The sequence below is a fragment of the Erythranthe guttata genome, chromosome 8 (genome assembly GCF_056151865.1).
Source record: "Erythranthe guttata isolate IM_541 chromosome 8, IM_541, whole genome shotgun sequence".
In the NCBI taxonomy this organism is placed as follows: Eukaryota; Viridiplantae; Streptophyta; class Magnoliopsida; order Lamiales; family Phrymaceae; genus Erythranthe; species Erythranthe guttata.
In genome coordinates, this window is record NC_142540.1 from 20,518,764 (window position 1) to 20,800,770 (window position 282,007).

At 33.1% G+C, this 282,007-nt stretch overlaps 35 protein-coding genes, 5 long non-coding RNA genes and 1 other non-coding gene across 52 annotated transcripts; 19 read left to right on the forward strand and 22 right to left on the reverse strand.

The window, feature by feature from the left end:
• Positions 1–2,096: 2,096 nt before the first annotated feature.
• On the forward strand, positions 2,097–6,151 carry LOC105970290 (protein trichome birefringence-like 42). Its single transcript, XM_088822346.1, has 5 exons — positions 2,097–2,433; positions 3,443–3,617; positions 4,786–4,949; positions 5,075–5,233; positions 5,686–6,151. The coding sequence occupies exons 1-5, from the start codon at positions 2,159–2,161 to the stop codon at positions 5,975–5,977; spliced, it is 1,065 nt and encodes a 354-aa protein (XP_088678472.1). The 5' UTR covers positions 2,097–2,158; the 3' UTR covers positions 5,978–6,151.
• Positions 6,152–6,549: 398 nt separating this feature from the next.
• On the reverse strand, positions 6,550–8,841 carry EMB1473 (Ribosomal protein L13 family protein). The gene is made up of 4 exons (XM_012995240.2): positions 8,495–8,841; positions 7,329–7,514; positions 6,971–7,141; positions 6,550–6,844 (listed from the first exon to the last, which is right to left on the reverse strand). The coding sequence occupies exons 1-4, from the start codon at positions 8,711–8,713 to the stop codon at positions 6,728–6,730; spliced, it is 693 nt and encodes a 230-aa protein (XP_012850694.2). The 5' UTR covers positions 8,714–8,841; the 3' UTR covers positions 6,550–6,727.
• A 910-nt stretch (positions 8,842–9,751) lies between these two features.
• Positions 9,752–12,270, reverse strand: LOC105970314 (B-box zinc finger protein 22). Its single transcript, XM_088822347.1, has 3 exons — positions 11,880–12,270; positions 10,577–10,993; positions 9,752–10,232 (listed from the first exon to the last, which is right to left on the reverse strand). Exons 1-3 carry the CDS (start codon positions 12,060–12,062, stop codon positions 9,957–9,959), a joined length of 876 nt encoding a protein of 291 aa, XP_088678473.1. The 5' UTR covers positions 12,063–12,270; the 3' UTR covers positions 9,752–9,956.
• A 2,497-nt stretch (positions 12,271–14,767) lies between these two features.
• HEI10 (RING/U-box superfamily protein) lies at positions 14,768–18,455 on the forward strand. Of its 3 annotated transcripts, none has more exons than XM_012995279.2 (9): positions 14,768–15,120; positions 16,233–16,338; positions 16,440–16,512; positions 16,831–16,876; positions 16,999–17,029; positions 17,140–17,395; positions 17,479–17,642; positions 17,829–18,105; positions 18,190–18,455. In XM_012995279.2, the coding sequence occupies exons 2-9, from the start codon at positions 16,269–16,271 to the stop codon at positions 18,194–18,196; spliced, it is 924 nt and encodes a 307-aa protein (XP_012850733.2). In that variant the 5' UTR covers positions 14,768–15,120; positions 16,233–16,268; the 3' UTR covers positions 18,197–18,455. The 3 variants fall into 3 exon arrangements, with proteins under 3 accessions (XP_012850733.2, XP_088678474.1, XP_088678475.1); XM_088822348.1 differs by having other exon boundaries at positions 14,815–15,120; positions 17,859–18,105; XM_088822349.1 differs by lacking the exon at positions 18,190–18,455 and having other exon boundaries at positions 14,815–15,120; positions 17,859–18,109.
• A 409-nt stretch (positions 18,456–18,864) lies between these two features.
• Positions 18,865–19,717, reverse strand: LOC148768780 (uncharacterized). Its single transcript, XR_016033259.1, has 3 exons — positions 19,596–19,717; positions 19,109–19,203; positions 18,865–19,005 (listed from the first exon to the last, which is right to left on the reverse strand). It is a non-coding gene; the product is annotated as an uncharacterized LOC148768780 (long non-coding RNA).
• A 1,433-nt stretch (positions 19,718–21,150) lies between these two features.
• On the forward strand, positions 21,151–24,952 carry LOC105970417 (zinc finger BED domain-containing protein RICESLEEPER 1-like). 8 transcript variants are annotated; one of them, XM_012995237.2, is made up of 4 exons: positions 21,151–21,411; positions 22,374–24,426; positions 24,516–24,591; positions 24,688–24,952. In XM_012995237.2, the coding sequence occupies exons 2-3, from the start codon at positions 22,425–22,427 to the stop codon at positions 24,572–24,574; spliced, it is 2,061 nt and encodes a 686-aa protein (XP_012850691.2). In that variant the 5' UTR covers positions 21,151–21,411; positions 22,374–22,424; the 3' UTR covers positions 24,575–24,591; positions 24,688–24,952. The 8 variants fall into 8 exon arrangements, with proteins under 8 accessions (XP_012850691.2, XP_012850692.2, XP_012850693.2 ...); XM_012995238.2 differs by having other exon boundaries at positions 21,216–21,411; positions 24,516–24,585; XM_012995239.2 differs by having other exon boundaries at positions 21,253–21,411; positions 22,393–24,426.
• A 4,034-nt stretch (positions 24,953–28,986) lies between these two features.
• Positions 28,987–35,355, forward strand: TPS1 (trehalose-6-phosphate synthase). Its single transcript, XM_088822355.1, has 18 exons — positions 28,987–29,295; positions 29,713–30,082; positions 30,180–30,277; positions 30,502–30,890; positions 31,115–31,229; positions 31,488–31,589; positions 31,668–31,818; positions 31,910–31,998; positions 32,127–32,175; positions 32,281–32,381; positions 32,489–32,676; positions 32,776–32,893; positions 33,299–33,475; positions 33,559–33,681; positions 33,772–33,859; positions 33,960–34,090; positions 34,217–34,315; positions 34,781–35,355. Exons 2-18 carry the CDS (start codon positions 29,740–29,742, stop codon positions 35,249–35,251), a joined length of 2,832 nt encoding a protein of 943 aa, XP_088678481.1. The 5' UTR covers positions 28,987–29,295; positions 29,713–29,739; the 3' UTR covers positions 35,252–35,355.
• A 74-nt stretch (positions 35,356–35,429) lies between these two features.
• LOC105970366 (trifunctional UDP-glucose 4,6-dehydratase/UDP-4-keto-6-deoxy-D-glucose 3,5-epimerase/UDP-4-keto-L-rhamnose-reductase RHM1) lies at positions 35,430–39,093 on the reverse strand. Its single transcript, XM_012995174.2, has 3 exons — positions 38,663–39,093; positions 36,243–37,812; positions 35,430–36,148 (listed from the first exon to the last, which is right to left on the reverse strand). Exons 2-3 carry the CDS (start codon positions 37,797–37,799, stop codon positions 35,696–35,698), a joined length of 2,010 nt encoding a protein of 669 aa, XP_012850628.1. The 5' UTR covers positions 37,800–37,812; positions 38,663–39,093; the 3' UTR covers positions 35,430–35,695.
• Positions 39,094–46,856: 7,763 nt separating this feature from the next.
• On the forward strand, positions 46,857–49,195 carry SWEET2 (Nodulin MtN3 family protein). The gene is made up of 6 exons (XM_012995261.2): positions 46,857–47,193; positions 47,748–47,784; positions 47,941–48,157; positions 48,274–48,432; positions 48,807–48,926; positions 49,032–49,195. Exons 1-6 carry the CDS (start codon positions 47,130–47,132, stop codon positions 49,155–49,157), a joined length of 723 nt encoding a protein of 240 aa, XP_012850715.1. The 5' UTR covers positions 46,857–47,129; the 3' UTR covers positions 49,158–49,195.
• Positions 49,196–50,256: 1,061 nt separating this feature from the next.
• LOC105970313 (structural maintenance of chromosomes domain protein) lies at positions 50,257–52,816 on the forward strand. The gene is made up of 5 exons (XM_012995121.2): positions 50,257–50,458; positions 50,778–51,464; positions 51,575–51,738; positions 52,416–52,519; positions 52,620–52,816. Exons 2-5 carry the CDS (start codon positions 50,833–50,835, stop codon positions 52,710–52,712), a joined length of 993 nt encoding a protein of 330 aa, XP_012850575.2. The 5' UTR covers positions 50,257–50,458; positions 50,778–50,832; the 3' UTR covers positions 52,713–52,816.
• Positions 52,817–54,823: 2,007 nt separating this feature from the next.
• Positions 54,824–56,219, forward strand: LOC105970325 (RING/FYVE/PHD zinc finger superfamily protein). Its single transcript, XM_012995132.2, has 2 exons — positions 54,824–55,821; positions 55,944–56,219. The coding sequence occupies exons 1-2, from the start codon at positions 54,958–54,960 to the stop codon at positions 55,995–55,997; spliced, it is 918 nt and encodes a 305-aa protein (XP_012850586.1). The 5' UTR covers positions 54,824–54,957; the 3' UTR covers positions 55,998–56,219.
• Positions 56,220–56,445: 226 nt separating this feature from the next.
• Positions 56,446–60,674, reverse strand: LOC105970416 (mitogen-activated protein kinase 19). Its single transcript, XM_012995236.2, has 10 exons — positions 60,145–60,674; positions 59,349–59,757; positions 59,117–59,244; positions 58,960–59,019; positions 58,373–58,522; positions 58,099–58,254; positions 57,753–57,964; positions 57,564–57,665; positions 57,227–57,396; positions 56,446–57,109 (listed from the first exon to the last, which is right to left on the reverse strand). Exons 1-10 carry the CDS (start codon positions 60,172–60,174, stop codon positions 56,796–56,798), a joined length of 1,731 nt encoding a protein of 576 aa, XP_012850690.1. The 5' UTR covers positions 60,175–60,674; the 3' UTR covers positions 56,446–56,795.
• Positions 60,675–68,245: 7,571 nt separating this feature from the next.
• Positions 68,246–71,085, forward strand: LOC105970398 (Protein kinase superfamily protein). The gene is made up of 5 exons (XM_012995211.2): positions 68,246–68,605; positions 68,686–69,024; positions 69,607–69,861; positions 69,959–70,092; positions 70,744–71,085. Exons 1-5 carry the CDS (start codon positions 68,482–68,484, stop codon positions 70,960–70,962), a joined length of 1,071 nt encoding a protein of 356 aa, XP_012850665.1. The 5' UTR covers positions 68,246–68,481; the 3' UTR covers positions 70,963–71,085.
• FAP3 (Chalcone-flavanone isomerase family protein) lies at positions 70,913–74,611 on the reverse strand. Its single transcript, XM_012995212.2, has 5 exons — positions 74,365–74,611; positions 72,960–73,061; positions 72,682–72,837; positions 71,925–72,139; positions 70,913–71,244 (listed from the first exon to the last, which is right to left on the reverse strand). Exons 1-5 carry the CDS (start codon positions 74,570–74,572, stop codon positions 71,086–71,088), a joined length of 840 nt encoding a protein of 279 aa, XP_012850666.1. The 5' UTR covers positions 74,573–74,611; the 3' UTR covers positions 70,913–71,085.
• A 1,379-nt stretch (positions 74,612–75,990) lies between these two features.
• On the forward strand, positions 75,991–76,940 carry LOC105970356 (Carbohydrate-binding X8 domain superfamily protein). Its single transcript, XM_012995164.2, has 4 exons — positions 75,991–76,150; positions 76,290–76,318; positions 76,462–76,696; positions 76,816–76,940. The coding sequence occupies exons 1-4, from the start codon at positions 76,102–76,104 to the stop codon at positions 76,839–76,841; spliced, it is 339 nt and encodes a 112-aa protein (XP_012850618.1). The 5' UTR covers positions 75,991–76,101; the 3' UTR covers positions 76,842–76,940.
• Positions 76,941–78,577: 1,637 nt separating this feature from the next.
• SPS1 (solanesyl diphosphate synthase 1) lies at positions 78,578–82,030 on the forward strand. 2 transcript variants are annotated; one of them, XM_012995210.2, is made up of 6 exons: positions 78,578–79,409; positions 80,286–80,410; positions 80,650–80,777; positions 80,851–80,954; positions 81,066–81,193; positions 81,275–82,030. In XM_012995210.2, exons 1-6 carry the CDS (start codon positions 79,187–79,189, stop codon positions 81,821–81,823), a joined length of 1,257 nt encoding a protein of 418 aa, XP_012850664.1. In that variant the 5' UTR covers positions 78,578–79,186; the 3' UTR covers positions 81,824–82,030. The 2 variants fall into 2 exon arrangements, with proteins under 2 accessions (XP_012850664.1, XP_088678482.1); XM_088822356.1 differs by having other exon boundaries at positions 78,905–79,409; positions 80,270–80,410.
• A 7,034-nt stretch (positions 82,031–89,064) lies between these two features.
• Positions 89,065–93,426, forward strand: LOC105970285 (cytochrome P450 CYP72A219). Its single transcript, XM_088822357.1, has 5 exons — positions 89,065–89,460; positions 89,575–89,789; positions 91,335–91,591; positions 91,688–92,075; positions 92,800–93,426. Exons 1-5 carry the CDS (start codon positions 89,181–89,183, stop codon positions 93,247–93,249), a joined length of 1,590 nt encoding a protein of 529 aa, XP_088678483.1. The 5' UTR covers positions 89,065–89,180; the 3' UTR covers positions 93,250–93,426.
• Positions 93,427–97,915: 4,489 nt separating this feature from the next.
• Positions 97,916–100,347, forward strand: LOC105970284 (cytochrome P450 72A397). Of its 2 annotated transcripts, none has more exons than XM_088822358.1 (5): positions 97,916–98,304; positions 98,412–98,626; positions 98,742–98,998; positions 99,111–99,492; positions 99,804–100,347. In XM_088822358.1, exons 1-5 carry the CDS (start codon positions 97,992–97,994, stop codon positions 100,227–100,229), a joined length of 1,593 nt encoding a protein of 530 aa, XP_088678484.1. In that variant the 5' UTR covers positions 97,916–97,991; the 3' UTR covers positions 100,230–100,347. The 2 variants fall into 2 exon arrangements, with proteins under 2 accessions (XP_088678484.1, XP_088678485.1); XM_088822359.1 differs by having other exon boundaries at positions 98,099–98,299.
• Positions 100,348–101,334: 987 nt separating this feature from the next.
• Positions 101,335–102,341, forward strand: LOC148768781 (uncharacterized). The gene is made up of 2 exons (XR_016033260.1): positions 101,335–101,867; positions 101,951–102,341. It is a non-coding gene; the product is annotated as an uncharacterized LOC148768781 (long non-coding RNA).
• Positions 102,342–102,460: 119 nt separating this feature from the next.
• LOC105962856 (uncharacterized) lies at positions 102,461–106,218 on the reverse strand. The gene is made up of 5 exons (XM_088822361.1): positions 106,144–106,218; positions 103,346–105,891; positions 103,208–103,267; positions 102,982–103,134; positions 102,461–102,898 (listed from the first exon to the last, which is right to left on the reverse strand). The coding sequence occupies exons 1-5, from the start codon at positions 106,205–106,207 to the stop codon at positions 102,671–102,673; spliced, it is 3,051 nt and encodes a 1,016-aa protein (XP_088678487.1). The 5' UTR covers positions 106,208–106,218; the 3' UTR covers positions 102,461–102,670.
• Positions 106,219–107,098: 880 nt separating this feature from the next.
• Positions 107,099–108,927, reverse strand: LOC148768782 (NADP-dependent alkenal double bond reductase P2-like). Its single transcript, XM_088821344.1, has 4 exons — positions 108,788–108,927; positions 108,107–108,125; positions 107,825–107,904; positions 107,099–107,492 (listed from the first exon to the last, which is right to left on the reverse strand). The coding sequence occupies exons 1-4, from the start codon at positions 108,925–108,927 to the stop codon at positions 107,105–107,107; spliced, it is 627 nt and encodes a 208-aa protein (XP_088677470.1). The 3' UTR covers positions 107,099–107,104.
• Positions 108,928–110,788: 1,861 nt separating this feature from the next.
• On the reverse strand, positions 110,789–115,050 carry LOC105970346 (cytochrome P450 CYP72A219). Its single transcript, XM_012995154.2, has 5 exons — positions 114,696–115,050; positions 114,107–114,321; positions 113,759–114,009; positions 112,477–112,870; positions 110,789–111,443 (listed from the first exon to the last, which is right to left on the reverse strand). The coding sequence occupies exons 1-5, from the start codon at positions 114,973–114,975 to the stop codon at positions 111,018–111,020; spliced, it is 1,566 nt and encodes a 521-aa protein (XP_012850608.1). The 5' UTR covers positions 114,976–115,050; the 3' UTR covers positions 110,789–111,017.
• A 7,737-nt stretch (positions 115,051–122,787) lies between these two features.
• On the forward strand, positions 122,788–123,476 carry LOC148768783 (putative disease resistance protein At1g50180). Its single transcript, XM_088821345.1, has 3 exons — positions 122,788–122,913; positions 122,973–123,101; positions 123,198–123,476. The coding sequence occupies exons 1-3, from the start codon at positions 122,788–122,790 to the stop codon at positions 123,474–123,476; spliced, it is 534 nt and encodes a 177-aa protein (XP_088677471.1).
• A 1,660-nt stretch (positions 123,477–125,136) lies between these two features.
• On the forward strand, positions 125,137–126,414 carry LOC148768784 (uncharacterized). The gene is made up of 4 exons (XM_088821346.1): positions 125,137–125,272; positions 125,796–125,957; positions 126,095–126,235; positions 126,332–126,414. Exons 1-4 carry the CDS (start codon positions 125,137–125,139, stop codon positions 126,412–126,414), a joined length of 522 nt encoding a protein of 173 aa, XP_088677472.1.
• Positions 126,415–129,303: 2,889 nt separating this feature from the next.
• Positions 129,304–130,056, forward strand: LOC148768785 (uncharacterized). Its single transcript, XR_016032908.1, has 3 exons — positions 129,304–129,560; positions 129,677–129,705; positions 129,849–130,056. It is a non-coding gene; the product is annotated as an uncharacterized LOC148768785 (long non-coding RNA).
• A 7,845-nt stretch (positions 130,057–137,901) lies between these two features.
• Positions 137,902–141,390, reverse strand: LOC105970463 (cytochrome P450 CYP72A219). The gene is made up of 5 exons (XM_012995290.2): positions 140,918–141,390; positions 140,604–140,818; positions 139,936–140,180; positions 139,303–139,690; positions 137,902–138,497 (listed from the first exon to the last, which is right to left on the reverse strand). Exons 1-5 carry the CDS (start codon positions 141,222–141,224, stop codon positions 138,063–138,065), a joined length of 1,590 nt encoding a protein of 529 aa, XP_012850744.2. The 5' UTR covers positions 141,225–141,390; the 3' UTR covers positions 137,902–138,062.
• Positions 141,391–150,564: 9,174 nt separating this feature from the next.
• Positions 150,565–153,997, reverse strand: LOC105970353 (cytochrome P450 CYP72A219-like). The gene is made up of 5 exons (XM_012995161.2): positions 153,663–153,997; positions 153,038–153,252; positions 152,433–152,683; positions 151,499–151,895; positions 150,565–151,167 (listed from the first exon to the last, which is right to left on the reverse strand). Exons 1-5 carry the CDS (start codon positions 153,940–153,942, stop codon positions 150,733–150,735), a joined length of 1,578 nt encoding a protein of 525 aa, XP_012850615.2. The 5' UTR covers positions 153,943–153,997; the 3' UTR covers positions 150,565–150,732.
• Positions 153,998–156,163: 2,166 nt separating this feature from the next.
• LOC148768786 (uncharacterized) lies at positions 156,164–157,596 on the reverse strand. The gene is made up of 2 exons (XR_016033261.1): positions 156,685–157,596; positions 156,164–156,534 (listed from the first exon to the last, which is right to left on the reverse strand). It is a non-coding gene; the product is annotated as an uncharacterized LOC148768786 (long non-coding RNA).
• Positions 157,597–173,150: 15,554 nt separating this feature from the next.
• Positions 173,151–173,224, reverse strand: TRNAI-UAU (transfer RNA isoleucine (anticodon UAU)). Its single transcript has one exon. It is a non-coding gene; the product is annotated as a tRNA-Ile (tRNA).
• Positions 173,225–173,431: 207 nt separating this feature from the next.
• On the reverse strand, positions 173,432–176,701 carry LOC105970280 (cytochrome P450 CYP72A219). Its single transcript, XM_088822362.1, has 4 exons — positions 176,150–176,701; positions 175,027–175,277; positions 174,468–174,855; positions 173,432–173,985 (listed from the first exon to the last, which is right to left on the reverse strand). Exons 1-4 carry the CDS (start codon positions 176,468–176,470, stop codon positions 173,548–173,550), a joined length of 1,398 nt encoding a protein of 465 aa, XP_088678488.1. The 5' UTR covers positions 176,471–176,701; the 3' UTR covers positions 173,432–173,547.
• A 7,505-nt stretch (positions 176,702–184,206) lies between these two features.
• Positions 184,207–187,600, reverse strand: LOC105970391 (cytochrome P450 CYP72A219). Its single transcript, XM_088822364.1, has 4 exons — positions 187,076–187,600; positions 185,836–186,086; positions 185,281–185,668; positions 184,207–184,759 (listed from the first exon to the last, which is right to left on the reverse strand). Exons 1-4 carry the CDS (start codon positions 187,568–187,570, stop codon positions 184,322–184,324), a joined length of 1,572 nt encoding a protein of 523 aa, XP_088678490.1. The 5' UTR covers positions 187,571–187,600; the 3' UTR covers positions 184,207–184,321.
• A 3,897-nt stretch (positions 187,601–191,497) lies between these two features.
• Positions 191,498–193,353, forward strand: LOC105970274 (CASP-like protein 2A1). The gene is made up of 3 exons (XM_012995085.2): positions 191,498–191,907; positions 192,003–192,120; positions 192,986–193,353. The coding sequence occupies exons 1-3, from the start codon at positions 191,696–191,698 to the stop codon at positions 193,256–193,258; spliced, it is 603 nt and encodes a 200-aa protein (XP_012850539.2). The 5' UTR covers positions 191,498–191,695; the 3' UTR covers positions 193,259–193,353.
• Positions 193,354–194,291: 938 nt separating this feature from the next.
• On the reverse strand, positions 194,292–196,032 carry LOC105970315 (DNA-directed RNA polymerases II, IV and V subunit 12). Its single transcript, XM_012995124.2, has 3 exons — positions 195,870–196,032; positions 195,672–195,764; positions 194,292–194,597 (listed from the first exon to the last, which is right to left on the reverse strand). Exons 1-3 carry the CDS (start codon positions 195,907–195,909, stop codon positions 194,575–194,577), a joined length of 156 nt encoding a protein of 51 aa, XP_012850578.1. The 5' UTR covers positions 195,910–196,032; the 3' UTR covers positions 194,292–194,574.
• A 439-nt stretch (positions 196,033–196,471) lies between these two features.
• LOC105970379 (IAP-like protein 1) lies at positions 196,472–203,410 on the reverse strand. Its single transcript, XM_012995187.2, has 8 exons — positions 202,978–203,410; positions 201,849–202,098; positions 201,103–201,226; positions 199,899–200,242; positions 198,035–199,811; positions 197,503–197,759; positions 196,962–197,040; positions 196,472–196,847 (listed from the first exon to the last, which is right to left on the reverse strand). Exons 1-7 carry the CDS (start codon positions 203,064–203,066, stop codon positions 196,966–196,968), a joined length of 2,916 nt encoding a protein of 971 aa, XP_012850641.2. The 5' UTR covers positions 203,067–203,410; the 3' UTR covers positions 196,472–196,847; positions 196,962–196,965.
• A 1,882-nt stretch (positions 203,411–205,292) lies between these two features.
• Positions 205,293–211,474, forward strand: FUG1 (Translation initiation factor 2, small GTP-binding protein). The gene is made up of 13 exons (XM_088822365.1): positions 205,293–205,735; positions 206,066–207,604; positions 207,690–207,722; positions 207,814–207,927; positions 208,023–208,172; positions 208,270–208,368; positions 208,482–208,544; positions 208,853–209,008; positions 209,100–209,165; positions 209,463–209,699; positions 209,799–210,074; positions 210,164–210,352; positions 211,047–211,474. Exons 2-13 carry the CDS (start codon positions 206,192–206,194, stop codon positions 211,203–211,205), a joined length of 2,955 nt encoding a protein of 984 aa, XP_088678491.1. The 5' UTR covers positions 205,293–205,735; positions 206,066–206,191; the 3' UTR covers positions 211,206–211,474.
• An 827-nt stretch (positions 211,475–212,301) lies between these two features.
• Positions 212,302–212,918, reverse strand: LOC105970369 (uncharacterized). The gene is made up of 2 exons (XR_016033262.1): positions 212,540–212,918; positions 212,302–212,419 (listed from the first exon to the last, which is right to left on the reverse strand). It is a non-coding gene; the product is annotated as an uncharacterized LOC105970369 (long non-coding RNA).
• Positions 212,919–223,751: 10,833 nt separating this feature from the next.
• Positions 223,752–229,544, reverse strand: LOC105970273 (endoplasmic reticulum oxidoreductin-1). The gene is made up of 10 exons (XM_088822366.1): positions 229,045–229,544; positions 228,004–228,135; positions 227,449–227,707; positions 227,249–227,359; positions 226,335–226,453; positions 226,143–226,247; positions 225,857–226,059; positions 224,973–225,096; positions 224,247–224,419; positions 223,752–224,100 (listed from the first exon to the last, which is right to left on the reverse strand). The coding sequence occupies exons 1-10, from the start codon at positions 229,204–229,206 to the stop codon at positions 224,082–224,084; spliced, it is 1,407 nt and encodes a 468-aa protein (XP_088678492.1). The 5' UTR covers positions 229,207–229,544; the 3' UTR covers positions 223,752–224,081.
• Positions 229,545–248,324: 18,780 nt separating this feature from the next.
• On the forward strand, positions 248,325–249,998 carry LOC105972624 (serine/threonine-protein kinase WAG1). Its single transcript, XM_012997593.2, has one exon. It carries the CDS (start codon positions 248,403–248,405, stop codon positions 249,819–249,821), a length of 1,419 nt encoding a protein of 472 aa, XP_012853047.2. The 5' UTR covers positions 248,325–248,402; the 3' UTR covers positions 249,822–249,998.
• Positions 249,999–252,286: 2,288 nt separating this feature from the next.
• LOC105972549 (egg cell-secreted protein 1.1) lies at positions 252,287–252,908 on the reverse strand. The gene has a single exon (XM_012997508.2). It carries the CDS (start codon positions 252,820–252,822, stop codon positions 252,382–252,384), a length of 441 nt encoding a protein of 146 aa, XP_012852962.1. The 5' UTR covers positions 252,823–252,908; the 3' UTR covers positions 252,287–252,381.
• Positions 252,909–263,544: 10,636 nt separating this feature from the next.
• Positions 263,545–264,764, reverse strand: LOC105970310 (putative glutathione S-transferase parC). The gene is made up of 2 exons (XM_012995119.2): positions 264,322–264,764; positions 263,545–264,068 (listed from the first exon to the last, which is right to left on the reverse strand). Exons 1-2 carry the CDS (start codon positions 264,637–264,639, stop codon positions 263,724–263,726), a joined length of 663 nt encoding a protein of 220 aa, XP_012850573.2. The 5' UTR covers positions 264,640–264,764; the 3' UTR covers positions 263,545–263,723.
• Positions 264,765–272,833: 8,069 nt separating this feature from the next.
• On the reverse strand, positions 272,834–275,441 carry LOC105970370 (putative glutathione S-transferase parC). The gene is made up of 2 exons (XM_012995178.2): positions 274,607–275,441; positions 272,834–273,513 (listed from the first exon to the last, which is right to left on the reverse strand). Exons 1-2 carry the CDS (start codon positions 274,925–274,927, stop codon positions 273,169–273,171), a joined length of 666 nt encoding a protein of 221 aa, XP_012850632.2. The 5' UTR covers positions 274,928–275,441; the 3' UTR covers positions 272,834–273,168.
• Between the last annotated feature and the right edge of the window lie 6,566 nt (positions 275,442–282,007).

Sequence of the window (282,007 nt, forward strand, 5' to 3'; positions counted from 1 at the left end):
TAGCCCGTCATATTTTGACTAGTGGAACACAAAATATACCTCCAGCAAGACCATTGTCGTTGAATGAAAAAAAGAATTGCAGAAACAGATCTGCGCTCCAAACTAAATGAAATCACCACCAAAAGAAAGAGGTCGACGAGAGGAATCCAACGGTAGTTAAACCATCGAATTCCGACCACCGGAGAGAGAGTTATGACTCCGGGAAGCAATTTCGCCGGTAGGAGCTAGGTTTGTGGAGGCGGGTTTTTTAATCTGGGAGAAGAAGAGAGAGACCGAAATGTAAGTGGTGAGGGTTTAAAACTGATTTTAAAAGGGTATTATAGGGACTACCGGGTAGCGCAGGGGGGTATGTTAAAATATTTTCGAAACGAGGGGGTTTCCCCTAGAGTGTAATCCACTTGGTAGTTAGTTCTATATAATTTGGAAATGAGGGGGGTCTACAAAATAATATCATTTAAAAAATATTTCAGTAGGAATCTCCGAAGTAGATGGCGGTTGATAGGGGAATCTTTGATCGTAATTTTCAGTATTCATATTGCGTCTTTCCAACATGAAACTTGTGATTCAAAAGTGAGCCTCTGTTAATTGAGTCTATCAGTTGGAGCGAGTCTGTAATTGACCCAAGTTCGAGCCCCCTTGCCAACAGTCGCTAAGTCGAACATGTCACATATGATTAACCTAGTATATTTTACATATCTCGTATAGTTTGCAAACTATTATACGAGAATGCAGTTCACGTATCTATATATATTAATTTTTTGAGAAGACAACATAACATGACTTTCATTAATAATTTGAATAAATGTGTACAATGTGTCAAGCTTCTATATGAAATATATGAACTATTTTTGCCATTTTATTTTATAAATATTTTTGTTTGCTAACATTATATTTATGATTAATATTTGGGTTTTTTGTATTTGACACATGTATCTATCTAGCTGAATTATTCGAGTTTATTATCGTGAAATCTCGTGCAGTTGTAAGACAACGGTAAATATATCCATTAATGGAGCTCGTCGGGTGACTCACTCACGAATTTTGTAATTTGTTCTGCGATTTTATGAAGAAAAAAAATTGACGTGGATGCATATTAATCATTTTAAGTGAGTTGTAAAAATACCGGACTGTATTTTTTTTTTTGAATTTTGTAATTTTTTCTGCGATCTTATGAAGAAAAAAAGTTGACGTGGATTCATAATATCATTTTAAGTGAGTTGTAAAAATACCGGACTGGATTTTTTTTTTTTTAATTTGCTACAAGAAACTGTCTAGGTTTTATAAAGATCTTCTAAAACAATAACTTCGAGAATCAAAATTTTAAAATTAGAATGAAAAAACCTGTTCAAATTTTGTTTTTCGAAAGAAATTGACGGAATTTGAAATTTCTATTTTTCTACTCACGTATAGTGTAAAATACATAATAATTTGGATGACTATATATGTGTAACTTTCTTTTGGGGGGGGGGAGGGGGATGACACTATATATTATTTGGAAATTAAAATTGGATCGAAAATCTGAATGTCATATATTGTTCTAGTGTTGGTTAAAAAAACTCGAAGAACTTGAAAATCAGAATGACAACTATTGTTCCAAATTAAAAATGGAATTTTCTAAATTAAAATCGACTAAATCCGAAAATCCATTCCAATTTTCGTCCCTAAGTATTTACTTTTGAGCAAGTATTCTAAATTTCTAACATGCTTTTCTTGGGAGACCTATTAAAAAACATTCTTAAACACACACACACGTATAATCAATCAACATCCTCTAAAAATAGATTATAATTAATATTACATAGTCAAATGGTTATGCAAATATCACAATCCTCAAATTAGAAAAATAATTGAATTAATATGATGAATCATATAAATCCTATATCAACATTCCCGAACAAGTTCAAACAAAAAATAATTAAGTTATATAACCCAAGGAAAATTTAGGCATGTAAAAATAAATAAATAAAAATATATTTAATTTATGTAATCTATTTGCAAAACACTTTTTTGGTAATTAATTAATTAAATAAATAAATAAATTCAAAAAAACCCTCCCTCAAACAAAAGTACTGCTCACTCTATATATATATATATATATACACCCCAAAGCTTCATTTTTCTTTTTCATCTAAATAAATAAATAAAAAGGGTTTTATATATGAATTATATGATGATGAGGGTATATTGTGTTGGGCAGCTGTTGTTGTCGGTTTTTGTTCTGGTGTGGTCGTCCTCACGGGAAGCGTATGGAGACGAGCAAGATAAGCCGTGCGATCTATTCAAGGGGAGTTGGATTGTTGATGATTCTTATCCACTCTATGATTCTTCTCACTGCCCTTTTATCAATCCTGGCCTCAACTGTCTGATAAATGGCAGGACTGATAAACTTTATCTTCAGTATAAATGGAAACCAACTGCCTGTGACATTTCCAGGTCCATCTCTCTCTCTCTCTCTCTCTCTCTCTCTCTCTCTCTCTCTCTCTCTCTCTCTCTCTCTCTCTCTCTCTCTCTCTCTCTCTCTCTGTATTTAGTAGTAGTTTTTGTTAATATGTTTTACTTCTTGTGTGAAGGAGATTTCGATGTGGTGGAGTTTGGCTGTGGGGGCCATGGCCCCCATTCACTGTTAAACACATGTGGACTTGTTATTTTTCATGTGTTTTAGCTATTTAATTTTATTTTTTTTCTTTTTAGGTTTTTCTTTTACAATTTAAAACACCTATTATTATATTTAGAGAATTTCTTACTATTTAAATACTCTGAGATATTATTTTTTTCTAAAAAAAATTCTGCATGATTTTTTTATTTATTTTTTAACCACCTCTGGATAGTATTTTGTTGCTGCAGCCTGCATGTATATATTGTATGCATCTATCTATCTGTAATCCAAATATTAAATGTCAAATATTATTTTAGTTTCTTCATAATAATACATTATAAATTTATAAAAGCTGTCAAATAATAATTTGAAAACTCACACACGTGTATTTAATATTGTGTGATATGAGAATTCATGACACACCTATATATATACCAACCAGAGTCTTTGTTCTATAATAATTATTTTTTTTTAAATATTTTGTTTTATATTATCTATTATTTTATATTTCAAATACTGCACTAAATGCATTTTTTTTCATGTTTTAATCTTATCCATTCAACTCTAAGTATGTCTCTCTAGTCTCTCCTATCACATCATTAAATCATGAAGGTTATTTCAGTCTTTCTAATGTATTTTTCCAAAAAATAAGACAAATTTATTAAAAAAATTAATACTTGTGTAAAGCTAAAAACCACAGTTAATTCGGAACAGAGGGAATATTATCTTGATATTATTCATAATATGTAATCATAATAAATTTGGAAGGCATTAAATGTTAAACTAAAACAATTAATATATATATATATATATATATATATATATATATATATATATGGTTTACAGGTTTGATGGGAAGGAATTTCTAGAAAGATATAGGGGCAAAAAGGTAATGTTCGTGGGTGACTCACTGAGTTCAAACCAGTGGCAATCGCTGGCGTGCATGCTTCATGCTGCTCTACTCCCAAACGCCAATTATACCTTGACTAGACGAGGACCGCTCACCACCATTTCCTTTCTGGTAATTTACCTTTTTGCCCCTCTTAATTATTTCACCTTTTCTTTTGCGATAAATGTATATACTTTTCAAAAACTTAGTAATAATCGCGGCATACTTGGTATATTTTACTCGGTGAAAATCTATAATGCACGGAAACTTCAACCTACACGCGTTTCCACGTTTCGGAAACTGCCATAACACCTGTCGGAAACGTTTTGGGGCCGTTTCTATAAATATTTAAAAATTTCGGGGACGTTTCTGATAGTGATAAAAAATTGGAAACGTGTTTCCATGCAACATAAATCCAAATTTCATTCTAAATAAAAACTCCGAATTGCATAGGTTTAAAAAAATCTTAAATATTATGCCTCATTTTCACTTCTAGTGGTGTTTTAATATTTTTGTAGATGTTAATTCCATATTAAAATAAATTTATATGTCCTGAATGTTATTTGTGGAATGATATTAAACATTATAATATTTTTTAGAATTATGAATGCACCCCTATATTTTTACTATTTACGCGTTTCCCTCGCGTTCATGTATCCAAAACTTTTTGGAAAACGGAGTTTCCCCGTGTCCATCCATTTCCCTGTTTCCCGTGTCCGCATTCCCCGGTCCGTACTACATAGGTGAAAATCGAAGAAACTAAGTAGGTACACTAGAGAAAATTGCCCAATCGGAGCAACAATTTCAAATTACGTGGATTCTGATTAAGTATGTCTAAACATTTTAAATAATTCCCAATTCTTTGAATTGTTGATGAAGTTTTTATTTCTGTAAGTTTCAAAATCTTTTCAATTTCCGTAATTTTCAGAGTTCGATTATTCACTTCCGCAAATTAAAATAAAAAACTTTCTAAAATTATTATGTCAATACATATCACGTGAATACTAATAATATCATCATCCATGTGTAATGGTAACATAAAACATGTGACTTGCCCCGTAAGGCATGGCCTAGCGGTTGCAGCAAGTAAGCTTAGCTTGTCTCAATTGACTCAAGTTCGAATCCTCTTGTCAACAGTCACTAGATCGAGTTTATCATGCATGGTTAGCCTAGTGTAGTTTACATCTCACATATGATTTGCAAGCTATTATACGATTATTATATACAGTATATACACACATATGTGTGTATACATTGAAAAAAATGAAGCTAAATTTCGCTTGATCTTTTACTTTGGAAGGAATACGAAATGTCGGTTATGTTCGTGAAAAATGGATTCTTCGTGAGCCTAGCAAACCGCACGCTGAAACTCGACACTCTCGTCGGAACCGGTCTTTGGATAGGAGCCGACGTCTTGATCTTCAACAGCTACCACTGGTGGATGCACTCCGGGCGCCTTAGAACGTGAGTCCATCTTTATCCAATCGTTTTTTTTTTCGAAATGGAATCAGAATTATATATGCATACACAAATGTACACTTAAAAACGTAAAAAAATTGAGTATGCTTACGAACGTTGTTTTATTCCAGGTGGGACAGTTACCAGATTGGCAACCAGATATTTAAAGACATGGATGTTATGGAAGCTTACAAGACAGCTTTAACTACCTGGGCTAACTGGGTCGATTCCAACATCGACCCCGCTAAAACCCGAGTCTTTTTCCAAGGAATCTCGACCGTTCATTACAAGTAAGCTCTTATTTATGCTATCATTAATCCACACATATATGAATGTATGTGATTTTGCATATAATGAACGAAAGGTTGGAAATTAGAACAAAATTTCTGAATTACGCCGATTTCGATCCGAGTAATTTACGATGTTAGAAAAATTATAATCTTTTATTCTGAATGTTGAAAATTTCGATTTTACGATTTTTATTTTCTCTTCTTTTGGTACGGAATTGGAATACATATTGGATTCTGAATCACGATACCATTTTAATTTCAAAACCATTTTCCAAAAAAATCGATTACTTTTTTCTCGAAAAATTACGCTTTAAATATCAACATTATTTTCACTTAAGAAAGAAAAACTGGATTTTCCCCAAAAGTGCATATTCCGATTTGATCCATCTGATTCCCACCCCCGAAATTAATCTTCTCTAACTTCAAATTCTCATTGTAAATGTGTGTGCCAGAGGGTCAGATTGGAATGAACCAAGCGTGAAGGATTGTAGAGGACAAACGAAACCGATAAACGGGTCGGATTATCCGGGAATCAAACCACGGGGAGATCCAGTGGTGAGAAGTGTGTTGAGCAATATGAAGAAACCGGCTTTTTTGCTCGACATAAGTTTGATGACTCAATTAAGAAAAGATGGCCACCCTTCGATTTATGCTGGCAAAGGCCTCGATTGCAGCCATTGGTGCGTTGCCGGTGTACCCGATACCTGGAATCAGCTCTTGTACACACTTCTCCTCAAGAGCTAAAACAAAAAAAAAAATGTCCTTTTCTTTTTTTTTGGGGGGGAGGGAAATGAGAATTAAATAAAGAATTCAGTTTTAAGGAATTCATGTAATGATTTGAGCTCTCTTCATTGAACCAAAATCAAGGGTCGAAATCGGAAGAATTGGATTGATCGTAAATTAGCACTTTCAGAAAAATTGCAATTTCGATTCCGTTAAAAAAAAAAAAAAAAAGTCGAAAATTTTGGAAATGGAAAACTTGTGCCAAAGTCGGAAATTTCCAGATCCGAATCGGCGGAATTTAGAAATTCCAATCTTTTGGTCACCTGTAATACAAAATACATAATAATATTGATATTATAAATGTAATTTTCAGAAGAACAAACAATTCGGATTTTTTACGGAAATATTTTCGAAAAATTAAAATCAAATGAAAAATCAAAATCTACTGTATTTGAATTCCTTTCGGAAAAAAAACAAATCAGGAATCGGGACTTTCAGATTTCGGAACGAAAGATATCGTTCCAAAAATCGAAAAATTTCGAATGTAAATCGAGGGAATTCAGAATCGGGAACATACAAGGAAAAGAAAACAATGATGAAAAATGGAAAAATGACATAACATGCTCGAAAATTACATCATTAGCATACATGAAATTCTAGTGGAGTTCCGACTATAAAAGCCGCAGAAAATTTGGTTAATTTTTTTACGGATGTTGCTTCGTAAAACGGAATACATATAAACATACCAAAAAAATCTAACAAATTCGTCGTCTATTTCTGCTTTGTTATCCTCTTGTCTCTTATGGGCAGCTCACTCGGCTTTTGAGCCACGTGTGGGTGATCGGGACCCGTGTAAACCTTAAGATGGTTAAACAACGCTCTTCCAAGCTGCAAGCAATAAACACGGGATAAATTAAAATGCTTAAATAAATATATATATATATATATATATATTTTTTTTTTTTTTTTTTTTTTTTTTTTTTTTTGCATGCATAAAAGTAGAGGGAATCTTACGGCTCCTTTAGGAAGCATCCCACGAACAGCATGCTCGACAATTCTTTCGGGAATTCTTTTCTGAAGCTGCTCGAAAGTTTCGACAGTCATTCCACCAGGTCTTCCGGAATGTCTCCTGTAGAGTTTTTGCGTCCTTTTCTTTCCGGATACAGCAATCTTATCAGCATTGACCTATTTACATATTTGCCATCACAGAATCAGATACACGCACTATATTATATGATGGATCGTGTACAACATCTTAACTTATACAGAAGGTTTTTTTCCGGGGCATCGTTTATTTTGACGGAGGATTTTCGAATTTCATAAACTCCCAAAAAAAAATGATTTTTTTTTTCTTTTCCACGTATGAACGTACCACTATAACAAAAGCTCCCATGTCGACACTAGGGGTATATGTGGCAAGATTCTTTCCCCTGATATGAATGGCGATCGTCGAAGCGAGCCTTCCTAGTATCTTGTCTGTTGCATCCACTACATACCACGGCTTATCTGTGTTTACATGGTCCGCTGCTTTCGGGTACCATGTTTTATTCCAAACATCCTGTAATACGGAACAAACGTAAGTAATATATATTATATACATATACGACCTTAACTTTTACTAAGTTCGTTTGTCTGAAAATTTCAGGCCGAGGGTGAGTTTATTCTTTCACTGTCCATTCAGATAACTCCCATCGATAAATCCCATATACTCATTGAGATAACACAGCTTTCTAATATCGACAGCGTACATAAGTAAAATACGAAACATCATGCGATTATCGAAGTAATTATCAGTTAACAGTTCAACGTGTCGAACACATTCTTTAACTTTCATAGGGCATTGCAGTAGCAAATAAATCCAGTTCCAAAACTTTACATTAAGGTGGTGTTTGCAAAAGCTTTTACAAATAGATTATGAGCTTTTTTTTGCTTATAATCTATTTCTTAAGTGCTTGCAAAATGAGCTTTTGCTTTTGCTTTTGCTTTTAGGTGGTGTTTGCAAATGCTTTTAGAAATAGATTATGAGCTTTTTCCGGCACATAATTCGTTTGTAGGTGTTTGCAAAACAATTTTTTTTCTTCTCTTGGAATAAGCTGCTTTAAGCTATAATTTTAAAAGCACATATGCACCTGCTTTTTCTATTTTAGTTGATTTTCCAGCTAATTTGCAAACAACCCCAACTTTTAAAAATAAGCACTTAATTCCAACTTAACTCAAAATCACTAACTTCTGCTTTTAAATAAGCTTTTGCAAAAGCTATAATTTGTTAAGCACCCATAAAAAATTTCCAGTAAAAATTTGCAAACACCCCCAAACTTTTACAAATAAGCACTTAAAAAATCAACTTAACTCGCAAATCGATAACTTCTGCTTTTAAAATAAGCTTTTGCAAACACCACCTAAGCAAATAATAAAAGTGCCCTAGTTCGTTCTTCACATTCAAAATTACAGAAATTGAGCAGCATTTTCCCATAAATAAAATTAAATTAAAAATAAAAATTGAAACAAATTGAATAATTTGGGGGGAAAATTTCTTACAGGTCCGGTGAGATCGTCGAACATCCATTGCTGGCCGGAAGGGATGAGAGCGGCTTTATCCTGGCAGCAAATCTTGAACGTCCGATTGGATTGAACGGACGGTGTGGATGAAACGGCGAGCGAGAATCCGAGGAAGGGGGTTTTGTTGAAGGAGGAGGATAAGGGTTTCGTAGAAAATAAGGAGGAAGAAGAAGTGACGCAGTTTACCGCCATTGCCATGGGTGGGTGGGGGGATTTTCTCTCTGTTTGCTCTCTCTGTTGTTTCTGTGTGTGCCTGCGTATTTTTTTGTGGGAAGATAAAAAGATAGGATTGAAGCGGATAAGAAGGTGCACTGTAGTCTACTGTGGGGTCGTAGTATGTGATTATTCCCCCACTTTTCCTTGTCCAAATTATGGGCAAATTACAGTTTTCACCCATCAAGTTTGCACTGATTTTACATTTGGTCAATTATGTTCACAAAAAACACAATTGGTCCCTTATGTTTCAATAATATTACACGTTTGTCATTTCCGTCAATTCACCGTGAGTTGGATAGTTGAGGAAGTGATGGGTACGCGGTTGATTTCGTTAGTACTGACATAAAATTAACGAAAATGACTAAAAGTGTTTAATTTTTGAAACATGAGGGACCAAATGTGTTTTTTGTGAACATGAGGGATCAAATGTGAAATTAGTGCAAACTTGATGAAACAAAACTGTAATTCTCCCTCCAAATTATTATTGCTATATTTTTTGGAAAAGAAAAAAAAATTAATTGGGAAACTAAATAAAATTACATTATGGAAAATTTGTTATAGCACGAAAAACTAGTTCCAAAATTAAATTTTTTTCGACTTAGAATCGGCTTGGTTTGGAATTTTCATTTTTCGGTCACCCATGATATAGAAAATAATAAAATGTATATTATACAAGTATAGTATTTGAAAAGAAAAATTGGGATTTTCTGAAATTAAAATCGGATAAGAAATTGGAATAGTATATCCGTGAAAAAACCGGAAATCGGTACTTTCAAAATTCGGGGAGAGAAGTATTGTCACAAAATCGGATACATTTATATTCATAATTGGCAGAATTAGAGTAAATATTCGAGTTTATAGAGAAAAAATTGAGGGGAAAAACACATAACATGTTGAAAATAACTTATTTGATATTTCATTATTTTTTTTAAGTAACGAAGGAACCGGCAGCTGGATAAACCTACACTCTCGTATCTCTCGTATAATAGCTTACAAACCATACTTTAATTCAACATCATATCCCAAATAGCATCACACTTTATAATACATACTCATATTCAAGTTACAACCATAATCTATACATACATACGAAACTAATTAATCATCCAAACACACGTAAACTTCACCCAAAAAAAGACGAAAAAAATAAATTATACCTACCCTAATTACCCTAAAGTACGGTCCTTTTTCGTAGTAGAAGTAAACACCCTAAGGGATATATACATCAGAAATTCCTCCTCCGTTTCGAGCTCGCAGTGTGTGATTGATTATTATGGTAACCTATGTCGGGCACAAAGACAGACGAGTCGAGGGCGTTTTGGTAATTTCTGGGCGAGCGAAGGGCAGATGTTGTGGGTAGTAGAGAGGGTATTTCTGGCACAGCCCAGAATGTTGCCGATGGCACTTGACCTAAGTTTTCATCGCCCTCTAATTCACCGTCACCGCCAACTCGTAGAATTTCGAAGCAATCTGAAACTCCGCGCTTCCCATTGTCCGCTAGCTGGCGAGATAAATTCAGACAAGCGTGTCAAGATTGTCGAAGAAAGCATGTCCAATTTGAATTCAATTCGTGTTAGAAAGAAATAGCATTTATTGCATTCAGCACCCTTGTGTTTTCTCCAATTGCTAAAAAAAGCTCTTCTTGTTATTTTAATAGCAAAAACCCCCTACGATTCAATTTTTTTTAAGATGCTCGATAAAAAAAACTCACTATTTAGGGAGTTGTGTGCTAAGAAAACGCATTATAAGCGGTTTTTGCTAATATTAGTAACACGGAGTTTTTCCAGCAATCCGATATAACACAGGGGTACCAAATGCAATATCCGTGAATAAATCAATATATACCTTAGACGAGGCAACGTCCGCGAAATTATAACCTTGAGCAGTGAAATCGCCAAGCCCGATAAATTCATCCAACTGCCACTGCGGAACACTCCCCGAGGACGAGCCTCCGGCGAGAGGCGGCGGCTTCAACGAAGGTGATGAATTATTATTATTACCGCTACATACACTAGCTTGGTAATTGGTCCTCTTTGAAATAGGCGGCGGCGGCTCGAATTCTGAGGTTTTACAATCGGTAGTGCTCGTTTTCTCCAAAGATGATGTTTTACGAGGTTCGGTGGCTTCTAGGTCAACTTTGACTCCCGTGAGTAGAAACCTCTTGTGCACCGACGCTAAGGAGTTCGATGCGTGTATAGCCACGTCACATTTTCGGCAAAGTAAAGCTCGGTCCTCTACGCAAAAGAAGTAGCCGGCCGTTTCCTATAAAAAAAGGAAACAATGTAACGACACGAGTAAGATTGTTGTTGTCTTTAATTATCACCTTTGCTAAGTATAGAGCCGGGGGCAATGACCCCCCAACATTTCTCAAATCCCTATTATTTTATATAGAATATAAAAAAAAAAATATATATATAGTGTATAAATAGCATTAACGACCCCTCCTAGTATCTTTTTAATGCATTTGGCACCCGCAATTAAAATCCTGGCTCCGCTAATGTTTGCTACTAGATAACAATTGACAATTAGAAATCCTACAAATCAAGTGACCAAATTAAACACACACTTGTATGCTCAGTTTTACTAAGTAGGGATACACTATTGTAAACCAAAGAGAATCAAGATAGCCTCAAACCCCACCAAAACACTATATCCAGGAAATTAGAAAAAAGAAAAAGAAAATAGTAAATTATGAAAAACCCCCTTGAACTTACGCTAAATAACGAAAAACACCCTCTTTACCAAAATCCCCGTCGATTAAATGTGGATCGAGTTTTTTAACGGAGAAAGTGTACAGTCTATTATAGACTTAGACTTCTTCTGTTAAAAATGTGAGAAAAAAAAAAAAAAAAAAAAAGTATCTGAAATTGTGTAAAGTTGGTACAAGACGGAAACAAACTTAGGGGTTGCTGTAATTACTAATTAGTGGGGTGTTTTTCATTATTTAGCATAAGTTCAGGGGGCTTCTCGTAATTTACGCAAAATAAATCAAAATATCAGGTTTTGCAAGTATGCAAAAATACAAAGTTAATAAATAAAACAAATTGAAATCTATTCTACAGTATATTAGAAGAAGAAAAATTTGGGAACCATAATTAAAAAAAGAAAAAAAAAAAAAAAAAAAAGGAAAATTAGTCTTGAGTTAAACCTGGCAAACATCGCACTTGGGCATCTGGGTAGAGGAGCTAGAGAGACGAACGCGCTGGTGTTTGCCGGCGAGTTTGTTGGCGGCGTGAACATTCTGATCGCAGCTCCAACACAGCGCCGCCTCGTCGGCGCAGCAGAACACGCTGGCCTCCGCCGCCGCGCATACGTTGCACTGAATTTTCATCCTATACTGTAATTTTATGATCGATTTATATTTTATCACCTACAAAAGTGTGTGACTGTGTGTGCATATATATATCGGCAAAATATATATGACTCGAAAATCAATAAGATATTTACGGTGGATAGAGTTATTGAATATAGATATATATTATATAGTGGTGACTGGTGGGTGGGTGGGTTCAACAGGGTTTAAGAACGTGTACTTACTCGGAGGTGATTTGGATTTTCATTTATTTATTTTAATTTATTTTATATATTTATTATTAATTTTATTTTATTTTTAGAAATTGATGGGTGTGTTAGTACTAGTACCAAATTTAGGATATTTTCTTCCAAGGTTTTGAGGTGGGGTTTGTAGTCTATATAGAGGTTTTTTATATGGCTAAATTGCATTATGCACCCTTAGTTATAAGTATTTTGGCATAATTCACTGCAATAAATTAATAAAAAAGAAGAATAATATATATACTGAATAAAAATATATTTTTTTATCTAAACAGACATCATAATTGTAAGTCACCATTGTAAGGGCATTGCCCGAGAGGTATCAGGGTGGAGAAGGTAGTGTTAGGTCCGATGTACTATTCTCGTTGGTTTCGGTTGTAGGTCAATTTTAAATAAAAATTAATAATTGAATTTGGTCTGCTCGGTTTATGTTAATTAACGTTACGAAAAAGGACAAGTCCGGACCAATTGTAAGGTCATTGTTCGAGTGGTATCAAGGTAGGGAAAAGTAGTGTTAGGTCATGCGTACTATCCCGCTAGTTTCCGTTGTAGCCAATTTAAAAAAAAAAAGAAATAGAAATATATATATATATATATATATATATATATATATATATATATATATATATATATATATATATATATATATATATATATATATATATATATATATATATATATATATATACACTCAAAGTTTATCTTCACCTAAGTATATACGCATATTGACGATTCCACGGATCAAAACTGCAAGTTCAATAGTCGGATAATCTCGATTATTAATTGAATTTGTGTCGATTCACAATTACGTTCAATTGTCGATAAAATTTATTTAGTTTTAATTCAAAAAAATTAAAAAAAAATTGTGAAGGGACAAAGAATACAAAGGTGGTTGAAGTCATGAAGTGTTACATAATGAAATGAATTCATATAGTGAGGCCAACAACATATAGAGTTTTAGGCAAATATATGACTAGACTTTCTAACACCATAAATATATTTAGTACTAATTTGTGTTATTAGTAATTAGTACCCGGGAAATAATATACACTCCGTACACATTTTAGGTAACTATTCATTAACTCATTAAGACCGTGAACATATTTATTGGACCATGTGGTCCAATTAATTTATAAGAAACACAGAGAAACACACAAGGCAATAATTCAATAGTGTGACCTCAAATAAATAAAAATGTAGAAAAAAACGTTTAGAAAAAATCAAGGATTTATTGTTGAAGTTCTTTCAATCCTTATAAGTTCAATAGCAATATTTTGAAAATTAATATTGACGCGGACAAACTATTCGGTCACGGTTGAACCAGTTCAAACGAGTTTTTTTTATTTTTTATTTTATAATTAATTATTTATATTGAACTTATATAGTAAACAAAGCCTATATTTTAAACACTCGCATTAACTTGTAACTCCGATCCCTGCAAGTGATGAAATCTACATCAAGTTTGTCCTTCTTTTACGGACACATACATACGCAAACAACATATCGACATACATATATCACAACCCAATCGCTTCAAAGATTATAGGAATTATAATCTAAAATAATAAACACATGTTTACCATGACATTGTTTTAGCAAAAAAATTAAATTAAAACAAAATGCACTAGTCATGGTAAAACCCTAATTTCCAATTGAGTTTTGGTTTTACAGTTCAACCGGCGAAACTGGATAGGGCAACAGAACGGTTCGCGGTTCAACCGATTCAACTAGCCGGTCTGATCCGAGTTTCAAAACATTGGTCTAGTTTGTGGACTCCATAATTTGCTATTCAAAATCCTAGAGAATGAGAGGGGTTTGGGGTTTACTCGTGAAACTGGAATTAATTGGGGTTTGTTTAGTAATTTTGTATAGCATGTATTGTATGAAACGGTGAAAGTAGGACGAAACAGATCAAAATTAGGTCTGAAGCACAAAACCATTTCCAAATTCATTTGGAATCTAGAATCCATATTGATTCCAAGAGTTTCGGAAATTTTGGAATTTACAATAGTTCTAATATTTTCAAAAGAATCGCAATTTTCGTGAATGAGGCGAAGAACGGACACAAGAAGAAAAAAAACTAAGGACTTGGTGAAAACGTATAAATACTAAAAGTATGGGGATATATTTATAAATATGTTACATAAACATGTATAAGTTTTTATTTATATATAATTTGTTTTTGATATTTCTATACAAATATATTCAAAATAAATATTACCATCAACTATCAATTTGTAATTGATCCTTATTAAATCTTGTAATTAATTGTGGAAGCAACAAAAATATTTAAAAATTTGCTATGCAGGCATATTGCTATTTTTTTTAGAAATTGCAAAATAGTCCATAAAATGTTCGACAATTGTTCTCGAGTCCTAAACGGAAAACATTGAGATTAGACACATAATTAAATTGGGGGAGAGAGAGAGAGAAACAAATACATAATTAATCAATGCTTATTCTTATACGTCGGTCTCAAACGGTAAAGTTGGCTAAGTATAAGAAACCCACATTTTCCCGCTATTTTCATAACCAGACTGATTTTTGGGAATTTCTGCCAATTTCTCTCTTTCAAAATTTCTGCTAGGGTTTGTAGAGATCTCTCTCTCTCTCTCTACCTATCGAAGAATAAATTCGACAATCGCCACGGTCTTCAGTATCTCGAGTCCACGATTAATCAAATTTCCGATCTCTCTGGCAATTTCCGAAGCTGTACGCACGCGATCGGTTTTTTTGTGGAATTCGGACTCAGCTTCTCGTTTCAGTTGCAGTTGATCGGCTTCGAGTTCGGATTTTTCATTTTCTCGTTCTGTGAAGAACTTTTGGCTTTTTAGGTACGAACTCCTCTTGTTTGATGTGAATTGCGGTTCTAATGGTTGGATTTTCTGGAAAATGTGGAGTATTTATCAACCTGGTTATTATTTGTTTGCCTGATTTTTTCTGAAAAAATCTAGGGTTTTTGTGATATATTTCAGGTAAAAAGGAATTATTTTGCCTATTTATTGCTTAATGTTTGTATAAATCGGAGAATCGACTCGGGGGAATATCTCGTGATTTATTTTCCTCGTTTTTTCAGAGAATTACTCTGATATTTGACTTAACTAGCTTATAGAAAAACAGTATTATGCTTCTATCTGGTATTGGTGACTTGAATTTAGTGATTTTTGTTTGATTTAAACCATGATTGTTGGGTAAATTCTGTGTAGAAGCATCTTCAGTTGCCGTAATTCAGTAAAAAAGGCTCGTTTATTCTGTATATTTTGGTAGACTTCACACTTCATGTAGATGAATTGTCAATTTCAAATCTAGAATTATCGACACCATTTGGAAAATTTCTTTTGGTGATTTACAACCAGTCCATCACTTTAGCCTTTTGCTGAGAAACGTATTAATTTGAGAATACCGAAGATTCCCTCTTATTAAAATTTGTGCTTGGTCGGGAACTGCTCGAAAACATTAAGATGAACAGGTATCCCCGGAGAATATATTGATTTGGTTATGGAAGCTTACGGTAGTGACAGTGTATCCATGTATGGCATGTTTTAAACTGAGGCTTTAGTTTATGCTAGAGTGTCGATTCGGTTGACTGAGTGCTTTGGAAGTGAAAGGAGCAGTTTAAGTATTTAATCGATGGTAGACTCGTACTTCATCTTTGCACGTTCTCACGAAGCTTAGACTAGATCGAGTAGGAACATGGTACTATAGGCCTTGAGATTGGTTTGGTTCTCGTTTTGTTCTTGCTTATCTTTAGTAATATTGATTCTGTTAAAAAAAAAGACTCACACTTCACGTTATTATCCATGATTATATGCCCCGAGATTCTTTTGACACATCGATGTTTTTGTATTCTGAATTTTTAGGTCATTCTGATGTACATTATAGCAAATCCAGACGTTAGAGGGAAAACGATATTTTCACAACTTCCGTTTTTTTTTTGTGTGTATAGGAAAATGAATGTAAAATAATATTTCTGAAGGCTGAAATGAGATGCAATGCTTGCTGGCGAGAATTGGAAGGGCGAGCTATTACCACCACCTGTGGTCACCTCTTGTGTATCCACCATGATTAAATACATTTAAATTGTTCAGATATATTTCTTCGTAGATTCTTTATTTTTGTTCGATTTGTATGATTTCCTTAATTACCTCAAAAGGCCCTGAAGATGCCAATAAGATTCTCAGCAATGATGGTGCTTGCCCCATCTGCGATCAAGTGCTGTCCAAAAGGTATTATGTTATTCGAAGATTGTTTCGCACTCTGGTTGTAAGTTCTCAAAGAACTGTTAATTGTTAAGAGTTTCAGGACTCAACAGGGGCGTTAACTAAAGGATTGCTCCAGTTTTGTCACGGAAATGTGATATAATATAGTTGTTCTGAAAACTCGATTTTTTTCTACTTATGCTGGAAAGAATATCAAAATGGAATCTTTATATTTCATTGTTAGAACTTGATTAATATGTCCTGTTTTACGACATGTATACTTGTTATCTAAGGCGTATATAGGACTTCACTTAGTTTTGATATGACATTTTTTGTGTGTGTCAGTCTTATGAAGCCTGTTGAAATCAATCCAAATGACGAGTGGGTAAATGTAAGAAAACTTTCCTATAATATCCTCCTCCTCTTCACTCCTCTCACCAGCTTTGTTTTTTTCATAACATCACGTAAAATGCTCGTAACACTTTCTAATCACCACATACTTCTCTTCTACAGATGGCCATGGCTGGAGTATCTCCTCAGATTCGTATCCTCAATGTTGCAATTCATCATAAACTGTTTTCCGAATACAAGTTCTGGTTTAGCATGTAAACATTTAGCCCGTGTCCCTGTTTGTATTTCCTAAACCTTTTCCAGTGATGAAGAGTGCGTACAGAAGTGTGACATTTTACATCGGGCAAAAGGATTTAGAGATGCAAGTCAAGATGAACAAAGTAGTAGGTCAGTGCCGACAGAAATGCGAGGCAATGCAAGAGAAATTCACGGAGAAACTGGAGCAGATTTACACCGCCTACCAGAAAATGACCAAAAGGTGCCAAATGATGGAGCAAGAGTTGGAGAGCTTGTCCAAAGACAAGCAAGAGCTTCAAGAAAAATTTGCAGAGAAGTGCAGGTTAAGTAATGGTTTCTTCGTCTTTGTTCATTGCAATATCGACCCAAAATTTAATGATGCTTCTTTTTTTTAATCACTTCCAGGCAGAAGAGGAAACTCGATGAAATGTACGACCTAGCAAGAACTGAAATCGATTCATTGAAGCGATCAGCCATTCAGCCAGTAAACCACTCTTTCTCCAGACAAGATCCCGATTTGTTCTCAAATCCATCTAATAGAATGGATAACAGAGATTCTATAAGGAAAGGTAACCCTGTTAATTTAACTACTCAATCATAATTTGTGTTTACAACCTAAATATTGATTATCTATGCACCTTTCTGTTTTTATGATTAAAAAAAAAGTTTTTTTTTTTTTTTTTTTTTTTTTTTTTTTTTTTTTTTTTTTTTTTTTAATTGTGTCCAAAAGATACTGGTTAACTTAATTATCGCAGATTGGTCGATTCACACTCCTGACACTCCAGGGCCGAGAGAGGATATGTGGCCAGCAAGACAAAATTCTAATTCTACATTCGATATTTCTGGCGGCTCACCTGCAAAACAGTCGGCAATTCCAATGGAAGCTGGAAACAGAATGCCCACCGCTCGATCTTCTTTCGGAGTTGGGAATGGAGCTGGACCAGCTGGCAATCCTTCGATGACTCTAAGAAACCTTATTCTTTCGCCAATAAAGCGACCTCAGCTCTCCCGTAATCGAACTCAATTGTTCACGTAAGTCACTTCAAGTAACTATTGCAATTTTTTAAACTACTTAAATCCATCTCTAGATTTTATCACAATTTTTTGCTTTTCCAGTTTGTAGTTGCTGCCTACATTCGTATGAAGTTAAAGAAAAAGGCACAACTACAGCAATGAGGAAGTTGCGATTTAGGGGAGTGGCCACTTGAGGTATGGCAATTATCGTTGTGTGGTTCCAATAAACGAATGGTACCTCTCGTTTATTTCTGCCCTTGTGTAGAAATGAGTAGGCTGTGTTTAAGGTATTTTGCAGGTGCATATTTTGTGCAAATACCAGTATTGTAGATTGCTCACAAAATGGACTTTTTCGTGTTGCCAATTTACTCGTTTCGAATCTCCGAGTACCAAAAGTTGGACATCGAAGATGAGTTTTAGCTGTCCATACATAATTGAAATGTAAAATCAACTTTAGCATAATTACTTCGTGAATACTATGCAATCACAAGTTTCCATCCACCACATAATTTAGAAAAACGAAAAAAGAAAACGTGCATTTCCTTTTACACCTTTGGTTCATGCATTCTGGGGTAACGAGTGAGGTGGCGAATATACTTGAAAAAAGTTCGATAGTATCTCCATGTCGAATAGGATGGTGAAACACATGAGAACCTTCAATATACAATAGCCCTTCTTTGCAAAATCACGTAATATCCATTGCCTCATCAGATTTTACGAACCCGTGCATAGAGGGTAAGGTGGGACCCGGAGAAATAGGCTCCCCTTACCATGTACTGGAGCTTGTTGGATAAAACGAGCATTGTTGATTCGCCAGCTAAATGCATTGCAGCCGTTGATCCAGCAGCTGCTGAGACTCGTAGACCGCTTGATCTAGAATGTCGTAAAGAGGAAATAGGCTTCCCATTTCTTATGATCCTATTAATGAAAGAAGTATACGTATAAGTAGATAAATTATTTTAATCTATGAACGTCAACAAAATTAGGCGACTTAAAGTAAAGCCTCGATTAAACACAAAACCTCGTCCGGCCGTGTGGGGTCAGAATCGAGCCATCCATTAAATGACTACTAGCTTTGTAGTACGGTCCCATCACCTCCAACTGTCGCAATGAGATCTGCATCACGGAATGGATGTGATACAGAAAACATCTTTCGACTTGAATTTTACGTTTTTTTGTGAAAAAACCGGCGTCCCGTTATATAAAAATCGTAGTACTTGCAAATGCAATGCCTTCGATTAAAGAATAAAAATCGTATCACATATGTACACGAGCATGAACACATGAACAAATGTGTGTGTGTGTGTGTGTGTGTTGGCATTACAGTTAAATTACATTATATTAATTTGTGAACGAACTTATCCATCAATAATTTGTGAGAAGATATTACTTTTACCAGTGATGATAAAGATGAAAGAACGTAGTATATATTGAACAATCAACAATCAATACATACATACTGGTCGTTAGTGAATTGAACTTCATTTTTTTTTACCGGAGTTTGGTACCTTACGCCGGCTGGAGGAGGAGAGGGCCGGCGAATTCAAGTGGCTTCAACAGCAACGGCAATCGCCGGACCTGGGGTTGCCTGAGCATAGTGGCGGCGCCGCCGATTATGGGGAAATTGAAAGGAAATCGCAATTGTTAGGCGGAATAGAATCCCAAATTGGCGGGAGGGTATGGGAAATGGGGATCCGGTTAATTTGCGGATAACCCGGCCCGGATGGTGCCCGAGCTTCTTTTCGGGCTTCGGCGGTCTCTCGTTAATTTAATTAATATAACCCGGGCCGGGCAAAAATCAATATCAATGCCCTCTTCCATTCTAATCATTAATTTTGGGACTCAATTTTCGTAAAGTCTAATTAGGAATCAAATTTTGGGACTAATTTTCTATTTCGTTGATCCAATTCTTTTCAAATTTTGGAAAATTTCTAAATTTTTTTATTATATTTTTTTTTTCAAATTGTTTTGATAGGGATTGGAATATATATATATATATATATATATATATATATATATATATATATATATATATATATATATATATATATATATATATATATATATATATATATATATATATATATATATATATATATATATATATATATATATATATATATATATATATATATATATATGTGTGTGTGTGATATTTTGATTTCTAATCAATTTTATTTAATTTCACAAAATGATTTTTTTTCAAAATTATATTTATTATATAGGTGACTAGATTTAGAACTTTCAGAGTTTCATCAATCACGATCGATTTGATCCGTCTGATTTGCATTCATATATTAATATGAAATATTAAAATTAACATATTGTCCCGCAAAGAATGCTCTAGCGATTGAATCAAGTGGGTTTGTGCCAATTGATTCAATTTATTTCAAAAAAATAATTGAAACCAGTAACTAAATTCCTAATAAAACTAAACCCCAAGAGTTTAAGTTTTAGTCCTAAATTGGGGTGAAAGTCGGATGAATCATATTGGAATTAGCATTTTCGGAAGTACAAATTCAATTCTAAAAATTTCGAAATCTAAAAATATATTCCAATTCCAAAAGGCCCGGAAGTTTTGAAATTTCGGAAATCCCATAAGTTCTAAAATTTCAAAAATTTGCGGATGTTTTTTGTAAATTTTCTAATTTTCAAAAAATAAGACTATTTGCGTCAATAAAAATAAAACTAATAACTACTAAATTTCAGTTCAAAAAATAAATAAAAATAAACCACATCATAGTATCCGATAAAACTTCTAACAGTAATTTAATATGTCAAAACTCAAAATCCTAAAAAAAATATAAATCAAATTATTTTTTCAAAAAACAAAACTTACAATAAGTATTATATAATTATAATATATATTATTTGTAGTTGTATTTCTGGGAATTAATTTCGGAAATTCCAACATTTTTTTCTTCATAATTCCAATTTCAATCAAAAAGAAAAATTCGGAAATCAAAATCTGGAAAATCGTAACGAGAAAAATTATTCCAAAATCGAAAAATTTCAGATCAAAACCGGCGAAAATTGGAATTTTCATTCCCAACTTGCACATAGTCCTAAATGAAACATCCATACGCTGACCTAACCCTTAACCAAACCCGATCCAGAACCCGGGTATTACGAAACCAAACCATGGTAAAACGGATCCAATTTCCCGGGTTGACTTACCAACCCAGATATCCGGTTCATACCATACCCAAATCTGAAAACCTACGGCAAAAAATCCAGACCCTATAACCCTTTTACCCTCTTTCGGATCCTCCGATCGGACTCTCTCTGCAAACTTCCACCACCGCCCGGAATTCTCACCCGCAGGTTCGGTTTTCCTCCGTTTACACCTTAGATCCGACCCGATTTGGATGATCCGACTTCACTTCCGTGCTCGAATTCCTTTTTTTTGTTTGGTGTGATCTGTTATGAAATTCACTATTGCGATTTGTTTTTCATTTTTTTTTTTCGCCATTTGAGTTTTGAAGATGCATTTTTTTTCTATGTTTTTAGCTGAATTATCTGCGTTGAAATTATTTTATTTTTTATTTTTATATAATCCGGAATCATGATTTGGTAGAATTGCCTACGGGAAAAGGTTGAGTGGGTAGTATTGATTGAGCAGTATGTGTTTGTGCTGCGTTTCTACTTTGGTATGAAATGAATAATTGATTTGGTAGAATTTCTACTTTATGGCTGCGTTTTGGAATTACCAGTGTGATCGAATCTCGATTTCTTCAGCTCCAATTTCCGAACAGGATAGAGGGAGTTCAGTTTGAGCTTTAATTCTTTAATATTTTTGGGTCAACGGCTTTAAAAATGTCGTAGGAAATACGATTCACTCACACAATGAAGTATCATTTCGGAAAACATTTGCATAGTTGCATGCTCGATAGATTCTTCATAAAGTATTAATTTTTCAAAAAATGGCTGTACTTCTCTTTCATGATTCGATTTCGATGTATGTTTAGTTGTTTTGGGGGCCTAGTGAGGTCGAACGAGGTTTGGATTAGAAGGAAATATAACACTTTAAGGTGGCTTAATGAGCAAAATAGTTCGATTTTTCTGTTCATTGCAATATTTCATGCTTATTGAAAATCAGAGGTAGTTCCTATTGATGCTGATTTATTTATCTGTTTTCATTAGCTTTCTGAACCTTTCGAATATTTTATTTATTGTAGCCAAGTTGCCGAAAGCACGTTGTCTGTTCTGCAGTCATTTCAGTTATCAAATAAATAAATCGAGTTTGCTGTCATTTTGTTCTGAAAGGAGCTATTTTGTGACTGCAGTTCTTCGCATATTTGACAGAGACGAGATTTTCTTGATACCTTGTGCATGTCATGGAAATAGTAAGTGAAGTCCCTGCCAAGAAAACGAAGAGGTTGACTTCCGTCGTGTGGAATCATTTCGAGAGAGTGAGAAAGGCAGACGCACAATATGCCATTTGCATCCATTGCAAAAAGAAACTAAGTGGGTCCAGTAACAGCGGTACAACACATTTAAGGAATCATTTACTCCGTTGTCTGAAGAGATCAAATTACGACGTTTCTCAAATACTCTCCGCAAAGAGGAAGAGAAAGGAAACTAGTCAGAGCCCTATCGGCCAAAGCAATCTCGGGCTTACATCTATCAACTACGAAGACGGAAAAATAAAAGATGAAATCCTCATTCCTATGCCTCTTAAGGTCGAGCTGGAGCAAAAGAAAGAAGACATAAACCAAACCATCAATCTAGGAAGTGTTAAGTTTGATCAAGAGCGTAGTCGGTTGGATCTTGCTCGAATGATTATGTTGCATGGTTATCCTCTGGCGATGGTAGACCATGTTGGGTTCAAAATATTTGTCAAGAATCTGCAGCCTATGTTCGAGGTGAACAACAATAGTGCCGTTGAAATCGACTGCATGGCAATCTATGAAAAGGAGAAACAGAAAGTATATGATGCCATTCATTATCTACATGGTAGAATAAGCCTTTCACTTGACATGTGGGGCTCGCCAGAGAGTTCCGAGTATATTTCGCTGACAGCTAACTTTATCGATGAGGACTGGAGGCTGCAAAAAAAGATGCTTAATTTCATATCATTGGATCCATCGCACACAGACGATGTACTTTCGGAAGTTATTATCAAGAGTTTGACAGACTGGACTATCGATCGAAAGCTGTTTTCCATGACGTTCGACGATTGTTCTGCCTATGAAATTATGGTTTTCAAGATTAAGGATTGGCTGTCCCAAAACAGACCTCTTTTAAAGGGTGGCGAGTTGTTCGACGTGCGGTGCGTTACGCATCTTTTGAAGTCTATTGTACAAGAAGTCATGGAATCGTGTCGAGATTTGATACACAAAATTCGGGAATGTATAAGGCACGTTAAAAGTACACAAGCATTGCTCGCGAAATTTAACGAAATTTCTGAACAAGTAGGAATCAGTAGCGGTAGGCGTCTAATTCTTGATTGTCCGATGCAATGGAATTCAACCTACATGATGATTGTATCAGCACTAGAATACAGGGCTGCCTTTTGTCTTCTGCAAGAGCACGATCACTCCTACTCAAAGACATTAACCGAAACAGAGTGGGAATGGGCTTGTTCAATTGCAGGTTACTTGAAAGTTCTCCTCGAGTTCACTAATGTTGTCGTGGGAAGCAAATATCCAACAACAAACATATTTTTCCCAGAGATATGCGACTTGCACATCCAATTAAACGAGTGGTGTAAAACCCCAGATGATTTTCTGAGCTCTGTGGCATTGAAGATGAAACTCAAGTTCGACACATACTGGAGCAAGTGCAGCTTGGTTTTAGCTATAGCAACAATTCTTGACCCTCGTTTCAAAATGAAATTGGTCGAGTACTATTTTAAGCAGATTTACGGCAGTGCCGCCTCAGATCAAATCAAAGAAGTCTCTGCTGGTTTAAGGGAACTCTTTAACGAGTACTCCATGAGCCCATCTTCGTTCGATCAAGATTCAAATCTACTTGGCGGCAGCTTAGCGAGTAGCAGCGGCGGTTCGAGAGATAAACTCAAGGGGTTCGACAAGTTTCTGTTTGAAACTTCGCAAAGTCAGAACATTTCGTCGGATTTGGACAAGTATTTGGAGGAGCTCGTTTTTCCACGTAATTGCGATTTCAGCATATTGAATTGGTGGAAAGTCCACACACCGAGGTATCCAATCTTATCCATGATGGCCCGTGATGTTCTTGGAATTCCCGTTTCTACCCTTGCACCGGAGGTAGCATTTAGTAACAGTGGTAGAGTTCTTGATCAGTATCATAGTTCGATTAGTCCAGATACTAGAGAAGTATTACTCTGCGGGCAAGATTGGTTGAAAATCGAACCAGAAGGTATGAATAGTTTTTTTTTTGTAATTTTTTCTTTTCTTTTTCGATTCGACTTATTAAAATTTAAAATCATTTTTTCTTATTCTGTTCAGCCACTAACTTGACACTGAGCTATTCTTCTCCAATGCCACTTGCTGTCGAAACAAGTTGATATTGTATACGGTAACGGTATGCCTTTTACGTCACTTAATACATTTGCTAATGTTAGTTGAAAATTTAGTTCCGAGATTGTACTAATCCACTCGTTCTTGATTTCTTGTGAAGGTTTTTATAGACTGAAAAACGGAGATTGTGCTGACTCTTTCGGGGTTTTTTTATTTCGATTTTTAGGTTTGATGTAGATCTATTAGATGAACAATTATATTATCTGCCCATAGAATTATTTTGTTAAACGGACTATTGCTTTTAAACAATAAGGGCATTTTTCTTCTGTTAGTTTTCTTGATATGAAGTAGAAGATAAACAGTGTAATATAACATCTGTATTATTAATAATTATAATAGAGATCTCTGAATTCTGAGATGCACAAGTTATGCACAGTGGAATACCGACCGAACCGCACTGAACCGAAATTTGGTACATGCCAAATATCGAACCGGAAATTTGGTTCGGTATTTGGTATTTTTTTAACTCCAGTATTTGGTACGGCATACGGTATTGATTCCCGGTATACTAAACTGAATACCAAAATATTTAATATATATTTATTTTTTACTTTTATTTTAAATCCTTGAAGGTTATACAAAATTATAAAATATTTGTAGATTGATAATTTTTTCCATTATTTTACAAATTAGTGTCTACTGATGATCAGTTTTTGTTTTTAGGGCAGATTATTGAATTTTGAATGTCGAATTCAAGAATTAATTCATTTAAATTGTTGTTTTACCTTTTCTAAAATAAGAAATATATTTCGATTTTACTGATCTTGAACCGTACCGAATAGTTTGGTTCGGTAAACGGTGTAAAATTTTGAAATACTGAAATTTCGATGTACCAAAATTCCGGTACGTAGTGGTATGGTTTTACCATATGAGCACCCCTAGGTTTGTTAATCGCACCAATTTTTTTTTTTTTTTTTTTGTTTTTTGGTAACAGGACAAAATGATTTCTACATGCAATAACATAAAATAAGAGGGAAATAGTAGAATTTCTTTTTAAAAGTTGAAGCTTTTTCATTCATGGCTTGGAATAAAAAAGTGAAAAGAAAAATGCTTTTGGTAAAGGCATATAATAAATAAATAAATATTCACCTTTTGTCACATACATGGAATAATAAAAAGCTAACATTAAAACAATAGGAGGAGAGCTCATCCCACTACAAAGTATTATATATATATATATATATATATATATATATATATATATATATATATATATATATATATATATATATATGTCAAAAGTATATTGATTATTGTAGCTCTTCAAATTACATTATACCCTAACTTTTATGAGAGAATCACCAATTTCTTGGAAAAGAGAGGAAAAAGCAAAACCAAATTAAAAGAGGAGATACAATAATTTGATTGTATATATATATATATATATTTATTTTTTTTAGTAAAATTTGATTGTCAATAAAAGTTCTAAGGTTTTTCACTGAATTGTTTAGCTTATATAGACACGCGATAAGTTATGCAAACCCTAGTTTGAACGTAAGGAAATATAATCCGACACGATTTCTACACTTAATTTAGATGAATACAAAGATACCCGGTCGAAAATAATTACAAGGAAATAAAACAAATTCCCAAATAATTAAAATTATACAACATAGTCATTTTAAATAATTCTCAAAATAATAATATAAAAATAAATCTTTGTCAATTTTTATATCATATCTTGGCGGATTTCCTCAAAACTCGTCATGAGAAATCTGGCGCCAGCAAACTGAAATTACATAAGTGTATTTGTTGGAAAATAATTGGGATTTCGAAAATTAAAAATTCATTTTAAAATCGGAATCTGATATGTATTTCATTATTTTTTCCCAATAATAATTCTAAAAACCATAATTTTCAAGAGTTCGAAATGAAAAATATTGTTCTAAAACCAAAAGATTTCTAATCGAAATCAATTGAATTCAAAAATTTCATTCTAATCACGAACAAAAATTCCATTTGAATCCTATCTTATCTTATATGCAATTCATGTTCCCCATTTCCTGAAGTTATTCACCCCTTTAATTATGGTAGGCATAAGAAATAGAAAAATGCCACACCTTATTTTATTTATTTATTTATTTTCTCAACCTAAATTCCCAAACACTAATGTACGTACACTGGTTAAACTGCGCTCTGGTTAAACTGCGCTCTTGTCCTCGCAGATATAACACACTTATTCTATCTATACATTTTTTTATGGAAAAAGAAGAAAACATTTGTTTATAATATCCTAGATAACTATATATGAATTATTTGATTAAAAAAAATAGGAAAAACAAAAAAAAGAAAAAGAAAAGCGAACATATAATTGAACTTTTAACTTTTTTTAGTTCATATTCATGTGAATCCCATCAATAGTTGTGGCCCAAATTTCCTTTATAACCCTTTCATTTCATTTCATTGATGATTCTTTCCATTTACATTCTTGGGTAAATTGCGGTTACTCGTGAGGTGAGGTTAAATTACGAAAATGCCCTTTTACGTTTTGGTACAACCATCCGTTGAATCTTTTTACACGTCCATCTTGGGGTGTTAAATTTAGTGGAATCTTCTAAATTATTTGGAATATTCTTCAGCTTGTACTTGTTTTATCTCATTCTAACTCCACGTTTGAAACAATTAGATGATCATAAAATGTGTCTCTTGGCTTGTAAAAATATCAGATTGTGGTATCAGAAACTACATTTTTGTACAAAACGAGTATAAACTAAAGAACGTTCCACTGAATGTAGAAAATTCTATTGAATTTGACACCATAAGGACGTGTGCGTAAGAAAATTCATAGTCGAAGGGGTGATTACTGATTATAGTGACCCAAATATGATGATGTTTTCGTAATTTGATCTTACTCGGTGGTGGGTGACCATAATTCACCATACATTCTTCCTTTATATTATTAGTATTTTCTATATTTGTCTTCATTCAATAAATTTCTATTTTCAATTTGGAATAATTAATGGAGGAGACGCCATTGTTCGTATATATGGTCAAATATTAATCTAGATTATAGATAAGATTGTACTAACTCCGTACTAATTAGGGTAACTGCACCTAAACAGCTAAACTCACAAAGTACATAATTTATATAATTATAATAAAATTCAAGAATTTATATATATTCACGTACAAGGATAACACACATACACATGGGTGTATGGTATTATAACTGGTAAAGGATAAACGATGTATTTAATTCACTGGATGTAACATCTATAAATCGATAGGTATGTATAATAAAAGTTTTATATACTAGTACCTCATTTGGTTGCTAAGATACAATTGGCCACGATAAAATTAAATAATCTAATGAGATCTCATTTGATTGGAAATATTAGCTAGCCTCTGATAACTAAATAATTCGACCTTGTTTGATATTTGGTAAACTAAAGCTTTTCAGGTCGATCCGAAAATATTATAATATCATACCTTCCGGGCTCAATAAAATAAATAGATTTTTATTATGTTATTTTATTTTATTTTTACTAATCTTATCTTTGCAATCAAACGAGGCTTGTTCATAGAAAGATAAGCCATCGGCCCACCGTAACATAATGTTTTCAAAACGATTCAAGTAAATACTATGTACCCCAAAAATTAAAATAAAATATATATATATATATTTAATTAATTATGACTAATCTCCACAATCAAATAAGAGCCTAGAAGTATACACTGCATTTTATGTATAAATAAATAATTATACCATATTTCAAAATAAAATTTCCCCCCTTCTCAATTATAGGAAGAGTAAAGTACGGTACCCCTGAGGTAACGTCAAATTATGAAGAAAAAAAACCCCTCATAGTTGGGTAATTTCAATTACCTCTCTCAATTATGATTATTCTTACAAGTGCATCCTTATGGTATCAAATTCAACAGAATCTTTTAGATTCCTTCTCTAGTTTGTATTCGTTTTGTGAAAAAATACAGTTTTTGATGCTCCACAATCTGATATTTACAAACGAAGAAACACATCTTACGATCATCTTGTTTTAGAATGTGGAGAGGAGTTCGAATGAGGTAAAATGGGTACAAAGTGGAGAATATTCCACACAATTTAGAAGATTCCACTAAATTTGACACTGCAGAAATAGACGTGTAAGAAGATTCATAGTTGATGGATGGTTGTAGTGATCGAAATATAAAAAAAATAAAATAAAAATCGTAATTTAACTTTACCCCTATCGGGAGTGACCGTAATTTACCCTAATAAGAAACCACAACATAACCAAGTGTAATGCTCTATGTGTCCTCCAATAAGATAATTAGGAAGAGTATATTCCGTTTTGGGTTTGAGCTGCATGGCTGTGAACCTCTCTCTCTCTCTCTATATATATATATATATATATATATATATATATATATATATATATATATATATATATATATATATATATATATATACACACACACACGCACCAGTGTGTGTATGTGATAATATGCTTACACGGGGGGGATTCTTGATCAACTTTTTTTTGTCTTCTTTTTTATCTCTCTGGCTATGCTCTCTCTCTGCCACCCGGACCAGAATCGAGAATCTCCCAACCACTACCACCACTTCCACCACCGCTTTTCCTCTCTCTCTTTATATCTCTCTCTCTCTCTCCTCACTCTCTCTCTCCTCGTGTTTTCTCACTCGCTCCGGTGCTACTGACAGCTTAATTGGAAGCTTTTCTCCAGAGATTTTTTTTTGGGATCGAATTCAGTAAGACCCACCCACCATTTTTGCTTTTTCCTGCATTTTCCCATCTTCTCAACTTTTTTTTTTTCGAATTAATGGGGCTTTTGATCAGCTATTTGATATGGGTTTTTACTGCAATTGCTTTGCTTTTGCTCGGAATTCTTCAATTTTGCTCAATTTTCTGCCGTTTCTGCACTTCGTTCTTACATTTTGCTCTGTTAATTATTTCATTCAGTTGAACTTAATCAACTTATACTACTAGGGTTCTTAAATTTCTGAATTTGATAAACCCCCAATTTTGACATTTTGTTTTCCCCTCACCCATCCCCTTTTTTATTTTTTTTTAAATTTAATTTTGATTCAGTAATTACGGAAAACCCACCCTATTTTTTTGTGTTATCAGCAAAACCCACCATTTGATGCAATTTTTGAAAAATGCAGATCAATTGCTTTCTTCGTCTGTACTAAATGCCTGGGAATAAGTACACCGAAAACTCGGGAGTACTCAATACTCGAGTAGGCCGTCTCTTGAGAGAAAGAGAGCTCAGAAGAAACAACAGAATCCCCCCATCAAACAATAACAACCGTCCGATCGAGATCAACGATCACAATCATGCATCCGAACAACATTATTCGGAAGTAGGAGCCGATCGAGCACCCAACGGACGGCATATTAATAGTAGTAATGGTAGGCCCACAAAGCAGAGGTTGCTAGTTGTTGCTAATCGACTTCCCGTTTCTGCGGTGAGGCGAGGGGAGGATTCTTGGTCTCTCGAGATTAGCGCCGGCGGTCTAGTTAGCGCTCTTCTCGGTCAGCTTTTGTTTTACTTTTTTTTTTTTTCCTTTCGTTTCAAGAATTTTATTAGCTATTTGCTTCTAAAGTGTGATCATTCCGTAAATTCTTGCAGGTGTTAAGGATTTCGAGGCTCGGTGGATTGGTTGGGCGGGTGTCAATGTGCCGGATGAAACTGGCCAAAGGGCGCTTACTCGAGCACTCGCTGAGAAGGTGAAACAATTTACGATCGCGGGCTTTTTTCGTAATTTTATTTTATATTCTTTTAACGCCTCGTTTGGGAATGTTGATGGGATTGATAAGATTCTGATCGAATTGGTTATGTGATTATATTATGTTTGGTTCGGTTGGTAATATTAGTCATGATTAATTAAACAATCGGACCTTATTGAATGTTTGGATTAGTCCACTAACTTTTTTCGGCCCGCATTTTCCAGCGGTGCATTCCCGTTTTCTTGGACGAGGAGATAGTTCATCAGTACTACAATGGCTACTGCAACAACATACTGTGGCCGCTCTTCCACTATCTCGGACTGCCGCAAGAGGACCGCCTGGCCACCACCAGGAGTTTTCAGTCTCAGTTTACGGCATATAAGAAAGCCAATCAAATGTTTGCTGATGTCGTAAATAGTCACTATCAAGAAGGTGACGTCGTGTGGTGTCACGATTACCACTTAATGTTCCTTCCGAAATGTTTAAAGGAACACAACAGTGATATGAAAGTCGGCTGGTTTTTGCATACTCCGTTTCCTTCTTCGGAAATTCATCGGACCTTGCCTTCTCGATCGGAATTGCTTCGTTCGGTTCTAGCTGCCGATTTAGTGGGGTAATTTTTATTTTTTATTTTAATCACTCTAATAACTTATTATATATCTAGCATTTTTGCATTGTTAAGATATTTTCTTTTTAAGTGTACGCAAATTTAGAAAGTTAATATATGAGGGAAAAAATGTACTTTTGTTGTTAATTATGATTACTGTACGTATGTCGCCTCAATCTCATGTTTTCACTTGCTTACTCGTTCATTAATTGGATTTAATTTAATTCCAGTTTCCACACATACGATTACGCCCGACATTTCGTAAGTGCATGTACACGTATACTCGGGCTCGAAGGTACACCCGATGGTGTAGAGGATCAAGAAAGACTTACTCGTGTGGCAGCGGTATGTATGTATGTATATATATATATATATATATATATATATGTATATATATATATATATATATATATATGTATATATATATATATATATATATATATATATATATATATATATATATATATATATATATATATATATATATATATATATATATATATATGCTCTCATCCCGTTTCTTGATATTCAAATTTCAGCTTCTAGAAAATCACAACGACCGACCTCAATTTATTTTTCTTCGTATTTATATATTGAACGCAGTTTCCGATAGGGATTGATTCGGAAAGATTTATCCGCGCTATCGATGCTCCTCAAGTCCAGCAACATATTAAAGAATTAAAAGAAAGATTTGCCGGACGAAAGGTTTGATCTTTTTTCATAATTAAGTTCTTATACTTTTAAATTATTTTATTGGTTATTTTATTTTATTTTATTTGGCAGGTAATGCTGGGAGTGGACCGTCTCGATATGATAAAAGGGATCCCGCAAAAAATACTTGCGTTTGAGAAGTTTCTAGAAGAAAATCCGTACTGGCGTGATAAGGTTGTTTTGCTACAAATCGCTGTGCCTACAAGAACCGATGTACCTGAATGTATGTATGGTCTTATTTATTGTATTTTAGTTTTGTCTTTTATGCGTTTTGTTCTCGTGTAATTGCACTTTAATTTTTATAATATATACAGATCAGAAACTTACGAGCCAAGTTCACGAGATCGTTGGGCGTATAAACGGCAGATTTGGAAGTTTGACTGCTGTTCCAATTCACCACCTGGTTAGCATTTTCTCTTCGGCAGTTGTGAATTACTTTCTCTTTTCGTCGAGAAAAATGACAAATTCGTATTTTAATTTTTTTTTAGATATATAATCGAAGCAATTTTTTTTTCTTTTTTTTGCATGCAGGATCGTTCTCTCGACTTTTATGCCTTGTGTGCGCTGTATGCCGTCACTGGTAATCACAATTTTAACCGGCAGTTATTACAAATTACGTTACGCTGATTTTGCGATTTAGAAACTGAACTAAAGCAAGTGTTTGACTTTGACTTCGGTTCATCAGATGTAGCACTCGTCACATCTTTACGTGACGGAATGAATCTCGTAAGCTACGAGTTTGTCGCATGCCAAGATTCCAAACGAGGGGTTCTCATCCTCAGCGAAGTACATTTAATTTCGATTAATTACGCGTAACATATATTAATATTTCTTTTTAATTTTCGCAAAAAAAAAAAATTAAAGATTAAATAATGTTTGCTGTAAAAATGTAGTTTGCCGGAGCGGCACAGTCGCTAGGTGCCGGAGCAATTCTGGTAAATCCATGGAATATTACGGAAGTTGCAGCGGCAATTGGACAAGCTTTAAATATGACCGTCGAAGAGAGAGAAAAACGGCATAGGCATAATTTTGAGCATGTGACGACACATACCGCTCAACAATGGGCCGAATTCTTCGTTAGGTATATACGTAAAAATATCGTGACAAAAAAATAAGCATCGAAAAATAATATCCAACACCGCTCGGTTTTTATTTTTATTACACTGTTTTGTGTTTGCAGCGAACTGAACGATACTGTAATCGAAGCACAGCAGAGGATAAGAAGAGTTCCGCCACAACTTGTCGCCAGCGATGCAATCAAGTGTTACCTGCAGTCTAATAATCGATTACTTATACTCGTATGTTCCTTTTTTTTTAATTACCATTTATTTAGTTCACACAAGACGACTAAAATGTTAATCCTGTGTAGTTTCTGATCGGATCAGAATTAACACTTTCTGAAAAATCAGAAATGGAAATTAAAATAAATTGTTCCAAAATCGGATTTTTTTTTTTTAGTAATCGGCGGGATTCCGAAATTCCAATCTTTTAGTAACCTATAATACAAAATACATAATTAGATAATCGGAAATTATCGGAGATATTTTTGGAAATTAAAACTACATCAGAAATCGGAATTTAATATGTATTCCAATTCCGTCGCAAAAAAAAATAATCGAAAAAATTGGAAACCCGGAATGAAAAAAATTGTTCCAAAATCGTAAATATTTATATCCTATTTTCGTTTATTTATTACTGTACAGGGTTTTAGTGCTACACTAACGGAACCGATCGACACTCCGGGAAGAAGGGGAGATCAGATAAAAGAAATGGAACTTAAATTGCATCCCGATTTGAAAGTGCCGCTAACAATGCTTTGTAGTGACCCGAATACGACAGTTGTGGTCCTTAGTGGAAGCGATCGAGCCATCCTTGATGAAGTAATTAAAATATAATATATTATTTTTTATTTTTTATTTTTTATTTATTATTTTTATAATATTCTAAATAATTGCATTTGCAGAATTTCGGAGAGTTTGACATGTGGTTAGCAGCTGAAAACGGGATGTTTCTACGCTCGACGAAAGGAGAATGGATGACAACTATGCCCGAACACTTGAATATGGATTGGGTCGATAGCATAAAGGTACAACAAAATTTTACTAGTCATATAATATAATTTCAATAATTACTATATATAATTCGTCAAAAAAAACGTAAAAATTACTATTTTCAGCAAGTATTTGAGTATTTCACTGAAAGAACTCCGAGATCGCATTTTGAACGTCGCGAAACTTCACTTGTATGGAACTACAAATACGCAGGTAAAATTAATATCCCTACTAAATCAAGATTCGTACAATAATATTTTTTCTATTTTTTTCTCGTTCCTAATCGTTTTTTTTTTTTAATAAATAATTTAAGATGTCGAATTTGGAAGATTGCAAGCTAGAGATATGTTACAGCATCTATGGACGGGTCCGATTTCTAACGCGTCGGTTGATGTTGTCCAAGGAAGCCGATCGGTTGAGGTTCGATCGGTCGGTGTAACAAAGGTACATACATACACATCTCTTTTAAATAATTCAATATTTTTTTTAGCATTTCATAGTATACCCATATTTTCTAATATTTTATTAATGATTTTCATTTTTTATTTTATTTTTTATTTTTCATTTCAGGGATCGGCTATTGACCGTATATTGGGAGAGATTGTTCATAGCAAATCCATCTCTACACCAATCGATTATGTCTTGTGCATGGGTCATTTCTTGGGAAGGGTAATCATCATCCTCTTTCTATAAGTATATGATAATTAAATACTCGACTCATACTTATTATTTTTCGAGTATCTTAATATTGTTGGCCCCCCGAAACGACAAAAAAAAAAAAAAAACAAAAAAAAAATCTGGCTCCGCCAAAACGAGGTAATTTTAAACTCGAATTTTCATTTTCCAGTGGCACTAAAAAGCCATCAACTCCAATATACTCCATCTGCTTCAAAATAAGTGTCAGTTTTGACCGTATTTTTTCCCGCCATTTCACTTTAGAATTTCAAGGCAAAATTATTTTTATTACCAAGTTTGCCCTTCGGTTGAAAAGTCCTATCAATGGAGATAAGTTTGTTGAGTTTTAGATATTACAAGTCATTTCATAGGTTTGTGAAGGGCATTTTGTGGTTTTTCCATAAAACGAGGATATTTATTAGGTTTCTTAATCTGTGTGTTGTTTACCCTTTTTTCTAGGACGAGGATGTATACACATTTTTCGAACCGGAACTTCCCTCCGATTCCATCCGCCTACCAAGAATTAAGCCGATCGAACCAAGGTCTTCCGTAGAGAAAAGGCTATCTCCAAAGCTCCCCCACGGGGGAAAAAGCAGCAGCAGCAGCAGCAGTGGCGGCAGCAGCAGCTCCAAGACTCAGAGTAAGAGCCTCCCTCCCCACCTCGGACCAAACTCCGACAAGAAATCCACCACTACCACCGGCGGTGGCGGCGGTGGTGCCTCCTACGGAAACAGCGGCAAAAGAGGTGCGTCGTCGGAAAACGGTGCTTGGAATGTGCTCGATCTAAAGAAAGAGAACTACTTCTCTTGTTCGGTCGGAAGAACTCGTACGACCGCACGGTACCTTTTCAACACATCGGAGGATGTAGTTGCGTTTCTCAAGGAGTTGGGCGAAGCAGCTTTCTCTAACCAGCTTTTATCGTATATATGAGTGTTAGTGTAATCGTTTTCGTTAAGTTATAAAAAAGTACTGTAACTATAGCACTTTCGAGTTCCGAAAACATATATATATATAATACATGCTTATATAGGAAAGATTAATCGTCTTAATCTTTCGAAATTTACATTAACAAGACTCTTTAGGTTCATTAATTACTGAACAAAAGTAATAAATCCTGAAGAAATAATAATCCTTAAATTGAATACAAATTAACTAAACAAATACAAGAATTTATTACATCTAAGAACAAACATGTCACAAACCACATGCAGAGATGTTCTTTTTAGTGCAGTACAATAATACAATTTCAAAGTAAATGGGCATATCCTGCAAAACCACCTTCCTCAACATAGCATATTCTCTAAAAAAAAAGAAAAACATTAAAAAAAAATATTAAAAATTAAAAAGCACACGTAGACCCGAATCAAGAAACACTTATGCAGCAGGGGTTTTACGGTTGGGTTCGAATACGATCTTGATCAACGAGTCTTTAATCGAAAGCAGCTCGGGGAATTCTTTCTTCAACTTAGAGGCATCCATTTCGTTGTTGCTTCTAGCAGCGACTATGACCTTTGCTTGCTCTTCGAGAGTGAAGTTGCTGTACTTGAAATCCGGGTCGATGTACTGCTTGTACATCTCCAAGATCTCGTTGTGGCTCACAACTCCAGGGTTTGTGAAGTTGTATATTCCCCTAAGATTCCTTTTCGCCATCTCAATCGAAATCGGAAGGAGCTCGTCCAAGACTGTCATGCTGTTGGGAATATTCACCACCTTGTTGTACTTCGAAATCTTTGTAATGAAATTACGCGGGTTACTCAGATCCGAAGATATCGGCATTCGAACCCTCAGTGTGCAGACATTGTCGTACTCTTTCAAGAGCTCTTCCACCTGATTCGAGTCCACATAAAAAGAAAACATTTAATGAATCGACTTCATCAATATATAAAGAAATAATTTGGACAAGGAATGGTAATATTATTACCATGGCTTTGGTCTTGGAATAGAAAGATCCGTGGAAATTGGGGGTGTCCTCCTCCTTAAATCCAATACCGGAACCTTCCGGATGTGCAGCATCGTACTCGAATATACACCCAGTGGCGTAGTTCATCATGAGTAAGCCTTGCTCTCTGCACACATCTGCCAAGGTCAATGTGCCAACGACATTGGTCCGAATTGTTTCGGTTTTGTGACTCTCACACCAATCAACATTTGGTCGACCAGTTACTCCAGCAGCATTAAAAACATGTGTCGGCTTAACAGATTTTATGTCAGCCAAAAGTGTCGAGCGATCTTGAAGACGCCCCTTTCCATATTCATATGCAATCCCCTGTTTCTCGCACAGTTTTCCGAGCAAACCACCGATCCATCCGGTTTTACCGTAGATCAAGAACTTCAGTGCTGGTTTTTGTGGTGATGGGCTGATTTCGGGATTGGGTTTAGACTCTCCGGTGAATTCGGATTTACCAGATTCGTACTTCTCAGCCCCATCGAAATGCCTCTCGATGCCACCTGGCATCATCAGCATTCTTGGATGAGGGAGCAATGCACCAGACACATCGCCCCACCACTCGGGATTGCTTCTGTACCACTCGATGGTCTTTTTCAGACCCTCTTCCCATGCAGTCTTCTCGGACCAGCCAATGTTCTTCAGTTTCTGGTCGTCGAGGAAGTACCTCTGATCATTAAACGGCCTATTCTCCACGAACTTGATGCTCTTCTCAGGATCCATGTTGAACAGTTTGCATATATCTTCGGCAACATCAATGACCCTCCTTTCCTTCTTCGTTCCAATGTTGTAAACATGGCCCACTTCTCCCTTGTGAAGAACGACTTCAAAAGCCTCCGCTACATCCTCACAGTACAGGTAACTCCGCACGTTCGAACCATCACCGTGAATCGGAAGAGTTTTCCCCGCCATGGCTAAAAGGATGAATTTTGGAATTAACTTCTCAGGGAACTGATTAGGACCGTAAACGTTGTTTCCTCGGGTTGTAATAACAGGCAACCCATAAGATCTACCATAAGCCATAACAAGCATTTCAGCACCAGCTTTCGTGGCTGAGTAAGGATTCGTGGGCAGAAGCTGAGATGCCTCGTGATTTCCCACAACAGCATCCTCCTCGGTCTCTCCATAGACCTCGTCTGTGCTGACGTGGATAAATCTTCTGATCTGGCCAGTGACTTTGCAAGCCTCCAAAAGAACGTGGGTCCCGTAAATGTTGTTCTTGGTGAACTCGAAACTGTTACCGAAAGAATTGTCAACATGGGTCTGGGCGGCAAAGTGCATGATGGTGTCGATGTTCTCGGTGATGAGAAGGTAGTTGACTAGGTCAGCACTGCCAATGTCACCCTTGACGAACTTGAAGTTCGCCGAGGCTTTGGAAGGGAGGAGGTTTTTGAGATTGGAGCAGTAATCGAGTTTGTCGAGTACAACGATCTTGTACTCGGGGTAGTTTCGAATCAGCCGGTTTGCAACATGGGAAGCAATGAATCCAGCTGCCCCAGTAATGAGGATGTTCTTGGGCGTGAATGTCGACATCGTACTCTAGTTCCTATGAAAAGACAAAACAGTCAAACAGTTAAAACAGATGCAAGAAAAAAAAAAAGGTCATATAGATTCCAGACAATGTACAACAAAATCAATCGACATAGAAGTCATTAATTCCACATCAAGTTGTTAAACGTATTGACGCGACATTGAATAAACTAAAAACCAGCAACTATTCAAGAAAAAGTTCGACTTTATCTTGTTTTGATGATCTTCCTTTGTAGCTAAACACACGAAATTCACAAATATCGCGAATCATCAATTTCGTATATTAGTAGTTTTACTTCCCCTTTTCGAGTTTATTCATCCATAGTTCTCATTGGATCTATAGCAAAGTAGAAGGTAAACTGCAAGACAATAATTCCTAATCATGTAATTAAACACAAAAGATTCACCATTAAGGAACTAAATCAGAGTATTAAACACAGCTATAGAATGATTAGTTTGCTGCACAAATCATTAAAATCCCAATCAAAACATCAATTAAAACCAGCTCGAACAGTAACCGCATTCATTCATCTTCATCGCAGATCGAATCATCAGATCCAACCACATAGGTAAAAAAAAAATATTAAAAAAAAAAAAATCAAATATTTCCATAGCTCCTCAGCAATTGTGTAAATTCAACACACACACACACACACACACACACACACACACACACACACACACACACACACAGATGCGTGCGTTGCCGAAGCATGAAAAACACTAAATTAACGATACGGAAACCATCAAAATGTCGAACAAATCGAACAACAAACCCTAGATCACAAAAATTAAATCCTTTTGTACACAGATCAAGAGCAAAACAGATGGGATCTAAAAAAAATTTAAAAAAAAAAAAAACTCACGTGTTTTTCGCGTACTCGGATCAGGATCCACCAGCAATCAGAAAATAATTCAAAAAAAAATAAAAAAATCTTCAACGAGAAATCGGAAAGAAAAAGGGAAATTTATTCAGACAAACAAAAGGGGAGGTGATTGAGTGGCGATAAGCAAGGAGTATCCAACAACGTCTCTGTATCTATATTTATACATGTACACGCGGTTCTCCAATTTTATACTTTTAATCACTTAATTAAATTAATTAATCGTTAATTAATCAATAGTTAATTTTCCCAATTTTTTATTTTATTTTTTGATTTACAAACGATGCAGCACGGAAACTTTTCAACTTCTTCACGTTTTCGTGTTTTGTGTCGCACTTTCGAGGACACATCTGGAACACTTTATGGGTTATTTTGTAATTTCTAAAAAGTTAGTAACAGGGTTGAACGGTAATTTAAAAAAAATAAAAAATTGTTTATGTAATTATATACACGATTTAATGATAAGTTGTAAATTGATAGTTGATACTCAAATATATTTTGAGTATGTTTGCATGAGTATATATAAATAAAAATTTATATACTTCATAGTATATTTATAAATATACTCATATAATTTTAATATTTATACGTTTTTTGCGAAACTCATGTATCCCTATTTTTGGGATATGTCGTTTCTCCGTGTCCGTTTTTCTGTTTTCCCCAATCATTGTTTCCGTGTCCATACTACATAGAAGAAGTATAATAGTGGAGTTATATTTCCTTCATTTCATTTTTTAAGGTTTCTTTAGTCATAATTTTCGTATTTTCACATTTTAGGGTTCTTATGCAATATTTGGTAGTATTTTTGTTTCGCGTTTGTTAAATATTTCGGAAAAAAAACTTCACAATTTCAAAATCTTTTTAAGCTTTAAACATTATTTGATTGCTACCGTAAAACATAACTTCATTAATAAAAATACATTTTTGTTCAATATTTTAGATCTAATTAGACTTTTGCACTGATTTTTATCATTTCAAGACAAAAAGTAACGTTACTTTCATTCTCAAACTCTCTTCCTATAATATTTTTCTACGAAATAAAATAAAAATAAGCCCTAATACACTTCCAAATATTAGCTTAAATCAAAATATGTACTTAAGCAGTGTTTGCAAAAGTTTTAGAAATAGATTTTAAAATTAGCTTTTGTTTTGTTTCTCTTTAAATAAGCTGTTTTAAGCTATAATTTGAAAAGCAGACATAGACAATTTTTTTTAAGTAAGTCGATTTCTCAACAAACTTTTATAAAATAAACACTTAATGACTTAACACCAACTTGACTTACAATTATTAGCTTCCACTTTTAAAAAAGGGTAAATTACACCCACACCCCTGAGGTATGCTTAAATAACTGTAAGGTCCCTGTGGTATCGATAATTACACTCACCCCCTGAAAAGGTAGTTAAAAACTCTAACGGGATAATGCATTGGATACATTATTCCGATAGGGTTCTAATGGACTATTACTTTTAGCTAGTTGTGGAGATAACATAGAGTTATGGAGAGTTATGGGGTGACATGGCTCCCCCAATATTTTTTAAATCACCCATAACTCTTTGTTGTCTTCATCACTTCCTGAAACCAATAGTCCGTTAGAACTCTATCGTAATAACGTATCCAATGCATTATACCATTGGAGTTTATAACTACGTCTCAAGGGGGTGAGTGTAATTATCGATACCACAAGGACCTTAAAGTTATTTAAGTATACCTCCTCAGGGATGTGGGTGTAATTTACCCTTAAAAAAAACTTTTGGAAACAACTCCTTAAAACAAACATTTAAATAACGGAAGAAATGATTGATACTCCATGTTTGCAATGAAGTGGGAAGAAGGGTGAGATGATAAATGACGAAATTGCCCTTTGACTGGAAGATGATCTTGTAACACGCGGTGTGCACTCGCTTTTCATTTGGTAGGGCGAGGGTAGGTGGAGAACTTCTTTTATGCTTTATATTTCCCTTTTCTTTTATTATATTTTTATTATAGCTAATAAAATGATTGAATAAAGTACCTAAAAAAGTTCCAACAAAAAATCTTCACATTTGCATAGGGCAGCAGGATTTAAGCTGGTTCTGATCCGAAAAGTTCGAGTTTTGAACAATTTCTTTTATTCCGATTTTTGAATTTTTTCAATTTTTTTATCGAAATTGGAATTATATATATATATATATATATATATATATATATATATATATATATATATATATTGGAATTTCTAATCCGATTTAATTTCCGAAATTAATTCCATTTTTTCTGAAAAATACACCTATAAATAAGATATATTATATAATAATTATTTTAATTATTTTTTTGTTTTCTAAAAAAATAATTTATTATAAGTTTTGTTTTAGGATTTTAACATATTGAACTGTTGTTATAAACTTTATTGGATATTATGATGTGGTTTATTTTTGTTTATTTATTGTTGTATATATATACACACACACACACACACATATATATATATATATATATATATATATATATATATATATATATATATATATATATATATATGGAATTTAGTAGTTATTAGTTTTACTTTTATCGACACGGATATTCTTATTTTTTAAAATTTTATGAAATTTTCAGAACATTTTTGCTATGTTTTAAAATTTTATATCTTATGTGATTTCGGAAATTGGCTTATTTGCAGCGGTACATTTTTCATTTAATTTTTTTTTCTTTTCAATTTCTCTCTCCTATTCCAAACACTCTCTAGAAATTCGAAGAAAATTCAATTTTCCGTGCTCTGCAGAACGGGAGATTCAAACGGCTTGAATCCTCCGTTCTGCAGAGCACGGGAACTTGAATTTTCTTCGAGTTTCCGTGCTCCAGAAAACGGGCGATTCAAAATTTCGTGCTCTAGAAAACGGGACCTTCAAACTGTTTTTTGAATTTTTATTTTCGGAGAAAAAGAAAATTTAAATATGAATCACCCGTGTTGTAGAACACGGAAACTTGAATAATCTTCATGTTCCCGTGTTCTGCAGAACGGAGGACTCAAAAAACATGAGGTTCCCGTTCTGCAGAACACGGGAACTTGAAGATTATTCAAGTTCCAGTGTTCTGCAGAACAGGAACTTAAAGTTTTAATATTTTTTATTTTTTTTTTAATATTTTTTTCTAAATATTGAATTTTCTAATTATTTAAGGAACATGATAACACATATTCAGATTATTGTACTCGTTTGTACATTCATCGTCAAATTTTTCGTTAAAATCACCATCATCACCCTACCAAATTATAAAATTAATAATACAAAGGAATATAAAAATTAATAATATAAAAAAAAAAAAAGAAAAAAAATTGAAAATTGATACCCAAGTTCTCGTGCTGTACAGCACGGGTAACTCCAACTTTTTTCCCTTTTTTGATACTTCTCGTTAGCACGATTATACCAAGTTTTAATTTTTTTTTTCTTTCTTTTTACCATATAAAAGTTATTCGGATCAGCCATTGAAGAAGTCGTTGTTCGTTTTTGTATTTGTCGAACGAGCTTCAAATTCTAAGTTTTCGATTTTTTTTAGTTGAGAGCGTTTCGGTTTTTTTAGAAAGTTAGAAAATTGACAAATGAGACTACCGCTGCAAATAAGCCAATTTCAGTAAAAGTCCCGCTACAATTAGCATTTCAGGAATTAAAATGGCCTATTCTCATTAATTTGTCCCAAAAAATCAAAGAAACCCTCAAATTTGCACCGATTTCACATTTGGTCCTATATTTTCACAGAAAACACATTTGGTCCCTCATGTTTCAATAATTTATGCTCTTGGTCATTCCTGTCAATTTACAGTTAGTCTGTCAGTTAAGTCATCGATGTGCACACGCACGCTTGATTCCGTTAGTTTTAACAAAAAAATGACGGAAAACGCTAAAAATATTGAATTTTTGAAACGTAAGAAACAAAATGTGTTTTTTACGAAAAAAATGAACCAAATGTAAAATCGATAATAACGCGAAGGACGAAAACTGGAATTTTCCGATTACTAATCAATAATACTTGTGGGGTTTGGGTAACGAAAGACGACAAAATACACTACGAGGTTGTATCATGTTTGAGCCGAGGCAGGGTTGGTCCAAGTTTCTAAGTTTAGTGCCACTCATTTTCTTTAAATGGAATTAAAGTTATTATTATTTTTTTTTTTTTGGTACTAAGGTAAGTGGACAATTTAATTGGCCACCAAACACACTTCTAATTCCATCCACATTCACATTGGGTGGTAGGTGAATAATTAAAATATTTCCCTCTGTTCTATATTATATGTCTTTTTAAAGAGTTTTTTTTGTCCCAAATTATTTGTCATTTTATATTTTCAATGAAGCATTAATTACATTATTTTCAATTTTACCCTTAATTAGTCCTAATTAATTAGTTGAGAATCTATAAATATCAAGGATATTTTAGTAATTTTATATGTTCTTTTACTATAATCTATGCACATTTATTGAGTTTCTTAATATGTGCAAAACAACTCAAAACGACATTTAAATTGTAGTTAGGTAGAATTTCTTAATTTTCAATTGAATTTAGTTTTATTTGGCCCATGCCGCCGCATATTTGCAATAAGTGGGTAATTAAATTATTTATTGGTCATGCAAACACACAATTATTGAAAAAATAAAACTTGTTTATTTAATAGGATCGCTATTTGCACTCCACATTTTTTCCTGATCACATTCTACTAACTTTCAAAAGAAAAAGAAACGAACGGGAGAAAATCGCATTACACCTTCTCAGATCCTCCAATATTTTCTTGCCGTAGTGGTCTTTTCGATCCGTTGTCCTTCTCGCCGTCAAACGATAAAAGACGTACGCTATCTTTCAACGTATAAAATTTATAATGCCTCGTAACATTCTTTAATTTTTAAATCAAAGAGATTTTTTAATATATATTTTTATAGTGAAAAAAAAAATTGGGACAACGGAAGTGTCAACTTTGGATTAAAAAAAATGGAAATCAAAGATGGATTGGATAATTGGAATATAATATGTATACATATATCGGTTTGGATGAATGTGATATTTAAATCTTAAAAGTGTGGTCAAATTAAAATATGTCACAAGCTAAGTGGGGGAAAGGCATGGGCTAGTTTTAGGTTTTACCCCAACTTTGAATAATTCTTACCATCATTTTTTACATTAAGTTCGTCACATATAATTAGTCGAGTATTAGTTACATCTCGATCTCATGCAACTTAGGAGTTATATTGCACGGAAATAAAGTTCGACCAATATAGTTTGAGACTTTGAGTTGATAGTTGATACAAATCTAAACCATTGCAAGGCCCAGCCACCTCCTAATGTAAGGTTAAATTACGAAAAAATCCTTCATATTTGGGTAATTATAACTATTTCCCTCAACTATGAATCTTCTTACACGTCCACCATTGCGGTGTCAAATTTAGTGTAATCTTCTATATTTAGAGCTTGTTAACTCCTTTGTATATATTCCTTGTTGTATTCTTCAATGTTGGAGAAAAAAACATAATTCATTTAAGTTTTCTTTGATCGTAGTTGATCGAAGGTAAAATTTAAGCAACCTTCGCATTGAGAAGCATCGGATATTTTTTAATCAACAAAAAGTTTCTAAACGATTGGATATTTTGGAGGTAAATCACTAAAAACCATCATATTTTGCTGGCCCAAGGAGGCACCTTCTCCCGCCTAAGCATTGGACGACCATGGCACATCCTATTTGAAGTGTCGCTACGCACATTCAGTGGGCAAACCAGTGTAGCGCCAGGAGAGGCCATGGCCTCTCTTTAATTTATTTTTACTACTATATATGCATATATAATTTATTGTCTTTGTATTGTTCTCCTATAGTTTTTAACAATTTAGTTTTAGCTGAAAAGAATAAAATTATAAATTTTAATTGAAGAAAATAAATAAAATAATAAATAACTCTAACAAGTAGGATAAGGAAGTTACGGATTGTGACTTATAACTAAGGGCGAGTCCACCCTTCGAAAATTATGGACTCTAGTTCATCCTCAATTGAAAAAAAATCACTATATTACACTTATATATTTATTAAGTCCACTCAAATTTTCTTATTTAATCTACCCAAAATCCAAATTAATGAAAAAATATTATAAGTTAATTTTTTTTCCCTATTGTTTAGTTTTGTCAACAAAGAAGAAAAAAAAACCAATTTCATTTTTCAGGGGCCTGCCCCCGAACCGCAGAAAAATAAGCTCATCCAGTAACAAAATAAACTTTCCATTTTTTGAACAATCATTGTTCTAATTTATTTATTTACCTTATTTTGTATTTAAATTCTTTTAATGCATATTCGGCTCCAACGTGATACCTTAGCAGCCTTTGACGCGACAAAAAAAAATACGAAGTGATTGCAAAAGAAGAGATAATATGTGATAAATTGTATTTAACACAACAACAAAGGCATCGACCTTGGAACGATCCTCACTGTTCGAGACATGATTGATACCTATACGGGTCGGTTTCGTAGGCACTCAATAGATGGAATTGGTGGACTCCATCTGGTCGACTTCGTCTGGTCGACTCTAACAAATGCCCAACAACGTGTGGATCAGATTACGCGTTGAGTAATGCGCGTGTTTCTAGCAAGTTCATTTACTCACGTGCAAGTTCTTCAATACATGTGCATTTCTTAGTAATACATCATTAATTCATTATGTACACACGACCTTTATAATTTTTCATAAACTTTTGAAAATATTTTAATATGTCTTTTGAAAATATATAATTCCAAATAATTAAAAGAAACTTAAAATAGCTAATAATTTTTTTTTTGTATATTGTGAGTTAAATACATAATAATGTACTTGTGTTTTTTAATAAAATTGGAATAATATTTGCAAATTAAATCAAAATAAAAATCCCATATTTTTTAAAAATTATACAAATTTATTCAATTAAAAAATACTTATATTTTAGAAACCAAATATTTTGAAAATCAAAAGGAAAATATTTTAAATTAGAAATTTCCAGATCATGGGGCCCCACCAATTTTCATAAGAAAATGAAGAAGTCCGTGAATTACATTTTATCACCCCTCAAGTTTGCACAAATTTCACATTTTGTCTTCCATGTTCACAAAAAACACATTTAATCCCTCACGTTTTAATATCTTAATATTTTTGGTCATGTCTGTCAAATTACCATCAGCCCGTCAGTTAAGGTAGTGATTAGCACACCGCTTGATTATGTTAGCTTTAACGGAAATGACTAAAAATGTTGAATTTTTGAAACACGAGGGACCAAATATATATCTTATGAACATGGGACCAAATGTATATCTTATGAACATGGAGGACCAAACGTGCAATTGATGCAAAATTGAGGGGCAAAAACTGTATTTTCCCAAGTTGTTATCTACTAAAATTTTCTTTCAAAAACAGATAATAAAAAAAGGGTAAATTTCACTTTTTCCCCTTGTACTTTGGTTGTATATCACTTTACCCCCTTGTAATCTCAATTGTATCGATTTGCCACCTTGTACTTTGGTTCGATATCACTTTACCCCCTTCTACTCTCAATTCATCGATTTGCCCCCTTGTACTTTGGCTCGATATCACTTTACCCCCCTCTACTCTCACTTGCATCAATTTGCCCTCTGTACTTGAAAAATTATCTCAATTGTGGCACTCGTCGTTAGTTTTTAGACATTTGATTTTAACACCGTTTGATCTAAGTTTGAAAATTACAAAAAAGCCACCACTATTACAATAGTAGACAGTAATATTATTAAGCCAGCCACAATATTTTTTTAATTGTTTTTTATTAAAAAATATTTAACTGGAGGGGTGACATATTAGTAATTTTCAGACATAAATCAAACGGTGTTAAGGTTAAATGTCTGAAAACTAACGGCGAGGGCCATATTGAGACAAGTTTTCAAGTACATGGGGCAAATCGATGCAATTGAGAGTAGAAGGGGGTAAAGTGATATCGAACCGAAGTACAAGGGGGCAAATCGATGAATTGAGGGTAGAAGTTGGTAAAGTGATATCGAACCAAAGTACAAGGTGGCAAATCAATACAATTGAGATTACAAGGGGTAAAGTGATATACAATCAAAATACAAGGGGGGAAAGTGGAATTTACTCGCGTTCAGCCCACTGTTGTTGATTCATCATGAAAGCGACGGTGAAGGAACGACAACTGGGGCATCATGAATCATTTCATTTGGGCGGAAGAAATTAAAATAATTAAAACTCGTGCCCTAATTTTGCACCACTCGATTTCATCCACACATTTATGAAGAAAAAAAAAAAAAACCCTGGTTAGAAATCAAGGTTGTAAATACAGGAGGGGGCCGTGTTCAAGAATGCTGGTCTATTTACTCCTTTGGGCTTGAAACAATTTGCAAAGAAACACAAGAATTTAGGGTTCAAAGATTCGATTTTTAGGGCAAATATTATCTGATTGGTGTACGATAAATTGGGGCTTTTTGTTATTATGATGGTTTATCTGGGTTCACTTCAAACGCTGGCCACTTGCAAAGATGTAGCTGGAATTGCGGGTACTTTGAATTTTTCTCAAGTTTTATTTATTTTGTTTTTATTTAAGGTTAAATTAATTGTTGTCTTTTTCTTGATATTTCTGTTGCTTTTTTATGGTGGTTGATAGCATTTCTAATTGGGTTTTGGTTTATTATTAGTTTGATTGAGTTATGATTATGCTATCAGATTGCACTACTTCTTTATTAGTTTGGTATTTTCTTGAAGATTTCGATGGAAAACATTTGCCGGTTTTTTTGAAATCGAACCCCTCTGATCAGTCGGGGGACCGAATGTATACACATTGAAAGTTATTTACGTGCCGATAATACCACACTACTCGAAAAATCACGAATCCCCATGTAAGTTTTAGAGGAGGAGTGGGGGGGCCATGCCCCCCCTGGCCTTATGCTGCCTTTAGTCTTCCCTTTCGAGATGACAAAGTTATAAAGATGGGTTAATGCTTCATTTCTATGATTAGTGCCTATCTTAATTTTGTTGATGATGCTATGTAAATGTACTTCCTTACATGTAACAAAAACGCAGTCTCGTGATTTTTTTCTTCCTGTCATTGTAGGAAATGTCTTTGCTTTCGGATTATTTCTATCTCCCGTGTGAGTTTTTTCGCTCCTAAAAACTTCTACCCGAACCCCCTTTTTTTTTTTTTTTTTTTTTTTTTTAACTCGATACTATAACGATAAAGAAGCTAAATCATCATCCACCACTTTAATTTTTTTTTTTGTCTTTCTTTTTTTTCGACTAATTTTCAGAGCGACGTTCCAGAGAATTATCAGAAACGAGTCTACGGAACAGTTTTCGGGCTTGCCATATATATACACTCTCTTGAATTGCTTGATCACCGCTTGGTACGGTTTGCCAGTGATATCTTCCAACAACTTACTCGTCACAACGGTCAATTCGATCGGTGCAATATTTCAGTTAGTGTACATCACCATCTTCATTAAATATGCCGAAAAAACTAAAAAGGTTCCCTAATCCTCTTTTTTTTTTTTTTTCTTTAGTTGCCGTGATTTTCGATTATATGATAAAGTTAGTTATGTTGTTGACCTTTTCGGTGATATGTGATGGGATTTTCCTCGCAGTTGAGGATGATAGGATTGCTCTTGTCGGTTTTCGTCCTATTTGCAGCTATTATCGTCGGAAGCTTGCTCATAGTTGACTTTGAAATCCGGCATTTGACCATTGGGTTCCTAAGTTGTGCGACACTCATATCCATGTTCGCTTCCCCATTGTTCGTAATCGTACGTGTTGCCGTTTTAAGCTTCTTAAAATAAAGTATATGGGTTTATTGCATTCATCATCCTTGTGTTTTCTCTAATTGCTAGTAAACTCCCCTTGTCATTTTATTAGCAAAAAAACCCCCTATGATTCATTTGTTTTAGCAAAGTTCCCTTAAAAACTCGATGTTTAGTGGGTCGTGTGCTAAAAAAATGCATTATAAGGGATTTTTTTCTATTATTAATAACTTGGGGGGTCTTTTCGCAATTTGATATAACATAGGGGGTACTAAATGCAATAAACTTTAAGATATATTCTCTTGTGTTGCTTTGTGTATTAAAAATTTAAAAGAGTTCTTCGTAAACTAATAATTACTGCGGGTTTTTTTTTTCCGCAGAATTTGGTGATCCAAACGAGAAGTGTTGAATTCATGCCATTTCATCTTTCCCTCTGCACATTCTTGATGAGCACGTCTTTCCTTTTATACGGAATCTTCAATTTCGATCCGTTTATATATGTAACTTTTCTTCCCATCGAGTAATATTTTATTTCGCACCGCTTTGTGTTATGATCTTGCCCAAAGAATTCATTGTTCGTTTCTTGTACTACTTTTTTTTTTCAGGCTCCCAATGGAATCGGAACAATTTTAGGAGTAGTGCAATTATTGTTGTTCTCGTACTTCAAGAAACCGTCAAGAGAAGACTCAACCGAACCCTTAATTGTATCTTACTCGTCGACCGATGCATGAAAAAAAAGGTAATAAATTTAGTGTGTACAATTTTGAGGTGACGAGGGCATGAAGATATTGAAAATCACGAGCACGTAGATTCCCTCTCGTTCAGATTCTCCGAATATATATATATATATATATATATATATATATATATATATATATATATATATATATATATATATATATATATATATATATATATATATATACCGTGGCTATCAAGTTTTATCAAGTCAATGTTTTGGGTTGACATGATCGAAGCATTTCGTTTTCGTCCCCATTTTTGTTCGAGTATTTTTCCGATTTATATTTGTGGGTTCGATTATCTTGTAATAATCGAGAGGTGTTAGTAAATTGTTTGAATTGATTTTAGCTATATGCACATATGGAGACAATTATAAGTGTGGTTGCAAGTTGTATATTTGGGTGATCATGTGGACTGGAAATATTAGTAAATATCCTTAGGCTTGATTCAAATTTGTAACTTTTATTTTTTATTTTTATTTTTATATATCTAAATAATTACTTTTCAACTCTGCTAGTATTTACACGTTTCCCCACGTTTCCGTATCAATTTTTTTGGAATGTAGGGTTCCATGTGTCCGTTTTCCTCGTTTCGTAGTGTCGGCATTTCCGTGTCCGTGCTACATAGTCTGCAAATTAGTATGAATACCTCATCTTTTCGACTAGGCAAATTAAAAATTTGAATCAAGCAATTGAACAATAACATTTTAACTTGGTTCGATTAGAGTGATCTACATCCATCAAAGAGAGAGAAAAAAAATCCGGAATGAACACCAGACGATTACAGAGATACAAGATTATACAAGAAATTACAAATCTGCCTTCAAACTCTAACTCAATTTCTGTAAATTTTCGATTTCTGTCGATTTAAATATGAATATTTTATGAATTTGGAACATTTTTTTTATTACAAATCGGATTTAAAAAAAAAAAAAAAAAGTTGCATCAGAATTTGAATAAATTTGAGATTTCAATTTTCAATCCGATTCTAATTTTTCGAAAATAATTATAAAATTTTGATTTATTTTTCTAAAAATTATATTTATAATCAACATTATTATGTATTTTATAATCTAAAAATTCCATTTCTAGAACATTTCTATTTTTTAATTTCTGAAATTTCAATAGCATTTTTTCGAACACACGAACAACCCACTTGTTCCATCTCTAATTTATACGCAGTACAACCTTGATTCCAAAATTAGGGTTTCTAAATTTGGATTATCTGATTCGCGCAAAGAAAAGGGGGAAATTTCGTCCCATCTCTAAATTCATCGACCTGCTGAAAATTTGTAAGTAATTCGAACGTTTTCCTCTCGCCGTCTCCTTTTATTTTCCGTTCAAATGCCGGAAAATTGTAGTGTGTTCTTTCTCTTTCCGGCTATCCGACATGATTTGATACTCTCGGATGATGTTGGGTTCTGTTTGCCTGTCGTTTTAATCAACTAATCTGACAATCAGATGAATAATCAGTCGCTTGTGTGTGTGTGTGTGTGTGTGTGTGTACTAATCTGCATTAACCCCTAAAGACTTCAAATTTATTTGAGAATTGTTGTTTGGGAAGACTTATTTGTTCATTACATCTACCTCTCTCTCTATTTTATATTACAGAGTTTTTTCGTTACCGAAAGGATCAATAGAAACCAAATATCCAACAAAAAAGACAATGTCATCAAGAAATCGAGGCCCTCCAATCCCCGCCAAAGGCGGGCCACATGGTGGGCCACCCCCGCTCCACCCCCACCCCCACCCCCACGAACAACCCCCCTTCGGCAGAGCCCTTAGGGGCGGCAACGTTCAGCATCCAACGTTAAACGAAGAAATGCGAGAAGCGCATTACAGTTTGTCCGGCCAAAGACAACAGCTCCCTCCTCACCCTGCAATAATGGAGGAGCGTTTGGCGGTTCAACATGACGATATCCAAGCCCTATTGGTCGATAACCAGAGATTGGCCGCAACACACGTGGCGCTCAGACAAGAATTGGAGGTTTCACAGTACGAGATTCAACGGGCGGACAAGTACGCGCGCACGCTCCACGCGGAGAACGACTCGCAGATGAGGGAACTTTTCGAGAAATCGGTTAAGAAGGAGAAAGAAGTCCACGCTGTTCATGCTATGAAGTCCGAGCTTATGCAGGTGCACAAGGATTTAAAGGAGTTGAGTGCCGTTAAGCAAGACCTTAGCACGCAGGTTCAAATGATGACTCGTGATTTGGGTAGGGTTACCTCGGATTTGCAGCAGATTCCGGCGGTTAAGGCGGAGATCGAAGGTTTGAGACGTGAGTTGGAGCGAGCTAGGTAATGGGGTTCGTTTTTCTTTCCTTTTTTTTTTTTTTTTTTTTTTTTTTTTTGCGTTTCGTTGAGCTACGAGAAAAAGCATAGTATTGAATTTACTGTTTTTTTTAAAGGGCTGCTATTGAGCATGAGAAGAAAGGATTTGCGGAAAGCTTTGACCATGGTAAGGTGATGGAGAATAAACTAGTGACGATGGCTAGAGAGATGGAAAAAGTTCGAGCCGAATTGGCTAATGTCGAAAAGAGAGCTCATGTTGCTCCGCCAATTGGGAATCCAGGTAATAGTTGTCTTAGGGCTCGTTCGGTTACGTATTTCGGATTAAATGAGATTTGATTAATTTGGTACTGACTAATTAATTATTTAGTTAGTAAGTTGTTTGGTTCCGTAGATTAGATTTTTTTATTAAATCTGTGTTAAATTCTGGTATTATTATGTGATTTGTCTATAAAATCTCTCATTTGACAAAATTAATATTTAAGTCTAGGGATAAAATAGTATTTTCCTTGTTTAATCATCTCTTACAAAATTAATCTGGGGGGGGGGGGGGGGGGGGGTACTAATTTATTGAAACAGTAGCATTTAATTGTTGGCTTTAACTTTTGTAGCGGGTTTCAGTAAGTACGAATTTTGTTAACCAAACGGGTTTCAGCCTCTACCATTTAGTCAATAGAATCTAACAGTAGTACGACACTGAAATATTCCAAATATATAAATAATGTTGTCAATTATAAATCACAGATAAATTAGTCAAGTACGAAACAACGGTAATTATTTTCCGAAGTTTTGAATGATGATGCATAATTTATTTGAATTGCAAATGTGTAAAAACAACTGACTTTGCCTTCAGAATGTTTGCTCACTACGCAAATTGAGGAGCTGTACAACTAATGTAGCTTACAAGAATTAAGATATGTATTCTGTCAGTTGATTAATTTGACCTTTATACCCCTGCAGGTGTGAATTATAACGCTAATTATGGGAACCCCGAGATGGGGCATCCTGGATATCCGTATTCTGTCGGTTACGGCATGATGCCCCCAAATGCAATGCATTACCCGGTATGTTTTTTTTAATGATTTTTGTTTTTACATCAAAAAATGTATATATATTTTATTAAATTATATAAGTAATAATGTGGCTTGGTTGTCCGGTTTTCAGGCGCCAGCTGGCGCAGAAGGTTATCCACAGTACGGACCTGGGCCTGGTGCTTGGGGTTCTTATGATCAGCAACGAAATCAAGGATCTAGATAAGAGTAATTTTACTTCCTTCACAGTTTCAGTGTTTGTATTTACAGAATTACATAAAATTATATAATGAGTTTTTTTTATTGAATTTTCGGTGAGAACACACACAAGTCGGATATAGTAGTTTTTTTTAATATATAATTATTCAGCCGAAGGAAAAACGTAACGGTCTCATTGTTTTTTCGTCTCGAGACCAATGTTATTTGAAGTGAAACTGAATGAAATAAGGATTTTTGGTAATTTGATATCGGTTAGTTGAAAATGTTGTTTTAGTGAGGTTCAAGATAAAATGTCAGTAAGGCAAGTTATAACTAGGGGTGAAATTGGAAATTTTCAATTCCCGCATTTTGTTACGAATTTATTTTTTATTTTTTATTTTTTAATTTGTAACCAATTTTTTTCTCAATACGATTTTCGGATTAAAGAAGTGGGATTGTTACCGTTTTCCGATCAATCGAGTTGGTAATGCCGGGGGATTGGCCAACCCTACTTTGCAAAAAAGATGGTATTGTAAACATACTGTTGACCTTGTTAGAAATCCCAATTCTGAAATTGGGATTTTGTGTTTATTAGGGTCATATAGTAATTCAAATAAAGAGATAAATCATAAATCAGAATCAAAATCTTAGTAATTACTACACTTTTTATTAACTAATAACTATGTAGCACGGAAACTTCAACTTCTTAATGTTTCTGCGTTTCGGACACGTTTTTTGTCCGACTTCAGGACACCAGCCGAACATCTTGTGGGTTATTTTATAATTTCTAAAAAGTTAGAGACATGTTTGATTAGCAATTTTTTTAAATATTTTTGTTGTTTTCCTAATTATTTACACGATTCAATGTGATAGTAAAAATATTTTGAATATGTTGATATGAAAAATTAATAATAATTTATATATAAATAAAAACTTATATATGTTTATATAACACATTTATAAATGTACTCCTATATTATTAATATTTAAACGTTTTCCCCAAGCTTCTGTATCCCCATTTTCGAGACATGCACGTTTCTCGGTATTGCTGTTTTTGTGTTCGTGATACATAGACGAACACTGAAGGGACAAAAAAAATTGAAGCTAAAATTCAAAATATTTTTTGTAAATAATAAAATTGAGATTTTTAAACGATTTGTTGAAAAAATATTATTACATATTCATCCTATACATAATGGTTGGGAGGCCATCATGAGAAGAAAAAATGTCGAGCATTACGGTTAGAGGTGAAAGTCGGATGGATCGTATCGGAATTAGTCTTTTCGAAAAATTTCCAAAAATTTATGAAAATACAAAATCTAGTCCAATTCCAATATTTTCGAAATTTAAAAATTCATATTTTCCAATTCCAAAAGGCCTGGAAATTTCGAAAAAAAAAAATCGGAAATCACGTAAGTTATAAAATTTTAAAAATTAACGGATTTCTTTTTGAAAATTTCATCATTTTCAAAAAACAAGAACATTGACGCGATAAAAAGTAAAACTAAAAAAATAAACCACATCATAATATTCAATAAAACTTCTAATAATTAAATATGTCAAAATCCTAAAATAAAACTTAAATCAAATTATTGTCTCAAAAAGCAAAACAAAATTAAAAAATAAGTGATAATATACTATATATTATTTCTAGGTATATTTTTCGGAAAACAATCAAAATTAAATTGGATCGAAAATCGAAAATTCCACTTTTTTATATATAATTCCAATTGCACGTCAAAAAAATTGGATAGATTTGGAAATCAGAATTTTGGAATGCCGAAATGAAAATCTGAACTTTTTGAATTGGAACAGGCAGAAATTAAAAATTTCGTTCCAATTTGCACCCCTAATTACGGATTATTAAATTCATTAATGAAGAGGTGAGAGTGATATGTTTATTGCATTAAATGGTAAATGCAAATTGTATTTAATCTCTTTTTTTCTCTTGTTTGGTTAAAAAAAGAGCGGGAAACTTAAACTAGAATTTAAAAAAAATGCAGTCTCCTTAATTTGTAAAGAAATTCAAATTAGTATTTCTGGCCCACTCCCGCTTCACACTTTTTTTTCGCGGACTAAAATTCAAATATTTTTTTTTAAACATTTTCAGTAATTCATGAAAACCTTACACCGCCGCCGCCACCACCAAATTTTCCATCTTCCCGCCACCTCCAATTTTTCTTCTGTAAAACCTCCTAAAAATTCCTGATTTCATTTCACTCTGTTCATCTCACTAACCAAAAATTTCCACCATTTTTTTTCTTTCTCCGAAAATGGTGAGCAAATTCAATGGTTTACCTCCTCTCAAAAGGTACAGGCTCATCCAACAACAAAACCAAGAAACAGAAAACCCTAAAAATATCACCACCACCACCCCTTTATGCCTTCCGGCGAAAAAACGCAAACAGTGCCTCGATTCGCCGCCGCCGCCGCTCCCTCCCCCCATCTCCACCTCCATATGTTTGCCGGCCAAGAAACGGATCTTCGCCTTCCACCCCTTCGACCTCAACCTCCAATACAACGACGAATCGGAAAAATCCACGGCGGCCCAAGATCCAGTAAACCAAGCCGCCGCCGCCGATGACGACGACGGAATTATCTGCGCCGTCTGCGAGAGCACCGACGGAGACCCGACGGACCCGATCGTCCTCTGCGACGGCTGCGATCTGATGGTGCACGCCACCTGCTACGGCCACCCCTTCACCGCCGGAATCCCCGACGGCGACTGGTTCTGCGCCCAATGCCTCGAAACAAAATCAGATACCCCAAAGGCGGCGGCCTGCTGCCTCTGCCCTGTGGCCGGCGGTGCGTTGAAGCCGACGACCGACGGGAGGTGGGCCCACCTGGTGTGCGCGATCTACGTGCCGGAAGTGTTCTTCGCGGACGCAATTGGGAGAGAAGGGATCGACTGCAGCAAAGTGTTGGAGAGGAGATGGAGCCGGAAATGCTACATCTGCGAAACGAAGAACGGGTGCGCGGTCGATTGTTCGGAGTCGAAGTGCGCGTTGTCGTTTCATGTGAGCTGTGGTTTGAAAGAGGATCTTTGTGTTGAGTATAGAGATGGGAGGAGGAATAGTAATAATCAAGTTGCTGTTGTTGCTGCCTTTTGTGCTGTTCATACTGATTTATGGAAGAAGGTAATTAATATAACTAATAATAATAATAATAATAATTACTAATTAATTTTTTAATTTATTCTTGAATTTTTTTCATTTTCTTTTTTTGTATATTTATTTATTTTTTTGGTTTTGATTTGCAGCAAGAGCAAACAGGGAAGTTCAAGATTGTTGCTAGAGATGAAGACAAGAATTAGCAAGATTTAAAAAAATATAAAAAAATATTGGGGTTCAATTTTTATAATTTAATAGAATTTTAGTGTTGAATGTTTAAATTTGTAGAAATATTGTTAGAATTTTTCCAGAAGTTATTTCATCTTTAACTAGTTTATTGTAGTAGGGGGGTTTATGTTTTAAATTTTAAATAGTTGATTTTTTTTTTCAGAATTTAATAATAGTGTTTTGTAAGTTTATTCTAACTTCATCAAAGCTCTATTGTTTTTTTAATCAAATGATTACAGCTCAAAAGTCACATTACAAAACTCGACCCAACGACTAACGACCCACACTAGGCGTACTAGGTTTAACAAACTCGACCCAACGACTAACGACTGTTAGCAAGAAAATTCAAATATTTATATATTTATGTTTGGTAGCTTATATTAAAAGTTGTGATATTAAACGGTTTAATAATGTGACATATTATGGTAAATCAAATCAATACTATTGAAATCACATAAACTATTAAATCATTTTACAGACCACTTATAAAATAATTGTGTTACTGTACAAGGGAGCTACAACACAAGCTAAAATAACCAGAAAAAGGAAAAAAAGAAAAGAAGTATGTATGCTCACTCATCTCACAAAGAGAAGCAAAGCAGCATCCAAACTCGGCACGAAATCAATTTGCGGTCGACAAACATCGATAAGACCATCCATTTGCAATTGCAACACTGTACATCGTTCAGCATCTTTTTTCTTTCCCCGAGCCATCCTCAAAAGGACTGCAATTCACCACAACACCACATCGTCGTGTATATATGGTGTCCCGACTAAGTGAATCCAAGCTGGACAGCTCCAACCTCTCGATGAGCGGCAACGGCAACAGCAGCAGCGCCGGCGGCAACAAAATGAGACCGCGTTTGCAATAGTTTTGCATCCACAGCAATTTGTTGGCTACTATTCATTATGCCTACTTTCGGTTGCGACTGAAAATTCGGTTTACTATTCACCACAGGGTATGATTCAGCGGTCTGAGATTGCCTTTTCCAGTCAAAGTCAACACTCGTGCCGTTTCTTGATTTATCATTCGCATCTCTAACATTCTCGTACGGTAAAACGGGTCCCACTACTCTTCCTGGCTTTGCTGCAATAAAAATGATATAACTTGAAAACAAGAGAAGACATTTTATAGCCAACTAAAATTTTTTATAGCTTAAGCCAAAAAAAAAAAAAAAAAAAAAAAAGGAAGAATTTGTTGTACCGTTTGGCACCCGTGGTGGTGGTGGCAGTGGTACCTTTGCTATATTATCTCCAGAATTTAGACCTGAAAATCGAAGCCCAGTTGATGCTTCTGCCAGGGTTTCCCGATTGTCGAATGAAGAAAGATTCGTTTGTGCTTTGGAAGGATTGGTACTAGAACTAATGGAAGACCTGCGTAGTAGGAAAATGCTACTCTGTTAATTTATGCATTAGTACTTTAGAATAGCACTAGGTATAAGTAACAACAGTATGTTTTGATAAAATATTTAAATGTAAAAAAAAACATAAGAAAATGAATTCAGTCTCGAAAAGAAAACGAAACACAAAAAAAAACTAACCTTGGAAGAGATACATGCTTTCTCTCGGGCGGAATCACGGGCCCACTTTTCCCAGCATTTTCCTCTAAATACGCAAACTGCTTCTTAAAATGACCAATGGCACTGTATAACATATAGAACAAGTTATTCAACATGAAAAAAATCATATAAAGGAATAAAATTTATGGCTTGAGTGGAGTAGTTCAAAACCTAGGATAGAGAAAACTTGTGCCCTCGTTTCTCTCCATGTAGTCCTTCAATAATTGAGGATGGTACTCTAATATTTCCCTGAATATTAACTCTCTGATGTCATCTTTCGTCACTCTGCGTAGCTCAAATTCAAATTCCAATTTTGAGATTGGCTGACAAGAAGGCTCTCTCTCGATTTTCGCCAGTCCTTTGAAGTAAGGATCAGCCAATGCCTAATAACCATTAAAAAAAAAATCAGTACAATAAATAAATATAATGGATGATCTTTTAAATCACATGCCGAAGAATGTTGGATCAAAGATAGATAATTTGTGTAATAGCAATATTTTATGCAGGCAAACAACACCTCTTCAGCACTTGGACGATCCTTCGGATCGAATGCCAATAACCTCTGCAGTAATTTGAGAGCTGAAGGATCTACACTTGGAAATTTCTCGGCAAAAGGCACTGTGCGCTTTTTCCTCATATCCATTAAATATTTCCTAGCCTTCTCATTTCGTACCTGCATTCAGGATAATAATAACAATAATAATAAATCTTTTGAAAAAAAATAAGGAAAATTGGATTTCCGTGCTTTAAAAAATTTTAGAAACTTAAGAAAAATCAGACTTTCTCCTTACTCCTGAAATCGTATCTATAGATGGTGTTCCGAGAAGATTAGTGATCAAGTCCAGTTGATGCACGACACTTTTACCAGGAAACAAAGGCTTCCCTGTCACAACTTCCGCAAAGATACATCCTATGCTCCAAATATCAATAGCAGGTGTGTACTGCAAGATAACAATGGAGATAAATTAGAATTCACGAGAATAAAATAAATAAAAAACTCTCCAGAATAATGAGGCGATCCGACACAAATTACCTCTGAAGAACAGAAATATCAACTTCCAGGAGAGTTCAATAGTCCTCCCTGAACAAGAATTGTTTTAACTTTTAATCTACAATTACTACCCATTTGACGGCTTCAAATAAAAAAAAGGTTACTTTGATAACCGGTGGGAATAAGCCCCAATCTTTATCAAATGATAGCACTTATGACAGAAGAAGTTCATATACACCTTAGTTTTGTAACATGTTCACTGGGATTAATAAGATTAAGTGCACGTAAATTTATCGAAGTGGGCTACATTACACAAATCGAAGAACGTTTCACTGATAAAAAACCAACTGAGTTACAAACAAATACAAAAGGCATAAATTTCACTACCTTGGAGAAGAAAGATCCACACAGCTCCGGAGCTCTATACCATCTTGTAGCAACATAATCCTATAGGGTAAGACAAAAAAATCAAGAAAATATCATCTGTAAAGTGAAGATGCTGAGGTGGATAAACTATGTAATATACGAGGTGTGTAGAGCGTACCGTCCAAAAAGCTGTTGTAGGGGTGTCATTGAATGCCACTCTGGCTAAACCGAGATCACATATTTTAAGTTTGCAGTTGGCATTTGCCAATATATTTTTCGGTTTAAGATCCCTATGGAAGACATTAGCTGAAAATGAAAACAGTATTTCATTAATACAACGGACAACAAAACGGAGAAAAGAATAAACAGTGCTGCAAAATATCAAGAAACCTGTAAATTTTTAATTTTACCTGTATGCATAAATTTCATTGCGCGAAGCATTTGGTATAGAAAAAAACGGTGATGCTCGTGTGTCAAGTCATCGTTAGCTTTAATGACTTGATGAAGGTCAGACTCCATAAGCTCAAAAACGACGTATATGTCTCTGAAGTCACGTCTAGAAGGTGGCATCATAATCCGCTTAATTTCAACAATATCAGGATGCCTTAAGAGACGAAGCAACTTGATCTCACGCAGTATCCGAGTAGCATCGGAGAGATGCTCGAAAATGTCCTTTATTTTCTTTATCGCAACTTTTTCTCCAGTGTGTGTGTCAATGGCAGCACAAACAACTCCATAGCTACCTTTCCCAACAATTTCCAGAATCTTGTATCGATTGGCATCTCCATACTCGGTAAAAAATTCCACCTCTTTCGGGATCTGCAAAATAGTTAGTTTTCTATCAGAAAATCGTAAATTTTCTTTCAAAAGCAACATATATACCTAAAGAAAACCATGAATTCTCTAACTCAGCATCTCAAAACCCCAGAACTTCTACCACAAAACTTAAAGAAAGCACAAGATAAGAACAAATCCAGCCACAAAAAAATCAAAACTAAATCTCATGTTCTCAGAAATTCAGTACAATTCATTCCACTCGAGATCATATTTCAGGTAAATGTTCATCAGTTCTGTGAAGAAAACTTGTGATTCGCAATTAATAAATTCAATTTCATTTAGTATATCATCAACCAAAAAATAATAATAATAATAATCTGCTGTACAATAAAAATAATGCAAGATTAAAAAACCTAAAATGAAACAAACCTTCTTCAGCTGATCTTGCTGCTGCATCATCCTTCCTTTTTTCAATCTCAAACAAAAATTCGTCTTTGTTTCTCGATCCAAAACAGATCAAATCAAAAAAAAAAAAAAAAAAAAAAAAAAAAAATTCCTTCTGCAGAAAAATCGAAAACAACAAACTAACAACTCCCAACCACACACCAATCAATAAAATCTCCAACTAACAACTGCAATTGCCTCCACCGACTGATACAACTGCACTACAACCACCACCGCCGCCGCCGCTCCGATAATCCACTCGTAAATTCCAGAGAAGCTGTGTTGAATCAGAAAAGCAACGATTTGTAGATCTGACGAAAGAGGGGAAAGAGAAATGAACTGCTGGGGAAATTTATACAAAAAATGTTTTTATGTGGTTTTGGATTTTAATTTTAATTTTTTATTTTTAATATTTAAATGATTTATTTGTTTATTTTAAATTAAATAGTGACGGTTTGGTGGGCAACGGGTAATCGTACCGGGTACCGCCGGTAACTATACGGATATTTCTAATTGGTCAGCTGAGCCACTTGTCCTTTCCGTTGGCTGTATCCTGCTTTTAATTTTTTTTTAAACAATTTGCATTTGTGCCCTGAATGTTTGAGCTTATTGTACTTAGCACCCATCTATTCTATCAAATTGCTACAACTCCCTCGTGCTATAAATATTAGCAAACATTTCCTATGTTCGATTTTTTTATAAGGGCTTTTTGGGAGGAGGTCTATAACTTTATTATTCTAGATTTATGTGTTATATCTATTTTTTTCAATAAATTTATTCATTTAATATGTGTTATAAATAAAAACAAATTTAATGTATATAACAAAATTACCCCCAACCCTTCAAACTCAATTCTTAATCGTAACCCTAATTTAACTTCAATTTCATCAATTTTGACAAACAAAAATCTAATTTCGACTTTTTCTTTCTATCGATTTTCGATGTTGAACAGCGGTCAACACCGGTCTCTGGCGATGACTTTTTTTTTTCCTGTCAACCACATAATTTATTTGTTTTGACTTTTTTATTTGGTTTGATTTGTTGACTGATCAACGTAATGATATTATTGTCTACTATTGTAATATTATTGTCATTGACTGTAAAATTACTGTAAACACAATAATAATATTACTATCAACTGTTTTATTTTATTTTTTTGACTTTATTATTTTGCTTGATTTATTGACCGATCAACGTAATAATATAATTGTCTACTATGGTGATATTATTGTGGTTGACAATAAAATTACTGTAAACATAAGAATATTACTGTCGTTACAGCAATATTATTGTCAACCACAACAATATTAACTTTTTTAGTTTATTATGTTTGCATTTGTTGACCAGTCAACATAATAATATTAGTGTATTACACAATAATTTATTATGTAACATAGTGATTTTGTTGTATTAATATTATTGTGCTAGATAGTAATATAACAATATGAATGTGTTAAAAAGTAATACAGTTAATATACAATCAACCACAGTAATATTATTATTTTTTAAGAGGGCTAGAAAATGTTCAGGAAAACAAAATTTAAAAAAAGGAAAAAAGAAAAAAAAAAAAAAGTCAACGCCGCCAGTCAGCAAAAAAAAATCCAATGCCAGAGATCGGCGGTTGATTGGCGACGATGGTCAAAATTGAAGTCAAACTTGGGTTAGGGATAAAAAATGAATAATTAGTGAAACTTATGGTCAAATTGAGGTTAAATTGGATTAAAGAGATGAAATTAGAGCATATTAAAATGTGATGGGGTATTTTAGTCTTTCATACACATCTGGACTTTGTCTAGATTTTTTTGTAAAAAAGTGTTTGGTCTTGTCCTCTTTATAAATAAGTAGTCAATGATGAGTTTATTTGTAATTACCCCTCGTTATATATGGTGGGTTTCTAAGGGGCAGTTTATTATATAAAAAAGGATTATAACTTATAAGCATTTGTCTCCTAAACTTAAGGTGTCTTTGCATTTTACCCCCTAATAAAAAAATGTTGCATAGACATACCTCAACTCTATTATTTGTAGCCTTGGTGACGATTTTGTTAGTTTTGGCTAAAATTGGCCCATAGGAAATTTGGTACTTCCGTCTTACACCCTTCTCCTTCTCTGTTTTTCAAGAGACCATCGGTAATGGATGGTGTAGCCCTCAAATTCTTCGTGTCGCGATATTTCCTTTTGACTAAGAGCTTATTTTGCATGTCGTTGTTCGTATTTTTGATTGAGAGCCTACTTTTGGTCGAGAGCTTAATCGTCAATCAATCTCTTGAACGAGAGCTTAATTGGTTGACCATGTCGTGGTCCAAGCTTTTGATGACGAAGGTTTTATAAAACACAAAAATGGCGTATGAATGGATGAGTGCAAGTTCAAATTCGCATTCATTTGCAAAGTACCTTTGTCATTAGTATTATTTATTAATTTTTTTTCTAATAAATATGTCAAATGAGTATTTTAGTTACTTAATTAATAGGACTTAATCGAATTGAACCATAACGAGTAATGAGTTCAACTAGGCTCGTAATTTTTCGAGCTTAATACAATGTTTCAAACTCGAGCCGATTCACAATTAACTAAACTCGTCTCAAATAAATATAGTATCATCATTGGTTAAGATTAGGGATGTAAACCAGGCGAATTCGAGTTGACGCCAGATTTCCGAACTCAAGCTCAAGCTCAATTAATCTTAGTTTCCTTTTTAAATTTTACGTAATATCAATAATGTTTTTTATTACAAATTATTTATATGATAATAAAAAAGTTATAGAACAAAAAATAAAACTAACAAGCCGACTCGTGAGCTTATGAACAACTAAGAACAAGCTCGAGCTCCAAAACCCGAACTTGAGTTATTGGAAAAATTGGGTGTGAACCCAACTTTCATAAAATATTTAAGTGAGTTATGTTTATCGAAATGGAAATAGAATTTAAATACACGATCTACGTTTCACGTAGATGATTGTTATATACTAGGTAATTTCTCAAAACCAACTTTGAATGAATAAGAAATTAATGCATAAAGATGAACACTTAAATAAGATTAATTTATGAGAAATGACAAGGTGAAAATGCACCATCCCCTGTCGCAGGGACCAATCGCCAATTTCAAACATAAGATTTTTACATTTTGCACTAAATATTTTTCTGTAATTATATCCAAATAATTAGTTTTATCAATTCCATCAAATATCTCCAAACGGTAGAGAATTGTAAATAACTAATTAAACTACTCCACTTCTTATAAAGCTAAAGTCAACACCACAAATTATGTTTGGTACAAAATCAAGAAAAGTGAGCCCTTAGTTTATGTTATGTTGATATTACACATCGTCTAACAAATAAATAAACATTTCAATAAACATGTGTATGAATTGTGATCAAGATGAATGTCCAATTATTGAGTCAATCTAGGAAAATAAGGGCAAATTACAGTCACCTCTGAAATAAACTCAATTTACGGCCGTCCCTTCAACAAGGTTTGTCTTACACATCCACTTTTACGATGTCAAGTTTACCTACTGAATAAAAAAAAAAAACCGTAAAACAATACGCAGTTGAGGGGATATTTATAATTTTCAAAACATGATGATTTTTTTTTTTAATTTAACCTTACCTCGAGGATAGCTAACCGGAAAATAATAATGCTATACAACCTACACTAGAGTGCATCGTGGTTGGTAGTTGATTATTATCAAGCAACTAATTAATTCATTTGAATAGACTAAAAAATATCTAATTTGAAAAATACAAACATCTTTTATTACGATAGTCGATATGACATATACTTGTTTTAAAAAAAATCCAGATATCCAATTTTCTTCTGATATTTAATTCTGAACTATGTTGGCTAACTTCTTAATTATGTATGTCAATCAATTAATTATGAAAACAAAATCTTACTTCGGAAATATAAAAAAATGTATTTTTCATCCTCAAACTTTACGCACTTTTTCAGAACCGCCCCTAAACATTTTGAAATTATAATATTAGTCCTCAATCATACTATTTTTTGACAGAATTGGTGTACCGTTTACATTTTCAGTTAAGTTGGATGGAAAATAACATGTGACTCCCACGTGCCGTCAATTTTTCAACACTATAAGAAAATGGACTTTTAACAACATGCATTGCTTTTTGTTGAAACATAATTTTCATAATTACTTTTTATAATTAAAATTAAAATGACGTAAAATTCCAAAAACCAAGTCCATAAATTGTTCCAAAATATTTTCAGAAATATTCTTGAAAGAAATCAAAATATTGTCTAAAAAATAGAAATGGTGTTTCAAAATCAAATGAAAAAATCGTTTCAAACCAAAATAAAAATCTGATGGGAATAGCCGAAATAAGAAAACTCGATTCCAATTTTCACCCCTACTCAATTCCATAAATACCGATTTTGAAACAATACATCAAGGTTTACGTTAATAAATAGGGGTGAAAATTGGAACATAGATTTATTATTTCACCTATTCTGATAGGATTTTTATTTTATTTTATAACAATATTTTTCATTTGAATTACAAAAATCTCGACTTTAAAACAATTATCGCGAAATTTAGACAACATTTTGATTTTTTAATTTATATTTGTCAAAATATTTTAGAATCAATTTATCCAGTTTTACATTATTAAATTAAGGTGAAAATTAGAACAAAGTTTTCTTATTCTGCCTATTCCAATTGGATTATTATTTTAATGATTTTCCTTCAAATCCAAAACTGCTGATTTTAAAACAATATTTCTCAAAATATTTTGAAAAAATATATCGATTTGTTTTTTTGGAATTTACGTGATTTCGATTTTCAATCAAATTTTAATTATGAAAATGATGTTTTAACATGACAAGGTGCTTGTTGTGAAAAGTCCCTTTCTTTAAAGTGATAAGAATATAAGGCACGTGAAGAACACATCTCATTTTCCATCCAACTTAACTGAGATAGTAAACGATAGACCAATTTTGTCAAAAACTGGCATGATCAAGGTCTAATATTGTAACTCCAAAATGTTTAGGGATGATTTTTAAAAAGTGGGTAAAATTTGAGAACGAAAAGTGCAATTTTCCCTCGAAAATAATAATCTTGTCAATTGCTTTTATATATATATATATATATATATATATATATATATATATATATATATATATATATATATATATATATATATATATATATATATATATAGTGATAAGGCCGATAAATTGGTTAATACTTTATATTGGATTCAACATTTGGTTCTACACCTGTATTGTAAAAGAGGCCCAATGAAATGAGAAAACTAAGTGTACATGCCGCAGGCCCAGCCGAAATCATTAAAAGAAAGAGGAAATTAGCTAAACATTCTTTATTTTAAACTTATTTTTAATTTTTTTTAAATCTTTTTAATTTTTAATTTTTTAATTTTTTTAAAAGAATTTTCAGTATGTTGATCGTATTGAAAACGTCTACAGATGACTACAGCTATTTGTAGTTATATTCTTTTTGTTTTTTACCGCAAAATCATGGTGGGTCAGCTATGTACATACACGAAAAATCGCCAAACCGTCAAGAACTACTCACCCCAAACGCCTCCTACCAAAATTCTAGTCGTCGCCGACCACTCAAGATTCAGAATGCACAATGAAAAAATCACATAAACAGATCCGACTATCAAAACTTAAAACCAAAAGATAAATCTTGACAAGATGAATACAACGGTGGATAACCCATCATATTCAGACCTAAGGAAACAAGTTACTTCTCTAAGAAGATCTGCCTTCTTCAAAGTACACCTCCAATGTAAAATGATTCCATAAACAAATCCAAAGCTTCAAAATGTACGCAATTACCATCAAAAGAAAAAGACCGACATAAGGAAACCAATGGTAGCTAAACCATCAAATTCCGACCGCCAGTGAGATCGAGAAAGTTATGACTCGAGAAACACTACTATCAGTTCAAAAAATTAGGAGGCACAAATTCGGGTTTGAGAGAAAAATGAAATGTAGCTAGACGGTTGTAGTTGGTTAGGGTTTAAATCTGATTCTCTAAAGTGTATAATATGTATTCTATGTGGCCGAGGGGCATGTCAATTTTTTTTTTTAAATGTAAAAAGTATCACCAAGGATGTAATCTCTTATTATCTTTGGTAGTTAGTTCAATATATTTCTCAAATGAAGGTTGTCCATCATATTATCCCTTTTTTATATCCCATGTAAACATATTACTATCATTTTCTTTTCATAAGCAAGAGTATCACATTATTGCCAAATTAAAAAAAAAATGATGAAGAATGAGATATTGTTGCTTTGAAACATTAAAAATAAAGTTATTTGAATTTTTGGGTAAATTACAAACACCCCCTGAGGTATGGTCAAATTACATGTGAAAAAACTCTATTTGATGAACTATTGCAATCATGCTCATTTTATCTTACTAATCAAAAGGAGAAGCCCATTTGTATAAGGTGCTTCTTTTTCTTTTTATTTTTTTCCTGATAAGAAAGAACTCTGCATTACGAATGCAAAGAAAGATAAGAGTCGAAGAGTGGGGTCGGAAAACCACCATTACATAAACAAGAAAAATAAATGGGAGTGAACGCTAATCTTCGTTTCAACAAACAAAATCAGTTCAAAAAAGCAAGATTGTGAGCTGCAAACTTAGCATCTTTATATATTGACGTAGTTAAATCGCCACTTAGGCCAAAGACCTCAAAATTTTCAAATCTCCTCTATAAGCACATCAACCGTCCAATCAAACAATTGTATAAAAACAAAACTAGGTGATTAATTCATTCTCAAATGACAAAATAGTCTACTTGGTAGGAAAATGAAAGATCTATTCTTTTTCTTTTTTCCTAAAAAAAATAATTCTTAGTGATTCATTTCTCTCTTTAATATTATTTGTGAGTGTTGTGTGTTTGGTTGATTAATTTACACATGGATGTGTGCGTTATTATGTGTTCAAAATTACCCGACGATTTCACCGAATGCAGCATCTACAGAACCCTTCGCTATCGTGTAGCATATCCGGAACCAATCGATTTCACGTGATTCATGTGAAGTCTTTTTAATGTGGGAACACATTATATAAAGGTTTGGTTGTTTCAAAATTCATATTTGTTGTGTCAATCTTTTTCATATTTCTTGAAAAGGAAACTCCCGCGGGTTTCATAATTCTGCCAACTTACATCATTAAATTTCGACAGCTAATGCAATTACATGACACACCAAATCTTCACATGATTCATTTGTCCCATGTATTTTTTTTTATTTTTTTATTTTTTATTTTATTTTATAAAATTCGTCATACTATTTAGGGTAGAATTTGTTTGTGGCCACTGCATTTCAAATTCACCAAAATAACCCGTCCTACTCCAATATTTGTAAAAGTTGTAAAACAAAATATTTTTTAAAGAAATTACGGGATTGATAATTTTTTTTTAAATTACAATTGGTATTCTAAAATACAATTAATATATCAAAATTATAAAGAATATATATACACATATACAAATATCTGGCATATACAAGTAATATTTTAGGGTACAATGACACGTAATATGAGAAACAAAATATGACCAAAGTCACACTTAATTATCACAAAATTTCAAAGTTCATTGTCTTTTTTTTTTCTTCATACTTTTCAACTAATGAAACAAATAATATCACTCTCTAAATATTTGTACTATATTAATCAAATGGGCAAATTACGGCCACCCCTAAGTTATGTTTAAATTATGAAAATCCCCCTCATATTTGAATAATTACAACCCTCCTCAATTATGCATTGTTTTACACGTCCACCATCAGTGTCCAATTTACCTGCTGGAAGAGGGGTTTTTTCGTAAAACAATACCTAAATAAGGGAGTTGGTTGTAATTATCCATGACATGAGGGTTTTTTGGTAATTTGGACTTACCTTAGGGGTGCCCGTAACTTGCCCTAATCTTTATAAAGCTACTAATTTATTTCAGTAGCATCCAGTTCATACTAAAGCTTCTTGATTCAAAAACTAAAATTTCAGAGAGGGGTAAATATGACATTTTGCATTTCGATCTAAACACTAAAAATGCAATCTTTATATTTTCCACACAATTTCTGTATCTATTCAAACACATGGGACACTCAAACTTCTATCATTGTCCTGAAATCCAATTATGGGGTACTGTAATAATTATTACAGACAAACAAGAATTTGACACCTCAGTTTGGCAGCTGTTTTTTCACTTGTATACCTAAACCCTAAAAGTTATTTCACATGGAAAACTTCTTATATATCAACTCATATTCATCCCTTCATCACTTCATTTATTTTATTTTATTTTTTGTTCTTCCATTGATTAAATATGAAAACTCCATTCTACATCTCGATTTCCGTAATCGCTTTCGTTCTCTCGAAGATGATCATGGCGGTCTTGTGCTACCGTCGTTGGAAACGAAATCAATCGGTTTTTCGAGAAAGTTCTAAAGGTACAATTTTCTCTTCACTATTCCTATATTTTATTTTATGTTTAATTATATATAATAATTATTTAAAAAAAAAAAAACAGGTGGGAAATTAGTAATGTTTAGATCACAAAGAATCAAGTCGTTAAAGCCGAGTATGTTCTTGAAGAAGACGATGAAACTTAGCAACAAGGATGTTATAGGATCGGGCGGTTATGGGGTAGTGTACAAACTGGTGATCGGTGACGGAATATCCTTTGCCGTTAAAAAACTTAACAGAATAAGTGCGGATCAAGATCGAGGGTTTGAGCGAGAATTGGAAGCTATGGGAGATATTAAGCATCGGAATATCGTAACTCTTCACGGATATTACACCGCTCCTCACTATAATCTTCTCGTTTACGAGCTCATGTCTAACGGAAGTTTGGACGGGCTTCTTCATGGTATGTGAACGAAGCTAAGTTTTTCAAGAATTTAGAAAACCGAGTTTATTGCATTTAGTGCCCTTGTGTTCTACCGAATTGCAAAAACACTCCCCGTGGTATTAATATCTGCAAAAAATCCCTATCATATATTTTTTAGCACGAACCCCACCTAACTGGTGGGTCGTTTGCTGAAAAAAAATTGAATCATAGGGGGAGTTTTGCCAATATTAATAACATAAGAATTTTTTTTAACAATTAGAATAAACACAGGGGCGTTTAATCCAATAAACCCGCAAATAGGTACTAAAAATTAGGTTTTGTTGCATTTAGATTGTCCAAAAACTCCATGTGTCATAAGTATTATCAAAATATCCCCTATGATTCAATTTTATTACCAAAACTACCCCCTAAACTCGCACCATTTAGGGGGTTGTGTGGCAAAAAAAATGCATCATAAGTTTTTTTTGCTAGCATTCATACCACGAAGAGGTTTTTAGCAATTCGATATTATCATACAGGGGTACTAAGTGCAATAAACTCCTAAAATAAGTATGAAGATTTGTCGAGTTCTTACACTTTGTACTATGATATATGATGCAGGAAAATCTGTGAACAAGACATTCCTCGATTGGCCATCGAGATACAAAATAGCATTAGGGGCTGCAAGAGGAATATCATACCTTCATCACGATTGTGTTCCTCACATAATACACAGAGATATTAAATCGAGCAATATATTATTGGATCGTAATTTGGAAGCCCGCGTATCTGATTTTGGACTCGCAACATTGATGGAGCCGGATAAAACCCACGTGTCCACATTAGTTGCCGGAACATTTGGGTACTTAGCTCCCGGTATGTTTTCCGAGCACGTAACAAGATTATTATTATTATATATATATTTTTTTTTGTTTGAGAATAATGATGTAATGATTTCGTTGATTTCCTGCAGAATATTTCGATACAGGAAAAGCAACGGCAAAAGGAGATGTCTACAGCTTTGGGGTCGTGTTATTGGAGCTTCTAACGGGGAAAAAACCAACGGATGAAGCATTCGTCGAGGAGGGAACTAAGCTGGTTACCTGGGTAAAACTTTCGATTAAACGAACGCTTGAATTTTTATTTTTTTAATGAAGTTTTTTTATTGCAAGATTGTTAGAAGAATACTTTCGAGGGAGGTTTTAACTTATAGCATCACACTCTCAAGTAGAAACGAGAATTTATAGTACCCCTGTGTTATATCAAATTGCAAAAAAACTCATTGTGTTATTAATATTAACAAACCGCCCTACGATGTATATTTCGTAGCACACCCCCCCTAAATAGTGAGATTTGAGGGGGTAATTTGCTAAAAAAAATTAAATCACAAGGAGTTTTTTGCTAATATTACTAACACGAAGAGTTCTCTAACAATTAGAGTAAATATAAGGGTGCTAAATGCAATAAACCCTACTATTTTTGGTTTCGATCATAGTACATTTCTAAATCTTTCAACTTATATATTGTTATTTGAGGGACTCGACTTTTACAGTAGAACCTCGATAAATTAATAGCCTCTGGTCCCGACTCGGTAAAAACCTACTAAATTATTTGTTCGATAATTTAATATTTCGCTAAATTAATAGAATTTTGTTGGTCCCGACTCTATTAATTTATAGAGGTTTAACAGTATATTCATTTTGTTTTACTACGTTTTCTTTTCAGATACTAACGAGGTTTGGTAACACATTGTTGCAGGTGAAGTCAGTCGTCGAAGAAAAGAGAGAAGAATATGTACTCGACATAAGTTTGAACGATTCTCCGATAGACGAAATCAACCATGTATTCAGTATAGCACTTATGTGTCTCGAGCCAGAGCCTACGAAAAGACCGACCATGGCGGAAGTTGTGAAGATGCTAGAGCAGATAAGACCCGAATTATCGGAAAATCGAACAAATTGTACTTCAAGTTCTTAACAAATAGGAAGAAAAAAATGTGCACTTTATGATCGATGCGCAGTCATCTCAACATACGAAATATGCATATTAACTCAACGAATAACCGAAAAATCCATCATATATATGCCTTTTTTTTTTTAATTATTTTAGTGCTGCAGCCAATCCATTAGAAGCTGAAGATTTCAACGAAGGGGAAACGGGATTACCTCCAAGAAACACGTCGAAGAGAGCAGACGCGACGTTTGATGATTCTATTGTAGCATCGACTGAAGAAGGAACACCGTCGGGCGATATACAAACCTGAGTAATTTCCAAATTTAAAAAAAAATTCAGAGAGAATAGTTAAAAACGAAATGAAAAGAAAAGAAAAGAAATCGTACTACCCTTTTATATGTACATACATACGTATTTCGTATGTATAGTGATATTAAGCCCTCGTTTGCTTTACCTATATCGGATTAGATTAGATTAGATTATACTGGATCGTATTAATTCTCTACTAACTAATTAATTATGGTCTCGTTTGCTTGCTACTATTAGTAAGATGTTTGGTTGGTAAGATTCAACATTGCTCAAGCCCGCTACTAATGGAAGCCCGCAATTAAATGCTACTATTTCATAAAATTAGTAACACCCCTCACCCCTGCGATTAATTTTATAGGGGGTGATTAAAAAGGAAAATTATAATTTTATCCTTCAAATAATAACTTGATTTTGTTAAATAAGAGACTGTATAGACAATTCACATATAATACCAGAATCTAACAAATTTAATATAAGATGTAATCTAATGAACCAAAGAAGTTATTAACTAAATAATTATTTAATCAGCAGGGATTTAATAGCAATTAATTGCGGGCTTCGGTTAGCTTGAATTTTGTCAACCAAACATGTTACTAAAGCCTGGTATTTAGTCAATAGAACTTAATAACAGTAACCAAACGAGGGCTTAGATTGTTAGTAGCTTATAGTCTACTTACAAGCACATTAGTCGTGTCCAGCCACGTCAAAAATATGGAAGTTCCTTTCTTAAGGGGCCTCCCTTGAAAGACGCTACGAAAAGTCGAAAGTGCCGATTCATCAACTTGAGTCGGTGACGAAATCCTCGGAGAAACGGCTTCATCCAATGCATCCCAAAATGTTTTACCGTCTATATCTCTTACTAGAACAATATTTAGTGATTTCTCCACAGGAGCTGCAAAATTCATAATACCAATTGTTGGATAATAATTAATAATCTCAACAGTCACAAAAAAATGGGTAAATTACGGCCACCCCTGAGGTATGGTCAAATTACAAAACAAAAACCTCATGTTTGGGTAATTACGACCAGCCCCCTCAACTATGAATCGTCTTACACGTCGACCCTTGCGGTGTCAGATTTAGTGGAATCTTCTAGATTATGTGGAATATTCTCCAATTCGTACACGTTTTAGCCCATTCGAGTTTCGCATTTTGAAACAAGATGATCATAAGATGCTTCTATTGACTTGTAAATATCTGATTGTGGTGCATCAGAAACTGTATTTTTACACAAAACAAGTACAAAATATTCCACGGAATCTAGAAGATTATGTGGAATTTGACACCATAAAGGTGGACGTGTAAGAAGACTCATAGTTGAGAGAGGTGGTTGTAAATACACAAACAAGAGGGGTTTTTTCGTAATTTGACCATATCACATGGAGGTGACCGTAATGTACCCCAAAAAAATTGATCATACTTTAAGATAATTACCCTGAAAAATTGCGTCGAATAACGATGAATCTTTTTGCAACTCTGCAGATGAAAGTCCACTCCATGCATCTAACTTTGTGAAGACGGATTGATTTGCGTAAAGTCCCGCAGCGTAGACTTTAACCCCGATTATTGCAAATACTTTTTCTCTGTATCCTAATAACATTATGAAATAACATTACGAAATAATAAAGGTAAAGATGAAGACAATTCCACATGGTATATACGAGCGATAATAACAATACGAATAATTTAAAATAGATGGTTTTGCAACCGACCAGTTCCGAGTAATGATAACGTGGAAGAACAGCCTGGAAGGCTCAGTGATGTTTGAAATTTCACCTTTGTCGCAGGTTCTTCGGCGAAGTCCGAATTTACAACTGAAATCCATTTAACGAATACAGTTAGATACAATACAAAACTATATAGAAGTCATAGAGAAGAATGCGGATGAAAAGACACTTTAGTATATACATTTTCGAAATAAATCGAGGATTTCTTCTTATGCAATAGCTAAAAATCAGCAGCAGATTTAACAACCTCTAGTTTCGACATTAAAGCTGTGGAAAACTAATTCCCAGTTGCAGGTAAGATCATACTTTAAGGCCTCATTTGGCGGACTAGCTATGATTAACTACTAAATAAATGGAGAATTTAACATGTATTCCTTCCACAATCGCTGATTTTTTTTGCAATTAAATCGAAAGATCTTGTTGCAACTACTAATTAGCCTATGTGATTGTTGCATATATATATATATATATATATATATATATATATATATATATATATATATATATATATATATATATATATATATATATATATATATATATATATATATATATATATGCAACAATCACATAGGCTAATTAGTAGTTGCAAATATATATATTGAAGTATAATTTATTTTTAGGGTAAATTACGGCCACCCCCATAAGGTTAAGGTCAAATTACAAAAAAACCCTCATGTTTGGGTAATTACAACCACCCCTCAACTATGAATTTTCTTACACGTCCACCCTTATGGTGTCAAATTCACCATAATCTTCTCGATTGAGTGAAATGTTTTCTAGTTTGTACTTGTTTTGTGCAAAAAAAAAAAAAAAACAGATTCAGATGCTCCACAATCTGATATTTACAAGCCAATATACACATCTTATGATCATCTTATTTCTAAATGTGGAGCTGAATGGGATAAAACGAGTACAAACTGGAGAATATTCCGCATAATCTAGAAGATTCCACAAAATTTAACATTGCAAGGATCGGCATGTAAGAAGATTCATAGTTGAGGGGTGGTTGTAATTATCCAAACATGAAGTTTTTTTTTTTGAGTAATTTGATTATCCAAACACATAAAGATTTTTCTAGTAATTTGACATTACCTTAGGGGTGGTTGTAATTTACCCTTTATTTATTTATTTAATTTCTCAACCACTGCATAATTTTGAAGAATCCAACAGGGGAAAATTAATTTTCGATTTTTCGTCGATCAAATCAAAAAAGAGGGCAAAATTTATGAACCCTAAGTAACAACAACAAACACACATTCCTTTACTAACTATAGGTGAAAACAATTTAACAGTCTCGATTGGAGAAGAAAAAATTCCATAGCCAGACAGTAATTAAACAAGTGTGGAGTGAATTTTTGATTTTTTTTTTTTTTTAATTTGTTTTTACCTGGAGAAGAAGATGAAGCAGCTTTTGGTGAGAGGTGGCTGAAACGACGTCGTTCGGCATTCCCGTTGAATGATGTGGGCACGTGCGAGGAGAGAGATTGTTTGCTGCAATTTTTTGGAGAGAGAAAGCAGATTCTGGTTATGGTGTTTACGTTAGAATGGGGAAGAAGAAGAAGAACAAGTGTGGATGTTGATAGTGTTGAAGCCATTTTTTTTTTCTTTCTGAGTGTGATAGTGTCGGCCAATTGGAATTATTTCGAGATAAATATCCTTTTAATTCAAATTTAACAAACAAAAAAAATCGAAAATTTTTGAAACAATCAAATCGTAAATCGTGAGATTGAATCTAACCGTAATATTTGAATCGATTAAATTTTATGATTTACGATTTGATTCTTACGATTTTTATGAATTAACTTTTATTATTTTTTATGATTAAATTAAATAAAAAAAAATATATACTAAACTTTAACTATACATGGTTAATTCTATTAATACGCTCATGTAAATTGTTGAGCTTAACCGTACCGATTCAAATCGTTGAATATTGTTTACGAATTGAAATGCCTCCAGTCTAATCGATTCAAATCGTTGAATATTGTTTATGAATTGAAATGCCTCCAGGTTAATCGATTCAAATCTTTGAATATTGTTTGCAAATTGAAATCACTTGAGCTTAATTGATTAAAATCTTACGATTTACGATTAAAACCACATATTCTTTCGAAATTTATTTTTCAAATTACACAAGTTGATCTACAATTTTTTATATTTTTAAAATTTATTATATATAGATTTGTTAATGGTGGAAATTTTTAATATATAATAATTATATGAGAATTAATAATTTATTTAACATTATTTATATAAGTTTTATAATCATTATACATTGTAGTTTCGTAATATATATGCTTTTTGTTAGCTAATTTGCAATAATGTGTTGTAGTCCAATGATAAATATTCTTGTATGCTTTAAAAAAAAAAAACTAGCAATTCCTCCCGTGCAATGCACGGGCCATAATGTACCATTGCATTAAAAAAGACAATATTAAAATAATTAGTTATGAAATTATAATCACACAAATTATAATAAAAAGCATATACTAAATAAAAAAAATATAAATTAATCAAATCACCCGACTTCTATGAACATTGATACATTTTTCCATTTTTTGTTATTCGTTAGAAATAATGATTTGTTATGAAAGTCATTGGAGAAAAAAAAGTTGGAAAATAGGAGATGAAAAAATAATAATACAACAATAATGAATATCTTTTTTATTTATAAATATGTCGTTAGAGTATCTTAGACTATCAGCGTTTCTTACTTTTATATATAAAGATAATTATTATAGTTCATTTATTAAAAAAATAAATTTTATTGTAGAAGATGAATTGTGGACCCATTTCGTGTTGTTCTTTAAATCTCGCCTAAGGCGCTCGAATTCTCACGAACGGGTCTTATCCCAACCACCTAATGGCTAATTGCCATTGCCTCCTCTTTTCTTATCCATACTTTTTGCCAAAAATAATTCCAATTATTGGCTTAATTAAGGGGTAAAAACCACATCATTAATAATTACATAATTAATTGGACCACTTAGCCCTAGCTTTTAATTTGTATCTATCTATCTATCAGTCAAATATCTGTTACTCATCTTCTTGCTTAATTTATATCCATCATCACTCAGTCAAAAATTAAAAAACAAAGTTTTTTTCTTACAAACATCTATAAGCTATGGTTAAAGTTATACACCTTCTGCTACTCCTAATTTCCTTCATTTCAGGTACACATATATATAAAAAATACATTTATACTAATGTATTAATTATAAGTATATAATCTTGAATATATATAATGTTCTTGAAACCCCTAATTTCAGCTACTAAATCAATTTACATGTTTATTTTTTTTCAATTCTTCAGCTAGGAACATCGGATCGGCTAATGCGCAGGTATCGATCGCTTTCGGACACCGTCCCAAATATCCTAAATCGGTTATAAGATTTTTTTTTTTTTTTTTTTTTTATAATTTTTTTAATTTTGTGAGATTAATAATTATACGACGGTGTATATATGTTTGTGCACGTGCGAATAGAAAACGTGGTGTGTGGTGAAGCCTTCGTCGGACGAGGTGGTTCTACAGCAGAATATCGCGTACGCTTGTTCGAACGTGGATTGCGCGATAATTCAGAACGGCGGCGCGTGCTTTATACCCGATAATCTAATGAACCATGCTTCCATAGCCATGAATTTGTACTATCAGGCTAAGGGAAGAAACACATGGGATTGCAGTTTTGGCAACTCTGGTCTTATTGTCTTCACTGATCCAAGTAATTATTTATTTATTTCATATTTATTAATTTTCATATTATCAAGAATTTGAATTTTATTTACCTAATTAGAAATTACTTTTTTTTTCCAACTTTTTTTTTTTTTTTTTTTTTTGCAGGCTATGGTGGTTGCATCTATGCATAATGTATGGTGGGCTTATAAGCTATGAGCTTTTGATAATACATATATATATATATATATATAATATCTCTGCTGAGATTTAATATTAATGGTTTATTGATTGGAATGTGTGTCTTCATTGAAATAGATATCTGTTGAATGATAACAAGAGGCAGTGCAGTTTATTGAGGTTTTTATTTATTATTAAGATGACTTAATTAAAAAAAGTAAAAATACAATTTAATATACTGCTTTTTTTTTTTTTGTTGTTAAATTGATTTCTTATATAATAATGAATTTGTATTTTATACATACATAATTAAGAATTTGGTTCCTTCAAATATATATATATATATATATATATATATATATATTATATATATATATATATATATATATATATATATTGGTTGTAGTACTTGCACACCATGGATAATAAATTTACTAAAATAAAACCCTCCGCTCATAAGGAAAATTACTGTCACCCCTAAGGTAATGTTAAATTACGAAAAAATACATTTTGTTTGGGTAATTACAACTATCTATCAAATATAAATTTTCTTACACGTTCACCTTTATGGTGTTAAATGCAACATAATCTTTTACATTCTCTGTAATGTTCTCTTTTTTGTACTCGTTTCGTGCAAAAATACAGTTTCTGATGCATCACAATCTAATATTTACAAGCCAAGAGACACATTTCATGATCATATTGTTTCAAAATGTGGAGTTTGAATGGGGTAAAACTGATACAAACTTTAGAATATTCTACATAATCTAGAAGATGGACTAAATGAGATAAATTGGGTGGACTAAACAAATAAAGTACCTATTGTAGTGCACTAGAATCATTTCTTTTGAAATTTCTAGTTTTGATTTTAGAGAATTACAGTTTAAAAAAACACCCGTAAACAAGAAAGAAATAAAATGAAAAATGAGAATTTTTTTTTGTAAACATATGCCTATTCGGTTTCGTTCGGTTCATTAGTTCTGTTTCATGCTCAAAGAACAGTTTTGTAGAACCTACACATGATAAAATACACCATATTGTTTTACACCATTAATCTGCATATAATAATACGGGCATACATGTGCATGCGTGCTTAATTATTTATGTAGATTTACGGTTTAAAACCACATGATGTACTTCACCAGATGTAGGATCTCGTAAGTCCAAATAACCGTACATAAATAAAATAGACCGGTTCCCAAGAAAAGGGAAAAACCATATCTTGGGCCGGTTTGCAACATTTCTGATATGGACCAAATTGTCCTCATAGACTTTCTAATCCTTTATTGGGTTGTCGATTGGGTTTTCCATTTTCGAGATGCGGCCCATATACATGCCCAAAAGGAGGAGTTATGACAAATTTTCTTGTTCATTGCCCACCAAGTATCATCAATTATAAAAATCGAGTCGCTCAAACATTTTATTCTTATGTCTGACTTGAGCGTCGGAGCTTCTACGACGGGATATCCCTCCCGATGTTGCATGAAGGAAGGCCGATTGTGATTTTGGAGAAGATCTAAACTGACGTTGAGCTTACGACAGCAAACCTAGCAAACCGAGTTTGATCAATCTCGGGTTTTCGATTTATTCTCTCTCACCCCTACCTCTCTTAAAATTGACCTATGGATGGTTTTTCACAAACAAGATAAAAACAGTTGGCATTTCACTTTTAATAAGCCTGTCTCATGACTACAAAAAGGGATCAATAGAAATCAGACACGTTGCAAAATATAAATTTTTTTGTGGTACATACATTAGTTTTCTTGGTTGTAAGAAAAACACACCAATCATCTTATTACCAGCCAGTCAGTCAGCCACCCCACATTCTCACTCACACACTAACACACTAACACACACACACACACAATTATATATTGTTGTATAAAATAATTTTTGTTAGATAAGATCCGTTGTCCTGTCCATAGCTTCTCAATTTTTTTTCAAAATTTGGGGGAAAAAAAACCACAGCCCTTTCTTTCTTTCTGTGCTTACGAAAAGGAAAGAAAAAATAAAATAAAATAAAAATAAAAAGGGGAAAAATAAATAAATAAATTCAACAAATTCATATCTATTTTTTGCTCCACTCAAAATACTTCTACTTGTTTACAAACATAACAATTAAATTTCCACAGCTCTCCTCTGCCAAGAAGAAGAACAAGAACCGAGTTCTTCTTCATTCTCAACTCACTAAACTCACTGTGTAAAAAGACTCAATTTTTATTTTTCTTTGGAATGAGAAACTGACTCGGTTTCTTGATTTCTGAGGCGGGTTCTTGATTTTCTGAAGTGGGTTCTTGATTTCTAGAAGAGGGTTCTTGATTTTTGAATTCTTTTTTTTTTTGGGATTATTAATTTGGATATGATGTCGGTTACATGCCATAATCTTGAGTTTGGAAGAATAAGATTGGATTTTGTGGGATGTGGGTGCTCTTCTAATGCATCTCCCAATCGATTCCCTGTCAGAAATTGTGCAGAAGGGATGCTTAGAAATGTCTGCAGGCCTCGGAAACTGTCGTGTAAGAAGCGCGAAGTCGGCCGGTGCCGCGTGTTTTCGACCAAGACTCCGGAAACTTTTCTCAATGGTAACTGTTTTTTTTAATTTTTTTTAATGATGTAGTGTTTGATATAATAACTTGATTCAGTTCTTGTGTTTGCAAATTAGAGTCACTAGTTCGTGTTGGCAAGATTGGATTTTTTTAGTCGTCGTTTGGGAAATATCGATTGGATTGATGAAATTGATTGATTGAATTGGATTTGATTACATTGTCCGTGATTCTTGATTATACAATCCTTGTATTGAGCAGTATTCTTCATAGGATTGTGTAATAATAGGGGTTAAGTTACTTTTCTCAATGTTAACTCGTGTGTGTGTGTGTGTGTGTGTGTGTGTTATAATCTGATATAACTTAATTCAGTTCTTCTGTTTGAAAATGAAGTCACTAGTTCGTGTTGGCAAGATTGAATTTTTTTGTCGTCGTTTCGAAATATCGATGGGATTGATGAAACTGATTGATTTGGGTTTGATTACATTATCCGTGATATGTAATATGAAATTTTATCCTATGCTCGTGATTCATGATTATATAATCCTTGTATTGCTCCATTCTTCGTAGGATTGTGTAATAATAGGGGGTTGAGTTACTTTTCTCAATGGTTGCTAAGTACTAGTTTACGTTTTCAAGATTCAATATTTAGGCATCGTCTGGTATTATTGACGGGATTGATAAAATTGATTGTGATTACATTGTCCGAGATATTATTTGTGCTTTATGATTATACGATCCACGTATTGTCATTCACATGTTTGATTAAATTCTGGACCCGTTAAACATCACGGGTTTTGGTTTTCGAACCTAAATTCAAATAGTTGATGCATCTTGATTATATTGTCTATCAAGTCCCGTTTTTTGGTTACCAAACGAGGCCTTAGCGTTTGTGATAGTTTCTTGATATTATAGGAGTGACAGCTGGTCCTCCAACGGTGCTCGATTCTAAACAAGAGAAGAAAGGCCCTTCGTCTCTGTCGGATATGTTTGAAGTGGTTGCAGACGACCTATTAACCCTCAACAAAAATCTACAATCGGTTAGTTTCTTGATCTATGCATTCTCTTAAAATCGAGGAACATTTAAATGTTTAAGTGAAATCGATGAAACAAAATTATTGCTATTCATAAGTTATTACATCTCTCGTTTTATTTTCAAGAACTTTTCAACTAGCCTAATAACGGTGAATTGATATATTTAATGAAGTGTACACGAGTAATGTGGTGGGTTTAGACGGGCTTTATTTATTTATTTTTTGTTGACAAAAATGATTGTCAGATTGTTGGTTCGGAAAACCCGGTTTTGATGTCTGCTGCCGAGCAAATCTTTGGAGCCGGTGGGAAAAGAATGAGACCGGCTTTGGTTTTTCTCGTTTCAAGAGCCACTGCAGAGATTGCTGGTTTGAAGTGAGCATCAAAAAATATTTATTAGATACTAAAATATAAAATATTTATATTTATCGACTGTTTTTTGGTTTAGGGAACTCACAATCGAGCATAGAAGGTTGGCCGAGATAATCGAGATGATCCACACCGCAAGTTTGATACACGACGATGTATTGGATGAAAGTGACATGCGTAGAGGTTAGCCATTTTTTAAAATTAAATTTCTCCGTGCTCGTGTTTTTTTGGTGATTTTTTCTGCAATTCTTGAAAATTTTCGGTTATTTTTTCGATACTAATTTTTTTTTTTAGGAAAGGAAACTGTCCATCAATTATACGGGACAAGAGTGGCTGTCCTAGCTGGCGATTTTATGTTCGCCCAATCATCTTGGTACCTAGCGAATCTCGAAAATCTCGAAGTTATTAAACTCATCAGTCAGGTACCGTTAAACTTCACTCGTGATTGTTTTTTTGTAATTTTATTATTATTTTTTTTTTATGAAATTACGTCGTTTTGACAGGTCATCAAAGATTTCGCAAGTGGCGAAATAAAGCAAGCATCGAGCTTGTTCGACTGCGACGTACACCTCGACGAGTACTTAATCAAGAGCTACTACAAAACAGCCTCCTTAATCGCCGCCAGCACAAAGGGCGCATCCATATTCAGCGGGGTCCACAGTGACATCAGCGAACAGATGTACCAGTACGGAAAGAACCTAGGCCTGTCGTTCCAAGTCGTGGACGACATTCTCGATTTCACCCAATCGGCCGAGCAGCTGGGCAAGCCAGCTGCCAGTGACCTGGCGAAAGGGAATCTAACGGCTCCCGTGATATTCGCGCTCGAAAAGGAATCGAAGCTGAGGGATATTATTGAATCTGAATTTTGTGAAAAGGGCTCCCTTGAGGAGGCGATTGATATTATCGAGAAATGCGGGGCCATCGAAAGGGCGCGTGACCTGGCGAGAGAAATTGCTGACCGGGCCCTAAAGAATCTTGATTGCCTTCCGGAAAGTTCTTTCCGATTGGGGCTCGAACAAACGGTGAACTATAACTTGGAAAGGATAAAATGAAGAAGTTTTTGAAGTGATTCTTGAAAATGTGAGATTTGATGACATATATAGAAATTATTATATAAAACAACTTGTGGTTGTATATTATTTTTTATAGGTACAAAGGGAATGATTAAAACTCCCATTGTTGTTGTACACTAGTGATTCTTGATGAGATGGAAGAACATATGTAATTTTTAAAAAGCACATAAATTGTTGTAAACATAACTCAATCGTGTCCTTAAGCTTTGTGATAGTTTACGCCTTGCATCCTACGACGCACGGAAACTTTTGTACATACGTGTTTCCATGTTTTCGATACGTTTCGGAAAAAAATCGAAAATGCCATGACACCTGTCTGAAATGTTTTGGGGCTGTTTTTCGTGTACGTTTTTAGTAATAATGAAAAATTACAAATGTGTTTTCACCCAAAAATTTCAGAACTCGTTTTCAGTAAAGACTTAGAGGGTGTTTGATTAAACTTATAAGCTGTTTATGACTTTAAAAGCTATTTCATAGTGTTTGGTTATTTGAAAAAAAATCTTAAAACAATCAGAAAATAAGCTGTGGGAGTGCTTTTAACTTTTAAGATTTTTTTTGAAAAGTACATATATCCCATATTTTTATTTAAGACCTTATAATAAAAACAGTTCATAAGCTCATTATCCAAACACTTTAAAAATTAATTTTAAAAATAAGACCTAACAACTTATCAGCTGTTAAAATAACTTATTAGATAAAGAACTTATCAGATGTTTAAAACGGTCTTTAAGAATTTCGTTAACAAAAATAAATTCGGGCTACGATTAGAATTACATACGAAATTCCAAAATAAAAAAATAACAAAAAATAAAAGAAAAGGAAAATCCTAATTTCGCATCCAATTTTAGTTTCAAAAAAGAATTCCCAAAAAATTAAACGAACACTCGGCCCATTGAAATCAAAATTAGGGTTACTGAACCAGCAGCAACATAAAGGGAAAGGGTAAAAGAGACATTTACTTCAGTATACCTTCTCCCTCTATAAATAAGAAAAGGAATTAGGGTTTCAGATTCAACACTGCCTTTGAGAGAACCGGGCGCGCCGGTTAATTGAGGCGTCCGAGTTCCGTTGCCGGCATACAAAAACCGTCGGAGCCCTTTTCCGGATTGCAATTGATTGAATCTCAATTTCTCTCTTGCTCGTGGAAAGGTCTCACATATCTCTCTGCTTAATTTAATTTAATTCGTCAATTTAATTTTGTTGGATTAATGGCTGATCCAAATGGGCTCTCTCTCGGCGAGAAATTGCAATTACTGGGTAGCCCTATTTCACCCGGCCTATATTTATAATCAATTGATTTTGGAGCAGCCTTCAATTGTTAATTGGCAACACGATCTCTTGTTCGTGTTTTTAATTCGAGGATAACTGCTCTAAATTTTTCTTTTTTTTTTCAATTAAATTTTCGATTTTTAATTGATGGAGTTATTCAAAGATTTGGTTTTTTGTTTTTAATTAGCCGCTGTTAGATATTCTGTTTCAATTTTGATTATTGGTTGCTATTAGAGCACTCGTCAAATTATGCAATTTAGTTGTGTTGGATTTATTTGTTGTTGAATTATTGACAATAATGATGATAAATAATAATTGTAATTTGTAGATTTAAATGGAAAATGGTCCTTGATTCGAGAACTATTTAGAAAATATTTACTCATTTCAGTTTTAATGATTTTCTTTAAAATAGAAAATCATAAATGGAAAATTTCTGTCTTTACCCTTAAGTTTAAATGGATTTCACATTTGGTCCCTCAAGTTTATTAAAAAAACATTTCGTCCCTTTTGTTTCCATAATTATACACTTTTGGTCATCTCGCTCAATTTATTATTATCAGTTAAGTGAGTGAAAGCTTGATTCCGTTAGTGCTAATGGAAATTTGATGGAAATGAATAAAAATGTTGAACTTCTAAAACACGAGGCACCAAATGAATTTTCTATTAATAAGGGGATCAAAATGTAAGTAAAGAAAATTTTGATGGCAATGAATAAAAGTATTGAATTTATGAAACATGAATGACCAAATGTATTTTCTATGGGTATGGGGATCAAATGTGAAGTTGATGTGAACTTGAGGGATGAAAACTGTAATTTCCCAAATCATGAAACATAAACAAGTGCTAAAAGTTAAAACAATACACTTTAAATAAAGGAAAACAAATAAGATGTTAACAAGTTTTCAACAGTACTCAGTGCATTCGATAGTCTTGTTTGACAGTTAACCTTTGCAGTTGTGGAAAATTCATATCATAATCTATTAACAACCATAAGTAGCATTATTGAGACTTAGGTAAGAAAATTGAATTTTGGATAGGAACTATTCACTAAATTTTCTAAATTGGTGAATTTATTTCAAATAAGTATGTATGCATTAGGGGTAGATCAGAGGGACCTTTTGCGCATGCTTTGCACTCATTTCGAAGTAACGATGATTTCAAGGTGATTGTAATCAACTACTTTACTCGCATATTTAAGACGACTTACCCGGACGAAGCAGAGATTGACGAGATATATTGTATCAGATGAAGCCGAAGGTGACCCAGTTTCCATTCATTTGTCAAAAACTAGTATTGCCCCGTTGAAATCCCCTGGCCGGACGGGCTTCCGATTCTTTTCTTTATTTGCTTTTGGCATATTATTTCTAAATATTAAAATTCTTCTGGAGGCGCTCAAGTACATTTAAATTGTTTCGATCCCTAAATTTGCTTCCCTAGAAAGAATCACAAATAATAGGCCTATTAGCTTATGTAACGTGATTTACAAAATTGGTTCCATACTCGTTACAAATCGGACGAGGAAAATTTTGAATGATAGTGTTTCTCCCATATAATCAACGTTTGTCCCCCATCGCTAACATCCCCGATGACTTCCAACTTGTCTAGGGGTGGGAACGAGCCGAGCTCGGCTCTTTTGGCCAGCTCGAGCTCGAGCTCGAGTCCATGTTGCCGAGCTCGAGATCATCGAGCCAATTTTTTTTGGCTCGAGCTCGACTCACTTAATTTTTATTTTTTTTTCATTTTTTTTATTATTTAATTTTTTTTATTAAAATCATTTAATTTTTTATTAAAAAATATTTATAGGAAAATTAAAAAAAATTAAAAAATAAATAATACTCTAGTTATATATATATTTTTTAAATTTTCTATTATATTATAATATTTTATATTATTATGAATTATTTAAGTAATATAGATTTGTTTCTATTTAAATACTAGAAATATTTATTATTAGAGACTATTTACTATTTAGTTAATAATAATAATAATAATAATAATAATAATAATAATAAGAATAAGAATAATATATATATATATATATATATATATATATATATATATATATATATATATATATATATATATATATATATATATATATATATATATATATAATTTAAAAAAAAAAAAAAAAAAAGAAGGGAGCTCGCGAGCCGGCTCGCGAGTTGTCGAACAACTAGATTTGGGCTCGAGCTCGAGCTCGTCCGAAGCTCGAGCTTGAAAAACCCGAGCTCGAGTTCGAGCATTTGTCGAGCCGGCTCGTCGAGTTCGCGAGCCGGCTCGGCTCGTTTACCACCCCTAAACTTGTCTTTTGCGGATAACACTCTCTAATTCTGTTGAGCTGAGGAGGCGGGTGAACTGATGCTTAAGGACTTTTGGACACTTATGCACGGGTGTCGGGACAAGCAATTGACATGATAATTTTACTATGAGTTTCAGCCCCAACACTCCGGAGTGGATCATCACGAGAATTATATTCAGGGATGACTGCATCGGTTCGTAGTGCCCTGTCCACATATGCTCTCATTTCGGTTATTGTAGTGGCATGGAAAAGCTGGGGTTTGAGAAATAGCGTGCTGCATTGCGGAAATGATACCATTGATGGCATTCGGTTGACTGGTGTGTTGCCTTTTCGAGCTGATTATCAACAACACACGGCGCAAATGACTACAACTCACCAGGCTCAAGTCTCCTCGGTGTGGACTGTGCCGATCCCAGGATGCATTAAACTTAATGTTGACGCAACTTTCCCTCCAGGTATGCCTTTCCGTGCGGTCTCCTTGGTGGCTAGGAGGGATCATAGCGTTTCGTGTCTAACTTGGGCGGTTCAGAAATTTCCAGTCGTCCCATCTCCGACGGAATGCGAAGCCCGAGCAGTGTTAGAGGCAATGAAATTTGCGGTTTCAAAATGATGGACTTCTACTATCTTTGAAGCCGATTGCTTAGAAATTATGAACGCTCTCAAGCTAGGCCAGATGTCTATTGCTTCTTACGGAGCTTGTCTTGACGATTGTTTCACTATTTTCGGGTCTTTTTCTAGCTGCAATTTTTCATTCATTAGACGTAAGGGTAGTGTTTTGGCCCATTTGCTTGCCACAAAATACTTCACTCTTTGTTTTAGATCAGAAGATTCTAGATTGTTTCCTTATTGAATTGAATCAACATTTAATTGTTTTTCCTTAGATAAACGATTAAAAAAGGGATAATATGCAATACCCTCTTAAGTTAGAAAATATTATGAACTAAACTCAATTGACTTTATTGACTTTTGTCTGCACCCAAATTCTAATTTTAATTTGCAAGACCCCCTGAACTAGTGTGAGAAAGACAAAAATACTCTCAACCACTATAACCTTAAATCCTAATTATTTGCATGCACCTCTATCACTTTCATCTTCTCTCTTCTCCACCTCTCCACCTAAATTTTTCAACTCCCTCTTAGAAAAATCCGACATTCCTCTGCCGCTGCCGCCTCCTTCGTCTCCTCATAAATCTCCATTTCTCTTGTTCGTACTCTCTCAATTTTTTTCCTAATCTATACACCACCACCACCGTCGCCGCCTCCCTCACTTTCTTTCGTTCACCACCGTTGTCGTCGTCTCCCTCTCCCTCTCTTTCGTTATCTTTCTATATCTATCCCTATCTTTTTCGATTTCTCTTTTGTTTTTTTCTTTCTTTCCGGATGTGAAGACATACAATTTTAGTTTTAAGGAGCAACAGTAACAGTGACTATAATCATCTTTGAATATGACTATTGTTGAATATGACTATTGTCATATTTTACTATGTAAACTATAATTGTGATAATGGCGACCATCGTCTCCGCCTCCGCTTACGCAAAAGTCGATGATGCTGAAGAAGATGGGCAAACAACAGGTTAATTGAAGAGAATCATCTATGTAGTCATGTACAGTCATATATAAGATCTGTATGTGTTTTTCTAATGTATAGTGATGCAAATGGTTGTTTTAGTTGAAGAATTTACACATTTTTTTGAGTTAATTGCATATAGCCCTATGTGAAAAGTCTAATTGCCGGAAAAGTCTTTATGTTAAAAAAATTAACATTGACCCCCGAATGATGAGTTTTATTTAATCTACCGCCCCTTTTATCATATTTTGCTGTTGACTTAGGTGAAATGACTAAAGTACCCAATTAAAATAATATAGGTAAAATATAAATTGATTTGTGTAAAAAACAAAAAAAGCAAAAAAACAAAAAAACAAAAAAAGAAAAAGAAAAAGAAATAATGAGAGAAAGGGGTTGCAACTTATCTTCTTCCTCAACACCACCGGTGAGGCTAAAACTTTTGCTTCTTATTCTTACTCTGCTCTCCAACACGGTCAACGTCAAAGAGAAACGACGAATCCAACAACGTCAGCTGACCCTGATGTGGTCGATGGTGCTACGTGTTTACTACGTGTGAATTTGTGTGTGTTAAAGGTGGAAGTGTGTGAATTTGTGTGTGTTACTACGTGTTTTTGGATTTCAGTGGGAGAGAGGGCTTTACTGAAATTTCCAGGGGCTAAATTGAAACTTTTGAAAATTTCATTTTGGTTACAAAAAATCTGGGGTGATTCTATAATTTTTGAAATTTCTGATTTAAAGGGTATTTAAGTCTTTTCAAGACGAAAAACACACCCCAGCTCACATAATTGGCGAGTGTATTGCACGATAATGGTCTAGGGGGTTTCATGACTTTGACTATATTTCATAGGTGGTTATATGCTAATACTTTTAACATAGGAGCTTTTCCGATAATTAGACTTATCACAGGGGTACTGCTTGCTAAAAACTCTATTTTTTTTAATTTATATTACGGGCTACAAGCTGATTTGTAATAACAGTATTCAAATTATGATTTTTTGTGAATGTTGATTGGATTTTTTTCGTAACTAATAGGCGATATTCATTTTTTATTTGTAATATAATTTGATAAACATGACTATATAATAAAAAAATATGAAATTTAAGTTAAAAATATACAAAACAGTAATATGGAGCAAGAATACGACTATAATCATGTATAGTCATATTCGACCTAGTAAGCTTATCGGAAAAAAAAATTCAGAAAAAAAAGTACATTTTTTTTTCAAAATATTTTTTTTATTAAAATAAATAAATAAATGAAAATACTAAATACAGTCTAGATAGTGATATACGTTGATTTATGTAAGGAAACAGTATTTTCGGTATCTCAAAACATGAATTTAAGGGATGAACCCAGTCCTATATATTTTCTCTATTAGGGTTGTATCTGAAATGGCCCCATAAAAAAATTATCTTTTAGAATTAAAAAAGATTAAACAATCCATGTTGGTTTGATATTTCAAATCTTAGTTGTATTAATTTACTATTAATTAATCAAAAAAAAAAGTTGAGGATAAATAAAATAAACATTGACTTTACAATTTGATGATTACAGCAGGCCAACCATCTTCTACACGAACATTAAAACTATGCAAATGTATATATATATATATATATATATATATATATATATATATATATATATATATATATATATATATATATATATATATATATATATATATATATATATATGTTCATTTTGACCTGGAAAAAAAAAACTGATGCAACATTGATAGTGCAAATCTCACCTTACTATTTGAAGTTGCATTCTATTTTTATATTACAAACACATATTTTTTACTGAGCCAAAAACACGTACGCCGACGAGCACTCTTGACTTAGATAATCGTTCACCAGACTTACATTTAAATTTCATTTACTGAGTTACGATAAGTGAAAATAAGGTCGGTAACTAAGAGGGCCTCGTTTTCGATTTTTGCCTCGGGCACAATTACTTTTTTTTTTTAATAATTAAAATGTTGAAACCAATGAACTTGTAAAAGATATACAAGCTAGCATTATTGCTTAATCAGCTGACTTTAACATATCATATAGTATTATCGCAGCGTCATGCCATCAAATTGTTCGATATTTTATTTCGTTCTCCACAATTCTCAGTTTCCTACGCAATTAGAACGGCACATTTTCGTTGCAGTTTACGGTTGACCATTTTTTATCGCCCGGGAAAAAAATTATGGAAACAACATTAGCCTTATTAGTTCTCATCTCTATCGCCGTGGCAGTGTCCGTAAAATGGGCAGTGAATTTAGCAAATTTTGTTTGGTTCAATCCAAGAAAATTGGAGAAGTTTCTGCGGAGTCAAGGACTCAACGGGAATCCTTACAGACCGTTTTTCGGAGACCTTAAGGAAATGACAAAAGTCATCAACGCCGAACAAAAAAGATCGATTCGACTTTCCGACGACACTTGTCCACATGTTTTCGCATATTACCACGACATCCTCAACAAGTATGGTAAGAAATAAGAATCATATCATGATTATATGAATTATGATCATCTGAGTTTTAATTATGTAGCAATTAATCGGCCCGATAAAAGTTGCGCGATTGGTTTGAATATAATATCAGGTGAGAATTCGTTCTGGTGGTTTGGGCCGTGGCCGAAGCTGAATATAGTTGACCCGGAGCTGATAAAGGAGATTCTAAAGAAACCGGATGTATTTAAAAAGCCCCTTCCAGAAATAGGCAAGATCCTTACGAGTGGGATTGTGCTTCTCGACGGCGAAAAATGGGCTAAACATAGAAAGATTATCAATCCTGCTTTCCATCTACACAAGTTGAAGGTAACTAACTATATATATAGAGTTTATTGTATGTATATCGAATTGCTGAAAAACTCCCCATGTTATTTTATTGGCAAAAACCGTGTCATAATGCATTTTTTTAGGACGCAGCGCAGACCCCTAAAAAGTGAGTTTTTAGGGGTAATTTGTCAAATATAGTTGAATCATAGGGTATATTTTTGGGCTAAATATAGTTTGCACTCCTGTACTATCATCACTGTCGCATATACCCCTTGTACTATCAAATGCGACAAAATAACCCCTGTTGTCCATCCTGTTACAATAGGTGTCCCTTTCAATTGTTGACTGACCGTTGCCCTAGCAGTTGGAAAATTTCAGACCAAAATACCCCTTTGATTGTTGTGTATAGAAGGTTCTTCACTCAGTTGTACTCAATTTCTTACCTATTTCTTCCTAATTTTAGTTACCATTCCTTTTTTTTACCCAAAACTTCTGAACAAATTTTAAATTTTAGAAATTATTTTAATTTGTTTTAAAAATTATAAATAATTACCCGGTTAAAAAAATGGTTTTCGGTAGTTTAAATTCTCAAAATTCATGTTTTAGGCCCAAACACTACATGTCATATTTTTCTTGTTCTGTTGTACGTCTTCGAATTATTTTTGCCCAAGTTACAAAGTCAGAAAATGTCTATTTATATCAAATAAAAGTAAAGGTAAAAAGGTAAATACACTGCAAAAACTAACGTCGTTAGAGATGTGAGAGTTGATTGGTAAGGTGAGGGGCTATTTTATCGCATTTCATAGAACAAGGGATATATGCGACAACGATGATAGTACAAGGGTACAAAGTATTTAATCCTATTTTTTTTACTAATAAAATAACAAGGGGAGTTAAAAAAAACACAGGGGTACCGACTGTAATAAACTCTAATCATATATATAGGGGTAAATTACGGCCACCCCTGAGGTAAAGTCAAATTACGAAAAAGCCTCTCTTGTTTGGGTAATTACAACCACCTCTCAACTATATATTGTCTTACGAAAAAACCCCTCTTTCAGTAGGTAAATTTGACACTTAAGTATGGACGTGTAGAAAAATACATAGTTGATGGGTGGTTGTAATAACCCAAACATAAGAGATTTTTTGTAATTTGATATTACTTCAGGGGGTGGCCGTATATATTTAAAACCTTTATAAATTAATACAGTCGGAATCATCCAATAATTTATCGAAATATTGATTTAACGATATATTTTTTAACATGTTGTCCTCAAGTTGGGACCAAGAAAACATATCATTTAAACGAGATTATTAATTTATCGAGGTATGTTGTCAAATTCCCCACGCTACTATCGTGGGCTATTTCTTTACCATAAATCAACCAAAGCGAACAAAACTTAGCAAAATAAGAGATCGATAGACCGCCATGAAATCAATCTCGTTAGATCCAAATTTGAATCTATGTATCGGAGATACTAATATTAAATAATTAATTTCACTAACAGCTTAACCTTTTGGCTGATGTGGTCATTCAACATAGATTGTCAGTAACTTAGGTGAATCTGAAAATTCCTTTGACAGAATATGGTTCCAACAATTGGTTTAAGCTGTTCAAACATGATACACAACTGGAAATCCATAATTTCAAATAGTAATAATGAAGGTGGTTGGTCAGAAATTGACGTGTGGCCCCACCTCGAAGATTTAACCGGAGACGTAATTTCGCGCACAGCGTTCGGCAGCCGCCATGAACAAGGAACAAGGATATTTCATCTCCAGCGCGAAAGATCTAAGCTCACCATGCAACTATTGCAGCTGTCCTTCATCCCTGGATGGAGGTTTGTAATAAAAATAAAATCGCTTCACGAATTCGTCTCGTTTTCGTTCGAGGATATTAAAAAATGATGTATGTGTTTTCTTTTTTGTCTTTATAGATATCTTCCGACGAAACTAAACAAGAAAGTCAGGGCGATAAACGACGAAATCGAGTCCTTACTAAGAGGCATAGTCGACGAAAGGCAGAAGGCCTTGGAGAGGGGAGACGTCGTTGCTAGTGATGATTTATTAGGTATATTAATGGAATCGAATTCAAGATTCGTTGATGAATTCGGAAACAAGAATAAGGGGATGAGTATCGAAGATGTGATCGGGGAGTGCAAGCTATTCTACGTAGCCGGCTCGGAGACAACGTCTTGTTTGCTTGTGTGGACTATGGTTTTGATGTGCAAACACCCCGAGTGGCAAACTCTAGCGAGAGAAGAGGTTATTCGAGTTTTCGGGAATTCGGAGCCAAGTTTCGAAGGCTTAAATCAGCTCAAAACTGTAAGTTTTAGTTGAAGTTTTTGAGTTTATTGCATTTGCACCCCTGTATTATATCGGATTGCTAAATAAATCCATATATTATTAATATTAGCAAAAAATTCCCTATATATACTGCGTTTAATTTCATTTTGCACCCTTAAAATGTATCATTTTGGCACTTTGCACCCTCGGAACATGTTTAATCATTCAAATTGCAACCTAGTTTATTTTCCGTCCTCAAGTTTCCACTGTTGACATATTTTCTGATTGTCAACATAGTCATTTTTGCTCGAAACCGTGAAGAAAATATCAATTGAATAGCAAAAATGACCATGTCGACGATCAAAAAAATAAGTTAACGACGGAAAATTATGGCCGAAAAATATTGCAGGGTGCACTTTGAACGATTAACATTTAAACGTTTTGAGGGTACAATGTGCCATAAATAAATTTTGAAGGTGCAAAGTGTCAAAATAGTATATTTCACGGGTGCAAAATGAATTTAAGCCATATATAGTGCATTTAGTTTAGCACACAACCCCTAAATGACGAGGTTTTAGGGGTAGTTTGCTATAAAAATTGTATTGCACGGAGGGTTTTTGCTAATATTAATAACAATAGATTTTCTTTAACAATTATAATAAATGCAGAGGCGTCGAATGCAATATAAAACCCTAACGATTTTCATACAAGTGTATTTACGATATCGACTATTTAGACAAATTTTGCTCGTCCGGGCATGCAGGTGACCATGATCCTGCAAGAAGTGTTGAGGTTATACCCGCCGTTTCCTAGGATACCCCGAGCCACTACCGAGACGGTGAAACTAGGGAACATGATTATTCCTGCAGGGGTACATTTGTCATTGCTAGTGGGCTTAACGCATTGCGATCCCAATATTTGGGGCGACGATTCAAAGGAGTTCAATCCATTGAGGTTTTCTCAAGGAGTAGTTTCCGATGACGTGGCGAAAATCCAATCCTCGTTGATCTCTTTCAGTTCAGGCCCTCGAGTTTGTATCGGCCAGAATTTCGCGATGATCGAAGCGAAAACGGCTATAGCAATGATTCTTCGAAGCTTCTCTTTTGAGCTTTCTCCGTCTTATTTACATGCCCCTTTCGCGGTTCTCACTCTTCAACCACAGTACGGTGCTCCGATCATTTTGCGCAGTCTGCAATCATTGCCTGGATCCTAAACAATTGTATACACCACATACACACACACACATATGTATATAATGCAATAAATTGTGTAGTTGTATTTCGTTTTCAACCAAATTTAAGATTTGTACTGTTGGATCATGTTAGTTTAATTTGTAAAACCTCCCCTTGCACTAACACTTAGTGGGCCACATATATCCGCGTGGATCAAATTCTGGAGACCTTCAGTACGTTCCATTTGCCCCTTAAAGGTCAGTTTGGTCATTTTCTCTTTAAGATATGATTTACATGTTTATAGTGAGTTCACGTCATCCAAAGTGAATAATTCCTCATGAACAAACTCGTTCATCATTCTTAAAGAAATATGACCTAATCGGGCATGCCAAAGTTGTGTGAGGTTTTGACTTGTATCTTTTCGTTTTGCTGATATAACATTTTGCCTGAACCTAGTTCTTACAAGTTGTTTAATAGTTGTCACTTTCAAATAACATTTTCATCCTTTTGTATAATGCAAACCGGTTTTTCAAAAACGAAAGTAAAACCTTCTTTGTGAGTAGTATGAATAAAAATAAGGTTTCTAATAAGAGACATAACAAATAAGTAATTGTTAAAAACAATAGTAAAACCAGAATCGCAAATATCTAAATAAAATGTTCTTATAAGTAAGTCTCACTCACCTTTTAAAGTCTTCTGCTTTTTACCCCAAAATTTCACAAGCAACAAATAATATAGTCAACTCCATTTCATGACTTTTACCCAACAACCGGTTCACAAGGAAAAAAAATGCGGCGAAGTAGGACGGCTACTCGTTTTGTAAATTGGGAAAATGTGAGGGATACAAAGTGGGAATTCTTGTACATGTGCCTGGAAATTAAGAAACTTGTGCGGGGTTTTGACTTATATCTTTTCGTTTTGCTGATATAACATTTTGCTTGAACCTAGTTCTTACAAGTTGTTTAGTAGTTGTCACTTACAAATCACATTTTCGTCCTTTTGTATAATGCAAATCGGTTTTCCAAAAACAAAAGTAAAACCTTCTTTGTCAGTAATATGAATAAAAATAAGGTTTCTAATAAGAGACATAACAAATAAGTAATTGTTAAAAACAATAGTAAAACGAGAATCGCAAATATTTAAATAAACTGTTCTTATTGCTTCAACAACAACCTTTGCTTCATTTCTCATTCTTAAGTAAGTCTCACTCACCTTTAGTCTTATTTTATACCCCAAAAATTCACAAGCAACAAATAATACGGGTAAACAACATAAAACCCCCCTGTGTTAAGGAAAACCTGCACCAAACCCTCCTGTGTTTTTTTCCTTGTGTAAAATCCCCTTGTGTTTTATTTTACTTTGCACGAAATCCCCTTTCCGTTAAAAGTTAACACCGTTAGCTATAAATGGGGTTTTATGCAAGTTTTTTGTAACATAGGGGGATTTGGTGCATGATTTTGCAAAATAAGGGGGATCTACGCAAATTAATTTATTCATTTAAAATTCAATTTATTTTCTTAAATTAAGTCGAATATATCGATTAATTTAAAATATGAAATTAAGAAAATAATACTCGAGATGGAGGTTGGAACAAATTCACAAATTATTTATGTTCTTTTCACATATAATTAATCAAGAATAAATTATAAACATATATAAAATTCTAATAAAATAATTATATAATTTAAAAATTCAAAATTCATACATTATATTAATAAATTATATCATATACAAATTGATTTATGAAAAAAAAAACATTCACCACACCCACACCTATTAAATTTTTATTTTCCATATTGTATTTGAATAAATGTGTTCAATTTAATTTCAAAAAATAATATGAAATTTAAACAAATAAATTATTTTTTGCATAAAATCCCCTTGTATTGTAGAAAATATGCACCAAATCCCCCTATGTTACAAAAAACTTGCATAAAACTCCATTTATAGCTAACGGTGTTAACTTTTAACAGAAAGGGGATTTCGTACAAAGTAAAATAAAACACAAGGGGTTTTACGTAGGAAAAAAAAACACAGGGGATTTGGTGCAGTTTTCCCTTAACACAGGGGGTTTTTATGCTGTTTACCCCAAGTAATAAAGTCAACTCCATTTCACTTTCACCCAACAACCGGTTCACAATAAAAAAAATTGCGGCTAAATAGGACGGCGACTTGTTTTGTAAATTGGGAAAATGTGAGGGATACAGAGTGGGGAATTATGATTTAGGGGATTTTGATTTGAAAAGACAATTATACCCTTGCAAGGGACATGCGCATTGCACATGAATTCCGGCCAAAATGACATGAAATATAGTATATATGAGAACTGTATTTAATTTTGGGTTAAATACAGTTTACATCCTAAAATATACCATCTGTAACACTTACCTTATAAAGTATCATTTGTAACACTTACCTCCTTCAGGGACAATTTAATTTGTACTTTAAATTCTAATACCTCAAAATTTTCTCTTTTATTGAATGAATAACTAAACGAATAATTAAATTATAAAACTAAAAATATTTTTTGGAAAATGCAATATTTAAAAATTTAAAAATATTATCTCGCCTTGGGTACATATTTAATAAATAACATTTAATTGTTGTTGGACCAATTAATCGAATATATTCATATCGATAAATTTTAAGAAATCAATACATAACTAATAGTAATCTTAATTATTTAAATTTATTTTAGTTCATTGATTTCTTAAAATATATTTTCATTCATTATTATATTTTCAATAATTTAATTTTAGTTACTTTTTATTTTTTATGATCCAATAACTATTAGTTTGTTATGTTTATTATTTTTAAAATTTTGAATTATAAAATAATTAATGTTGAGGGGTAAATGTTACAAATGATACTTTAAGGGGTAAGTGTTACATACGCTATAATTCAGGGGTGCAAAGTGTATTAACCCTTTTTTTTTGTCAAGGTTGCAAAGCGTGCAAAATGACTAAAGTTCACGCCGCAAAAAGGCGGCAAAGTGCTATTTACTCTAATACAAAAAATGGTAAATTATACCTACACCCCTGAGGTATGCTAAAATAATTTTAATGTCCCTGTGGTATTGGTAATTACCACACTGCTGAAACAATCAACGGAGCCATGATTTCATGTCCTGGCGACCGATATGTATCGCGGGGCCGTTAATGCTACCATAGACGAAAAATTATAAATCTTATGTAAAATAATAAGGATTTAAGAAATGTTAGGGGATCCATGTCACTCCCTAGCTCTATGTCGTCTGTACCACTGCCTGAAACTAATAGTCCGTTAGAACCCTAATGGAATAACATATCCAATGGATTATTACAATGTTTTAGGAGTGATTGTAATTACCGATACTATAGGGACCTTAAAGTTATTACCTCAGAGGTGTGGGTGTAATTTACCCTAAAAAAAATAAATCAAGTTTTCGTTCTCTACAAAAAAAAAAAGCTCTTTCCCAAATCTAGAAAATCATAAAATTCAAAATATATGGTGTGTAGCGAAAGAAAAGGAAGAACAAGTTTCAAGAATGAATCGCATCTGCCTAAGAGTGTTGACTTTTTCCAATCGTAAGTCGTAACACAGCCAACTAACTATCATTTAAATAATCGTGGAGAGAGAAGAATATATATATTTGATATTAAATTAAAAAAAGGATGAGTATTATGATATTCATCAATAATTGAGATATATATATATATATATATATATATATATATATATATATATATATATATATATATATATATATATATATATATATATATATATATATATATATATATAACTTTGATAGTAGTTTATTATTGGACTTTTCGTAACAAAATAAAGTTGTTTAGAATTCTATATTCATGTACCTAAGAGGGTGTTTGGTTAAGCTTATAAGATGTTTTAGAGTTTATAAGCTCTTCCAAAGTGTTTGGTAATTTTTTAGAAAAAGATCTTAATTATTTTTAAAATAAGCTGTTGGAGAGCAAATAAGATCTTTTTAAATAAGTACCTCCACCCCACCTTTTTATTTAAGATATTATAATGAGTAAAAATAGGAAATAAGCTCATTATCGAAACACTCTAAAAATTAATCATAAAAATAAGATGTAACAACTTATCAGGTCTTAAAACATCTTATCAGACGTAAGAATTTATCAGCTATTTAAAATAAGTTTAGCCAAACACCCTCTAAATGTTAAATGATAAATACTATACTATAGCCAGAGCCAGAGGTAAGGGTGGAACTCCGAGAGATCGGATCTGAATAAGCACTTTCGAGATTTTTTTGTGAAGTGAAAAACTAAGTCTAATTTCAGTACGAAGAAAATCGTAAATTGGGATGCAATAACTCATTCCAAAATCGAAAAGTTTTCGAATTGGAATCGGCGTGGTTCGGAAAATTTCAAAATTTTAGTGAACTAAAATATGAATTGCATAAGGGGTAGTTCGGTTACCTATATTGGATTAGATGAGATTGTATTAATTGTCTACTGATTAATTAATTATTTAATTAGTAAGACGTTCGGTTCATTGCATTAAATCTTGTATTAATCTGTTAAATTCTGGTATTAACAAGAATTGTAGTAAGACGTTCGGTTCAATAGGGGAATTTTTGCTAAACAAATGTTACAACGGGCGGTTTTGCTAATATTAATAATACGGGGATTATTTTAGCAATTCAATATAAATATATATACAACCTATGGGTACTAATAAGATAACATATAAGACTTTAAATCATTGGTGATATCTGCAAGCAATCCAACCTCCTCCAGCTTCATATATTATATCAATAATGCATTTGAAAACTGAGATCATATTTTGGAAAATGGATGTAACATTTGCAGTAATAATTCTCACCACAATCATAGTAGCGGTATGCGCAAAACGGGTCGTAAAGTTACTAAATTGGGTTTGGTTTACGCCGAGAAAGATCGAGAAAATCCTAAGGCAACAAGGCCTCAATGGGACTCCTTATATGCCATTTCTTCGAGACCTCAACGATTTCGTCACAGGCATGAACGAAGGTCAAACACGAACGATTCAGCTCTCCGATGATTGTTTGCCTCACATTTTCTCGTATCACCACCACATTTTCACCAAGTATGGTACGAATATTTACTATATAATATATATATATATATATATATATATATATATATACACACACACACACACATAATAATATATGATAGATTAATTTATATTATATCAGGTGAGAATTCATTCTGGTGGTTCGGGCCATGGCCGAAGCTGAATATAGTCGATCCGGAGCTAATAAAGGAAATTATGAGCAAACCCGATTTATTTCAGAAACCCTTTCCCGAAACGGGTAAGATCCTAGCTGGCGGACTTGCGTTTTTGGAAGGCGAAAAATGGGCTAAACATAGAAAAATTGTTAATCCTGCTTTCCATGTGGACAAGCTCAAGGTAATTTAATGAGTCCTATTTTTATGTTTATTTGTTTTTATTTGTTTTTATTTTTTATTTTTTCGGAAATTTGGACTAATTAGAATCGGAAAAATTATTCGTTGATGATGAATAGAATATGGTACCGTTGATTGGTTTGAGTTGTTCAAACATGATACAAAAATGGAAAGCCATAGTTTCATCCAATAGTGAAAAGGGTAGTTTGTCGGAAATTGACGTGTGGCCGTTTCTAGAAGATTTAACGGGCGACGTAATTTCACGCACGGCTTTTGGGAGTAGCCACGAAGAAGGAATGAGGATATTTCAACTCACGAGGGATAAACTTAAGCTCACTATGCAAATATTCCTGCTGTGTATGATCCCGGGATGGAGGTTCGAATTAATTATATTATTACACAAACTTTGTAATAATTGCAATATTTTAACGTCATCGTCCGATATTTATATTTTTTTCGATGATTCGATTTTTTTGTTGTTGTTATAGATATCTTCCTACAAAAATAAATAGGGAATTGAAATCAATGACCGAAGAGCTCCAATCTTTACTAAGAGGTATGATCGACAAAAGACAGAAAGCGATGGACAGGGGCGAAACGGTCGACGACTTTTTAGGTATCTTAATGGAATCTAATTCAAGATCCATTCAAGAACATGGAAAGAAGAACGCCGGAATGAGTATCGAAGATGTAATGGAGGAGTGCAAGCTGTTCTACTTCTCCGGCTCGGAGACGACCTCGAGTTTGCTCGTGTGGACAATGATTTTGTTGTGCCAACATCCTGAGTGGCAAACGAAAGCTAGAGAAGAGATTAATCTAGTGTTTGGGAACTCGGATCCAACTTTTGAAGCCTTAAATCAGCTAAAAAATGTAAGAATATCTATCTATATTACTAAAATACCCTTGTCATTAGGTTGTTGCGCACATATTGAGAAAATTAATAAAATATGCATGGGTTATAGCGCCAAACAAAAAAAAAGATGTGCATGAAATTACTAAAATATCCTTGTCAATATCTAATTTATTTTTTATTAGTTTAGAGTGATAAAGAGAAAAAATGAAAAGAAAGTGCAATTAGTGTAATCATTATTGAAACTCTAAAGTGAGAAAATAATTTGGGATAAAAAAAAAGTCTTAGAAAACCACATTTCTTTTTTAACTACGCTAATTGGCTTTGGTAGGTGACGATGATCCTGCAAGAATCGCTAAGGTTGTACTCACCGATACCTCTGACGGCAAGAGAAGCCACAGAGACGGTGAAACTAGGAAAATTGACTATTCCAGCAGGGACACAATTTTCAATTCTAATAGGCATACTCCATCGCAATCCCGATATTTGGGGCGACGATGCAAATGAGTTCAAACCTCAGAGATTCTCCGAAGGGTTTTCTAATGCGTCGAAAATTCAATCATCTTTCATACCGTTCAGTTCGGGCCCACGGGTGTGTCTCGGGATAAACTTCACGATGATCGAAGCGAAAATAGCTCTATCATTGATTCTCAAGTGTTTCTCGTTTGAGCTGTCTCCAAATTATTTGCATGGTCCTTTTCCGGTTCTTACTCTTACACCACAGTATGGTGCCCCGATGATTCTGCGCCGTCTCTAATCGTACAAATACGTAGTTTGGTCCGAAACATGTGTATGGTTTATGGTTATATGCATCAATGGGATTTAGCATGTAATATTTTACAATGTCTTCATTTTGTGTGTCATGTTTGAGATAACTACCATCTCTTGTGTACAATTAAAATTTCTTGTGCTTGATTTTAGGTTGAAATCCTATATCACTCCATTATGTGAGGTTGAAAAAAGAGGTAATAATAATATGGGTGAAAAATGAATATTTCAAATTATTTATATTCTTTTAACATATAATATGAAAATAAATAAATAATAGTACATTTATATTTTTGTACATATAAATACATCCAAGCTAAATTATATAAATATATAACAATTTTTAATTAGGGTTAATGGCAGTTTGCTCCCCGAACTTTGGCGTGTTTTGCACTTCACTCCCTTGACTACAAAAAGTTGCACGGTGCCCCCTCCACTTACATATTTGCAAAACGCGTTTGGTGGGGGGGGGGGGGGGGGGGGGGGGGGGGGGGAGCTAAAATGCCACTAACCCTTTTAATTACGAGTGGTGCTATTTCCATCTCCAAAGTATCTCAATTCACCATCAAATATTATAAAATGTCATAAATACCCCTCAAATTTATAACTCACCACCCTTCCTTATATTCACTTAATCCTCATGTGTTCTAATTTATTTATATTTTATTATATTTATTTTTTATTTTTTGTAATGAAATATTTATTACAAGATATTTAAAATTTCATATCAGATGACCTACAAATTATGTAAAAAAAATTTAGGAAACGAAATTATATTAAGTCAAACTGGTCAAATCTTGAGAAAGTTCATGACCTTTCATACAAGCATTCTTAATTTATTTATCCAAAAACGTAAATTCCTGCTCATTTTGACCTTCAAAAATATTTTTTGACGAAACTATTATTCACTTAAAGTGGAGAGGGTGTGATTTCCAGTGAAAATGATATAAATATTTTAATTAATTTAATGGTAGATGGTTTATAAATTTGTAAAAATTATATGTGAAAGAAGAAGAAAGGGGTAAAATGAGAAATATATTTAATTTGGTGGTGAAATAATTTATTTTGAGGGTGGAAATAGCACGTCTCTTAATTATAAGAGTAAAAAGCAGTTTACCCCCTAAACTATAGCCCGTTTTGCACTTTACCCCCCAAACAAAAAATTTTTGCACGTTTTTACCTAAACTTCGGTTTTCGTTGCACGGTGCCTTAAAAAGGGAATATTCCGGGCATTTTTGCCGGAATCCCACACATGTGCATTTCACGTGATTTTTCTAAGGGTAAAACCGTCTCATCACTTAAAAACTAACCTAGGGCTGTATTTCCCCCCTTTTCCTCTCCCGTTTGTCCAATTTTCCCTCCAAAATTAAGAGCTTCTCCTTCTTCTTTATACCTGCTGTGCTCCAAATCTTATAGCCCTCTTCCCATCCGTTTTTTTGTCTTCTCTCACAGACGAAAATCACTTAGAAATTATTGTCTTTTTTTTTTTTCCTGTCGTCTCTCACAAACGAAAGCAATCTGTGAGAGAATGGAAGCAACGTGTTATTGTTCGAGAAGGGTAGTCACAAGAACTTCCTGGACTGATTTAAATCCAGGAAGGAGATTTTCGACATGTGATAACTACAAGGTATGGTTGTTTTGATCTTGTTATGTTGTTTATAATTATAGATAATTAACTACTAATTATTATGTTGAATTTTTTTTTTTCAGAAAATTCGAGGCTGTAACTACTTTGTGTGGATTGACCCCCCGATGTGTGACAGATCTCGTCAAATTATTCCTGGGCTGCTTCGGAAAATTAACATGCGTGAAGAGGAGTTGATGAAGAAGAGTTCAAGGGAAAAGTGCCTGTGGATTGCAGTGATAATCTCATGGTTGTTTGTGTATCTCCTTATATAATATGTCTGTGTTCTTGAAATTAAAATATTTATTTCTGTATCTTGAAAATCTGTGTTCTTGAGATTAAGATATTTTGGAGTTTTTGATTTTTTATGTAGTGAGTTGTGTTCTATTGTTCTTGTGTCTCTGTTTTTCAAAAAACAGATTGTGTAGTGTAATTTCATCTTTATGTAATGAAATCAATGGCTATTGTGATGTGGTTTATTCATCTTAATGTACTCTTTATGTAATGAAGTCAATGGCTATTGTGATTTGGTTTGTCAATGTAAGAACAAACATAAATAAATGTACCAATGTACTGTGATGTTATTCACAACAAGCATAAACATATTCACAACAAACTATTAGATAATCAACTTCTTCATTAATATCAAAACAAAAAAGTTGTCTTCAATACAGTTCTCAAAAAGACTTCCAAAAAAACTTCCAAAAAAACTTCTGAAATACAATTTTCAAAAAAGACAGACTAACAATACCAAAATAGCAAATACCAAAACAAAAAGGAGTTGCCAGCATTACAACTATCTTGAATTACAAATTTTTTAACAAAAATTTTCTGGAAATGTGGTGGTGCAGTTCACTTTGTAGACTTGCTGAAAGGGTGCTGTTTACAGTTGTTTGTGATAGCTGGCTACTAGGTGTTCTTGGCACTCTTGAAGTTTGACTGGCCACCATAGGTTCTTTGCCCTTCCATGTTCTTGGAACCTTCAGTTGCTCAACCACCATAGGTTCTTTGCTCTTTTTTGATTTTGGAACCACCTAAAGTACAAAAAATAAAATAAAAACAACAATATGTTCAGAAGCTTTGTTTTAACCAAGGATTTAAAAATCAAATCTTTTACCTCTTCTGGAATGCTTTTTTTCTTCCCTTTCCTAACTGGTAATTTCTGTCTTTTACTCACAGTCTCATCAGTTTGTTTTGAAGTTTCTTCAGCTTCATTAATCAAGCTCTGATATACAGCCTCAATTTCCTGGCTCAAGGTATCATCATCCATCTGCAATTATCAAAATATAGAATATAATTCATACTCACATTTATCAAAAATTCATTAAAGCTATTATACTAACCACTGGTGTTTCAGACACTTGATTGGGTATTTTTTCCTTGCCCTTCTTTGATTGCTTCCTCTGCAAATTCACAAAAGAAAAGAACATAAGAACCTTACAATAGAAATAAGATTATAAACAAAAACCATAGACATGTACCTTTCTTTTGTTATTTGCAGCACCACTAGTGGTGCCTTGCTCACTTGGTTGCCTTAATGGACAACCTCTTGCATTATGTTTCTTCTGGTGACACAAACTGCAAGTCATTATCACTCCTTGCCTCCCCAACTTTCCAATTGTTGTTATATTCTTGCAAACAGGAGCTGGTATATCCCTGGACCCTTCACCTGGCTGTTTTCTTCTATTGTGCATCTTTGGTCTACCTGGCATGCTCTCAATGTCTGGAGGAAGTAGTTTACTTTTGCCAGAATTAGGCCAAGACTCATTACCCTCCATAGCATTCATCAAGTGACTGTAGATTGCCATGTATTTGTCTTTCTTGTACCAGCCTTCAACATAATCCTCAGGTGTGTATCCCATGAAATACATGCTTGAAATAGCATGTGCACATGGGATTCCAGTTAGTTGCCATCTTCTACAGCTGCAGCTATTATCCCCAAGGTGGACTTTGAACTTCTCCCCATAACAGCTCTCCACCTCAAACTGATCCTTGCCATTCCAATGAGCTATGTAGTCCATAGACTTCTTCTTCAAATCATCTAACTGCCTCTGAATGTTAGGACAAATATCACCACTGTATTTGGCCATCTTGTCTCTTTTCAGATGAATCCTCTTCATTAAGATCATTCTGATAGCTTCCAGCATGTCAATGATAGGTAAACTCCTAGCCCTTCCAATCATTGCATTAAAACTTTCACACATGTTGTTCAGTAACACATCACACTTGGAGTTTGTGTTGAAATAAGACCTAGACCAATGTGCTGCAGGCCTCTTAGCAAGCCATTTGAAGGCTGATTTGTCCTTCTCACCCAGTTCCCTCATCACCCTTTCAAAATCCACAATCCTAGAAGCTCTGGCAGCTTTCCACAAAATATTTTTTAGAGCTAAGCCTCTATGTGACAACTTAAAGTTACTGTATAAGTGCATCACACAGAATCTATGCTCTGAAAATGGCAGCAACAACTCTACAGCATCAATGAGCCCCTTCTGTTTATCACTCATCACAGTCCACAAACCACTATTCTCAATGTTCAAGTCTGTTTTCAACAATTCAATAAACCACAACCAACTATCTTTTTTCTCCTTTTCAACTACTGCATATGCAAATGGATAAATACCATTGTTAGCATCTATCCCTACAGCACACAATAAGACACCACCATATGATGTTTTCAAGTGGCATCCATCCAAAAAGATAATAGGCCTACACCCTGACAGAAACCCTTCCTTTAAAGCCCCCCAACACAGATAAACTCTTTTAAATCTCATTTCATTCCCATCCCCAACAGGTTTAGTTTTAATCCTAATTGTAGTGCCAGGATTAGTTTTAACCACTTCTGCAGCATACCTCCACATTAAGCCATATTGTTCAACACTTGAGCCAGTGTTCAACTCAGTGGCTTTTTTCTTTGCCCTGTACATTTGATGCCTACTGAACAAAAGCTTACAGTCTTTCTGCACAATAGACATCATGGAATCAACAGGCCATTTAGGATCTGAGGCTAACTTATCCTTATATTTGTTGGCTACCCACCTAGATGTTGCACAAGTGACCCTCTCTTTCCTATTGCACTCATGAACTGCATTAAGACTCTTGATCTGGAATGTAGCTTCATTTCTAAGTTGGGAAGCATAAATTGTCCAGTCACAAGTCTTATGTTTGCAAATTACTTGGACTTTATTTTTTTCATTTTTTTTGAATTTGATGTCTCTACCATGGACAATAGAATGCTGTCTTACTGCACTTCTAAATGAATCAGCATCATTAAAACAAAGCCCCAGTTGAAATTTAGGGTCTGACATATCAAGTTTTTCATTGAAAACAGGGAAGTTACTGTGGGTGCATTCATTCAGTTTTTTCTTGCTTGACCCCTCTTCATCAACTGTTTTATTTAATCTCCTAGATCTTCTATTGGTAGGCTCTGTTTTTGATTTTTCCCTTAACCCTCCCCATTCTACATCAAAGTCTACATTGTCATCATACTGGATATCATCATCAGAATCATAAAAATCACTATCAGCTAGAAAATCAGAGTGATCAGAATCCTCCCCAACTGATTGGCCATCACTACCATCACTATCATTCATATCAATTAAACCATCACTCAAATCTAATGGTTCATTTCCAGTACCCCCAACATGCTCATTCTCAGTACCCCCAATAGGTTCATTCCCAGTATCTATATCAGATTCATTTGCACTCAATTGTACAGAAGATTCATGCTGAACATATATTTCAGTGACTCTTTCATCATCAGCAAAATTCACTAAACACAGAGTATCAATATCATGCTCTAACTTTGAAACATAATTGCAGTCATGTGGCATACCCCTATTGTGCAGAAAATGAACCACATCATTCAATCCTAACTCTTTAGCCATTTCATTTAATTCTAACACAGACATTTCATCTTCATGACACCAATCAAAATAATCAACTTTGCCATCCACATAATATCTGCCATTTAACTCAACAATTTTACCAGAATGGTACATTCTAATAGTAAAATAATCACTATTAGGACCTGCATTAATATGAATAGAAAATTACAGTCAAGAATAAAAAAATACCAGAAATGATAGTGGGGAAAATAAACAAGTATACTTCAATAAAGGGAACAATGTTTTTGGGATCCATACTTTTTCATATTTTAAACACATATTCTGAAGCATTTTGAGTAAAAAACAGAAACATTATGAATAAAAAATGAACTTTGTCATCGATTTCATAAAACAAATAAGCACAACAGAGATTGATAATTATTTTAGAAACTTACCATATTCTGGAGCAAATCGTGCTGGAGGAATTTCTTCATTGCCTTTCCTTAATTTCCAGACCATTTCGAGCAACCAACGCGTCAAAATCAGAAGAAATTGTGAGAGGAAAGATTTTCAACTAAAAACCCTAGAAAAACGAAAGGGGGATAATTTCAGAGAAATATTGAAGTGTTAATCGAGTCAGTGAAAGAAAACCGAAATACAGCCCTTGTTTAATTTTGAAGTGATGAGACGGTTTTACCCTTGGAAAAATCACGTGAAAGGCACGTGTGTGGGATTCCGGCAAAAATGCCCTGAATATTCCCTTTTTAAGGCACCGTGCAACGAAAACCGAAGTTTAGGTAAAAACGTGCAAAATTTTTTTGTTTGGGGGGTAAAGTGCAAAACGGGCTATAGTTTAGGGGGTAAACTGCTTTTTACTCTAATTATAAATACATATTTTTTTTTAAATCAAGTTTTCTATATACATTAATTTATTAGAAATTTATCAAAAACTGAAATTTTTAGTTGGGGTCCATATAACATATTCCTTCTTAACAGACGCGTAGGTATTAATTCTTTCGACCATACGGCATACACTCGGTCATGTGATGTTAAATTATATTATGTAACTAATAAATGAAATAAAATAAAATAATAATATAATATAAAAAATAAATATAAAAGAAAAAGAGAAATAGAAAATATAAAAATGGCTGGTAGAAAGAGAAGAGAAAAGAGAAAAAAAGAAAAAGAAAAGGAAAAAGGGGAGTGTGCACACGCTCCCTTCCAGCACGTGAGTTGGGAGGGGACAACTCAAGGGATTCCTGCCCCTTCTTCCCACCCTACCCACCCCAGACCCAGCCCCCATTATCCACCTCCCCAATTCTATCTCCATTGGAGATGGTCTTAATTGCCATACACGTACGGAAAGTGCGCGCACACACACAAAAAAGAAAAAGGAAAAAGAAGAACAAAAGATCAGCCCTCAGCAGCATCAATAACAACAATTTGTTTACCAATATTACGACCGTGAAATATGCCGACAAAAGCGGAAGCTGCACTCTCCAAACCTAGACTCGCATCTTCGACATATATCAGCTTCTTCTCCTCTAACATCTTCACAGCCCACTCAACATATTGAGTGTACATTTGCTCGTGACCGTCTAATTCCATGAAACCTCGTATAGTGAGGCGCTTTTCGATTACACTAAACATATTGCAAATGCCTTGCGGTTCGTTCAAATTGTACTGAGAAATCAACCCTGAAACCGCAATCCTTCCGTGGATGTTCATTTGAAGAAGAACTTCGTCCAACATTTGCCCTCCTACGTTGTCAAAGTATATGTCGATGCCCTTTGGGAAATACCTGATAATCAAGATCTAATTAGTTACTCCCTCCGTTCCAAAATAATTGACGTTTTAGGTTGTTACGCACGTATGAAGAAAATTAATAAATATGTGTTGATTTTAGGAATATTAAAGTTACTCGATCGGGGGATATCTTTATTTGATCAAGTTACTCCTCTGTGCATTTTCATCTCCTCGTTCTCATTTCATTAATTTATCATCAATGTTGGGATGAACTTGGAAAAAAAGATGATTAGTTATGTCTTGAAACTCTAAAGTGACACCTAATATCAGAAAGAAAATCTACGGCTAAAGTGACATAAAGATTATTGATCATGAGTCGGGACATACTTTTCCAAATTTGAGCGCAAATCCCCTTCTTTGTAGTTGAAAGCATCATCAAATCCGAGCTTCGTCTTTAATAGATCCACCTGCATGCCAAGAAAAAAAACTATCAAGATTTACTATATTGTTCAATTTATTTTTTATATTTACATTTTTGAAAAAATCGATGTTTTCTCTAAGCACTCTAAAAAAACTTCGTTTTAGCACATAAGTCAGGTTCGATAGCTTTATTATTACGGATTTAAACTCTCTAGCCCGAAATTAAATTTGGAAGTTTCGGATTGTAACCTTTTCGTTAGTGCTTGCACTTCAAACAACATAGCAACCCACAGGCCGGCCCTGAGGGTATGCCACACAAGCAAGTGCTTTGGGCCCCATCCCAAGGGGGCCCCAAAAAAAGTAAATATTATATATATATATATATATATATATGTGTGTGTGTGTGTGTGTGTGCAGAGATTAAAGTAATTTAGATATATTTTATATTATTCTTCACACAATAACTGAAATTGATTGTTGGTATTTTTTTTTATTTGGATAAGGGTGTTGGTCAATACAAAAGAAAGATTTTCGTTGTTGCTTATTAAGTTATATATAATCATAATTTTGTTGGTTAAAGATTTTACTTCAAAAAATACTAAATAGTTGATATTATAGTAATATTTTGTTGATATGATTTTATCTCTAATATAAGTATATATTTGAACTCTTTTATTGTGTTATCAAAAAATTTCACAAAGTTTATAGTTTTTTAATATTTATGTATTTTTAATAGATTAGTAAACTTTTAGTAGCTCAATAAGACGTTTATTTATAAAAAAAAAATAAAAAAAAATCAAAAAATAAGTATTAACAAAAAAAAAAACAGTTAATATATATATATATATATATATATATATATATATATATATATAAGGAAAAAAAATTATTTTTGTCTATACTCGCTTAGGGCCCCAATATTTGCAGGACCGGCCCTGGCAACCCATCATTTTCGCGAATTGCCCGACGAGATGACCAACTCCACATGCTGCCGAAGAAACATAAACTGTTTCTCCTCTCTTCCGGGAGCATATTTCATTCCACCCCATATATGCAGCAGCCCCCGGCATGCCTGTGCACATTAATAGATTCATCTATTTAATTAATCGAATATTCTCTCAAAACAAAAATTTAATTAATCGAATATATCGATGGGTTTTTTTTTTTTTTTTTTTCCAATAACATACGAAAGTTTTCGATTCGTAACCTCCCACCAAAAAAATTTAAGTAGTATCACTCAACCACAAAAAATGTGACTTGAAACGACATTTTTAATTTGTTTATTTATATTTAATTCGAAAAATTATTATTAATAATAATAATAATAATAATAATAATAATAATAATAATAATAATAATAATAATAATAATAATAATAATAATAATAATAATAATAATAATAATAATAATAATAATAATAATAATAATAATAATAATAATAATAATAATAATAATAATCATAATAATAAATTAATTTTTTCTTAGAAAAATATTTTAATTGATATTACTGTCTTGGCTGCTAAATTACTGTCTCCAACAGTAATGGAGAGTCGAAGACATTAATTGAGTTGTCTAAGACAGTAATATTATTGTATTAATTAATTTTATCGTCTTGGCCTGCATTTTTGCTGTCTTCGACTGTAATATTACTGTCTCCGACCGTAATACTACTGTCTGATGCAATAATATTACTATTTGGGACAGTAATATTAGTAATATTACTGTTCGGGAAAATAATATTTATAATATTACTGTCTGAGATAGTAATTTAGCAGCCAAGACATTAATATTAATTAAAATATTGTTTTCTAAGAAAAAAAATAATTTAAAAAAATAATAATAATAATAAAAAAGTCTACGCCGGAGACCGGCGGTTGACCAGCCGAAAAAACATTTCAGAAAAAGAAAAAAAAAAAGAGTCAACACCAGAATCTGGCCGGAAAAAAAAATTCAGAAAAAAAATCATTTTCTGAAAAAAAAAATATTTTTTCAAAAAATTATTAAAATGGGGTTAATGTGATATATCTGTTTAAATTTGGGGTCAATGTGTAATATTAAGGAAGTTAGAGTATAATGGATGGTATTGATAAAAAATATATTATTGAGGGTATTGTATACAAAAGACATGGGTATGGATTTATTTCAAAGACTGTTTTTTTTTTTTTGGAAGAATGTGCATTTAAGTTCCTTGACATGTCCTTTTTGCCATTTGCCCAATTTACTTATGCTGTGAATTATAATATATTTAAAAAACTCTATAATCACGAAATTTTATAACAAAGTTTTTTTTAATTTTTTTTATTAACATTATGTATTGTATGTTTTATAATTATTAAAAATAAAATAAAATAAAATAAATATATTATAACATTAAAAGTTTTAATTTGTTTTGTAAATTTTATTTCGTTTACATGTTTCTAATTTTTTTACAATAAAATTGATTATGCAAAAAACATATTAAACATAAGTAAATTATTGTTAAAAAAAAAAATGTTCATCTTCTTCCGTCCCCCACCCATAACCATAGCCGTTGTTGTTACTGCTTGAGGGGGTTAACTACAGTGGTTAACATTCATAAGTGGTTATATTGTAAGGTTTCAATATAATATTTTATTTTATTTTAGTTCATATTACTTAAGGGTAAAACAGAGAAAACACCCGTTATGTTAGAATGCACAGTCAAACTTAGATCAAAGGGGTTTTTTCCGTAATTATACAAACATGGAGGGGCTTCTCGTAATTAAACCTTACCTCAAGGGGTTCTCTTAATTTGCCCTAAAAAAACCATGTTAGTATTTAGATTTAACATATGATTTTCAAGAAACAACTTTTAGAATGTTCGGGTTGTAAAATATTTTTATTAATTCGACTAAAATACTCTCTCAATCTTAAGTCATGTGAAAGTAATAAAAAAAAAAATAAAAAAAATTAAACAGTTTTCTTACCAATTTCATGATATAATGTATGTTTACAGAATGATCATTGGTCCAAACAAAAGACATTACTTCCATTTTATTGAAGTACAAGTTGAGTACACAAATCATTTGATTCCACATAAGTGAAAATGAAAAACACACATTGTCTTATCACCAGCATCAAAATGGACTTGTTTAGGAACCTGATTCTGATTCTGATTCTGATTATGATCCTATTCCTTTATTTATAATGAGCGCAAAATCATAGGTGCTCCATATATTGGTAACAAATTAATATCATTGAAAGGAGCATGTAAGTATGACGGTGAAAGCTCGAACGAGAAGCTTTGTAGAATCATGGCTAGAGCAATTTTTGCTTCGATCAAGACCAAGTTTTGACCAATGCAGACTCTTTGACCAGCACCAAAGGGTATGTAGGCGGATTGAGTACTTGCCGCGTTCGAAACTCCTTCAGAGAATCTATGAGGATTGAACTCGTTTGCATCGTCTCCCCAAAAATCGGGGTCGCGGTGGAGTATGCCTATTAGCAATGTCATATGTACCCCTGGTGGAATAGTCATGTTCCCTAGTTTCAGTGTCTTTGTAGAGCCTCGAGTCATTAGAGGCGCCGGTGGGTACAACCTTAGTGATTCTTGCAGAATCATCGTCACCTGTAATAATGAATGCACAAATATATATGCATAGCTAGAATTAATGCTCTTCGGAAATTGTTTATATATTTTTTTTCTTTTCAACAGTGAATAAGTACAATGAAAAGTTTCAGAGACCAAAAAATAATGAGTTTATTTGCATTTAGACCAAGAATAAATATAGTTTTTATCCTTCAAATTTGCACCAATCCACATTTGGCCCCTCGTGTTTCAAAAATTCAACACTTTTAGTCCTTTACGTCAATTTTTCGTTAGTACTAATGGAATCAAGCATGTGTGCATCACCGCCTTAACTGATGGACTAACGGTAAAATTGACGGAAATTGACCAAAAGTGTTAATTATTGAAACATGGGGGACCAAATGTGTTTTTTGCGAACATGGGGGACCAAATATGAAATCAGTGCAAATTTGAGGGATGAAAACTGTAATTTTCTCATTTAGACCCTATTGTTATATCTAATTGCCAAAAAAAATTCCATGTTATAAATATTATCAAAAATTAATTAAGATGCATTTTCTTTTACCATACAATCCCTTGTCTGGTGAGTTTTTAGGGATAGTTTGCTAAAAACAAATTGCATCATATGACGGTAGTAGAAAATTTGTTTTTTACTACGAAATTTTTTACTACGGTCAAAAGCCGTAACAAAAGAGACTTTTTACTATGGGACAATTTTGAAGTCGTAATAAATATTAGGATTTACCGTAGCAAAAAAGTATTTGGTACGGCTATTTACCGTAGCAAAGTTTTTGTCACGCCCGTATCTACTACGGGGCAAATTCGTAGCAAAAGCATTTTTACTACGAATTTGATACCTTTTGGTACAATTAATGGTTGTCGTAAAAAGCCATTTTTCTACTAGTGTGATCATAGGGATATTTTGGTAATATTTACTACATGAAGAGTTCTTTTAGCAATTAAACTAAACCCTGGGTTGTTGAATGCAATAAGCAGAACAAATAACAGCAGTAACAAAATTCTCATGTAAATGCTAAGGCAATAAGATATATATACACAAAGAAGATCTTACAGTTTTGAGGTGAGTTAAGCTTTCAAAGGATGGCTCTTCATTCCCGAAAACTCGATTAACCTCTTCCCTTGCTCGGGTTTGCCAATCGGGATTTTGGCACAACAACACCATAGCCCACACGAGCAAACTAGCCGTCGTCTTTGACCCCGCAAAGTAGAAAAATTTGCACTCGTCGATGACGTCATCGATACTCATCCCGACAAAATTCTTGTCTCCGTTATTGTCTTCATTAATGAACCTTGAATTCGATTCCATAAGAGCGCCTAACAAGTCATTAGGCATGGCTTCACCCCTCTCCATGGCTTTTTGTCTTTTGTCGACTATACCCTTTAGCAACAATTGGAGTTCATTGTTCATTGCTTTCAGTCTTCTGTTTAGTTTTGTCGGAAGATATCTAATAATAATTATGCATTGTAAGGGGAGGTTTTGCTAATATTTATAACATGGGGGAGTTGTTTAGCAATTTGATATAACATAGCAGTATTAAATGCAATAGAATCTTTTAGTTAAAGGTAAATAGCTCTTGTTGATGATCCTCTTGTGCTCGTAATAATATCTGCTGACCATAACCCTCTTGTTCTTAATATGGGGTAACGTTCGTTAATTTTTCCTTCAAATTTAACTGTGTGTGTGAAAGTTCAAAGGAAGAAATGCAAGCACAGTGGAATTATCTGCAAATACTTAGATTTTTGAAGTATGACAAAATATAGGTAAATTTAACGGAAAAATTAACGGATGCTAGCTCTATCAACAACAAAGGGGTTATGAAAGGGGGCGAGTCCATCCTTAGGCAAGGGTGGACTCAAGCTCACCCACAATTTACAATTTCCTCCTCTATATTATACTATATATTTGTTTAGCTCACCCATTTTTTATTAATTAGCCACCCAAAATTTAAATTAACGCAAAAGAAACTTAATTTTTTATTAATTAGCCCACTCAAAATCCAAATTAGTACAAAAAAGTCCCAATTTTTACTAATTAGCCCACCAAAAATCCAAATTAATGCATAAAACTCTAAAATATTTTTCTTCTTTTTTTCTTTTCCTATTTTCTGATTTTATCACAAAAAATCCTAAAAAAACAATTCAGAGGCGTTGCCCCTGAACCTCCCGAAAATTTAAGCCCACCCTATAATAAATTCCTGGACTCACCACTGGTTATGAACTTATATTACGAGCACAAAGGGTCATCTGTGAAAGCTTATAACTACAAGGGGATTAAGTACTATATTACCCTTTAATTAAATAATGCACTTTCATAGTTAATTAATTTCTTTTACCTCCATCCCGGTATCATAGTCAACTGAAAAATATCGAGAGTTAGCTCAGTTTTGTCTCTCTGGAGCTGAAATATCCTTTTCCCTTCTTCGTTGCTGCTGCCAAACGCCGTGCGCGAAATTACGTCTCCGGTTAAATCTTGAAGGTCCGGCCATACATCGATTTCGTTCCAACCCTCATTACTACTCGAAACTATGGCTTTCCACTTTTGTAAAATGCTTGAGCAACTTAAACCAATTAGTGGCACCATAGTCTATAAAAACAAAAAGGCCACACACACAAAAAAAAAAACTTATGAAAAGAAATCGAGCCAAAAGAAAAAAAAACAGAGTGTCGTTCAATTTTCGTACCTTCAACTTGTCGATATGGAAAGCGGGATTGATAATCTTTCTATGTTTAGCCCATTTTTCGTCTTGAAGAAACACGATCCCGCCCGTAAGAATCTTGCCTGTTTCCGGAAGTGGCTGTTGAAAAGCATCCGGTCTACTTAGAATCTCCTTTATTAACTCCGGATCCGCAATGTTCAATCTCGGCCACGGACCGAACCACATGAAAGAATTCTTACCTGAAAAAAAAAAAAATAATAATAATAATAAAAAGAAAATCGAGTATATATAATAGGGAAAAATACACTTTTCATCCCTCAAGTTGGCACCAATTTCACATTCAGTCCCTTATGTTTCAAAAAAACACATTTGGTCCCTCATGTTTCAAAAATTAAACCCTTTCAGTCACTTCCGTCAATTTTCCGTTATTACTAACGGAATCAAGTGTGTGCCCATCACTACATGTTAACAGTAAAATGACGGAAATGACCAAAAATGTTAAATTATTGAAACATGAGGGACCAAATGTGGAATTAGTGCAAACTTGAGGGATGAAAAGTAATTTTCCCAAATAGGATAATAAATAACATGAATATTAATTATTGTTACGTACCGTACTTAGCAATGATCTGGTAGTAATATCCGAAAACGTGGGGTGAAGTATCGTCTGAGAGATTGATTGTTTTCCGTTTATCTGCTTCGTTGAGTCTCATCATATTCTTTACGTCTCCAAGAAAGGGCCGGTAAGGAGTGCCATTGAGGCCTTGTTGCCTTAGAATTTTTTCTAGCTCTCTTGGCTTAAACCACAGCCAATTTACTAACTTCACTGCCCATTTTGCGCATACTGCAACGATGATAGTTGTGACGATTATTACACTAAATGTTGCATCCATTTATTCTGGCGGAAATGAATTATGATAAGACTAAGGATATGCTTGTTTATATAGGTGAGAGTAGTGTGGAAAGGAAAATATTTCTAGGATTATTTGCGAAATAGAAGTTCCTTGCATATATAATGGTTTTTTTTTTTTTGCAAAAATTACCTCTGTGTAATCTTGAATTGCTGAAAAACCCTCGTGTTAAAAATATTTGCAAGAACCACCCATGAAAATTAGTCAAAGGCAATATGGCCCATAATAGCTTATCGTGTGATGCACACGCGGATTGTGCGGCTGGGAGTGTATTTTTGACCCGAATAGACCAAAATACCCTTTAAATTATAAATTTCAAAATTATAGATTCACCCGAAAATTTTATATATGCCCCAAAATGAAGTTTTGAAAATTTGCAATTCAATCCTTCACATTTCCAAAAAGGTCATCTTCCCATCTTCACACCATCTTCGGTGTCTTCCTGACCCAAAAACGGCATGGGAAGAGAGCCACAATAATCCATCGTAACCAACTCCCCCACGTCTGCCGCCATAACCGCCGCCATAACCACCTCCATCGCCGCCGGGGACCTTTTCAATTGCTGGTAGACGGGGAAGATGAAGCAAATGTAATTCTCTCTCTTTTCTTCCTTCTTTTTTTTCTTTTGGGATTTTGTTTTAAATTTTTTATTTTGGGTTGGATATTTTTTATGTTTTATTTTTAATTAAGGGTAATTTTGTCATTTCATTTAATTAAGTCGACGGCAAAAAACAAAAAAAAGGGACAGTCTCCTGCTATGTTTTGACACAGGGGTTTTTTCAACAATTCGAGATTACACAGGGGGTTCCGTGCATTTAACTCTTTATAATGAGATATTGTTATGGTTAGCTTGTGCATTTTATCTTCATTATTGATTTATACATACATTTATGTTTTATAATGTAGGGGTTGTTTCGGTACGGTTATGAAATATTTTGTTCAACGTTGTGTACCTACAATATCTTGTGGTATTGAAAAATGTCATATTGTTGCCTCACTAATAGTTGCGGTATGTATACAGTATTCGGTACAATACGTACTAATTTTGATACGATATCGGTACATGGTATTCTACCATTACATTATTGATGAACTCCAATATTACAATATTGAATGAAATAAAACATAACTATGTCAGAAATTTAGGAAAAGAGATTGCTAATAATATTACTTTCTGTACAGTATAATCGATACTGGTAGTCTACCATTTACATTATTGATGAACTCCAATATTATATTAGGATGGATACAACATAATTATGTGAGAAATTAAGGAAAGAAATAACAATATGAGCTAATAGCACACCTGTGTGTTATTTCTAATTGCTGAAAAAGTCATCGATCATGTTAAAAACACTAGCAATAATTGGTTGTTGACTCATATTAAATGACTTAATTATCCCTATAAAATTTTAAATATTATTTCATCTTTAAACAAACAAAATGAAAAAAAATATTATTAAATATAAACAAAGAAAAAAAAACCAAAAAGAAACAGGAGGACTAATTTTCATTGGAGAGATGGTTCTTGCTAATTTTTCTACTATGGGGGGATTTTTGGTAATTAAAGATTTCACATGGATAGTTTCTGAAAAGAAAAAGACTTATTGATACATAACCCTGTAATCCCGGAGGAGAAAAACAACACAAATGCAAAAGAAACTTTATAATTAAATAGTTATAAATATGAAATAGTATACTTTTAAGGGTAAATAGCACTTAAACCCCCTGTAGTTACAATCTTTTGCAGATGATCCATTTATACTCGTAATATCAGTTAGCACATAACTCCCTTGTGGTTTAGAAGGTAGTTTCAGTTAGTTTTTTCGTCAAACTTATCCGCATGTGTCAAACTTTAAGGGGGTCGTCAGCGAAAATGAAAAGGAACATAGGCAATCTGCAAAAAAAAATATTTTGACGTTTGACACATGCAGTTAAATTAGACTGGAAAACTAACGGAAACTAATCCCCTAAAACCACAAGGGAGTTATGTGTTGATATTAAAAGCACAATGAAGTTATCTGCAAAACGATGTAACCACACAGTAGGGTTGAGTGTTATTTAACCTAATTTTAAGCAACTCCAAGACAAGGATAAGTTTTAAAATGGTATGAGTTTTGAAAAAGTAATTGATCAAATCGCGCAACCCCTGATCTCCTCGTAGCAAGTAAGAGTAGTGGAAATAAAGCAATCAATAGTCAACTTTTAAAGCCCGACTCTTCTTCAGCAATAAACAAGAAAACTGTAAATTAGTGAGTAGATGTAGTCTAGTCGGTGTTAGAGTTTGTCGCGCATAGTTTATAGCCAGTGCGATTTACGTCTCTTGTGTGATTTACAAGTTATTGATTGAATAATTTACGGAAACAAATAATCGAACTAATGGATATCTTCCAAAAAAATGCATCCTGTGATCTAGTGAAACAGTCGGGTAATGAAAGATCCGAAATGGAGTTGGGTCCACGGTTTTGCTTCAAATTTCATCTTTATCAGTTTTTAATATATAATTTATTTGAGATAGTTCTTCACTAATTTTTATAATGAGATGTCATCTCAACTACTTTTACATTTTTGAGAAAAAAATTCACTAGTTGCAAATTTCAAACCCTAATTTGAGTTTGATTATCTTTTATATATATATATATATATATATATATATATTTTCAAATTGGGGTGGTCGGAACTTTGATAAGATGACACAGCTAATCAACATTAGTAAATAATCAGAATCTCGACGACCCATAGTCGAAAAAAAGAGTCATATGTCAGCTAATGATGAAACCAACTAAACAAGGTCAGCTAATCGGATCAGCTCCGACGACTTGCCACCGGAAAAAAAGGAAAAAAGAAGTCAGATGTTAGCTTATGTTGAAGTCAACTAATATTGATTAGTTGAATCAGCTAATTTTAATTATTTTTTATAGGCCTAAAGTTTAAAAATTACCTAATTTATTGCAAAATTCCGTTTCATCAATTCATGGATCTACATCAAATTCATTATTTTTAATTTATATAGGGTCACGTTCATATTTAATCTCGAATGTTTCCCATAGATTGAACTTGGTATACTCAACGAGTACTTAAATCAATTAAACTTTTTATAAAATATAATTATTATTAGTCAACGAATTCTATCAATCTCTGTAAAAAGTCAAACATCTTCATCATGTATATGATTTTCTTAATGGTTTTTCTCCCATTTCTTCCGCTTCACTGTTCATTTATAACGAACCTTTAGCAATGGGCAATTTCATATTTTAAACATTGATTATGAAATAATCCATCAGCCAATTTACCTGGATATTGATAAATTATGTTGCGTGTAAATTAATTAAAGGGCAAATATCACTTGTTTCTTTGGTTGCAAGTTTCTGCAAATGATTTTTCTGTGGTCGTAATATCATCACATAACCCCTTTGTGATTTACGTGGATTGCGTCCGTTAGTTTTTCCGTTAAACTTAACCGCACGTGTCAAACTTCAAGGGGGGTGGGTATCTGCTAAAAGAAAGGGAAAATGAAAGCACATGAGGGTCATCTGCCAGAAAAATTGCTTTGACGTTTGATACTGACGGTTAAGTTTGACGGGAAAACTAATAGAAGCTACCCACATCAACAACGAGGGGGTTATGTGTTGATATTAAAAGCATAAGGGAATTGAATCATATGCAAAAGTTGTAACGATAAGGGGTTAAGTGCTATTTACCCTTAATTAAAGCACAGTGAGCGCCTGAGCGCTCTATCCTGGGACTATACTAAAAAGAAGAAATGTACTAAGGTGGCGTTTGCAAATGATTATTTAAAAGCAGAAGTTAATGATTGTGAGTTAAGTGAGTTTTGAGTGCTTATTTTTAAAAGTTAAAGGTGTTTGAAAATATTCCAGAAAATGAACTTAAATAGAAAAAACAGGGTTATGTGTGCTTTTTAAAAAAACAGCTTAAAACAGATTATTTTAAGAGAATCAAAAGCAAAAGTTGATTTTGCAAACACCTGAAAACAGATTATGTGCAAAAAAAAACTCATAATCACTTTCAAAAAGCTTTTGCAAACACCGTTAAGACCTCGTTCGTCTATATTGAATAAAGTGAGATTGAATTAATTTCATATTAATTAATTGGCTTAATTCCACTTTGCACCCTTTAAAGTGTCATTTTGACACTTTGTATCCTCGAAACAAATTAATAGCACTTTGCACCCTGGAAACACAATATACCATGCATAATGAAGCCCAAATGAATTTTTAAATCTAATAAAGACAATTTAATATTTTTAGTGGTATTTTTTTAGGATGCCAAATGTCAAATAATTTGTTTTATTCATAAATTATTTTGAAACTATAAAGTACAAAAATAAAAATACATTTCATCAACGTATTTAAAAAAAAAAGAATATCACAAAAAAATTTTTTACTAAAAAATAAATCCTTAAGATATTTCGTTATCAAGTTACCTGAAAATCATATTTTCTTCCAAAATATTTATACATAATATTTCCATCAATTACAATAAAAGATCCATCAATCAAATAAGTTAGTGATAAAAAAATATTTATTTTATTTTGTAAGAAAATATTGTTTTTTTCAACAATTAGATTTATTTTTTCGCACTTAGTGCGCTCGAAATTAAGTTTGGCAGTTGAATAAGGTAACATTTTAATTTTTTATTTTAAACACCGGAAAAAAAACCCAATAAAAAATGAAATTCTCTTTATTATTCAATTTTGGGTGCACTGTGCTGTTATTATTTTGCAAGGGTGTAAAATGCCAAAAGACTCAATTACAAGGGTACAAAGCGAAATTAAGCCCTAATTAATTACTTCTTCTGTTCAGAATATGTGTCACTTTAAAAAAATATTTTGATTATATTAATCTTATTAATTTAACTTTAAGTGATAAGATTATTTATTAAGCAAACGAGGCCCCTTAATAGTTTAAGATATAAGAGCTCATATGGTTATCTGTATTGAATAAGTTTAGATTAGATGAGATTCAAGCTATTAAGATGTTCGGTATTTAGAGATATTGTATTAAAGGCTCGCCCGGTTACCTATTTCGGATTACTTTGTATTAAATTAGATTGGATTAATTATTTACTGACTAATTAATTAATTATTTAGTTAGTAGACGTTCAGTTCATTGGATTATATCTCGTATTAAATATGTTAAATTTTGGTATTATATATACTTGTTTATAAAACCTTTTATTTAATAAAATTAACACGTAGTTTGAATGACAATATATTGTTTAACTTATTTAGTCACCCCCTATTAAATTAGTCTCAGAGGAATACCTGCTACTAATTCTGAAATAATAGAATCTAATAGCGGGCTTTGTTTTAGTAGCAGATTTGAAAAAAAGTGTGAATCTTGTCAGACGAACGTATTACTAGCCTCTACTATATTTAGTCAGTAGAACCTTATAGCGGTAACCAAACGAGCCCAAATCCATTAAATTCTAGTATTATATGTAATTTGACCGTAAAACATTTTATTTAGGAAAGTTAACATTTAGTTTGAATGATAAAATAGATTTTTTCTTGTTTAGTCACCCCCTATAAAATTAATCTCGAGGGAGGGGTGCTACTAAGTTAATTCACATTAGCACTTAATATGGGCTTTTCATTTTGTTGCAGGTTTGAGTTAGTACGAATATTGTTCATCGAAGGTCTTACTAACTCCTACTATTTAGTCTCATAGAACCTAATAGTAGTAACAGAAAGAGCCCAAAAATAGATAACAAACGAATTTTAGAGCATGGCAGAAAATTAATTATTACATGGTATATCCAATTATTGACGCAGAAAAGCCACAAATGTTTTGCGATTCAAGACTGCGCAAAATCATCTAAGGTTTGAACTCATTTGTATCCTCACACCAAATATCGGGATTGCGATGAAGTATGCCTATTAGAATTGACAATTGTTCCCCTGATGGAATAGTCATTTTTCCTAGTTTCACGGTCTCTGTAGCTTCTCTTGTTGTCAGAGGTATCAGTGAGTACAACCTTAGCGATTCTTGCAAGATCATCGTCACCTACCAAAGCCATACGTAGTTATATATACAATGGCTCAAAATACTCAAAAAAAGTTTATTACATTCAGCACACCTGTGAATTCTTTCATTAGCAAAAACCTACCCATGATTCATTATTTTAAGCAAAAATACCCCTGAAAACTCACTATCTAGGGGTTGCGTGCTAAAAAAATGGATTACGGGTTTTTGGCAAATTTAATATTATGAGAAATTTTCTAGCAATTCGATAAAACACAGGGTTAATCACTAAACTTTAAAACAAAAAATGAAAAAATATTCTTATCGTTTTGAGGTGATTTAAGTAGGGGTGAGCAAGTCGGACCCATTAACCCAATGAATCCGTCAAACCCAGTAAAATCACCCCGCTAGGATCGGACGGATAGATCCATCTATATGATTGGGTCCTGAAATGGACAAAATCCGCGGGTTTAGATTTAAGATGGGTTCAAAAAACTTTTATACCCCTAAAACCCGTCCCGCCCCACTATACAAGACGACGTCGTTTTGTTTATATTATGTAATATAACAAATTAATATAATACATGAATAAAATATCTCTTACATGTCAAACTTATATCTATAGCGGCGACATCGTCTCGTTTCGTCTCTGGTTAGCGAATTTATTTTAAATCATGTCTTATAAGTTATAACGGTTTGAATTTAGTTATTCTTTTTTCAATTTATGGTTACAAAGTATTAGTTTTGATTTACTCGTGACATTTATCATTGATATTATTCTAGTTCGTTTCAATTTAAAATTTGACGCTTGGTCATTCATTTTAATTTCTATAATTTCCCGTAAAACTTATATATTATTAAAGAAAATAATTTTTTTAAATTACGACGTGTTTCGACCCATGAAGGTTGGGTTCTACTTTAAATCCGCAATAGACCGTTCTATTCTAAACCCGTTGAAAACCCATAAGTTTGATTCCTTAAAATCTAAAACCGATGGTTTACGGGACGAGGGCGGATTTTGCTAGAACCCGCGAGTTTACGACATGCGCACACCCTTACATAAGGGTGTAATCAGCTTGGTGGTTAATTCAAAATATTTTCCATACGAGGGGCTCCTTCAAATAATCCCATAAATCAAATCTAAAATATATTTATGTCAATTGTGTGAAGCCCCAAATATAGTAATTTTCCCTTTAAAATATTAAACATGATAACTGTTGTATTGTTGGTTCATATAAATTAGCATTTTAATATTGATTCTTTTTTGGTGCAAAATTTCTAAAATATAGTACCTTGGGATATTTAACTTTAATGCATATGCATCAGATATATATTATTTATTATAGTATTTACTATTTAAATAAGTATTATATTTCTGAGGTCAAATTAAATATACTTCATTTTCGTCCCCAAGTTTGAAGGGCAATTTGGACATTAAGAAAAAAATATTTGATTTTGGCGGTAAAATTGAATTTGGAAGATGATATTTAAACAAATTTAGAACCTGAGGGACTAATTTTATTTTGACCGTAAACCTCATGGATGAAGATGGATTTTACCCCTAATTACTAATACCTCTATAAAAGCACACGGATTCTACATTTGCGTGCAATCCGTTGCCAACACAAACTATCTAGGGTTTTTATAAATGCACACGGATTCGACGCTTGCGTGCAATCAAATTTTAAATTAATTTATGTTTCTTTTTGTAAAGATAATATATGTACTTATGGTATTATTAGGTAGAATAAATTCCAACAGAACTAATTTTAAATTTCAAAATAAAAAACAGCAGCAAACTCTGTGAGATATGGCGGATGTAGCAATCTTAATTGCGGTCGAAAGGCTAGGCGAATTACTAATGGAGAAGGCAACTTTGTTGCAAGAAGAAGGCAACTTTGTTGCAAGAAGAAGGCAACTTTGTTGCAAGAAGAAGGCATGGAGGGACAATTGAGACTTTTGAAAGGAAGACTTGAACGGATGTAATCGTTTCAGAAAGACGCATCCGATACAGAATCCAATGATGAGAGAATACGTAATTGGATTTCGAAAATCAGAGACGTTGCTCAAGATACAGAATATGTGATGCTTTCATTAGAAGATACGAAGACTACTACTGGGAATGTGCCTAGCCTGGATTGACTCGAAAAATATCAGACAAGAGATCGAGTCAATCCACGTTAGGCTCGACGACATCACCAGAAGCCGCATGTCTCTCAGGATCTCCATCTCCAGCACCACAGCAGCCTACCAAATGTGGTGGAGTGGCGGAGGCGATTGGCTTATTGGCAGGAAGACAAACACGTGGTGGGCGTGGACGCAGACACGGATAAGCTGCTCAAGGAATTCATTCTAGACGAGAGCATTCGGGAGATTTCCGTCGTCACCATCGTGGGCATGGGCGGGATTGGGATGTCGTGCCTCGCGACGCATGTGTACAACCACACACAAGTTGTCGATCATTTCGACTATCGTCTTTGTGATTTTGTTTCCAGTTAATTCAACCCAAAACAAGTCATTAAGGAACTAATGGCGCAGATGCTCACCGAACACTTTTATATGGACAAAGAGACATTGTCCCAACTCGCCTGGAGGCTCCGCCGATGCCGAAAACGGTACCTCGTAGTCCTCGACGACGTATGGGAAGACGAACATTGGGAATTTCTTGCAAGTCTCTTTCTTTGTGAAGGTACATCTTTATCTTTTAATTAATATAACTTAAAATCATCTACATGTTATTAGTGAATAGATTTATATATTTTGTTGATTGTGTGCAGGGGCGGATTTATGGTGATTTTTTTTTTTTCAATTTTTAGTAATTTTTTTCTCTCAATTACCGCACCCTCCCACGATCAGCCGTCCAAATCAGATTTTTTTTCCCCAAAACTTCTTCTTCCCAATTCTCACGATCAGCCCTCCCAAATCAGATATTTTTTTTTAATTTCCCCTAAACTTATTCTTCCCAGTTCCCACAATCAGCGGCTCCTCCAAAACTTTTTTTTCTCCAAAACTCACGGGACTTTTGCCTCTTTTATTTTCCCCAAAATTATTCTCAGGTGGTGCTCGCCGAATTTCAGCGAAAAGTCAAGTCTGCTGTTGAAACTTTAGGAGTCGATTAGAGGTAATTAGATTTTCAATTTAAATTTTTACGATTTTTCAAGTAATTTGTGCCATCAATCGAATTGTTTAATTGATTTTATTGAATGTATTTAAGAGTATGTTGTTCAAGTTCTTTACGCCTCCCCTCGATTTCGGAGTGTAAAAATTCTACTATCGGAAATTAATCAACAATTGAAGTCTTTCCAATTCCTTCTACAATAGAGGGACTATCTGGAGAACCTTCTTCTACTCCATCAAGTGATCCACCCTCCTCAAATAAGGTATTCAAAAAGGGGGAATATTTGGAGTTGGATCCTGGAAAAAGAACTCCGATTCTTGATTATCATCCAAATGATCAAGATGAGGTGAGAAGAGCTTATCTTGTAAATGGACCTACAAGACCCAATATGACAGAATATCCTTATAGAGAGATTGGGAAAAAGAATCGTTCTTTTAATAATAGTTGGTATAAAGACAACGACAGGTTGGAATATAGTGTAGAAAAAAAGTTGTGTTTTGCTTGCCATGTTATTTGTGCTACAATGGTACTAGTAATTATGCATTTGTGATTGAAGGCTTTAAGTGTTGGAATCTAAAAAACAAGTTGAATACACATGTTGGTGAACTCAACAGTCATCACATAAATTGTGTCAAAGTATGTGCGAATCTTATGAAGAAAAAACAAGGTATTGAGTCTCCATTTGTAAAGCATAGTACAAAAGTCGAAGCTGATTATCTTTTTCGTGTAAAAGCACCACTTAAAGCAGTCAAGTTTATTGTTAGAGGTGGAATTGCGTTTAGGGCACATAATGACGGGGCAAATTCTATTTATAAGGGCCATTTTCTAGAATTTATCGAAGCATTGGGGAGAAACAATGAGAAAATAGCAGAAGCATTTAAAAGTGATGGAGGAAATTGTAAGATGACTTCTCCTGTTATTCAAAAAGAACTTGCAAATGCATGTGCCATTGAAACTGTTAAAAAAATAGTTGAAGAAATTGGAGATGGTTTCTTTAGTGTTCTTGTTGATGAGTCCGGTGATTGCTTTTGTAAAGAATAAATGGCAGTAGTTGTGCGTTTTGTTGACGTCAGAGGACTTATTGTCGAACTACTTATTGGGATTGTTCACGTTGAGGATACAAGTGCGATAGCGCTTAAAGATGCTCTTGAAACTTTGTTTTGGGAATTTGGATTGTGTATATCTTAAATGAAAGGTCAATTTGGTGGATTGAAAACTTTGATTCAAAAAGAGAATCCACAAGCCTATTATGTGCATTGTTTTGCTCACCAACTTCAATTGGCTCTTGTTTCAACGTCTCGAAAGCATGAAGATGTTGATTGGTTTTTCCTTGAAGTGTCTCGTATTGTAAACTTTCTACGTTCTTCTAACAAACGACAATATTTGTTTCGAAAAAAATAAGTTGCTCTAGCAAATCTAATTGAGGATGAGTTGGTGGAAACGGGTACTGGTTTGAACCAAGAGTTGTCTATTGCAAGAGCGGGTGACGGTGGGGATCTCACTTTCGGACTCTTAGTAGGTTGGTTGATTTGTTTACTCCCATTATTGAAGTTGTTGAAGATTTGAAAAGTGATAAATATTCCAAGGGTGAACCAAAAAGTTTATTATTTGTCATGCAAACTTTTGGTTTTGTTTTTATGTTACACTTAATGGTTGAGGTTTTTTCGTTGACAAATGATTTGTCTCAATCATTACAAAAGGGGATCAAGATATTGTGACCGCCATGCTACTTGGCCAAGTAAGTAAGAAAATGCTTCAACAAATGACAGATAATGGGTGGGAAACATTTTATGAAAAAATTGTGGATTATTGTGGTAATCTTGAAATTGATGTGCCCGACATGGAGTCAAGGTATGTGAAAGGTAATACATCCAAAACAATGATTGCTTTTTACATGTCATAAATTTTGTAATAAAAGAGTTGGGTGATCGATTTACACCGGAAAATGTTGAGTTGTTGAATTGTGTAGCATGTTTGAATCTTTATTCTTCATTTTAAGATTTTGACATTAAACCACTTGTGAGGTTGGCAAGATTCTATCCAAATGAATTTGAGGATGTAAGTGATAAGGAGTTGTCTAGCCAACTTGAGACTTATATTGAGTGTGTCAAGATGGACGATAATTTTTCCAATTTGAAGGGTATTTCGTATCTATGTAGGACTCTTGTGCGTACAAAAAAGCACACGACATTTGGATTGTTGTACACACTTTTGAAGCTAACTTTGTCATTACCAGTGGCCACGATAAGTGTTGAGCGAGTATTTTCTGGCATGAAATATGTGAAGAATGAGTTGAGAAATCGAATAGCTAATCCATGACTTAATTATTGCTTAGTGGCATTTGTGGAGAAATAAGTGTTTATTACAATCGATGATCTAGATATTATCAAACGCTTTCAAGCCATGAGTAAGAGGAGAATGCATTTACGTTTGGACTTGAAATAGATTTTCAATTTGAGTTGTAATTGAAACATTGTTATGTTTTTACTATGTAATATTCGAATATTTAATTATTTGTGTTTGTTCTGCGGCATACCCCTGACTTTTCATGCTGGATCCGCCAATATTTGTGTGGATGCATGTTTTAATTAGACATGTAAATGTGTATATCAAGTGTAACGCACAAGGTGAGTATTAGTATAAGTAACTAATTAATACTTTGAAAGCTTATGAAGAAAGTATTTATTCATACATGTGTTTGATCATAAAACGCACTTGACTAAAATTATTTGTTTCTAGTGTAAGTAGTAGTCCAATTTCTTGGTTAATGTGTAATCTCAATGCTTCTGGTCAAATTTAAACAAATTATTGAATTTTTTTTGGTCATTTTATTTAATATATTATTATGTATTTTATATTATATGTAGATGAAAAAAAAAATCCAAATAAAGTATTTACTTATCTTCTATCTTATAGAAAAGGCATGTACTTTGCTACTTATAAGCCGCAATCGGGTAGTGACGATGAATGCTCCATATATTCACAAGATGAAACTTTTAGACCCGGAGAAGAGTTGAGAATTATTGTTAAACAAGACATTCGTGAAGGAATTCAAAAGCAAATTGTGTCAACGTGAGGTTATAGGAAGAGAGATCCTGAAAAAGTCCAGAGGTATGCCGTCAGCCATCGTCATGTCGGTGGCCTACTAATTGACAGGAATCCATGCACGGAGAAATGAGAGAAATTTTTCAAAGAAATTAACTTTCATTTCCAGAACTGTATTAATTCACAATCTTTTAATTTAACAATAATAATATGAATTTATGAAGGTATCTACTTTTAGACTATGTGACCAACAAGTCAACTTGTGGTTGTGGTCTTTTCTTGTTACTTATAAAAATCTATTTCGTTATTAGTTAAATTCAATTTTTGGCAAGCTATATCTATTGTCCCATTTCATTATGCATAGATATAGATCTTATATTTATTATTTAATTATTATTAATTGATCTATAAGAATGAGATAAGATAATTCATTAAGTAAAATAACTATTAAACAAGTTCCTTACGCCAAATAGACATTAACATACATAAGTGGTTGTTCATAGTCGATGAGTTTGATAGATATTCTATGATTGTAGTTGTACACCATTAGTTCTTAATCTTAATACACCACTGCGACTTCATTAGAGAACAAGTTGTGTTTTGACATGTCCCTTAGTCTCCTCGAAGACCACTCCAATGGTCGTTCCAGTCCGAGATCTAATGGGAGTTTGTGCATTGTAGTTAGGGATTTGATCGCTTGCTTAATTGCATGGATGTCTTGTGTATTTTTCAAGTATATCGTCCAAGGAATCTTCGGACAAAATAAACAGTGTAGTGATTAGAGAAAAAAGTTTCTCTAAGTCAAACACGAATGGACTTCATAGCTTTGAATGTTCACAATTATTGAATAATATTAGAGGTCTCGATGAACCAATACCTCTAATTCGATCCGTACATATGTTTAGTCAAATGGACTTTACTGTACGCGAACTATAATTTAAGGTTCTTGCAGACTCTCATTTATATTTAGGGACTCGTGACATGTAGTTGCTAGGCATCAATCATCATTTGTTGGACATTAACCGATATGATCAGCGATATAGATTAAACTATATTTTAATCTAAATCAAAAAACTTGGGAGAAGTTCATAATCGAATAAAGAGTTATTCGAATCACAAAGAGTTGTGGACCGACGGCTAGTTTATACATGGACCATTAAGGATCACACTTCTTGTGGAGATGATTCCTTAATAAGGTGAATTATGATTAATTTGTTAATCTTAGTTAAATTGGAATTAAATATGATTGAATTAAAATTCGTAATAGTCAGTTATGAATTGAAAGAAAAAGAAGAACACAATTTTATAGATTTCAAGTGTACTTTCTAAATTGAGAATTTTATGGATTTCAAGTAAACCCCGGCGTGTCACCTAGTGGTTTCCATCTATTTTGTAGATTAACGGGCGGATTAATCCCATCGACTACCTCAAGGCATGTGGCAGTGACCATCGGCATTCTCTATAATTGCGGGATCTAATACTCTTGAATTGTCCAATCCATATTTGGTTAGCATCAGTAAGGTTGGACGTGAGTCGGGTCGGGTAATTACCGGTCAATTACCTATCCGACCCGACCACCCAATTTTGTTGAATATTAAAAAACATTACCGGCCCGAGCATTATGGGTCGGATAATGCTTGGCAACCGACTTTGTCGGACAAACAATGGGTCGGTTGGAGCCTAGAGGTATTATCGGCCATATATTTATTCATTTGTTTTTTATTTTTCTTATAATAGTAAGATTTTTTAAAAGTGTTTTCAAAAGATATTTATTTTTTTTGAAAAACTTATATTGGAAAAACATAACTTTAAAATTAGGGGAAATTTGCTAGATACCCCTTATTTTGAACTTATATGGGTAGAGATCCTAATTGCTAGATGAATATAGGCATAGGTCCTTTGACCCAAAAAAATAATATAAATAAAATAAAATAATTAGTATATAGACATAAACACCCTCAATTAATAAGAAAACAAACCCCATTTTTTCTCTCTCTCTAATCTCACGTTTCTCTCACCCCATATTTAATCACTCATCTATCTTCATCTGTATCTAATCTCACGCCTCTCTCTCTCTCTCGTTCTTCTTCTCTGTCATTTTTTTTTCTTCTTCTTCTTTTGTTTCTTTATTTTTTTTTATGAAAAAATATTATAAAGAAGAAGAAAAACATAGATGTGAGATGATTTCTTCATGAAAGAATTAAAGAGGACAATAAACATCCCCTCCCCCTCCCCTTCTCATAAAAAAAAATCAGAAATCCAAAATTCTAGCCAAAATTCGCATCGTGTCTCCCGTATGTAGAATTTTCCTATCGTTTGTTGTTAGCAATTTTCTTTTGCAAATTGGTTTAACTTCATTTGTCGTTTGAAGAATTGCGTTTGGTGTTGAGATTCGACTCCTCTAGTTTACAATTTGCAAGGTATGTCTTAAGTTACATTTTACAAACACTTTGTTTAATGTTTTTGCTAGTTGGAATGTGTTTCATAAAGAATTTTTTTGTTGGTGTCTTTAATGATGATGATTTTTTATTTCCAGTTTGTTGTTTGCATTTGGCGAAGTCATAGGTAATTTTTTGTTTGCAATTTAATAATGCAAATTCTGATTTTTTTTTCTTTTCTGTTTGCTGTTTGTATTTGACGAAATCATAGGTATTTCGTTGTTTGCAATTCCATAAAAAAACATCTAATTTTCAGTTTGGTATTTGCAGTTCACAGAGTCATAGGCATTGCAGGAAGTCCCAGAGTCAACGGTAGCGTTTTTAGAGTATGAGTTAGTAAATAAATTGTATATTTTTTTTCTTGAATTAATTTAATATTTTTAGTTAATATTTGGAAGAGAAATTTTTGGAAATTTGTTTTGATAGAGAAATTTTTTAGGATTTGATTTTATTTAAACTAAGGGTATTTTAGCCACAACATATATTATTAATTTATTAAAATATGGAAATTTTGACTTGGATTTACACACATAAAGTATAATATAGAAGGACCTATAGCAAATTGCCCCTAAAACTTAAGAGTCTTTGTTTATTATTTTTTTACAATAAGTAAATATATAATAAAGAATATGAAATAAGAATTATAAAATAGAAATAGTACATAAAGGTTAAAATTTGTGTTTTCGATTTTTGACTAATATATTATTATTATTATTATTATTATTATTATTATTATTATTATTATTATTATTATTATTATTATTATTATTATTATTATTATTATTATTATTATTATTATTATTATTATTATTATTATTAATGGTTGAGATTTTTTCGTTGACAAATGATTTGTCTCAATCATTACAAAATGGAGATCAAGATATTGTGACCGCCATACAACTTGTCCAAGTAAGTATGAAAATGCTTCAACAAAGGAGAGATAATGGGTGGGAAGCATTTTATGAAAAAATTGTGGATTCTTGTGGTAATCTTGAAATTGATGTGCCCGACATGGAGTCAAGGTATGTGAAAGGTAATACATTCAAAAGAATGATTGCTTTTTACATATCATAAATTTTGTAATAAAAGAGTTGGGTGATCGATTTACACCGGAAAATGTTGAGTTGTTGAATTGTGTAGCATGTTTGAATCCTTATTCTTCATTTCAAGATTTTGACATTAAACCACTTGTGAGGTTTACAAGATTCTATCCAAATGAATTTGAGGATGTAAGTGATAAGGAGTTGTCTAGCCAACTTGAGACTTATATTGAGTGTGTCAAGATGGACGATAATTTCTCCAATTTGAAGGGTATTTCGTATCTATGTAGGACTCTTGTACGTACAAAAAAGCACAGGACATTTGGATTGATGTACATACTTTTGAAGCTAACTTTGTCATTACAAGTGGCCACGGTAAGTGTTGAGCGAGTATTTTCTGGCATGAAATATGTGAAGTATGAGTTGAGAAATCGAATAGCAAATCCATGACTTAATGATTGCTTAGTGGCATTTATGGAGAAATAAGTGTTTATTACAATCGATGATCTAGATATTATCAAGCGCTTTCAAGCCATGAGTAAGAGGAGAATGCATTTACGTTTGGACTTGAAATAGATTTTCAATTTGAGTTGTAATTGAAACATTGTTATGTTTTTACTATGTAATATTCGAATATTTAATTATTTGTGTTTGTTCTGCGGCATACCCCTGACTTTTCATGATGGATCCGCCAATATTTGTGTAGATGCATGTTTTAAATAGACATGTAAATGTGTATATCAAGTGTAACACACAAGGTGAGTATTAGTATAAGTAACTAATTAATACTTTGAAAGCTTATGAATAAAGTATTTATTCATACATGGGTTTGATCATAAAACACACTCGACTAAAATTATTTGTTTCTAGTGTAAGTAGTAGTCCAATTTTTTGGTTAATGTGTGATCTCAATGCTTCTGGTCAAATTTAAACAAATTATTGAATTTTTTTTGGTCATTTGATTTAATATATTATTATGTATTTTATATTATATGTAGATGAAAAAAAAATCCAAATAAAGTATTTACTTACCTTCTATCTTACAGAAAAGGCAAGTAGGTTGCTACTTATAAGCCGCAATCGGGTAGTGACGATGAATGCTCCATATATTCACAAGATGAAACTTTTAGACCCGGAGAAGAGTTGGGATCTATTGTTAAACAAGGCATTCGTGAAGGAATTCAGGCAAATTGTGTCCACGTGAGGTTATAGGAAGAGAGATCCTCAAAAAGTGCAAAGGTATGTCGTCAGCCATCGTTATGTTGGTGGGCTACTAATTGACAGGAATCCATGCACGGAGAAATGAGAGAAATTTTTCAAAGAAATTAACTTTCATTTCCAGAACTGTATTAATTCACAATCTTTTTATTTAACAATAATATGAAGTTATGAAGGTATCTACTTTTAGACTATGTGACCAACAAGTCAACTTATAGATGTGGTCTTTTCTTGTTACTTGTAAAAATATATTTCGTTATTAATTAAATTCAATTTTTGGCAAGCTATATCTATTGTGCCATTTCATTATGCACATATATAGATCTTATATTTATTATTTAATTATTATGAATTGATCTATAAGAATGAGATAAGATAATTCATTAAGTAAAATAACTATTAAACAAATTCCTTACGCGAAATAGACATTTACATACATAAGTGGTTGTTCATAGTCGATGAGTTCGATAGATATTCTATGATTATAGTTGTACACCATTAGTTCTTAAACCTAATACACCACAATCATCATTCGTTGGACATTAACCGATATGATCGGCAATATAGATTAAACTATATTTTAATCTAAATCAAAAAACTTGGGACAAGTTCATAATCGAATAAAGAGTTGTGGACCGACGACTAGTTTATACATGAACCATTAAGGATCACACTTCTTGTGGAGATTCATCATTCGTTGGACATTAACCGATATGATCGGCAATATAGATTAAACTATATTTTAATCTAAATGAAAAAACTTGTCCATATGATCGGCAATATAGATTAAACTATATTTTAATCTAAATCAAAAAACTTGGGACAAGTTCATAATCGAATAAAGAGTTATTCGAATCACAAAGAGTTGTGGACCGACGGCTAGTTTATACATGAACCATTAAGGATCACACTTCTTGTGGAGATGATTCATTAATTATGATTAATTGAAAGAAAAAGAAGAACACAGTTTTTAAGATTTCAAGTGTACTTTCTAAATTGGGATTTTTTATGGATTTCAAGTAAACCCCGACGTGTCACTTTAAGGCACGTGGCAGTGACTAGACACGGCCGCGGGCCGGGTTTGACCCGAACCCGCCCGCGAAGACCGCCACGTTGACCATGGACCCGGCCAACCACGGGTCGGTTTCGGGTCCCAAATATCAGGACCCGAGACCCGTCGGGTCCACCCGTGGGACCCGGCCCGGGAACCGGGTATTAAACCAGATTTTTTTGTACAAAAAATGCACCTTATGGGGTTCAAACTCAGGAAGATAGGGGAAGAATGAGCAATTCTTACCACTGGGCCAACAAACATTTTTGTTTAAATGTAGATAAGAAATATATATAATATAAACACGCTGGTGTAAAATGATAAATATGTTAAAAAAATTATTAATTTTCATATTAATTGTTATTAAATAATTTTAATTAACTTATTAACAAATGCAATATAAGAAACTTTTAAAAAAATATATAGAATTACGATTCAATACTTCAAAACATTTATTATTAATTATTATATCAATATAATCTCCACTATTGAAATATATAAAATACTGAATCAATTCAATATATAAACAAATGCGTTGATTAATACAAACTCACTTATGTTATTAAAATCGATAGTGTGAAAAATTCGAATGAAAAATAAAATAAGATGTTTATTTAAAAAAAATGAATATAACTCATTTCAATTAATTTAAATCGATTAATCTCAATTGTTGACAAGAACTTATTAAAATTATTGATTATTTTATCATAAGATAACTATTTAAAAAAAATATAGATGATGTTTATTTTAACAAAAATAGATTATATCTCATTCCAATTAATTTCTTACTTTAAAAATAAAACTATATATGACGAGTATAATCAAAATATTATGATGTGATTTCTCTTTTAATAATTGGTTTAGTTTATAAAAATCGTAAGAATTAAATCGTATATCTTATGATTTAATCTTTTTTTTTACATTTATATTTTATTCAAATATTAGAATCGAATCGTAAGATTTAAATGGATTAAGCTCAAGTCCATTCATTTTTTTTATATTATATTTGTTAATAATTTAATTAAATTATTTAATAATAATGAATATGACAATTACTAATCTATTTAACATTATTTATTATAATCATTTTACACCTTTTCTTTATGTTATATATATATTCCTTGTATACATACCATATTTTGAAGTTGCTAGTTTCCAAATCGAAGAAAACAAAATAGAAGAATAAAAACGCAGAAGAAAATATTTGTATACATACATGTATTCAGGAAATTTAGGGCACGAAGAAGAAAATGGGAGAGTGAGTGAGATATTTATACCAGGTTTATGTGTATTTGTTTGAAATTATAGAGGGTACTGTTGTCAATTCACATGGAATCCAAAAAAAAACCGGATTATGTAATCGGATCTCATTTGGGCGGATGGAATATCATTCGTTTCAAGGATAGCAGACCGGGCCAGGGATCAATCTGGGATTTCGGTCCAATAATCCTAAGATGAGATCCGGTCAGATAAATTCATCAATCCAATGGGTTCCAAGAATCCAAAGATGCCCTAACTATAAATATAAAAATAAAAATAACACTATCAAATGATTATAATAATTGTATAACTAATGTTTTTATAAATTATTAATTGTCATGTTGACTATTATTAATATCAAAAATCCCGACTAATAACAAATGCATATATATTTAATTTTGAAAAATATAAAAAAATACGATTTAATTTAAAAGAAAGATTGAATATTGATTTTTTTTGAATTTTGAAATTTTAAAAAATTTCTCAATTATTATTTTCACTTATAATAAATACCCATAATCCAATCTTCACGACTTTCATTTTATTTAGTTTATGTCTCAAGGTGTTAATCGTTTCATTTTTTTCTAAAATCGTGTAATGTTTAAATTCAATTATTGTTTTAATTTTGAATTTAAAGTTAATCTCATGTTTTTTCAAGTTTCAATATAGGTTTTTTTTGTTTAAAAAAAAATTGAAAAACCGGGTTGGACCCGGACCCGACCCGGACCCGGCCCGGACCCGGATGGACCCGGGTGGACCCGCCCCCGACCCGGACCCGGCTCCCCGCGGGTCGGTTTCGGGTCCCCTAAAAGTCGAACCCGGACCCGACCCGCCCCGTGGCCATGTCTAGCAGTGACCATCGGCATTCTCTATCATTGCGGGATCTAATATTCTTGAGTTGCCCAATCCACCATTGGTTAGCATCAGTAAGGTTGGACGTGAGTCGGGTCGGGTAATTATCGGTCAATTACCTATCCGACCCGACCACCCAATTTTGTTGAATATTAAAAAACATTATCGGCCCGAGCATTATGGGTCGAATAATGCTTGGCAACCGACTTTGTGGGACAAACAATGGGTCGGTTGGAGCCTAGAGGTATTATCGGCCATCTATTTATTCATTTGTTTTTATTTTTCTTATAATAGTAAGATTTTTTAAAAGTGTTTTCAAAAGATATTTATTTTTTCTGAAAAACTTATATTGAAAAAACATAACTTGAAAATTAAGAGTCTTTGTTTATTATTTTTTTACAATAAGTAAATATATAATAAAGAATATGAAATAAGAATTATAAAATAGAAATAGTACATAAAGGTTAAAATTTGTGTTTTCGATTTTTGACTAATATATTATTATTATTATTATTATTATTATTATTATTATTATTATTATTATTATTATTATTATTATTATTATTATTATTATTATTATTATTATTATTATTATTATTATTATTATTATTATTATTATTATTATTATGAGAAATTGGAGGAAAGAGAAATATGTTAGTAGGTGTTAATGTAGGTTTGAAAAGTGGGAAAAGTATGAATAATGTATTTCCATTAGAAAATTTGTGAAGAAAAATAGGCATGTTCAAGTAAAAATTCTTACACAAACATAATCCCAATTTTATGTATAGTATAAACTGGATTAACTCCCTACTGACTAATTAATTATTTAATTAGTAGCATGTTCGGTTCTTAAATTAGATTTTCTATTAAGTTTGTTAGATCAGTTATTATATATGAATTGTCGGTAAAACCACTTAGTTTACAATAATAAAATATATTTTTAAGGATAAAATTGTATTTTTCTTTTTAGTAACCCCTATTAAATTAATCTCAGGGGAGGGGTGATACTAATTAAATGTTATAGTAGCATTTAATAACGAACTTTGTTTTTAATAGCGAGTTTGAAAAAATGTGAATCTTACCAACCGAACATATTATTAGCCACTATTATTTAGTCAGTAGAACTTTATAGAGATAACCGAACGAGCCATTGATATAATAGAGTATGAAAGGAAGTTAATAATAGAAACATGATATAATTAAAGGTAAAGTTTATATCACCTATCTGAACTGTACCCACCGTATAAAATACCCTTTGAATATCAAAATGAATTAAAACAGCCCCTCTCAATTATCGGTGAACGTTAAAAAACACAGAAATTTTGACACCGTTAATTTTAAAGTGTTGTTACATTTTACCCTTAATATTTTCCTTTCTTCTCAAATTTCACCCTAAAAATCGACTGCTGACTCAAAAAAAAAAAAAAAAAAAAAAAAAAAAAAATTTCTCCCCCAAAAACATGCTCCGACTCTCTCCTTTCTCCCACCGGTCAATTTTCTTTTACCGTGGCCCAATTTCCGAGAAAAATTGAGTGGAAATTCATGAATAAAAAAAATCCGCCTCTGATTCGTGTGTATACACATATACATACTCTAATTGTTTAATTTTGTGTGGGAATGATGTAGAATATTTTAGAATATTAATCAATTGGTAAAAAGAAAAGAACAAACATAATAACATATACAACACAATAAATTAAGGGTAAAAATGTCAAACCAGATACAAAAATTATAAAAAATAATTATAAATTCAAAAGTCCACATCAGTTAGGGTGAACGGATTTTTAACATTTTGGTTCATTTTGAAGTTCATACGTTCGTTATAGTTCAGGTAGGTAAAATCTATACTCTATGTAATCTATATAATCTATATAATTTATAAATGGAGAATACACAATCATTAATGTTTTTAAGTCTTCATTTTGATCCTACGTTTTTTGACTTATTTCTTTAATTTTCTTTTTCATTTAATTAAGAGAAATGAATAGAAACAAATATTTTCCAATGTTTATTAATTTACCTTATATATCATATACCAGATTGTGATAAAATATTTATGGTAATTAATTAATGACATTATTTTAATTACACTTTACCTTACCATTCTTGAATTTTATAATGCATTTCTTCAATTGAAAGTTTAGATCCATACAGTCCGTTCATATTTTAATTTTTCTGTCCATAATTAACATTGATTATAAATATACTATGGTGACATTCTTATTTTACGGATTAATATACAATCAATTAAGACCGGCAATTGAGTCGGGCCTACCCGAAGACCGATGGCTCGGTTCGATTTTATTTTTAGCCAAGCTCGATTAATTGTGAGTTGTGTCGAGTCTGAGCCTTTTCATTAAACTCGATTAAATTATGAGCCGAGTTTGAGCTTACCATGACTCAACCCGAATAAAGTCCGACTAAATTATATATATATATATATATATATATAGAGAGAGAGAGAGAGAGATTGTAACATTAGATAGCTTCAAAACCTCATTGAAATCCAGTGGTGTTCTGGTGTCAATTGTGGTGGGGTGACTTCTGATGGCGGTGATGGTCGGCAACGAGGCGGACAGTGGTGAAGAAGATAAAGATAAAAGAGAAAAAAAAAATAAGTGGGAAGTGATCGAATGGCTTAGATCAATTCCGTAAAACAAAAAAGAGAAGAAAAAAATACGGTGTGGTTTTGATGTAATTCTGGCAAATTGTGAGACACGTGAGTTGCACGTGACAAATTTCCATTAATTGCTAACAGATGTGGAACTGTGTGGAATAAATGTGTCTAAATGTGGTAAATTTAATGTGTATTTTGTCCAACTCGTAATATGGGGACCGAAATTGGAATCGAGCCAAACTTGGGGGACGAAACGTGTAATTATCCCCCATAATACACACAAAATTGAAGACCAAAATATTATTGAGTTAAAGTTTAAAAAACATTGATATCCAAATACATGTTTTTAAGGTATTATTATTTCTCTAACATAATTAATACCCTTCGTCCTTCTTCATTAATTACTTTTATCAATAATCTTTATTACACTTTTCTGTTCATGAATTTCATGACGAATCGAGACTACGCAGAATCAACGGTGCACCGTATTGTGGTTGAATAGTAAGAATCGGGAAAGGGGCATGCAAATACGAAGGCGACAACTCCAACGATAAGCTCTTTAAAATCATAGCTAGACCCATTTTTGCTTGAATCATCGCAAAGTTTTGTCCGATGCAAACACGAGGGCCTGAACTGAACGGTATGAAGGACGATTGCGTCTTTGCCGCTTTGGAAAAACCTTCCGAGAATCTCCGAGGATCGAACTCATTTGCATCGTCTCCCCAAATCATGGGGTCGCGATGAAGTAGGCCTAATAGAATTGTCATATGTACCCCTGGCGGAATAGTCATTTTTCCTAGTTTCACCGTCTCTGTTGGGCCTCGGACCGTCATAGGTGCCGGTGTGTACAACCTTAGGACTTCTTGCAGAATCATCGTCACCTGCAAAATTTATCATAAGAATTATTGTTTGAAATAGAATAAGATGTATAGTGAAATTTCTTCTTCCAGCCTTGGGTCACGGACAATTGAACACGACATTGATCCGGACAAGTTATTGGGTCATGGATAGACCGGTTCAATTGGGCTTTGACCGGTTTTTTTTTTATTATTATTTATATTTAAATTTTGTAGTAAATAAAGCCTACTTTCTTTTACACGTATTATTTAATTAACTCATTAATACACAACATATTGAGACACATATATCACAATCCAATCACTTCAAATATTACAGAAATTATAATCTAACATAGTATGTTTTCCAATTTCAAAGTTTTTTATTTTGATATTTTTTTTCAACTATGCAGTAAAAAGATGTCGGTTTAGCCTTTTTTTTTGTTTCGGTTTTTAAAAATAAGAAAAAGGAACAATTGTGGGGAAAAAGCACTCGATTTTAAGTCAGGTTCCAATTACGGTTCAACAGGCCAAATCGAACAAGGCAAGACAATAGTTTGCGGTTCAACCAGCCAGACCGGTCTGTGTTTCAAAACATTACTTTTCAATAATTATAAATCTAATGCCACACACCAACCCTCATTAGGAGAGTTGGTACATAGCTTTACCAATAGAGTAAAAAGTCTAGGGTTCGAGTCCCCCTCCCCTACTTCCCCTTGTAATGACTTGAATTACTTAAAAAAAAAAAAAATCTAATGCCACACATTTACCCATAAATACTAAGTATATACCAAATATTCATAAGATTAATAAAAGAATATGAAAAAAAAATCAAGAAACAAGATCTTACAATTTTGAGGTGATTTAAGCCTTCAAAAGTTGGTTCCGAATTTCCGAAAACTCGGTTGACTTCTTCTCGTGCTTGAGTTTGCCATTCGGGATGCTTGCATAGCAAAACGATAGTCCAAACAAGCAAACTAGCGGTCGTCTCCGAACCGACTAAATAAAATAGCTCGCACTCCTCAATTACATCTTCAATACTCATCCCCTTATTCTTATTTCCATCTTCTTCGGTGAATCTTGAATTCGACTCCATTAATATACCTAATAAATCATCACCACCCGTAGCTTCTCCCCTATCCATTGCCTTCTGCCTTTTCTCGATTATACCTTTTAACAACGATTGAATTTCTTCATTCATTGCTTTTATTTTCCTATTTACTTTCGTCGGAAGATATCTGCGGAAAAAAAATCAATTTGAATAATACAGTAGAATCTCAATAAATTAATAACTGTTCTTAATAATATTTTTTTTCTGTCCCGACTCAGTGAAAATGTAATAAGTTATTAATTCAATAATTTAATATTTCACTAATTTAATAAATAAATAAATTCCTAGCCCCGATGGTGTTAACGTACAACGATATGATCAATTTGAAAATAGTACATAATTGAACTAACTTTTAATATGTTTTATGATTACCTCCAACCGGGGATAAATAAGAACTGCACTATTTGCACGGTGAGCTTAAGTCTTTCTGCTTGGAGATGAAATATCTTCGTCCCTTGTTCGTGGCTGCTTCCGAATGCCGTACGTGAAATCATGTCGCCCGTTAAATCTTCCAGCCACGGCCACATATCGATTTCGCACCACCCCTCGTCGTTTATCATTGCTTTTAATTTTTCTACAATTTTTGAACAACTTACACCAATTGCCGGAACCATATTCTGCAAGAAAAAATTACATTTCATATTTCAAACACTTGTCACAAAATTTGATATATATTAAATTGTAATTTTGGTGCTCTATGTTAGTTTATTTAGAGATTCAGTCCTCTAAGTTATCCAGTTTCAGTTTCATATGCAATAATTTTGCAAAATATAGCATTTTTGGTCCTCTCTTAACTGCTTGAACTCAAATTTTACCATATGGCAAACGAATTTTACGGACTTTTAAAAATTATGATCTCATCATCTAAATTGTAAAGTTATTGTATGTAAAATTGAAACAGAACAATCGAGAAGACTAAATTTCTAAATTGGCAAACATAGAGGACCAAAATTATAATTTTCCCATCTACATATATAAATTAAGAGAGTGGGAAAATGTAATACAATAAAAAATATATATATATACATATATATATATACCTTGAGCTTATCTACGGTGAAAGCAGGATTGATAATCTTTCTATGTTTAGCCCATTTTTCGCCCTCGTGTAGCAAAAGTCCGCCCGTAAAAATCTTGCCCGTTTTCGGGATGGGTTTTTGAAAAATATCCGGTTTCCTTAATATCTCTTTTATTAGCTCCGGATCGGTAATATTCAGCCTCGGCCAAGGACCGAACCACACGAACGAATTTTCACCTGAAATCGCAATACATATATAATATTATTATATGATCAACTATACATACATATATATATATATATATATATATAACGGTTGTAAGTAATATTTCTTACCATACTTGTTGATGGTCTCATAATAATACGTGAATATGTGCGGTATAATATCATCGGAAAGTTGGATTGTTCGTCTTTGTTCCGATTTAACAGCTGTCACGTAATCCTTGAGGTCTCCGAGAAACGGTCGGTAGGGTTTCCCATTCAGACCTTGCTCCCTTAGAAATTTCTCGAGCTTTCGCGGCCTAAACCAAACCCAATTTAGTAATTTCACTGCCCATGTTACCGATGCAGCTACAAGAATAGAGGTTAGGATTAAACTCAATGTTGAATCCATTTTATTTTCAAAGAACTGATAATAATGCATTAGAATATGTGCTCATTTAATTATATATATATATATATAGAGAGATAAGAGAGGAGAGGCCGGGCATATTTTTTTTATCTAGATGCACATGTACATAAAGCAGTTTTATTACAAGAGGTCAAACAAAGAAGTTGCTGACATTATCAAAAATTAAATCATATCATTTGTTTAATTTTTTTTAAGGCTGCCTGCAATATGTAGTCTATTGTTCAAACTATAGGTTTGGCATTGGTAGGATTATCGAATTATGATGTATCAATTACCTTAGTCCATTATTTACCAAACCAAATCGTATATCCAGTTCGGTAAACAGCATGAAATATTGGCGTACGGCTGTAATTACCCAAAACAAGAGGCGAGTTTCGTAATTTGATCATATCGATCTCAGAGGGATGGCCGTAGTTTGCCCTACACTTTAATAGCATCTTTGTATTTATTTTTATTTTAGTTTTCTTTTTCTCTAATATTGTTTTATTTTTTTCTTTCTTATCTCAATGAAACCGTTTGTGCTTTCTTTGTTAATGAAAATATGTTTCTTTTTTTCCTCTACTAATTTTCTAATCATTGGTTTTTCATTTTTTTTTCTTTCTTATCTCAATGGAACAGTTTTTTGTTTTCTTTATTATTCCTCTTTCTTTGTTAATGGCATATTTGTAATTATGTTTTATTTATTAATTACTTAATTTATTTAACGATCAATTTCAAATTGTGAAAATTAAGTTTATATAATCTTTTGTCGAGTGGGTTTGTATTATTGAAATTTAAATATCACTAATAATTTTTATTACAATAGTGAAATATATTTTTAATTGTAATTGTTATTCCATGCATTAAATTAATATATTTTTTCACTTTTGAAATATTATCTCATGCATCGCATAGGAAAAAAATGATAGTTACATTATAATTTTATGATCCCATCTAGTGCAAATTTATTATGCATATATAATAAGTTATTAAATACAATATAAATATATTGTATAAAGAAAAAGAATAACAAAATAATATAGTTAATTTGAAAAGGGGTCTTTGTGCATAAGTCTCCAACAAAACATCTTTATTATTCTAAGTTTAGGGGTTATATATCTTTCACCAATAAGCCCATTCATTTAATATTTATTATAAATAAAGGAAATATTCATGTATATGACAATATTACCCCCAACCATTTATACCCAATTCTTAATTGTAACCTAATTTAATCAATTTTGTCCACAAAAATTCAATTTTGACCACAAAAATCCAATTTTGATTTTTTTTTCAAAAACAATTTTTGCCGCAGGATTCCGGCGTTGACTTTTCGATTTTTTTTCCTTCCGGATTTTTTTCCCGGTTTCTGGCGCTGACTTTTCTTTTTTATTTTTTTTTTTTTTTTTTTTTTTCTGTTCTGTTTTTTTTCTACCGCGGGTCTCCGGCGTTGACTTTTTTTTTTTAAGTCCGCCGCTAAACGTTGACCGTTATTGTGCTGTTACTAACAGTAAATTAATGCAATTATACTGTCAATGACAATTAATTAACGTCATTGTACTGCTGTTGACAATATATTTATGTAATTGTTCTGCCGTTGACAGTAAATTAACGTAATATTATTATTTTTTATTTTTTGTTATTTTTGTTATTTTTATTTTGTTTGATTTGTTGACAAGTCAACGTAATCATATTACTGTCAACGTAATCATTTTTATTACGTTTACATTTGTTGAACGATCAACATAGTAATATTACTCTATTATAGAATAATAATAGGTTTTGTTGTGTTAATATTATTGTGCTAGAAATTAATATAGCAATATTGTTGTGTTAAACTGTAGTTTAGTTAATTTTATTGTGTTTAACAGCAATATAGTTAATATTACTGTCAATCACAGCAATATTTCTGTTTAAACGAAGAAAAAAACTGTCACAGAAAAAAAAAAAAAAAAAGTCAAAACTGGAGACCGGCGAAAAAATCCGGAAGAAAAAAAATCGAAAAGTCAACGCCGGAATCCGGCGGCAAAAATCTGTTTTTTTTTTTTTTTTTGAAAAGAAAAATTTGGGTCAAAAATGAATAATTTGTGAAATTTGGGGTCAAATTGAGGTTAAATGAAATTAAGGACGAAATTGGAGCATAGTAAAATATGAGGGGCTATTTTAGTCTGTTACAAAAATCTGGACCATGTGTGGACTTATTTGTAAATGACTGTTTTGTCTGAATCTCTTTATGAATAAGTATTCAGTGATGGACTTATTTGTAATGACCCATTTGAAAAAACTATATAAGATAACTTGCACGTAATTAATGAGGCAAAGTATTAGAAATACAAAAGTTAAAATAAAATACCAAATATCAAGTTATCAAAAGGAAGGGAAGAAGTTTAAAATAATAATAAAATAGTACACTATAAAGGAAGTATTTAATTCTTGCAAAAATTGTTTTGCCCTTGATTCCTTCTCATCACCTAATTTTAATTAGGCTACGCTACATACAATACTTGTCATAATAAAACTTGGAACTATCCCACTAAGTAACGTGACCCGCTAATCTACTATGCAGTATGCACAATAAATAACTTGAGTGAAATTATCCAATAGATTATCAAACATGTAAATTAAATTATATCTCAAAACTGAAAAAAAAAAAAAAAAAAAAACTTGGGTGAAAATATCAGTATGGGTAAGTATTTTGATATTTCACTCGTTTGTATATAAAAATAGTTCCTGAAAGTTGAGTTATAAAAAAAGTAAGTAGTTAAATGTCCAATCACAATTTGACATGTGGCAATTACAAATAAAACCATCTAAAAACTTTCAATTGATAATTAGTTTGACAATAGCAACTCCAATTCTAGTATACAAATTTGAGTTATCAAATAGTCATTGAATATTTGAGATAATATTTTAATATTGATTTAAAATTTATGTACATCAATCATGATTGTCAAATTAATCATCAGTTGGAAGTCTATTAGTGATTTTATTTGTAAATTGTCACATGTCAACTTGTGATTGGATGGTTTATGTGGTTACTTTCTCGATAACTCAATTTTCAGCAAGTATATTTACATCACAATAAGTGAATTAGAAAAACAGAACCCTCATTTAATAATTCCATTGGAGTAAAAAAATTCATTTTCTTTTTTTAATAATCCGGCGTTGACTTTTTTGAATTTTTTTTCTTCTTTATTTTCTTTTCTTTTCTTCCGGATTTTTTCGCCGGTTTAACGTTGACTTTTTTTTAGTGTTTTTTAAGTTTTTTTTCTTTTGTTTGTTTTTTTTTTACGTCCGTCGCTAAACGTTGACCGTAATTGTGCTGTCACTGACAGTAAATTAATGTAATTATACTATCAATGATAGTTAATTAACGTAATTGTACTGCCGTTGACAGTAAATTAACGTAATATTACCATTTTTTTATTTTTTGTTATTATTTGTATTTTGTTTGATTTGTTGACAAGTCAACGTAATTATATTACAGTCATTGACAATAAAGTAACTGTAAACACAATAATATTACTGTCAACAACATCAATATTTTTTTTTTTTGAGTTTTTGTTTTGTTTGAATTATTCATGGAGTAACGTAATAATATTACTGTCTATTATTGTAATATTACGGTAAACACAATAATATTACTGTGGTTGACGGTAATATTACTGTTGTTATAGTAATATTGTTGTCAACCACATCAATATTATTATTTTGTTTGAATTTTTTTGTTTTTTTGAGTTATTCACGGAGTAACGTAATAATATTACTGTCTATTATTGTAATATTACTGTGGTTGACGGTAATATTACTGTTGCTATAATAATATTACTGTCACTCACAATAATATTAATTCTTTTGGCTTTTTATTATGTTTACATTTGTTGAATGGTCAACATAATAATATTACTCTATTACACAATAATAATAATAAGTTTTGTTGTGTTAATATTACTGTGCTAGAAATTAATATAGCAATATTATTGTAGTTTAGTTAATTTTACTGTGTTTAACAGTAATATAGTTAATATTACTGTCAATCACAGCAATATTGTTGTTTAAACGAAAAAAAAAAGTTATAGAAAGAAGAAAAGAATAATAAAAAAAATCGAAAAAGTCAACGCCGGAAACCGGCGAAAAAATCTGGAAGAAAATAAAAAATAAAAAAAATTGAAAAATCAACGCCGGAATCCGGTAGGAAAAATTTTTGTTTTGAAAAAAAAAAATTTTAGGTCAAATTGAGGTTAAACTAAGTTAAGGATGAAATTGGAGCATATTAAAGTATGAGGGGCAATTTTAGTATTTAACAAAAATATGGACCATGTGTGAACTTATGGGTAATGAGTTTTTTGTCTGAATCTATTTATGATTAAGTACCCATTAATAGGCTTATTTGTAATATGCCCATTTTAAATAAATATTAAAACATAATCTCAAATATCAAATCAATATTTAACAACTGAGTTTATATAATTTACCATTAGAGTTGCGTACTATTCGCAAATATGCATGTACCAATTTAATATTTGTAGACTTGTCGTTATTGAAATTTAAGTCAGCTGCAATTAATTATAGCGATCTAATTAAATAGTATTTTGTTATTAATTCGGCTAAGAGTCTCCGATCCTAAAATTTAGGTAGGGCTAAGTTGCCAAACCGCTTGAGTTGTTGAGTTACTAATTAATTATTATTCCCAAAGTTTGGTATAAAAAAAAGTCAATGCATTAGTTGTCACACTATCCACATTATGACAAAAATTAATATATCAAAGATTAATCCCACTTTTCAACCTTGAAATATAATAAATCATTTACAATGCAGCTTGAGTTGAATAATAAAGCATAATTCATTTTATTATTGGTTTTCTTTTCGGGGGTAAAAAATAACAAATTAAATTGTTGTTTTCTTCAGCCCCTCCAACCTAATTTCGAGGGCACAAAGTGCGAAAAAATAAAAAATACACCGGATAATTGAAAAAAATATATTTTCTTACAAAATTAAATCAAATAAACTTTTATCACTAAATTATTCGACTGATGGATCTTTTATTGTAATTGGTGGAAATATTAGGTAGAAGTATTTGATTGAAAATATTATTTTCAGATAACTTGATAACGAAATAGCCGAAGAATTTTTTTTTTCGTAAAATATTTTTTGTTATAAAAAATATAATTTTTAAATACCACTAAAAATATTAAACTATCTTTATTAGCTTTAAAAACTCATGTGGTGTGCATTATGCATGATATATTATGATTCAAGGGTGCAAAGTGCTGTTAATTTATTTTGAGGGTGCAAAATACCAAAGTGATATATTTCAAGGGTGCAAAGTGGGATTAAGTCTATATCAAATATTATAATTAGAGGGTAAATTTCACTTATACGCCTCATGTATGCTACATAATAACTTTAAGGTCCCTATAGTATCAGTGAACGACCCCTCTGAAGCATTGTTTGAAACATGGCTCACCCAACATATCTTAAATCCTCATTATTTTATATTATATTTATATATTTTTCTTTCGGGTAGCATTAACGGCCCTGTGGAAAACAAATATAGTGCGTATTGGTCTCTGTGACATGTAATCTTGTTTCCGATAATTGTTTCAGGAGTGTGACTGTAATTACCAATACAACATGGACCTTAAAATTATTCTGGCATACCTCAGGAGTGTAAGAGAAATTTACCCTATGATTAAATTATTAGCAAAGATGGACCGTTATAATAGAACTATTAGCTACTAATGTTAGTTTGTGGTCCAAGCTTCAATAATAGAACTATTAGCTACTAATGTTAGCAAAGATATACCTCTACAATATGCATAATTAAAACTTGAAAGTAATTCATGCTTCAAACCATCAATTTTATTTTTTTTCAATAAAACACATAAAGCTTTCTTTATACGTATAAATTATAATACAAAAAATATATATTATATTTATTCAATAATAGAAAAAACGCAATAGGGTAATATCATGGTTACTATCGGATGCCATTACGCTACGAAATAAAATCGGAATGGTATCGTAGGGCACCACATTATACCGTTCGTTAGAAAATTGGTAAGGCATGATAGGGCAATCAGTTGGTCGTGGCAAAAGAAAAGTTCACCCTCGTATAGAGGCACATTTTCTTTTTTGTCCTTGTTTTTGTAGCCAGCTTTCGTGTTTCTTCGGAAAACGTTCATCCGTAAAGTGTCGGGCACATGATTTTTATCTGTGCGAGCTAAATATACACTAAAATTTTGTTCAGTAACAAATAAGTTCAATTGATTAAATAGTATGAGTTAGTAAAATTTTGGTTGACAAATTTTGTTCGTCTCAAATCCGGCCTAGCCCACTACCCAACCCTCTCGGCCAGGCCCGGCCCGTGTATCCCGCCCGCACCTAGCTTGCAGCCCAAGCCCGCCCACCCCACGAACTCCCTCTTGTCTCAATTTTTCCTGTTTTAATTTAATTTATTACAAAAACACAAAAAAAAAAAAAAAGTGTAAAATACCAATGATAGCCAATAATATGGCTATCCTTATATAAATGAAGAATATTTTGTACCATCAGTTGGTTTTCGTCTATGATGCACGGAAATTTCAACCCACACACATTTTCACATTTCGGAAATTTTCGGAAGCCGAAACCCCATGACACATGTCGGAAACGTTTCGGGGTCGTTTCTGATAATAATTAAAAATTGGAAAGGTGTTTCCACAAAAACTAAATCCAAATTTCAAGCTTAAAAACTTCGAGTTGCATGCATACTCTTAAAAAAAATCTTAAATATTATGTCTCCTTTTCACTTCTAGTGGTGTTTTAATATTTTTGTAGATGTTAATTACATACTAAAATAAATTTATAAGCCCCGAATGTAATTTGTGGAATGATATTAAACATTATAATATTTTTTAGAAATTATTAATGCACCCCTATATTTTTATTACTTCCGCGTTTCCCCACATTCCCGTATCCAACTTTTTGGAATGTGTCCGTTTCCCTGTTTCCCGTGTCCACGTTCCCGTGTCCGTGCAACATAGGTTTTAGCGTACCAACCAATCCGCTCCGATACCTTGTTACGTTAATTTAGGTATAACTTATCGTAAAAAACTCTCAAGAAAACATTGTGATACGAAAACAATTAGTAACAGATCCTACAAAATATTTTCAAGGAGAGTAGTAATTAAGTGAGGGGAAGACTGTTGGCATTGTTAATTTACAATAATTAATTTTCTCGTGTAGGAAGGTTGGGAGGGGTGAAGCTAAGCTAAGTAATCGAATATTGTTACTCACATTTTTTTATTATCAAATAATTTTGTAGCTGATAATCTAACTTCTAATTAAGGGTGGGCAGGTTGGGCCATGAACTAGTAAAAATCGCTGAATATTTGTTTTGAAAAATTCAAACTGGAGATTTAAAATGGCTAATTATTTTGTAATTATCGTAATTCTTCTCTCCTAGGGCTGAGAAGTTTTTTCTCGAATCTAATAAATATAAAAATCTCGAAGTCAAATATGTTATAAATTCGAGGTGGAGGTCTGGGATTTGGGCATGGGAGCTCGATATGTGTCTACGTGAGTCTGGTTTTTACGTATAGCCAAGACCTTCTTTTATAGGCACGAGCTAGGGTTTCGGTTTGCAGCATGAATTGAGTAATCCATAAAATATGAATTTATTACTTATTTATGGATTAGCCTCATTTGTAAACTCAAATATGTTATGAACTTGGATTCGAAACTCAACTTAATGACTGAATAATGTATTAATAGGTGACTTATCCCAAACTTTTGATGTCAACATATAGTTTGGACACAAAATGGACAACTTAGACGAAAATAACATTGTTCCAGTGATGTTGTGGCGGAAATTAGACGGTGGGCGGCATAGGACTAGTAGGGAGAGGCGGAATAGTCGAAGAAATATCATTTTTTTTAGTGGATGTGGTTTTAAGGATATATTGGATGAGTTAGAGGATAATAAAGTATTTTCAGTTAAAAATAGTTATTTTATATCTAAGTGCTCTAACTAAGTTGTCCGATGGACTTTTAGCACAATACGAAAATATAACTATCCTGATCTAAAAGGATATTAATGTTCAGGAATATTGTTAGGCAAAATCCTTCATTCTACTCAATCCAAGGAATTAAATAAATTTTTTTATTAGGTTGACCAAATCTTATTATATTTTCAACAGTATTTGTTCCATGTGCAGTTGTTTGGATTTCAATTGATTAGAGAATTTAGGAAAGGATCTCAAAGAACTAGTTGAATAGTTAAATACTACTTGACAACCTCTTGCCTAATGGGATTAAAATATTTATTTTGTTTAGATTGTTCGTCATTCGCAGAACCGCTGGTTTGGAACCGGGACCGCCTATACACGATTCGGAGGCGTTTCTATAACCGTTAGTTTGGGTTCCGGTGAGAACCGGCAGTTAACCAATTTTTGATTTTTTTTTCTTTTTATTAAAATTATTTTAATTACTTAAAAACAATATTTGTACTTCTAAAACCGGGACAAAATGCACTTTTCCCCCTACAAATTGAAAAATAGATTCTTCCCCTTCAAAGTTTTGTTGCATTTGCATGCACTTTTCACCGAATTACAATTTTCATGGGAATTGACATGATTTGTCCAATTGAAGGGCATTTGTGTCATTTGAGGGACGGATCAACGTAATAGCTGCTAATTGAGGAGGAAATTGAAGATTCTCACAATTTTGAGACCTCAAAAGGAACAATTTGTTTTGGGAGAAAAAAACCTTCATTTGTTTCCTGACATTAGTGAAATGGGTTGTGTTTTTCGTTTATTAGAAAAAATAAGGATATTAGGATGTTGATGGGAATAATGAAATTGAAATGACTCAAATGCTCTTGAAATGGAATTCCGATGAAAAATATGCTGGAAATTGTGATTTTGGGGCAAAGTGCAACTACAACAAAATTTTGAAGGGGAGTCTATTTTATTAATTTATAGGGGGGAAAGTGCGAACATTGAAAATTTCTAGGGGTTGAAATACATTTTGTACTAAAAACTTTTAGCAAATTAGTTATACTTTGAAAAACTTAAAAAAGAGAAGGAATAAAACTTAAAGGGCTTGAATTTAATTTCAAAATTTTAAGTAAATTTAAAGAATTATTACCATTGGCTATTTCTTATTTATTTACTTTTTGTTCTTTTCTTTTCTGAAAATTCTGACTTGTGGGCATTTTATAATTAACGTTTTCTTTTTTAAATGGTTGGAACTGCCGGTTTTGCAGTTCCAATATATAGGAACCGGAACGGTCTTTTTCAGGTCCGGTTAGCGTTGACCGGTTCCAGACCGTTAACCCAGTTTGATTCTAACTGGACCGGTGGCCATGTCTACATCCAATACTCATTCGATGTATGTAATTTCATTTGAGTTAATCGAGTAGTTCATATTTTCGAGATCCGAATTACATTAAAACATAATGATTCATACACAAGTACAACTAAACAATGAACATAACCTAACCATCATTTTATTTCGGTGGAGAAATAATTTCACGAAAGATTAGAAACAACATGGTTTATTATAATGGTTCGAGACTACGCAAAATCATTGGAGCACCGTATTGTGGTTGAAGAGTGATAACCGCGAAAGGAGCATGCAAGTAAGATGGGGAAAGCTCGAACGAGAAGTGCTTTAGAATCATTGCTAGAGCCATTTTTGCTTCGATCATCGCAAACGTGTGACCAAGGCAAATCCGAGGCCCTGAGCTGAAAGGTAAAAACGACGATTGGATCTTCGTTGCGTTGGAAACCCCTTCGGAGAATCTCTTCGGATTGAACTCCTTTGCATCGTCTCCCCAAATATCGGGATCACAATGGACTTGGCTTATTAGCAATGACAAATGTACCCCTAATGGAATAGTCATGTTTCCTAGTTTCACCGTCTCCGTAGGGGCTCGCACCGTTAGAGGTGCTGGTGAGTACAACCTTAGGACTTCTTGCAGAATCATCGTCACCTGTTTTTTCGATATGTAGTTACATATAGAATGCCAATATATGAAAGCCAATGAAATAAAAAGGGTTTATTGCATTTAACTCCTCTGTATTTTCTCTAATTGCACTTTTGAAAAATTCCCCATGTTATTTTATTAGCAAAAAACTCCCCTATAATTCTTTTGTTTGAAAACGCCGCCAAAAGCTAAGTTAAAAAATGCTTTGTAAGGGTTTTTTTTTGCTATTATTTATAACACGAAGAGTTCTTCAGCAATTCGATATAACATAGGCTTACTAAATGCAATAAACTCGAAAAAAAGAAAAGAAAAAAAAGGAGAGGATATATAATCTTACAATTTTGAGGTGATTTAATCCTTGGAAATTCGGCTCTGAATTCCCGAAAACTCGCATAACCTCTTCTCTAGCTTGAGTTTGCCATTCAGGGTGTTTGCATAGCAACACCATAGTCCACACGAGCAAACCCGAAGTTGTCTCGGACCCTGCGAAATAGAATAGCTTGCACTCCTCGATTACTTCTTCAATACTCATGCCCTCATTCGCATTGCCCTCTTCCCGAGTAAACCGTGCATTCGATTCCATCATGAGACCTAATAAGTCATCACCGAAGAAAACACCATTTTCTCCCGTTTCGGTGGCAGACTTGTGCCTTTTCTCGATTATACATCTTAGTATGGATTGTATCTCGTTGGCGATCGCTTTCACTTTTCTGTTCACTTTCGTCGGGACATGCCTGCGAAACAAAATTATTTCAATACTTGGCCTATTATCCGAGTTTTTCCAGACAAGCATCACTAGGAGCTTATCACATTTAGTACTCTGTGTTACATCGAATTGTTAAAAAAACAAATTACGTTATTATTATTAGCAAAAAACCTCTATGATGCATTTTTAATGGAGGAGAAACTTTCACGGAAGAAGACCCAAATCTTTATTCAAATTCGGGGAAGTTCGAATATTGTACAATTGAGTCCTTAAAATTTTCAATGTCACCCCCATAAGATATCTTCAAATGAAAAGACGAAAAAAACCCATGTACTTAGGCGTGTGCTTCGCGCGTGCGCCGGAATATTTGAATATTTGCCTGAATATCCGTGCAATTTCTTTTTTTGTTAAAGGGCAAAGTGCAAAAACTGATAAAGTACATATAACAGAATGCTATTAACTCTATTAATAATATGGGGAGTTCCTTGAAAATTAGAATAAACATAAGTTGCTAAATGCAATAAACCTCTCCTCACAACTAAAAACATGGGTAGGTTTGTTTTACCTCCATCCGGGGATGAAAGAGAACTGCAATAACGGTAGGGTTAGCTTAACTCTTTCTTTCTGAAGCTGGAATATCTTCCTTCCTTCTTCATAACTACTGCCAAACGCTGTCCGTGAAATCATATCCCCAGTCAAGTCGTCGATATACGGCCACATGTCAATTTCGGAACTGCCTTCGTTGCAACTCGGAACTACTTCTTTCAACTTGTCTATCATATTCGAACAGCTTAAGCCAATTGCCGGTACCATATTCTGTAAGGTCAAATTTCAAAAGTCACTGTAAAAAAGGCAATGTTTGGTTGCGTTTTCATCTCACTTTAACTCTTTCCCCGTAACGAATTTGTTGTTAAGGTTTCGAAGAAAAAAAATCTCAAAACAACTCATAAAGTTTCTCTCTCCTTCAGAAATGATGCTACAACACATTTTTGCCTAACACCTTTAAACATGATTTGACCGCTACAGTGTATTATGTCTCATTTCACATTATAAACAAACATTACTTTCATTATCCGATTATTCTTGCAAAACATATTTTCCCAAAAGAAAATGAAAATAACTGCCAGCACGTATCCAATATAAATTGAAAAATATATAGTTAATTATTACCTTCAATTTCTCAAGATGGAAAGCAGGAGTGACAATCTTTCTGTGTTTCGACCATTTTTCGCCCTCGAGTAATAACATACCGCCTATAAGTATCTTAGCGGTTTCCGGAAGGGGCTTGTGAAATATATCGGGTTTGCTTAGTATCTCCTTTATTATCTCTGGATCACTTATATTTACTCTTGGCCATGGACCAAACCATATGAAAGAATTCTCACCTGATAATCCATGTAAATTAAGTGCAAGTCATGTTATCAAGTATTATATATACTATAACAATAATCTTTCGAGTGACGACATCAATTTTCACACAATTAGGCAGAACAAGTTGTCACTAATTTTGTATAGTGACAGTAAAAAAGGATTAAGCGGCAGCAAAAAGAGCTATTAATGACAACAAAACCAAAAAAATCTTGTTATTTATTATATGCATTTAGTGACAACTTTTAATATTGTTAGTATCACTAATATCATTTTTGCACCAAAAGGCGAATTAAGTTTCAGGGCCGTCTCTAGCTATTTTGGAACATTTTTTTCATTTTGTTTTATAGTAATTACATTTACAAATAATAGTAAAATTACTATAATACCCCTAGCGAGCTAAAAAATTGTAAATATTCATTCTTACCGTATTTGGTGACAATTTGATGGTAATATGCAAAAATGTGGGGCAATATATCATCGGACAATTCGATTGTTTTCGGCTGTTCGGCTTTCATGAACTTGATCATGTCTCCTAGGTCTCCGAGAAACGGCCTGTAAGAATTCCCGTTTAGACCTTGCTGCCTTAGAATTTTCTCGAGCTTTCTTGGCCTAAACCAGACCCAATTTAGTAATTTCACTGCCCATGTTATGGATGCAGCTACAACAATGGAGGTGAAAATAATGCTCAATGTTATTATAGCCATTTAATTTGTCTTTGTACGAATTGCTTCAGAATATGTTGATTTATATAGGTGGATTATAAGAGTGGTGGGAAAAAATATAATATATATTAGCACAAGTTGTTACTTGTTACATTAGTAGGCGCCCTTAAATTATTTATTTATTTATTTATTTTTTATTTGGTTTTTTGATAATTAACACATGCATTAAATTAGAAGAACGAAAAATTACGAGAGTCGACAAAAGGGAAGCCTCCATCGCAAAAACAGATTAAAGGAAACAAATTTAAAGGGACACGACCAATCCAACTACCTAAAAGAGCCCAAAGAGCAAGAGTATGGGAAGCTAAATTTGCATTCCTAGAGATGAATTTAAATCTCCATTTCGGCCACAGTGCCCAGAATACTCGTACAAAATTAAAACTATTTTAGTTGCACTTTGCCCCAAAAGCCAATTTTTTGAGGAACGTGCAAAAAAATAGTGTTTTTAAGGGCAACGCGCAACAAAAATAAGATTGAAAGGGGCAACGTGCAACAAAAATACTTAATTCCAATGAATTATCCATCGAAGTTTTGTTATCGGGTCAATATGCAACAAGAATGACATTTTGAAGAGGGACATTCATTCACATCTAAAAATTTTGAGGGGGTAAAGTGCAAAAATTAGAAATTTACAGGGGGTGATGTGCAATTTTCCCTTTAATTTAAAATAATTACATGAATATGGGTCTTGTAAAATTGCTTATTCGTCAAATAAATGAATTGGTCACTGCAGTATATAGTTGGCCACTGGTTTCTTTATATAAAAAAAATTGAATCGGTCAACTCAAACGACCGAAAATTGTAGTGGTTTCTTTATATAAAAAAAAATTGAATTGGTCAACTCAAACGACCGAAAATTGTAGTAGATGGATTCATGCGGAATGAATAATTCGTAGAGGGCGTTTGATAAGCTTATTTTAAAACCCAATAAGTTTTTACATATAATAAGTTATTTTAAGAGTTGATGAGATGTTACAGACTTATTTTTAAAATTATTTTTCAAAGTGTTTAGATAATTAGCTTATATGCTATTGTGACTCATTATAAGATTATAAATAAAAAACTGTGGAGTTGAGGTATTTTTTATTTATTTATTTTTTAAATCTTAAAATCCCTCTAAGAACTTATTTATTGAATTTTTAAGATCTTCTTAAAAAAAATACCAATTTTTTTCAAAAAACTTATAGCACTTTTTAACAATTTATAAGCTTAGTCAAACATCATCTTAATTTAGTCTTTGATATATCAATAAAAAAATTGTTATTCTTGGGTCAATTAGACATAGCGTAAATCAAATAGATTTTAAACAGTTTTATACTCATGCATAAAATTAGATTCATCTAGACATGGCGTGAATTGACTTTTTCCCGAATCAAATGAAGACCGGTCTAATTCATAGTACATATCCAAAAATCCCTTTAATTGTACATTACATTTTTATTTTTAATTAATATTTAGTGAAGTAAGATGGGGTTGTCTAGGGTCCGAGAGGGTTTGTACTACTCGGACCCAAACGATTGAACATCAACCAATAAAAATGTGACACGTATGATTAGTACGAACCCCACTAAAAAAAGTACGAAGCATGGGTTACTAATAAAATTACATAAATACCCTTAAAACTAAAACTTAATTAAATATTAAAATATTAATGATTTTTCCAAAAACAAGAGTATTAAAATTAATAAGTAAAATTCGATCACTGCTTATAATTAAAAACGATCGTAATCTTTAATTAAAATACAAATACAAATCTTACGCCATCATCTTCTTCTCTTCTTTAATTTACTGTAAACTCTAATCATCTTTTTTTTTTTTTTTATCAAAACTCACTGAGCAATATTTTTTCTCTCTCCACCAACTAATGCCAACAAAATCCAAAAATTAGAAAAGATATACAAATGTACAAGAGCAAACCAAAAACTATGAAATAACTTTAAATTGAGGTTTTCGCATAAGATAAAAATCCGCCTAAATAAATAATTTCCGGTGAAAGACCTTGCAGCAGTGCCTTCTCTGCCTTTAGGGACATATGACCCCTGGCATCCATGTCATGAATATCTTTGTTCAACTTTCTGGTGTGTGGCTTAGTCTTTGGATGATATATTATGATGATATGAGATTAAATATTAATTATAACACATATTTCTTGATGGGATTATAATAATATGTTAAATATCAATAATGATAAAAATTACGATGAATGAGAGCATATGTTGCAAAATTTCACTAACTAGATCACTATAACACCCATACCGTGCTCACAATTTCCACCTCCCAAGAATAAATCAAAGAGCAAATTTCAGATTTCTACACTATTCAGAATAATCAGGGTAAAGAAAAAGGAAAAAAAAAAAACAAAACAAAAAAGTATGTGCGATTTTTCAAAGAAAGCCCATCATTTGGAATCCACATCCATGTTTTCTATAGCTTTCAATCCTCATTCCCCTGGGTTTCTGCGGTGAATTCATATCGACATTACATATCTTCTGAGAAGTCTTCTTCTCTCTTTATTTCTGTTTTCGTGCACCAAGACTAACATCAAATTCTGTAGTTTTGAAAGAAGCTACTATCCTGTGAATTTATGACAAAAATTAGAACATGAAACTGAAAAAAAATGCTAAACTAACTTAACTTAAGCAAAAAGTAACAGAGCAAATACTTTTTTTCTATACTATAATGCACCATATGAGCAAAATATGTGAATTCGGAACAATTGTACACCTTTTGAAGAGATCCGTCTGCAGAAGCCTTTAACTTGCAAAAACCCTTCATAAGGAGTACAAATTTTACCAGCCAACCAAAAAGAAGAATCAAGAAATTTACAACACCTAAATAACAAGAGTAAGAGATACCAAATATTTTTTTTAAACATAGAATTTAATGGCTATTAACTAGATATTATTGGAATTATGTCCCAACAAAAGTCTAAAATTTGAGAAAATACTTTATTATCATACGAGAACAAACTTGTTTCCTAAATTTTAAGTTACCTCTCGCAATCGTAAATTTGCAATTCAATTAAAATTTAAAAAAAAAAATATTGAACATAGGAGTGTTCAGAATGAAGAAAACAGAGTAATATAGCCGTATGAAGATAGAAAAAAAAAGTGATATGTCTATTGGTGGATCCATGGCTGCCGAATGCTTGAAGTCACGCTTCCCCACCAATATTAACTCTGTTACCTCGAATGCGGTGGCCTGCGGTTGAGCGTCTTCGCGTTGTGCACTACCAGGGAATTCGACGAGGGTGAGGTTGAGTTTGGCGACGGTGACGGTGAGATTGAGGAAGAAATATGTCCGATGGCGACTAGGGATGAGAATTTTGATTTGGGAAAAGTTTTGACAACTTGTAGTTCTTTTTACGTTTATTAATAAATTGAATTAATGGTTCTTTTAAATTAATTGATTTGATGTATATATAAGGGCAATAAAGTAATTTAAACATAGTACAATGTGTGTACGACCTATTCTTACTAGGTTCGTACTTTAATTTATAAATTCATAGGTTCGTATTGGATCGTACTAGGTCGTACTTCAAATCAACGGCTATAAATATTCATTAAATATTTTCTACGCACAAGATTCAGTCGTTTCGGTCCGAGAAGTACAACCTCTCTCGGACCCTAGACAACCCCAAGTAAGATGCCCTCCACCAAAGTCAAGTCTAATTAAATATAGACCCTCATTTAAAAAATATATTACATATCCCTCCCTTAACTTTAATTTGGACTAATAACTCAATCGAAACTCATGCGCCATCTTCAAAGTTGTTGCCGAATTCCTTCTACAAAATTTGATTTGCAATTTTTCCTTTGTTTTTGACATTATTCCGCTCATGGATATCTACTTCTCGTTATGAACCTATAAAGCACTAACTGCATCAATTAAAACACAAATATAAATTAATCTGAACAATAATCCACGTCAGAGTAAAACATGTTGCGCGTAATTTCTACACTCAACAGTTGACGGAATAATTTTGACCTTAAATATATTTATGGTCCATGAAGTGTTAATGCACTGACGCACCCACACAGTTCATAAAGATTTTAGCTAACAACAATATAAGGATATCGACAATGAACGTTTCTTTCTAAAAAAAAAAAAGAATGTTGGGAGTATTTTGGTAAAAGAATGATCCATTATTGAAACCAAAACATGGGGAATAATTTCATCAAGTTCTGTTAGATGAACACTATGTATATACATTGAAAACAAAACAAGTTAACTCAATTTCAATTACGAAAAATATTGGTTTGTATATATCTGGTTTGATCGTGTCGATTTGTGATTTTATGTCTCATGTTTATGATCAACGATTAATTGAATAATTGGTCATGAACCACATTTTGCAGTTCACTGTGTCTATTGTTATTGGTTTTGTTGGCACGAGATTTCTATTTGTGAAGATTGAAGAAATCCGCCATACGTGGAAATTAAAGATTGGCAAAGATTTGTTTTCCATGTTTATTTTGGAATTAATTAGAGTCCTATTTTTGTAATATTGTTATTAGGACTTAGATTTATTTCCATGTATTGTATTCTAGTTAGGTATCTTTTGTATTTATCTAGAATAGAAGTAGAAATCGACTAGGATTCTATTACCTAGTTAAATCGATTTCTTAGGGCCCAAGTTAGGTTTAGGGTGGAGATTTCGTGCCTATATAAGGCCCTCAACCTCATATGAGTCCGATGGAGCTTTAAAAAGATAAATCCCAGCATAAAGGCTTTGAAGGGTGCAGCCCGTGCTGCAGCCCTGTCTGCACGGCAGGTGTGGCAACAGAACAGGTTTCTTCTACCAGGCCATAAAGAAGATCGGCGTTTCGGGAGAAGTGCTTAAAAGATCTCGGGAGAGGTCGATCCGCCGTTTGAAGGAAGTTCAACATTGGAGGAAGTCCAAGAGTGCGGAGGAGGAATTGCTTTGATTATCAACAAGTTCGAGTCGTGTGCAAGAACGGCGTATCACATAAAGAGGGAGTCTTTAGTGTTTTATTAAGTCCTATTAATGTACACATAAATCTGAACTAGTTTTGCAAGTCCTCGTGGATGTAGGGTACGTTTGTATCCGAACCACATTAAATTGTTGTGTTCTTTATTCTGCTTTTCGTAGATTTATTACTGTGACAACACAACAATTCTGTTACGTCACCTAATGTCGTAACATGTAGTCTGTCTCAACAGATGAGTGGACTTTGATAGGCATTCAAATTCAACAATTGGCATCAGAGCGGGTCACTAGATATACTTAGTGTCTGATTTTGGGTTTTGATTTGTTTGCTTTGCTTATTGGATGACGTGTGCTCACAAGGAAGGTTGAGACGGAAGTCTGTCACGGCATTCACCCAATTCCGCTGCGTTGTAACGTGCCCCGTGATGGGACACTCTGATAGAAGACCAAGACGGGTGAAGAAAAGTGGCATCTCTGTTGCAGGGGGAGTAAATCTCATCTGCAGGGGGAGTTCTTGTTAAACATGGATTCTAACCAATCTATGCCAAAGGGGGAGATTGTTGGCACGAGATTTCTATTTGTGAAGATTGAAGAAATCCGCCATACGTGGAAATTAAAGATTGGCAAAGATTTGTTTTCCATGTTTATTTTGGAATTAATTAGAGTCCTATTTTTGTAATATTGTTATTAGGACTTAGATTTATTTCCATGTATTGTATTCTAGTTAGGTATCTTTTGTATTTATCTAGAATAGAAGTAGAAATCGACTAGGATTCTATTACCTAGTTAAATCGATTTCTTAGGGCCCAAGTTAGGTTTAGGGTGGAGATTTCGTGCCTATATAAGGCCCTCAACCTCATATGAGTCCGATGGAGCTTTAAAAAGATAAATCCCAGCATAAAGGCTTTGAAGGGTGCAGCCCGTGCTGCAGCCCTGTCTGCACGGCAGGTGTGGCAACAGAACAGGTTTCTTCTACCAGGCCATAAAGAAGATCGGCGTTTCGGGAGAAGTGCTTAAAAGATCTCGGGAGAGGTCGATCCGCCGTTTGAAGGAAGTTCAACATTGGAGGAAGTCCAAGAGTGCGGAGGAGGAATTGCTTTGATTATCAACAAGTTCGAGTCGTGTGCAAGAACGGCGTATCACATAAAGAGGGAGTCTTTAGTGTTTTATTAAGTCCTATTAATGTACACATAAATCTGAACTAGTTTTGCAAGTCCTCGTGGATGTAGGGTACGTTTGTATCCGAACCACATTAAATTGTTGTGTTCTTTATTCTGCTTTTCGTAGATTTATTACTGTGACAACACAACAATTCTGTTACGTCACCTAATGTCGTAACATGTAGTCTGTCTCAACAGATGAGTGGACTTTGATAGGCATTCAAATTCAACAGGTTTTAATTCCTGGTTGTTTTTTGGATTGAAAATTTGGTCGATTTGGTAACAGATCACCGATCTTTCATACTCAATTTAGCTAAATTGCACTTTACAAATAAGCACGGGTACTTATGCATAAAGGGGTCCAAAAAAAAATCTACATATTGTCGAGAGGTATGTAAAAAACTATAATAGCTCCTTACATTTTAATATGCTCAAATTTTATTTTTTAATTTAATATAACCTCAATTTGACCACAAATTTCACATATTATTCAATTTTGACCCAGTACACACAATTTTATGGACAATTTCGTCCGTCGCAGCTGTTGAACGCCGGTCTCCGACGTTGACTTTTTTTCTTCTTATTTCTTCCTGATTTTTCCGCCGGTCTCCGGCGTTGACATTTTCGATTTTTTTTTTTTTTGAATTATTTTTTCTTTAACATCTTTTTGCCCCATGTTGAAACACCAATATTGTTGTGGTCGAAAGTAATATTCACTATATTACTGCTAAACACAGAAATATTGCTATATTAATCTCTAGCACAGTAATATTAACACAACAAAAGTCATTATTATTTTGTAATAGAGTAATATTAATATGTTAACCGTTCAACAAAGGTAAACATAATAAAAAGCCAAAAGAATTAATATTGATGTGGTTGACAGTAATATTACTGTAACAACAATAATATTACCCTCAACCAAAGTAATATTATTGTGTTTACAGTAATATTACAATAGTAAACAATAATATTGTTATGTTACTCCTTCAATAACTCAAACAAAACAAAAATCCCACCAAAAATAATAATATTGATGTGGTTGACAGTAATATTATTGTGTTTACAGTTGTTTTACTGTCATCGACAGTAATATAAATAGTCAACAAATCAAACAAAATTGAAAAAAAAACACAAAAAGATAATAATAATGTAGTTGACTCTAATTGCGTTGTCAACGACAATACAATTACATGAATGTACTGACAACGACAGTACAATTACGTTAATGTAAGTCAACGACAGTATAATTGCGTTAATGTACTGTCAGTGAAAATATAATTACTATTGAGTACAATACAATCACGGTCAACGTTTAGCGGCGGACGTAAAAAAACGGATAAAAATGTTAGGAGGAAAAAAAAAATTCGAAAAAGTCAAGGCCGAAAACCGGAGGTGGAAAAGACTTAGAAAAAAAATAATAAATAAATCGAAAAGTCAATGCCGGAAACCGGCGGCAATAAAGTAATTTCAGAAAAAGAAAAGTCAAAATTGATTTTTTGTGGTCAAAATTGATTAGATTGTGGTTAGAATTAAGAATTGTGCGTAATAGGTTGGGGGTAATTTTGTCATATACACTAATTTTTCCTTTATTTATAATACATATTAAAGGAATGGCTTATTGACGAAAGAGAAAGACGGTTGGTCGCGGACTTGTGCACAAAGGGATGAACTTATTTATAATCTTATTAATAAAAGTAAGGTTACTCTGGTGAAATCCTAGGGTTTTTTTCTCGCTCATTTTCGGGGTACAACTGTCATTTATTTAATAAATTATTTTTTTGGGTTTATTTAGCTTATTAAATTCAATTATACTGGGTTTTTGGTTGGGCCTTGATTATCAGTGTATTTTTCTCTCACTTCTTAAGATTACGCATCCTTTTCATTCCATAATTGATCGGATTTAATACGATCCCAAGTAATACGGCCCTAGATTAACGTATTCTCCAAAATAGGGCTGAAAATCATATCTTTTGACAAAAAAGACGGTGACTGCTTCTCTAAAAACCCTAGATATCATTTGTTGAATAGTATTTTTTTTGAAAAGGCATAGGATTAGATGGTTGCTTCCACCAAAAAACTATATATCATTTGTTGAGCTTTATATTGATCTCCATCCAAAAACCAACCATCTCCAACTGTATATGTTATGTGTTGTTCTGATAATTTTTGCTTTTCCGTTTGCGGATATTCTTAGCAGAGTTAAAAATGTCTACCTATTTTATTTAATTTGTTTTTTTTTTGTTTAGCCTCCATCTGCATAATCCGAGTTTTGTTCTTTTGCAGGGACTGCGGTGAATCCTTGGCCGTATTTTTTCAGTTTTTACCAGAGTACTTTTACGTATTATATATGGTAAGTTTTTATTTTATTCATTCTCAGTTTTTTTCAGTCATGGATTACTTTTTGAAAAATAGTCGACATTTAAATTTTCGATGTTTTTTTCCTTACAAGTTTCACAAACATGAAGCAACGTTATAGCGTTGTCGTTTTTTTGGGAAAAAAATCGATAATTTTTTTAAGAATTACTATCGAGTCTCGCTGCATTTTCTATCTCGGAAATATGTTCACATCTTTAAATTATTCATTTTACAATTTACATTTCTTTCTTCACAACAATGGCGCTGACATTTTTTAAGAGGTGGAAATGGGGTAGTAGATACTTGATTAATGTTGGGTTTGATCTACTTCTTCCATTAGTGAGTTTTCGATGGATCTGTTGGAAAATGAATTCTCTTTTCGTGGTTTCTTTCATGTTTTATGTTATATATATCCAAGAAATTGTATTATTTTCATTATGTGTGACCTGAATAATTAATGTAAGTTTTCCACTACTAAAACAAAATCTTTTCATATATTATGGGCATGAGCAGCACATTATACATTAACTTTCTCTAATGAATTTTTAGCCTGCTGTTTATTGTGTTTCCTGCTTAAATTGTGAGCCATTTTTTTATTTTCAATTATTCTGTAATTTTTTCAACAACAATATTCCAGTATCTTTCTATTTTGCCCTTGAGCATACAGTGATTTGATCCTGTAAATGTGATGATGCCTTTTCTAGAAAATATTCAAAATGCTCATGTTTCTAATGGTTTTATTTGTAGTGGAGAATGTAAATTTGAATTTATTCAGTAGTGTTTTACATTATACCAATATGAAACATAAACATAATTATCTCGTCCATGAACTAAATATCGACACCATATTTTCAATAAAAGATACGTAGAACAATACGAATAGTTTGCAATATTTATCAAAAAAAAAAAAATAGAGAATGAGAAGGAAGAAATTTCAATGCCTATGCACTATAGTCCCTGAAAGAATTTATGGTCCCGAATTCGTTTAATACAGAGGTGTTATCTTAAGTGTTATGACACTTGAACAAACATGCAGCGGAAATATAAAGATAAAATAACAATACTCAGAATTAAAAATGTTCACAAGTAAAGACTTGTGAACTTGCCCTTTACAGGACGAAAAAATATATTAAAATCAGTATTCCAAGAATACAAACAGAAGAGGTGCGAAAACTTCTTCCTTATGAATGAATCTTTTTCAAGATCATTCTTACAATCAAATCTAGATACTAAAAGAAAAATATTAAAAATTCTAGATTTCAAAGATGTACTCGTGAGGAGTACGTAAAGAACTTATGAATGAATCACTATCTTGATCATTCTTACAACCAAGTCTAGAAACATGTATACTGTACAATCTAGACTACAAAGAATGTACTTATGAGAAGTACGTAAAGAATGTACTCATAAGGAGTACGTAAAGATTATACTCATGAAGAGTACAAACGACCGATTCTAAAACCACTCTAAAACACTCATGTATTCTTTTCAGCCCTCGGTTTTTTATTTCATAGAATCGATAAAAAACATTGAGTATTGAAATCGGTATTTATAGACATTTCAAGCTTCCACTCCTCAGCCCATGATCTGCAAGAAAACCAACCACAAGAGCACTCAAGAAAATGGGTTAGTGGGTTAGTTAGGAAGTTAGAATAAAATCCACAATTAAATGCACTAAGCACTACTTAGCCCACTAAGCACTATACTTAACCCACTAAGCACTACTTATTCCATAACTAAAATTTAGTTTAAAAAATAAGAAAGTTAAAAACATAATGTGGAAATAATCCACGTGTTTCAAACTCCCCCTTTTTAACTTTCTGATCAAAACTAAATTTTAGCTTAACTCCCCCTGAGTCATTGCTTGAACTCCCCCTGAATATGATAACCAATATAGCAAATAACAATAATAGTGCAATCCTAGCATAAAAGATCAGAGGGAAAATAACAAACTGAACAAAAACAAATATTGTTCATAAAAATAACTTTAGAGCAGAATATCCAAAGTGTCCTTAGTATCAACTGCTGCTGCTTTCCTCTGCTCCTTCAGCTTCACACTCATTCTTTTCTTCTTCTTCATTAACTCCATGTTCTCTGCCTCTGGCATCCAAATGATGAGAAGTCCCTGCTTCAACTTCATGACTAGCTTTTTCTCCCCCTTTTTGATCAGAAAGAGTTTTTCGGAGCATTTCCACCATGGACTGATGATAGGTAATCTGAGCTAGAGAGTGAGTAAGCTGTTGTAACAAGAGATCTCTAGGAACAGAAACAAGATTGTCAGGGGTGTTGTCAACATGAGGAGCAACACCTTCAGTACCAAGATTATTTTGACCTGATTCAGTTGAGAGAAAATTATCTCCATTCCAGGGAAGATCTTGGACATGAGTAACCTTGAGAAAATTTTGAGAAACAGTTATCATGCCAAGTGGAGTGTGAAGATATTATGATTCATCTTGGCCCAAATTTTGAGAAAACAGAATGGAGTAGATGAGAGAAGGATACGAAAGATGAGTGGAGGATGAAATTTTCTGGGCAAGATGACCTAAATTATTAAAGAAAAGTTTGCCAACATCAACTTGTAATCCCATCCCCAATTTGTACATGAGTACTGTATGAGGTTTAGTAATCACAGAGACATTTTTGGATGGAATCCAATTCATCACTGTGAGTCTGAACAAGACAAAATAAAATGCAGTGAGTTGAGAACTTTGAATTTTCTGGGGTGAGCAAGCCAACATTTTAAACGATTTCTAGAAAGAGTCTTACAAACCTCAGTAAAATCACCATAATTATCCTCATCAATCACAGTAGGAGTTTGTAAATGAGAGTTGATAATTTTTGGGAGAAAAAGGGAGAAATGGAATTTCGCACAAAAACTTTGCCAAAGTTTGGAGAATTTTTCTTTTAAAAAGGAGGTTTGTAAATTGGCATAAAATTCCTTCACAACAGAGGGATCATAAGGACAGGAAATCTCAACTAGACTAAGGATTTTTCTTTGATCAAGAAAATCAGTAATCCTATGTCTATCAAACTCATCCTTGGAAATTTTCTTCTCCTCAATGAATTGGCAATTCATGATTTGAGGACTCAAAATTGAATCAGATTCAAAATAAAAGGTTGTACTGAAAGCATTGTTTACCTCAAAAGAAGTTGACAGATCATTCCCATCCAATTTCAGCTCTTCTTCGTCAGAAGATTCCTCTTCTTCTGAGTCTTCAAGTTCATCTGGGATGTATGCTGGCTCAGGTGATGCAACACGTGGGGCAGCATTTTCCTGCATCTGAGAGAATTCCTCAGACGAGTCACTGTCTGACTCTGAAGGTGGCAAATTTTTGCGAAATGAGGCAAGGAGAACTTCCCAGCTATCATCACTTTTCTCTTCTTCTTCAGCCTGGAAAGGTGGTGCATCCACTTGAACAACTGCCTCTGCCAGAGTTTCCAGAGGATCTTCATTTGGAGCTGAGGGTGTAGGAAGTGAGGATTCTTCTGTGGTGGCAAAGTCCTCGGCATCAGCAGTGGTGATATCTACATGCTCAGCAAAGGACATCCCAGAAAAGTCTGGCATTTCCTCATCTTGATAAGGAGCAGCATCCTCAGCAGCATTCTGAAGGGCATTGTCTGAGACAGTAGGTGCGACAGCATTTTCAGGAACATGTGCAACAACATCTTCGGAAACAGGATGTTTGAGAAGAGGCTGCTGCCATGTTAGGCTGAAGTGTCTCCCCCTAAGTTGATGCTGATGGAATTGAGTCGTTGGAGAATGACTCAGTAAAGCTTGAGGAGAGAGCTTGGGCTTGGTTCTGCAAAAGTGGGATCTCCTTCTTCATCATCAGTTTCTTCATCAACCAAATGAAGGCCTCTTGGTGGGTTTGGCCTAACTGGAGTGCGACCGACTCTGTTGCCTCTTCTTCTACCTCTGCCGCCTCTGCTGGGAGAATGTCTTCCCCTTCGGCATTGTGATCCAGTAGCATTCAGATCTGGGAAGGGATTCATGCGCTTGGACCGGCGAGTTGGAATCCTTCCTGCATTGGAAAAGGGACCCACATTCTGGAAGATGTTTGGGTCAATCGGATTCATCTCGTCTCCGGGCTCAATAAAGCTGATCGGCATAGCTTCAAGGTTGACAAGATGAACGATGATGGCCAGATTTGGGTCTGCTGGTTCAGGTGCTGCAGCATCGTTGTGGACATCACCAACTGCGGCTGGAAGAGGATTTCTAGGAAGAGATGCCATGATACAGTAGATAAAAATTGCTTCTTGTGATTTTGATTTTTGAGTGTGAATTTTCGAAAAAGAAGCACGAAATTTATAAGCCCCAATTTGCAGAAAAAATTGAAGTGGAGAAGGTGAAGAAGTGGTGTACGTTTTTCTTGGAGAAAGTGTGATTAAGGAGAATAAAGGTTTATGTGGCAGTTTAAAACAAAACGTGACACGTGGCACAATAAGGAGTGGACTTAGTGGGAAATAAAAGACTAACCCATGTACCCCATGACCCATATAAATAGTGATAATTCAAAAACAAATAAAATAAATATAGTAGTACTCACGAAATTTTCACAAAAATAAGAAACACATTTATTAATGATTAATAGTGTGAGAAAAATTGGCTAAGAGGCATAGATATTATTAAGTATATAATAATAATATTTTTTTTTTTTTTTTTTTTTTTATAAACTCTTATTTTCAAGTCAAACAATTCACATGGAACATGATCAAGTGTTCAGTTTGAAGGTTCCTCAGTTACTAAGATATGACTATCAAAATAGAGGAGTTTGACTTATGTGAGTGTAATTATTCTCTGAAATGTTTACATGAAGCATGATCACGTTTCAAGGTGAAAGACTTCCAGTTACTTATTTAGAGGATAATCTATCACAGTGAAGTCATTATTTAAAGAAGCTAAGCTTCAATAAATTATGTTGCAGCTTAAGATATTTGATGAGGTGCTGCAACATTTTTCAGGACATGTTTATTGAGTACACATCCCGAGAGATTTTCTGAGTTTAGAAAACCTCTCATAATCTAATGCCTTTGTAAAGATGTCAGCCAGCTGATCTTCTGTAGGAATGTACTTTAAGCACACTATATTTTTCTCAACTATATCATGAATAAAATGATGTTTAATATCTATGTGTTTAGTTCGTGAGTGTTGAACAGGATTTTTGAAATGTCAATAGCACTTGAATTATCACAATATATGGTCAGGGTATCACTGGTCAACCCATAATCTCCCAACATTTGTTTCATCCAAATTAGTTGACCACAACATCCTCCAACAGCTACATATTCTGATTCAGCTGTTGAGAGAGATACACAATTTTGCTTTCTACTAAACCAAGAAACCAGATTATTCCCCAAAAAGAAACTTGCACCTGAGGTGCTTTTTCTGTCACTAATATCCCCAGCCCAATCAGAATCACTAAAACCTATCAAATTTGTATTAGTGTCTTTGAAAAACTGAATCCCTAAGTCTACTGTACCTGCAACATACCTAATAATCCTCTTCACAGCTTTAAGATGAGTGACTTTGGGATTAGCTTGATACCTGGCACACACACAAACACTAAACATAATGTCAGGCCTGCTTGCTGTTAGATACAGAAGGCTTCCAATCATGCTTCTGTATAGAGTGCTGTCAACATCTTCAGCAACATCATCCTTGGACAGTTTTTGACTTGAACCCATTGGAGTTTTCATGCGCTTGGCTGACTCCAACTCAAACCTTTTGACCAGATTTAGAGCATACTTCTTTTGATTTACAAAGATTCCTTCACCTGTCTGTTTGATCTGGAGTCCTAGGAAGCAATTCAACTCTCCTACCATGCTCATTTCAAAAGTGTGAGACATAGAATCTACAAAAGACTGTAAGAGGTTAGCACAAGTAGAACCAAAAACAATATCATCAACATATATCTGTACAATAATGACAAGGTTATTTGTTCTCTTAACAAATAGAGTTCTGTCTGCCTCTCCTCTGTTAAACTGTATTTCAAGTAATAAGAAGTCAGTGAGTCTTTGATACCACGCTTTAAGAGCTTGTTTAAGACCATACAAAGCCTTCTTAAGCTTGAAAACATGATTAGGCTTGGCAGAATCTTCAAAACCCTTGGGCTGCTCTACATATGCTTCTTCATTTAAAACACTAATTAGACATGCACTTTTGATATCCATCTGATACAATTTGATTTTAAGAAAACAGGCTATAGCAAGAAGTAACCTAATAGATTCAATTCTAGCTACTCGAGCAAAGTTTTCATCAAAATCTATACCTTCAATCTGAGTATAACCTTGTGCTACTAACCTAGCCTTATTTCTAACAATTGTACCTTTTTCATCAGTTTTGTTTTTGAAGATCCACTTAGTTCCAATCACATTTACATGACTTGGTCTGGGAACTAAGTACCAAACATCATTCCTGATGAACTGATTCAGCTCTTCATGCATTGCATTAATCCAAAACTCATCTTTCAGTGCTTCTGCAATATTCCTTGGTTCGACTGAAGATACAAAGCAAGCAGTTCCAGTTAGTGTACATTCAGAAGATAAATTTGCAAATCTTACCATATCTCTGTAATTCACTCTCTCTTTTCTTCTGGTCCTTATCCCATCAAAGATATCTCTCACAACTTGAGTCGATGGGTGATTTTTCTGGATTCTACTTGATGGTTCCTTTCTGCAGACATCATGAGTTGGCTGCAATTCAGCTTCTGTGCTCTCTGTAGGATGTATTGAGTCAGATGTTGTAACACTTGGCTCAACATCCTCTTCTCTTGAAACTGGACTGTTTATATCTGGAGCATCTGTGGCAGAAGTGTCTTCTTTAGTTGTTCCTCCTTCAGCAATCAGGTCATCAACTTCATCTTCAGCTGTTTTACTGCGGGGATCAGCAAAATCATCAAATACCACATTTACAGATTCAATAATGGTTCGAGTTCTTAAGTTATATACTCTATAAGCATGACTGTTATTAGAGTATCCCTTAAATAAACTCAAATCACTTTTGGAATCAAATTTAGCTAGATGATCTCTATCATTGAGGACATAGCGAACACATCCAAACACATGCATGTATTCTAGATCAGATTTTTCTCTTACAAAATACACCAAAGTATATCTCGAAAAATCATCAACACACACAAATACATATTTTTTACCACCTAGGCTTTCTACCTCTATAGGACCCATAAGATCCATATGTACAAGTTCAAAACAAATGGTGGTACCAACGGGTTGTAACACTTTGTGTGGTACCCTAGTTTGTTTTCTCTTCTGGCACATTCCACATATAGGAATGTCCTTGATCTTGAGATCATGAATTCCTCTTATGACATTGTACTTGTTGAGCAGCTTCAGATTTTTGAAGTTTGTGTGCCCAAGTTTCTGGTGCCACAACTCTACTTCACTTACTCTTGAGCTCTTGCATGAGATGGTGTCACCTGTTTGATAACAATTCTCCATTGATCTGGAACCTGTCAGTACACAATGATCTTGATTATCAAACACAGAACAACAGTATTTATCAAATTGAACACGCAGATCATCATCACACAATTTACTAATACTGATGAGATTTGACCCCAATCCTTCAACATGTAAGTCATTTGAAAGTTTTGGAAGTCCCTCAAGACTGAGTGTTCCACGTCCAACCGCTTTGCCTTTAGCTCCTCCTCCATAGGTTACACGTCCTCCATTGAGTGTATAGTAGTTTGATAGAAGCTCTTTAGTTCCAGGCATGTACCTAGAGCATCCACTATCAAAGTACCATAAACCTGAAATGTTAGCATTTAAAGAAGTGTATACTTCTTTGCACATAAGTTTACCTTTGGGAGTCCATATTCTACACTCCTTTTTGGTAAATTCTACCTTTTTCTTGGAGATGTTCCCTGGAGTGTTGTGACTCATCCTGTACAACATTTTGTCACTACTTAGTTTCTCACATAATGGACGGGTATGTCCTCGTGAGGAACAGTCATGACAAATGTATCCCCTTATTCTGGACTCTGAAGTGGTGACTGTGGAATTTCTGCATTCTTTTCCATTTGAACCCTTCTCTTTTACAAAGACAATTTCTTTCTTCTTTACTGGCTTGTGTTTCTTCACTTGTTTGTTGAACCCTAAACCTTCATTCTTGTTGTACTTCTTCAGTGACACAATCTCTTCGAGTTTAGTTGTGCTGGTATTCATCCTCTTGATTGCTAGAGTTGCTTCTTTGAGTTCATCTTTCACCTTTGCCAGTTCAATATCCTTCTTGGTGATACCAACCTCCAAATGAGTGATTGTTTCTTTGAGAGAGGGATTTTCCTTGTTGGTTGCATCTAGAGCATGAGTCTTCTTCTCCAAGTCACTGAACAATTTCTTGTACATTTCTTCCTCATCTCCTATTGCTTCTTTACTGTATTCTGCAGCATTCAAATAAATAGAGTTCAAACATGTATAATGACTATTATCTAACTCAGAAATTTCAGTTACTGAAAGTGTTTCAGAAAGTGTTGCAGCATCTTGAGAAACTCCTTGTGATTCTGTTTCAGGACAATTTTCAGTGATATATCTGATAGAAAGAGCTTGTTTAGAGGATTGCTGTTCCTCTGTATGTTCAGGTTGTTCTTCCTCCTCATCACTGACAGCACAAATCAAACTCATTCCTCTTCTTCTCAAGGTATTTGCACATTCATTAGCATAATGTCCAAATCCTGAACAGGCCCTGCATTTAATATGATCCAAGTTAGGTGGTTCAGAATTTGAACGAATAAATGAAGAATTTTTTGAAGTGTTTTGAGAAGATGTTTGAGGAAATGTTCTCTGTGGAATAGATCTGTTCCGGGGCTGAGTTTGTCGATTTTGTGTAGAGCCTTCTGGAAATAACTGTCTGGGCTTGATTCCACTTCGTCTGTACGCCCTATTGAATTTCTGAATCTGAAATGCCACATTGTTGAGACATTCATCTGCATCATCATCATATTCCGTAGCAACTTCTTCCTTTTCTAGTTCTGCCTGGAGTGCATTTGATAGATCGTCTGCTGTCCACCGTAATTCTGGTGTTGGAAATACATCCACATCCGCATATGTGATAGTTGGTGGCTTCCATCCAGTAAGAATAGATCTCCAGGCTTTCTCATCAGTGGCTTTGATGTTCGCCCTCATCTCGACTTTCCAGTAGGTGTAGTTTGTGCCATCAAGTACAGGAGGTCGCAATGAAGCAGTCATCTGAGTATCCATCACGAATTCGTTTCTGAAAAAAATAGGAACAGACACTTAGTATACGTCAAGTATTGGCTCTTGATGCCAATTGAAAGAATTTATGGTCCCGAATTCGTTTAATACAGAGGTGTTATCTTAAGTGTTATGACACTTGAACAAACATGCAGCGGAAATATAAAGATAAAATAACAATACTCAGAATTAAAAATGTTCACAAGTAAAGACTTGTGAACTTGCCCTTTACAGGACGAAAAAATATATTAAAATCAGTATTCCAAGAATACAAACAGAAGAGGTGCGAAAACTTCTTCCTTATGAATGAATCTTTTTCAAGATCATTCTTACAATCAAATCTAGATACTAAAAGAAAAATATTAAAAATTCTAGATTTCAAAGATGTACTCGTGAGGAGTACGTAAAGAACTTATGAATGAATCACTATCTTGATCATTCTTACAACCAAGTCTAGAAACATGTATACTGTACAATCTAGACTACAAAGAATGTACTTATGAGAAGTACGTAAAGAATGTACTCATAAGGAGTACGTAAAGATTATACTCATGAAGAGTACAAACGACCGATTCTAAAACCACTCTAAAACACTCATGTATTCTTTTCAGCCCTCGGTTTTTTATTTCATAGAATCGATAAAAAACATTGAGTATTGAAATCGGTATTTATAGACATTTCAAGCTTCCACTCCTCAGCCCATGATCTGCAAGAAAACCAACCACAAGAGCACTCAAGAAAATGGGTTAGTGGGTTAGTTAGGAAGTTAGAATAAAATCCACAATTAAATGCACTAAGCACTACTTAGCCCACTAAGCACTATACTTAACCCACTAAGCACTACTTATTCCATAACTAAAATTTAGTTTAAAAAATAAGAAAGTTAAAAACATAATGTGGAAATAATCCACGTGTTTCAGTCCCGATTTCATTGATCTCACTTCCTCTAGCCGTTCGAAGTTTCTCCACTCATCATTAGCTGCTTAATTTTCTCGGAAAGTTCTTTACTATCAACATATGCGGTTCAATAAATGGTGTTATTTACATTAACGATTCTGTCAATGAAAGATAATAGAATAAAAGCCTCTGTTATTTACATTACTACGTGATTTTTTGTTTTATTTTATTTAATTTAATTTTATTATCTATTTGTTTTATGTTCGAGTGATTTTTACGTTTTAATTTGAAAGTAGAAAACAATATTGAAAATTGAATTTTTATTCTGCATTTATTTTTTCAAACCCCGTGCATCGCACGGGTCAGATTACTAGTAGGTATTAAAGGGATGAGCTTATTGGCGAAAGAGATATAAACCCTAGACCTATAATAATAAAAACGGTTAGTGAGGGACTTGTGCACAAAAAACCTCTTAACTAAAATTTGAATATAAATTTAAATATAGTTTAAATAGAAATTTTCTACATAATACCCCATTTAAAAGAAATATATATATTTTCACATAAATTGAAACTTCAGATTTTTACTAAGAAGTGTATGAAAAATAGCATAATTTGTCCCGGCGGGGCTCGAACCCGCGACCTTCGGCTCATAAGACCAACGCTCTAACCAACTGAGCTACGGGACAATTTGATTAAAAAGGCACTAAACTGATTACTAATCTATATGACATTGTATGTCAGTAACACTAGTATGGTGGCGTTTTTGTCTCAAATTATATTTTTTACTTTACAATTTCAATGAACCATTAATTACAAAATTTGAGACAAAAGGATTTTTAAAGAGACAAAAAAGACTTCTTAAAGAGACAAATAATATGAAACGGAAGGAGCAGTTTATGCAAGCATATAAATCAACAATCTCAAACATTGCTGAAATGAATACAATCGTACGAGTTTATTGCATGATGCATCACATTTTTATTACATTCGCAACTTTTAATCCACTTGTTTAGGACCATGAAATGAACGGCTCTAGGCTTTGAAAGATGATCGGAGCACCGTATTGTGGTTGAAGAGTTGTAACGGAGAAAGGAGCATGCAAATATGACGGCGAAAGCTCAAATGAGAAGCTTCGGAGAATTGTAGCTAGGGCCATTTTTGCTTCAACCATTGCAAAGTTTTGTGCGATGCATATCCGAGGCCCTGAACTGAACGGTACGAATGACGATTGAACTTTCGATACTCCATCAGAGAACCTTAGAGGATTGAACTCATTTGCATCGTCTCCCCAAATATTTGAATCACGATGGACTAACCCTACCATCAACAACAAATGTACCCCGGCCGGAATAGTTAGGTTTTCGAGTTTCACCGTCTTTGTAGAGTATCGGTTGATCATAGGTAATGGCGGGTACAACCTCAACACTTCTTGTAAGATCATGTTAACCTGTCATGAAGTCAAGATGTATAATTATTACAATGATCATAACCTACAATTAATTAAACTTTTTTAGAGAAATTGTTCTATTGTCTCAAAATCATAGAAAACTTAATGTTTGTGTTGCATAGGGTTCTCATTTTCCTCCTAGTGTTTAACCCAAAATGAATTTATGTTCCTTAAAATGATTCTAAAAATTACTCTTTTCTTTGAATATGATTTGATTTGCTACGGGAAAAAAAAAATGTCTTCACTAGAAAATAAATAAACATCGCTTTGGTTACCAAATTCTTGTACTGATATCTTTTTTTTCTTCAACACATTCAGTCATGATTTGACTGCTACAGTGTTTTCTATTTCTACGCAAAGTGAAACAAACATTACTTTCATTTTGAAAACAAAATAAAAGTAAGTCTCAAAACGCTTCCAAGTATTGTAGCGAACTTGTATGAAAATATGAAACTAAGATACATAATAAATAAATATCTTACCATCTTGAGCTGATTTAATCCTTCAAAACTTGGCTCTGAGTTCCCGAATACCCGAATAACCTCTTCTCTTGCTCGAGTTTGCCATTCATTATGTTCGCACAACAAAACCATAGTCCACACGAGCAAACAAGCCGTTGTTTCCGAGCCGGCCACATAGAATAGCTTGCACTCCTCAATCACATCTTCAATACTCATTCTCTTATTCTTATTTCCGCATTCTTCGACAAATCTTGAATTTGATTCCATTAGTATACCTAATAAATCATCGATAGGAGCCTCGTCTCCCCTATCCATTGCCTTCTGCCTTTTGTCGATTATACCCCTTAGTAAGGACTCAATTTCGTTGTTTATCGCTTTGACTTTCTTTTTTAGTTTCGTCGGAAGATACCTGCAAATCGAAATCCACTTAAAATCCTTTTGGAAATATTAATATTAAATGATACATTTCACTAACAGCTTAAACTTTTGGTTGAGATGGTCATTCAACAATCCTCAAATAATGCAAGATGATAAACGAAGGAAAGATTAAAAAAATGTTTGTAATTTAATATTTGATCACCTCCATCCAGGGATAAACGAAAACTGCAATAGTTGGAGGGTGAGCTTAAGTTTTTCACGCTGAAGCTGAATAATTTTCGTTCCTTGGTCGTGGTTGCTGCCGAAAGCCGTGCGCGAAATAACATCGCCCGTGAAATCTTCCAAGCATGCCCACATATCGATTTCGCAGCCTCCGCCGGTACTACTGCAAACCTTTGACTTCAACTTGGATATCATGTTTGTACAGCTTAAACCAATTGCTGGAACCATGTTCTGTTAAAGGGGTAAAAGTTTGTGAAATACTTAACCAAACGGATACTACAGTTAAACCACTATAAATTACACAACTATAAACTAATACATGTTGTTGCGACCACCCAAATTTTATTAATTTAGCGAAATATTCTTTTAGCATGTTGTCCTAGAGTCGAGGCTGGAAAAAAATATTATTTAAGCGAGGTTATTAATTAATTGAGTATTATTTTATTGAGGTTCTACTATATGTATGTAATGATCATACAAAAGTTGACTACCAAAAAAAATATATAACACAGTGGTCTTATCTAAAAAAATTCAGTTACAATAACATCACATTCATTACAGGAAATAATCTTTTAATTGAGAACACTAATTTAAACATGATTAGGCAAAAAATATTGTCACTATGGTTGTAACTGATGGTGTATCACTAATGCTTGTGACGATAAACGGGATTAAATGACAAAGACAAAAAATGAGTTATTAGCATCGAACAACATAAAAATGTTATCATTTAATATATATATTTAGTGACAACTTTTGATAACCTCAGAGTTGTGGCATCACTAATTTTTTTTTTAGTGATTTGACACATAACCAATTAGGTACAACCAAACTATAATACACATCGGGATGTGTTACAATAACACGTAAATGAGTTTTTTTTTTTTTTTTTTTCCGATACGACCGTATGGTCCAGTTCATCGAAATTGATACGTATAGGAGATTTGGTGCATGTTTTCTGCTATATATACAACAGGAATTTATACAAAATTTAATTAACTCATTCATTTAAAATTCAAATTATTTTTCTTAAATTAAATCGAACGCATTTATTCGGTTACAGTATGAAAAATAAAGATACTAAGAGTAATTAATTTAGTTACCTTCAACTTGTGTAGATGAAAAGCGGGATTGATGATCTTTCGGTGTTTAGCCCATTTTTCGCCCTCGAGAAGCACAATCCCACTCGTAAGAATCTTGGCTGTTTCCGTATGGGGCTTCTCAAACACGTCGTATTTCTTTAAAATCTCCTTTATTAGGTCCGGGTCAACGATGTTCAGTTTCGGCCACGGACCGAACCAGAAGAAAGAATTTTTGCCGTACTTTTTAAGGATGTCGTAATAGTAAGCAAAAATGTGTGGCGAAGTATCTTCGTCGGAAAGTTTGATTGATTTAGGTTGTTCTGCTTTGATGGCTTTCATCATATCTTTCACGTCTCCGATAAACGGTCGGTACGGAGTTCCATGCAAACCTTGATTTCTTAGAAATTTCTCGAGTTTTCTTGGCTTCAACCAGAGAAAATTTAGTAGCTTAGCTGCACATGCATGTTATTGATGCTGCCATGGCGAGAGAGATTAAAACTAAGGCCAGTGTTGCTTCCATTTTTCTTTCTTCTTTTTTTTTTTGTTTTTTTTTTTTTGCAGGTATGAAAACTTGGCCTGAACTGCAACAAGTATATATATAGGGTAATTTGCATCTCCACCTCCCTAGACTTTGATGTTTTGGCAACAACACCCCAAACGTTTAACTTTTTGGCATATACACCCTCCATTCATTTTTTCGTTATTCATCGGTTAGTTTTTGGTGGAAAATACACATTTATCCTCACTTTGAACATAATATAGTAATTTGCATTGATTTCCTCTAACTTTTATATTTTACCAACCACATGTTACATGTTTTTTTTATTTATTTATTTATATATTATTATTATTATTATTATTATTATTATTATTATTATTATTATTATTATTATTATTATTGTTGTTGTTGTTGTTGTTGGAACGCAGCATTTTCATCCAATTTATTTTTTTGTTAGTAACTATTATTTTTTGATTTACCCAATTCAAAATTTATATTCCAATTCATAAGTATTACATTTTTTTTAACCGATCAGTATTACATTTACATATATGGTGTAATGGTTTTTTAAAAAGAAAAACAATTATTTTACTAGCAATTGTGAATTATATATTTTTCATAAATATTGAAAAATGAAGTCCGACAAGTTTGAGAAGATGTAAAATTAAGAAACTAATTAAAAGGCCATTTTGTAGCCCACGTGTCAATTTTGCAAGTTATTTTTTTTTCTTTTGTTACTTATTTATTTGTAGTTTTCCTACTCTGCCCCTCATACTAACGGAGAAAATTTAATGAAAGAGGTGTATATATGCCAAAAGATTAAACGTTTAGGGTGTACTTGTCAAAAAACCAAAGTTCAAAGGAGGTGGATGCAAATTAATATATCATAATGTTCATTAAATAAATTATTTAAACAGCACAACTATATTGGTGCGTATCTTTATGGCGCTTCCAATATACCTATATTGGTAGGTATTCGAAATAGACCTATCATACATTTATCAAAAAAAAGATATGATTTTTTTTTTATTCATTTTCTTTTTCCAGGAAAAATATGATTTTTTTGTTATTTCAATTTTAAAACCAAATATTGATTTTATTTTATTTCAGTTTTTTCTATTTAGTTTTTTATTTTTTCCACAAGGTTTAAAAAATAGTATTTTTTTAATTTAATTCAATCTGAACAAGAAAAAATTTAATTAGTAAATGAAAATCAATTTCCAAAAGCAAACTTGGTGTCACACCATCGTTGGTGGGAACAAAGTTTGTGAAGCTTCATTAAACAAATTCTTTCCAACCTACTAACATTGCATAAAGCTGTTGAAACGAAAAAATGAATGAGCGAACAACAATAAAAATCACTCTGTATAGAAAGTTATATAAACATGAAAACTACCATGTACACTTATCGAAATACACTATAAATTTATCGGAAATCACTCTATATACTTATCGAAATCCACTATAAATTTGTATGGTGAAATTGTGAAATGTGTATAGTTTGTATAGTGGAATTGTGTGCTCCAGGTAAAGTAAAGGAGTTGTTTTAAGGAATAGGTCGGTAGGAATAAATTAGAAATTAGAAATTACATGCCTATTTTGAATATGTTCCACATTGACCGATGAATATTATTTTAATATACCTTTTATTTGTTTTGAAAAATTAAAGTCATTTTGATTATGTCTTTCCCTTTTGTTGTTTGAAGTTTAAGTAACATGGTAAATAATGTGATTATATATCTACTGTTTTCAAAGAGAACACATTAGTTTAAATGTGAGTGAGAGAACAAAATGGTTATAGTTTGGGGATTTTTTTGTTACATACATTTGAAAGTTTATTTCCATTTTTTCTATAAAGGGAATTACGACTTTAAGTCTCACTGCACATTTCAAAGTTCATATTAGTATTTTTGGTTATATGATATACATTAGAACCAAATTTTGGGAATCAATTAAGATTTTCACAAAGATGGGTTTCATTTTAATTCATGTTTTTTCAAATGTTTGACATTTGAAAAGCTATAATATTCAATTAGTAATTTCATCGTACAATTTGTTATTTTATTTTTCTTTAAGTAGTTTTCTTTACCTTCATTAGAATATTTTTGTTTCTATTTAGCGTGATTCAAGTTTAAATCTTATTGGCTATGTTTGGTAAGCTTTTGGGCTTCCGTTTCCATTTTATTTTGGAGAAAGGTGTTTTGGGAGAAGAATTTAGAAATAAAATAAAGTTTGTTTGTGTTTTGGGAGGAGACAATTTGTACTGTAGCAAGTCAACGAAAAAGTATTTTGGAAGAAGAATTTAAAAGATAAAGTGATTTGATTTTGTATTTTAGTGAAGACAATTTCACTGTAGTGGTCAAATCATGTTTGTTAGAGAGAAATATTTGAATTTGTTTTGGGGAAAGTTTTTGAAAATAGTGTAGAAAGATAATTTTCATTTGGGGGAAAATGTGAAAAGAATTAAACGTTACCAAACATAGCCAATTATGACTTAGAATTCTGAAAAACTTAAAAGGCCTAACTCACCCGTTTAACATTACTAGGGGCTTCCCCATATTTCAATCTTCATTTTATTGGGGATGCATTTGCCAAGAGGAAAAGGAGCATGTGTTCAAATTTTGACTTCAACAAGCGCCTCAAGAGGTGAAGCATCAGTGGTCGAATTTTTAAACTCTTACAAATGCAAGCTATAATACTCAATTAGTAATTTCATAGTATAATTTTTCTTACGATTACTACAAACTTTTTACTACGATCACAACAATGGTAGTTTATAATTATTGTATTTTATGATTACGACTATGGGTATACATCTATAAACATTGGTTTATGGATGTTTGTATTTAGGTAATTTTATGTTACTACGAAATGCATTTAAATGAAATGTATTTTTGTATACGTATTTTTAATCGGTTTTGTTAAGGAACTAAATAATGGTGTTCGTCAATTGCTCGAGTTGTAGAATACATGCATGGCACGTTTATTACTTTTTGATTTATTCAATATACTTCATTTCATTAACAATCAATCCATATTATGACGATTTAAGTTCATATAACTCTTTGTCAATTTAATTTTGCTAATATTTTTTTTACTATATATTGTTTTATTACTAATTTAATTGATAACGTATTTAATTTTTTTTTTCCAACTTTCAAAATACCATCCCCGTGCATCGCACGGGTGTATTACTAGTTTATCAAAAAAAAGATATGATTTTTTTTTATTCATTTTCTTTTTCCAGGAAAAATATGATTTTTTTGTTATTTCAATTTTAAAACCAAATATTGATTTTATTTTATTTCAGTTTTTTCTATTTAGTTTTTTATTTTTTCCACAAGGTTTAAAAAATAGTATTTTTTTAATTTAATTCAATCTGAACAAGAAAAAATTTAATTAGTAAATGAAAATCAATTTCCAAAAGCAAACTTGGTGTCACACCATCGTTGGTGGGAACAAAGTTTGTGAAGCTTCATTAAACAAATTCTTTCCACCCTACTAACATTGCATAAAGCTGTTGAAACGAAAAAATGAATGAGCGAACAACAATAAAAATCACTCTGTATAGAAAGTTATATAAACATGAAAACTACCATGTACATTTATCGAAATACACTATAAATTTATCGGAAATCACTCTATATACTTATCGAAATCCACTATAAATTTGTATGGTGAAATTGTGAAATGTGTATAGTTTGTATAGTGGAATTGTGTGCTCCAGGTAAAGTAAAGGAGTTGTTTTAAGGAATAGGTCGGTAGGAATAAATATATTAGTAGGGGTGGAAATTGGAACGAAATTTCCGATTTCCACCGAATCCGATCTGAATAATTCCGATTTGGAACGATTTTTTCACTTTCGAATTCCGAAATTCCGATTTTTGAAATCTACGAACAAAATCGGATCGGAATCGGAAATACATATTAAAATTTTGGAATTTCTGAATTCCGATCCGAAATAGTTCCGATTTTTCCGATATATTTCCGATTATTTCCGACGTATTTCTGATTATTTACGACATATTTCCGATATTTTCCGAATATTAGTAACATTTATTAATTATATATTAATATAATATATGTTTTACATAATTATGTAATTATTTTTTACTTGTAAAAGCTTCAAACCCTAAATGATATGCTGAAATCAGCGCTGCAACACCTCTCGTTTCTAATTCTCTCTTCTTCTTCTTCTTGCGAAGTTGTCGATCTCCACATATCTAATTTCAGATCCGTTTTATTTTTCTTCTTCTCCTTGCGAAGCTACAGATCTCGACTTTCTCCTCCATCAATTTATCTACTTCGATGCGAATCTTGTGTGTTTTTCATTTTAATTATTTCATAAATTATATATATGTTTTAAATCATATAAACTGCTTGATTTGTTACATATGAATCGTAGATCTTGCTTCCGTTTTTTTTCAATTTTTTGTACAATTTTGCAGTTTTTGTCTTCAGTTTACGAATTTCGAATATTCCGAAGATTTCCGAAAACAAGTAATTCCAAAAATTTCTGATTTTCCAAAATTTTCGAAAAAAATCAGAATAGGAATCGGAATCGGAATAAGTTCTTTAATTCCGAAAAAATCGGAATTGGAATCAGAACCTATATTACTACAGTTCCGAAAAAAATCGATAATTTTCCGAAAGGACTATATCCGATCCGTCCGATTTCCGCCCCTATATATTAGGAAAAGGTAGATGCGGATTTTCTTTCCGGTCTTTTTCAAACCATTGTTCCAAGTCAATGAAGATCTCAAATATCTCAACTAGATTATTATGGTGAGAAAAAAGAATTGCCCCCAAAAAATAAACAAGAAGCCAACCAGGATTATTGAGTCAGTTAATCCCATTATTGAGTCAGTTAATCCCTCTGCATAATATGTTGTTCCATACGACGGTCTGTTGCATCTGCAAGTCCTTCAAACTTCGTTGAGTCCCAAAATATTTTGCAAAACACAAATTACGAAACAAAACAACCCAATAATGGCAAGAGGCAAGATATTCCTTTACAACCGCCGTCGTCAACAGATATGAGAGAAAGATGGCGACTGAGAGAGGAGAGAGGCGGCGTGGGTTGTGGGTGAATTATCTTCACTAGTTTAAAAGATTCATTTGTGGGTGAATTGTGCATAATTTATTGTATTTTGAAGGTGCAAAGTACTATGAATGTTTTTAGATGGTGCAAAGTGTCAAAATACAATATTTCAAGGGTGCAAAATAGGATTTACAAACATGTAGTTTCAAACATCGCAAGGGTGCGTAAATTTGTTTTACAAACATGTATTTTCAGTTGAAAATATGCTGCCCCGTGCATCGTACGGGTGAATACTAGTTATTTTTTACTTTACAATTCCAATGAAGCATTAATTAAAAAGAAAAATTTGAGACAACAAAAAAATTTCAAAAGACAAATAATATAGGACGGAGGAGGGAGTAGTTTTTTTTTTTTTTTTTTTGTTGAAACAAGTAAATTGTTACAACACTACATGTTTATGCAAGCATATAAATCAACAATCTCAAATTACGTAAACTTAGCCTTAACTGTAACAAGTATATTATATATATAGGGTAATTTGCATCCACCTCCCTAGACTTTCATGTTTTGGCAACCACACCCCAAACGCTTAAATTTTTGGCATATACACCCTCCATCCATTTTTTGGTTAGTTATCGGTTAGTTTTTGGTGGAAAATACACATGTATCCTCACTTTGAACATAATATAGTAATTTGCATTGATTTACTCTAACTTTTATATTTTACCAACCACATGTTACATGTATTTATTATTATTATTTTTATTATTATTATTATTATTATTTTTATTATTATTATTATTATTATTATTATTGTTGTTGTTGTTGTTGGAACGCAGCATTTTCATCCAATTTAATTTTTTGTTAGTAACTATTATTTTTTGATTTACCCAATTCAAAATTTATATTCCAATTCATAAGTATTACATTTTTTTTAACGGATCAGTATTACATTTACATAAATGGACAATGGTATAATGGTTTTTTAAAAAGAAAAACAATTATTTTACTAGCAAATTGTGAATTATATATTTTTCATAAATATTGAAAAATGAAGTCCGACAAGTTTGAGAAGATGTAAAATTAAAAACCTAATTAAAAAGCCATTTTATAGTCCACGTGTCAATTTTCCAAGTTAATTTTTTTTCTTTTGTTACTTATTTATTTGTAGTTTTCCTACTCTGCCCCTCATACTAACGGAGAAAAATTAATGAAAGAGATGTATATATGCCAAAAGGTTAAACGTTTAGGCTGTACTTGTCAAAAAACCAAAGTTCAAAGGAGGTGGATGCAAATTAACATATATATATATATATATATATATATATATATATATATATATATATATATTTTGTAGTTTTGATTGTACTAATCATAATGTTCATTAAATAAATTATTTAAACAGCAGTATCATATTGGTGCGTATCTTTATGGCGCTTCCAATATATAGTACTATATTGGTAAGTATTCCAAATAGATCTATCATACTCTCTCTCTCCAAAATAACTCGTCAAAAATTTCACGCTATTTTAATTTTTTTTTATTCATTTTCTTGTTCCAGGAAAAATATGATTTTTTTTTTTTCAATTTTAAAACAAAATATTACTTTTATTTTATTTCAGTTTTTTCTATTTAGTTTTTTATTTTTTTCCACAAGGTTTAAAAAATAGTATAAAATTTGTGAAGCTTTCATAAAACATCTTTCCAACCTACTAATATTACATAAATCTGTTGAAACGAAAAATGAATGAGGGAGCAACAATGAAAATCACTCTGTATAAACAGCTATATAAACATGAAAATTACTATGTATACTTATCGAAATTCACAATAAATTTATCGAAAACAACTCTATATACTTATCGAAATCCACTATAAATTTGTATAGTGAAATTGTGAAATGCGTATAGCTTGTATAGTGGAATTGTGGGCTCCACCGTAAAGTAAAGGAGATGTTTTAAGGAATAGGTCTGTAGGAATAAATATATTAGTAGGGGTGGAAATGGGAATAAAATTTCCGATTTATGTTGAATCCGATCCGAATGATTCCGATTTTGGAATGATTTTTTCACTTCTGAATTCCAAAATTCCGATTTCTAAAATTTACTAAAAAAATCGGATCGGAATCGGAATCGGAATCGGAATCGGAAATACATATTAAAATTTTGGAATTTCCGAATTCCGATCCGAAATAGTTCCGATTTTTTCCGATATATTTCCGATTATTTCCGACATAATTCCGATTATTTACGACATATTTCCGATATTTTTCGAATATTAGTAACATTTATTAATATATATTAATATAATATATATTTTACAGAATTATTTAATTATTTTTTACTTGTAAAAACTTCAAACCCTAAATGAAAAAATCGGGATAATTACACTTTTCGTCCCTATACAATTCCAATGAAACATTAATTAAAAAAATTATTTGTGACAACAAAAAAATTTCAAATGACAAATAGTATGAAACGGAAGGAGTGGTTTTTTTTTTTTTTTGTTGAAACAAGTATATTGTTACAACATTACATGTTTATGCAAGCATATAAATCAACTATCTCAAACATGGCTGAAATGAATACAATCGTACGAGTTTATTGCATGATGAATCACATTTTTAGTACATTCGTAACTTTTAATCAATTGTTTAGGACCCTGAAATTAACTGCTCTAGGCTTTGAAAGATGATCGGAGCACCGTATTGTGGTTGAAGAGTGGTAACAGAGAAAGGAGCATGCAAATATGACGGCGAAAGCTCAAATGAGAAGGTTCGGAGAATCGTAGCTAGAGCCATTTTTGCTTCAACCATTGCAAAGTTTTGTGCGATGCATATCCGAGGGCCTGAGCTGAACGGTACGAATGACGATTGAATTTTCGATACTCCATCAGAGAACCTTAGAGGATTGAACTCATTTGCATCGTCTCCCCAAATATCGGAATCACGATGGACTAACCCTACCATCAACAACAAATGTACCCCGGCTGGAATAGTTAGGTTTCCGAGTTTCACCGTCTTTGTAGAGCATCGGTTGATCATAGGTAATGGCGGGTACAACCTCAACACTTCTTGCAAGATCATAGTAACCTGTCATTAAGTCAAGATGTATAATTATTACAATGATCATAACCTACAATTAATTAAACATTTTTTTTAGAAATTGTTATATTGTCTCAAAATCATCCAAAAAGGTAATGTTTGTGTTTCATAGGGGTTTCATTTTCCTCCTAGTGCTTAACCCAAAATGAATCTATGTTTCTTAAAATGATTCTAAAACTTACTCTCTTCTTCGAATATGATTTGACCGCTACAGTAAAAAAAAGAATGTCTTCATTAGACATTAAATAAATAAATATCCATTTGGTTGCCGAATTCTTCTACTGAAATATTTTTTTCTCCAATACATTCAGTTATTATTTGACTGCTATAGTGTTTTCTATTTCCTCCCACAGCGAAACAAACGTTACTTTCATTTTGAAAGACATTAGTTCCCCAAAATACCTTTACCCAAAAAGAAATTAAAATAAGCCTAAAAAACGCTTCCAAATAGTGTAGCAAATTTGTATGAAAATCTGAATCTAAGATATATAAGCAATAAAAAAACTTACATTCTTGAGCTGATTTAATCCTTCAAAACTTGGCTTCGAATTCCCGAAAACTCGAATAACCTCTTCTCTTGCTCGAGTTTGCCATTCAGTATGTTCGCACAACAAAACCATAGTCCACACGAGCAAACAAGCCGTTGTCTCCGAGCCGGCCACATAGAATAACTTGCACTCCTCAATCACATCTTCAATACTCATTCCCTTATTCTTATTTCCACATTCTTCAATAAATCTTGAATTCGATTCCATTAGTATACCTAATAAATCATCGCTAGGAACCTCGTCTCCCCTGTCCTTTGCCTTCTGCCTTTTGTCGATTATACCCCTTAGCAAGGACTCGATTTCATCGTTTATCGCTTTGACTTTCTTGTTAAGTTTCGTCGGAAGATACCTGCAAATCGAAATCCACTTAACATCCTTTTAGAGATATTAATTTTGAATGATACATTCACTAACAGCTTAAGCTTTTGGTTGAGATGGTCATTCAACAATCCTCGAATAATGCAAGATGCTAAACGAAGGAAAAATAAAAAAAAATATTTGTAATATAATTTTGACCTCCATCCAGGGATAAACGAAAACTGCAATAGCTGGAGGGTGAGCTTAAGCTTTTCGCGCTGAAGCTGAATTATTTTCGTTCCTTGATCGTGGTTGCTGCCGAAAGCCGTGCGTGAAATAACATCGCCCGTGAAATCTTCCAGGCATGCCCACATATCGATTTCGCAGCTTCCGTCGGTACTACTGCAAACCTTTGACTTCAACTTGGATATCATGTTTGTACAGCTTAAACCAATTGCTGGAGCCATATTCTATTAAAGGGGTAAAAGTTTATGAAATACTTAACCAATGCAAACGGATAATACAGTTAAATCACTATAAATTAACACAGGTGCGACCGCCCAAATTTTACTAATTTAGTGAAATATTAATTTAACGAAACAAATTTTTAGCACGTTGTCCTCGAGTATTTGTGACCGAAAAAATAAGACTATTAATTAAACGAGTATTAATTGATCGAAGATCGACTGTATATATGTAATTACCATGCGAAAGTTGACTGCCAAAAAAATAAATAACACAATGGTGATTTAAACAAATTCAGTTACAATAACATCACATGCATTACTGGAAATAATCTTTTAATTGACAACACTGATTTAAACATCATTATGTAAAAAATATTGTCACTATAGTGGTAACTAATGGTGTATCACTAATGCTATATATATAACTAATGCTAGTGACAATAAACGGGATTAAATGACAACGAAAAGAATTAGTTATTAGCAACATTAAATATATTGTCACTTAAAGTAATATATATATATATATATATATATATATATATATATATATATATATATATATATATATATATATATATATATATATATATATATATATATATATATATATATATATATATATATATATATATATATATATATATAATGACAACTCTTGATAATATCACAATTGTTGGCATCACTATTTTTTTTTTAGTGATTTGACACCTAACCAATTAGGTACAACCAACTTATAATACACATCGGTATGTGTTACAATAACACGTAAATGAGTTTTTTTTTTTCGGTACGATCATCGTATTGTCCAGTTCATCGAAATTGATGCGTTTACGGGATTTGGTGCATGTTTTCTGCTATACAATAAGGACTGATACAAAATATAATTAACTCATTCATTTAAAACTCAAATTATTTTTCTTAAATTAAATCGAACACATTTATCCAGTTACAGTATGAAAAATAAAGATACTAAGATTAATTAATTTAGTTACCTTTAACTTGTGTAGATGAAAAGCGGGATTGATGATCTTTCTATGTTTAGCCCATTTTTCCCCCTCGAGAATCACAATCCCACTCGAAAGGATCTTGCCTGTTTCCGGAAGGGGCTTCTCAAACGCATCGTATTTCTTCAAAACCTCCTTTATCATCTCCGGATCAACGATGTTCAGTTTCGGCCACGGACCGAACCAGAAGAAAGAGTTGTTGCCGTACTTTTTAAGGATGTCGTAATAGTAAGCAAAAATGTGCGGCGAAGTGTCTTCGTCGGAAAGTTCGATTGATTTCGGTTGTGCTGCTTTGATGGCTTTCGTCATCTCTTTTAGGTCTCCGATAAACGGTCGGTACGGAGTTCCGTGCAAACCTTGATTTCTTAGAAATTTCTCGAGTTTTCTTGGCTTCAACCAAAGAAAATTTAGTAGCTTAGCTGCACATGTTATTGATGCTGCCATGGCGAGAGAGATTAAAACTAAAGCCAATGTTGCTTCCATTTTTCCTTTTTTTTTTTTTGTTCTTTTTTTTTTGCACGCCCGAAAACTTAGCCTGAACTGCAACAAGTATATATATAGGGTAATTTGCATCCACCTCCCTAGACTTTGATGTTTTGGCAACCACACCCCAAAGGTTTAACTTTTTGGCATATACATCCTCCATCCATTTTTTCGTTAGTGGTCTGTTAGTTTTTAGTGGAAAATACACATTTGTCCTCACGTTGAACATAATATAGTAATTTCAAATTTGCATTGATTTCCTCTAACTTTTATATTTTAGCAACCACATGTTACATGTTTTTTTTTATTTTTTATTATTATTATTATTATTATTATTATTATTATTATTATTATTATTATTATTATTATTATTATTATTATTATTATTATTATTATTATTATTATTATTATTATTATTATTATTATTGTTGATGTTGTTGATGTTGTTGGAATGCAGCATTTTCATCCAATTTAATTTTTTGTTAGTATCTATTATTTTTTGACTAACTCAATTCAGTTTTATATTCCAATAGTATTATATTTTTTAACTGATTAGTATTACATTTACATAAATGGTATGATGATTTTTTGTAGATCTAACAATTATATTACTAGCAATAATGAATTAAGTATTTTTTTCATAAATATTGAAAAATGATGCAAGACAAGTTTGAGAAGACGTAAGATTGAGAAACTAATTAAAAATTAAAAAGTCGTGTTAATTTAGCAAGTTAAATTTTTTTTCTTTCGTTATTTATTTATTTGTAATTTTCCTACCCTACCCCTCGTACTAACGGAAAAATGGATGGAAGGAGTGTATATATACCAAAAGGTTAAATGTTTAGGGTGTAATTGTCAAAAGACCAAAGTTAAAAGGAGGTGGATGCAAATTAATATATATATATATTATTCACGAAGTCAACGGTTTTATTTTAGTAATAGCAGTTGTAGTTTTGACTTTTGATTGTATGAATCATAATCTTCATTAATTAAATAAATAAATATAAACAGCAGTGCTATCTATATTAGTAGGTATCTTATGGCTCTTCAAATATATAAAAAAGTAATTAAAATCTAAACATTTATTTATACCATAAAATCGGATGTCATTTGAATAGTGGGAGTGGTCAATGCAAATTGGATTATTATGCTTATTTCTCTCTATTAGCTTTGACTTTGACGGTTGAAGAGTTTTGGTTTAATTCCACATTACACCTTTGAAATATTGTATTTTCGTATTCTGCACCTTTAAAAATAATTAATAGCACTATGAACCATCGAAAGATAATAAATCATTTACAATATAGTTTCAATTGAATTTTGAAAATTTATAGAAGGCAAAATTTTTAAATGTTATTTCTACTACCCTCGACTTTTTTTAGCGTACAAAGTGCAAAAAAAAAAAAAACATAGAGTTACTTAAAAACTTTATTTTCTAACAACAAAAAAACATAAATTTTTAAGAAAATTTTGTAAGAAAATATAACTTGATAAAAAAATAGATGAAGAAATTTTTATCCTCTTTTTTTTTTTTGGTAAACTGTTTTGTTGTGAAAAAAAAATATAACTTTTAAATATTTTGAAGAAATGTATATTTATTTTTACACTTTTTAGTTTCTAAAGCATTAATGAATATAAAAAAATTAATTTGATACTTGGCCTCCTAAATTTGATACTTGCCCTCCTAAAGAAATACTACTAAAAATATTAAATTACCTTCACTAGGTTAAAAAATTCATTTGTGGGTGAATTGTACATAATTTATTGTATTTTGAAGGTGTAAAGTACTATTAATTCTTTTAGAGGGTGCAAAGTGCCAAAATACAATATTTCAAGGGTGCAAGATGGTATGAATTGCAGTTTGCTGAAAGGATTTTCAAAATATGTACACCTCTTCCAAACATTGAATACCTAATATATTTATCTCGGAAAAAATACAGCTTTCATCTCTCAAATTTCTACCAATTTCATATGTGGTCCCTCATATTTCAAAAATTCAATACTTTTAGTCATTTTCGTCAATTTTCTGTTATTAGTAACGGGATCAAGCGTTTGCCCAACACCGCGAGTTAACGGTAAAATGACGGAAACGACCAAAATTGTTAAATTATTGAAACACGAGAGACCAAATATGTTTCTTGTGTACATGGGGGACCAAATATGAAATTGATGCAAACTTGAGAGATGAAAAGTTTAATTTCCCCATTTATCTCTCATTTATTCTTTTAATTTACAATACTAATTATCTTTCTTTTATTCTCTTTGCAATTAAAATTGAAGTTATGTTTTCAATTGTATGACTAATGTCATTTGCATTTTTTAATTTTTCTTTTTTCCTTTTGTTCTCAGTAGGTTGGTTATATGTTGTTCGAGTAAACTGCAAAAACTACCCCTGTATAATCTCGAAATAGCAAAAATCCCCCTGTGATAAATAAACTAGCAAAAACCTCCCCTGTGAAATTATTTAAATAGCAAAAACCCCCCTATGGAACTATTTGAGGGTTGACTTGATATAAAAAGACATAAATACCCCTGGAGTCTTGCAATTAATAAATTCTTATATTTTATAAATATTTTAATTATTTTATTTAAAAAATAATCAATTTAGTTGTTTACTATTTTTTTTTAATTTCTCAACAAACAAATTAAAAAGAATAAATATACATATAATATGTATATATATAAATACATTTTGAGGGACAATTTTGTCATTTCAAGTCTAAAAAATCAGCTAGGGGGGATTCTGCCTTTAACTAAATTTCACAGGGGGGTTTTTGCTAGTTTATTTATCACAGGGGGTTTCTGCTATTTCGAGATAACACAGGGGTAGTATTTGCAGTTTACTCTATGTTGTTCAACAACTCTACATATTTCGAATTATGTTTACGATAAAGGAAACAAAAGTTATATCTCCGTTTGGCCATTTCCTTATTTAACGCGTCCCCGTTAGTCCGTGCTACATAGATCAGGTCTGTGAGATACGATTTAACACATAAATTTAATATATTATTATGTGCAGATCTATAATTTAAAATCATTCGATATATTTCATCGGCTGTAACATCTATAAAAACTGATCATTTTGTCAATAAAATGGTGTGTAAATCTCACACTCGATTTTATCTAAGAAAAATTGTCCTTATCTACATTTATGATTGTCAATTCAATACTGATATGTTATTAAATCATTAATGCCGTGTAGCCAAGCTCCATCCCTCTTCATTAAATCACACAATTTAATTTATGTGTGGTCCATACTACCTTGGTTGGCAATTGAGTTGCTTTTGTCTCCATATAATTGAATAAAATGGACCCTTGACATAATTAGATAATACAATCTACTCGATTATATATGACTACTATTGGATCGAACCGGTTAGAGAATTGATATGATTCGGTTATATGTCAATCGGTTGGTAAGACGATATACTGAAAACAATTCACCCGTTATTACGAATTAAGTATTTCTTTGACAAATTTAACGATTAGTTCTTTCAACACACACACTACCAAAAAACATGACTTCTGTGAAAAGGGCTTTTCAGGCAGACTCATTAGGACACAACTCCGTCACAAAAGCTTAATCGTGACTAAATTTGTTCCATTTGGTCGCAAAATTATCCGTCACAAAAGTCATGTTTTTTTTTTCCTTTTTGTAGTTATATCTTACCGAGTTATAAGATAAACCTACATTCCATTCAATTTCCATGCATAATTAACTCGTGAGATAATTAGAAGATAGGTGGTCAACGCATGCTGCAGACGCATATACACAGTAGAGCCTCGATAAATGAATAAATTCGCTTAAATAACAATTTATTTCGGTCCTGACGTGGTAAATTAGTTCGATAAATTAATATTTCTCAAAATTAATAAAATTTTGTTAGTCACCCTATGTGACTCCACATTTCACCAATTTGCCAATTTGCATGGGCTCACATTTAATTTCTAGAGAGAGAAAGAAGAGAGAGAGAGAGAGAGATTCTTGCACAGAGTGCCCTCCTGCATGGAAAAGTGTGGCGAACTTAAATGCAACATTTAATTTCACCATTACCCAACCTTACCTAATTCGCCATTAATAAGTAGTGACTGCTATTGGATCATTTTTCTTTAACCAAACACAAGATGGGGAAGGATAGTGTAATTCCGGCGGCGGTGGAGATGGGCGGCGCAAACACGGAGGAGGATGAATACGGAAGCGCCACCATGCGCACGGCGGAGACTCTGCTCCGCCTCTTTCCGATGGCCCTCTGTGTGGCGGCGCTCGTTATCATGCTCAAGGATTCCCAGACCAACGAGTACGGCTCCTTGTCGTATTCCGACATCGGAGCCTTCAGGTATGTATATATATATATATATATATACACAAATATAAATATAACTAAATCTTGTTCATATTTTTGACTGTTTTATTATTATATAATATTGACAGATATTTAGTGCATGCAAGCGGCGTTTGCGCCGGCTACTCCCTTTTGTCGGCTGTCTTCGCGGCGGTGCCACGGCCGTCCACCATCTCCCGCGCTTGGGCTTTCTTCCTCCTTGACCAGGTTCCTTTTTATTATTTTATTTTTTTGTTAATATTAATAACATGAAAAATTCAAAATTCAAAACAGTACAGTAGAACCTCGATAAATTAATAATCTCCCTAAAATAATTATTTATTTCGGTCATGACTCGGTAAAAATGTACTAAATTTTTAGCTTGATAATATATTAAGTACGTTTTGTTAATATTAATAACATGAAAAATTCAAAATAGTGCAGTAAAACCTCGGTAAAATAATAACACCGCTTAAAATAATAGTTTTTTCTGTTCCCGATTCGGTAAAAATCTTATAATTATTAGTTCGATAATTTAATATTTCGTTAAATTAACAGTATTTTGTTAGTTTCGACTGCACTAATTTATATAGATTTAACTGTAAACGGATATTTTCACAAATTCAAAATTAAGAAAACCAAGAATTTGAATTAATTAAATTATGGCTTAAATTCGATTTAATTTCTATCTCAACTTGAATTAACTTTTTTTTCCAAGTTTGCAATTTATTGCATTCTTAAGGGTTCATTAGTAATTTGTTGCATCATAATTAGTTGGCTCGTCAAACATCAAGTTGAGATCCAAAAGAATTGAACTTCAAAAATTAATAAATTTAATTATCATACCTCTAAATTTATGAAAAAACAAATCAAGTTCAAACACGTAATTGCCTATGCTATCAATTATCAAATCACTCACTTTAGGTTAATTAATATATGTCCTGTCAATTAATCACCCACCTAATTTCGAAGAATTTGATCTATTTCTCAACATTAATTACACGTTCATTCAACTCACAATTCATCTTTCAATAAATCAAATTCGAAATTAACAATTAATTCCATCGGAAAAAAATAATAATAATAAATGCAGCTTCTGACGTACGTAATACTAGCGGCGGCGGCTATATCAACGGAGGTGGTGTACTTGGCTTACAAAGGCGACGCCTCGATAACGTGGTCCCGGACTTGTGGCTCGTTCGGTGGTTTTTGCCGTAAGGCGACGGCTTCTGTAGTGATCACGTTTGTTGTGACACTTTGCTATGCGGCGCTCTCGCTAATCTCTTCGTATAGGCTTTTCAGCAAATACGACGCGCCGGTTGCTTATACCGACAAAGGGATTGAGATTGCCACTTTCCATAGTTGATGTATAATATGTAATGGTTTCTTGAATATACATGGCTATGTGTAATGCCATGTACAATTTGAACCACTAATAAATGTAAAATGTTTTTAATGCAAGTTTTCGATCTTGTGCTAGTTTTGATAGAAGTAGCTTATCATGATCTTTATATACCTATGTATTTATACACGCCTCCGTTTCAGAGTAAGTGTTGTTCGCGCTGCGTTTGGATTGGGGTAATTAAAATGAATGGATTTCGAATGAAACTAAATGGTGAGGATTCAACAATAAAAACGAGAAGTTATGGATTTGAAGTACTTTGTCAAATGACTCGATCGATTCAAACAACCACAATGAATTTTTTATTATGAATTTGAAACCCTTCCCTCAAATCGTTCCATCCAAATGCAGCCTTATGGTTGATACACATTAATTTAGAAAGTTATAAAATTGTTTTGACTTGAAATTGTAAAGTGACGAACAAATATAGCAAATGTGACGCTTATTTTTAAATGGATGGATCGAGTAAGTACTCACAAGTGAAGAGTTGCAACGTGCGAGGCGCTATCATTACAAGGGAGTTTTATAGTTCACGACCTAATGAACGTAATTGAAAAAGTTTTTTATCCGAATAAAACAATATTTTCATAGTTGCGCGAACGCAAAGCCATCGACTCGCAAGTGTTGGAGGACAATTGTATCCCTAAAATGATACCAATTAGGATATGGTTATTGTCAGGGTAAATAGCACTTACCCCACTGTAGTTGGAACTTTGTGCACATTACCCCCTAGTACTTTCAATATAGCACATTACCCCCTTTATTTTAATACAAGCAAATAACTCCCTTGAACATTCAAAAATTTCATCTTCCGAATGAGCATGATTATTTACCAAGTTATCATAGGGGGTTATGTGCTTATATTAAAATTACAAGGGACACATGTGCACAAAGTTCAAACTAAGGGGGGTCATGTGCTTATATTTAAACTACAAGGGGTCATGTCCACAAAGTTCAAACCATAGGGGGTTAAGTGCTATTTACCCATATAGTTAAATTATGGAAAGTTGGTGAGAAATCACATTTAAAACCAGATTTAAACAATTTTAGTACTAGAGCTAATACAATAAACCAAACATCCTACTATAAGTAAGTCATTAGAGAATTAATACAATCCGATATAATCCAAATTAATCCGATCTTATATTATAAATCCCGGTACCTTAAACACACATAAAACACCAGAGTCAACAGCTCGCAGCACGAAACGAAATTATGTAATAAACGGGCAGATATGCTGCTTAAATGCCCCGCCTATATGTACCTCCGAAACATCAGCTTTAACGTGCTTCATATTGGACAACTGCATCAATAAATAATGATAAACAGATGTCACAATTAATTTTAAATGCATAAAAAAAAATTAATAATACGATTATCAAGATAATAGCGAATTAAGGCTCCAGATTAATAGGAGGGTTGCTTAACCCTGTGTTTCCATTTTCTTAACAATTATATAGAACAACTAACCATTGTGCGAAGAAATCGAGTCACGAAGCGGATTGAAGAATGGATTCAAGTTTTGATTAATTAGGATTACCAAAGAATCACGCAATAACAGAGGATAAACATACGGCGTAATATAAATAAATATGTATTGCACGTATATATTTAAAGCCATTCGACAAAACTACCTATATCAACTAATAGTTTCCATTCTTCCACTCGACATAAAACCCACAAGTAACGAAACGCAAGACGAAAAAACCTCGTGTACAACCACAAGATTAAACTACCAAAACATACTTACATAACCTCGTTTGCACCTCCCCACGAAAAAAGAAAACGATAACTATATATTTCGACATCCATTACAATTTTATTTTCCCCACGAGCTGCAAAATACAACTCAAGGCAAAAAAGATAAACACAAGAAATCTGTGTAGACCGAATCGCGAGGGAATGTGAAAACATTCGTAAGTATTCCTTTTTTTTTTTTCTTTTTTTCCTAGGCAATACGAATAGATTAGGAGAATAGATAAGGAGTGTCGTTTCGCAACTTACTGAAATGGTTGAACGAGGATATTTATTTTCTTCGCCGTGTAAGTTTAAACAATATTGAAATTGGGCCAAGAACTACTTATAAATCAAATATTGGATCCACCGCGTAATCCGGACAGCCAAAATCTTCGAAAACTATACTACCATAGTCAGATGATTTCACCATGGTTAATATACTTATTTTTTTTATTCAATTTTCTTATTCACTTCACAAAACTTGATTAAAACAGCAAATTTAGTGACATTTTACTTAACCAGAAGATTAAAAAAAAAAAAATTAACACACACACACACACACACACACACACACACACACACACACACAGAGAGAGAGAGAGAGAGAGAGAGAGAGAGAGAGAGAGAGAGAGAGTATTACTTCTGCGGGTACGTTTCTTGTAGAGAATACGATAACCACACTCACGGCACTGAATCACATCTCCTTGCTTCAGCGTGTTTTCCTGACCGCAATCTGCAAAATTTCACCAACAATCCGATTTTACATTCAAAACGAATAGGCGAAAAAAACAAACAATTAATATGAAGAAGAAGAAGAAGAAGAAAGATAAAAGGGTACCTCCACAGATGTAGCTAACGGGCTCCGGCTGAGGATCCATCGTCTACGATTACTTCAGGTCGTCGCGCGCCGGCGAGAGAACGAAGGGGCAAGCAAGGGTTTAACGAAAAATCTAGGAAAAGTTTTCCCCTCTTTGGTATATTTATTATTCTATTATTATCAACTAATTGCACTTACATCCTTGTACTAATAGAATATCTTCATTTACATCCCTCCATTATTAATATACTGCCCCTATACCACCTATATATACTATATTATACACTTTTTCTCCTTTTCTTTTTTACTTGTATATTATTTTACCGACTCAAATCTTCTAATTACAAAATTAAACAAAAATATAATTTATTTTTACCATTTAAATTTATATAATCTTCTGATTATATTTATTTAAATTTGATTACATAAAGCTGATTATATTTTTTTATTTTTAAGAGAAAAAAATATTTTTTTTTAATTTAACAAAAATAAAAAGGAGTAGAAATTAAAAATAATAATAATAATTAAAAGGGAGAATTCTAAAATCAAAATAACAAAAACTAATCAAGAAATTCAAATTCTTATCTCTAATTAGTGGTAATAAATTCATAATGAATCTCATCTAAAGCCAAAGTATCAAATAGATAAATAGAGTCAAATCATCTCAAGCCAATATATAATATTGTTTAATAAAAACAACCAAAATATTAAAATTACAGTCACAAATACTATATTATGTTAAACAAGACTTACGCTCGCAAGGCGTTATTGCAACTAACGTCGAAACAACGGAAAGAAAAAGAAAAACCACTTCGGGACATAATAACAGAGAGATTCTCTCGTAAGCTTCACAAGTAACACGGAAAAATCAAATTTCAAATCTAATAATCCAAACAAGGTATAATTTCAAAGGCAAACAAATAACTCAAACGCCGTTTTGGTTTTACTTTTGGTGCTGCTTAGGTTGATCTTTGATGGCGTACTATGAGGGAATAACAGCTGCATGCAATCATATTCAAACATCATCGTTAGTAAATATATGAAAAATAGAAGACGGGACACGATTATTTAAATTCGAGATTTATTAAGTAAATAGATATCAAGAACAAATACCAGTTCATTTCTTGCCGCGACTTTTGTTGAAAGAGTGGCGTGCCAAGAGCTTTTTACCGTGAGACGGTTGATGATCATCCTACAAACAAACAATTCCCCAGGTCCACATTAATTCGAAAAAATTACTGACAGAATACAAAATCCCAGACATGGTTCACATTTTTCAACACGAATCGTTAAAACGGCATTTTCTTGCATAGTTTGCCTGGAATCTTTTAAAATATGACAGAAATTGGCAACGATGAACATAGAATGCAAGTAACAATATTATCATTATTATTCTATTGTTATTATCGTCTTTAGTAACACTACTGTAATAACGGAAGAAATGCAGAAAACGAACGGTTTGAAACAATATAAACTAATTTTTCAGATGGCCTCGTTTGTAAAGAGAAAAAGCAGTCGTTCAGAATCATGCAAAACAAGATGATTAATACACATGTTTCCTGAATGACTCGTTCCAGTTGTATTGCAGCAAAAGAAAACAAAAATTATTGCAAATGAAAAGGCACTCGAGAGAAATACGAGTACGGACACGAACCTTATACATGGAAGCTGCTGATTCAGATTCAACTGTTTGGACTGGAATCTGCCCTTGCGATTGAAAAGCATCCAAAGCATCTAAAGTCAACTGCCAACCACAAAGCGCAAGAGCACCAGCAGTCGAACCAGAGCTGCTACTGCTACTACAGCCTGCTGCAGCAACATTTCCATTCACCCAAGGACAGAAGTGATTATGGTGCTTAATTGGATCAAATTCGACCGGTTCATCGTAGTTGCTTCCACCATTTGGAGGCCCTAAAAATGTTACGAAGAAAAATCACTCGATAATTAGAAGGAACACAAGGGAAAGAATAGATTCCAGGTGTAGAAGCTCTTAACTGCACAGCAAATTACATCACAATGAATCCATAAGATAGAACTCACGGTTTCACTAACAGTTTTTATCTTTGACGTGCCAAAAACTTAAAATAGTTTACAATTTACGAATACATAATGTCGTATAAATATATTAGATGATAATTCCATACAGCAGCAGCATAACGCATTCATCAAAACCAGCATAACTTTACCTCCAGTTGCAACTTTGTAGCCTGATTCCACATATCCAAGGTCATCGGTATTCAGATCTTTTGCAGACTGAGTTACTTCTTCTTTAGATACTTCAAAGCCAGAACATAAGATTGCATTGCAAGAAAGTGAAGGATGTGGATTGGTCTCAAAGGAGGTGGCCCGCATGTTACTTGTCTTTTCACCACTCTCAACAGATTCCGCCTTAGTCGAACCCACAATTTTCGAGCCACTATCCGCCCTCGCTACAGATCGAGACATATTATCTTGACTATCACCTTGAGGGTCCTCTCGATCCATTTCTTCAGGTACAAAATCACCCATCAACCAGGGATCCGCAGCAAATTCACTAGTCTGACCTTGGTTTTCAGTTATTTCAGCGATCGGTTCTATATCACCCACAACACTGTCAGCTCTATATATAGACGCAGCACCAGTTCCGTGAATTTCAGCTTCATGGCTAGCACCCATTCCAACACTTCCTCCACTAACTCCCAGGCTGGGACCATCCATCCTATGTACAGTGGCAGTATCCGTGTTTACTACCTCCTCTTCATTTGTGCTACTAACACCCATTTCACCAGCACTTCTGACAACAGCTGGACAGGCACTCTGCTGGGCTTGATTACTGTAGTTCAATTCTGACGTCTCGCTAGGATCTATGTTCTTTATTGTCGATGTTGAAGGCTGATGTATGTCATCAAAATCTCCAGGATTATTTTCGACGCTCTCCATTGAATCATCATCTCCACTGTGTACAGTGTCCATTGCAATAACAGAGGAAACCCGTGTCGAATCTCTAGCTGACGGATAACCAATTACTTGCTCGGGTCCCTGTTCAAAGTCATCCTTATAAGGATCGATTCCGATGTCGAAACCAAACGCCCGACTGGGACCCACACCAGAAGACTCCTTTCCGTAAGGCGATGACCTGCGAGGCTCAGAGAAACCAGAATCACGAGCCCGTTTTGAAGGACCGGCAGAATACTGTTGTCCACCATCATCAACTTCGTCACCGTCACGATCGATCACAGTTCCCTCGACACTGTCTGCTTGTTGGACAAGTAACTGTGGCCTGTCACCTGTGCTTCCACCTTCGTCTAAGTTCCTCTTACGGGAACTAGGACCACGTGATTCATACGATGCTGCACGGTCACCAACCTCACTGCTCGAAGGCTGCCCAATCACTAAATCTCTACCTCTATGCATATCTTGGTACTGTTCAGCCATTGCATTGGCGGGCAAACGCGAAGAAGACAGCCCAGCTGATATAGTAAGATTCAAATCCACGCCGATATTCGACAGTGATTTTCCTTCACCGGTTGCAGCTTCGTCGTGGCCCTCGCCCTGCTCCTTATCCATACCATCTGCAGCAACCCACCCGTTGATTCCACTCGCTGCGCTTATTCCACGTGTCAGTGCCATCTTCTTGCTAGTTTCCGGAACATCGGTGCTGTTAGGAACAAAACTAGCAGGACGTGAGATGGTCAAGAAGTCCCAGATTCTCACAGTTGCACCACATAAGCTGCAATCCAACAATGGGGACCTAGATATAGTTTTTGAGTTGGTGCCTATGACTTCATTTATACCACCGCCATGCTTTTTTGTGGAAGAGGACAATGCTTTCTTGCCACGGCTAGGGTCGCGGGGAGGACCGCGATATTTTGAAGGACCAATCGAATATCCATTCCTAGCTGATTGAGCAGAATGCTCTTCACAATCTTGAATATTTGGAAGCCACCTCGGTTCCCATCCACAAAGGCTTATTAGCTTCTGAGCCTGCAAATCAGATGGAGCTTTTTTAGTAAAGGGCTAAATATATCAAAAAAGCATGGAAATTTTTGAAATTAAGACACAAAGTATTACTCGAGAGTATATAGAGAAGATGTCTTCTCTGGAGTTTTCAGTTCCTAAACAAATTTCTAGCTTGATACCAGATTCACTGCGTCCGGACTGAGGCTGGGCCAGCAACCGCTCAATTTCTGGGCCCCTTGAGACCCTCATTAGTTCGATTGCAACTGTAGCCACAACAGGGAGGGACGGAAACTGGAGCAGCCCATCACACCTGTCCTTATAACCTCCAATTAGTGCTGATGGTGGAGTTGGTGGGAACTGTACAAGACTTTCGGCACACCAGTTTCCTATCCATGGGCAGGTGATTTTATGCCCTTCGTCGAGTTTGTTGGCAAAGTCTTCTCCAGCACCGTCAGCTGCCAAACAGAAAACTAGTAATTAGGAATGGAGCTAATCAAGAGAAACCTAATGAAGCTCTATCTCTGGTAGTAATAAGCAACAAATACTGAACAGAAAGTAACAACAGCAGCAGGTTTACTGTTTCTGGTAAATATAGCAACAAGGTAAAGATAATGATGAGAATTTTCTACGCATGATACCTTATCTTTTCTCCACACAACATTTCATTTGAAATCAGTAGAAGCTTGACAAAAACTTATTCAACAAATCTGACGGTAAATTATCGATACAAACATAAATTTCAGTATCTGAATGTAAGCAAATTGGGATTGGACTCTTCAATATGATAAAATTTTAGCAATTAGCTGTGACTTCACGAATTAGTCACCCATACGCACGTCTCATTAACTCAGATTTTGAACCATGGGTAAAAATGTTTCCTCTGAAAGAGATTTGTGAAACTATCTAAGTGGCTATTTTGCAACATATACTACCAATCTCCAAAAGCATAGAATATTTGAAATCATAATAGTCATAAATTTCACAAAGCAATAGATCGTAATCAATAGAGTCATAAAATTCATACAAAGCGATACTGGGAAAAGGACTGCATACATGGTCTTGCAAAGATATATAGATATCGAATTTGTCCGAGTAACTATAGTTGGCGTGTAATCATATGTCCATGAAATAGGATTGCAAGTAGTTGTAATAGAAACCAATAGTCAACAAACACCCATGAATTGTCAAGTAAAAATATAAACAGTTTTTTTCTTATCTGTTTCATTTGAACTTAAACAATATTCACACAAATAAATTGGAGCAAACTGAAAGAAACCTTCAGTTAACCTAATCATCAGCTACCAGAATGATTCACCTTCAGAAGGAGTCCAGGTAGCTGATGAAACAAACTTCAAATTTGCACCACATGATTCACATTCAACTTTATCGACATCCACATTCACCCAGCCTTTTCTGGCGCAGGCAAGTGAACCTGCAGCCTGAAAAGAAAATTGCACCAATATAAAGATAAGTCTAAAAACTTGCATCTCTATTTATCCATGATGGTCCAATGGAATGCTATGTATGGAGCATAAACTCCGAATAGTAAAAGACGATAAAATGTATTTCACGTTAAGGCATTACGTATAATCCAGCAAGCATTTAGTTCATCACAAATCAGTATCTTCTTAAATCATTCTGATAGGCATTCTCACTATTTTCGTTTACCCTTCTACATGAGAAAAATGAATTTTTCAGCAAGCCTAATAAGTGATAATCCACATCAACCATCATCTGAACTTTTTTGCACAGGACAGGATCAATCGACCACATCCTGGTCATCACCCTGGCTCTTTGAAAGATTCTGATATTTATAACAAGTAATTTATCCCATACTTCAAATTTCTCTTTTCTAACACAAGTTCTCCTCCATCGAGATTACAAATTTTCGCATTAGCTTTCTCCATCATTCTCTAGTTACTATTAAGGATGCTCTCACATTATAATCAGATTCACATAGTTCCGAAGTGATGCAATGAAATAAAGCTGACAAAGTGCAAATATTCAATATAGTCTTCCCATGAGTTGAGCCAATGATAAAACGGCAAGGCAAGTTCAAACCTTAGGCTTCCCAAACCAACTTGTGGGTCTGAAAGTTGAGAGACGCCTCAATAAATCACCCCTTTCCCAAGGCCTGCATGAAGGTTGTGATGATCCAAGAGCAGAACCACCAGCACTAGTACTCAATGAAGCATACATAGGCTGTGAACCAATGCGAGAAAGTGAGCCTCCTTTCGAATTCTGCCCTTGACCATACCAATCTGTGCTGCCAGCATTTGTGGGAACAGCCGCAGATGATGCCCCGGCAGAACTGTTCAAAGGAACAAAGCTGTATAAATACTTGATTCCAACACAAAGACTATCATCTTCAGAACCATGTAGCGGCTATCATGCACTTTTCATCTAATTATAATCGATATATAAGAAAATTACAGAAGACGCTTTTGATTGTCCTCTCCAAGGGAAGTTTATCGTGTTCACCCGTTCGACGTTTACAAATTTCTTTTGATAAACTCTTTAAAGTTCAGGAAATATGATTAAGAAGCTAGTCTAAACACACAACATTCAAGAAAAATAGCTTCTCAGACAAAAGATCTGGATACTGAACAAAAACATGAACTCTTCTCCAGAGAGATGTAATTTACTATTCGAAGTTCAGATAAGGTAAAATATATAACTCCCCCATACATATCAATGTATTTCCAAATAGAAAAAAAAACAGAATATAAATTCTAGGAAACTATAAAGAAGATGCAGGAAGTGGTTCAACTCGCTTTCCAGTCAACACTACCTCGTATCTATAGATCCCACGAAACCGACAACAAATATTAACTGCTCAAAGAGAATTTTTTAACAAAAAAGCTAAAATCTTTGGTAACCAAAAGAAAAAACCCCCAATTACACACCGAAAAGATAGCAATTCATAAATCACCGAAAAGCCCCAAATCACTGTACGACCTAATTCCGCAAAAAAAATTATACATACGCAGCAAGTTGACGGCCAAAACACAAAATTGAATTCTAAAAAATGAGCATTCACCTAATACACGCTCAAATTACACCATAGTTAATACGATAATAGGGCAATCAAATTGGTTGAATAGGGTGGTGCGCGCTCAAATTACACAATATACGGCAACTGAAAATTGGAAGGAAAAGGGTTGTCGAAGGGGCAGTAAGGTAAATTCACCTGGCAGCGGGAGTGAGGCTCGGAGGAGGAGAAGAAGATCTGGGGGGCAATAACGGGTCCCTCGACGAGCTAATAGCTTCGTCCTTCATCGCTTTCTCTCTCTCTATACGTATATATGTATGTATATAAGAGTGTGTGTGTGTGTATCTTTCTCCACTGTGTGTCTGTGTGTTTCTCTCTCTACAAATTGTCAGCCCTCGGTACTCTGCAAAATCGGGAGCGCTCTCTCTCTCTCTCTCTCTCTCTCTCTCTCTCTCTCTTCTCTCTCTCTCCCAGACTCCCACACACAGTTGTGGTGTTGTCGAGGGGAGTGTGGGATTCTATTTGCTAATTGTACTTTAAATTAAAATTAAAATAAAATAAAATATCGATGCACGTGCACCGCGCGTGATTTTTTTGTTTGCTAGTGAGTTGGAGTCGCGTTCGGGAAGAACACCGACTTTACCTTTGTTTTTTCTATTTGGTGTAGCGATTTTACCTTTACCCTTAAAAAAATAATTTGATAAAACCCTCTCCTTATTTTTTGGCGTCATTTCCTAATTTACCTTATGTTTTTATTGCAAATTTTGGATTAAACTGGATGCGAATCGACTATGTTATTTGTATAGTCGAGTTATTGTATAGTTGATTAAAATATTAAAGCATATATTAGATCTAAAATAATAAATCTATAAAAAGCATAGTTTAATTATTAATCGATTATGCAAACAACATAGTCGGTTAAGTCCAGTTTAATCAAAATTTAGCGAAAAAACATAGTTGTCGTCGTGTTCGACGTCTGCGGCCGCAACTCCGCCGCCTTCGTCTGCAACAACTAGTATGCTCTGGAGCGCGCCACCCGCCCACCGTCACCCTCCACGGCAACCTTCGTGACCTCTTCATGGTCCCAACCTGTTTTCGATTTGTCTCCCACCTTGACTTCTCACTCATCTATCCTCGAAAGGAATATGGTTTTATCTCAAAGAGTGAATTATAATTTAGACTTTTCCCTATTAATTAAGTGTTTGAGGGGTCATGTCAAAGAGCCTCTTTAATTTTTTTGGCAGCGAGAGACAAGTGACGTGGACCAGGTTTAAGGTTGGAAATTGGAATGAAATTCCCGAATTCTGCCAATTTCAATCCGATAATATCCAAATTTAAAACCGTATTTTTCATTCCGATTTTTTATTTTTCTAAATTTATATAGAACGGAATTAGAATAATATATAAAATTAATTTAACCTCAATATATTCTTAAAGTAATTCAACCTAAAACTTTATAAAAATTGGTCACTCGAGAACATGTTAAATATAATTGGAAATTGAGTTGAATAACCACCATTCGAAGAGTCATGTTACCTCAAATAAGAACAAGGAACTAAGAATAAAGACAAGCTTGTTTTTTTTTTTTAATACCTCAAGTAAAGAATTCATAAGGAAAAAAAGTTATTTTCATCTAAGATGTTTATTTTCAATTCAAATTATTCAATTACGTTGTTCATTTTCAATCTAAACTGTTTATTTTAAGTCTAAACTCTTCAACTAAGTTGTCTATTTTCAGTCTAGGTTGTACGACTAAGTTACCTCAATGAACTCTTAGTAAATTAAAACATTCGGACAGATAGTTAACTATATTATTTTTAAGGACTTTTAGCCAAGTTTCCCAATAAATAAATAACTCCTTTCTAGGAGTCTAAACGATCTACGAACAATCAAAATGAAGAACTTATTGAAGTGAGTCTAATAAATTTTATAAATCAAATCAAATGAATAAGTCCTTGACATTAGTCTAAAAGGTTGACAGATCGTACTCTTTGCTATGAGTATGAGTTCAAACGAAGACTCCTCGATACGAGTGTACTATTAATACATTCGAGTTTAATGAAAAACTCCTTGACACAGTTATAAACTATCTATTAATTCGAGTTCAAATGAACTCGTTGATATGAGTGCAAATTATCTAGAAATTCATAAAAATAGAAGAATATTTTATGAAGAAGCTACAAATTCTTAGTACGAGTATAAACAATCTATAAATTGGAATTTGAAGGCATCTGGATATGAATATAAATTATCTCTTACATTCAAAAGTCTTTGATAGAAGTACAAATTATCTACAAATACAAACTTAAATTTTATGAATATAAACCCAAAAAAGAAAATTACATTTTAAACTATTTTTGACTCGATCCCTTTATTACATACGAAATTAAACAGTTTTCGCGATTTATTAATGAACAAGTCTCGAGCGGGGCCAATTGCACGACGACATTTGCAATTATTTTATTTATTAAACACCAATCAAACATGTATATTTTATTGTTTTGATTATATTAATTAGTTACTAAATTAAATAGCTGATAATTCCAAATTAAAAAAAAAAAATTAAATTCATAAATATAGAAATTAATCCAATTTGCAGAAATAAACATAGATTAATTAATATTTGAGGTTTTTGGATATTTGAAACATATATATATATAGTACTTGTGAGGGAAAATAATTACAGAAGCGAAGGAAAAATCTGGAGTGCGAGAGAAAGCCTTACCTTATCATGCAAAAGGTAGAGAAATAGCCACACAAACACCACAACCCAACCCACACCACATTTTCTCCTGTTTTTCTCTCCTTACACCTCTCTCTCTCTCTCTCTCTCTCTCTCTCTCTCTACTGTCAGCTCTTCTCTCTCTCTCTCTCTCTCCGCTTTTTTCTCTTCTCACTTCTTATTGTGAGAGAAACTACCGGCAGTTGAAGGAAGTAATCTCGCCATTTTTTGCAGGTATATTTATTTACTGATCATATTTTTGCTCAGCTTTTATGTAATTTAGTGTTTTTCTTATCTGGATTTTTCTGTAACTGCTTTCTACTGCGTTGATTGCTGCAGCAATTTCTGTACCCGAGGTTGTGTAGTGTTGGTGATTTTTTTTTTATGTAATTTAGTGTTTTCTTATCTGGGTTTTTCTGCCAAGTTTTCCGGGACTGTTTTTAACTGTGTTGATTGCTTCAATTTATGTACATGAGGGTGTGTGTGTTGGTGAATTTCTAATTAAAGGGGAGATGGTGTATGGAATTTGATTTTTTTTTTGTTTTTTTTTTATTAATTTTGTAGGAAATTGAAATTAATTTTGTTGTGAATTATACGGATAAGGCTGTTGTTGTACCGTTGTGGGGGAATAGACAAATTTCCTAATTTGTGTTTTTTTGGGAATGTTGGAGGGTGTATAAGTGTTGAGCAATGGCTTCTTTAGCTTCGTTAGCGAATTTGGGAAGCGTGAACATGATTTCGTTCAGTAATTTCGATGGGTCGGTTTGCTTAGTTAGGAGCATCGCCTTCCACAGAAACGGAGCTAGTTTTAGAAGGTCTTGGAGCAGCAAAAGGTTGAGTTATGTTGGTGTTTGTAGATATTCTTTAACAACCGATGTAATTACCGATCAAGGCACTTCAGTTTCGCTCGATTCTAGTAAAGAAAACGACACCGACACGTTTCTAAAGGCAGCTCCTAAGCCAGTCTTGAAAGCAGGACCAAAGGTCAATAACCCCATTCTAAGCCCCCCTTTGGATAGTAAGAAGACGAATGGTGCATCGGGAGAGAGAGGTAGTGTAATCGAGTCTTTAGGGGCAGTTTTGGAAAAGGCAGAAAAGCTAGAGACTAAGAAGGTGAACATGCCTGTAAGTAATAAACCTACGGCTAGCGTAACAGTTGACCAAAAGAACGGTCAACCGGTTGCTTCCGTGGGCAAGGCCAAGAACACAAAGAGCGTGTGGCGAAAGGGTAATCCAGTAGCTGCTGTAGAGAAAACCATAGTGAAGGAGCCTTTTAAACAAGATACTAGCAAAGCTCAGCCCGTTTCTCCGCTTAGACCGCCTCTAAAAGTCCAGCCTATGTTACAAGCAAGACCTTCTGTGGCGCCACCTCCTTTGCCGCCAGTAAAAAAACCCGTCATTCTAAAGGATGTAAACGCATCTTCGAAGCCACCTGTCACTGAAGAAACCGATTCGGTTGCTACCCCAAAGACTAAAGAACGTGGTAAGACGATTTTAATAGATAAGTTTGCTTCCAAGAAGCCAGCTGTCGATCCAGCTGTCGTACAAGCTGTTTTGGCCCCACCAAAACCCGGGCGGGGCCCGGCGCTTGGCAAATTCAAGGATGAATTTAGGAAAAGAGGCGGCCCCGCCGGAGGGTTTCGAAGGCGTAAGGCTGCCGACAATGACGAGGATATATCAGAGCTCGATGGATCTATTCCTGGCGGCAGCGGTGCCAGAAAGGGGAGGAAATGGTCCAAAGCTAGCCGGAAGGCTGCTAGGCTCCAGGCAGCAAGAGATTCCGCCCCAGTCAAAATGGAGATCATGGAGGTTGAAGAAGATGGTATGTTAACCGATGAGCTGGCGTTCAATTTGGCCATTAGTGAAGGTGAAATTCTCGGGTATTTCTACTCGAAGGGAATTAAACCTGATGGTGTACAAAAGCTGAGCAAAGATATGGTGAAGATGATTTGTAGAGAGTACGAGGTGGAAGTGATTGATGCTGATCCTATAAGATTGGAAGATATGGCGAAAAAGAAGGAAATTTTCGATGAAGACGACTTGGATAAATTACAAGATCGACCTCCCGTGTTAACTATAATGGGCCACGTTGACCATGGAAAGGTGCTTATTTTTCTTCCCGTTTTTTCTTAATAGACTACTCTATTTTTTATAATGTCCCACTGACTGGATTTTGTCTGTTTTGCAGACGACACTTTTGGATCACATACGGAAGACTAAGGTACATACGTATATAATATATATACGTGACATCTCATCGAGTGTTTCTAATCAATATGATATGTGGATTGTAACTATTGTGTTTTATTTAGGTGGCGGCATCTGAAGCTGGTGGTATTACACAAGGAATAGGGGCTTATAAGGTTCAAGTACCTATTGATGGAAAGACACAAACTTGTGTGTTTCTTGATACTCCGGGACACGAGGTAATTCTTTTGTTTCTAGCTTATGCTGTTACTTTCGAGTTTTCGTCGATTATTGCTATTTGATTTTTTTTTTTTTTTTTTTTTTTTTGCCGTAGGCTTTTGGAGCAATGAGAGCGCGTGGAGCGAGAGTGACCGACATTGCAATTATTGTGGTTGCAGCTGATGATGGGATTCGACCTCAAACAACTGAGGCAATCGCTCATGCCAAAGCAGCTGGGGTGCCGATTATTGTAGCTATAAATAAGGTATTCTTGATAGTGGTCTATTATTGCTCGGTTTTCGTATTTAATGTTCGTTTTGTGGGATTTTGAATTATTTTTTTCTATTAATCCATGATTGCAGATAGATAAGGACGGAGCTAATCCAGATCGAGTCTTGCAAGATCTTTCATCAGTTGGTTTGATGCCTGAAGATTGGGGTGGTGATGTCCCCATGGTCAAGGTGACAAAAAAAAAAACGGAAATTCTATGCTCGCTTCCCAGAAAAATAAAAAAAAAATAAATAAAAATTTGCTTTATCGGATTCTAAAGTTTTTACTGGATAATATGTAACAGATAAGTGCTCTTAAAGGGGAGAATGTTGATGAATTGCTGGAAACTGTCATGCTTGTTGCTGAGGTAACACACAGACACACAGACACAGACACAGACACACACACACACACACACACACACACACACACACATATATATATATATATATATATATATATATATATATATATATATATATATATATAAATTTGACACGTTCCTCTGCCATTATACCATGCATTACGTTGGCATTTTCTTTAATAATTACGAGTTCCGAGATTCTATTAAGGGCAAAAAATTTAGTTATTTATTTGATGTATTGAGATGTTTTATATTGGTTTTGATTTGTCCTCGTTAAATCTAATTTTGGGTTACGTTTTTTCCTATTCAAGATGCAAGAACTGAAAGCTAATCCAAATAGGAACGCTAAAGGAACAGTTATCGAAGCGGGTCTCGACAAATCCAGGGGACCTGTAGCTACATTCATTGTTCAAAAGGGAACACTCAAACGAGGTGATGTCATAGTTTGCGGTGAAGCTTTTGGAAAGGTTGGGATATGAAATTGAGCATCTTGGAATATTCCCTTTTTTTCAATTTCTTTTTTTTGCTGATGTCAGCACTCTTCATTTGTGATGTCAGGTGCGGGCTTTATCTGATGATAAAGGCCAACGGGTTGATAAAGCGGGACCCTCTACTCCAGTACAGGTATGTTGTTACTTCATTTGATGACATTGTTTATTAATTTACGATATTTCCGATTTTACTTCAATCGGAATTCACTCATTTTTCAACTCGGCATTTTCTTCTAGTTCCTAAATGCAAGTTGCAATGACGAAACGTACTCTGTTTTTGAGCTCGTCACACACACACACACACACACACACACACACACATATATATATATATATATATATATATATATATATATATATATATATATATATATATAATTTGTTTTTTGAATTTCTTTATAATTGTGATGCATGGTGCATGGTTTGGCAGGTGATTGGATTAAATAATGTTCCTTTAGCTGGAGATGAGTTCGATGTAGTGAGTTCGCTCGATATAGCTCGAGAACAGGCCGAGTTAAGGGCAGACAGTATGAGAGACGAACGTATTGCAGAAAAAGCAGGGGATGGTAAAGTTACTCTTTCGTCCTTCGCCTCTGCTGCTTCGGCTGGAAAAAGTGCTGGATTAGATTTGCACCAGCTTAATATTATACTCAAGGTCGATGTTCAGGTACGTTTGTCGTTTTCTTTTTTCTTTTTCCTCAAACTGCATCGACTGAAATATTTTTCCAATTATTAAATTAATTCGAATATTTGGATTAATCGGCAGGGATCCGTGGAGGCAGTGAGGCAAGCTCTGCAAGTACTTCCACAAGATAACATCACTCTCAAATTCTTACTGCAAGCAACCGGTGATGTCAGCGCCAGTGATGTTGACCTGGCGGTCGCAACTAAAGCTATTATATTCGGATTTAATGTAAGAACACCTGGTCCGGTCAAAACCTATGCAGACCAAAAAGGCGTCGAAATACGCCTCTATAAAATTATCTACGAGCTTATTGATGATGTGCGGATTGCTATGGAGGGACTCCTCGATTCAGTTGAGGTAAAAACCATATTCGTAAAAAGCATTTGATTTAAATTACGAGGCCTTACGAGGAAGTGATGATTAAAAATTTCTGTTTGTTTGTGTAGGAACAAATACCAATTGGTTCGGCACAAGTAAGGGCTGTATTTAGTAGTGGCAGTGGGCGTGTGGCTGGATGCATGGTAACGGAGGGCAAAATAGTCAAAGACTGCGGAATTCGCGTTCTAAGAAAAGGCAAAGAAGTTCATGTTGGTGTACTCGGTTCCTTAAGACGGGTCAAAGAGCTGGTCAAAGAGGTAATTAAAATTTCGAGTTTTCGTCCCTCTTATGCCTTCTTCTACTAAACCATTTTGGTGTATATTGCATTCTACACCCTTGTGTTTAGTCTAATTGCTAAAAAGTCCCCGTGTTATAAATATTAGGCAAAACCCTCCCTAGGATGCAACTTTTCAGCAAACTATCTGTGAAAAACTCATCGTTTGGGTGGTTCTGTGATACAAAAAATGCGTCATAGGAGTGATTTTGCTAAATATTCATAACACATGGACTTTTTCGCAATTCGACAGATGCAATAAACTCGAGCCCTTTTCCACTAACCGAAAAATTGACGGACCATATTCCTTGTTTTTTTAACACTTAGGCCTCGTGTGCTTAACTATATTGAATTAGACCGGATTAAATTGGATTGGATTAATTTTCTACTGATTAACTAATTAATTAGTTAATAATATGTTTGGTTCTTTAGATTACATGTTGTATTAAATTTGTTAGATTTTGTTCTTATATGTGAATTGTCTGTCTATAAAGTCTTTTATTTAACAAAATTAAGTTATTGTTTTAAGGATAAAATTGTAAATTTCCGTTTTAGTCAGCCCCTACGAAATTAATCGCAGGGAGGGGTGTTACTAATTTCATGATGTAGTAGCATTAAATTGCGGACTAATCTCTGGGAATTATTTATTTATTTATTATTATTAAATTTTTTTACAGGTAAATGCTGGACTAGAGTGTGGAATCGGAATCGAGGAATTCGACGAATGGGAGGAAGGAGATACAATCGAAGCCTTTAACTCGGTGCAAAAGAGACGGAAACTTGAAGAGGCATCGGCTTCAATGTCAGCTGCACTTGAGCTTCACTTGAAAAATTAATTAAAAGGGATCAATATGCTTAATTCAAAAGTGGGGTCCATCGAATCTATCGTATCGCCTTTCGCAGCAGATAATCACCCCAAAACGCTACGACGAAAAAAGACCAGTGGATTGATTTGATCATGAGCCTTTTGTCTATTGCTATTTCTTTGTAAATAGTTACGTATATCAGAAAACTGTGCTCCGTTTTGTTGAAGAGCGAATAGGTTTTGAGCATTCGCTCGAGTTCACTAAATTCATCTGTAATAGTTCTTTAAAAAAAAAAAGAAGGTTCTAACATAAGTATACCATGTTGTACTAGGATAAACTGTATCCAACAACATTTGTAGTAATCTATGTAATTTTTTGTATCGATTATCTCACTGTCGAATAATTCGTTGTTTCTCTTCCACATTCGAATTGTTTGGTCTTCGTTTTCGTGTTTGAATCAAAAGAGCGCCAAATTTTAAAAATAAAAACACACGAATAATGCAACGTAATACTTTAGTTATTCCATTAAAGATACTGAACTGATTTGTGCAGGCCAAAATTAAACATTCAGGCACATTTTTTACCATTCTTCAAAAAACAAAAAGTAAAAAAACTCAAAACTCTCTCAACCTTTCGATTTTCTTTCGCAAAGCCCGTGCAAATCGTCAACACATCGGAGGTAATTTTTATGTTTTTACGATCCTCTTGTTATGTAGATTACGAATCCGGAAAAAAAAAACGAAAAAAATCACACGTTGGCCTGCTCGTGTGAATTTACACGAGCGCATCCACTGTGCTCGTGTAAATCCACACAAGCAGGCATTTTTATTATTTGTTTTTTTTTAATTGCTCGTGTGTTTTTACACGAGCAGATTTTTTTTTTTTTTTTTTTTTGATTTATAAGATGCTCGTGCAAAAACATGCGAGCATTTCAACAGTGCTCGTGTGAAATCAGATGAGCACTGTTGAAATGCTCGCATGTTTTTGCACGAGCACATTTTTTTTTTTATTGGGTAGGAATAGTACAAAAGGTAAATAGTTATGGTAAAAAGGTAAAAAATCATGGTAAAAAAGTGCCTGAATGTTTAATTTGGCCTGCGTATATCATTACCCTTAAAGATAAACATCGAGAAAACATTATTGTTGCATAATATTGTCCTATGTATAAGCAATCGACTCGCATCTTATTCAGTTATTTGTCCATCGTTGACCATCCTCCACCGGTCAAAACGATCTACTTAGCACTGCAATAAACCAAAAAAAAAAAACACGCGCATCAGATGTCGTATCGTGTAGTAATTCAAATATATACATAAATTAAAAAAATTCCTTAAAATATATTAAAATAAAAGAAAATAACTTACACAAGACAATAGAGGTACTCTCTGAATTTGGTGGCGTTGGCACACGAGAAAGGAAGTTTGGTTGCTCTAACTGGATCGGGTTTATAAGACAATCTGTGTGGCGACTTTCTGTAGCATTCGCAGACAACCGCCTGATCAATATTAAGACGAGTAAAAGATCTGACGGCGTTGCAGCATTCCTTCCCGGGTTTGTCCCATCTGTTCGTGCCCAACACATACTTCTTGCAAGGTTCCAATTTCTCGATCGGAACTTTCGTGCAATCCGCAGGCTTGTCGCGCTTGCAATCTCCACACGTGAAGTAAGATAGTAAAATCAAACTAAGCACAAATGCCATCTTCATCATTTTAAACATATTTATATATTAATATATTATTATTCTTATATTTTTGTGTTATTTATTAATAGATGATGATTTTTCAAGAAAAATATGCTCTACTATTTATAGGCTCACAAATAATTAAGAGTTTGCTTTTGGTATTGAAATGTGAAATCACATTAATTTTATGGGAGAGCATTAGGAATGGATGCTCCTTTAATAAAGGAAAATCGAACCACTTTCATTGGTTAACAATAGTTTGTTCATATTATGAGCTTAGTCTAGTTTTACATAGTTTTTTAGTTTATTGTATAACGGTTTTTGCACATAAGTCTCTCATCAACTATCTTCATTATTTTAGATTTACGGGTTATATCTCTTTTGTCAATAAGCTCATCCATTTAATATGTATTTTAAATAAAGGTAAAATTAATGTATATGATAAATTTACCTCCAATCCTGTAAACTCAATTCCTAATTGTAACCCCAATTTAATTTTAATTTCATCAATTTTGACTTTTTTCTTTTTTCAAACTTTTTTTTTTCGATTTATTTTTTGCCGCCGATATCCGGCGTTGACTTTCTTAAATTTTATTTCATGTTTTTTACCTTCCGGAGTTAAGCGGCGGTCTCCGGCGTTGATTGTTGTTGAATATTTTTTCTCCTAAAATTTTTATCCGTTTTTTACGTTCGGCGCTGAACGTTGACAGTAATTGTACTGTCAACTTACAGTAATTGTATTGTCTTTAACAATACAATTACTATAAACACAATAATATTACTGTCAACCACATCAATATTATTAATTTTTTTGCTTCTTATTTTGTTTGATTTGTTGACGAGTCAATGTAATAACATTACTGTCGCTGACGGTAAAATTACTGTAAACACGATAATATTACTGTCAACCACATCAATTTTTTTTTTTTTTGCCCTTTTTCTTTTATTTGATTTGTTGTCCGTTTAACGTAATAATATTACTGTTTATTATTGTAATATTACTGTAAACACAATAATATTACTGTGTTTGAAGGTAATATTATTTTAATATTAATGTCAACCGCATCAATATTAATTCTTTTAATTTTTTATTATGTTTGCCTTCGTTGAACGGTCAATATATTAATATTACTCTATTACACAGTAATAGTGATTTTTGTTGTATTAATATTACTGTGCTAGAGAGTAATATAACAAGATTAATGTGTTAAACTGTAATATAGTTAATATTATTGTGTTAATATTACTGTGCTAGAGAGTAATATAACAATATTAATGTGTTAAACTGTAATATAGTTAATATTATTGTGTTAAACAGTAATATAATTAATATATCTATCACCAACAACTACTGTTTAAACGGGCAAAAAGATGCTGAAGAAAAAAAAAATTAAAGAAAAAATAAATAAAAATAAGTCGACGCCGCCGGTCAACGACTGCAGAAAGAAAGAAAGAAAAATATTACTGTTTTTCATTTTTTTTAATTGAAAAACAACTTGAAGTTTTTTGTTATATATGATTATTATTAGCATTTTTGCTTTTTACTTTTATCATTTTCGCTGATTTTTTTAATAGGAAAAATGGGATTTTCGCTTCAAAACTCATTTCCCCGCATTTTCCTACCATCTTTCACCACTAGTACAAGTTCTTGTCATTATTACGTCAGCTTTGGATCATTTTTATCAACTTAAACAAATATATCTAAACAAGTGTGAATCTTTCAACACAAGAATATTCCATATTATATATTTTAGGGAATTAGCTCCTACACCTTGTTATTAAATATCACTAACTTATATATTTACATTGTGCTAGATTTTTATTTATTTATTAGAGGGTTAATCATAATTCTGCCATTTGTTCATTTTCTTTTCATAAATTCAAATCTAGTTATAAATTGGGAAAATATGGGGATAAGAATCGAACGCTACAACTCTACTTTAATAGCAGAGGTTGTGTACCAACTCTCCTCGCGATGGTTCTTTTCATTAAAGCTTAAAGTTAATTTGAGAGTTCTACAAACAAGAGAATTTCTTGTATGTTCGAATATACCGGAATAGAGGCACAACTTATTTAATTTACTAAACAAAATTGAAATCTTTATTCGATAAACTAATAAAATTCCCGCAAATTACACTGGCGGGTACACAACTCATTTACTTCCTTCAAAGACCAACCAATCTTTCATCATCAATCACTGCCCATAAAATTCAGGCTCTGATGCGAAGATCCAATCTTGCTTCAAAAGAAAAAAAAAAAAAAAAAACAACTAGCAGCAGTAGTAATAGTAATAGTAGTAGTAGACGACTAGCCAATGGTAATGAAACCATTGTTTATTTTTTTCCTACTTTATTCGTAAAACGGAAGAAGATTAGAACACTTGTATAATACATATATGGATACATATATAAATCACTCAGAAAGGAGAGACTTGATCGAGCACTTTGTCGAACGACGACGACAAAAGGGTCGATGTATACGCCTTCTCTTCGTAAATGGTGTCCATAATTTTCATTATTGGACGCTTTGTCACGGAGATAAACTTCGGAGGAGCAACTTCAGTACTAGTGAACCTCAACTTTGGAAAGTTAGCCATTCTATATATAATTTGCAGCACAAGAAGAAGAAGAATATAAAATATGTATCTCTAAGTTAAGGGAGAAGTATATATTATATATATGTATGTATGTATATATATAGGGAATGAGAAAAACAAGTACTCTTAGTCGAAGTGAATTAATCGACACGTAGGCATCACTCCCCACAAAATTGGACTATATACACAGCCGACCTCTTTCTTGATATTTAATGCATAAAGTTGTCTCTTTAATAAGATATTTCAGATTTTATCAACTAGACCAATCAGATATTTGTGACTTTATTATGACTCTAAAATGAGTGTTTACAGTGGAGAAGCCGGTGTAAGGCGGGGGGCCACGACCCCCCAAAAATTTAAATTATTTTACTACTATGTATGTATATATAAATTATTGACTTTTGTATTCTATTTCTATAATTGTTAATAATTTGGTTTTAAATATATAAAAAAAAATTATTAATTGAAAAACAAAGAAATATAATAAATGTGACTTACTACTCCCTCCGTCCCAATTTAAATGACGTTTTGGGTTGTTGCACACATATTAAGAAATCAATAAACGTGTATAGATTATAGTGAAAAGCATAGGAAAATACTAATATATCCTTAACATTAATTATTTTACAACTAACAAATTAGGGGTGATAAAGGGTAAAATTGAAAATAATGCAATTAATGATGCATTGAAAATCTAAAATGACAGATAATTTGGGACAAAAGAAACTCTCTAAAAAGACATATAATATGGAATAGAGGGAATAACAAGTAGGATAGGATAATAACGAATCGTGACTTGAAACCAAGAGCGAATCCACCCTTGGTTAAGGGTGAACTCAAGTCCAACATTCAATTGATTTCTTTTTACTACGTTATATCTATATATTTATTTAGTTCACCCAATTTTTATTAATTAGTCCATCTAAAATTTAATTTAAAGCGAAAAATCCTAAAATATTATTTTCCTATTTTCTGATTTTGTCAAAGAAAACTTATGGGAATTGCCCACGAACCCTCGAAAGTTTTAATTCACTCTATAACAAAATCCTAGGCTCAGTGCTCTTCGACAATCATTATTGTTAATTCATTTACGTTATATTTTATTGAAATATTTTAATGTATATTCACCACCGCCTCCGATGACGAAATTCTGGCTTCACCACTGAATATCTATATATAGATACTAATCAAACACCGAATAAAGTTTACTTATTCGATTTAAAATCACGGGACGACCAAGCGGACACCCATTAATGAGTTGTGATTTTTGCGAGAAAAATCCATTTTTGTCGTCGACATTTTCTTCGAGAAACCTCTCACAAACTTTTATATGCAATATGTAAAAATTGACAGAATACTTAATTGCAAATATGTACAAGCTCTCATGAAAGAGAGTTGATGGTCCCCTGTTTATGTAGCATGCATGTAATTTCACAATACATACAACTGTATTAGAGTATGACATTTTTATTTTTTCAAATATAACCTTAAAATTTTATTCAATTAATATATTATATTGCAAAAAAAAAAAAAAAGGAAAATCGTCACTACAATAACTCACAACCATTTATTTTAATTTATTGTTAGGTAGGTCAATTGCTGAAGGAAGTTTCTCAGGAGAAGCCGTAGGACCATACATATATTATCAGTGGCCGAAATGGCTTATCGATGTGTACAACTGCAGACCCTTGATTTTGATTTTGATTTTATTTTATTTATTTATATATGAAAGCTTTTTGTATTTTAAAAAGTGACCGGGTTAAAATGAAAATGATAGAAAATACATTTTGACATACGAACAACCCGTTTACCATTCCTAAATATTTTCACGGATATTTTCTCAAATCTTAAAAATCTTTCCAAAAATTTCACAAAATCTCAGGAGTTAAAGTTTTTCTTTTTTAGTTGAATTTCGACTTTCCAACAATTATATTCCTTTGGGACATTAATAGCTATTTTATAATCTTTAATTTGTTAATGTGTGGTGGTTTGTTCTATGTTATACTCGTAAACTTCACCGGGTGATATTCTATCATACACGTGTATAGATTTACGCACATTTTACACACATGTGTATATTTGTGTGACTGTGTAAATCAAAGGTGTAAAATAATCTGGTGAAGTTCATCGGGTGTAGCGCATATGTATACAGTTAAGGTATTCTAGGTTAACTAGAGATTCAAAAGGAAAATATATATGATCAACTAGTATATATGCATGCAAAATGGTGAAAAAGTGAAGAAATAAGGGCATAAACGTCAAACGAGTAAACTCATAATTTTCTAGAAATATTTGTTTGAAAATAAAGTCGAAGGTATTATCTAATTATGACGGAACTGCGTGGAATAAAAGATTGAGTGTTAACGATTTTTTTGGTGTCGTACATTGAAAATTTTAAGAAACGTCATGTTTATATATGGACGTACAATTTTTTTTATTTATTTATTTTAGTTTGTGTATTTTTTATTTAAATTTTGCACATTTTTTAGAAAAATTCTAGATTCGCCATAGTGCATATATGAAAAATGTCTTTAATTGTTTTGTTCTCTATAGTTATATCTCTCTTTATATTGATTTTATTGTTTTGTTCTCTATAGTTATATCTCTCTTTATATTGATTTTATTTCAAATATGGTCGACGTTTCGTACAATTACCGCAGCTTGTCCATAGTTGATGATTTTTACAATGAATACATAATTCTCACAACATATCTACTAAATGTATTAATATCTTTATTCAATAAACCAAACAAAAATCCCGGAAAATTACAAAAACTCATTCACCTCTGATAGCAAGGTCTATCTGAAACATTGCCTATTTAAACAATAACAAAAAAAAAAAAAAAAAAAAAAAGAAAAGAAAATAACTCCTCTTAAGTGAGAAGAGAGATCTTCCTTCACTAAACACAACGAACAATAATCGAAAAAAAACACGATTCTCGATCGACTTTATTCTAGTTAAAGGTACTAATAAATCATAAACGGTGTACATATGCCTTGCGATGTGTATGCCTCTTCCTCATAAATGGTGTCCAAAATTTTAATTATTGGACGCTTTGCCATTACTAAGACAAACTTTTGAGGAGCAACTTCTGTGGTGAACCTCATTTTTCGAAAGTTAGCCATTCTATATATTTTGCGGATGCAATTTCTAATATTCGCTGCAAAGAGAAGAAGAAGAAATTTCAAAATAAATGTGTTATGGAGAAGAACACAACTCTCCTTATATAGTTTATTTGAAGGGCAAATTGAAAACAAGAAGTCTTACTCAAAGTAAACTAATTCACACGCCACTTCTCTCAAAATCGAGCCGCCCATTTTTCCTGCATTTAATGCATGTAAAGTCACAAGCGCTTTTTGAGAAAACTCCAAAAAAATTTCATTAATAGGTGAAATGTTCAATCAATATTTTACTCTTTAAGATAAACTCATGTTCTTTTCACTTCTTATGTAATTCCAAAATTCTTTTTTACTATCTTCTTCCCACTACATCAATCCCCATTCTTGTCTTTTTTTTCGTTTTTAAAGAAAAATAATTTTCGTTTCTTATTTTTTATTTTTTTATTATTTCATTATTTTTTTTAAGAAAAGATTCTTTGCTTTTTAATCCTTTTTTTTCCCCATCGGTTGTATTAATGGACTACGATATTAATCGACGAAAGCATAGTCGCTTAACGAACTGACCATTACTACCGTAGTTGAATAATGAAATTGGCTACTATTGTTAACATAAACGGCCGCAATAGCGTCAATAAAACCTAACACGATTCAACAAAAGAATCCAAACAATAACAAACCGAAACCAATAACAAAAACAACTACAAAGAAAATGAAAACCAACTATTCTTTTACAAAGCAACAAATATAGAAAAACTGTAATTGATTTATACAAATCGGATGATGAATTAAGAATGGCGGAACAAAAGCGCACAACCGTTGTGCCCCCAAGTCCAACTATCTATGACAAAATAAGGAAACAATAAATAAAAATCCAAAAATTAATTAAAATAAATAGTCCGATTTTTCGGGTATCTTTACACATAGATCTATTAAATGAATTAATATCTCTATTCTTTTTTTTTTTTTTTTTGAAACAATTAATATCTCTATTCAATAAACTAAAATAAAAATCACGGAGGATTACAAACACTCACTCACTTCTGAAAATTAGGCCTATTTGAAACACTAATCTTTCTCTAATTTACTCTAATTAATTGAGGGTTCGTTCATTTACCGTTATAAGGTTCTACTGACTAAATAGTACGGGCTAATAACATGTCCGGTTGGTAAGATTCACACTTTTTCAAACCCGCTACTAAATTCAAAGTCCGCTATTAAATGTACTATTTCATTAAATTAGTAGCACCCCTCCCCTTGAGATTAATTTAATAGGTGTGATTAATAAAAGGGAAAAATACAATTTTATCCTTAAAATTATATTTTATTATTGTAAGTTAAGTGGTTTTATAGACAATTCATATGCAATAACTGATTTTAACAAATTTAATAGAAAATCTAATCTAAAAAATCGAACATGCTACTAACTAAATAATTAATTAGTTAGTTAAGAGTTAATCCAATCTCATGCAATCCAATTTAATTCAATACAGTACTAAAACATAAATTGTGTATGCATGCCTTGTGTTGTGAAAACAAGAAGTCTTACTCAAGGTAAACTAATTCACACGCCACTTCTCTCAAAATTGTGCCGTCCATTTTTCTTGTATTTAATGCATAAAGTTTTTTTTTTTTTTTTTTAAATACAAACAAAAATTAAAAGATTATGTTTGATACTCAATTAGTCAATTCAAGATCGATCGAGAAAAAAAAAAAAAAAAAAAACTGTTAATACATAAGATATATGAAACTCAAGCTATTCGAGTAAAATATAAATCATAAAATATTTAAAAAAGAAATTCTAACGACTAGAGTTCGACTAGTATTTGGCTCCATATAAAAAAAAGCTCGTTCGACTAGTTTACATATCCCTTGTGTCAAGTTTCTATACATGGTGGTCTTTTTTTTTTTTTTTTTTTTTTTTTAATTGTATGTCGATTGATGACAGAACTTTCATCGAGCAAATTTGGAGGACCATTATTAAGATGTGGCGAAAGATCCTCCATTTACGGTGGCCCCGCGTTTTTCATCGTATTGGGTTGCGGTTTTCGACCAAAAAGTGTTTTTTGTCCTCAAACATTTTGTTTTTCTTCAACAAATTAAATACCTCACAGACAATAAGCAGTAGGTTAATTAACATGAAACTTGCTGCATTTATGCAAGGCTTTCCTGAAAAAAAGTTAAGCTTTGTTTATGCAGGTAGGAAAAATTCAGAAAATATACTAAAACGAAAATTAAGCTTGCTTCGAAAATGAGCCAAAAAAACGATTTGATATAACTTTATATCAGTGTTTTTTGCAAAAACCATCGCTGTGTAATCTCGAATTGCCGAAAAAACACTCGTGTTAAAAAAATTACCACAGAACCCCCTGTGAAAATTAGTCAAAGCCAAAAAAGGCCCTGCGAGCTGGATGTGCGATACACTCGCGGTTTGCGCGACTGGGAGTTTAGACCCAAATACCCTAACTCAACATTTTCGAAAATCACAAATTTATCCAGGATTTTTCACATGCCAAAATGAAGTTTGTAGAATTCTCGATTCAATCCCTAACAATTTCAGAAACGCCCTCTCTCCAAATTGTATAGGACCAAATTTGCAATTTTCATAATTTCTTAAAACCTAATATCATCTTCCTTCTCCCTCTCCTTCTTCAGATATGCTCCTTTGCAAAAAAAAAAAAAAAAAAAAAAAAAATCGCTTTCTCCATTGAAACCCGCCGGAAGACGAAGGCACTTTACATTGAAGACTTGACAGATGGGAATTGAAAGAATTGCCCGTCCCTTCTCTGTGTCTCTGATGGTGGATCTGAAATTAAAAATATTTTGAAGTAATTGTTTGAGGTGGGGCGGCGGGTGTGTTGGCAGTGGTGGTGCGGCGGTGGAGGACTGGGTGGAAGAATTGGGTTGGGGGAGGAAGATGATGCCATGAGATGACGGCCCTGTGGGTGATAATTTTTTTTTTCATTTTTCGTTTTTTTTTTTTCCGGTTATTTTGAATTATATTATTTTATGCATTTTATTTATTTAAAATTAAAATATTATTAAAAATTATCAGGGTTAGTTTAGTAATTACATGTAAGAGCATCTCCTGTCTAATGGGGGAGGGGGTGGGGGTGGGGCAGGGCTGGTGTGTCTAATGGGTAGGGGGATGAGGCTGAGGTGGGGCTGAGGTGGAGGCTGGGGGGGCTGGAGGGGTGCTATGAGCTCAGGCATAAGCCCTGGGCTCTCACGCGCCCCTCCCCTCCGTAACTACACGTTTTCCCTTTTTTTTTTTTTTTTTTTTTTTTTTTAATTTCTTTTGTTTGTTTGTTTCTTTTCTTTATTTATTTTTCCTTTTTCCTTTTTTAATTTGTTTAATTTAATTTATTTTAGTTTTTTTTTCTTTCTTTTTCCTTTATTTATTTTTGTTTTTTTATTGATTTTTTTATTTTAGTTTCTCGTTTTCTTTTTATCTAATTCGATCTTTTTAATTTAAAATAGTAATTTTATTATTATAATCATAATAATAATAATAATAATAATAATAATAATAATAATAATAATAATAATAATAATAATAATAATAATTATTATTATTATTATTATTATTATTATTATTATTATTATTATTATTATTATTATTATTATTATTATTATTATTATTATTATTATTATTATTATTATTATTATTATTATTATTATTATTATTATTATTATTATTATTATTATTATTATTATTATTATTATTATTATTATTATTATTATTATTATATGGTGAGAGTGGTGATGGAAAAAAAATGTACAAGGAGCTTGATCGGTTGGACGAGAAGTCGGTCGTGGTCGGGGTAGGGGTCGGGGGAGCCGCCCCCTCTCGACAGGAGATGCCCTAAGTCAGCAGCCAATTTCAGAACAAGGGGCAATGTTCTTTGTCAAACATAGGGGCGTATTTGCTAATTTTTGTAACACGAGGACTTTTTTGGCTATTCGAGATTACACAAAGAGTTATGTGCAATTAGCTCCTTTATATCAATCAAGTAAACATTAAATTTGCTACAATAACTCAAACATTAATTTAATTTAGGCCGCGGATATAACAATACTAATTTCAATTGTGCAAGACCAAATAAAAGAAAATTTTCACAAGATTCTATTTTATTAACATGAAATGACAAATATACATATAAATTAAATTGACTTTTGTTTGCTCATGCAAGACCAAATAATAAGTAATGCAAAATAAAAAATTTAAAAAACGTTAAATAAAAAAATTAATTAAAAAAACCCACTCCCTGTGAAACCCTCCTCGTTGCCACACCTGCGCCGTACAAGCTCTGCCGCCGCAAGCTCCTCGCCGACCACCGCCGTCAGCCCCGCCGCTCACAACCACGAGCGACCTAAATCCGCCCAACAACGCTTAAAAAATGTTAATTCCTCATTTTGTTCAATCTTAAGAAAAAGAGGAAAAAAAATTAAATTTGAAACTAGTAAAAATCGACACCAAGGTGTCGAAAAACTATGCTAGAAATCGACACTTAAGCGTCGAAAAAAAGACCCAAAAAATTTGAAATCATCAGTATGTCGAATTTGTTAGGTAAAAATCGACACTGAGATGTCGAGTTTATAGCAGAAAAGCAGACATTGTGAAATGTCGAATTTGCTACTACAAAATCAATATCTCAGTGTCAATTTTTACCTATCAAATTCGACCGCGTTTATGCGGGAATTTTTTTTGGAAAAACGATATTCTAGCAAAAAAAACACAAAAATGCATACCTTCTCGGGTTCGTTCTTCTACCGTAGAATCTTCTATTTTGATGTCTTTTGACTCCATACTTGCCATCTTTGTAAGATTTGTTGAGTTTTGATGATTTTGAATGTTTAGGTTTTTTGGCTTTATGGAGGAGGAAGGAGAAAGGTTTCATAGGTTTCAGAAGATGGAGAAGATGAAAGTTGGTTTCTTGTGGTTTTGTGATAGGATTTTTTTGTGGTTTCGAGTTTTTGGTATTGGACATTTGGATTTATTTATTTATTTTAAAAGCAGGGGTATTATAGTATTTATACATTAAAAAAATTTAATTTGATCTTGCACAATTGAAATCAGTATTGCATATAGCCGCGACATTTAATTTATCACACAATAAAACAATACTCGACGTATTTCAACCGATAATAAGGCAACAGATACTACAAAAGAAGCAAAAAATTCGAATCCCAGACAAGGAAAAAAACATAAGTTAAACTAGTGTAAAAAACAATGCTACATCTGTTCATTACACAAGGCAACAGATACTACATACGAAGCAAAAAAATTCGAATCGCAGACGAAGAAAAAAACATAAGTTAAACTAGTTTTAAAAATAATGTTACATCTCTGTCCAAAAAAAAAAGAAATTCCGAGTACTTTTCGCCGACTAATTCATATTCCTATACACTGTATATGATTCTCTCCAGAAATAAAATCATTAGGTATAACAATTCTCGATCCCCACGTTCAAAAATTTATACAATTAGGGTTCGTGAGCGAGATTGCCAGCTATAGCGGAAGCGTCAACCTAGACCAAGAAAAAAATAAAGATTTTAATTTCGCAATCGTAGTATGATAAAATTATGGTATATTCCAAGTTTGATGCTTTTTTATTATTTCGATTTTAGAGGGATGAATTAAATAAAATGCAATGGAGAAGAGTATTTTACATACCGAAAGGTTCTAACTGCTTCATGTGCTCTTTGCCATAAACTAAAAAATCCGTGCAATCGAGGTTTTGAAGTGAGTTCAGCAGACGGGACGATTTCATTGACGAGTTTGACTGATTCCGAGAGCCGATGAAGTAGATTCAGCAAAGCAATCACTTCGTTTCTTTGCAGTTGCAGCTGCGAGTTCAAAAATAAAATTACAAAGGAGATTTGACTGAGTATTGATCATTAAAAAGTAGGATAAATCGAGGTAAAGTCAAATTACGAAAATCCCACCTTCTGTTTGGGTAATTAATTACAAACACCCCTCGACTATGAATCTTCTTACACGTCCACCCTTGCGATGTGAAATTTAGTGAAATCTTCTGGATTATATGGAATATTCTCACGTTTGTACCCATTTTATCATATTCGAACTCCACATTTTGACGCAAGATGATCATAAGATATGTTTTTTGACTTGTATTGAGGTGCATCAGAAACTGCATTTTTGCACAAAACGAGTACAAACTAGAGAACATTCCACGGAATCTAGAAGATTTTGTTGAATTTGTCACCAAAATAATGGACGTGTAAGAAGATTCATAGTTGAGGGGCCGTTGTAATATCCAAACATGAGGGGTTTTTTCGTAATTTGACCTACCTCAAGAGGTGGTTGTAATTTACCCATAAAAAGTATTAAGAGATAAACAAAATAATTATAATATCAACTAAATAGATAAAAACTTACGGGTGAATTAGGATGTTTTTCAGCATCGACGGAGAAAAGAATCTTGAGTGCAGTTCCGAGACCAAGAACCTGAAGTTTTCCCCAAAGACGGCATTTTTCGCACCCGACACAGTCCATCAAAGCACTACAATACACGCAACAATGTTTATAAGATATATATACACGTGATATATTCGACTTTTAGGACAAGTACTAAAAGTATGTCAGAGAGAATGTACAAACGGAGAGGAACATATCTTCACTTTTATCATCAAAAGTTCAAGATAACGTCAATCAACAAACGGGTTTATTGCATTAAGCACCCCTGTGTTTACTTTACTCTAATTGCTAAAAAAAGTCCAAATGTTCTTCATATTACCGAAAATCCCCCCTATAATGCAATTTTTTTGGCAAACTACCCCCACAAAACACACAATTCATGCATTATTTTAGCAAACTACCCCGTAAAAACGCACCATTCAGGGTGGTTGGGTGCTAAAAAAATGCGTAATAACTAATAACGCAGGGATTCTTTTAGCAATTTGATCTACACAAGGGTACTAACGCAGGGTTTATTGCATTAAGCACCCCTGTGTTTACTTTACTCTAATTGCTAAAAAAAGTCCAAATGTTCTTCATATTACCGAAAATCCCCCCCTATAATGCAATTTTTTTGGCAAACTACCCCCACAAAACGCACAATTCATGCATTATTTTAGCAAACTACCCCGTAAAAACGCACCATTCAGGGTGGTTGGGTGCTAAAAAAATTGCATAATAACGCAGGGATTCATTAAGCAATTTGATATACACCAGGGTACTAAATGCAATAAAATATAGACTTCCAAGTCTCGTAAAGAAACGGAATAACAGTAATTTGACGATCATATCAAAAAAAAAAAAACCTGATATTTTTGAAGTTCTTTTGAATCTCCATCTTCAACTCGGGCCCACTTTGACCTTGCCATAATTTAGCTTCGTCGAACGGAAGAGGACATGCAGCTTGCAGTTTAGGGTTATAAAGAAGCTGCTTCATTAAAGACTGGGCTTTCAGATCCTCCACGTGGTTGCCCGTATCGTATTCAGCTTGCTCCAAGTAATTTGCAGCCTGCATATATAATTATATATTAAACAAAATACATACAATTGGTTACTTTCGTCACCGCAGCAGAATTAAAAAAAAATGCTTACTTTTGTGACAGCTCGGAGAACAAACATGAAAGTGAAGTACAAATTTTTCACTCGATCGGGATACCTCAATACTCGATCATGCATCAACTCCAGATTTCTACCCCACTAGAAATTGCCAAAAAAAAAAAACGATCAGATTCCCATTTGTATATTTCCGGAAAATTTAAAAGGACTAGAGAAGAAAAGACGAACCAGATTATTAGCTTCGTCGAGAAGGTAATCAGAGGCAATGTGAATTGAAATCGAGGAGTGAAGGCCCGATATTAACTTGTACAACACTCTTTTCTCTTGACATATTTGTCCTGATGTATCTGCAAAAAAAAAAACAGAATAAAGATAGTTAGCACAGGAAGAAAAAAATTCTAGAATTTACGTAACGAATGCAACGTTATTCAACACATGGAAAAGAAAATAAGAGAGGAAAACGAAAACCGAAATTCTTCTTTCAAAAGTCGAGAACTGCTTCTAATTCCAATTCTTGGAAAACGTTATCAAGTAAAAAAAGAACTCCGAAACTAGTGAAAAAGAAAGAAACGCGTAACAACAATTTGATCGATGTAAAATATTCGGCACCAGCTCAAATAATTTAACTTATTCCAATGGAAACCGTACTACATTTAAATATGGGTATATTACAACCACCCCTGAGGTATGGTAAATTTACGAAAAAAAACCCTCTTGTTTGGATAATTATATCTACCCCTCAACTATGATTTTTTCTTACACCTCCACCCTTATGCTGTCAAATTCAACATAACCATCTAGATTTCGTGGAATGTGTTCTACTTTGTACTCGTTTTGTGTAAAAATACAGTTTCTGATATATATACAAGCCAAAAAACACATATTATGATCATCTTGCTTCAAAATATAGAATTCTAATGGGATAAAACGGGTACAAAAGTCATAATATTCCATATAATCTCGAAGATTCCACTAAAGTTTAAACAGCAAGGGTGGACGTGTAAGCAAGGGTGGACGTGTAAGAAGATTTATAGTTGAGGGGTGGTTGTAATTACCCAAACAGGAGGGGTGTTTTCATAATTTGACCATACCTCAGGGGTGGTCGTAATTTACCCTTTAAATATTAAGACAAGAAAACTGACATTTTGGGCAATTTTCGGAATAAATAGCATCCCAAATCCTTCTAGCCGAAGGCCCGGTATAGCCGGTGTACCGTTCGGGATTCAATTGCAAATTAACATACGTCATCTCACCTGCACATGCAAGAAATATCCATTAAACATAATATTATTATTATAATAATAATTATTATTATTATTATAATCGTTGAAAAATAATTTACTGTTATCAGTTTCGTCATCTTCAGTCCACGGATTATCGACTTCAATCCATCCCCTGAACGCCTTCGAATCGAGAGTTCGGTCAACTGCACCCTGTGGCTTTCCCTCTTGACATTTTAAATCATCGAACGAAAGACTATTCTTAATCGGCTTCTTAAATAGTTCCGGAAATTCATTGTCTGGACATTCACATACACTACAGTCACGTAATTTGCACATTCCGTCGTCGGGCCAAAATGGGCAGTCGCACCACAACTTCACCTGCCATATTCATCGAGATAAATGAGATTTTTTTTTTTTTTTGTATTTTTTGTTTCGGGTTGGTAAAGAGAACTGAAGAGACACGTTTAAAAAAAAAAAAAAAAAAAAAAACAGAATTGTAGAACAACCATTCGGTATTGTTTGACAGAAGACGATACTTTGCGTAAGAATATCTGTAACTAAAGGGCGTTTTTGTAAATTAAATCGGTGGAAAAATGCACTATGATAAACGAAATTTTGAAATCATCAACGAAATATTATATATTGGGCATGTAGGTTTTTTTATTCCAACTGACCTTATAATATCGGAAAAATGGAGTTTTAACGAGTTCTTGAAGTAGAGGGTGGAGTACTGCACCGTTAACAGTGTCGACTGTTTCATAATCACAACAGCAGTCCTCAACTATACCCGTATATTTTCGAGCATCCTGCATTTTAATTAAGCAAATAAAAGAATGACGACAAAATTCAATCATATAGGCAATAATGATAATAGTTTACTTAAGAATCAAGAATCGTTATATGTACGTATACAATTCGCAGTGGACAACGTGTTGTTTTCTGCCAAAACATTGCATAATTCGAAATATATTTTCATCACTAGAATTTACGAAATTCCCAGCTCGAAATTCAGCAAGAACACACAATCGAGCATCAATTTAGAAAAAAGGGATAAACATAAGTAGTATCCTGGGAGAGTTATATTACTAAATTATATGCAGCAACTTTCATTTTCCATTTTCTGGTACAACATTGCATTTTTAGTGATGTATAATTGCAATAATCCGAAACATTTCATGAATAAAGTTTACAAAATTCCCGGCTCGAAATTCTGCAAGAACACACAATCGAGCCTCTATTTAGAAAAAAGGGATAAACACAAATACTAAATTATATGCAGCAACTTTCATTTTACATTTTCTGGCAAACTATTTAGTGATGTAATTGCATAATTCGAAACATTTTCATCACTAAAATTTACGAAAATCCCAGCTCGAAACTCCGCAAGAACACACAAAATCGAGCATAAATCAAGAAAAGGGAAAACATAAACTGTATACTGGGAATCAATTCACCAATTATATACAACAACTTCAAAAAAAAAAATGCATATTTAGTGATATAATTGCACAATTCTAAACACTTCATCACTAAAATTTACGAAATTCCCACCTCCAAATTCCGCAAAAAAACACAAAATCGAGCATCAATTAAGAAAAGGGTAAAACATAAATAGTATATCCTGGGATTCAAAAATCACTAATAATCAATTCAAGAAATTCCAAAAAAAAAAAAAATGCAGACACAATAAAAAATTGACAAGAATTACAACAAACCTGGGAACAGAGACAAGACTTATGATTCTGAGCGTGGTTGGAAGTTACAGCTATGGCGGCCATTAACACAACAAATGCACCCATCACTCCCCATTTTATCTTCCCTCTTTTTTCCCCCTTTGCTATTTTTTTCCCAATTTTATTATCGCAATTCTCCACCATCACATCTACACTCACTAAGAAACAATATTCTTTCAATCTGTCCAATTTTTCTGTATATATATATATATATAAAACGTGTATACGTATATGAATATATATATATATATATATATATATATATATATATATATATATATACAAAAAAAAACCCAAGAATCGACAAAACCCACCGAGAAAAACAGGTGAAATTTATATATGAATCAGTGTTAATTTTCCGTTCTTGGGTGTAACAGATTTTTCATGGGTTTTGGGGGTTCATATATATATGTATATATATATATATATATATATATATATATATATATATATATATATATTGACACCATTTTTACGAATTGGGTCAAAACAGAACACGGATTTGGACACAAAGACGGTCGGGGATGGTAGGCGTTTTGGTGGCGAGGGTTCCGTACTCGCACTGGTGGCGCGTGATGGACAGATGTGAGGTGTAGGACACGTGTCGGTTCGGGAGGGCGCGTTATTTATACGATTTGGATTTGGGCGAGTGAGATGAAACGTATCATTTATTACGAAACAACGCGCCAAAGGTTTAGTCAAGTGACGATGGTGCAACCAATAGGAATTTCGAGTTTTGCCACGTAGACTTTTGTATTATGTGTGTTCGGTGTTTATTGTAGTACAATTACCCCTCTTTCCTTTTCAGTAATTTTTTTATTTTATTTTATTTGATGTTTGAATATATCAAAAATTAAATAAGGCAATCATTTTCTCACATCTATATTTTAAGGGGCTATTTGAGTTAATGCCCACAAAATTAAGTTTCACTGCATTTTAGTCTAGCTATTCTTTTTCTTTTCAAAAATGTCCATACAAAATTATACTTTGAGGCCTCGTTTGCTTGCCTATATTGGATTATATTGGATTAGGTGAAATTGGATTAATATCCCACTGACTAATTAATTATTTAGTTAGTAAGATTTTTGATTCGTTAGATTAAATTTTGTATTAAATTTGTTAAATTCTGGTAATAATTATGAATTGTCTAAAAAGTCTTTTCATTAACAAAAAATTAAGATATTGTTTTAAGGATAAAATTGTATTTTCCTCTTTTAATCACCCTCTACTAAATTAATCACAAGGGGAGATGTGATACTAATTTAACCAAATAATAGCATATAATTGCGGGCTTTAAGAGAATAAACACGAATCTCATCAACCAAACATCTTAGTAACCCCTACTATTTAGTTAATAGATCTGAATAAAGTCTCATTTGACATAGTGCACTACTGCCTCTTCCGCTAGAGTCGTGTCGCCACCGCTACCACCGGAGCTCCAATCGATTGACTCCGATTAGCTGAATTTCAATTAGTCCTCAGAAAAAAAATTAAATATTTCGAATAAGTAGCACCTATTTTCACATTCTTAGGCTAAAAAATATTGTCACAATGTTTGTCACAAAAATGTGTCATTGATTCTATATAGTGACGATATCGAAAAGAAAATTCAGTGCCAATAAGAAGCTACTAGTAACAACATACAAAATATTGTCACTTAAATGTAAATATTTAATGACAACGTTTGATTTTGTTACATTTAGGGTGTCACGAAAGCCATTTCTTTCATTTAAAGTATTTCATAATATTGAAAATAACTAATGGATGAGTGCAAGTTCAAATTCTCTTTCATTAGAGAAATGCTTTTTGCAGGCTAGTTTAAATGTACAAAATGAATGTCGCTAAATATGTTAAAAAATAAATTCAATAAATTCTTTAATTATTTATTTAATCAGAGTTGATTCAAGTTCACTATAGTGAAATCAAATTCGACTCGTAAACCTGTTGAACTTAATAAAATCGCTCAAACTCGGTCAATATCGCAATTAATTAGGTTGGCCTACTAGGTTTGGTGGGATGGTACTACTTATACTACGTAGCATGTAGATATTTATTTATTTATCGAACAATGTAGCATGTTGATGTAATATATCTGAGTTTTTTGTAGGAATTATTAGTTTCATTTCATTCTTGTTATAACGAAAAAAGTTGCAGTGGAAATTTAAAAAAGAAAAAAAAATCATATTTTATGGTTAAGTTAACTGCAGAGGAAACATGAACGTAAATAAAATAATCTATATAATATATAAAAGTTGAATTCCACACCTAATTGATTGACATTTGGCAATTTCAATTGGTGATGTGTATTCAATTTCATCCCATGTGGCGAATTGATTGGTGGAAATAAATCATCAAAAAACATGTCATCATTTTCCAAAATTAAAGGTAATTAAATATATTTTATTATTTTATTAAAATATTTATATCCTACCATTTATAAAATGCTCTAAATATATCAAATTTCTTGGAAACCCAAGATAAATTTATTTTTTAATTTAATTTTATAATTAATTTAATCTGAATTCAGTTAAATTCGATTTAAAATCTTCCCTTATTATAATTGCATGATTGGTGGTGTTACGGAATTTTTTTATTTTAATTTATAAACTTGGATTTATATTAAAAAAAGATTGGCAGAATAAATTATTTGATATTATACTTGAACATGTCTAGGGAATATGTATTTTTTTACTAATTTAATATTATATATTAATATTATCTGTAAAAAAGAAAGATACATGTTTAAATTTACTATCTTACGAAAATTGACACTATTTGTTATGCCATGTGTAGAGTAATGTACTCCAAATTATTTACCATATTGAAAATTATACTACATGAATTTCATGTTATTATTTAAACAATAATTTTTTTTTTCACTGAATCCACTGACAATATATTTTACGATTGATTTAAGTTTTTAAATTATATACTAATTAAAATACAAATTTTATCATGATTATGCTAATAAATTGAATAACCTAAGTTAATTTTAATCAATTGATAAAAAAACGAATTGATTTTATATATTTCAAAATATAATGTTATTCTAAGTCTTTGGTATTATATTCATTTATCCACTTTATTTAATGCCTAATATTAAGAATATCAATTATTTTGTTTAAAATGTATAATGATCGTATATACTATATATTGTATTCCACTAATAAGTATTTCATTATAACTCTAATAAATATAATTAAGTAAATATCTAGAGCAACTCCAACCCAAAAGTATCAAAATGAGTTTGCAAATATTTATGTACTATTTAATATTTTATTTTGATATTTATCTAAATGTATTTGCTCCAACCATAGGTATTAAATAGTTGTTAATTAAATATATCTAATTGCCACATGTTATTTTCTAAATGGACACTGAGCTGGTTAAATTCATAACTCATGTTTGATATTTTATTCTGCATGATTGCATAATGTATTTTTACATTCTGAAAGATGAAATATCAAAATCCTTCATTTCATAACTCTATTAGAATTGAAAATTACTATTTTGGAGTATAAAAATGGTGGTTAAATGTTTTGATAGCTCATTTAATAATCCGACTCGAAGTGCTCTTGCCGTAAATAGTTTATATTAATAATTCCTCTAATGTTTGTTTCCGCCTTACATCGACCCCCTTATGGTATGATTTTTCAAGGAATTTTTTATTACGTGGAATATTCCTCTAATGCTTATTATACCATGCACACACAACATCTCTTTATGGTACTTTTTAAAGACAAAAATTATCCTCAGGTGAACTTTATACGAAATCTTTATTCTTCTTAAATTCACAAATTTTTATTATTACCATGACCACCCCTGAGGGGAATTTTTGAGTTTAAAAAGTACAATAAAAGGAATGTCACGTCTGCAAGGGTAGACTCCATATTTTTTGGGACATTACATGGAATATAAAAGATTCCGTAAAAAATCACACAATAAGGGGGTCGTGTAAGACAAAACAAACATCAAGGGGATTTTGGTAATCACCGATAAGTAGGGATGTTTTCTGTAATTTAGCCTAAGTTCAGGAGGATTTTCATAATTTATCTTATTAACAATGATTATTGTTCTTTTACGTCTTATGTTTGCTTATACCCTTATAATATTTTAAATAATTTTAATGTCAGTTTGATAATATAATTAAATATTAATTTCTAATATATTTAATATGTGTTTTTTTATAGTTCAGCTACCACACATGAAAAAAATTGATATAAAGGTTCGATATTGAATAAAATTATTTTTTTTATACTAAATAATAGATCATTGCAAAAAAAATTATTGCAAAATCAGAATTTGTGATTAATATTAATTAGTATTACAATTAGTATTATAATTAACATTCTTTGAATTAATATTAGTATTAATACTAGAAATAGGATTCAAATTGTAATTAGGATTAATATAATATTAGGATTATGATTAATATTAGTATTAGATATATAATTAAGATTATGATTATGCTTAGTACGATAATTAGTGACACGCATTAGTATTAGGATTACGATTAGCATTAGGATTGGGATTAGAATTATAATTAAGTTAGAATTAGAATTAATATTAACATTAGCATTATTAGTATTAAAATTACTAGGCTTATGATTAGTGTTAGGAATAGAATTATGATTAGGATTAGGATTAAAACTATGATTAGTATTATGAATAGGATTAGTGTTAGGAATAGAATTATAATTAGGATTAGGATTAAAACTATGATTAGTATTACGATAAGGATTTGGATAATATTAGAATTACAATCATAATTAGCATTAGCATAATAATTAGCATATCTAGATTAGCATTAGCATCAAAATTAGTATTAGCATTAACATTAACAATATAAACATATTAATATTAGTAATAGTATTAATAATAGTATTAGTATTAATATTAGTATTAGTAATAGTAGTAGTATTGATATTAGTATTAGTATTAATATTAGTATTAATATTAGTATTAGTATTAGTATTAGTATTAGTATTAGTATTAGTATTAGTAATAGTATTACTATTAGTATTAGTACAAATATTAGTATTAACATAAGTATAAGTATCCGTATCAATATTAGTATCGGTATCAGTATAAGTATCAGTATCAGTATCAGTACCACAATATGTATCAGTACCAATATCAGTATCACTTCCAGTATCAGTATCATTATTAATATTGGTATCAATATCAGTATCAGTATCAGTATCAGTATCAGTATCAGTATCAGTATCGGTATCGGTATCAATATGAGTATATATATATGTATCATTAGCATTAGATCATTAGCATTAAAATTAGTTTTAGTATTTATATTAGTATTAGTAATTAGTAATAGTATTAGTATCAATAATAGTATTAACATTACTATTAGTAATAGTATCTGTATTAGTACTAATATTAGTATTAATATCATATAAGTATCCGTATCAGTATTAGTATCGATATCAGTACCAGTATCAATATAAGTATCGGTATCAGTATCAGTATCAGTATATCTACCAGTATCGGTATCAGTTTCAGTAATAATATCAGTATGAGTATCAATATTAGTATCATTTTCAGTATCAGTATCAGTATCAATGTTAGTATTAATATCAATATTATTAGTATAATATTAGTATTAGTATTAGTATTTTTATCAACATCAGTATCAGTATGAGTAACAATATTAGCATCAACATTAGTATGAGTATCAGTATTAGTAATAGTATTAGTATTAAAATTAATATTACTATGAGTATCAATATGACTATCAACATTAGTATCAGTATTAACATCAGTATCAGTATCAGTGTCAGTATCAGTATCAGTATTTGTGTCAATATCAGTATCAGTATCAGTATCAATATTTGTATAAATATCAGTAAGTATTAGTATTAGTATCAATATTAGCATTAGTATTAGTATTAGTATTAATATTAGTATTAGTATTAGTATTAGTATTAGTATTAATATTAGTATTAGTATTAATATTAGTGTTAGTATTAGTATTAGTATTAGTATTAGTATTAGTATTAGTATTAGTATTAGTATTACTATTAGTATTAACATTTGTATTAGAATTAGTATCAGTATTAGTATCAATATTAGTATCAATATTGATATTAGTATTGATATTATTATTGGTATTGGCCTATACATCTTATCTCTTTTGCAATATTTATAAGTTGTGTTTTTGTTTGAGTAATGTGCATCACTAATTGAATGTTGTTAGCAATAAACTTGCAGGTTATTTGAATATCTATTGTGTTACCTTTATGCTACTGTGTTTGTTGTTAAGTTAGTTATTTTGCAGAGGATTCACATGGTGTAGTAGATTGCATTCAATGAAATAGAGTTATACCATATATTTTTAAAAAAATCACTTAATCTTCATATCGTGTTTTGCGCCATTCGCGTATTTTTCTTTGTAATATTTAATTGAATTTCATATATTATAACTCTGAATTAAGAGATAATTTTTTTTTTATTTCCTTCCATTTTGTTTTACTTGAATTAGTGTTGTTATAAAGAGATAATCGTTTAAATATTATTATTTTTCTCATTTTGAAACTGATATCCGTGCAACGCACGGGTGAAGTACTAGTTATAAAATATTTTTCAATGCTCAAACTTGACTGATTTTTTTTATTTTATTATGGACAATGAATATTAGTTGAGATTTTTTTATTCTTATTAAGAGGTTCAAGGGCCTAGCTCAATATAGGCCCATAAATACGTGCAAGATTTTTCTTATGGTGAAAGCCCAACTCATTTCTTTTTACTTAATTTGGATTTGAAATTTAATACTTGAAAGTTGTAGATTTTTTTTAGTTAGTTTTACAATTCATTTTGAATCACAACTTAAAAGTCATGCCATATTATATATACTTTAACCCTTTTTCTTTTCTTTTTTTTGGTAACGAGAGAAACATTGAGCCAACTATATAGATGCAGTAGATAAACCTACGCTCTCGTATAATAGCTTGCAAACCATACGAGAGACTTAAATCACATTAGGCTAACCATGTGCGATAAGCTCCACCCAGTGACTGTTGTAAGAGGATTCGAACGTGGGTTAGTTGATGCAGACTCATTTGCTCCAACCGCTAGGCCATGCCTTACGGAATTTTTTTCTCGAATTTCGTTTTCTAATTATTTATTTAATTATTTATACATTTGAGGCTGTATTTCTCTTTTGTCCTTGCAAGTAGCCAAGTTGTTGACTTTATATTCCTCCCCCAAAAAAAAAAAGATTCTATCAAGTTCAAGAAAAATAATTCCATTCATTGAATGAGTATATATGTTCCTTTAGTTTTGCTTGAATTTTATTGTTCCATATAGTTCCAATTAACAACTAACTAACTGTTTTTTTCTTCTCTTTGTTTCTTCATGAATGATACAAAAATTCTATGTTAATTAATTAGCATTAGTTTGGTAGGAGATAATAATAATAATAATAATTATTATTATTATTATTAAATATATATATATATATATATATATATATATATATATATATATATATATATATATATATATATATATATATATATATATATATATATAGCTTAATCTTTTAGTTGAGGTGGTCATTCAATTGGTATCAGAGTCAGACAAACTAAAAGACCTCGATTTCGAATTTCACCGCCACCCATTTCAAATATTTCAAGTGCAAGACTCCAAATGTAATTCAATTGTACTTGAGAGGATGCATCGGTGATATTAAGATTAAATGATACGTTACATTTGTTAGCCTAGGTTTGGCAGCAATTGTCCACGTGGATGAGGCCCGGGTTTGGGCGGCCCATAATCAAATGACTTGGGCGTTTGTGTGTTTTGAATGCATTATAAGACTAGGGTTTGCACATTTTCTGACACCAATTAATTTTAGGACAACTAGTAGCGACCGAAGTACTACAACATTTCATTTATATATATATATATATATATATATACACACATATTTTTTAATTGGCAAAACAATAAAAACAAAATAGAGATTTGGTGGTAGAAGAAATCAGCAGACACACAGCTTGTCATTTTCCATCCTTAGTGCAATTGATCATTTGATAACTTGTCCAAAAATCCTTTGTCTCTTGTTCATATAACAACCTCATTTTCCTTTGTAATTTCTGCATGTGAATGTCACCATCCCCAACAAATTATATCACTCACATTTTTGTGCTTTTTCCCTCTTTAATTATTACCAATCAAAGTTTTCATTTAATTTTCTTGTTTTTCTTTGTTTTTCAATTATCTTATTCATATATTTGTATTCGAGTCATGACTAATTTGTTATTGGTTTAGCCGAATACGAACGAATTCTTAACATATTTTATGATCGACCGAAGTTCGAGTCGAACTTTATATCTTATATAACGCGTAAATAAGATATTAAGATGTTCCAATTTTAAGTACATCCATCCCATTTTTTTTAACTGATATCAATTCTTACTATTTTATATGTTGTATGAAAGCAGTGCAATGAAATTCTGACACATGACCTTATATTTGGCGTATACTAATATTATGCTGAATGACTACTTTTTCTGAAAGTTTAAAATGTTAGTGATGTGAATTATTTGGTATTTATATATTCAATATATACAATATAAATTTCATTATTTATTGTAATTTAAAGTGATATTGATGTTTTAATTCCAAAAAATAAAAACATGAAACCAACCTAAAATTGAATGTTTTAACCAATCATGGCTTGTCTGTTGACATTAGATGGTACCAAATTCTGTGGGTCACCAGACAAATTGGAGCCATAGCCAACTGTTAAGTTCAACAGTATCACTTTCTTTATTTTCTCTAACACATTAATTAATCATTTAAATAAATAAAATAAATAAAATAAAGTAAATAAATAAATAAAATGAGCATCTTTTCTTGTTGGAGATATATTTAATTTTAGAGCCTTTGATTCTATAACTAACCATTCTCTTCCTTTTATTGTTGTCTTTAAAAAAAAAATATATATATATTTTTTTAATATGTGGGATCTAAGTAATGATTAGGAGTTTCATGAGAGTGACAAAAATAATAATAGAAGTGTTTAGGGAAGTTGATGCATGTGACAATGTGGAGAAGAAGAGGGACAAGTTGCAGAGATTAAGTAATTAGGGTTATTGAAATGAATAATTGATTTAATGTATGTATGAATATATATAATATACTTATGATGCTAAGTCCAAACAAGAATCTAATTAGCATAGATACAATGAACCGGCATAAAAATATTTGATTTTACTTAATTATAATCCCATCATTATGCATGTATTTGTTAAGTTGGTTGGAGTATAATGCATTCCAAAGTCTCAGATCATATTTTTTTAAGAGCTCCGTTTGGCTAAATTTATTTAAAACATCTTATAAACTTCGATCCTAAATATGATGGGATATTCTAGGAGCTGGTCATAAGCTCTTGAATTCTATTTTATTTGAGATATTAAAATTAAATGATGCATTTCACTAACAGTTTAAACTTTTGGTTGAGATAGTCATTCAACATATTTTAAAAACAAAATATGTAAGTGTTTGGATATGAAACATATAAGTTACTTGAGTGTATCTTTGTATTTTTAATGTTTTAGTAAATGAAAAAATAAGATATTATATAAAAATGTGTGGTGAATGCACTTTTTTTTAAAACATCAAATAAGCTTAGAAGCTTTTAAACATTTTATAAGATGTTTTTAAGAGCTAATAAGTCAAAAAAAATAGAGACTAGTACTGAGTGAATTTTGTTTTTCTATCTTTAGAATGTTCGGAGCCCGAGTTTATCTTGCTAAGTTCGGACTCACAAGTCGAACAATTTGCTCAATGTTGTATTTACTACTCCCTCTGTCCCATATTATATGTCTTTTTAGAGAGTTTTTTTTGTCCCAAATTATTTGTCATTTTAGATTTTCAATGCATCATTAATTGCACTATTTTCAATTTTACCCTTTTATCACTCCTAATTAGTTAGTTGTAAAATAATTAATATCAAGGATATATTAGTATTTTCCTATGCTTTTCACTATAATCTATACACATTTGTTGATTTTCTTAATATGTGTGCAACAACACAAAACGTCATTTAAATTGGGACGGAGGGAGTATTTATTATGCACATATCGAGAGTTTAATTTCTATTATCCAAATATTACTCCTCATTTTCAAATTATCTGTCATTTAAGATTTTCGGCACAAATATTAAAGAAACTTAATAAATATGCATGGATTTTAGGAAAATGCACTTAATAGGCTATATTAATACTATTTCTCTCTAACAATTAGGACTTAGGACTCCTAATGGAATAAATTAAAGAAATAAATGCATTATTGAAATTCCAAGGTAACAAATAATATGAAATAAAACATTTATTTAAAAGGACTTTTAATTTGAAACTATGAAAGAGTGCAGTGTTCTTAGAAATATGATGATTGACAATTATTCGTCTATGCAAACGCATGATTGAATCATTTCTAGAATTATTGGGTTGTAAGTACTTCAATACATGCATGAAATTTCATTTAATTGTAAATAACATCTAAATATTCTACATTTGATGGGTCGAAAATAAAACAAAATCGATGACTTATGTCGACTGCGGTCTGAAAATGTTCGATTTCAATACAACTTTTTTTGTTTTTAATCCTGATTTATTTATTTGATTTTTTTTTTCTTGGAATTTCATTTATATAAAAGCATGACAAATATATGCCCAAAAAAATTCATCTTCTTTAAAACATATATTTAAAATATTAATATTTTTACATATTTACATGATGTATTTTAAATGTTATTAATGTAAACACAAATACACACATGATGATTAGTAAATTTATATTTTGAAAATTATGTATATAACGTAGATAAATGATATTTTCTTCGAAAAAAATCGATTTTGTTAAAAAAAAATTCAAAACAAATTCTCAAAATTTCCGAAAATACAATTGACACGATTTCCAGATCAATCCACACTTGTTTTCACCAATTCCAACATTTCTGAAATCGAAATCAATTTCAACTTCCAAAACTTTCGGAAACCAAAATCAAAATTGATGACTCAATTCTGAAAATAAAAAAAAAATAAAAAATTAAAACAATATTTTTTTTATCTGATCCGTCTGATTTCCAGTCGTATTATTGCCGAAATAGCCGGAAACTTTTCCCACAAATTTCCCCACTCTATAAGGGTTAATTATGTTGGTGCATGCACAAGATTTACAGATACATGGTTCATTTCTTGTGGAGTGCATTTTTTTGTGGCAAGAATCTTTTGAAATCTAATTAATTATAATTTTCTTAAACAGCATCTGATTAAGTATAATCGAGTCATCAAAATTGGATTAATAGATAATTAGTAAATGTAAGAAATTTAAAAATAAATTATAAGATATGGAGCCCATTAATTTGGACACACAACATCACATGTCACATTCATTTGTAATACCATTTACAGACATTGTGTTATGTCCAGAAATCTTTCGCAACTGGATTTGCTCAATTTTTATTTAATTATATTAAATAATATAAATTCATCACTGACTATGACAATATAATATAATAATATATTAAAACAAAAAGTTCCAGTTTTTAAAAATTTCATTATACATCAAGTATATGCAAATTTGCCACGTGCACGATTTCACTAAAAATCAAATTTGTCATTCAAATAGACTATAATTTTTTTTTTTGTCAATTAATGTTTATTTTATAAAATAAATGTTATAAATATTTAAATTACTTATTTCATCGGCTTTTATTCGATTTATGCAAGTAAACGACATACGATGAGGTCATTGTGATTGCGGTTTCTTTTGTCAAATAAAAGAATTCAATAATTCTTTATCGATTATATTTTATACATTGACTATTTTGTTTCAGTACTCCGCCATTCAATTTAGAAAAAAACTTGAATATGTTAGTTAATTTGCACTTACATTTCTAAACCTCAGAAGAAAGTTTTTTGTATGAATATAGTTTACCTTTATATAGTATTAGACAAAAAATTAAAAAAGGCACCAATTTAGTCGAATATGGATTAAATGTATTTGTTTCTAATGAAATAAGGAAAATTTGATGATTGTCACAGTCAGCAACATACGCAATTGTAATTACAGTAGAACTTTAATAAATTAATGCATTGTGTAAATAACATTTTATTTCAGTTCGGATTCGATAAAAACGTACTAAATTATCAGTTTGATAATTTAATATTTCGTTAAATTAATAGAATTTTATTTGTCTCGATTATATTAATTTATAGAAATTTAAATCTAGTTGTAACTTTTTTCAATCACTTTATATGTAAAATTTAAACAATTCCAACAACCAACTCCAAAACATCTTGGGTATGTTTGGAACCGTTTTTATTTTGTTTTCATTGTTTTCCCAAAACAAAATGGGATTTATTACACTTTTCAAATCATTTTCTCAAAACAATTTCAAAAGTTTCTCTCTCCTTCAGACATGATGTGACTGCTACAGTAAAATGATTGGACTGCTACAGTAAAAAATGTCTTCACTAAAAAACAAATAAACATCACTTCACCTTTAAATTTTTTTCTTCAAACATACATTTTTCTAACACCTTTAAACATGATTTGACTTGCTACAGTGTATTTTGTCTCCTTCCAAAATACAAACAAACATTACTTTCATTCTCAAATTATTCCCCCAAAACATATTTCCTCAAAATGAAATCAAAATAAGATCCAAAACGCTTCCAAACATTGCCCTTGTATTTGAAAACATGTTAATATATACCAAATATTTACAAATTGTTATTTTAAGTAAAAGATAGTGTGGGTCCCATTTTGACCACGTGGCATGTATCCTACTGTCCCACGTGGGTCCAGCCCAAGTGATGGCGGTTAAAGGTGGCCCATTACTCAAATTTTTTTATGGGCCCTCCTCTTCATTAAATTTTAATATTTTAAAAGATGAAGGCTCTAATTATAATTATAATAAACGTAACTTAGTCAATTTATGAAAATCCCCTCATGTTTGGATAATTACAATCACCCATCAACTATAAATCTCCGTACACGCCCATCCTTATAGTTTCAAATTTAGTGGAATCTTCTAAATTATATAGAATATTCTCAATTTCTTACCAGTTTTATCTCATTCGAGTTCCACATTTTGAAGCAAGATGATCATAAAATATGTTTTTTGGCTTTTACATGTTAGATTGTAGTGCATTAGAAACTGTATTTTTACACAAAACGAGTACAAAGTAGAGAACGTTCCACAAAATTCAGATGATTGTTGAATATAACACCATAAAGGTGGAGGTGTAAGAAAACTCATAGTTGAATGCAGATATAATTATCCAAACATGAGGGGTAGTTTAAGAATTTGACCATACTAGTGGTTGTAATTTACCCTTATAATAATTGTTTTGTAAATTTTAGTCAAAGAAAGATTCAACTTGGAGGTGGGCCATAATGCCGCGTCAGCACCGGCTACGGACACTTTCGGCTTTAACTTCTTCCAATATATTGTAACGCGTTGAGTAATTGGACTGAATTAAATATATAAAATTGTATGTGGTAGTGTGTTATAACTTGTAAGATATTTTATTTTATTATTATTTATTATTATAATATATATGTATATTAAATTCTTATCTTCTTTTAAAAAAAAGATCCTTTTTTAGATCACTCATGGTAAAATTTCAAAAAATTATATTTGGAAGAAACAATTGTAATTTGTAAGTAGTTTACATGTCAAGAATAGTAAGTAATTTTCACTAATTTGTAAGTAGTTTGGATGATCCTATTATATAATATAATATAATTTTTTGACAAAAAAAAAATTATAATATAATATAACTTGAAAAAAAATTAATTTGCTGTTTTAATTAAATTTTATAGATATCCACATATATATGCGATTGTTTTTGTCAACAATACCAAGAAAAAAAAATAACAAGATCGTTGTCCCTAGGGTAAGGTCAAATTATGAAAAAAAATCCTTATGTTTAGGTAATTACAACCGTCCCCTTCAACTATGAATATTCTTACACATCCATCCTTGCAGATGTCAAATTTAGTAGAATATCCTAGATTATGTGGAATATTCTCCAGTTTGTACCCGTTTTACCGCATTCGTGCTTCACATTACGTCAAAATTTGTCTCTTGACTTGTAAATATCAGATTGTGGTACATCAAAAACTGCATTTTTGCACAAAACGACTACAAATTAGAGACAATTTCACAAAATCTAGAAGATTCTGTTGAATTTAACACCATAAGGATGAACGTGTAAAAAGATTCATAGTTGAGGGTTGATTGTGATTATCCAAACATGAGAGTTTTTTCGTAATTTAACTTTACCTCGTGCGTGGCCGTAGTTTATATTATATATATATATATATATATATATATATATATATATATATATATATATATATATATATATATATATATATATATATATATATATATATATATTCACTTGGTGTATCTTGTCATGGAGATGCAATTTATTTTCAATATAGTACTCCCTCTGTCCCATATTATATGTCTTTTTAGAGAGTTTTTTTTGTCCCAAATTATTTGTCATTTTAGATTTTCAATGCATCATTAATTGCATTATTTTCAATTTTACCCTTTATCACTCATAATTAGTTAGTTGTAAAACAATTAATGTCAAGGATATATTAGTATTTTCCTATGTTTTTCACTATAATCTATACACATTTATTGATTTTCTTAATATGTGTGCAACAACCCAAAACGTCATTTAAATTGGGACGGAGGGAGTATATTATTTCTAACTAATTCTTTAATACGAATTAATGCAAAACCTGTTTTACTGCGGCTTATAAATTTTGGAATTCAGAGATGGCATTTAAATTGCTGGTGCTACGATTACTGCATGGGAATCAGTCAACATATCCATTAACACAAGACAAATAAAAGCTCTGCAAAAAGCTAATTAAAAGCCCCATTTCTGCCATTGTCGACCAATCACAGACCTTGGTTTTCAAAAATGCATTAATTTAGATATTAATTACTACTTTAAATCTTGGTGAAGTAGCTCAACTTGTTTCAACAAATTCGTCGTGTTCAAATATATTTATGATATTGAATGATTTTTTTAATATAAATCATTAGGCTAAATATTTTAATATTTCCTAATTTATATGTGACGCATACAAATACACTAGGCTAATAATATATGACAAATTCGATCCAGAAAGTATTTGGCAAGGGGGACATCGAGTTCAACTCAAACTTTTCTGCGTTCTATTGCTCCATCACCTAAGTAGATTATGTAATAGGAATTATAAATTTGAATAAATCTCAAATACCATCCTTCATGCTGAATCATCAAGAATATTATGGATGAACATAAATCGAAAGTGTACCTTAATAATATGTGGTTCATTTCGTGGAATTGATGCCGCACAATCATGGATCTTATAGGTTAATTAGCACATTATCCGAAGAATCCTTTAGATTTTCTATATGAAACCTTTTTGTCGATGGGATGCAGAAAAAAAAAAAAAAGTGATAACGTGTAACTTAGGGACCATGACCAATATATAGCGCGCTAACCCAATGGGTTATTTTGTGTTATTTTTTTTATTTTTTTATTTTAGGCCATAGGTACAATAAAATTACCCTAATGCATGTACACATTAAAAGACACCTCATCATGTTAGACATATTTAAAGTCCAATCGAAATAAATTTTAGTAGATCATTTTAACGGACTTAACCTGACACATAATAGTCTCACAACACAATATTTTTACATATGTCCCGCAGGGGATGGTTTAACAGTTGGAGTAGGTGAGCATGTGTTAATTGACCAAGGTTCAAATTCCCTTAACAATGATCGATGGGTCGAGTTTGTTACACATAATAGCACAGTGTAGTTTACGTCTCTCGTATGGCTGCAAGCTAATATACGAGAGTGTAGATTTTTCCAGTGCACTTATATAATTGGTTGCGGGTTCCTTCATTAAAAAAGAGAAAATATTTTACATATGGATTAATAATCCAAGATATTGTTATTTATAATACAAGAATTATTTGAACAATATACATAGTTTTGTTTTAAAACAAAAATAAGCAAAGGGCAGAGGGAAACTTGACAAGATTGGATAAATATAATAAAAAATTATGCTAGTACATTTGTTGTAGGATCCTAGAATTACAAAGGAAGGGACAAAATCACATTTATTACTAATTAAATAAATAAATATATTTGTCATAGGATTCGCCAATTTCAGTAATAGCTCTGCGTAGTAGCTGTGATTATTAATGTATGATTCATTGTTGATCCTTAGATAATTATTAAAAAATGATGGCTCAATTGTTAAGTAAGTTGATAATTGTAAATGATTTTTTTGAGAAAAATAAATAATCATCCTTCCTATCAATAATTATTTTTCCACTAATTACTCTTTTATTTGTAAGAACTAATGTTCAAAATATTTAATTATGAGTATTAAGAATCATTTTAAACAAATTTCATATACACAATTGAAATTTTAAAATGACATATATAGCTAGAAATTGTATTATGCAAATTATGATGCTTTCGCTTTGCTAAAAAGAAAATAAGAGAAGGCACAACGATTATTACACAAATTATTACATGAAATTTTATTTTATTTGGTAATGAAGGACCCACAACCAACGATATAAGTGCAGACGCAGTGGGTAAACCTACACTATCGACTCTCGTATAATAGCATGCAAACTATATGAGAGATGTAAACTACACTAGACTAACCTACACTCTCGTATAATAACTTACACACCATATGAGAAATGCAAATCACCACTAGACTAATCGTCTGTGACAAATTCGATCTATTAACAATGAAATTCGAATTTGGATCAATTGACACAAGATCACTCTGCTATGCTATCCCTTGTGGGAAGTTACATGAAGTCTTGTACTTATACCATATATGTTTAAATTAATTGATGGTGGAAAAAGGGCACATCCTAATCTCAAAGGTCAATATAATTTTATTTATTAATTTATTGAGATTAAATTATGAGCGGATCAGCCGATATTTAATATAAATCGGATTCCATCAATTTTTTGACATGTGACACTCTTAAGTCTAAACTCTTAATAAATCAGGCTATTATAATTAGGACCCGCAATTGAGCCGGGCCTAACCGAAGCCCGATGGCTCGGCCCGATTATATTTGAGTCGAGCCTACTTTTTAGTGAGCCGGGCCGAGTTTGAGCCATTTTACTAAACCCGATTTATTTATGAGCCGAGTTTGAGCATACTATGGCTCAACCCGACTAAGGCCCGACCGATTAGGATAATAATAAAATATATAATATATTTATTATTTTAATACTATGACTCAACATACAAGTTATGACCGTATAAGATTATTTGATTTTGCGAAGAAAAAAGTCAAAATAAAAGGAATTAAGTAGTGACGGTGGCAATAAGTTAAATATGAATCAAATGCAACATATCACCGAGATTTGAGAATATAAAATGTTTTCAATAATAATAGTTGCTAATCTTTTTTTACTTCTTTCGGTTTTATTTTCAAGTTTTTCAATAACTTTCAAATATCGTTTAGGGTTTTTTTTATTGACTTCAATGGAGGTAAATCTTGTTCATCACTTATTTTTATAAAAAAAATTTACTCATTAATTACAATTATATAGTAATAGGGCCCGATATAAACCCGAAACCCGAAAAAATACATGAGCCGAGCTTGAGCCTGTTCTAATGAGGCCCGATGACATGTGAGCTTGAGCCTATAGTAATGAGGCCCGATGGTATATGAGCTTGAGCCGACCCAAGCTCGGCTCACATAGCCCGATTGCCAGCCCTAATTATAATTAGAGTTAGAGGGGTTAGGGGTTATGCTGGGGTTTTCTTTTTTTCTTTTTATTTTTTCTTTTCCAATTATTAGAATCCTAATTATATATTTATTTAAACTATCCACGTGTCAATCATCCTATGACATCTGATTTTCCTATTAAAACAGGCCATCCGATCTAAATTTGCACCTTAATTTATTTATGTAATTACATAGAATAGTGATTAATTACAAAGTTAAGTGTATGACTTAAACATGGGAAATCATATTAATTAGTTTTTTTCGCAGCTTCCGATGTAATGACGCGGATGGATATACGAGTTTCCAAGCACCCACACTCTGCACCTAAAAAACTCTCCCATTTTACTCTTTTCTTCAACTACTAATTTAATCTTTTCACTTTTTAGTCAACTCCACTAAACCCATTTTATTTCAATAATATTTCATTTTTATATTTCAATATTTTTAACAAATTGTTTATTTGTTTGTCCCTGTAATTAAGCTCCGACGCTCGAATCAGATACTCGTGTAGAAGAAACTTTGTAGGAGAATTTCTATTTATACACGAGTTTGATGGATGGTTCGTTGTTGATAATCAATGTGCGACGACAAGTGAAAGTTACCGTTTTCGTAGATTTAATTGACCCGAGCTTAGCTTGAAACTGGCTGTCTTTAAATATATTCAGACTTATTGAAACTTAGTCTATCATAGGCGTTTTTGAAAAAAAAATCTCTAGGGCTCGAATATAATCCAAGCCTAAGAAAGGATTAATTTTCAACCCGCAGTGTAAGGTAAATGCACACAGATTAAGAATTCGAAATGCACATAGATTAGACGATACTTTTTTCATATAAATATTCATTAATCGTTAATGATAAATAGCATATGTACTATTGGTAAACAAATTAATTAAGTCTTAAAAGCTCCAAAATAACACATAATATAAGAAAAAATAAAAGCTAGAGAAACTTAAAACAAACAAAGAGAGTTACAATTAGAGTGGAAATTGGAACGAAATTTCTGATTTCCGTCGATCCCAATTTGAAATTTTTCGATTTATCCGAGTTTCTTAGAATAAAATTGGAACTAGTTTTCACTTCCGAAAAAAATCGACTTTTTCCGAAATGTCTAATTTCGATCTGATCCGTCCGATTTAAACCACCGAAAAAAACCGATTTTTTCCGAAATGTCTAATTTCGATCTGATCCGTCCGATTTAAACCGCACTTACAATCTTCACTTATAGTGCATCATAATAATGTGAATGCATGAAAACAAAATTATATATATAGATAAAATAGAGAATAATAAAAAAATTAAAAGTCACCAAATTTGTGTCAACCTATCACGTTGTTAATATTAATTGTGTGTCCCCTCCTCCACCCACCCCCTACTCCCTACCCCCCCACCCCCCTAACCCCACCCCCTATAGTAGAGGAACACTCTTCTATATATATACACACACAAACAACAACAATATTTCATTACCATAATAAGACTTAACTTCTTATTAATCAAAAATAAATTAAAAAAAAAAAAAAATGGATCAAGAAGAGTCGTCCATTTACTATTTAGCAGACTCCGATTTAGACCTCAGCTTCACCTCCGCCACCACCGACCGCTCTCTCTCCGGCCGCACCAGTTTATCCCGGAGCAGCCTCACCCTCAGTTTCAACGAGTCCCGCCTCTCCACCGCCTCCCCCTCCGCCGCCGTCTACAACGTCCACCACCGCCCCCACCGCCGCCACGACAACCCCAACTGGGCCGCGGTGGACGCCGCCACCACGCTCTCCTCCGACGGCGCACTCCACCTCCGCCACCTGAAGCTCCTCCGCCTCGTCGGCTCCGGCAACCACGGCCGCGTCTTCCTCTGCCGCCTCCGCGACTACGACCACGCCGACTTCGCGCTCAAAGTCGTCGACCGCGATTCGTTGACCACCAAGAAGCTCTCGCACGTGCAGACGGAGGCGGAGATTCTCTCCGCCCTCGACCACCCCTTTCTGCCGACGCTCTACGCCCACATAGAGGTGTCCCACTACACGTGTCTTCTCATGGATTACTGCCCCAACGGCGACTTACATTCCTTGCTCCGCAAGCAACCCCACCACCGGCTACCGGTTCAGGCGGTCAGATTCTTCGCCGCGGAAGTACTCCTAGCGCTCGAGTACCTCCACGCGCGGGGGGTCGTGTACCGTGATCTGAAGCCGGAGAACATTCTCATCCGCGAAGACGGCCACATCATGCTGTCGGATTTCGATCTGTGTTTCAGCTCCGACGTTTCACCCAGATTGGAGAACAACCGGACCCAGATCAAGGCGGGCTCCGCCCGCCGGAGAACGAAGGAGCGCGTGACGACGGAGTTCGTGGCGGAGCCGACGGCGGCGTTCTCGAGATCGTGCGTCGGCACGCACGAGTACTTGGCGCCGGAGCTCGTCGGCGGCAACGGCCACGGCAACGGGGTTGACTGGTGGGCGTTCGGTGTGTTGATCTACGAGCTTCTTTCCGGCACCACGCCGTTTAAGGGCCGGAGCAAAGAGTCCACCCTGCGGAATATAGCTTCCACCAAAGGAGTGAAGTTTCACGCCGCCGCCGCCGCGGCGGCGGCGGAGGAGCAGGGTATGGCGGAGGCCAGAGATTTGATAGAAAAATTACTGGTGAAGGACCCACGGCGGAGGCTGGGTTGCGCCAGAGGCGCGACGGATATCAAGCGCCACCCGTTCTTTAACGGGATAAAGTGGCCGTTGATCCGGACTTACCGGCCGCCGGAGGTTCGTGGGCTGGCGGTTAAAAGGAGTAGTAAGAGCAAGACGGCGCACGTGACCGGGGTTTCGTCGCCCAGGCGGCGGCGGTGCTTGTGGAAGAAGCTCCGTCATCATTTGATCATGAGGCTGAAGGGGTCTAAGTACAGTTTGAATTCAAATTACAATTATTATTCTTACAATATTAAGGAATCTGTTTGAGGTTTTCTTGTTTGGATTATGCTTAGATTGTAAAACATTGTGCAAATTTAGGGTGGCCGGAGAATTATATGTAGATCAATTTTGGTGGATAAAATTTATACAGTTTGAGAGAGATAGTAGTACTGCTGTAAATTAAATTACAGAAACATAAATCTAAATTGAAGCGTTTCAGATTTATACATTTTATTTTTATTAATTAAGTAATTTCCTCTTAGAATTCCATAATTTTTATTTTCAAACCCAGTGTTTTGGTATATAATTTATAGAATGGTTAAGATCAATTTTGTCGGTCCGAGCCGGCGATGAGTCGGTTCGGTTTGACCTCTAAAATCGAATATTTAGATGAATGACCAAAATCCGGGAACCGGCAAACAGGTCAAAGAACCCGGTTTTCAGCCAAAACGGCTCATAAACCACCGACGGAGTTGATTATTTGTGGTTGGATCTGAGCGAGCCTTCATGAAATTAGTTGTGGTATGCATGGTCATGGGTGGTCGAATAGAAGTGTCGGATAAAAGTAAAAATAATAAGAGAAAAATTAAAAAGTGAATCAAAAACCCCGTTGAACCGGTTCGATCTTATGGAACATGACCCAAATGGATGTCTGATTCCATAGTCGGTCCGATTCTGAATTGCTTGGTATTAATGAGCAAATACATACACCATTGTGAGAAAAAAGTCAAGGTAAGACAACTTCCATTAGGGTGTAAATGAGCTAAATCGACTTGTGAGCTCGATAAGTCGACTCGACAGAATCTCGAGTCATGCACAAGTTCGAGATTTCTGACGAAATCGAGCTCGAGCTCATTGTTAGTTGTTCATAAGCTCCCTAACTCTTTATTTTTATTATAAATATAAATAATATATAACATAAAAGTATATGATAATAAAGTAATAATTATACATATAAAATAAAATCAGTTTATTTTTTATTTTGTATATATTTGTTATAATATAAATGACTTATAGTAATAGAAAACAATAATATTAATATAAAAATTAAACATAAAAAAAATAGAAACATAATGAGCTAAGCTTGACCTCGACCCCGAGAAATTCGACTCGAGCTCGACCTCAGAAAAAAAGCCAAAAGTTACCTTTTTTCAATGGTATATTTGCTACCATGATAAAGTAGGTTGATCAAATGATTTTAAGTCAGTTTTGAGGTGTAGTTTGTTTAATTAATTTCGGATCTAAATTAAAAAAAAATATAAAATAAAATTTATAATAATCCATATAATATTTGTGTATAATAATTTTAATTAAGATTCCTTAATGGTTGTGATGTTACTGAAATGTGAACACACGACAGCATGTGGGGAGCAAGATGGATCCTTCTTCTATGGAATTACTTAAAAGGGTAGGCGCAACAGAGTTTGACTTCTTAATTAATTAATTAATTAATTAATTAACCAATAATTAAGGATTAGTGGGCTGATTACCTACCTAATTAATTCCAGTTGTTCTCCAATGCAAAACCATGTTTAGGCAAGTACCACCAAGGCCTATAATAGAATGTTGCACAAGTCTTTTGGAAATTTATTCAAGAAGTCTTATATGTAGGGGATTTTTTTGCCACAGTGTTCGAGGTAATAATAGTGCGATAATTTAAACGAAAAGTGATAATCGAGAAACGAAATGATAATTCATTCGTCGTGTAGAAATCAACGCACCAACCTATGAAACAACACATGTACACTAGATGACTCGCCTGGAGTTGTCCCGATCAATTCCGATAATTCAGAATGGAGTAGAAATCTCGAAAAATGCTCAAGTCTCGATTAATTCCGATAATCCAAAATGTTACTCTCCTAATTTAAAATGATGCTATTTTTAAGGGGTGTTTAGAAAATAACCCCTAAATTCAATACCTAGTTTTATCATTTATACACATGAGAAACTAATTACGAGTTTTTTGGATTCACAGTCTAGCTACCTTTTTTCTTTTCTTTTCTTTTTTTATAAAATAATTAACCTCAAAACTATTTATGTAACATGACCTATGTATTAACATCTTTATAATCAATTAAAAGTTGGAATTTGTTTGACTTCTAAATTAACTGCTAAAAGCCATCGCCAACTGTTTAGAATAAGTAATATTTTAAATTTTAATTGTAATTAACAACTTCTATTTTTTATTATATCTTTTCCCAAACATCAAATTGACCTAATCGATGGTTTTATTTATAGAAACAAAAAGAAAAATGTAGGTAGGATAATAGTTGTCATTGCTTTTCTCAATCACAGCTAACCTGACTTCTACCGAGTACCGACCATCTGATTAAAAAAAATATAAATTTATTTTTAAAAATTTATGTGTATATATATATATATATCCTTGTAACATTGATTCCCATCTATAGATAAATTTAATTTGAATATTATCTTAAAATGAAATTATAACAATTAGAGATTAGGTTAATTAACATAGTAAGTAGCTAGGCAAGTATATAAAAATGATGACAAAAAAAGAAAAATATTTATCAGTTTTATTAATACTCATCAAAAAGTAACATTTGATTAAGAGTACTCCATCAACCGCAAATTTTATCGACGATTATTAGTGGACTAAGCGTGGGAGGTTATAGCACTGGCGCACATCCGCCGGCGGAGGAGTGGTGGTGGTGGGGGCGGAGGAGCCGCCGTGCTCAGCCGCATCACAGTAGCCTCTAAGAATATCCCCTTCTTCGGTGGTGAGGCCTAGGGTTCCCATCATAGAAGGCCAGCATTGATGCTCGATTGTTCGTATCGCACTGCAGCAGTTAGGACCGAGACTCGTCTCTCCATTCAGAAAGAATAGAACCACTTCACCACTGCAAGATTTGAGCTCCAATAAAGCATCCAAACACGTTTTCGAGCCCTCTTCGTTTAGTTTGAGGCGCGCCAAGAGGGTCGATTTCGAGTCGAGATTTCTTGCAGCTGACGTCATCGTTGTCGATGATGATGATGCCATCATGAAAAGAAGTGCTAGAAGCTTCCAACTAGGGTAATTAGAATACATGATTGCAAAATTTCGGGATTTTGATTATTATGCGATTGATAGTGTATGGGGTGTAGTGGTGAAGATGGAAGTGTGCATGGGAAGAGTTTATATACATATATGAGTTGGAAAGAGGAAAGGGTTTTTTTGTAATTGAAAAGTTTTCTTGTCTATTAATAGTGAAAATTAAGTTGTGATGAGATGAAGAGATCTCTCATTACTTAAATATTGATAAGCAATTAATCGAGCAATTTGTAACTCTTTAATTTATGAACAAGACGTTATTCTCAAGTATATTAGGTATATGTAAAGTTATGATTTTGGAAGATGATTATAACAAATAGGGTCGGTTCTGAGGGCAAGCGGCAGGCCATGTCGTCACTTAGGGCCCCCAATCTCAAAGGACCCTCAAATTTTTATTTTGACGCTTACATATATTTTAGTAATTAAAATATGGGAAAATTACAAGAACCAGTATCTAGGAAATGTAGTTAAGGAAACAACCTTCCCAAGAATAATTAGAGAAAACCCCTTAGCTAATATTCCACCAAAATGCTATTTTTATAATTCCAAATCTACCTTTAATGTCCAATGTACTCTTTCAAAACTCTATATATTTTTTAGATGAACGCATCTTTTTCACCATGAAAAATGAGATTTGGTGAGAAAATGGTGAAATGGGTTGGAGATGCTCTAAACCTATATTCATTTAGTAAATAGAATGATCTCCACCCATATAACTTCGAGAAATAAGAGTTCTAGCCAATTTCCACTTATTTTTTAAAAGTATAAATAGATGCAGTAGGATTTATTTTTGTGATACATTATTTTTTTTTCTTTTAATAAAATTGGGAGTTTTCTTTAAGTTATGGTGGATTCCAAAGTTTCTTGAGATCGTTCTTTTATACGCTTCCGTGCTGCGTCACAAGTAGACTAATTTTGTAAATAGAAATATAGTCGAAATATATAGAAAGTTGTCACCAAATTGTAGATATTTCTAATTAAGAATTCACTAGAAACATCTCTATTGTACTATCATTAGCCTTTTAGAACTCTAAAATATTAATGAGTCACTCTCAACCATAAGATTAAATTAATATCATTATGCATTAGTTGGGATTCCTATGTTCGGTACCTAAAAATACAACCTTGTGACAAATTTTCTATATAAAATATTGAGGACCGACCTTGACACCAAGTAACAAGTTTTTATTTTTTTCTTCAGTGCAAATGGAATTATTATTAGCCAAAATGAAAAAAAAGCTAAAACAACAGAGAATAACGTTGTGACCCCTCTTACAATCGTGCAAGTCAAAAAGAAAAGGGAAAATATTATCAATGTTTGCACTTGATTGGATGAAGAAAATAAAACTACACTGTTTCACAGGAAAAAGAGAAAACAAAATGGAAAAAATCCGATTTACGGCAAAAAATAATAAGAATACCGTTCTTATATATTATATACACTAGTGATGGAGCACACGATTTTTTCGTACGATATAAATTTTTATTTCTCACGATTCTTAAAGATTTACAAGTACAAGCGTTGAATTGCAACAAAGACAAAGAAAAGAAAGCTCAAACATAGATCTCTTGATAGTCTACAGTGCACTGTCTTGCTTCATGGTCCATGTATGTCCCTTGATATGAAAAGCACACAACGTTGAAAATGTCCGCATACCAATAACTTTGTTAACAAAAGGAAATGTCATTCACTCAAAATTGAGTGGAAACTTTATCTCCCTCTCTTGAACTCCCGTAATGGGTGAATCAAGCTCCTCAGCACCATTGTTGATGATTTGATGCCAAGAAGCTGCATCAAACCTAATAAATTGGTACAGAAGGTCATAGGTGCATGGCATTCCGCATCCAATTTAGTTCATGTACATTAACTAAATTAACATAAAAATTTGCCACACAATCTCCACAACTTAAAAGCAATTTATATATTTTCTTTCTTCAGAATAACCTCTTCAGATAGCAAGTTACATTCTAAAAAGGAATAAACTAATGTCCAACACCCCTATTTGACGCACACAACACGAGATGATTTCTCACTTGAGTAAGTACTTCATGAAATGGAGCTCTAAGAGATAGTGTGCAGAAGACAAAAGAAGTGCATAACTTATCTCAACAACCATTAAAGCTGACTTGTTTTTTTCCAAATGTATCAATTAACAATTACGAACACTATATTTATTTTGATCAAGAATTACCTAGTTACATCCTAGCTAGCTCATCTCAGGTAACTGGTCGTTCGAGAGGAATAACATAATTTTTTTCGACATCCCTTTATAAAGACCTCTTGATATCTGAAGAAAATGTAGAGAGAGAAGACACAGATGGAATATGTAGCGGAAAATCTAGGACATAAACAAAAAACAAAAAACAAAAAACAAAAACTTATTCAGAGCCATGTACATCAACTCACCAACCCATCCTCCTCTCGAGAATAATACCAAAGTGCGCTTATGCAGACTACTAGCCGAGGTGGGAAAAATGAGGAAATTATTAGTCCATACTTACCATGAACAATAACCATCACAAACTCAATCAACGTCACTGAAATTATTTGAACTATAAATGTCATGTGAACTAAAAGAAATTGAAAAAAAACGAGTTAATTGCACATAACCCCCTGTGTAATGTCAAATTGTCGAAAAAGTCGTCGTCTTAAAAATATTAGCAAGGACCATCCCTATGTTGTATTTTACGAAGCACACCACCCCTTACTTCAAAATTGATGGTTGACTTGTTATAGCAATTTTCAATTCTAAACAAGAAAAATGAAATAAAAATATTACAAAAACAGAGATGAATGGTTGGTGCAATGGTGGGCGGTTTTTTTTTTTTTTTTTTTTTTTGCTTTTCGGAAGAAAAAAGTGCGACGGAAATTTTCGGTAGACGGAAATTGTGGATTCAGAAGCTATAGTAGCGGTGGTGGCATTCAAAGGCAGTGGCGACAGCGTGGTGGATCGAAGAGTCGGCTTCGAGTTTGGCGGAGTAACTGTGCAGTGACGGCAAATGATTTTTCGAGTTTGTCATTCTTGTTCTTATTCCTCACGATACGAATTTTGTTTCACAAATTGGAAGAAAATGTTATGAAAATTGGAAGAAAGTGCTTTGAAAGGTTTTTGTATATTTTCTTTTTGTTTGGGCAGGGATGTGTCGAAAAAGTTTGAGGTGCTGTTTTTCTTCCTTTTTGTTTTCTTGGATTTGGAATAGAAATGAACTTCATGCTCAGACCCGGGTTTGCATGATGGTTTTTGCAAAGAAAAAATCACGGTGAAAAAGTGGAGGACTCTTGAGGTTGAAGAAGAGGGCTTAATTGAAAATATAAAGGACTTAATTGAAAATCCTAAAAACTTCATTTTGGTACTTGTGAAATTTCTGGTTGCATTTTGGTATTTTCGTGTCAGAAAATGAACCCCCACTCCATTCATGGCAAGTGAAGTGCACTGTCAGGTCTCAAGGTCCTTATTGCCCATTGATTAATTTCTATAGAGGGTATTTGCTAATTGTTTTAACACGAGGTCTTTTTCAGCAATTCGAGAATACACAAGGGTGGTTTTTGGAAAAAAACCCGAAAAAAAACTATTGTTTGTAGCTTTTTATACATATTCACAGCAGATATATATTATATTTGATGCTCTCGCAAACATATCCACAAAGTAAGGCCTTGACACTTGAAAGAGTACACTCACTTCAAATAAATAGAGCTGATCCGTCAACTCGAAGAAAAATGATATATTTACGACATAAGAGCTTCCTTCACCTACTTGTCTGGAATAGTATTCAACTCAAATTACCGGATAAACAACTTTGCATCAGAAAATTCCCCCGAAAAAATGTACCGAAGAATTTAAATTCAACTTCCAGTTGCACGTGAACGTTGGAACCTTTTCTTAAAATATCATTAAAAAGGTAACACGGGAATTTGGCTTCAGTTTGAAATAATCAAGTAATAATACAAATAAACAAGATATTCATACATTTTAAAGGCTTTTATTTCAACTACCATACATGTATGGTAAAATCAAATATATTTCATGAAGATTACTATGAAGATATTAATGCATTGAAATTAGTTCTGTAATATTTAATTACTGAAAAAACACCTACTATTTACTGAACAAATAATAAAACACCCATTGAGAAAAATTGAGATCGAATGAAGGAAAAGCGAAAAGAATTAGCAGGCACTTCGCGAAAGAAAAGAAACGAATTGCGCGATTGGAGAAGGAGAATGAAATCAACGACAATTTCTTAAATTTCTGGTGGATTCGAGAGTTTTTGTTTTTTACTATATCGATTTGTGAAATTGTTCTTTTATACGCTTCCGTGCTGCGTCACAAGTAGACCAATTTTGTAGATAGAAATATTGTATAAATATATAAAAAGTTATCACCAAGTTGTGGATATTCATAAGAACTCACTAGAAACCTCTCTATTGTACTGACGTTGACCTTTTAGATATTATTCTAAATTATTAACGAGTCACTCTCAACCGTATGATTATATCAATTACCATTATACATTAGCTGGATTTAATATTTAAACACTTTTTATTTGTAAATCTATCAAACAAAATAATTAACACTTACAACAATAATAGAATTGCTAAGTTCGATAACTAAAAATACAATCTTGTGACAAATTTTCTATATAAAATATGTTTAGGGTCTCTGAAGTCACAACAGAGAATAACATTGATTTACGGCAAAAATAGGAAGAATAGCCTTTTTTTTTTGTAGTACCTTAACTTCGGAGAGTTTAGAGTCTACTACTTTTGGAGGATAAATTTTGTTTTGGTTAGTGTGTTCGATTTCCAATCTTGGAATTACAAATCGATTGGTACGGTGTCCGGCAAAAACCAATTGAAATAACAATCATTGTGCATAATGCATTAGATTGAAAGAATGGAATCTCACATTATATAGATATTGCATAAAACATCAATAAACAACAATATACATAATTACTTTAGATGATTATTCACGGCTCATAAGAATTCACTAAGCACTAAATATCGTAAGACAAAATATTGAGATGAAAATTAATTTGCTACATGAAGTCAACACAAGTCTTGATTTAGTATACGAAAAATCAATTTGAGCAGATTTTGTTCCGTGCTATTGAGATTACATATTAGAGCAATCAAAATTCAGGAAGATATGCAACGAAGTTATTCAATATTCACGCGCTTAGCCGAAAGGGAATTATGCATTAATTCCGACAACTTAATTAATACTCAATAAAATAAAAAAATACATAGAGATTTAGTTTTGTTTATTGTACTGCTGAGAATGCTACCGATTAAATATCTCTGTTTCACATTTGGCATATTCGTTTATTGCCTTTTTCTGTATGTTTCTTTTCGGATATTTTAAGAGTTACGAATACCAACAAAGCTCGACATATTAAAATTCCGAAATTCTGGCAAACAAACATATAGTCTATAGATGCAGATTCATGATCAACGGCAATTTTCTCTAAAACAAATCAAATATAACATAAATAAGTAAACTAACTTTAAATAACATTCATGTTTATCGTCAATCATCATCGAAAACAACACTAACACAAGGAACGAAGTTTTCGTGCATAAACGAGAAGCATCAAGGAAAAAGAAGCAAAGGCGACGAATTATATAAATAAGCCCAGATTTCATTTGGGCAGCAGCACAAAATTAATGCCCCAATAGTGAAATCGTAATCCCAAATTCGGAAAACATATCGATTGCAATACACACAAAGTTACTGACTCAAATCCTATTGAACAGAACAGACCAAAATCCTAAAACACATGAATTATTAAGCTGGCCAAGAAATACACGTGAGCAGCAAATTAAATTTCTAGTTAGAATGTAGAAAAAGAAATAGAAATTAAAATTTAAATAAAATAATAAATTTGGTCATTAAATTGTTCATCATCTTCTTCAGTCGAAAGGAGTGGTTTACGCCGGCGAGCAAGGAGGCTGTATTGATGGAATTCATCATATTACTTATTTTGTACCTTATTATATGTTTTTTTGGGTATTTCTTAGTCATTAATTATTTGTCATTTTAGAATTCCAATAAGGTATTAATTGCATTTTTATATATATTGTCAAATGCCAATTGCAGATGAAAATGTATTTTTCCTAATGAATTTATTTTGAAAAATAATTAAAAGTTCACCTGCCATATAAATAAAATAAATAAATAAAATTAAATTTCAGTAAGCAATTTTAGAGAAATTTTATATAATTAAATATAAAATTTAATACTTCATAAAGATAAATAATTATAAAGATTTTAGTTTAATACACGTGGAATGAAGGAGGATTAACAATATGTATATATACAGTTAAACTCTATAAATTAATACAGTGGGGACTAGGAAAATTCTATTAATTTAAAAAATTATTAAATTATCGAGTTGATAATTTAACATATTTTCACCGAGTCGGGACCGAGATAAACTATTATTTAATCAAGGTTGTTAATTTATCGAGGTTCTACTGTATCTATTTTTAGTTGGAGGAAAGAGGATTAACAATATCAAATAGATCACTTTTCATTTTAGTTTTGAGACAAGAAGCATGCAAATGTAGTATTATTCAAGCGTAAGTGTTAATTAATACTCAAAACACATACATTATTATTTATTACAACGTAAGTCTTTCTGCATAGGCTGCAGCTAATTCCGTGCCGCCGGGACTAAGCGTGGGAGGTTGTAGCACTGGTGCACAGCCGCCACCGCCGACGGAGGAGGGGTGGCTGTAGTGGTGGTGGTGGAGCCGCCGTGCTCAGCCGCATCACAGTAGCCTCTAAGAATATCCCCTTCTTCGGCGGTGATGCCTAGGGTTCCCATCATCGAAGGCCAGCACTGATGCTCGATCGTTCGTATCGCGCTGCAGCAGTTCGGACCGAGACTCGTCTCTCCATTAAGAAAGAATAGCACCACTTCGCCACTGCATGATTTGAGCTCCAATAGAGCATCCAAACACGTTTTCGAGCCCTCTTCGTTTAACTTGAGGCGCGCCAAGAGGGTCGATTTCGAGTCAAGATTTCTTGCGGCTGACGTCATCGTTGTCGATGATGATGCCATCATGAGAAGAATTGCAGCTAGGAGTTTCCAATGGTGATTAGCCATGATTGATTACTGCGACCGAATTTTTCGGATATTTTATATATATTTCGATTAATATTTGATTAGTAGTGAGAAAAGGAAGAGAAGTTGAAGATGAATTTATAGGTCTGAAATATTTATGATTAGGGCAGAGGAATGGACTAATTAATTAATTAATTAATTAATTTGAGAAGTTATATTAGAAGAGGAAAGGGCTGTAAATTCACAAGTTTTGTGTAACTGATCACGTGTCACGTTTATGCAATAACTGTTGTATTATTATTAAATAATAAATTCGAAGAATTATATTTTGGGTAAATATGTTTTAAAGAAGAATGTGAAGAAAAAAAAAATTAGCGTTTGTTTGTAATTTGAAAAATATAGTCAATTTACACTGTAGTAGTGAAATCATATATAAGGTGTTGGTAAAAAAAAATGTTTGAAATAAGGGCAAATTACAAACACCACCCTGAGGTACGGTCAATTTACGAAAAAAACTATCTTGTTTGGATAATTACATCTATTTCCCTCAACTATGATTTTTTCTTACACCTCCACCCTTATGGTGTTAAATTCAACATAATCATCTAGATTCTGTGAAATGTGCTCTAGTTTGTACTCGTTTTGTGTAAAAATACAGTTTCTGATGCACCACAATCTGATATATACAAGCCAAAAAACACATATTAGATTCATCTTGCTTCAAAATGTAGAGTTCGAATAAGATAAAACGGGTACAATAATATTCTATATAATCTCGAAGATTCCACTAAATTTGATGAGTTGAGAGGGTGGTTGTAATTATCCAAACAAGAGGGGGTTTTTGTAATTTGACCATACTGTAGGGGTGGTTGTAATTTACCTTTGAAATAATAATCTATTAAATAAAGTGATAAGAATGGTATCACAGATGAATGTAAGCAAAGAAAAGAAGAAGAAGAATTTGAGATGAAGAAGACTGTATTTCACACATATTTTCCAATGTACAAACATTATGGCTATATTGCCTTACATTGATAGAGGTTAATTAACTTACTAATACTAATAATAAGGATAATGCTATTAACTACTTAATGCATATGTCTAATAACTTCCAAGAACTAAATTAGAGATAAAACAACTGCCACTTAAGGATTATCACATATCATTCCCCCTCACTTAAGAATCCTTGCCCACAAGGATGAAATCGGGATACGATCTAATGAAGCGCCGCTCATTTTCCCATGTTGCATCTTCGACTGGTGCACCTATCCATTTAACGAGAATTTCTGACCTCGGCCGATATTTATCTTTGCAAATGACCCTACGATCCAAAACGGCTTCGGGCTGAGGAAGAATGATTGAAGAATCTGAAATTGGAGGAAGAGCAGGTGATGTTGGGGCGACTGGTCCCAAATGTTTCCGTAATAAACTCACATGAAAAACGTTATGAATTTGAGACTCGGGCGGCAAGGCTAATCGGTAAGCCACCGAACCAACTTTCTCAGTAATCTGGTACGGACCGAAGAAACGTGGGGCGAGCTTAAGGGAACCCCGAAAAGCTACTGACTTCTTCCGATAAGGTTGTAATCTCAAATACACATAGTCCCCTTCATCGAATGAGACTTCGCGACGATGTTGGTCTGCTTTACATTTCATCCTATTGCGAGCTATGATGAGATTGTGTTTCAACTCACGTAGAACCGCATCTCGATCCCGCAGATACGCATCTACCGCTTGTACCCGAGATGTACCAGGAACATAATCCAATAAGCTTGGAGGAGGGATGCCATAAACAGCCTGGAACGGGGTCATCTTTGTAGACGAGTGGGTGGAGGTATTGTAGCTGAACTCAGCCCAGGGAATCCACTCGAACCATTTTTTTGGTTGATCGCCAGCAAAACAACGTAAATATTGCTCCAAGGTTCGATTCACAACTTCCGTTTGGCCGTCGGTTTGGGGGTGATAACTCGAGCTCATACACAGCTTGGTCCCTTGCAATTGGAATAATGTTCGCCAAAAAGAGCTGATAAAAACTTTATCGCGGTCACTAACAATTGTCTTTGGAATACCATGTAGGCGAACCACATTAGCAACAAACGCCTTGGCGACAACTATAGCCGTAAAAGGGTGTTTTAAGCCTATAAAATGAGCATATTTTGTCAATCGATCGACGACTACCATTATCACTGTATATCCATTCGAAGACGGTAATCCTTCTATGAAATCCATGGAAACATCAGTCCACATTTGAGTTGGAATGGGCAGCGGCTGAAGTAACCCTGCCGGTTTCATGCAATCGGTCTTAAACCTCTGACAAACATCACATTGTCGTAAAAAGTCTTTCAAGCTCTGACTCATATTAGACCAATAAAAATTATGTTTAATTCGAGAAAGAGTTTTGTGAAAACCAAAATGACCACCAATTGGTGATGAATGGCAATCAGCAAGTATTCCCGGAATCAAGGTGGAGTTGGAGCTTAAATAAACTTTGTCACTCCGAAACCATACGCCATCGAGTTGCCGCAAAGACTGGTCTGATTGAGATTTTATTTGCAATTCTGTATAGAATGGATCTTGTTCCACTTCTTTTTGAAGCACGGGCCACCAATCTGCATGAGTTGTAGAAATGGACATGAACTGAAATTCAACAACACGTGATAACGAATCAGCACCTTGATTGTCAATTCCTCGCTTATACTCGATAACATAATCGTAACCAAGTAGCTTGGACATCCATCGTGTTTGTGCCGGTGTGGTAATTTGTTGCTCAAGTAGATATTTGAGACTTTTGTGGTCGGTGCGGACAAGAAATGGCTTTCCGAGCAAATATGGACGCCAAAGAAAAGAAGAAGAAAAAGTTGAGATGAAGAAGACTGTATTTCACACATATTTTCCAACGTACAAACATTATGGCTATATTGCCTTACATTGATAGAGGTTAATTAACTTACTAATACTAATAATAAGGATAATGCTATTAACTACTTAATGCATATCTCTAATAACTTCCAAGAACTAAATTAGAGATAAAACAACTGCCACTTAAGGATTATCACATATCATAAAGTGATATTTGTTTATAGTTTAGTGCAAACATTTTTTAATGTAACAGTCGTAATATTTATAGGAGAGAAGTTTTCTAAAAGTTTTTGAAAATTTTGAAAACATAATTTCATTTCGGGGAAATAGTGAGAAAAGTTTGAAAACCGAATTTTTGATATTTTCTTTCTGATGTGATCAAGATCGTGTCACTCTGTTTTCTTAGATGAGTTTGGGTACGATTCGATGTTAGATGACGTCACTCTCCGTACGTCTAGCATCGAATATCTTAAGCCGATTGAGAGTGTCGATTTTATTAATATCGGGTTTACTTATTGGTGAGTTGTATCATGTTCAGGACCTTCACAATTTCTTGTAATTTTCGGAGATTTTAAGGTTTCATTTATAATTTACTGATATAATTACACATTTTTGTAGCGTTTGCAAAAACTTTCGAAAATTGGTTAGTAGTAATTTTCCAGATCAATATATGATTTAATTTTCAGTGTTTGTAATGCACTTTTTTTTTTCCATTAATTATTATTAAAACACCTTCAATATATCAAAGAAAATCTAACATTTATCTAATTTACCACATAGGAAACTAAATTTTGCGAAAACGCCTTTTTTCTTTTTCTCGTCAAAAGGAAACAAACGAAAACACACAACACAAAACACAATTAGACGATTTGACAAGCGACCATATTAAATGAATCTAAACCGATTACAACATACGAATAGTCAACGCCTACTCCACGCCTACTCAAAAAAAAAAAAATAGTCAACGCCTACTCCACGCAGAACTTCTTCTTTAGAAGCAAAACGAAATCGTAAACCTTCTTAGGATCGGCCAGCGATTTCGAGACACTCTCTTTCTCCATGCACCTTTTGGCCCACACAATCAATCTAGGGCAATGCTCTTCAATACTAAAGTTGCCACAAGTTTCGTAGGCGTAAAACCAACTATAGAACGGAATTAACGCCAAATCCACAAACCTGAAACTTTCGCCCCCGAAATAAGTCTTCTCTCCAAGCTCTTCTTCCAACGAATTGAGAGCCTCGATGAATTCTTTCTTCGCCTTTTCTTGCTCGTCTCCTTTAGTAAACCATATCCTTCTTCCTGGAACACTCACCTAATTGGACAATTTTAACTAATATATATTATCTTCAATGTAAAAGTGCAGTTCTAACAATAAATAACATTTTATTTGACCTGACTCTGATATAAATCAGAGTGAATAATCTCTACTTCATCTAAAATGAAGTGGATTATTTGACATTTGTATCTCCAAACATAATATTCTATACAATTTAAAAGCCACACTAAGTAGACATTAACATAATAAAGAATCAAAATAAACAATATAATAACCAAAAGTTTGATACCTTTTTGTCAACAAAATCAGCCCAAAACCTAGCTTGAGCTCTTTGGTAAGGATGACGTGGCAACAATGGAGGAGAATTATCCTTCCAAACCTCATCTATGTACTCAACAATTATTAGTGACTCACAAATGGGTTTTCCATTATGAATCAAGACTGGTACTTTCTTGTGAGCCGGGTTCATCTCGAGCAAAAGCGCGCTTTTGTCGAACAAATTCTCATTCTTAAACTCGTACTCGACACCCTTTTCGGCTAACGCGATTCTAACCCTCATACCGTACATGCTAATGTACGCATCCACCAAAACAACCTCGTCCGCCATTCTTTTCTGAAGAAAAAAAAAAGATTGATTAATTTTAAGATGTTAGTGACAAAATTAGTGCACTATGGTTTAGGAAATGAGAAGAGATTTGTATGTATATATATAAAGAGGGAATAGTGGGAGTAGGGTTGGTTTAGATTTGAACATAGGATAAAATATTTATAAAGAACCCCTCTTGTGTATATTTTAATTATTAATATTCCCTCTTGTGTGCAATTAATTACTTCTAATGTGTGAATTAGATGCTACATTGGGTTATTTACATGACCAGGTGATTGTTAATTTTATATCTGCCCATAATTAAACATATTTATATTTATAGGTGCTTAGTGGATGATTACTTAAACTCATCCATGGTTAATAATTACTCGGTGCTGAATCTAATTTCCCGATTTCTTCACTTACAACTTGGTCGCAAGCACAATTTTTTTTATAGGGTAAAGTTCACTTTGCACCCCTGAATTATGGGATGTGTCGCAAACACACCCTTCAATTACGATCCTTATATCATGGGGTGTGTCGCAAAGTTCACTTTGTAATTTGTCTAGATAATGTAAAACTTTTTTTTTTTTTCGCAATTATAATTTAGGGATATCTTGAAGGGTTATTTATACTTTATCCTTATAAGAATGTGTATACATTGTATCAAAAATATAAATTGATTTTGGTAGGCTGTGGATAACATAACTAATTAGAGGTATCACATGCACTGTTTTATTTTTTCTAGTTTAATAATCAAAGAAAAAAAAAAAACTTTAGTTGGATGAAAACGTCTCAAAAAATCTATATACATTCATTATAAAATGTACCATTACAAATATATAATATTGACGATATAAAATTCAAATTAAATGTGATGTCGTTCTCCATAACAAAAAAAAAAAAAAAAAAAAAAAGAAAAAAAGAAAAAAAGAAAAAAAAAAGAACCGAAAGATATTGTTCTCTATAAGGATTAAGGATTAAGGATCATCGGGTTAATCAAACTACTTGTATGTTATTTGTCGCAAGTGGTAATATGAATTTCATTTTTTTTCTTTTTTTTTTTTCTTTTTAATTTTTTTTCATAAATATGTGGATGCACCCACTTTCGTGAAATAGCTCATAATTATATGAACAAATTAAATCAACGGACCTCTTAAGATATAGATGCCCGATGATAAAATTTATTAAAATTAAATAACAAGCTAAATTAAATTTTTGTTTCAGATCATTTACTAAATTCATTTTAAAATTGCCCACGATCAAAATACGAATGAAATCTGCACCAAGTAACATTCAAACCGTATTTTTCATTCAATATTTACAATTTTACATCTACCATTTTTGTTAAAAGAATTCAGCAGAACACTTTTTTTTTTCCTTATTATAAAAATCTATTTTTTTTATATAATATTGAAAATTATAAAAATAAAATGTCTTTTTTTTTTGTCCTTCTGACTGTAGTCATACATAGACAACAAAAGAACTCACAGTAATTCGTATTCATCTTTAGTCATTCGTACTCACACAATTTGAAAAGCCTAGCCTCCATCTGAACCTTAGTCACCATCCATATGCAGACACTCAGGGTGCATTTGGATGGAGTAGGGGTGGGAACGAGCCGAGCTCGAGCCGAGCTCGGCTCTTTTGGCCAGCTCGAGCTCGAGTCCATGTTCCCGAGCTCGAGCTCGAGCTCGAGCTCATCGAGCCAATTTTTTTTGGCTCGAGCTCGAGCTCGAGCCAATTTTGGCGAGCTCGAGCTCGAGCTCGAGCTCAGGCTTATTAATTTTTTTTTTTTTTTTTTTTTTTATTATTATTTAATTTTTTTATTAATTTTTTTTTATTAGAAATTATTCATAGGAAAATAAAAAAAATTATAAAATAAATAATGAACTCTAGTTATATATATATTTTTTTTCTATTATTATTATTATTATTATTATTATTATTATTATTATAATATTTTATATAATTATGAATTATTTAAGTAATATAGATTTGTTTTTATTTAAATACTAGATATATTTATTATTATAGACTATTTACTATTTAGTTAATAATAATAATAATAATAAGAATAAGAATAATATATATATATATATATATATATATATATATATATATATATATATATATATATATATATATATATATAAAGAAAAAAAAAAAAAAAAAAAATAAAATAGAAGGCAGCTCGCGAGCCGGCTCGCGAGCTGTCGAACAACTACTTTTGGGCTCGAGCTCGAGCTCGTCCGAAGCTCGAGCTCGTGAGCTCGAGCTCGAGCTCGAAAATTCCGAGCTCGAGTTCGAGCTTTTTCGAGCCGGCTCGTCGAGTTCGCGAGCCGGCTCGGCTCGTTTACCACCCCTAGGATGGAGGGATTTGGGGGAGGGATTTCAAATCCATAATAAATTGAGGGATTTGGAGATGGATTTCAAATCCCCACCCATCCTTTTTAGTTGATTTTGGAGCAATAGTGATGGATTTCAAATGACTCCAAAATTGGAGTCATTTCAAATCCATTCTCGAAATCAAATCCCTCCCCAAATCTCTCCATCCAAATGGACCCTCACAGTTATTCAGAATCATTTGTAGTGATCCACACACATTTAATATGAAACCCTAGATCCACCACCACTATCGCCGCCAACGCTATAGCCGCCGTCGCCAACGTCATATTCATTATAGAAAATAGTTTTTAGGGGCATTCACACTATAAGAAAAAGTTGCATTAGCGACACCCCAATTGTGACAAATGCAAAAGTTGCAACACATTAAGTGACAATATCTTTTTTATTGTCACTAATAGCTATTTTTGTTGTCACTTAATCCTTATTTATTGTCACTATAGAGCATTAGCAACACACCGTTAGTAACAACACTTTTTATCTAACTACATAAAAATAAGTGTTGTCACTCAAGAGATTTTATTTTGTAGTGCCAACTAATCTATTTAAAAATAAAGCTCCAAATAAACTTTTTTTATTTTTTTTTATTTTGGTGATATAGATGTGACGTAAGTACATACATAATCGGATGTACAGACAGTCCTACTAAAGCCTTGTCAGAAATTCTGTAAAGCCAAATGAGTTCTTAAAGATAGAAGCACGTGATTTCATTGGGCCATAGAAAAGTGCATAATAAATTAATAATATCATCTTTCATTTTTTGTTCTTTCCTTTTTGGAATTGACCACTTTGAATCTTGTTCTCCATGTAATACTATTTTTCAATAAATTAAAAAAGGGTAAATGACAACTACCCTGGTAAAAAATTACGAAAAAAATTCTTATGTTTGAATAATTATATCTATCCTTCAATTATGACTCTTCTTACATTTCTATTATTATGGTGTCAAATTCAACATAATCATCTATATTACGTGGAATGTTCTCTAGTTTGTACTTGTTTTATACAGAAATACAGTTTATGATATATACAAGCCAAAAAACACATCTTATACTCATATAGCTTCAAGATGTGGAGCTCGAATGGGATAAAACGGGTCTAAAATTGAGAATATTCCATATAATCTTTAAGATTCCACTAAATTTGAAATTGCAGGGATGGACGTGTAAGAAGATTTATAGTTGAAGGGGTGGTTGTAATTACCCAAACAGAAAGAAGATTTTCGTAATTTGACCATAACTCAGGGGTTTGGTTGTAATATACCCTAGAACAAAAAATTAAGATAAAAGGGAACCACGATTCATACAAAAGCAAGCAATGAGAATCCTTTGCAATTAGAAATACAATACTAACAAATTTCTATTATTTTAACGAAATATTAAATTATCGAGTTAATAATTTAGCATGTTCTCAAATTAAGTACTGATCTCTCTTTCTCATATTATTTGTTTTTCAGGTTGCTTTTTTTTTTGTCCTATTTGTCATTTTAGAGTTTTAATAAAGAATAAATTGCATTTTATCAATTTTGCCCCTTATCACTCTTAATTAGTTAGTTGAAAAGTAATTGATGACAAGGGTAGTTTCGTATTTACGATGTTATTTTTGGAATAATATATGCATATTTATTGAGTTTCTTAATATACGAGCAACTACTCAAAACAATATGGAATAATGGGAGTAGTTGATTCACAATTTCAAAGCAGACTACTAAGAATTTCGTAGTTGATTATCATTACTTTAATATTGAATGTCACAAATCAATAGTTGAATACTAGGATTTTAGTACGTAGTTGTACTGTATTGCAAGTATATAATGATTTTTTTGGTTAATGAGATTTTAGGATTGTAGGTTGCGGATTTTTACCAATTTTTGCTGTGGTTGATGCAATTTTTTGTTGGTGCTGGATTTGTGGGAATTAATGCACATAAAAGATTTGTTTTTAGTTTTTGGTTTTGTTTTGTTTTTTTCTTTCTTCTTTTATTTATTTATTAAGTTTATCGTATTAATGAAAATTATAATCCTTAATATAGCGATGAAATGGTACTAGTGAAAGGACTTTCAACGAACTATCGATTATTTTTCTTTATAAATTTGAAATGCTATTTGCAGCCAGACTTTTATTGAAATTGGCTTATTTGCAGCGTAGTCTAATTTCTCCTTTTTCTAATTTTCCAAAAAAATAGACATTCTCTCAACTCAAAAAAATCAAAATATAAGAATCTGAAGGTCGTTTGACAAATTTGCTGCCGAGCAACAGCAACAACTTCAATGGCCGATCCCGATTACTATTACGAGGTAAAACGATCATGATAGTAGAACAAAAAAGGGATTTCATTTTTTGTAGAATGATACTCCTTGAAATTGTTGAAAATTGAGGGTTTCGTCCTACAAAAGACGAAACCTCAAAAAAATTAGAGGTTTAGTCATCCACATAACGAAAACCCTGGGGTTTTCTTCCTCTAGAGCACGGAAATCTGAAGGTTTAGTGCTCTAGAGCATGAAACCCTCCAAAATTTTCTATGTTTCGTGCTCTAAAGTACTAAACCTTCAAAAAATTTCAGGGTTTCATGATCTAGAGAACTAAACCTTCAAAAACAATTCAGGATTGCGTGCTTTAGAACATGAAACAACCACTTTTTTTTCTCGAAAAATCACTATATCTAATCCTAAACACGCATTTTAACTAAATTGTAAATGAAATTGATTGAAAGCACTAAGATTAGGAAAAAAAATACCATAATCGAGAGTCGCACGCTACGGATTGGAAGCCGAGATTTTTTCGAAGTTTGAATGTGTTACGAGGGTTTGGGAGAGTGAGAGAGAATTTCAAAGTAAAAAAAAAAAAATCAAATGAATAAGATTCCGCCGCATTTAGTAAAACTCCCACTGCAAATAGCAAGATCCTTTATAAATTTAAATGCTTGAATTATATGCGATGTTATCGATAGGACTATAAAGAATAAAGGTCATTTTTACCATTTTAGTAGTCTGCCATGCCAATCAATTATGATCTTATTACTCGATTACACTAATTAACCACAATTTTAGCTAAACCTGCCACAAGAATGAGATAATAAGTAAATAAATAAAAAATGGAACCAGATATGAGTAGTGAGTAGAGGGGAAGAGGTAAGTATGATATTATGAAAAATAAGGGGTCTTCGTATTAGTAAAAAGAACTTCTTCGATCCTACACTCGATGATAAATACCGGGTGGGTCATCTGCTGACACGTGTCATTTATTATTTTATAATATATTTTCACGCTTGAGTTTACCTTTAGGGGTTTTAGAAAAATGAGAAAAGGACACATGGCAACACAAGACCCACCTGGTGTTTATCACCGGATGTAGGGTTGAAGGAGCCTAGTAAAAAGGATAGAAAAAACAGTTTGCCTCCTAAATTTAGGGCTGTTTTACACTTTACCCCCTAAATAAAAAAAAATGCACATTTTTACCTCAACTTGTTAGTTCGCTGCACGCTGCCCCCAAACTAATTTTCAGGCAAATTTTGGCCGGAATATTTAATACATGCGTTGCACGTGAGATTTATCCCTGCAAATCTCACGTGCAACGCATGTGTTAAATATTCTGGCCAAAATTTGCGTGAAAAGTAGTTTGCGGGCATCCTGCAACAAATTAATGAGTTCAAATATAAACGTGCAAACTTTTTTATTTAGGGGCAAATTGCAAAACGATCTTAAGTTTAAGGGGCAAAATGCAAAAGGATATTAAGTATAAGGGCAAATTGCTTTTTTACCCCAATAAAAATATGGTGGGAATTGGGATCGATCTAGTTCAAACAAAAGAAACATGTAATTATTTCAAAGAGCCCCTTTTAATTTTGCAACTGAATTTTGTTACCAGTATGTGTGCTGAGATTATTAATTATTATGTATAATATTATAATAAATATACGTACATATCTAATAGTTTGTATAATTTTGCCAAGAAATTTAAATTTGTGATCTTTAAATAAATTTTAACTTATTATACTTAATAATGTATATCCTTGCACCAAAACGCGAAATTCCTCGTCCTCAGGACTCCCATCCCTTAGCTCTCGATAAGTATTCGATAGAGGAATCTAACTCATGGTGGCTCAATGGCCCTTTAGGGTAGCGGATCATGACTTGATGTCCACAAGAAACTACCCTCACTGGAGTTGAAATTCTCACATTGCAGCTGTTATGCGGCTGTCAGTATTCGATCCTATGACCTTGCACCAACTTACCACCCGAAACTAGTTGAGCTATAGCTATGCGGACTAATAACGTATATCCTAGTTCAATGTAGCTTAATATATGCATCGGGTTAAACAATGTTCTAAAAATCGTCCAAGACAGTTGATTAATCAGTCTCTGATGTGGAGGTGGTCAAATACCTTTACGAATTCAGTGTGATGGTCAGAAAATTCAAGTTTTGGCGTGTGAGGTGATTCGAGACGGTCCGAGAAGGGTTGAGATGGTCAAACCTTGGAGGCGGGTCAAACTTTAATGATAAAAATGGCCAAAAATCAATTTGTATTTGTATTTTATTTGTTTTTTATTTCTGTTTTTAATCCAAAACAAAAACTGCGCTTTTAATAAAAGAAAATGAGTTTTATGCTTTGTTTTATTCAAGTTTATTGTTATTTTTAGAGGACCTAATGATATATGCTTGCAATGTTCATGAATAATTGGATTTTTTTGCAAGAACCTCCCATGTGTAATTTCTAATTTCCGAAAAAGTGCCCATGTTAAAAAATTTAGCAAAAAGCCCCTTTATGAAAGTTAGTCAAAGGCGTTAAGCCCCTTGACAGCGAATCGTGCGCTGCACGCATGCATTATGCAACCGGGGTTGCGTTTTTTGACCTAAAAATACCTAATTACCCTTAATCATAATTTCAAGAATTACAAAATCACCCCGAAAATTTTATAAGCACTAAAATGAAGTTTAAAAAAAATTTGAATTCAGTCCATGGCATTTTCAAATAAGCCCTCTTCTCCATCAGACCTAAGTTCTCCTTAGTCCTTGCCACCTCGGCTCTGCCGCCCCGCCTCGCCACACCACGCCGCTGCCCACTAGGACCACGACCGTCCACTCCATCATGTCTCTGCCGATCTAACCAAATCCTAGATCGCGCCCTAACCCTCCCTCGTAAGTGCAACCACAACAACGTCCACATATTTAACAAAGATTCCGATAATGGATGATCCATCAATTTATCTCTGAAGGAACAAGTCAGATATCTATGAACATGATGCCTCGTTCTGTTTTCTTTTTTACTAATTCTTTTTTGTTATTATATATATTTTTTGTTCCTTTTCACGTGATTCTAGTTTGTTTGTATGGTGAGACTGAAGTGAAAATTTTTAAGTTTGGGAGGTAATTTATTCTATTTAATGTAGGGGTAATCTTGTCATTTCAACTTGGTCAATAGCAGAATCTCGTATAAGGGACAGTATGCTAAACAAAACACAACATAGGGGGTTATTTGTTAATTTTGTTAACATGAGGGCTTTTTTGGCAATTCGAAATTACACAGGGGGCTCTATGCTATTAACTCTGAATAATTATGCAAAAAAAAGTACATCTTATTTGTACTTTGTACGGATTTTTATTGTATTATAATCTTATTTTCAATCTATCGACGATTATCCACCACCGCATCGATTAATCGTGCGGCGATGCCTAACTACCTGCGACTAGGTGTTAATTGTGATAGCTTAGTACAATACAACACAACACAACAGAGTAAGAGTGTATTTTCAAATAATTTATATAGTCGAGTAATATCAATTCAAATTACGCTACGAAAATGTCTTCAATTTCGCCCAAACATATATCAATTAACGAATCACAGTTCACAACTGCCTTCGTTTCACGCAGTAAGAAAAAAACGAACGATCCACATAACATAAACAAAAATCAACACGAATAAAAAAACTAAACATGCGTCTCGTAACAATGTCTAGCATCGCGCGGTTCACCACCGAGTAAACCACGCTTACTATACCATAAAAAGGCACAAACGCCTTCATTATTCCAACAAAAAAAAAACGGGAACAACGAAAAACACACACACCGCAAGCACATAGACAATATATATAGATAGCCATACAACATATATAGATACGATCTAAACACACAAGAACCATACGACTTACTCAAGGCCATGTTTCTTCCTCAAGAACAAAACAAAATCGTAAACCTTCTTAGGATCGGCCAACGACTTGGAGACGCTCTCTTTCTCCATGCACCTTTTCACCCATTCCATCAATTTAGGACAGTGCTCTGCGACACTGAAATTGCCACATGTTTCGTATGCGTAAAACCAGCTGGAGTAAGTAACCAATGCCACATCCACAAACCCGAAATTTTCACCTCCGAAATACGGCTTCTTTCCAAGCTCAGCTTCCAATAACTTGAGGGCTTCGATGAAATCTTTCTTTGCCGTTTCTAGCTCGTCTCCTTTAGTTGTCCACAATCTTCTTCCAGCGTCATACACCTAATTTGAATATTGAGTTGAAAATTATAAAATACACAGGACTTTGTAACGTATAGGCCATATTTTCACTTCTTGTAAATTACTTGATGACTTACTCACAAGAAATTTAATAACAACGAGAAATTGGTCATTTGATCGATAATGTCCGGATTCGTTTAGGAGTTATTTAAAAATTTTCATTTTTATTTTGGGGAAATATGGCCTGAGAGAATAATTTGAGAATGAAAGTAATGTTCGTTTACAATTTGATAGGAAACAAAATACACTAGTACGGTCAAATCATGTTTAAAAGTGTTGGAAAAATATATTTTATAACAAAAATTAAAAAAATGAAGTGACGTTTGTTTGGTTTTTATTGAAAACATTTTATAGTGTAGCAGTTAAATGAAAGTCAATTAAGTCAATTTTTTTTTATATTAGTAGTCAAATTTTGTTGGAGTAGAGAGAAACTTTTGAAATTGTTGCAGGAGTTATTTTTCAAAAGCTTATCAAACACGAATTCGTTTCCGAGAAATAATAAAAACGAGACCTAATATTGGTATTGTTCGTCGATGGTTTATCCGATCCAAAATTCGTGTTATTTAATCGACTCCCAATAAAATTACAACATCATCCAAATATTATATCTTATTTAATTATATCATGTCACCCAAACCAAACAAGCATAAATTAAAAAAGGCAAATTACGGCCACCCTGAGTTACGATCAAATTATAAAAACTCCCTCTTCTATTCTTTTGTTTGGGTAATTGCAGCCACTCTCTTCAACTATGTATTATCTTACGAAAAAACCCCTCCAGGCTCGGTGGTAAATTTCAGGGTGTTAAATCGGGAAAACCGAACCAAAATTTCGGTACGCCAACATTTTATACGGTTAACCGAACTGAATATACGATTTGGTACGGTAAATAACCGAATTACATAAATTTTATTTAAAAATATTTAAAAGAAGGCGGTGGCTGTAATTATCCAAATAATAGCAGTTATTTTTCCATATTTTGGCCATTACTCGGGATAACCGTAATTTGCCCTTAAAAAAATATAAAATAAAATAAATCAAAGAATAGTAGTACACAAGGCAAAAAAAGTAGTACCTTTTTGTCAACAAAATCAGCCCAGAATCTAGCTTGAGCTTTCTGGTAAGGATCAGAAGGCAACAAAGATGGAGAATTATCATCCTTCCACACCTCGTCAATATACTGAACAATTATCAGAGATTCACAAACCGGTTTTCCATTGTGAATAAGAACCGGGATTTTCTTGTGAACCGGGTTCATCTCGAGCAAAACCGGGCTTTTATCGCCCAAATTCTCCTCCTTGTATTCATACTCAATACCCTTTTCGGCTAATGCGAGTCTGGCCCTCATCCCAAACATGCTAAAATATGTATCCAGCAAAACAACCCCATCCGCCATTTTTTTTTCTTACAAACCAAAATACTTCAATTCAGCTGCAAATTGGTACACTATACTCTGTATATTTATAGAGAGAGAATGAGTGAGTGAGAGGAGAGAGAGAGAGAGTGGGCCGGGGTTGGGGTAGAGTCGGTTTAGAATTGAACTCTTTTATTTCATAGTTAGCACCGCCTATAAATTTTTCATTTTGACACTTTCCCCACTAAAAATCCAGAAAATAGATAATTCTCCCGAAATATTATTTTGGTTGCACTTTGTCCCAAAAGTTAATTTTCGACGGGCATCAGTACAATAAAAATAACATTTAAAAGGGCAACGTGCAAAGAAAAACACTTGATTCCGGTTAATAATTTATTAAATTTTGCTGTCGGAGCAGTGTGCAACAAGTACAACATTTTGAAGGAACATTCACTTTTTTCATTTATGAGGGGTAAAGTGCGAAATTAGAAATTTATAGGGGGTGACATGCAATATGCCCTTTATAATTGAAGTCGTGAAAGGTGTGGATTGCTCTAGAGATTTATGGATTCACGTGACCACTCAAATCTATTCTAGAAAGTTGATAAGAATCAATATACATTTTGAAGTGTGCATTTAAATCAATTAATTGATAGGCAGTAGGGGCGCCACACACTTCTTTCCGATATAATGTCAACACTCAACTGTATCATTTAGGGCTGGAATTCGGTTGGGTCAGTAGATTATCGGTCTAAAAAATCACTCGACAAATTAATTTTGCTTAAATTTGGAAATTATTTATAACCGAATCTTTTTGGATCGGTTGATGGTTAGAAAACAAATATTCGATTTTGAAATGGGTAGCGATTTATGGTGGAAGATTTATATCAAACTTTTTTTTTTTTTTTTTTTAATTTAAAATCCTAACTATTTTGATCATTCTATATCCATTTAAAAAAAAACCACACCCTTTATTGTATATAATTTTAACAAAAAAAATATTAATATGGGAGGTTGACCGATAATTATCGATCAACATAAGTTTGATGATATCATAAACCATCAACCAACGCTTATAGATGTGTTGGTAAAAATGCCGGCGTAATCCAATGGGTCGGTTAAAAATTTATTATCCGCCTGAAAATATAGTCGTTAATGGGTCGGTTGTTGGGTAAAAACCAATAAAGTCTCAGCCTAGTATGAGTCGGTAATGCAACTGGTTTTAGTTTAATCGCAAATAAACTAAAACACCTAAAAACTATCAGAAACAACTAAAAGAAAATATTCAAAATCTTACAAAATCATTTCCAAAATTTTAGCACGCATGCTTAAGCCTTTATTAGATAATTTAATCTGTCCTCTTCAACTAGCTTTTGTTACTGGGAGAAATACTTATGACAACATTATTACATCTCATGAGTCATGAATTACATGCACAAAAAGAAAGGACAAAAAAAAATATAAAATATAAAATAAAAAAATTAAAAAAAAAAAAGAAAAAAAGAAAAACGAGTTTATGACCATTAAAATTGATAATGCCAAAGCATTTGATAAAGTGGAAAAATGAAAATTATTTGGAATGCCAAAACTTCATAACAGGCACAAACCTTTTTATTTGAAGAATTTTATAGGAAGAATAGAATAGGAGAAATAGATAAATAATAATACGTAATAGAATAGAAATCTCCATTGTGTTATGGGTTGATTTACATGGAATATATATGGAGAAATAATACGAGGTAATAGAGTTTCACTAGATAACTAAATCCTAATTAATCTATGTAACCGAATCATAATAGAATCATAATATCCTATAATATCTAATAATATAATATACTCTAACACGCCCCCGCAGTTGAAACGTGACGAACGTGAAGACTGAACAATCACTTGCTAACACGCTCCTGCAGTCGGAACGAATAGACATCTGACGTGAAGACTGGACAATAACCCGCGAAATCCAGCAGTGGTGAAATCCTTGGTGAAAATATCTCGCCAAAATCATAGAGATTTATTTTATTTTATTTTATTTTATTTATTGAAATGCTTAAAAAAGAGAGATACGTGAGAGGGGAGGAGAAGAATTCAAAGAAGAATAGAGATGAAAGAGAGAAATTAGATTAACCGACTAAGAAGAAGAAGATGTCAGAAAATAATATAACTTAAAAGACAAGAGTACCACCACCGGAGGAGGGAGGAAATTTGGGTGGTGTTCATGGATCTGATAGAAAAAGACTTAGAGAGAGAAGAGTACCACCACCGGGAGGGAGATAATTGGTTTGGTGGTTGGTTTGGTGGTCGCCGGCCATGGAGAAGAAGAGAGGCGGCGGCTAGGTTTTAGGCCATGGAGAAGAAGAAGAGAAAAGATACAGAATCACCGGGGGAGGGAGAAAATTCGGGTGGTATTCATGGAACAGATAGAAAAAGAAAGATATTAAGAGTACCACCACCGGAGAGGGAGAAAATTGAGTGGTCACCGCCATGGAGAAGAAAGGCGGCTAGGAAGAAAGATATTAGAGTACCACCACGGGGAGGAGAAAATGGCGGCTAGGAAGAAAGATATTAGAGTACCACCACGGGGAGGGAGAAAATTGGGTGGTCACCGCCATAGAGAAGAAAGACCGCTAGGTAAAAAAACCTGGTACTCTGGTACCATATATGAAGAATAGAATAGGAGAAAGAGAGAAATAATAATACGTAATAGAATAGAAACTTTCATTGTGTTATGGGTTGATTTGCATGGAATATATATAGAGAAATAAAACGAGGTAATAAAGTTTCATTAGATAACTAAATCCTAACTAATCTAAGTAACCGAATCATAATAAAATCCTAATATCCTATAATATCTAATAATATAATATACTCTAACAATTCTCAATAACATTTGTCCCACCAAAGTTAGGTTGACATTTTTCTTGCCTACTTTTGATCTCTCCTGCTCTCTGTGCAACTTCCACTCTAAATTTAGTGACCACCTTTTCCTCTCTTGCAGGGGCACACCCATGTATATGCTTGGGGTGGCCCCCCGCCCCCCAAGAATTTTTTTTTTAACGATTTCTTATTTTTTACTTTTTTTTTATTTGTTATTTATATATTAGTTAATGCATTTTTCGTCCCCCAACATTTAATTTTGTAAACTTTAGTCACTAAAAAAATCTTCTCTTAAATCACCTCGATATTTCAGCCCCTGGGTCCGCCCTTGCTCTCATGTCCACACATATTCTTGCGTAAATCAGGTTTTGATAATTAATGGTTTTTGCATCGGCTCTAAGAAAGCTACCAATTTGATTACCCATTCGTTCAAGATAGGGCAAATTAAAGAATTAAAAAGGAAGCTTCGGTAGACGAATCCATGCTGCTACTTTTGTGCAATCTTTATCAAACTTGAAATCCTTCGTCCATCGAAAGATGCGAAACATACAAGTTCCAATTGCATTCGAATAACGAGCAAGAGTCATGATCATCTCATCATAATCGGCTGGAATAATTACGATGTGTCGAGGATCAATCAGGCTAATAACATTTTCCTTTTTTAGCTGCCATGAGTGAAATATTTTTTTTGCGAACATCATTGTGAGAAAAGGCAGAGACTTATGTAGCTAAGGTTTGGGAGGAGAGAGAAGACAACATTCTAAGAATTGTCTAATTTTCTTTATATATATATATATATATATATATATATATATATATATATATATATATGATTCTCCTTTAAATCTTGTTTATGAGATTAAGATGTTTCGTAATTAGAAGTTCAATTTTATGAATAGAGTTTAGCTTGAGTAAAATGATGGAAGTTGTTTAATCCCAATTGTTAGATTAGCTGCTGCTATGTAGCAAATTTTCCTGGTTTTCGGGTTTTCGGGAAATATTTAAGAAAATTAAATTTGATAAATCTTGATGAAGAGTGGCTGATGTTTTTGTCCGTGTGTTGCTATTATTCAACAACATGCGTTAGTTCATGAATTATATAGCACCAACTATCAATTCAGTGCTTTTGAGATGAATGTGATTTATTGTAAATCTACTACTGCAGTCACATGTGGTCATATTTAGTAACATATGGACTTGTAGTACACCATAGTCATTTTACTTGACTTTAATTTGACTCTATTCTTTGACTCAACTGATATGTTGTTTCAATTGGTTAGATTTTTTAATCAGTTTCGTGTTTGATCGAGTTCTTCGTGTCTGTGTGTGCATTTTTTAGTTTATTACATAATATTCTAATTTGATAATTTTTCCTGCCATTTGAATGACATGCCTATAGTAATTAAATGAAATTTTGTATGCTTGGTGAATCTTTTAGGTCCAATTTTATGATTTACCCCTTGAAATTTATGATTTATAATTTTTACTATATATTAACATATAGTAATATGTAGTCATGTATGAGGTATGTGAGGAGTATATGCTGGTGATGTGCATGTATATCAGTAGGTGATAGTGTGTGTGTGCAGATTCAAATTTGAATCAAATTTCGTTGTTTGTTTAACTCTTTTTCTTTTTTGCAGGTCTTGGTGTTGAACTGCTATGTTGTAAGTTTTTGCGAAGTGGACTTTGTGTTCATCGTTCAAAACAAGCCGTTCCCGTGCTGAAAAGTGGGATTTGAGTCAAATTTAGTCGTATAGATAACTATATAAATCTATAGTCATGTATAGTTCCATATAGTAATATATAGTTATAAACTTATATACAAGCTATGTGGATTTTATGATGTATAATGATCTTGATTATTGTATATTTTTCAATTTTTTTGTTGGGTACTAATTAATTTATAATATCAAGATTCAAATTGTGAACTTATTTGTTGGTGTAGATGAAGTTTTTTTTTATAAAATCGACGGTTTACATAATCGATCGACTATAACTTTGCGGTAAAAAAATAGTACATGACAACATATAAACTATACATGATTGTGGTATTACATAGTCATGTGTAGTCAATTTCAGTACATGAAATTTATCAAAAAAATTAAAAAAAAAATAAAAAAAAAAAAATAAAAAAAAAAATTAAAAAATTAGCAAAAAAATACTAAAGAGGGTACATATAAAGAATAAAAATAAAATAAACATGTATATTTTTTTTATAAAAAAATCTATAAAAATGAAAAATGCAGGTCAAAAATCTAAATGCATTTGGCCATAATGCTGAATGCCGTTGGCGAAAATACTGAATGTAGTTGGGCAAAAATAACGCATACGGGCACAATAGTACTTTTGCCTCTCCAGGGGTATCTCAAAGGAAGAATTAGGGATGGACATATCCCTATTTATTTTCCATATTAGGGGTGTATATCAAGTGGCCCCTAATCGAATACAAGGAAGGATGATGGATTAGAAATTTGAAGGGTATTTATAATATTTTACATAAATTTGGTGGTGAATTAAGATAATTTGAAGGTAGAAATATCATCACTCTAAATATATATACATATTTAATAGTGTATAGTATAATTTTACCGAGAAAATTAAATTTGTGATCTTTGAATAAATTTTAACTTATTATACTTAATAACATATACGGTATATCCTAGTTCAATGTAATATAATAAATGCATCAAGTTAAACAGTGTTCTAAAAATTGACCGAGACGGTTAATTAATCAGTCTCTAATGCGGAAGTGGTCAAGTACCTCTACCGTTTTAGTGTAAATGTCTGAAAACTCGGGTTTTGGCATGTGAGGCGGTCCAAAAAGGGTTGAGTCGGTCCAAGACGAGATGAGATGGTCAAACCTTGGAAGTGTGTCAAACTTCAGTGCACAAATTGACCAAATCGATTTGTATTTTTATTTTTAATCCAAAACAAAAATTAAGCTTTTAATAAAAAAAACAAGTTTTATGCTTTGTTTTATTTATGTTAATTGTTATTTTTAGAGGAACTAATTTTGCAAAAAAGTACCGTTTTATTTGTACTTTGTAAGGATGTTTTATTGTATTACGATCTTATTTTCAATTTATCAACGATTACCCACTGCCACGTTTTATTTGTACCTTTTAAGGATGTTTTATCGTATTATAATCTTATTTCCAATTTATCAACGATTATCCACTACCGCATCGATTTATCGTGCGACGATGCCTAACTACCAGCGACCCGATTCCCGTCTTTTACAATATTCATGGGTTAAACTGTCGTTAGGGGCCAGAAATCGACTAGGTGTGATAGCTTAGCACACCACAACAACGTAAGAGTACAAATCAATTTACATACTACGCCAAAAAAATGTCTTCATTTTCTCCCACACATATATCAGATAATGAATCACAATTCTCAACAGCCTTCGTCACACACGCAAAGAACAAACGAACCTCCACATAGTATAAACAAAAGGGGCCTTAAGTTATAAGTCCCTGGTGACAAAACTTATTAGAACTAAATGACAAGTCTAACAAAACATTTGCTTCACATCCTTTATAAATTTTATCCCAAAAATGTCCTCCACACACAAAATATGAAATTTGCATCAAGTAATATTTAAACTGCGTTTATCATTTTTTATTATGCATTTAACATTTCATTTTGCATCGAACATTTTTTTTTACGTAGAACACATTACTTTTTTTTTTTATTTTTTATTATTCATTTGCATTTTTTTTTCAGTATTTTAGGAATTTATTTTTTCCATTCTTTTTTATGTAATATTAAAAATTATGAATTTAAAAAAAAAAAATCGGTCTCAGTCATGTATAGACATCCATAGGAAACTGTAGTAATCCATAGTAACCCGTAGTAATCCATAGACATCTCCGATAGCATATTCTTGAAACCCTAGCATCTCCTTTTAACCCTAACCGCCACACACCCATAGTAACCCATAGACATCAAATCGAAAAATCTTAGATCCATCCCACCAAACCCTAGATCCACCCACCAAACCCTAGATCCGTGACGCCAAAGACCACCCACCCCCATCCACGCCACTAAGGATACCACCCACCCCACCCACGCCGCCATCACCTTCGCCCAACATCACCGGACCACCAACACCATTCTCGAACTCCGAGCACCGCCGCTGGCCAGCATCACCCTCGAACTCCGAGCGCCGCTGACCACAACGGCTCATCCCATCGTCGTCGCTTACTTACCTTGATAACTACCTTTCCCCTGCCGGCGCCT

Excerpts from the sequence above, each read along its gene's own strand:
- LOC105970290 (XM_088822346.1), top strand. The coding sequence starts at position 2,159 with ATGAATTATATGATGATGAGGGTATATTGTGTTGGGCAGCTGTTGTTG. Across the intron at positions 2,434-3,442 it reads ACTGCCTGTGACATTTCCAG|GTTTGATGGGAAGGAATTTC; the intron begins GTCCATCTCTCT and ends TATGGTTTACAG. Across the intron at positions 3,618-4,785 it reads TCACCACCATTTCCTTTCTG|GAATACGAAATGTCGGTTAT; the intron begins GTAATTTACCTT and ends TTACTTTGGAAG.
- EMB1473 (XM_012995240.2), bottom strand. The coding sequence starts at position 8,713 with ATGGCAATGGCGGTAAACTGCGTCACTTCTTCTTCCTCCTTATTTTCT. Across the intron at positions 7,515-8,494 it reads TCGACGATCTCACCGGACCT|GATGTTTGGAATAAAACATG; the intron begins GTAAGAAATTTT and ends TCCGTATTACAG. Across the intron at positions 6,845-6,970 it reads GGATGCTTCCTAAAGGAGCC|CTTGGAAGAGCGTTGTTTAA; the intron begins GTAAGATTCCCT and ends TATTGCTTGCAG.
- LOC105970314 (XM_088822347.1), bottom strand. The coding sequence starts at position 12,062 with ATGAAAATTCAGTGCAACGTATGCGCGGCGGCGGAGGCCAGCGTGTTC. Across the intron at positions 10,994-11,879 it reads CCAAGTGCGATGTTTGCCAG|GAAACGGCCGGCTACTTCTT; the intron begins GTTTAACTCAAG and ends CTTTTTTTATAG. Across the intron at positions 10,233-10,576 it reads CGGACGTTGCCTCGTCTAAG|CTAGCGGACAATGGGAAGCG; the intron begins GTATATATTGAT and ends TTATCTCGCCAG.
- HEI10 (XM_012995279.2), top strand. The coding sequence starts at position 16,269 with ATGAGATGCAATGCTTGCTGGCGAGAATTGGAAGGGCGAGCTATTACC. Across the intron at positions 17,030-17,139 it reads TGGAGTATCTCCTCAGATTC|TGATGAAGAGTGCGTACAGA; the intron begins GTATCCTCAATG and ends AACCTTTTCCAG. Across the intron at positions 17,643-17,828 it reads CAGAGATTCTATAAGGAAAG|ATTGGTCGATTCACACTCCT; the intron begins GTAACCCTGTTA and ends TAATTATCGCAG.
- LOC105970417 (XM_012995237.2), top strand. The coding sequence starts at position 22,425 with ATGGAAATAGTAAGTGAAGTCCCTGCCAAGAAAACGAAGAGGTTGACT. Across the intron at positions 24,427-24,515 it reads GTTGAAAATCGAACCAGAAG|CCACTAACTTGACACTGAGC; the intron begins GTATGAATAGTT and ends TATTCTGTTCAG.
- TPS1 (XM_088822355.1), top strand. The coding sequence starts at position 29,740 with ATGCCTGGGAATAAGTACACCGAAAACTCGGGAGTACTCAATACTCGA. Across the intron at positions 31,230-31,487 it reads GACTTACTCGTGTGGCAGCG|TTTCCGATAGGGATTGATTC; the intron begins GTATGTATGTAT and ends TATTGAACGCAG. Across the intron at positions 31,819-31,909 it reads AAGAACCGATGTACCTGAAT|ATCAGAAACTTACGAGCCAA; the intron begins GTATGTATGGTC and ends TAATATATACAG.
- LOC105970366 (XM_012995174.2), bottom strand. The coding sequence starts at position 37,799 with ATGTCGACATTCACGCCCAAGAACATCCTCATTACTGGGGCAGCTGGA. Across the intron at positions 36,149-36,242 it reads ATTCCAAGACCAAAGCCATG|GTGGAAGAGCTCTTGAAAGA; the intron begins GTAATAATATTA and ends GACTCGAATCAG.
- SWEET2 (XM_012995261.2), top strand. The coding sequence starts at position 47,130 with ATGATGGTTTATCTGGGTTCACTTCAAACGCTGGCCACTTGCAAAGAT. Across the intron at positions 48,433-48,806 it reads CTTCCCCATTGTTCGTAATC|AATTTGGTGATCCAAACGAG; the intron begins GTACGTGTTGCC and ends TTTTTTCCGCAG. Across the intron at positions 48,927-49,031 it reads ATTTCGATCCGTTTATATAT|GCTCCCAATGGAATCGGAAC; the intron begins GTAACTTTTCTT and ends TTTTTTTTTCAG.
- LOC105970313 (XM_012995121.2), top strand. The coding sequence starts at position 50,833 with ATGTCATCAAGAAATCGAGGCCCTCCAATCCCCGCCAAAGGCGGGCCA. Across the intron at positions 51,465-51,574 it reads CGTGAGTTGGAGCGAGCTAG|GGCTGCTATTGAGCATGAGA; the intron begins GTAATGGGGTTC and ends TTTTTTTTAAAG. Across the intron at positions 51,739-52,415 it reads TCCGCCAATTGGGAATCCAG|GTGTGAATTATAACGCTAAT; the intron begins GTAATAGTTGTC and ends ATACCCCTGCAG.
- LOC105970325 (XM_012995132.2), top strand. The coding sequence starts at position 54,958 with ATGGTGAGCAAATTCAATGGTTTACCTCCTCTCAAAAGGTACAGGCTC. Across the intron at positions 55,822-55,943 it reads ATACTGATTTATGGAAGAAG|CAAGAGCAAACAGGGAAGTT; the intron begins GTAATTAATATA and ends TTTGATTTGCAG.
- LOC105970416 (XM_012995236.2), bottom strand. The coding sequence starts at position 60,174 with ATGATGCAGCAGCAAGATCAGCTGAAGAAG. Across the intron at positions 58,255-58,372 it reads CTATAGATACGATTTCAGGA|GTACGAAATGAGAAGGCTAG; the intron begins GTAAGGAGAAAG and ends TCCTGAATGCAG. Across the intron at positions 57,110-57,226 it reads ACCACCACGGGTGCCAAACG|CAAAGCCAGGAAGAGTAGTG; the intron begins GTACAACAAATT and ends TTTTTATTGCAG.
- LOC105970398 (XM_012995211.2), top strand. The coding sequence starts at position 68,482 with ATGAAAACTCCATTCTACATCTCGATTTCCGTAATCGCTTTCGTTCTC. Across the intron at positions 69,025-69,606 it reads TTTGGACGGGCTTCTTCATG|GAAAATCTGTGAACAAGACA; the intron begins GTATGTGAACGA and ends TATATGATGCAG. Across the intron at positions 70,093-70,743 it reads GAACTAAGCTGGTTACCTGG|GTGAAGTCAGTCGTCGAAGA; the intron begins GTAAAACTTTCG and ends ACATTGTTGCAG.
- FAP3 (XM_012995212.2), bottom strand. The coding sequence starts at position 74,572 with ATGGCTTCAACACTATCAACATCCACACTTGTTCTTCTTCTTCTTCCC. Across the intron at positions 73,062-74,364 it reads TGCTTCATCTTCTTCTCCAG|TTGTAAATTCGGACTTCGCC; the intron begins GTAAAAACAAAT and ends AATGGATTTCAG. Across the intron at positions 72,838-72,959 it reads GTTATCATTACTCGGAACTG|GATACAGAGAAAAAGTATTT; the intron begins GTCGGTTGCAAA and ends TAATGTTATTAG.
- LOC105970356 (XM_012995164.2), top strand. The coding sequence starts at position 76,102 with ATGGTTAAAGTTATACACCTTCTGCTACTCCTAATTTCCTTCATTTCA. Across the intron at positions 76,151-76,289 it reads CCTAATTTCCTTCATTTCAG|CTAGGAACATCGGATCGGCT; the intron begins GTACACATATAT and ends TCAATTCTTCAG. Across the intron at positions 76,697-76,815 it reads TATTGTCTTCACTGATCCAA|GCTATGGTGGTTGCATCTAT; the intron begins GTAATTATTTAT and ends TTTTTTTTGCAG.
- SPS1 (XM_012995210.2), top strand. The coding sequence starts at position 79,187 with ATGATGTCGGTTACATGCCATAATCTTGAGTTTGGAAGAATAAGATTG. Across the intron at positions 79,410-80,285 it reads TCCGGAAACTTTTCTCAATG|GAGTGACAGCTGGTCCTCCA; the intron begins GTAACTGTTTTT and ends TTGATATTATAG. Across the intron at positions 80,955-81,065 it reads TGAAAGTGACATGCGTAGAG|GAAAGGAAACTGTCCATCAA; the intron begins GTTAGCCATTTT and ends TTTTTTTTTTAG.
- LOC105970285 (XM_088822357.1), top strand. The coding sequence starts at position 89,181 with ATGGAAACAACATTAGCCTTATTAGTTCTCATCTCTATCGCCGTGGCA. Across the intron at positions 89,461-89,574 it reads CGACATCCTCAACAAGTATG|GTGAGAATTCGTTCTGGTGG; the intron begins GTAAGAAATAAG and ends ATATAATATCAG. Across the intron at positions 91,592-91,687 it reads TCCTTCATCCCTGGATGGAG|ATATCTTCCGACGAAACTAA; the intron begins GTTTGTAATAAA and ends TTGTCTTTATAG.
- LOC105970284 (XM_088822358.1), top strand. The coding sequence starts at position 97,992 with ATGCATTTGAAAACTGAGATCATATTTTGGAAAATGGATGTAACATTT. Across the intron at positions 98,999-99,110 it reads TGTATGATCCCGGGATGGAG|ATATCTTCCTACAAAAATAA; the intron begins GTTCGAATTAAT and ends TTGTTGTTATAG. Across the intron at positions 99,493-99,803 it reads CCTTAAATCAGCTAAAAAAT|GTGACGATGATCCTGCAAGA; the intron begins GTAAGAATATCT and ends TGGCTTTGGTAG.
- LOC105962856 (XM_088822361.1), bottom strand. The coding sequence starts at position 106,207 with ATGGTCTGGAAATTAAGGAAAGGCAATGAAGAAATTCCTCCAGCACGA. Across the intron at positions 105,892-106,143 it reads ACGATTTGCTCCAGAATATG|GTCCTAATAGTGATTATTTT; the intron begins GTAAGTTTCTAA and ends ATATTAATGCAG. Across the intron at positions 103,268-103,345 it reads CTGCAAATAACAAAAGAAAG|AGGAAGCAATCAAAGAAGGG; the intron begins GTACATGTCTAT and ends GTGAATTTGCAG.
- LOC148768782 (XM_088821344.1), bottom strand. The coding sequence starts at position 108,927 with ATGCCGGGGGCTGCTGCATATATGGGGTGGAATGAAATATGCTCCCGG. Across the intron at positions 107,493-107,824 it reads TTGCGCTCAAATTTGGAAAA|GTATTTCCCAAAGGGCATCG; the intron begins GTATGTCCCGAC and ends CTTGATTATCAG.
- LOC105970346 (XM_012995154.2), bottom strand. The coding sequence starts at position 114,975 with ATGGATGCAACATTTAGTGTAATAATCGTCACAACTATCATCGTTGCA. Across the intron at positions 114,322-114,695 it reads CCAGATCATTGCTAAGTACG|GTAAGAATTCTTTCATGTGG; the intron begins GTACGTAACAAT and ends TTTTTTTTTCAG. Across the intron at positions 114,010-114,106 it reads TCCATATCGACAAGTTGAAG|ACTATGGTGCCACTAATTGG; the intron begins GTACGAAAATTG and ends TTGTTTTTATAG.
- LOC148768783 (XM_088821345.1), top strand. The coding sequence starts at position 122,788 with ATGGCGGATGTAGCAATCTTAATTGCGGTCGAAAGGCTAGGCGAATTA. Across the intron at positions 122,914-122,972 it reads AACTTTGTTGCAAGAAGAAG|AAAGACGCATCCGATACAGA; the intron begins GCATGGAGGGAC and ends TAATCGTTTCAG. Across the intron at positions 123,102-123,197 it reads CGAAGACTACTACTGGGAAT|GATCTCCATCTCCAGCACCA; the intron begins GTGCCTAGCCTG and ends CATGTCTCTCAG.
- LOC148768784 (XM_088821346.1), top strand. The coding sequence starts at position 125,137 with ATGGCAGTAGTTGTGCGTTTTGTTGACGTCAGAGGACTTATTGTCGAA. Across the intron at positions 125,273-125,795 it reads GTTTTGGGAATTTGGATTGT|GGGATCAAGATATTGTGACC; the intron begins GTATATCTTAAA and ends TCATTACAAAAG. Across the intron at positions 125,958-126,094 it reads GGAGTCAAGGTATGTGAAAG|ATTTTGACATTAAACCACTT; the intron begins GTAATACATCCA and ends CTTCATTTTAAG.
- LOC105970463 (XM_012995290.2), bottom strand. The coding sequence starts at position 141,224 with ATGCATTATTATCAGTTCTTTGAAAATAAAATGGATTCAACATTGAGT. Across the intron at positions 140,819-140,917 it reads TGAGACCATCAACAAGTATG|GTGAAAATTCGTTCGTGTGG; the intron begins GTAAGAAATATT and ends TTGCGATTTCAG. Across the intron at positions 140,181-140,603 it reads TCACCGTAGATAAGCTCAAG|AATATGGTTCCGGCAATTGG; the intron begins GTATATATATAT and ends TTTTTCTTGCAG.
- LOC105970353 (XM_012995161.2), bottom strand. The coding sequence starts at position 153,942 with ATGGCTATAATAACATTGAGCATTATTTTCACCTCCATTGTTGTAGCT. Across the intron at positions 153,253-153,662 it reads TCAAATTGTCACCAAATACG|GTGAGAATTCTTTCATATGG; the intron begins GTAAGAATGAAT and ends ATGGATTATCAG. Across the intron at positions 152,684-153,037 it reads TCCATCTTGAGAAATTGAAG|AATATGGTACCGGCAATTGG; the intron begins GTAATAATTAAC and ends TTGACCTTACAG.
- LOC105970280 (XM_088822362.1), bottom strand. The coding sequence starts at position 176,470 with ATGATGAAAGCCATCAAAGCAGAACAACCTAAATCAATCAAACTTTCC. Across the intron at positions 174,856-175,026 it reads TCGTTTATCCCTGGATGGAG|GTATCTTCCGACGAAACTAA; the intron begins GTGATCAAATAT and ends TTCGATTTGCAG. Across the intron at positions 173,986-174,467 it reads GATTAAATCAGCTCAAGATG|GTTAACATGATCTTACAAGA; the intron begins GTAAGATATTTA and ends ACTTCATGACAG.
- LOC105970391 (XM_088822364.1), bottom strand. The coding sequence starts at position 187,570 with ATGGAAGCAACATTGGCTTTAGTTTTAATCTCTCTCGCCATGGCAGCA. Across the intron at positions 186,087-187,075 it reads TTCATCTACACAAGTTAAAG|AATATGGCTCCAGCAATTGG; the intron begins GTAACTAAATTA and ends CCCCTTTAATAG. Across the intron at positions 184,760-185,280 it reads GATTAAATCAGCTCAAGAAT|GTTACTATGATCTTGCAAGA; the intron begins GTAAGTTTTTTT and ends ACTTAATGACAG.
- LOC105970274 (XM_012995085.2), top strand. The coding sequence starts at position 191,696 with ATGGGGAAGGATAGTGTAATTCCGGCGGCGGTGGAGATGGGCGGCGCA. Across the intron at positions 191,908-192,002 it reads TCCGACATCGGAGCCTTCAG|ATATTTAGTGCATGCAAGCG; the intron begins GTATGTATATAT and ends TAATATTGACAG. Across the intron at positions 192,121-192,985 it reads CTTTCTTCCTCCTTGACCAG|CTTCTGACGTACGTAATACT; the intron begins GTTCCTTTTTAT and ends TAATAAATGCAG.
- LOC105970315 (XM_012995124.2), bottom strand. The coding sequence starts at position 195,909 with ATGGATCCTCAGCCGGAGCCCGTTAGCTACATCTGTGGAG. Across the intron at positions 195,765-195,869 it reads CGTTAGCTACATCTGTGGAG|ATTGCGGTCAGGAAAACACG; the intron begins GTACCCTTTTAT and ends GAAATTTTGCAG. Across the intron at positions 194,598-195,671 it reads CAAGAAACGTACCCGCAGAA|TTGTCCAATATGAAGCACGT; the intron begins GTAATACTCTCT and ends TTATTGATGCAG.
- LOC105970379 (XM_012995187.2), bottom strand. The coding sequence starts at position 203,066 with ATGAAGGACGAAGCTATTAGCTCGTCGAGGGACCCGTTATTGCCCCCC. Across the intron at positions 202,099-202,977 it reads AGCCTCACTCCCGCTGCCAG|TTCTGCCGGGGCATCATCTG; the intron begins GTGAATTTACCT and ends TCCTTTGAACAG. Across the intron at positions 197,041-197,502 it reads CAGCAGCTTCCATGTATAAG|GATGATCATCAACCGTCTCA; the intron begins GTTCGTGTCCGT and ends GTTTGTTTGTAG.
- FUG1 (XM_088822365.1), top strand. The coding sequence starts at position 206,192 with ATGGCTTCTTTAGCTTCGTTAGCGAATTTGGGAAGCGTGAACATGATT. Across the intron at positions 207,723-207,813 it reads ATCACATACGGAAGACTAAG|GTGGCGGCATCTGAAGCTGG; the intron begins GTACATACGTAT and ends TGTTTTATTTAG. Across the intron at positions 209,009-209,099 it reads GCGGTGAAGCTTTTGGAAAG|GTGCGGGCTTTATCTGATGA; the intron begins GTTGGGATATGA and ends TTGTGATGTCAG.
- LOC105970273 (XM_088822366.1), bottom strand. The coding sequence starts at position 229,206 with ATGGTGGAGAATTGCGATAATAAAATTGGGAAAAAAATAGCAAAGGGG. Across the intron at positions 225,097-225,856 it reads AAGAACTTCAAAAATATCAG|TGCTTTGATGGACTGTGTCG; the intron begins GTTTTTTTTTTT and ends CGTGTATTGTAG. Across the intron at positions 224,420-224,972 it reads AAAAACATCCTAATTCACCC|CTGCAACTGCAAAGAAACGA; the intron begins GTAAGTTTTTAT and ends TTGAACTCGCAG.
- LOC105972624 (XM_012997593.2), top strand. The coding sequence starts at position 248,403 with ATGGATCAAGAAGAGTCGTCCATTTACTATTTAGCAGACTCCGATTTA.
- LOC105972549 (XM_012997508.2), bottom strand. The coding sequence starts at position 252,822 with ATGTATTCTAATTACCCTAGTTGGAAGCTTCTAGCACTTCTTTTCATG.
- LOC105970310 (XM_012995119.2), bottom strand. The coding sequence starts at position 264,639 with ATGGCGGACGAGGTTGTTTTGGTGGATGCGTACATTAGCATGTACGGT. Across the intron at positions 264,069-264,321 it reads CTGATTTTGTTGACAAAAAG|GTGAGTGTTCCAGGAAGAAG; the intron begins GTATCAAACTTT and ends TTGTCCAATTAG.
- LOC105970370 (XM_012995178.2), bottom strand. The coding sequence starts at position 274,927 with ATGGCGGATGGGGTTGTTTTGCTGGATACATATTTTAGCATGTTTGGG. Across the intron at positions 273,514-274,606 it reads CTGATTTTGTTGACAAAAAG|GTGTATGACGCTGGAAGAAG; the intron begins GTACTACTTTTT and ends TATTCAAATTAG.